General features: G+C 46.8%; 8 protein-coding genes and 1 pseudogene across 20 annotated transcripts in view; 6 read left to right on the top strand and 3 right to left on the bottom strand.

The window, feature by feature from the left end:
- LOC129136185 (protein FAM25A) overlaps window positions 1-1,496 on the bottom strand; it is a 4,533-nt gene extending 3,037 nt beyond the window's left edge. The window contains exon 1 of the mRNA XM_054660120.2: window positions 1,410-1,496. Coding sequence (XP_054516095.1) covers window positions 1,410-1,482 — 73 coding nt within the window. The 5' untranslated portion in view covers window positions 1,483-1,496. The remainder of the gene's footprint in view (window positions 1-1,409) is intronic.
- A 6,973-nt stretch (window positions 1,497-8,469) lies between these two features.
- LOC738814 (arf-GAP with GTPase, ANK repeat and PH domain-containing protein 5) lies at window positions 8,470-37,839 on the bottom strand. 3 transcript variants are annotated; one of them, XM_063780653.1, is made up of 9 exons: window positions 35,728-36,866; window positions 35,290-35,358; window positions 32,927-32,995; window positions 30,261-30,295; window positions 22,553-22,653; window positions 19,926-19,961; window positions 14,622-14,623; window positions 13,977-14,047; window positions 8,470-13,353 (listed from the first exon to the last, which is right to left on the bottom strand). In XM_063780653.1, the coding sequence occupies exons 1-9, from the start codon at window positions 35,948-35,950 to the stop codon at window positions 11,878-11,880; spliced, it is 2,082 nt and encodes a 693-aa protein (XP_063636723.1). In that variant the 5' UTR covers window positions 35,951-36,866; the 3' UTR covers window positions 8,470-11,877. The 3 variants fall into 3 exon arrangements, with proteins under 3 accessions (XP_063636723.1, XP_063636722.1, XP_054516076.2); XM_063780652.1 differs by lacking the exons at window positions 13,977-14,047; window positions 14,622-14,623; window positions 22,553-22,653 and adding an exon at window positions 37,404-37,839 and having other exon boundaries at window positions 35,728-35,915; XM_054660101.2 differs by lacking the exons at window positions 13,977-14,047; window positions 14,622-14,623; window positions 22,553-22,653 and having other exon boundaries at window positions 35,728-36,865.
- A 10,179-nt stretch (window positions 37,840-48,018) lies between these two features.
- On the bottom strand, window positions 48,019-93,396 carry ANTXRL (ANTXR like). Of its 4 annotated transcripts, NM_001328278.1 has the most exon segments (18): window positions 48,019-48,480; window positions 64,764-64,844; window positions 66,430-66,585; window positions 67,579-67,617; window positions 68,874-68,963; window positions 70,591-70,669; window positions 71,200-71,269; window positions 75,251-75,349; window positions 80,012-80,072; window positions 80,163-80,243; window positions 80,600-80,668; window positions 80,746-80,822; window positions 81,822-81,855; window positions 81,974-82,055; window positions 84,060-84,131; window positions 85,800-85,871; window positions 90,422-90,575; window positions 90,605-90,934. In NM_001328278.1, coding segments are annotated over 18 exon segments (1,788 nt in total). In that variant the 5' UTR covers window positions 90,660-90,934; the 3' UTR covers window positions 48,019-48,063.
- A 16,727-nt stretch (window positions 93,397-110,123) lies between these two features.
- Window positions 110,124-119,942, top strand: LOC112204606 (anthrax toxin receptor-like). Its single transcript, XM_054660075.2, has 7 exons — window positions 110,124-110,188; window positions 112,929-113,083; window positions 113,732-113,815; window positions 113,890-113,957; window positions 114,336-114,415; window positions 114,506-114,567; window positions 119,640-119,942. The coding sequence occupies exons 1-7, from the start codon at window positions 110,124-110,126 to the stop codon at window positions 119,762-119,764; spliced, it is 639 nt and encodes a 212-aa protein (XP_054516050.2). The 3' UTR covers window positions 119,765-119,942.
- LOC107973101 (uncharacterized) lies at window positions 113,788-190,052 on the top strand. 8 transcript variants are annotated; one of them, XR_010146615.1, is made up of 12 exons: window positions 113,788-113,811; window positions 129,160-129,235; window positions 132,583-132,726; window positions 134,300-134,378; window positions 162,932-163,140; window positions 164,039-164,228; window positions 165,501-165,583; window positions 169,239-169,427; window positions 170,320-170,460; window positions 172,543-172,682; window positions 183,912-184,004; window positions 184,626-190,052. XR_010146615.1 is itself a non-coding variant. In XM_063780655.1 (11 exons), the coding sequence occupies exons 4-11, from the start codon at window positions 165,548-165,550 to the stop codon at window positions 184,686-184,688; spliced, it is 915 nt and encodes a 304-aa protein (XP_063636725.1). In that variant the 5' UTR covers window positions 161,321-161,410; window positions 162,937-163,140; window positions 164,039-164,228; window positions 165,501-165,547; the 3' UTR covers window positions 184,689-190,052. The 8 variants fall into 8 exon arrangements, 5 of the variants coding, with proteins under 5 accessions (XP_063636725.1, XP_063636726.1, XP_063636727.1 ...); XM_063780655.1 differs by lacking the exons at window positions 113,788-113,811; window positions 129,160-129,235; window positions 132,583-132,726; window positions 134,300-134,378 and adding exons at window positions 161,321-161,410; window positions 173,685-173,835; window positions 178,759-178,860 and having other exon boundaries at window positions 162,937-163,140; XM_063780654.1 differs by lacking the exons at window positions 113,788-113,811; window positions 129,160-129,235; window positions 132,583-132,726; window positions 134,300-134,378 and adding exons at window positions 161,467-161,555; window positions 173,685-173,835; window positions 178,759-178,860.
- Window positions 190,053-190,183: 131 nt separating this feature from the next.
- LOC112204587 (arf-GAP with GTPase, ANK repeat and PH domain-containing protein 5) lies at window positions 190,184-218,885 on the top strand. Its single transcript, XM_054660119.2, has 9 exons — window positions 190,184-191,665; window positions 192,035-192,103; window positions 194,398-194,466; window positions 197,111-197,145; window positions 204,798-204,898; window positions 207,490-207,525; window positions 212,731-212,732; window positions 213,307-213,377; window positions 214,003-218,885. The coding sequence occupies exons 1-9, from the start codon at window positions 191,443-191,445 to the stop codon at window positions 215,476-215,478; spliced, it is 2,082 nt and encodes a 693-aa protein (XP_054516094.2). The 5' UTR covers window positions 190,184-191,442; the 3' UTR covers window positions 215,479-218,885.
- A 6,950-nt stretch (window positions 218,886-225,835) lies between these two features.
- On the top strand, window positions 225,836-230,380 carry LOC743584 (protein FAM25A). The gene is made up of 3 exons (XM_016918317.4): window positions 225,836-225,934; window positions 227,958-228,020; window positions 230,191-230,380. The coding sequence occupies exons 1-3, from the start codon at window positions 225,862-225,864 to the stop codon at window positions 230,322-230,324; spliced, it is 270 nt and encodes an 89-aa protein (XP_016773806.1). The 5' UTR covers window positions 225,836-225,861; the 3' UTR covers window positions 230,325-230,380.
- A 3,054-nt stretch (window positions 230,381-233,434) lies between these two features.
- Window positions 233,435-249,608, top strand: LOC134807165 (annexin A8-like). Its single transcript, XM_063781723.1, has 12 exons — window positions 233,435-233,695; window positions 237,708-237,798; window positions 238,968-239,062; window positions 240,400-240,513; window positions 241,277-241,367; window positions 242,027-242,106; window positions 242,595-242,654; window positions 243,200-243,293; window positions 243,533-243,628; window positions 245,406-245,464; window positions 246,216-246,338; window positions 248,695-249,608. The coding sequence occupies exons 1-12, from the start codon at window positions 233,675-233,677 to the stop codon at window positions 248,752-248,754; spliced, it is 984 nt and encodes a 327-aa protein (XP_063637793.1). The 5' UTR covers window positions 233,435-233,674; the 3' UTR covers window positions 248,755-249,608.
- Window positions 249,609-274,386: 24,778 nt separating this feature from the next.
- LOC107966691 (heterogeneous nuclear ribonucleoprotein A1-like) lies at window positions 274,387-275,080 on the top strand (annotated as a pseudogene).
- Window positions 275,081-285,353: the final 10,273 nt, after the last annotated feature.

Raw genomic sequence — 285,353 nt, 5'->3', positions numbered from 1 at the left:
ACGGAATTCTCGGCCTACTTCAGAGTTTTTTAAAGTGTGGGTGGTAGCGTGCTAGAACTGAAGGATTTCAGAGTCAGAAGAAATGGTTCTAACTCTACCTTCCACCTCTTGGTTCCCTCATCTTTAGAATGGGAATCTGTTGGGATGATGAGACCCAACACCAGGTCACGGGGGCAGCAAGTCCAGTGGAGCCAAAGGAATGAGAGACAGTTCGAGAGAGAAAATGGGAGCAGGGTGCTATCGCAAGTGTGGAGGCTGTGAAGGCCCCAAGTTCTGGGAGCCCACGCTATTTATTGGTGATCTAACAAAGAAACAGGTGGTGAGGATGTGGAGGTTGAAAGGAAACGGTGTATCAAGTGAATGAGAAACATATGGCTACTTGAGATAATGGGAGTGCTAGAAGCAAGGAGCCAGCAAATCTAGCAAGCCCTGCCTCAGCTTCTCTCCCAACACTCAGCTTTTCTCCCAACAGGAATCATAAAAAACTCAGAGGCTAGTGAAAGGTTAAAGCAGGTGGTCCACACCAGCTGCAGAGTCAAAAACAAAATACGCGTCTGCTGCCATTTAGAAAGAGGACACAAACTCAGGCAAGACTTTTTCACACGATGACCCATGAGTGGGGCCTGGCTGGGCCTCCCCACACATACCTGCTGACCTCTGAATACAACATACACTTCGGGACCAGATGCAGTGGTTCACACCTGTAATCCCAGCACTTTGGGAGGCCAAGAGGAATGGATTACTTGAGGTCAGGAGTCTGAGACCAGCCTGGCCAAAATGGCGAAACCCCGTCTCTGCTAAAAATACAAAAATTAGTCGGGCATGGTGGCGGGTGCCTGTAATCCCAGCTACTCAGGAGGCTGAGGCATGAGAATCACTTTGAACCCAGGAGGCAAAGGTTACAGTGAGCCGAGATCGCACCACTACACTCCAGCCTGGGTGCCAGAGCAAGACTCCATTTCAAATACAAATAAAAATAAAAATAAACATGCTTTAGGGGACTTGGATGAAATTGAAAATGCCCTTTTTGACTTTGAACAGACTTGGTGACTTGTTAAGAAATCTTTGAAGCTTTAAATTTATGGTAAAAATAAAAATCCATCTTCCTTTTCCTGCATAGGTTATTCAGAATAGGCTGTTTTGACAAGAAAGGCTCCCCAGATTTCCAGAGGGAAAGGTCCAAGCTGCCAGTGTTCACCCAGCACCAGGACTCATGCCCTGCCCCCAGGAGACCTCCCCAGGTCTGCACCCCTCAACTCCGTGCTGACTTGGTAGAGCAGGAGACCAGGGTTCCTGAGGGGCCAAGGCCTCCCCGCAGGTCCTCGCCTGCCTACTTAGATCCGCCTCCCACAGACCCAGTCTTCCCCAGATCCCCCCAGCCCAGGTAGAAAGGAGCCCCGGGTCCTCACTGGCTCCCTCGGTGGCCTTCTCGGTGCGGTGGGCCAGGCCCTCGGCAGCCAGCTTCCCCAGGCCTCCCAGCATCGTGTGGCAGCAGACAGTGGCGAACTAGGATGCTGAGGACTGGCCCAACATGCTTTTATAGTTGCCTCTGGTGCCTGTCTAGGCTCTGGGGCAATAAGCCCTCGCCCCAGCCCAGTAGGAGGCTGGACAGGTGAGTCAGCGAGGGCGGCAGCAGGAAGGGGCTGGGTGGAGCCACCCTGGCACTGGGGTGGCAGCATCCCCTGACAGCATGAGGCTTCTGTAACCCTGTCCTAGAGACCCCGTGAAGGATAGGGGCAGGGAGCAGGGCTGGACAGGAGAGATCTGGACATGCCTCTTCCTTGAGGCAGAGGGCCTGAGTGCCAGCCCCCCTGAGACCAAAGCTTCCCAAGCCTGGGTACTGATATGTACCTGGAGACAAGGCCTAGGATTCCAAGCCTGCTGCTCAAGGTCCCCAGTGTGGCCTAGTAAGAGGTTTGGGGGTTCTATGGGCCTGGAGACCTGGGCAGTCCTTTGGGTCACGAACACAAGTGGAGTGAGGGTGACTGCCCTCCCCATTCCTGGAGACCCTGGCTCTGCAGAGCAGTTTGCGGCCTCCATGGGACAGGGTGGGGCGTTCACAGTGGTGCCTTGCCCGAGGCAGAAGGGGGCACAGCACTGGGCAGAAGCGTAGTCACCTGGCGTCACTCAGCTGATGCTCACTCACCCAAGAGGCTCTGTGAGGTCGGCGGTGCCCTCCTATCCCCTGGCAGTCCTGGAGGAGTAGACAGAGGCCTCCACCACCACTCAGGGAGGTGCTTCTGGCCTTAGCTAGAATCCCCTAGAAAGCAGCTTCCCTGGCTCCTGGTGCATCGCATGAGGAGTGGCAGGGCTGCTCCCTAGTTACTCATGATGAACAGACATGCCTCAAGCCACCTGCCACATGCTGCTTCCCTTAGTCACCAGCCCAACCTGAGCCTCCTTTTCCTCATCTGTAAAATGGGCATAGCGTGCCTTCTTGGCTGTGTCCCTAATCATCCCTGAGACAAAGCATGCAAGCTCCTGGTAAACACCTATTCCCTCCACTCATCACTGAGGTGCCCTTTGGCAGTGAGCTCTGACCAACCGGTAGGGTGTGCCAAGGAGTGACTGGGACGTGAGGCTGCCTTGGAGCCAGAGGGCTGGGGAATGTGACTTCCGCTGGCCAGGAGCCAAGGAGAGGTCTTCCCATGCTCCTACTTCTGGAGTGCAGGCCTGTGGCAGGGGTCTGAGGCTCTCTCCCCAATGCAGGCTCCTGGAGCTGCTCTCCTGGGTGTGTTGGGGCCTGATTAGTTTACTGGACTATGGGCCCTCCCAGCCTGGGACTCGGGAGCTGAGACCCTCTTGCATTCCTGCATGGTGTTTGCGGGCTCCAGGGCTACAGCCAGTCCCCCTAGGGTAGACAGTGGGTATCGTGGGCAGCAGGACCTCTGGGTCTCAAGACTATGGCCCCACACATGCCATTGCTATCTTCTTTGGGCAGGGGTGAATTGGGGCTTAAACAATTTAGAGGGGCCCTCTTTATGAAAAAGAATACAATAATATGATTCTTGCACATTTTTCATTTATATACGTATGAACTTCTGGACCCAGAAGGGGCTGTGAAAGTCGGGGGCCTGGAGCTCAGGCGGGTCCAGATGACCCTGTCCTCCTTTTGTAACAGCCAGAGCCCAGGATGTTTTGCCCAGGGCATTGGGCTGGCACTGCAGAGGCCTGGGGGATGGGGGGACACCTGGGACATGGCTGGTGGGAATTGTTCTAGGAAACCTCAGGGATTCTCCCTGGACCTGTCAAAGCCCCTTCCTGATTTCTTCTGAGGCTATGTGTCCCCTACTCGCACAAGGGTCCTTTCTATGCCTGTTCCCCTGATAAATGTCATCTGCCTGCTCTAGAATGGCTTCCAGACCCCACAGACCCCCTCCTCATGAGCTCCCACCCTAGGGTACTCTCCACCAGTCCCCTCTTTCAGGAGCTCACCAGACCCAGACAGCCTGTTGTCAGAGCTCAGCCACACAGGAGGACCCTGGCCCACTGCCCAGCCCAGAGCCAGGCCCACCACAGCCTCTGGGGACAACTGCCCTTCCCCCCACCCCCTCCACATGGTCCCCTGCCCATGAGACCCTGCCCTGCTAATTTAATGCACTGCCTTGGTGTGAGCACTGTGATTCTAATGACAACACACCATGGCCTTCTGGGCGAGGCTGGGTCCAGACACAGATCCCAAATGCCTGCTGGGGAGAAGGCAAGAGGCCCGGGAGGCCCAGGACAAGACATGGGTCCCAGGCCCTGGTGCCCTCCCTCTTGGCCTTCCAGCTGCTGCTGCTGTGACCAGATTCCCGTTCACCCAGCCCAGTCCATGGGCCCCAGCAAGCCATCTGTGCCACACAGAGGGCAGACCCCTAAGAGTGGGACCCCTTTCTAGCCAAAGAACATGAGATAGCCCCAAATCCTCCTCAACATGATGGATCCTGGTCTGAGGGGCTGGGCTCAGGTGACTCCTGCAGGGAACTTCACCTGCCTGGATGAGGTCAAGTGTGAATCAGGTGGGGCCTGCCCTCCACCACCCCATCATGGAAGAGGTCCAGCCCACAGTGGGCCCAAGAGGGCTGCCCTTGGACCTAGGGACCCAAGTCAGCATATCCTGAGTCAGAAGGTCAAGTCCAGCCTCCCCTCAGGCAGGGAGAATCTGGCTTTGACAGGAGCAGATAAATTCTCAAGGTGGAATTTGACCAACATACTAGTTTGGCAAGGGACTAGCTGGCTGAATCATTGAGTCAAGGACAGCCAACGTTTCCAATAGCAATTTGCCAACTTAGCAATTACCAATTCTGAAAAACAATTTGTTTATTTGAAACACTTAAATACTTAGGCTGTCTCATGTCTGAAGCACGATGATGCCTTGCGTGATTTAAAGGACAGACGTCACAAATGCCAAGAGTTTTGTGGCGGTCCATCCTGCCAGTGTCTTCTCCCACTTTTGTTCTGTGGATTTGAGCTCACAGTTTGTGCTGTGCCCACCGCCTGCCCACCCTAACGAGACTCCTGGAGACTTGGCTGGCCAGTCACCAGAGGAAGAGGGGCCCAGCAGCATGCCAGCATTCACCCACCTGTGGGTATCAGTCAGGCTCCTGGTGGAAGCCAGAGGACATATTCGAATGGGTACTTGAGGAAAGGGGCTGTTCACAGAAGTGTGGACCGAGTTAAGAAACCAGTAAGAGATGAGGAATGTCCTGGACCAGCAAGAGTGGGAGCTGTTATCTCCCTGGGTCTAGAGGGACAGGAAAGGTGTCCACAGATCCCAAAGAGAGCTGTGGCTGTAGGGGAGGATCATCAGGAGCTGCAGCCATCAGTAGAAAGATGTGGCCACTGCCAAACCAGCAAGGAAGAATCTGAGCGAATAACCACCTCTCCTCTCTCTCTCTCCCACCTCCTATGACATCCTCCACTGTGTGAATTCCACTAGGGCCAGAGAGTGAGGCACCCTGGTGATGCAGTCCAAGAGGGAGTGGGCAGAGAGGAGCCAGTGGGTATGGAGGGGAAACAGAGAAACAGAGAATTCCAGCTCACTCTGCGGGATTTCTGGGTCTGATAGAAACATGGCATTATTATTATTATTATTATTATTATTTTGAGATGGAGTTTTTCTCTTGTTACCCAGGCTGAAGTGCAGTAGCATGATCTCGGCTCACTGCAACTTCTGCCTCCCGCGTTCAAGAGATCCTCCTGCCTCAGCCTCCCGAGTAGCTGGGATTACCAGCACATGCCACCATGCCTTGCTAATTTTTGTATTTTTGGTACAGATGAGGTTTCACCATGTTGAACAGGCTGGTCTTGAACTCCTGACCTCAGGTGATCCACCTGCCTCGGCCTCCCAAAGGGCTGGGATTACAGGCATGAGCCACTGTGCCCAGCCTGCAGCAGCTTAATTTTACAGTGTCCCTTTTCTCCTTCTGGAAACTATATAGAGCAACAACAAGACTGAGGAGGAAGAGGAGGAGGAGGAGGAGGAGGAGGAGGAGGAGGAAGAAAAAGCCCATCATCAATACACACATCAAACTCAACTTCAGAGAAATTAGGAAGCTGGGAAGCCATGTAAACCCAAAAGCAGGAGACACCAGCAGAACCAATGCAGGAAGCCAGGGAAGTGCAGAAGAACAGGGCATGGGGGGCAACCCAGGGGGGAATCTTCACTGTTGCCAGCAACACACATTCCCAGCAGGAGAGGACCCTCAGAGTGAGAACGCAGAGCTGGAGAAGTGAAGAAGGAGCAGGTGGTGCCCGGGGAAGTCCAGGGGTGTGGGATCTGAGAGCACCCCTTCCCAAGAGAGGCGGGAACACTTGGGAAGGCAGGGCTGAGTCCCTGGAGGCTGTATCTGGGAAAGGAGGCTGGCAGTAGAATCTTCCTGAAGCCGAGTGGGTTCTGAGAGGCAGAGGGGCAGTGGTACAGAGGTGAGGCTGACGCTTCTGTGCAGGAAGGGCAGGCTCCTGAGGAAGGGAGCCCCGAATGCTCTCCACTAGATTCCCAGGGAGCCCCACTCCCTCCACAGGGACCTCGCGCTGACATCTGGGAAATGCCATTCATACTGGAACGTCCGACACACTGCCATGAATGTGAGGGTTTTGTGACTGATGGGGTAGGTTTCTCTCTTCCAACTTAATAGTATAATTTCCATTTATTCCTCCCCCAGCCTCCCTGAACATTCACCTCTTAGATAACCACAGTACGGTGATCAGAACCAGGAAATCCACATTCTCATATTTAACTATATTAAAATTATTTCACAAAATAACCAATTTTATTAATTTAATTAAATACATTTAACTAATGTTTAAATATATTTACATAATTTAACTAATTTAAAATGAACATATTCGCTAAACAAAAGACCTTATTGGAGTTTCACCACTTTTTCCACCAATGTCCTTTTTCTGTTCCCAAATTCCACCCAGGATCACGCTGCATTTAGTTATTTCTTAGTCTCTCGCCGTTTTGTAGGACTGCAATAACAGTTCCTCAATCTTTCCTTATCTTTCATAACCATGACATCTTGAACCAGTACTGATCAGTATTTGTGAAATGTTCCTCGATTTGGGATTGTCTGATGTATTTCCATGATTGGACTGAAGTTACGAACTTTTGGCAATTACAGCACAAAAATGATGTGGAATCCTTCCCAGTGCATTCCATCAGAGTTATGGCATTGATAGTGCTTCTTACTGATGATGTTGAACTTGTTCATTTGATTCAGGTTTCTGCTGGGTTTCTCCATTGTAAAGTTACTATCTTTCCCCCTCATAGGGGGAAAGATCTTAGGAGAAATACATGGAGACTATGAAAATTTTGTATTTTCTCAAACTTTAAAATTTTTTTTCAGGCCAGGCGCAGTGGCTCATGCCTGTAATCCTAGCACTTTGGGAAGCCGAGGTGGGTGGATCACCTGAGGTCAGGAGTTCAAAACCAGCTTGATCAACATGGAGAAACCCCATACCTACTAAAAATACAAAATTAGCCAGGCATGGTGGTGCATGCCTGTAATCCCAGCTACTCAGGAGGCTGAGGAAAGAGAATCGCTTGAACCCGGGAGGAGAGGCTGCAGTGAGCTGAGATCGTGCCATTGCACTCCAGCCTGGATAACAAGAGCAAAAGTCCATCACACACACACACACACACACACAAAAAAAAAGGCCAGCCGCAATGGCTCACACCTGTAATCCCGGCACTTTGGGAGGCCAAGGTGGGTGGATCACCTGAGGTCAGGAGTTGGAGACCAGCCTGACCAACATGGAGAAACCCCATCTATACTAAAATAAAATACAAAATTAGCTGGGCATGGTGGTGCATGCCTGTAATCCCAGCTACTCAGGAGGCTGAGGCAGTAGAATTGCTTGAACATCGGAGGTGGAGGTTGCCGTGAGCCGAGATCCTGCCATTGCACTCCAGCCTGGCCAACAAAAGCAAACCTCCATCTCAAAAAAGAAAAAAAAAAAAAAAACACCTATTTTGACAGCCGGGCATGGTGGCTCACACCTGTAATCCCAGCACTTTGGGAGGCCAAGGCAGGCGGATCACCTGAAGTCAGGAGTTCAAGACCAGCCTGGCGAACATGGTGAAACCCCGTCTCTACTAAACATACAAAAATTAGTTGGGCATGGTGGCATGTGCCTGTAAGTTCCAGCTACTTGGGAGGCTGAGGCAGGAGAATCGCTTGCACCCAGAAGGCAGAGGTTGCAGTGAGCTGAGACAGCGCCATTGCACTCCAGCCTGGGCAATAGAGTGAGGGATCTCAAAAAATTATAATAAAAAATAATAATTCTATTTTGAATTGTGGTAAAATACACATAAAATTTACTACCTTAACCACTTCTAAGTGGCAGTTGGAACAGGGGTCAAGGAGAGCCCTTGGGTTGGGTAATGTAGAGTATATTCACATTGCCATGCAACCAGTCTCCGGAACTTTCTCATCTGACAAAACCAAAACTCTATATCCACTAAGCAACTTCCCATTTTCTCCCTTCCCCATGTCCCTGGCAACCCCCGTTCTACTTTCTGTTTCTATTAGTTTGCTTACTCAGTCTGGACGCTTCACATAAGTGAAGGAACACTGTATTTGTCTTTTTCTAACTGGCTTATTTCACTTAGCATAATGTCCTCAATGTTCATCCATGTTGTAGCATGTGTTAGAATTTCCTTCCTTTTTAAGGCTGAAGAATATTTTATTGTATGTATATACCACATTTTATCAATTCATCTGCCTATGGACAATTAGGCTGCATCCATCTTTTGACAAGTGTGAATACCACTGCTATAAATATCAGTGTACAAATATTTCTATGAGACTTTGCTTTCAATTATTTTGGCTATATACCCAGAAGTGATATTGCCGGATCATTTGGTAATTCTATTTTTAATTTTTTGAGAAACTGCCTGTCCTGTGCTGAGCAGGTCTATATAAACCTACTCGCAAAGGCCAAGGAACCTGAGATACCAAAGAAAGAGGCTGACAAATCCAGTTTCTCAGAAAGAAACATTTAATAGGCGTTTATGAACAGAAGCCAAGTCAGGGATGGCACCAAGATAAGATGGTGGATCCCTGCACCATTACCCCCACCTCCCCGACCCAGGGCTTATATAGAATAGGGAAAGGGTAATGCGGGCTTCAGCAGGGATGTGTATGGCCAGACATGGTGGCTCACGCCTGTAATCCCAGCTCTTTGGGAGGCCAAGGTGGGCAGATCACCTGAGGTCAGGAGTTCCAGACCAGCCTGGCCAACATGGTAAAACCTCGTCTCTACTACAAATACAAAAATTAGCCAGGCGTGGTGGCAGGCGCCTGTAATCCCAGTTACTCGGGAAGCTGAGGCAGGAGAATCGCTTGAACCCAGGAGGTGAAGTTTGCAGTGAGCTGAGATTGTGCCACTGCAGTCCAATCTGGGAGACAGAGTGAGACTCAGTCTCAAAAAATAAAAAATATATTTTTTAAAAAGATAAAATAGAAATCATAGATGAATTCTTGGAACTGGAATTAATCAGAACATGGCAGATTAGCATCCAAGATGGAATTGCTTTATTCTCATTCAAGGTTTCCCTCATTTTTCACTCTCCCCATGCTGGTCACCTTGCTGTTTGTTCCTCAAACACATATGAAATGCGTTTCTGTCTTGGCAGTCATCCTGCTACCTGTAATGTCAGCACTGCTTTCTGTTGTCCCTTCAGTCAGGTCACTGTTCAAATAGCTCTCTAGACAGGCTCTTCCTTATCATTCTACTTAAAATAGCCCCCAATCACTCTGTGTCCCTTTAGCCTGCTTCCTCTTCCTGCTATTTCATACTACCTGAAAAAATACTTGAACTTCCTAGAACATAAGCTCATAAAAGCAAGAACTGTGCTCCACCTCTCCTCTACCCCAGCACTCAGAAGAGCAACAGAGTCAGCATCCAGTGAGTGTTCATGAATCAAGTCACTGCTTGGCAGAATTCAGCACTGGGACCACAGCCTCGCCTATCTTCAACTCTTTCTCTTTCTGCTTTTCCTCCTCCCACTCTAGTAGCCACTCTTCTGGGGGCTTGTCCCTTAAATGATTAGTCCTTACTGACCTATTTTCTGTCTACTTTATCTCTTTTTGAGAGAGGGTCTCACTCTGTTGCCCAGGCTGGAGTGCAGTGGCATGAATATGGGTCACTGCAGCCTCCACCACCTGGGCTCAAGTGATCTTCCTGCCTCAGCCTGCCATGCCATGTAACTTGGGCCACAGGCATGTGCCACCATGTCCAGCTAATTTCTTGATTTTTTTTTTTTTGGTAGAAATGCGTCTCACTTTATTGCCCAGTCTGGTCTTGAACTCCTACACTCGAGCAGTCCTCTCAACTTGGCCTCCCAAAGTGCTGGGATTACAGGCATGAGATACTGTACCTGGTCTTATTTTTTCTTTTCTTAAGATACAGGGTCTCACCATCTGGCCCAGGCTGGACTCAAACTGCTGAGCTCAAGTAATTCCCCCACCTCAGCCTCCGAAGTAGCTAGGACTAAAGGCATGAAACCACCATGCTTGGCTTGTCCAATTTCATTCTACACACTTTCTCGGTATTTCAACAGCTGCTGTTGCTCTTCATTCTGTAGCTCTACATCAGATTCATGCTCTAGTCCTGTATATCCAAATGATGACTAGAGGCTGCCGGCTCTGCTCTTTCAAAGGCACAATGAGCGTAGCCCGTCTACAAAACTCTCCCTTTTCCAATCCAGCTTTCCCTCCTGCATCACCTATCTCTCTACATCTGGAACCATCGGCAGCTGCCTTCCTAAGGCACCTCGGTCTGGCATTCGGAAAACCACCCTGTCTTGCCAGAGCCTCTTGGTCTTGGGTAGCAAAAGCTGTATGCAATCTAAATCAAGCTTTCAATCATGAGAAATCACATTCCTTCTTTTCCCTTTGTAATATACTCGTGTTTTTTTTTCCTTTCTCAATAAGCAAATTGTACCACCATCTTATTCTGAGATGCTCCTTTTTAAAAGCTGTAGATCACATTAATGGAAGTGTTTACTGCTGGGAATATTTTCCATGTGCAATGATCTGTAACCCTCTTTTTCTTTTTTTTTGAGACCGAGTCTCGCTCTGTTGCCCAGGCCGGAGTGCAGTGGCACAATCTCTGCTCACTGCAAGCTTTGCCTCCTGAGTTCATGCCATTCTCCTGCCTCAGCCTCCCAAGTAGCTGGGACTACAGGTGCCCGCCACCACGCCCAGCTAATTTTTTTTTTTTGAGATGGAGTCTCGCTTGGTCGCCCAGGCTGGAGTGCAGTGGTGCAATCTCAGCTCATTGCAAGCTCCGCCTCCTGGGTTCATGCCATTCTCCTGCCTCAGCCTCCCGAGTAGCTGGGACTACAGGTGCCCGCCACCACACCTGGCTAATTTTTTTTTTTTTTTTTTTTTTTGTATTTTTAGCAGAGATGGGGTTTCACCATGTTAGCCAGGATGGTCTTGATCTCCTGACCTCATGATCCGCCTGCCTCGGCCTCCCAAAGTGCTGGGATTACAGGTGTGAGCCACCACGCCTGGCCATGCCCAGCTAATTTTTTGTATTTTTTAGTAGAGATGGGGTTTCATGATGTTAGCCAGGATGGTCTCGATCTCCTGACCTGGTGATCAGTCCGCCTAGGCCTCCCAAAGTGCTAGGATTACAGGTGTGAGCCACTGCGCCCAGCCGAACTGTAACTCTCTTATCTCAACTAGCTGACATTACTTCACATCCAGTTCAATTTATAAATTAAGAGAGGTGCCATGGGCTGGGCACGGTGGCTCACGCCTGTAATCCCAACACTTTGGGAGGCCGAGGCAGGTGGATCATGAGGTCAGGAGTTCGAGACCATCCTGGCTAACATGGTGAAACCACGTCTCTACTAAAAATACAAAAAATTAGCCAGGTGTGGTGGCAGGCACCTGTAGTCCCAGCTACCTGAGAGGCTGAGACAGGAGAATGGTGTGAATCCGGGAGGCAGAGCTTGCAGTGAGCAGATATCACGCCACTGCACTCCAGCTGGGGCAACAGAGCAAAACATCATCCAAAAAAAAAATAAAAATAAAAATGAAAAAGAGGTGCCATGTGTACAAAAATCAATGCATATTTATGAACTTTTTTTCAAATATATTTTCACACATTTTATCTAAATACATAATACAGAAGCCTGTGTGACTTGGGCAATGTGGCCAGGAGGGCCTGAGACTAACACATCCACCTTGGCAAAAGGACATAAAATATGTCTTATGGTCAGAAAAATCAACATTTTGTGTATTTACTTAGTTTACGAAAAGTACTGAAAATGCTATTACTAGCTGAATTTGTGATTTCCTTTTGAAATTCTGAGTTATCCTTATTTTTCCCATTTTGTTTTTGCACCAAGGAGACTGCAGTCAAATAAAACAGATACTACACGCACTCGTCGGGGCAGCCGTACTGCAGAAGCACGTTGATGCACTCCTGGCTGGAGGCCTGCCGGGCGTAGGTCAGCGCTGTGTTCCCGTGGGCATCTCGGGCCATGACGTCCACCCCGTACCAGATCAGGAGCTGTGCCAGGACCACATTCCCCTTGCGGCAGGCCAGATGGAGCGTCGTGCAGCCGTCTCCCTCCCCACAGGTCTCGTTCACCTCCTCACGGGACCCATGTGCCAGCAGCAGGATGGCTGTCTGCAGGTCCTCATCAGCGGTGGCCCGCAGCAGGTGCTGGCCCAGGGACAGATCAGTGCAGGGTAGTGGGGCCAGAAAGAGCTTCTCCTCATATTTGGAACGGATCCACTGTTCCTTCTCCTCCCTCATGGACTTTACTGAGGGTTTTGTCCGCCCCTGGCTGCTCCCTTCCCAGATGCTGTTGGCTAGGTCATTGCCAATAAATGACATAACCTTCCTGAGCTCAACTGGCCAGTCATCCAGCTCCAGAGATCGCACACGGGAAAGGCGGGTGCCAAGACTGCGGTGGATTCCTGAGCATTCAATACACATGAGGACTCCCAAGTTCAAACTGGCCCACTTAGGATTCTGGGTCTCACAGTCCACACAGTGGGAGTTCCCACGCATGTTTTGGATCAACTGCAGGGCCATGGCCTCACTCTGGCTGGTCAGCTGGGACTTGCTTTTACTGCTCTCGCATGACTGCAGGCTGGCCAGGATCTGGCTCTGGATGGCTTGGACCCATGCATCCCGCTCCTCATACGTCGTGGCTTCAAAGTGCCACATTTGGCCAGTGACAGACACAATCATAAAGTTGTTGGTGCTTTTCTTCTTTAGGTGTTTCTTTTTATTGGCATGAGGAGAGGGGGGCGGGTTGAGCTTGGGGCTGGTGGTGCTGGAGATACTGGGGCTGAAGCATATGGAGTCACCCAGCCCGGTGTCCATGTCCTTGGATAGGCCATTGCTTTTAGAGCTGGAGATGGGTGCGCAGGCCGATGTGCCTAGGGATGGCCACTTTCCTGGGACTTTGATGGTAGATGTCTGAAGGTCAATCTCTTTTTTATGAATATTCTTCATATAATCACCTAAGCTTGAATAATAGGTGAGCACGCCATTGGAACACAGGGTGACATATTTCTTTTTCCATGTCTTCAGCCATTTCCCACTTCGCTTTAAGAGCATGCCCTGTTTAATGGGGATGGCTCTGCCGCTCCTGATGGTGTCAGCGTGATTCTCCGGGGCTTTCCTCTCTTTGTCTGGGTCAGTCCCTTTCTCAGATGTAAACAGGTTGGACCAGCGCATGGACCGCTTGCAAACGGGCGTGGGTGTGTTGGCAGTGGGAGGAACACTGAACTGAAGGTCCTCCTGGCTGGTGCTGGGAGTCGATGGAATGGAGGAGGAATAGTTATTTAAACTCCCACCTCCATTTCTTTTCTTCGTAATGTGCACGGTGGAAACCTGTGTGGAACAGAAGGAGGAATGGCTTCAAAAATTGGGTAGTGGCTTGCAGGGTCCTATAGACAGCTCACAATTACCTTTTAAAAAGATACATTTTCTGGGCCAGGCATGGTGGCTCACACCTGTAATCCCAGCACTTTGGGAGGCCAAGGTGGGTGGATCACGAGGTCAGGAGTTCAAGACCATCCTGGCCAACATGGTGAAACCCTGTCTTTACCAAAAAAAAAAAAAAAAGAAAAAAGAAAAAAAAATTAGCTGGGCATGGTGGCACACGCCTGTAATTCCAGTTACTCGGGAGGCTGAGGCAGGAGAATTGCTTGAACAGGGACCTGGGAGGCAGAGCCTGCAGTGAGCCAAGATCGCGCGATTGCACTCCAGCCTGGGCTACAGAAAGAGAGTCCATCAAAAAAAAAAAAAAAAAAGATATATTTTCTGTTGTTTGGATAGTATATTTACTCATACTAGCTCACTAACTAAACAGAGCTGCAGATCAGTTCTTACTCCAGCACATTCTTTTTATAACACTTAAGATGACTAAATGCAACATGAAATGGGGAAGATTTAAAAAAAGATGGCTTTGACTTCGGCATGAAACAGATACAAGTGTACGATGACAATACAACCTCAATAAAAGTGCCACTTAGCGCAAATGAGTGTAACTGTTCATCAAGTGTCCTCAAAGATCTATCTGCATCTGTATAAAATAAGAAAGCGCATTACTTCAAAAACTGTTAATATCTTGGTATAATATTTGTTTAGTAAAATACTGCCTCCTGTGTGCTTTGGTGTTTACTTTACCAAAGCAGTTTTTACGAATTCTTCTCCTGGATCCTGACTTGCAGAGGCTTTCCTGACTTCTTCTTTCTCAGCACATCATGGCCTGTACCGTGAAGCCTTTTATATGATAACCAGTCAGAAATGCCCATGAGTGTTGGCTCTCCCTAACAGGCCATGGCAATAAACCAAACATATTTTCACTCTTCTAACCACACATTGAAACACAAGAACGTTCTACAAAGCAGTAGTAGTAAACTTTAATAAATGTAAATGTGATTCAGATTTCCCAGCTTCCTTTCTCTTTAGTTCTCTGTAGTACACTCTCATGATGTATTTATGTATTTTCTGTTGTCTGAATGACAAACTCATCTGCCTTTTTAAGAGGCCAGTCTTTGAGGAACTTTAAACTTTGTAAAACTAATGCATTGTGCCTGTGTATAAACCAGTGGTTCTCCAAATGTGCTCTGTGGACCTCTCGGGATCCCGAAGACCCCTTCCAGAAGGCCTAAGAGGTCGTAACTGTTCTTTTTTTTTTTTTTTGAGACCAAGTTTTACTCTTGTTGCCCAGGCTGGAGTGCAATGGTGCGATCTCGGCTCATGGCAACCTTTGCCTCCCAGGTTCAAGTGATTCTCCTACCCCAGCCTCCTAAGTAGCAGGGATTACAGGCACCTGCCACCACTCCTGGCTAAGTTTTGTATTTTTAGTAGAGATGTGGTTTCACCATGTTGGCCAGGCTGGTCTTGAACTCCTAACCTCAGGCGATCCACTTGCCTCGGCCTCCCAAAGTGCTGGGATTACAGGCCTGAGCCACTGTGCCTGGCCAACACTGTTCTGAATCATACTAATTAAACCTGAGAAAGCTGATGAAAATTTTAAAAAATTTGTGAAAGTAATACAAAGTCATTGCCTGCTTTTTCGTTGACACTTGCCATGATTGTATAAAAGCAAAAGTAGGTACAATGGCTGGTTTCTCAGCATAAATCAAGGCAGTGGTACCAATTACAATAGTAGTCATTCTATTCTTCACTGTCCCCTACAGGTAAAAAATATAGCCTGAATTTCTTAAGAACATCTTTGATGAAGCAGTAAAAATTAATGTTGTTAAATCTTGACATGTCTCTAATATTCTGAATAAGTGGAAAGTTAACGAGAAGCGCTTTTTTTTGTTTTTAAAGAATCCGTGGCTCTCTCCCTCTCCCGTCTCCCTCTCCCTCTCCCGTCTCCCTCTCCCTCTCCCGTCTCCCTCTCCCTCTCCCTCTCCCGTCTCCCTCTCCCGTCTCCCTCTCCCTCTCCCGTCTCCCTCTCCCTCTCCCGTCTCCCTCTCCCTCTCCCGTCTCCCTCTCCCTCTCCCGTCTCCCTCTCCCGTCTCCCTCTCCCTCTCCCTCTCCCATCTCCCTCTCCCGTCTCCCTTTCCCGTCTCCCTCTCCCGTCTCCCTCTCCCTCTCCTTTCCACGGTCTCCCTCTCATGCCGGGCCAAAGGTGGACTGTGCTGCTGCCATCTCGGCTCGCTGCAGCCTCCCTGCCTGATTCTCCTGCCTCAGCCTGCCGAGTGCCTGCGATTGCAGGCGCGCGCCGCCACGCCTGACTGGTTTTCATGTTTTTTTGATGGGGACGGGGTTTCGCTGTGTTGGCCGGACTGGTCTCCAGCTCCTAGCCGCGAGTGATCCGCCAGCCTCGGCCTCCCGAGGTGCCGGGATTGCAGATGGAGTCTCATTCACTCAGTGCTCAATGGTGCCCAGGCTGCAGTGCAGTGGCGTGATCTCGGCTCGCTACGGCCTCCACCTCCCAGCTGCCTGCCTTGGCCCCCCAAAGTGCCAAGATTGCAGCCTCTGCTCGGCCGCCACCCCGTCTGGGAAGTGAGGAGCGTCTCTGCCTGGCTGCCCATCGTCTGGGATGTGAGGAGCCCCTCTGCCTGGCTGCCCAGTCTGGAAAGTGAGGAGCATCTCTGCCCGGCCGCCATCCCACCTGGGAAGTGAGGAGCGCCTCGTCCCGGCCGCCATCCCATCTAGGAAGTGAGGAGCGTCTCTGCCCGGCAGCCCATCGTCTGAGATGTGGGGAGCGCCTCTGCCCCGCCGCCCCATCTGGGATGTGAGGAGCGCCTCGGCCCGGCCGCGACCCCATCTGGGAGGTGAGGAGCGTCTCTGCCCGGCCGTCCCATCTGAGAAGTGAGGAGCCCCTCCGCCTGGCTGCCACCCCGTCTGGGAAGTGAGGAGCGTCTCCGCCTGGCAGCCACCCTGTCCGGGAGGTGAGGGGCGCCTCTGCCCGGCCGCCCCTACTGGGAAGTGAGGAGCCCCTCTGCCCAGCCAGGAGCCCCTCTGCCCAGCCAGCCGCCCTGTCCGGGAGGGAGGTGGGGGGGTCAGCCCCCCACCCGGCCAGCCGTCCCATCCGGGAGGGAGGTGAGGGGCTCAGCCCCTCGCCCGGCCAGCCGCCCCGTCCGGGAGGGAGGTGGGGGGGGTCAACCCCCCACCCAGCCAGCCGCCCCGTCCGGGAGGCAGATGGGGGGGTCAGCCCCCCGTCTGGCCAGCCACCGGGTCTGGGAGCTGAGGGGTGCCTCTGCCCAGCCGCCCCTACTGGGAAGTGAGGAGCCCCTCTGCCCAGCCAGGAGCCCCTCTGCCCAGCCAGCCGCCTCGTCCGGGAGGGAGGTGGGGGGGTCAGCCCCCCACCCTGCCAGCCATTCCATCCGGGAAGGAGGTGGGGGGGTCAGTCCCCCGCCCGGCCAGCCGCTCCGTCCGGGAGGGAGGTGGGGGGGGTCAGCTTCCCTGCCCGGCCAGCCGCCCCGTCCGGGAGGGAGGTGGGGGGCTCAGCCCCCCGCCCGGCCAGCCGCCCCGTCCGGGAGGTGAGGGGCGCCTCTGCCCGGCCGCCCCTACTGGGAAGTGAGGAGCCCCTCTGCCCGGCCAGCCGCCCCGTCCGGGAGGGTGGTGGGGGGCTCAGCCCCCCGCCCGGCCAGCCGCTCCGTCCGGGAGGGAGGTGGGGGGGGTCAGCGCCCCCCCCCGGCCAGCCGCCCCGTCCGGGAGGGAGGTGGGGGGGGTCAGCCCCCTGCCCAGCCAGCCGCCCCGTCCGGGAGGGAGGTGGGGGACTCAGCCCCATGCCCGGCCAGCCGCCCCGTCCGGGAGGGAGATGGGGGGGTCAGCCCCCTGCCTGGCCAGCCACCCGGTCCGGGAGCTGAGGGGCGCCTCTGCCTGGCCGCCCGTACTGGGAAGTGAGGAGCCCCTCTGCCCGGCCACCACCCCATCTGGGAGGTGTACCCAACAGCTCATTGAGAATGGGCCATGATGACGATGGCGGTTTTCTGGAGTAGAAAGGGGGGCAAGGTGGGGGAAAAGATTGAGAAATCGGATGGTTGCCGTGTCTGTGTAGAAATAAGTAGACATGGGAGACTTTTCATTTTGTTCTGTACTAAGAAAAATTCTTCTGCCTTGGGATCCTGTTGATCTACGACCTTACCCCCAACCCTGTGCTCTCTGAAACATGTGCTGTGTCCACTCAGGGTTAAATGGATTAAGGGCGGTGCAAGATGTGCTTTGTTAAACAGATGCTTGAAGGCAGCATGCTCCTCAAGAGTCATCACCACTCCCTAATCTCAAGTACCCAGGGACACAAACACTCTGCCTAGGAAAACCAGAGACCTTTGTTCACTTGTTTGTCTGCTGACCTTCCCTCCACTAGTGTCCTATGACCCTGCCAAATCCCCCTCTGTGAGAAACACCCAAGAATGATCAATAAAAAAAAAAAAAAAAAAAAAAAAAAAAAAAAAAAGAATCCGTGATTTAACTGTGAACTGAAAAATCACTTTTTTCACAGAACATCATTTTTATTTAAAAGTACAACTGGGCCAGTGCAGTGGCTCACGCTTGTAAAATCCCAGCACTTTGAGAGGCCAAAGCAGGCAGATGGCCTGAGCTCTTTCAGGAGTTCGGGACCAGCCTAGGCAACATAACAAAACCCTGTCTCTATCAAACATATAAGAAAATTAGCCTGGCGTGGTGCCACACATCTGTGGTCCCAGCTACACAGGAGCCTGAGGTGAGAGGATTGCTTGAGCTGAGATCATGCCAATGCACTCCAGCCAAGTGACAGAGTGAAACTCGGTCTAAAAAACCAGTTCAACTATCACTCTCAAAAATAAATGAAGTGAGAGGTTGTCACTTCAAGGGAAATACCTATTTGTTCCCAATGATAAAATTTAAGCTTTCCTGTGGACTTTGAAAAACTTGTTCCTTCTACTGTAGGCTTGGCAGCTTTTCAATACTTAAAGGCATGTTAAAGTAAGATTGGTGGTTAAACTAAAAGTGATTTTTGACACAATAAAACATAAACCAATATATTCCAAGTAACTAATGCATGATATTATAAATGCAAGTATGGAGCAAAAGATCCATTTACTGTGCAAGAAAGATCAATGAGTACTGATGGAATAAATTTATTAATATGTAAAATGCCACCGTAACTAATTTAAGAAACCACCACTTGTGAAGTTTTGATTTAGTGTTTTAACAAATACCCACAACTGTCTGAAAACTTTAAAAATACACCTTCTACCAACTACATATTTGCATGAGGTTAGGTCATCTTATTGCTTCTTTTTTTCTTTTTTTGAGACAGAGTCTCTCTCTGTCACCCAGGCTGGGGTGCAATGGCGAGATCTCGGCTCACTGCAACCTCCACCTCCCAGGCTCAAGCGATTCTCCTGCCTCAGCCTCCCAAGTAACTGGGACTACAGGCATGCACTACCATGCTCAGCCATTTTTTGTACTTTCAGTAGAGGCGGGTTTTACCATGTTGGTCGGGCTGGTCTCAAACTCCTGACCTCAAGTGATCCACCCACCTCGGCCTCCCAAAATGCTGGGATTACACGTGTGAACCACTGCGCTCCACCAGCTTATTGCTTTTTTTGTTTGTTTGTTTAGACAGAGTCTTGCTCTGTCACCCAGGCTGCAGTGCCATGGCACGATCTCAGCTCTCTGCAACCTCCGCCTCCCAAGTTCAAGTGGTTCTCCTGCCTCAGCCTCCAGAATAGGTGGGACTACAGGTGCGTGCCACCACGCCCAGCTAAGTTTTTGTATTTTCAGTAGAGACGGGGTTTCGCCGTGTTAGCCAGGATGGTCTCGATCTCCTGACCTTGTGATCCGCCCGCCTCAGCCTCCCAAAGTGCTGGGATTACAGGCGTAAGCCACCGTGCCCAGCCTCTTATTGCTTCTTTAAAGCAAATTGCAAAGAAAGCTCTAGAGAATCCATTTGTCTCCTATTAAGCTCAACATGAAAGACTTTAAATAATATAAACACATGACACACTTTTTACTCAACTTTTTGTTGTAGAAAAGTTTTTTTTCAATGAAAAATTTCTGTTAACAATACTGTTCTCAAGGAATATTTTCTGTTGTTATAACCTGGGTCATGGGTTACTACTGACATCTAGTTGGTAGAGGCCATGAATACTACTAAACTCTCTGCAATGCACAAGACAGTCCTCACAACAAAGCATTATCTAGCCCATAATATCAACAGTGGTAAGGCTGTGAAATCTAAACTAAAAATAGATTTTGAAAAAATTTCAATTGTGTAATTCTACCACACTAAATATCAATATAATCAATATAAACACATACTCTTTGAGATTCTCAATCATTTAAGAATTATGAGAGTCTTAAGGAACAAAGAAAATACAAATAATTTGCTTCGATATTTTAGTAGGCACAATACAGCTTATGATGTCTGGAGCTGTGACCTAACACTGAGCTTGATATCTTTCAAAGTAATTAGCTAGAATAACAAGGCAGGTTTCTAAAAAGCTCACCTTTGTGTGATATGATGAGGTATCTCCAAGGTCACACTGTGGAAGGAAAAAAAATTCATAACAATAGATGTTATCATTTGTTAGGCCTGAAGACATTTTTTAAAAGGGGGGCAGAGGAAACTCTCCTAGCGGCCCTGAAATTCAAATCTTCTAGTTCAGAACAGTACCATAAGGGCACTTTGTTTTCATTTCTTTGTTTTTTACAAAAATATGAGAACCAAAATGCAAGGAAATATGCCGTTAGAAGATGCGTTTCTGTTGGTGATTACAATATATAAATAATAACAGATTTCCCTGTTATATGCTTTTCTACCCACGAAACCTTTCGTCCCATGCGGTTTAATTTATGTATTTATTTATTTTTTGACCCAGAGTCTGTCTCTTTTGCTCAGACTGGACTGCAGTGGTGCCATCTTGACTCCTCACAACCTCCACTACCCAGGTTCAAGCGATTCTCATGCCTCAGCCTCCCAAGGAGCTGGGACTACAAGTTTGCACCACTATGCCCAGATAATTTTTTTTTTTTTTACGGTGGGGGTGGATGGAGTTTCGCTCTTGTTGCCCAGGCTGGAGTGCAATGGTGTGATCTCGGCTCACCACAACCTCTGCCTCCCGGGTTCAAGAGATTCTCCTGCCTCAGCCTCCCAAGTGGCTGGGATTACAGGCATGTACCACCACGCCCAGCTAATTTTGTAGAGTGAAGCTCAAAACAACTGAGGGAAGGCAAATCTCAATTCTACTAACAGGTCTACACAATATGAGCACTTTTTAAAAAGCCTGTAACATTAGCAGGTAAGATGGATATGTCTATAGTGCTTCAAGTAGTTTTCATCTCTGAAATAATTTTAAAATCACAGAATTTAAAGTTACATGCTGGAAAGGACCAATGACCTTATGTGACATTTAATTCAACACTCATTTTACAGATCAGGGAAACAGACCTTAAAACTGACTTGCCCAAGGTCCCACCAAATAGGAGCAGTTTCTCGTCCTAAACTCAAACTAAGCAGTGGCTCTCAAACTTTGCTGCACATTAAAATCGCCTGAGAAGCTTTAATATCTGCCCCATCTTCAACATGAGACATTTTAATTTAATTAGTATTGGGTATGGCTTTGGGCATCAAGGTTCTTGGTAAACGTTTCCCAGGTGATTTCAATCAGCAGCAAAATTTGGAATGATTGAGCTGGGGTGAAAATCAGAATCTTCTGGGATGCTTTTCTTCACAGAAAGATGCCTCACATCCATCCCGATTTTCCTAAAAGGCTTCTCAGTGCCTAGAGACAGAGGGAAAGTGGAGATGGGAAGATACATGTGTTTGCAGACTTGTATTTTGAAAAAAACCTTGCATAAGTGATCTCAGCGAGTTCCACCTATCCCACTGACAACAGTGCACTACTGATTCATGATAAAACATTTTTCAAAATATCTTCTTGAAGACAATTTGCCCTATTAATTTGTTCAATAACTTTATTTCACCAATAGTGAATACACCAAATGATTATTTCTCAAACTTGCTGGTGGCAAATTAAAACTTACTATACTCTCAAAAGTAGACTTCTAAAAAGTAGAATAATGAGGAAAAAAGCACAAAATTAGTTTCGGCAAAATTAATCTTCAAAGCTGCTTTTGAATTATATGCTAACATATCAAAATCTTTGGAACTCAGAAGAAGCCAGGGACTCTAGTCAAAGTAATTTTTGTGTATGTGTGCTCAAAGATTTAAGAGACTTGGCTGACTACAGACATTTAGTGATTACTCAATAGGTCCCAAAGCTCAGGACTTGAGACAGAGTTTGAGTCCAGTTTTTGTTCGAAACACAATTTCCTCTCAACTATTGTTAAAAGGGAGGGAGGAAAGTGACATTATTATGAGTGTAAACTTGCCACTTTTAATTGAAGTAAAAGTTATTGACAATTGAATTAGCTAAAAAGGCTAGTGCATTTGAAACAAAATTGTTTATAAGCTAGTTATGTTTACAGAATGAAAAGTTAAATTAAAGATAAAGACATTAATATTCTAAATTAGCACTTTCCAAACTGTGTTCTAAAAATCAAGACTAATAACCCAAGGAGATAAGAATAATGTACACTGGACAGCCCCTGTGGAGCTGGTGGTGGTGTTGGTTGTTGTTCCTTTTAAAATAAACTTCATCTCGGGGTGCTCTCAAAGCGCATCTTTGTGGCCCACGAGGTGCTCATGCACAATGGGAGAAATTCAAATGCAGATACACTGTGGTGCCAGAAGAAGAAAAGCTGTTCCTTCTTCCAAGGATAATGTGCAAAGTAGTGCACACTGATTTGGGCCTATGATGCAGTGAAAAACTAAGTTTCCACAAAAAACATTCAATAAAGGGAACCTATCCTTCTCACTGTGTTCAACATTGTCTAAAGGCATAAAGGCATCAAAAAGATACACTGTTTCTGGGATTGCTTCTTTGCTAACTGATTTTTCCTTCCACCACGACGTCTAAGATTAAAAGAGAAACTGATACTTAATATTTAGAATCTGGATATCAATATATGGTTGACTCCAATTTCTTAAGCTGATTGCTGAAGAGGACAACCAAATGGCTGAAATAGTTTTAGAATAAAGGAATCTGTCCCTCGGCAGCATAGTTGTACTCACGATATTATTGTCATTGTAAGATAATGCTGGCTGGCTGTGCTGTCATCAAGGAATATTGTCGAACACGAGCCGTATTGTTGACTGAAACGCTCAGTAGATACCTGAAGGGGAAGGGAAGTGTAAGTCAAACTTATCAAAGTGTATTTTTTTCTCAGTTAAAATGTCAAATGACAAAGCACTAAGATATGTCTTACACTCCACGAACTGCCTGAGTGTAGTATCATGTGCACTCTATAGAAAACCCATTGGAGGCTCTCAACTTCCAGAGATGATGTTGAAGATATGGGTTATAAAATGCTGCCCTTAATATGGTACCTGTCATCAAACCTAACAAGGATTTTATGAATTACCATTAAAAATAATGGGAAAAGTCGGCTTTGCCGGGCGCGGTGGCTCACACCTGTAATCCTAGCACTTTGGGAGGTGGAGGCGGGCGGATCACGAGGTCAGGAGATCGAGACCATCCTGGCTAACATGGTGAAACCCCGTCTCTACTAAAAATACAAAAAATTAGCCGGGCATGGTAGCAGGCCCCTGTAGTCCCAGCTACTCGGGAGGCTGAAACAGGAGAATGGGGTGAACCCAGGAGGCGGAGCTTGCAGTGAGCCGAGTTCGAGCCACTGCACTCCAGGCCCGGAGACAAAGTGAGACTCCATCTCAAAAAAAAAAAAAAAAAAAAGTTTAAAATAAGATTTCATTTTTTTTCTACAGCAATAAAAAGCAGCCGAGAATTTCTATTTATTTATTTATTTATTTATTTATTTATTTTTGAGACAGAGTCTCGCTCTGTCGCCCAGGCTGGAGTGCAGTGGCGCGATCTCACCTCACTGCAAGCTCCGCCTCCCGGGTTCACGCCATTCTCCTGACTCAGCCTCCTGAGTAGCTGGGACTACAGGCGCCCGCCACCATGCCCGGCTAACTTTTTGTATTTTTAGTAGAGACGGGGTTTCACCGTGTTAGCCAGGATGGTCTCGATCTCCTCACCTCGCGATCTGCCTGCCTCAGCCTCCCAAAGTACTGGGATTACAGGCGTCAGCCACGGCGCCCAGCCCTTCTATTATTTATTTACTACGATAAAATGTAGTGTATTAAATAATCCTGCTACAAGAGCATTTTATTGCAGTGAATACAAGACTAATGCATTTACTAAATTACTAATCCTAAATGTATTATTTCAGGTGATATTGTTACAAAAGAAGTGTTTCAGATTCAGAGGCTCTGTGTGCCAGGGCTGCTAGGCCACCAACAAGTGAGGAAGCCATAGGTTTCTCTAGTCCTATTTTCTTATGTGGAGGATAAAAAGAGTATCACTTAAATATTCTCTCACACCCTGAAAACAAATGACAACTTAAAAAATCTAACTTTCACTTCATGTTTAAATAAGACTGCCAAGACATGACTCAAATGAGACTCTCAGAGAATACTTTGCATTCACTTCAAAACTTGATCAATTTCATTCTATAAATCATCTGAGCTGCACCTAGCCATTTTCCTGCTCTACCCCTGCTCTCTGCCTAGAATACTGCTTTTCTCTTTCCTTGCTTCAGCAAGCTCGACTCCATCTACCCTCTTGGATCTCTTTGTCGGCAGCCACACCAAAAAATGTATTTTTATACACTAATTAGTTGAATTCACCACTGCTTACAAGATGCTAATTCCTGCAGAGTATTCCCCTCATGAGAAAGTATGCTTCTCCATAAGAGTAAGGGAGGGCCCTTACTCTTCCTACCTCCACCTGCTGAGCATAGAATTTTGAGTAAATCCAAAACTTCGACAAGTGTTTGACAATTCAGTTATCATTTGGAAGGTAAGTCTTACTACATTTAATTACAGCAAAAACACTACTAACAGTTTACTGTTTATAGGTATTATTTAAGGTAGTCACAAAATAGAAACAAATGATCTAACGTCAGTCAGCATAAATGAGAGTATGAAATTTTACAATATTTAACAAGAAATGGAAGGGGTTACTTAGTAGTTTTAAGGTTTAATGACAAAAACTAGAAAATAATCGTACCTAGTAATTTAGTAAGTCAAAATCAAAGCCTTACCATCAAAGGAGCAGTACCCATTGGATGCGGATGCCCACGCACTGACTTCTTCTGCTGTACCTGCTGCCTCTCATTTTAACCCATTAAAAATACTAAAGTTGTTTTCCTTGTAGACATCTTTCACCTCCTTGGTTAGGTCTATTCCTAAGTATTTTATTTTATTTTAGTTTATTTTTGCAGCTACCAGAAAAGGGGTTGAGTTCTTGGTTTGATTCTAAGCTTGGTCGCTTCTGGGGTATAACAGAGCTACCGATTTGTGTACATTAATTTTGTCTCCTGAAACTTTGCTGAATTCATTTATCGGTTCTAGGAGCTTTTTGGAGAAGTCTTTAGGGTTTCCTAGGTATATGATCATATCATCATCAAACAGCAACAGTTTGACTTCCTCTTTACTGATCTGCATGCCTTTTATTGTCTTCTCTTGTGTGATTGCTCTGGCTAGGCCTTCCAGTAGTATGTTGAATACAAGTGAGGATGCTGCATTTTGTCAAATGCTTTTTCTGCATCTGTTAAGATGATCATGTGATTTTTTGTTTTTAATTCTGTTTATGTGGTGTATCACATTTATTGACTTGTGTATGTTAATCCATCCCTGCATCCCTGGTATGAAACCCATTTGATCATGGTGGATTATCTTTTTCTTATTTTTTGAGATGGAGTCTCGCTCTGTTGCCCAGGCTGGAGCATGCAATGCAGTGATCTTGGCTCACTGCAACCTCTGCCTCCGAGGTTCAAGCGATTCTCCTGCCTCAGCCACCTGAGTAGATGGGATTACAGGTGAGCGCCACCACGCCTGGCTAACTTTTGTATTTTTAGTAGAGATGGGGTTTCACCATGTTGGCCAGGCTGGTCTCGAACTCCTGACCTCATGATCCATCCGCCTCAGCCTCCCAAAGTGCTGGGATTACAGGTGTGAGCCACCATGCCTGGCCCGATTATCTTTTTGATATGCCGTTGGGAACTACAAAACATTGCTGAATGAAGTCATGGACACAGACAAATGGAAAGACACCCCATGCTCATGAATGGGTAGAATGAATATTGTGAAAATGACCATACTGCCAAAAGCAATCTACAAATTCAATGCAACTCCCATCAAAATACCACCATCCTTCTTCACAGAACTAGAAAAAACAATCCTGAAATTTATATGGACCAAACAAGAACCGGCACAGCCAAAACAAAACTAAGCAAAAACAACAAATCTGGAGGCATGACATTACCTGATTTCAAACTATACTATAAGGCCATAGTTGCCAAAATAGCACGGTACTGATATAAAAATAGGCACATACACCAATGGAACAGAATAGAGAACCCAGAAATAAACTCAAATACCTATAGCCAACTGATTTTCAACAAAGCCACCTAAAACATAAAGTGAAGAAAGTAAACCCTATTCAACAAATGGTGCTGGGATAATTGGCAAGCCACATGCGGGAGAATGAAACTGGATCCTCAACTCTCACCTTACACAAAAATCAACTCAAGATGGATCAAGGACATAAATCTATGACCTGAAACCATAAAAGTTCTAGAAGATAACATTGGAAAAACCCGTCTAGACACTGGCTTAGGCAAAGACTTCATGACCAAGAACACAAACGCAAATGCAACAGAAACAAATAGGTGAGACTTAACTAAAGAGCTTCTGCACAGGAAAAGGAACAATCAGCAGAGTATACAGACAACCACAGAGTGGGAGGAAATCTTCACAGTCTATACATCTGACAAAGGGCTATTATCCAGAATCTATGAGGAACTCAAACAAATTACAATTACAAAAATATGGAACCAGCCCAAATGCCCATCAATCAATGAGTGGATAAAGAAACTGTGATATACATACATATATATATATATATATATATATATATATATATATATATTTATGATGAATACCACCTCAGCCATAATAAGGAATAAATTCATGGCATTCCCAGCAACCTGGATGGAAGTAAGACTATTATTCTAAGTGAAATAACTCAGCATGGAAAACCAAATATCATGTTCTCTTTCATACGTGGGAGCTAAGCTATGAGGATGCAAAGCCATAAGAATGATACAATGGACTTTGGGGACTTGGGGGAAAGGCTGGGAGGAGGGTGAGGGATAAAAGACTACAAATTGGGCTCAGCGGATACTGCTCAGGTGATGGGTGCACCTAAATCTCACAAATCATCACTAGAGAACTTAGTCATGTCACCAAATGCCACCTGTTCCCCGAGAAACCTATGGAAATAATAAATAAATAAATAAAGTACAGCATTTTTCTCAGCAAACATAAAATAAAACAAAGACTAAAGTTCATATTTTTCACTCTCCTTTTGGGCAAGACAAATTTTAGTTACGTTTTTAAAGAATTAGTAACTTTTTTCCTTTTTCCGAGACAGGGTCTCCCTTGGTTACCCAGGCTGGAGTGCAGTGGTGCAATTATAGTTAACTGCAGCCTCAAACTCCTGAGCTCAGGCGATCCTCTGCCTCAGCCTCCTGAGTAGGTAATACGAAAGGCGCATGCCACCAGGCCTGGCTAATTTGTTATTTAACCTTTTTGTAGACATGAGGTCTTGCTATGTTGACCAGGCTAAAAATGAACAAATCTTTTTTTTTTTTTTTTTTTTTTTTTGAGACGGAGTCTCGCTCTATCGCCCAGGCTGGAGTGCAGTGGCTAATTTTTTGTATTTTTAGTAGAGACGGGGTTTCACCGTGTTAGCCAGGATGGTCTCGATCTCCTGACCTCGTGATCCGCCCGCCTCGGCCTCCCAAAGCGCTGGGATTACAGGCGTGAGCCACCGCGCCCGGCCAAAATGAACAAATCTTAATTAACTTAAATATTTCGAACACCTTGGGCATTCAGGAAAACAGCTCCATTTATGTTGTGAAGTAATGGGAAGCATATGGCAGTGGATAAACTTGGAATGAAAATATTAAACAAGGCCTTAGGAGAAAAGTGTAATATGCTTATTATAGATTCATTAATTTAAAAAATTTTCTGGCTTAATATCATTATACTCAAATTAGACTTTGATTTAAACACAGGTCCTAAATTTGGATTAAATATAATAGATTGACCACAAATTTATTTCGTCTCCCTCCGGAAGCCTCATTAGTCATAAAATAAAGGTTACACCCATGACCAGCACAGAAGGTTGACAGAGATAATTTTTAATAAATGCTGAGACATAAAAAGTAGACAAAGGAGTGGTAAATAACACAGAAACACAACTTTGGTGCCTACAGAAAGTGACTGGAACAGAAGCAAGCCAGTTTGTCTTGCAGAACTAAAGGCAGGTTGTGAACTTACAGGCAAATGGCACTTTGGAAAGTAGGGTAAAATGTAAAAAAAAAAAGCCAGCAAGGTCAGTTGCAAATCTCTAACTAGAGCCCCAAGTCCACCTGTCCTTCCATCTGACAAGAAACTTAGATGTGTGTTCTCTGGATATATCAAACCTGAGAATTTCTGGCTCAGAGATACCATGGCTTAAACCTGAGATATAAAGAAAACTGTACACCAAAAATGGAACTCCAACTTTCTTGGCTAACTCTGCTTTTCCTTTCCAGGCCTGCTTTTACTTTCCAGGCAGAAAATTGGGAGATCCTTCTCAGAAGAAACTGAAATGTCTTCAATAAAGATCCCCAGATAATACACTGAGGTCTCCCAAATGAAAAGCTAGTCAGGCTTCTAAGGCCTCACACTGAGTGCTATCAGTTAACAGAAATCCTGCTTCCAAATAAAGCAGGCCAGGGACCACCACACATTGGAGGGAAGCCTCCAAGAAAAGAGATCAAAACAATAGAAAAAAGGAATTGATAGGACCAGTCAAAATCAGGAGCAAAACTTAAAAAAAAATCTTAAAACACTCTCAAAAAATATAAAATTCAATAGAAATAGTAGAGGATAAAGTCACAGAATATCCCAGAACTAGAATAAAAAGACAAACTGAAAAAAATAGAAGGGGAAAAATTAAAAATCAATGCAGGTGTACTGGTCTAAGCAGCCTAGCATCTGAATAACAAGACTATCAGTAAAAAGGTAACAGAGAAAATAAAAAAGAATTCTCAAGAAGAGATAGTCTGCAGGTTTAGTAGCCTCAATAAAATGAAAAGATCCCCAACAAGCTGTTATAAAATTTCAGAACCTTAGAGAGAGAGATTCTAAAAAGCTTCCGCAGATAACTAAAACCTGGTTGTAAATAACATATCCCACACTGGCAATAGATTCAAAAACAACACTGTAATAAGAGCACAACTGCAAAATGTCTTCAGAACCATAAAATTTAGATTCAACCTAGAGGTGTACTCTCTATCAAAGAGAAGGGATTTTAACATCTCCACCCAGGAAAATGTGTTCAAGTACAACTAGAGACGATAACAGGACAGAAGGAAACACAGAATCTAGGACTCAGGCGATCCCACACAAGACAGCAGTTACGTGAGATCCCAAAAGACTTTAAGGAGTTAGCCCAGAAAAGCAGACATCGAGCATATCTAGGGAAACCCACGCTATATTGAACTAGGATGACAAAAGGCCAAAGAAAGTTGCCCCCCACACACACATAAAAAGGAACAGATGTGTTTTCGCAGATGGAAAATATCTTTGAAAGGCATGTGATAAATGCTACAATACTTGGGGGAAAAACAGCTGTTAGAAAATAGGCAAATGAATGTAGTCAGAAAATTAGCTTCATGCTAAAAAATAATGGATGTGAAAGCAAACAGAGCACCCAGAGGCTACTTAATGATATTTGGATAGATAAACTAACACAGGCTAGGAAAAAAGAAGATCCAGGAGAATTGCAGAAGTGCTCAGATTTCAGAACTGTTTCAGAGACAGGATGAAGGACATGGAATGCAGAGGCACAGTGAAAACACCATATGACTTAGCAGTGAATAATATTTGCAGAGTCATAATCATGTAAATATTACTGATTTAATTAAAAAGTGTGCTACAATTGGAAGAAACAGGGAGAAACATAAGATCATGGTGTAGCGGGGAAGGTACGCTTTTACCTGCTGTGATAGAAAGTCAATAGACAGCGCTGGCAATTAACTTAACTATTCTATTTTTGGTCTTTCATTAAAAATAAGATTAAATATTTAAGGCACTTTTTTTTTTTTTTTTTTTGAGACAGAGTTTCGCTCTGTCGCCCAGGCTGGAGTGCAATGGCACGATCTTGGCTCACTGCAACCTCCGCCTCCTGGGTTCAAGTGATTCTTCTGCCTCAGCCTCCTGAGTAGCTGAGATTACAGGCATGCACCACCACGCCTGGCTACTTTTGTGTTTTTAGTAGATACAGAATTTCACCATGTTGGTCAGGGTTGTCTCAAACTCCTGACCTCAGATGATCAGCCTGCCTCGGCCTCCTAAAGTGCTGTGATTACAGACGTTAGCCACCATGCCCAGCCTTAAGGCAGATCTTTTGAACCAGACTATTGAAATTTAACTTAAATGTCAGAAATCTTTAAAAGGTGGACACGCTAAGCTAAACACTTTTCTGGATAAATTTAATACTCAGGAAAATAGAAGAGATTTAGAAAATCCACAAAAAGAGGTCCATGCTACCACCACCAGATCCACATTGTAATTTAAAGAAATCAAGAGAAACATCCTTTTATGTCAGACTATCAATTTCTTAACTATTTGAGTGTTTACTTACATGGTTTGTACAGTTGCTTCTTCTTATTTCTACAACTAAGAATAAAAAAAAAAACTGGTCACTTCTGATACAAATACCATAAAATAAAAGTAGTTGTTAACATCTTACTGATTACTCCTATGTAAAATGAGACAAAATTCCATTAAAAAAATTTTTTTTCAATAATTTATAATTTAAATTATCTGGCATGATTAATTTCATAAGTCAAATCTAAAAACTTAGTTTTTCATTTAGTTTACTTTTTGTTTCTATTACATACAAATGAAAGAATCCTCATGTACAAAAGAAAAGGGTAAAAAAATTAGGCCAGATGAAAAATTTAGCTAATAAAAAGTTTAACTGTTGCATATATGAGCCATGATCCATTAGTATTCTCTCATTCTGCATTTACACATAGCTTACTTTAATTATCAGACTCTAAGAGCTAACAGCTCTAAGAACTACTTCCTGACCAGACACCTATCTCTAGATGCAACAGAATCCCTGTAAACATCTTGAACCACACTTAGTGGTTATCTACTAATATGTCACTAAAAACAAATCAAAATTAAAAAACGGTCTTTACACAACTGGAAAGTAACGTATCTTAATTTTTTTTTTTTTTGAGATGGAGTCTCACTCTGTCACCTAGGCTCGAGTGCAGTGGCGGGATCTCAGCTCACTGCAACCTCTGCCTCCCAGGTTCAACCAATTCTTTAGCCTTAGCCTCCTGACTAGCTGGGACTACAGGCACGTGCCACCATACCTAGCTAATGGTTTTTTGTATTTTTAGTAGAGACAGAGTTACCCTGTGTTAGCCAGGATGGTCTTGATCTCCTAACCTCGTGATCCACCCACCTCAGCCTCCCAAAGAGCTGGGATTACAGGTGTAAGCCACAGAGCCTGGCCTAAATTTTGATGTTAAAATGAGTATACAAATCTAATTGGACATGGTGTCTGCAGCACAAAAAATCATTTTTTTTCCTCTAAAAAGAGGCCAGAATAAGAAAAGCCCCAAGAGGGACTTGGGCCATGCTTTGTTTCCTACACTGCCTCTGCCTTTGATGCTGGAAGGGCCTTGTAGGCAAAAGTTCCTACCACTGAAGAGTGAGGGACATGGAATAGCTTTTCTTTTACTGCTTCCATGCTCTCTAGGTGTGAGAAGCCCATGGCTCTGGAAGGAACTGGGAAATACAATTCTGATATGTTTTGGATATGTTGCCCCTCCAAGTCTCATGTTAACATGTGACCCTTAATGTTGGAGATAGGGCCTAGTGGGAGGTGTTTGGGTAATGGTAGTGGATTCCTTATGAATGGCTTGGTCCCATCCCCGTGGTAATAAGCAAATTCTCATTATGGTAATTTAAAAGAGTGTGGTACTGGCCAGGTGTGGTGGCTGAAGCCTGTAATCCCAGCACTTTGGGAGGCTGAAGCGGGTAGATCACTTGAGGTCAGGAGTTTCAGACCAGCCTGGCTAACATGGTGAAACCCTGTCTCTACCAAAAATACAGAAATTAGCCAGGTGTTATGGTGCCCACCTATAGTTCCAACTACTCGGGAGGCTGAGGCAGGAGAATTGCTTGAACCTGGGAGATGGAGGTTGTAGTGAGCCAAGATTGTGCCATTGCACTCCAGCCTGGGCAACAGAGTGAGACTCCATTTCAAAAAAAAAAAGAGTGTGGTACCTTCCCCCTTCCCCTCTCTCTTTCACCATGTGGAACCACCTGCTTCCCCTTTGCCTTTTATCATGATTGTAAGTTTGCTGAGGCCCTCACCAGAAGCAGATGTTAAAGCCATGTTTGTACAGCCTGAAAATCTTTGAGCCAATTAAACCTCTTTTTGTTATAAATTACCCAGCCTTAGGTATCTCTTTATAGTAATGTAAAAAATGAAGACAAATTCTAACCAGAAATAACTGACTCAAGATGGGCAAAGTCTACTCAAACTATAAAAACAAAGGTTACAAACTCCCGTGTTTTACTGTGCCGCATTACTTCGCACATTATTATAGAACCCTTACTTGTATTCTTGCTGTTTAAGTCAACTGGAAAACTTGGCTGTGTATGGCTTGTTGGCAAATAAATGAGGATTTAACATAACATTAAGGGAAATAAGCAGGAGTAGGGCACGTTTAAATTTACATTACATCAAATGAAAAAGTTAATAACCTAAAACTTTTGAGTAGCATGAACTTGGATGTGGTAAATGAATGTGGTCAGAGGACTGTGTAAGAGGAGGCCCAAATCACAGGTTCAATCCCTGATGATAAACAACTATGTTTTTTAATTTGTTTAAATGAAAACCAAGCTGAAGCCTAAGTTCTATCATTCATCTTTAAAGTGTACTTTTTGGAGCAAGGGAAAAGGGATTATAAATAAAGATAAATCCATTAATTATAAATAAAGATAAATCCAAGAATTATAAAGAGAAATCCATGACTCCTCCATCACATGACAAGTTAATTGTGTTGATAAAAAGATGGCAAAATGTATAAACAAAAAGGTTACACGTTTTCACTAACATCATAACAACTAAAGGAAAGTATATCACATATTAAAATAAGACAAGTGAACATGTGAAAAGGTGAAAAATTTAAACCAATATGAGTTTTTCTAAATACTTTCTATAACCTGATCAAACAAGAGCTTTTATTCTTTCTCTTGGCAGAAAAAACAATGTCATCTCACCATCTGTTTGAGAGTTCCTCTGGAATATTGTGCTTGCCTCTGGATTGGCAGAAGGGTTAAACTCTAAAGCTATATGCATAGAGGAAGAAAAGAAAAAAAGATGTAATCATTGATAAAAATTTATCAACTCGTTTATTCGACTGCTGCATTTAGGCTATTTCACTATCTCTACTTTGATTCTTATCCATTGAAATGAATGTATAGACATAAGATAGAGCCAGGCAAGATGGCACATGCTTGTAGTCCCAGCTACTCAGGAGGCTGAGATGGGAAAATCACTTGAACCCAGGTCAGGAAGTTGAGGCCAGCATGAGTAACACAATGACACCCTCCTTTATTTAAAAAAAAAAAAAAAGAAGAGGTAAATTTTGGCTTTGAGTTGTGTAAAATCAACTTTGCATAAAATAAATCAAGATGGCAGTAAGTTTTAAAAGACAGGTCTATTTTATAGGCAAAATATAAGATGTATTCTAGAGTTTTTAAAATTTTTAAAAAGTAAATTCATCATATCTGTCACTTCCATTTCATTCTGAGGACACAGAACCTTAGTTCTCTTGAGTAGCTGTCTTCCATAGTCATGTGATATCTCTAAGTTTTCATTTCTTCATTAGCAATACGTAGGGAGAACATACACAGGCCTTATTTGTATTGGAAAGGGCCAAGTGAGACATACATAAACTGTGGTGTAGTCCTAAAGAATGACAATAAAGAGTCATTTTTGGGCTCTCATCCAACACTACCCATCTACTAACTGGTGTGTAACATCCATCAGGCTTTCCTAACATCACCAAGCAGAGTATAAGTTTACACAAGTACTTACATGCTTTGTGTATAAAGGTACAATCAATTAATTCACATAATGCATTTGTTTATTCTAAAGCAATCCTTAAATATCTTGAAATGTGAAGATAGTACTTCCAAGTTACAAAGTCACACTCATAATGAGTCTTAATTATCCTACCTCTTTAAAAATTAAGAGCCCAACCAAAGTTTAAATAGAAGAGCTATAAGACATTTCCTCTACAGTAATGAAATCTCTGGCATTTAAATGAAACCAATAAGCCAACTGGATTTAATATGTTTATGATGCAATGTTTTCTATTTTGAAAATTTCAGTTTTTATTCAAGAACCATATTATTACCCGGAATTACTTTTACTTAGATTCATCTCTTTGCAAAATTTTAGAGGCAAACCAACTAATTGTTTTCTCTTTTCTACCGGCTCCCATCCCCTGCCTCTGCCAGCAGTGTAGAGACTAAAAAACTCCACCTTTCTTTCCTTTTTTTTTTTTTGTGAGACAGAGTCTCACTCTGTCACCCAGGCTGGAGTGCATTGGCGTGATCTCTGCTCACTGCAACCTCCACCTCCCAGGTCCAAGCAATTCTCCTGCCTCAGCCTTGTGAGTAGCTGGAACTACAGTCAGGCGCCACTACGCCCAGCTAATTTTTGTATTTTCTTTTTTAGTAGAGACAGCGTTTCACCATGTTGGCCAGGCTGGTCTCGAACTCCTGACCTCAGGTGATCCGCCTGCCACAGCCTCCCAAAGTGCTGGGATTACAGGCGTGAGCCACCAAGCCCAGCCAAAACTGTGACTTTCTTATCTTTGAACAAGATGCTATTGTCAGGAGGGGAAGGGACAAAGGGGGAGCCACGGCAACAAACACTCTTACAGGGAAGGTCTGACATTTTAACCTGCAATCTTTATATTACACATTAAAAGTCTACATTGACGTTTCATGTCTTTTGAAAGTTTTGACCATGAACCAATCCCCACCTCCCTTTTAGAACAAGGAGGTAAATAAAGTCTGTTAAGTCACCAGAATAAATCTGGAGACACATTTTCTGTTAAAGTAAGAATTTTAAAGTAATCAGAGCCTCATAGGTAAACTCCTTTGAGAAACCCCAAACACACACACACAACCATTTTTCTGCAGCCCCGGCTGTGACATTTCACACCTTTCACAATTATTTTAAGCACTCTCCTTTTTTCTTTTTCCTTCTGTGTTCAAATTACAGTTAGAAGAAACTAAGCAGCTTCTATGAAGGTGACTTAAAGCAGCCCATTAAGAATACCATATAGCCTCTCCCGTGGCAACCTCCATTCTGATTTTAAATAAGAAATCCCCAAATATTTGAATAGGAACTGTCCTGAGATTTGGCTACTTTAACAAAGGAAACAATTAGGCACTTACCTGGCTCCTTCACTTAGGTACCATCTGGATAGGTACAAAGAAAAAATAAGATGGGTACTGAAAAGTTGGGATATTTGAGTTTTTATTGAGAAAAGGAAGAGAATAGCTCAAAGAAGCCTAAACAAAGTCCCACAGGATAATAAACAGAGCTACAGACACTGTTGTCTCACCATCTGTTTGAGAGTTCCTCTGGAATATTGTGCTTGACTCTGGATTGGCAGAAGGGTTAAACTCCAAAGCTATATGTATAGAGGGAGAAAAGAAAAAATATGTAATCATTTATAAAAATTTATCAACTCATTTATTCAACTGCTGCTTATTCGACAAGAGCCATAAATAAATGGTCCCATGCCAGCCTGGGAGAATGAGATGAGAGAGCAAGAACTGGGCGATTGGGAGGGGAGGTGAAAAGAAACCGACTGGACTCGGTGGGGAAAGACTAAGGGGTGGGAATTCAAGGCAGAGCCAGCTTTTATTCCTGGCCAGCCCCCGGGAAAGCTGGCTACAAGCAGAAAGGAGCTCGAAGTGGGGGATGCCTCAAAGGGAACCTTGGGGTCAGCAGCAGCCAGAGGCAAACCGAGGGTAGATGGCACCTATCACCTCCTTACCTTCAGGCATCTCCCGGTCACGAACGTGGTGCATGTGGAGGTCCTCACCAACTTCAACAGTCACCTCAGCAGGCTGTACAGCAGCAGCCATGGGCGCTCCTGCCATCCTGTCCCCAGTTCCTGCCTCATAGATCTCAGATTCAGAGGGACACACCGACCCCTGCTGCTGGTCAAACTCGAGGCTGACGCTAGGGTGCACACGACAGGTCAGTATGTTCCCCATGGGGCGCCTCTACTGTCTGCCACCACCTGTGCCTCTGCTCACAGCTTTGGCCACGCACTCCCACTGTCCTAGGCCGAGGCTATGCTGCACTTGCAGAGATGGTCTTCCCGCTCCTCGCCTGCCCACCTCACAGCGCGGCCCCGGGCACCAGCCCTGGCCCCGGCCCCAGCCCCGGCCCCGGCTAGGGCTGCAGGCCAAGGCCCACACCCTGCTGCCTCCCCTGAGTTGACTTGTCTGGGAGGGTGAAGACCAGCCGGCTTATTTAATAGGTTGTGAACCCAACAAGCGCTGAGAGACACAACAACTGCCTGAAGAGAGAACAGACGGAGCTCCTCCTCCTTCTGTAGTCACCTATAGACTGAAGCCCACTGGTCCCAGGTGGGAGCCCAGGCATGTGGCACACAATGCCCCACCCCACACTTCACAATGCCCTCCCCGACAGCTCACAGTGCCCCACCCTGCCTGCCACCCCTCCCCAACAGCTCAGAATGCCCCTGCCTTGGCTGCCCCACCCTGTGGCTTATGATGCTGCTGCTCTCCTGGCCCCTCGTGCAGTGCCAGTGGGACTAAGGTTTTCATTCATCACCAGCTTCCTGAGATTTTAGTCCTAAGAAAAGCACAGGGTAGTTCATTACTTGAAGCCATCTTCCTCTATGAGTTCTATACAAAGCCTCAGTAGAGTGGGTCCCATTAGCAACCAAGTTGAACAACTTTTATTTGCTGACTGAATATAGATACACCTGAATTGTTGACTGCATTTGTAACTAACTAAACACTCCTCTCCTGTCTTCCAACGAGTGGTCATTTTTGTCCGCAACTTGACCACAGCAATCCCTGGGGCCCTAGCTCTACTCTCAATAAAGAGTTATGGCTGTGTGTGTTGAATGACACCTTAGGACCAATCCTGCCTCCACCTCCTTCTCCATAAAAAAGAAACCTAACTTGCCCCTCCAAGCTCTGAAATGCTGAAACTTACCAACTCCCTTTTCTCCCCACTATTTCTTCCTTCCATGGCAGGGACTTTCAGGTTTTCTTTCTTTTACTAACAAGGCACTAAGCATGATTTTCTCATATAAAATCGAGAGCCATAAAGTGGCTTACCACAGTCCTATTTCAATAAAGATGAATACTCGACATCTGGCAAGTAGTGTGTGCCTGACACTGTGCTATGCTCATTTAACCCTCAGAAACAATCTCATGTTACAGATTTTACAGAAGTTGTTGAGATGGAGAAGGTAAGCAACCTCCCCAAGGTCACATGACTGCTAAGGGTGGGGCCATAGTTTGATCCCAGGTAGTCTGAATTCCCCGATTGCTTAAGCATGAGTATCAGAAAGTATAGCAGTCTGTTTTCACACTGATATAAAGAAACACCTGAGGTTGGGTCATTTTTAAAGGAAAGGGGTTTAATTGACTCAGTTTCGCATGGCTGGGGAGGCCTCAGGAAACTCACAATCATGGCAGAGGGGGAAGTCCTTCAGGAAACTTACAATCATGGCAGAAGGGCAGGTCCGACTTACATGGTGGCCGCACAGAGAGTGGGAACATGTGAAGGAGCAACTGTCAAACATGTATAAAACCATCAGATCTCAGCTGGGCACAGTGGCTCACACTTGTAACCCGAGTACTTTGGGAGGCCAAGGCAGGTGGATCAACTGAGGTCAGGAGTTTGAGACCAGCCTAGCTAATGTAGTGAAATCCTGTCTCTACTAAAAATACAAAAATTAGCTGGGTGTGGTGGTGCATGCCTGTAATCCCAGCTACTCAGGAGGCTGAGGCAGGAGAATCACTGGAACTCAAGAGGCAGAGACTGCAGTGAGCCAAGATCGTGCCATGGCACTCCTGCCTGGACAACAGAGCAAGACTCCATCCCAAAAAACAAAACAAAACAAAACAAAACCCTATAAGATCTCATGAGGACTTACTGAATATCACAAGAACAGCATGAGGATAACTGCCCCCGTGATCCAATCACCTCCCCCTAGGCCCCTCCCTCGACACATCAGGATTATGGGGATTATAATTCATGATGAGATTTGGGTGGGGACATGGCAAAACCATATCAGAAAGTAAAGGTAGAAGTCAAGCTTGGATGGGAAATGACATTGTAGATTATTATTATTATTATTATTTTGAGATGAAGTTTTGCTCCTGTTGCCCAGTGAAATTGTTTCTCTAATTTCATTTTCAGATTGTGTCTTGTAGATGTATAGAAATACAATTGATAAATGATTCTGGCTATTAACCTTTTATGCTTCAACCTTGCTGAACACTATTTCTTTTTTTTTTTTTTTTTTTTGAGACGGAGTTTCGTTCTTGTTGCCCAGGCTGGAGTGCAATGGCGTGATCTTGGCTCACTGCAACTTCCGCCTCCCGGGCTCAAGCAATTCTCCTGCCTCAGCCTCCCAAGTAGCTGGGATTGCAGGCATGCGTCACCATGCCCGGCTAATTTTGTATTTTTAGTAGAGACGGGGTTTCTCCATGTTGGTCAGGCCTGCCTCAGCCTCCCAAAGTGCTAGGACTACAGGCATGAGCCATCGTGCCCAGTCAGATTTGTATATTTTTAAAAGAATTTTTTTTACTTTTTATTTTTTTTTTGAGACAGAGTCTCACTCTGTTGCCCAGGCAGTGGCACAATCATTGCTCACTGCAACCTCCACCTCCTGGGTCCAAGTGATTCTCATTCAAGTGCCTAAGCCTCCCAAGTAGCTGGGATTACAGGATCCCGCCCCCATGCTCAGCTAATGTTTGTATTTTTAGTAGAGATGAGGCTTCACCATGTTGTTCAGGTTGATCTCGAACTCCTGACCTCAGGTGATCCACCTGCCTTGGCCTCCCAAAGTGCTGGGATTGCGGGCATGAGCCACCACTCCCGAACAGAACAACATTTTTTTGATGTGGATTTTAAAATGCCTCCCCTTCTTTCAACATTGATTAAGTCCCTTCTACATGCCAGGCACTGTATGTGTGAAATAGTCCCAACTCTCAATGAGTGTAGGCAGATACACAAACAAAGGCTTAAGGAGGTCAGTTTTCTCAGACCATACTGCTGGACAGTATATGAACCTGGGATACAAACCCACCTCTATTTGACCTCAAATTTGATGCTGGGATGGTTTTAATTTTATTCTGGGAATTTCAGTCATTCAACCATAAAAAGGTGAAAAGTCTCTGTCAGATGTGTGTGTAGTGGTCCGTATAATAAAGACTGAAGGAAGCAACCCAACCAATTAAGAGACTTTCTCTAAAGGCAGAGTAATGCTAAGGGCAGTGGCAGTGACAAAAGTGGAGGAAAAAGTCTGTGATCATTTGGGAGACAGAATAGGAAGTGCTTGGTCATGAGATGTGAAAGAAGAGGGGAAGTAGAAGGAAAACAGAGCTGCTCAGGCTCTGCTGGGGAAGACTGGGTGTGTAGCAGTGCCTTCCTCCTGGCCGAGAATGTAGGAAGAGAAATAGGTAAGGAGGAAAACATAGTTTTTTACTCTCAGTGTCACATTAAAATGGAACTCTCTGGTCAAAAGTTGAATATAAATCTCTGTAGGCTAAGTCCATTTGTGACATCCCAACATATGTTTTCAAAAATAACATACACACTAAATCAAGCCATTAAGCATAACTGGGGAAATTTCCTAAAATTTACATGCTAAAAAATCACCATTTTTCATTTATTACTTTCATGGAGCAACTTTGAATCTATGGTTACAGCAAGTGAGGCACCTTGTATAAAATAAAGCTAATACATGAAATAAAACCATTTAAAATTCTATTGTTCTCAGAGAATGGAGAAAGCAATTGAAGCCATGGGCATGGAGGTGACTGCCTTGAGAAGTTGTGTATAGTAAGGAGAACTGGGAAGAAAGAAGACCTGGAGAATAGGGTGATTTATACGGCATTAAGTGAAGCTTGCAAAAGTGAGCACTGGGAGTCAAGAGACATGTATGAATCAGGAATGGCTGCTCCTGTGAGTTGTTAGAAAGGAGATGATGCCTTCTTTTCATATCGGTAACAGCAGCACCTAGCACAGTGCCTGTTCAATAGGTACTCGACATGTATTATCCCAATGCAGAGTCAAATTTTGCCAGGAGGGCAGGAAAGCTACAAATTAGCTATGGCAACTTAGTGATTGGGCTTGTGTGTCTGTGTGAGCGAGCTGGATGTCAGGCAGTGGGTAAAGTAGTGAACTGGAGGTGAGAAAACAATGACACAAACTCAGGGCTTCTCTTCCCAAGTATTTGGCTGAGAAGAGAGATGTAGTATTAAAGGGAGATATGTGGTAAAGGAAGCCTTTTATTTCAAGATTCAACAAATGCCTGAGTATACTTCTATGTTAAAGGGAAAGAGCCAACAGAGAAAACACATTCTTGAGGTTAGAAGAGAAGGAAGAACTAATGCAGAAGGCCCCAAAAGGCACAGGTGCGTGCAATCTGGATCAGGGACAGATTAGCTTTGGACTCCTACAAAAGCAAGAAGGGAGAAAGGACCATGTGACACTAGAGATATTTCTGGTAAAGGAAAGGTTTAGGAAAAGATCTTTTGATGACCTTTATTTTAACCGAATTTTTTTTTTTTTTTTTTTTTTTTTGCTCTGTCACCCAGGCTGGAGTGCAGTGGCACGATCTCGGCTCACTGCAACCTCTGCCTCCTGGGTTCATGCCATTCTCCTGCCTCAGCCTCCTGATTAGCTGGGACTACAGGTACCCGTTACCATGTCCGGCTAATTTTTTGTATTTTTAGTAAAGACAGGGTTTCAACGTGTTAGCCAGGATGGTCTCCATCTCTTGACTTCGTCATCCGCCCGCCTCGGCCTCCCAAAGTCTGGGATTACAGGCATGAGCCACTGCACCCGGCTACAGACTTAAAAAAAAAAATACTCTGGGAAAAACGATATTATGTATAGAAAAGTCTACACTTCTTGATACAACTAACTAAAAAAAGCCTGATACACTAAACAAAACCCAAATAATGTCTTCCCTAAAAGTGGGTAACTTGAAAAGCAATTCGAGCAAAAATCAATGAGTTCAATTATAAATAAGTATATCAACAAAGTGAAAGATGGGTTTAATTTTTCCCACAAAAAGTTAAAAGAAATAACAGCAGTTTTAGAGGAAGAGGAAAAAATAATAAGAAAATTATATGCAGTTGCAAAATGTGTGACTATTTACAAACTCTAACATATAACTACAAAACGGACCAGAAGAATCATTATCATAGGAAGCAAAGGGTCATTTCAAAAATCAGAGGAGGGATGATTAATATTTAATTTAATTCTATGGAAAAAATTTAAGTAACCTTTGAGGACAAAAATAGGTGATATGTTGAAATGCGGGAAACCACAGTGGAAGGAAAAAGAATTCAAGAAAGCTCAGTTTCAGTAACCAGTATCTAGTAAAATCTTCAGGACCTAGAGGCTACAATCTGCATTAATAGTGTCTGAAGACCTAGAAATGTCATTAAATACCATTTTGGATAATTGTTATAGACTTGAGATGATGTCTATTTAAAGTTACAAGATAGTGCCTGTATTTCTGTATTCATTACAGAAAACAATTGGATATGGAAAAGAAACTAACATGCTATGCCACAATCTCTAAAGAAAGATTAGGGAAGTTTCAGCTTCATTAAAAAAGACAAAAATACTATTATATAATAATAAAGCATTCAATACAACAAGAAGATTTTACTAAATATATATGCACCCAACAATGGAGCATTCAGATTCATAAAACAAATAGTACTATACCTAAGAAAACAGATTGATAGCAATATAATGATAGTGGGGGACTTCAATATCCCAATGACATCACTAGACAGACCATCGAGGTAGAAAATAACAAAGAAACTCTGGACTTAAACTGGACTACAGACCAAATGGATCTAAAAACATTTATAGAGCATTCTACCAACAACCACAGAATATACATTCTTTTCACCTGCACATGAAACATTCTCCAAAATTGACCATAACCTTGGCCATAATGCAAGGCTCAATAAAATAAAATAAAAACTGAAATAATATCAAGTGTCTTCTCAAACCACTGTGAAATGAAATTAGGAATCAATACCAAGAGGAACACTCAAAACTGCACAAGTACATGGAAACTAAACAACTTCCTCCTGAATGACTCTTGGGTAAACAATGAAATTAAGGCAGAAATTTAAAAAAATTCTTTGAAATGAATGAAAACAGAGTCATAAAATACCAAGACATCTGGGAAAGAGCAAAAACAGTACTAAGACAAAAGCTTATAGCCCTAAATGCCTACATCAAAAAGACAGAAAGATCTCAAATTAACAACCTAACATCACAGTTGAAGGAACTAGTAAAAACAGAACAAACCAAACTCAAAGCTAGGAGAAGAAAGGAAATAACAAGGAGCAGAACTAAATGGGATTGAGACTATAAAAAGATACAAAGGATCAAAAAAACAAAAAGTTGGTTCATTGAGGGGATAAACAAAATTGACAGACTGCTAGCTAGATTAACCAAGAAAAATGAGAGAAGATTCAAATAAGCACAATCAGAAATGACAAAAGTGACATTATAAATGATGCTACAGAAATACTAAAGATCATTAGAGACTACTATGAACACCTCTATTCACACAAACTAGAAAACCCAGAGGAAATTGATAAATTCCTGGAAACACAAAATCTCCCAAGACTGAACCAGGAAGAAATAGAAATCCTGAACAGACCAATAATGGATAAGAAAATTGAATTAGTAATAAGAAACTTTCCAAAAACACACACACACAAAATTTCCCAGGACCAGATAAATTCACAGCTTTGTACATCTACCAGATGTACAAGAAGAGCTAGTATCAATCTTACTGAAACTATTCCAAAATATTGATGAGGATCCAGTATCATCCTGATACCAAAATCAGGCAAGGACACAACAAAAAATAAAACTACAGGCCAATATCCTTTATGAACGTACACGCAAAAATCATCAAAAAAATAATACTAGTAAAACAAATCCAGCACTGCATCAAAAAGATAATTCATCACAGTCAAGTGGGCTTTATTCCAGGGATGCAAAGATGGTTAAAGACGGCAAATTAATAAACATGATTCACCGCATAAACAGAACTAAAACAAAAATCATATGATCATCTCAATAGATGCAGAAGAAGCATTCAATAAAATTCAACATCCTTTCATGATAAAAACCCTCGATAAACTAGACATCAAAAGAACATACCTCAAAATAATAAGAGCCATATAAGACAAACCCATAGCCAACGTTATACTGAATGGGGAAAAGTTAAAAGCATTCTCCTTAAGATCTGAAACAAGACAAGAATGCCCACTCTCGCCACTCCTATTTGATATAATACTGGAAGTCCTGGCTAGACCAATCAGGCAAGAGAAAGAAATAGAAGGTATCCAAATTGGAAAAGAGGAAGTCAAATTATCTCTGTTTATGATGATATGATTGTATACCTAGAAAACCCTAAAGACTCTTCCAATAGACTCCTAGACTTGATAAACAACTTTGGTAAAGTTTCATGAGATAAAAATAAATGTACAAAGATCAGTAGCACTTGAATACACCAATAACATGGAAGCTGAGAACCAAATCAAGAACTCAATCTCATTTACAATAGCCACCTAAAAAAAATTACCTAGGAATACATTTAACCAGGACTTGAAAGATCCCTACAAGGGTAACTACGAAACACTGATGAAAGAAACCATAGATGATGCAAATGGAAAAACATCTCATGCTCATGGATTGGAATAATCAATATTGTTAAAATGACCATCTCCCTAAAGCAATCTACAGATATGACACAATTCCTGTCAAATTTTCAACATCATTATTCACAGAACTAGAAAAAAATTCTAAAGTTTATATGAAACAAAATAAAGCCTAACTAGCCAAAGTAATTGTGAGAAAAAAAAAATCCAAAGGCATCATATTGCCTGACTTCAAACTATACTGCAAGGCTATGGTAACTAAAACAGCATGGTACTAGTACAAAAAATGGACATGTAGATCAATGGAACAGAATAGAGAGCCCCCAAATTAAAGCTACATACCTACAATTAATAGATGTTTGACAAAGTCAACAAAAATAGTGGGGAGAGGACAGACACCCTATTCAATAAGTGGTGGTGGAAAAATTGGCTAGCCACATGCAGAAGAATGAAACTGGACTCCCATCTCATTATAAACAAAAATTAATTCAAGATGGATTAAAGACCCAAACAAGACCTGAAACTGTAGAAATCCCAGAAAAAAAAACCTAGGAAAAATGTGGATATCAGCCTAGGCGAATAATTTATGACAAAGACCCCAAAAGCAAATGCAACAAAAACAAAAATAGGCAAATGGAACTTAACTAAACTGGAAAGCTTCTGCCCAGCAAAGTAAATGATCAACAGAGTAAACAGCCAATTTACAGAATGGGAGAAAATATTTGCAAATTATGCTTCCAACAAAGAACTAATATCCAGAATATATAAGGAAATCAACAACTAAACAGAAAAAAAACAAGCAACCTTATTAAAAATTGAGCAAAGGATAAGAATAGACATTTCTCAAAAGAAGAAATATAAACAGGAAGCACATGAAAAATTCTCAACACTGCTAATTATCAGATAAATGCAAATTAGCACCACACTGAAATATCATTTTACACCAGTCAGAATGGCTATTTTTAAAAAGTCAAAAAACAACAGATGTTGTTGTGGATATAGACAAAAGGAAATGTTCATATACTGATGGTGGAAATCTAAATTGGTTCAACACCTATGAAAATCAGAATGGAGATTTCCCAAAGAACTAAAAATAGAACTACCATATGACTCAGTAGTCCAACTACTGGGTATCTATCCAAAGGAAAAGAAATCCTTATATAAAAAAGACACCTCTACTAGTATGTTTATCTCAGCAATATTCACAATAGCAAAGTCATGGAACCAATGGTTGACCAGATAAATAAAATGTAGTATAAATACACTATGAAATACTATGCATCCATAAAAAATGAAATCATGTTCTTTGCAGCAACGTGATGGAGGTGGAGGCCATTATCCTAAATGAACTAACTCAGAAACAGAAAATCAAACACCACACGTTCTCACTTACCAGTAGGAACTAAACAATGGGTACACATGGACATATGGATGGAAATAAGAGATGCTAGGGAATCCAAAACGGGAGAGGGTGGGAGGGGGATGAAGGCTGAAAGACTACCTATGGGAAACAATGTTCAGGATCTAAGTGATGGGTACACTAGAAGCCCAATCTCTACCAGTACACAATATACCCATGTAACGATCATGCACATGTACCCCCTGAATCTAAAATTTAAAAATGCAGCCCACCTGCAACTGAGCCCACCTGCATGATCAAGGGCTGTGTCCCTTTTCTCCCTTCACCAGGATGATGCCAAACCTGGGGAATCAACTCAGCTGGAGAGGAGGAAGCAGGGAAGGAGTGGCCCATGGAAGCATGGCTGGCAAAGTTCCCTCTGCCTGCCCCTGCTATCACTGTCCAACACAGAAAGCCTGGGAGGGTCCCTGTGGGTGGCCAGGGTGGAGGGTTCCTCCCCTCCGATGTCTTCTGAGCTCACCTTCTTAATATATGACTTCCTCCCTTGAGGGATGAGGAAGGATGACAGGCCCTAGCTTGAGTTCATGTTGGCTAAACTCCAAAGGCTCTCAATCCCCCTTAACAAACAAGTATGTTGATTTCCCCAGGATCATATAAAGCTCTTCATGAAATTGCACATACATTTCTTCCTATGGGGTCTCAGAGTTGCAGGGACGGGAAGCAACATCTTCATGTTTCCACATGGGTAACACAGAAGAAATAAAGTCTCTGTACACTTTCAGGTTATTTCAACTCCCTTTCTGCCTAATGAAAGCTTTCCCACACTTTTCCTGGTGTCATGAATACAGTGAACATTTTCTCCCTTAGTCTTGAGAGATACACAGTCCCAGGCACCTTGTAAAGTTGCCTTGGCTGCCCTGGGCACATTTGTATGTGGCTGTAGGCATTAGGCAGCTGGGCCAGACAGTCTAGAGCCAGAGGGTGCACTGTCTGGCTGGCTGTCCCTTCCACACCTGCGGGCATGCATCCTACCTCTCTGGACCCTGTCTCATTGCGCTGCACACGGGCCATGCACCTGCTCACCAGGCACCAGGTGCCCTTGTCATAAATATCTCCACCTGTCTAGCAATGAAGTGGGAACGCTCAATTCTTTGTGCAAATCTCTGTATTTACAGGACCAGAGGTGTTTTGTTTTGTGAAACAAAAACTCTCTAAAAAACAAAGCAAGACAAAAAATTGATGAAGCCAGGCCTCCCATTCCAGGAAGAACGTTGAGAAGTGAAGTGTGGAGGGGCAGCATGTTCTCGAGTACCCACAGTTGCTCAGGGAATGAGCCTCCAAATGGGGAAAAAACAAATGACTAGGTCCCGTCCACCCCCAGGGGCTCTAGCATCCTCTTCCATTTCCTCAACATTGACCTGGCTCATTTCTCTGGATGCCTTGTGCAAGGCGTTGTGTGCCTGGAAAAGCCTCTCATAACCAGCTTGGGAGACAGATGTGCAGACACAGAGGGGAGAGGCTGGGGAAGGGTGGGAGAGGCAGGCTTCCCATCATGGCAGCTGGCAGGACCCAGATGCAGAGTCCAGGCTGCAGCAGGACAGGAGGGTGCAAGACGGAGAAGGGGGACAAGAAAAAGTAATTCCTCAGGATGATGGCACTGAAGGTTAAAGTCATGTGACCTAGAGAAAGCCCCCAAAGCCCTACACACAGAGGCAAGACATTGTGATGAAGCCTTAAAACAAAGAAACGAACAAACAAACATGGGAGGGGGGACAGTGTGGTTATCACTGTCAAATTAGTCAATATTGTTTAAAATCCAAATCTGGTATATTTTTAACTTGTACTTGTCTTTCAGAATTTCTGTGGAAAAGCATCAATATTGCATTCCAGTAGATGGGGGAGGTGGAGAGCCGTTTATTTACTCTCAAAGATGGATTAGGGATGACTGGACAACCTCAGCCATAGCTCCCCTCTCCTGACTTGCTCAGGAGCCCCATGTGGGGTGCCCATGGCCTGTGTGGGTGGCACCTTGGGCAGTCATGCAGCCACCATGTGCACACAGTGGGCGGTGGGACACTGCCTGTTGACACTCATCTCTGTTGGGGCTGTGGTTTCTTCTATGGGGACAAATGATTAAGGAGGGAAGTTTACCTTTTCTCGTGAAATGAGGAGGATTCCCTGAAATTTGCCTGGTCTTGGGGATGGTGTGGGGTATCTGGGAAGATAATTAGCATTTCCAGAAAGGGCCTCACTGCCTTCTGGGACACATTCAGAATTTGAGTAGCCAAAAAATGGAAACCAGGGACAAGAAGATGAGTACAGTAAGTGAGATATGCAAGTATTTTTCCTTTCAAAAAGCTAGGCAGGGGCCGGGTGCTGTGGCTCACGCCTGTAATCCCGACACTTTGGGAGGCCGAGGTGGGTGGATCACCTGAGGTCAGGAGTTTGAGACCAGCCTGACCAACATGGTGAAACCCCATTTTTACTAAAAATACAAAAATTAGCCAGGCATGGTGGCAGGCTCCTGTAATCCCAACTACTCGGGAGGCTGAGGCAGGAGAATCACTTGAACCCAGGACGTGGAGGTTGCAGTGAGTTGAGATCACACCATTGCACTCAGCCTGGGCCTGGGCGACAGAGCGAGACTCTGTCTCAAACAACAACAACAACAACAACAACAACAACAACAACAACAACAAAAAGCTAGGCAGGGATACACAGTATTGAATTCATATTTCAAACACTTTTTGAGCTTTTTAAATGGAGAATTTGGCCTAAGACCTCATGTGTCCCAGCCCTTGATGACAGATGAATTTGGGGCTGTTGGGAGTGGAATGCATCCATGCCTGGCATCCCAACGGCACCAGGGCATCAGTGTCGTGGCAGGTGCAGTATAAATCCAGCTCACTCAAAAGACAAGCTCCCTGGTGTCAAACACAATCAACTTTAGTTGATCAGCAAGAATTCAACTCCTTTGACCGCAAGAAAAGACTCAATGTATATGTCCAGTTCAGCAACAAAAGCCTGTTAATCTTGGGTGTTTGGTGCCTTAGAAGTTGGGCTCTGAAGGGGGGAGTGACAAAGGGGGTTCTGCAGTGTGCCTGAGCAGTGGGGACAGCAGCGGCAGCATCCTGGAGGGAGGCCTCAAGCACCTAGCTGGGGGGAGGCGGCACCTGGAGGAGCAGGTGAGGGGGAGGCACTCCCGGCTGGGTTGAAGGCAGCTCTTTGGGTTGCACAGAGTCTGTGCTTGGGAAAAGTACTCCGGGCTGTGTCTCAGGCAGATCCTTGGGCTGCAGGGAGCCTGTTTGAGGGCGAGGCACTCCCGGCTGTGTCTCAGGCACATCCTTGGGCTGCAGGGAGCCTGTGGTAGGGAAAGGCACTCCTGGCTGTGTGGAAAGCAGATCCTTGGGCAGCAGGGACCCTGTGCATATTGGGACTGTGCAAGGGCTAAGCTGAGGTACCTCCCCTGTAGGGAAGAGAAGAGAGAGAAGGTCACTGTGATGGCATTCGAACTGGGCTCAGAAGGCTGCGGTTGCCTGGCTCAAGGGATGGGGCCAGGACCCATCGGGACCCACAGGGTGGGCCTTGTTGTGCTCCTCCTCTCTCCCCTGGGTGCTGCCTCCAGCCTGGACTCCTCCTTCCAGACTCAGCTGTAGCGTTAAAAGTCCCCTCTTCCTCTCCAGGCAGCCCTGGGTCTCTGACTCTGGACTCCCTCAGCCCTCCAGTCGAAATTGTTTGCTTCCCCCTGGTAGCTAGGAGGAGGCCCCAATTACCTCTGTGCCCCAGCATGGCACAGAAGGCTCTAGTGAGCATGTGGAAGGGATGAGTGCTCACCACAGCCCTCAAGGCTGGCTCCAGGGACCCTTGGGTGGCTGATGAGCTGAGAAGGCAGCAGCTCCATGGTTACCTTGGTTTGGGAAGAGGATGATCCAGACCCGTAGGAAGAGCAAACTCTGTTTTGCAGAAGCAGCTGCTTTGCTTTCATCTTGGGCACACACTAGTGTAGCCAACTCACCACCCACACAGCTGCAAGCCACACAGAGATTGTCTCTGTGTTCGTCTGCGATGCCTTTCTCTCTGCTGGCTTCTTATGCTCATGATCGGGGCAAGCCTGTCTGAAGACTTGATCAGGGCCTTTCAAAAAGGCCCTCAGGGTCACTCTAAGTAAGGTCAAAGGGACTGGGGTTCAATCTAGCCTCTGACCTCAGGCAAGTCACTCAACCTCTTGGGAATGGCTTTCCCATCTCTCAAATGGGCCCAGCAATACCAAACATGGATTGGTCACCCCAAGTCCATTCTTCCTGTCTTCCTTACTAACGAAGCCTGCTTTTGTTAAGAAAGGCAATGTGGTACAACAAACCACCACGGCACGTATTTACCGATGTAACAAACCTGCACATCCTGCACATGTATCCCGGAACTTAAAATTAAAAAAAAAAGAGAGAGGCAATGTGCTCAGTTGAAAAATGACCTTTTCCCAGTCTCCCTTGCTGAGCAACATGGCCATGTGAATGCATTCTGGCAACGGAGTATAAACAGGAATTGTTGGGCATTGCTTTAAAGAAGGCTGATTTCCCTTTTTCCTTCTTCTTCCTGCCTGTAATATGAGTGTGGTGACTGGAGCTCCAGAAGCCATCTTATAAGCATGAAAGCAAATTGAAAGCCTGGCCTTTTCAAGGAGAATTGTTAGGTTTCCCCAAGGCTGTTCTCTTGGGGCTTAGCAGGCAGGCAATTAGATAACAATCTTTCTCAGAGCTGCTCAGCTCTCCCATTTCTCAATTTGTATAGGCTGTCCTCTGTTTCTGGAATGTTCTTCCTAACCTTGTCTGCCCAGTGAACTGCTGCTCACCTTTTCAGACTCAGCTCCAGAGTGGCCTCCTCCAGGAAGCCCCTTATCCTTGCTCCCAGCTAAATTGACCACCCTGCTTGGTCTTTCCAGTCATGTCCTGGCAGAAAGCTGAGCCCATTGTGGGAAGTGCCCTGTCCTTCTATATGTGCCTGTCCCTGCTCTGCAAGCATGAGGACTGTAACTGCATCCCCTTCGGCACCTGTGGCTGGAGGGCTGCAGCAGTATCCCAGGATGCCAGTGGGCATATGCCACTTTGCCTCGACCTCCCCATCTGTGATGTGGTGCTGATGATGCCCACATACCACGGCAGGAGCAGCAGCCCATCAATGCTTGTGGTTTCCCTGGCGTGGGGCCTGTTCTGCTCCTTCTGTACTCAAGGCCACCCTTCCCAGGCTGCCTGGAATCCCAGGGGTCTCCTGCCAGGCCAGTCTCAGCCTGATGGTCCCAAGGAAACGCTCCATTCCTCACAGGTGTTCCACAGAGCATGCAGACTTTGAGCTTGCTTGAACCTGTCATTCATGCATAAAGCCTCCCCTTGGACATGTGAGTGACAAATGCCTCAAATGCTGGATTCCCCTACAGAGACGGTCTCTCTCTTACTGAGAGGGGCCCTTCTCCCATCTAGGCCCCGTCCTGTGACCTGCCCTCTCCTGCCCCTGCCCTGCTAGTCCCTATTCAGGATGATGCTGACTTTCCCCTTGTGCCCCCTCAGACCCTGTCCTGAGCCACCTGTGTCTGCAGCTGCCTGTCCACCTTCCTTCATGCCCGATTGGGCTCCTGCCACTTGTTCAGGGATTCAGGCTTCCTTCTTAGTACAATCCAAGTGTGTTAGCCTGCTCTCCCTGACTCCACCCATCCCCAAATCTAGTCCTCCCAGGACCATCTTCCCTCCCAGCTCACACCCTCCAGAGAAGCTCTGCACTGCTGGCAGGATCCAGTCCCTCCACCCAGCCTGCACGCCAGACCATCCCCTGCCAGGTTCCTGGGGTCTCCATACCCTGCCTTCAGGCAATCACAGCCCAGCTACTAGAAGAGCTGGCCATGCCCTGGCACCCTCCCTCGCTCCTCTTGAGGGCTCTGCTCCTCACCTCTCCATGTTGCACGCCCAAGCCCAGCCATCCTGAGCCTCAGTTCTGGTGCTGCCTCTGACAAGCTGCCTTCCTTGAAGGGGAGCATCCTGGTCCCAAAGCCCCAGAGCACTAGAGCTGAATCTCTTTCTCTTTCTCCAGACAGCCTGTCTCTCTCCTTGCAGCACAGAGTTGGGGTCCCTTCACATAACAGCACCCTCACCCTGCCTGCCCCAGGTCACACACAAAGCTCAAGGCCGTACCCAGAGCAAGAGCGACCAGAGAGTCTATGGGCTTGGCCCAGACCTCCACCTGGAGGAACACGGATGTTTTCTCCACCTTTCCTTGGGGCTCAAGAAGGTTCAGCACTGTATTCCACCCACCACTGCCCTCCTGACCACAAGCCGACTGGACCCAGAGTGCAGGTCACTCCATCAGGATGTGCTGGGCCACAGTCCAGGCCTCACAGAGGTGGCTTTGTCATGGGGGCTTGAAGCCCCACCTCACTCCTCCTGGTCACCACCCAGACTATAAGGCCCAGGCAAGATCTTGGCTTCTGGTCAGTGCTCTCCTCTGTCCACTCAGGCCTCAGCCCCCAACCTTTTTTCCTCTGAGCAATCCCTAGGGGCAGCCAAGGCCATTGTGCTCAAACCCTCTTCTGGCATGGTTAGAAGGCATGGCAGGAACCAGAAAGGATAATGCCACTCCCAGAAGGAGGTGGCCCCTCCTCCTGGCACTGCCCACCCAGCCTGGGGGATCTGTGGGGATGTTGTGAGGGGCTGCCTCTGTTCATTTTTGTGGGAGGAGGAAGTGCCAGCTGTGGGGCTCAGGGGCCTGCTGACTGCTGTCCACTCATTTCTCCCTGCCTTCCATCATCCCTAACACCAGTGCTGGGTGAGGGCAGGGGTGAGTCACCCTGCCCAGCCCCTGTTCCTTCCTTTTATCCATCTCTACTCACAGCTATTCCTCTTTTTATCCATCTCTACTCACATACTATGAGTCCACTAACATTTTTAATACATAACCCTTTTAGCATGAAGATGAAAAAAAAAAAAAAAAACCCAGATGCCTTACAAAGAAAGACCTTCTGATCAGCCAGGCCTTCCTGTGATAAATACCTTTACTCCATGGCCTAAAACTGAGCTTAGAGCCACTGTAAAGGACTTCCCTAACCCAAGAGTGAAGCCTCAAGGGTTTACTGAGGAATTTCGAATGGCTCCCTGACCTTAACCAATTTATTCACATAATATTGGGGCCTGGTGAAGCTAAGAAATGGATGGCAGCAGCAGAATAGGGTGGACCTGAGGAGGATATTAAAGACCCTCAAAAACCCCTGCATGAGAAGAGGTAAAAGGAGCTAGAAAAAATGCTGAACACATTTTACATTCAGTTCCTAAGATTGTTCCAGAAAAAATTGATTGGTGCATCATCCAACCCTGCAGACCAAAGCAGGAGGAACCAGTTTCAGATTACAGAACTTGCTTAGAAACACTGTTTCTGAAATATTTTGTGCTCAAAATATAGCAAGGAGTATTTCCTTCAGAGACTGGAATGGCATTAACTGCTGTATTTACAAATGAGCTCCGTCCTGAACTTGGCAGTTCAATTAAAACCTATAAGCCAGGATGGAAAGTTACAGACATGACTGAATTGGTGGCCTTAGCTGAACATTTTCAGAAGACTCTAGAGCAAGAAAAAACCCAAAAGGCTAACCATCTTATGCCTCTCCAATTACAACAGTTACAGGGGCCAAGACCAAAGGGACCTTCTCATTTTTATTTTAAATCACAAGCAAGAGGTCCAGAATAAGGAATTCCTTACCCCAAGGTAGATGCCTTCATTGCAAACACCCAGGACACTGGGAAAGGAGATTGTTGACTTTTGTCTCAGTCTACCACCAAGGCTCCTCCCTTTAGGCTGGACTGGTTCACCACTAGAGGGGACCCAAGAGATTTTAATGCTCAGAATAATAAAAATAGACAGGGCTCAGGGATTCTCTAGTAAACTGCTCCCCAAAACACTCTTAGATAAACATAGAAAAACAAGATGTAAGCTGGGAATCCTGTGCAATGCTGGTGTATACCAGGGTCGCCTTATCCAGCATAAACCCTACTTTAAAAAGCCAACAAATCTCTTGGAGTGAAAAGATCATCTCTGTGGTGAGGGTTTCGAATCAAGTTCAAGAGGCTTCCATATCTGAACCTGCCTAATCAACTTGAGGATATTTGCAAGAAAATATACCTTTCTACTATGTAACAGTGATCCAGTAAACTTGCCAGGGCAGGACTTTCAGAGTTGAAAGGGCACATACAATTCTCCTCAGAGGGAGAAGCAATCGTAGAGTTTCCTGACTCTCCTGAACCAGAATGGTTATGCTCTCTACAGACAAATTGATAAGATCAAAACTCAGGCCCATAATGAAACACCTTTCTAAAACACCTGAATATTTATGGGTCTCTTCCTCAAATGATAGAGAAAGAATTAAAAGTGCGGAGTCTATAAAGGCCCAAACTGGTTATTCTAAGTCTTTGCCTAAATTACTCCAATATATGCTAAAACCTAATGAAATTAAAGGGCTCTCAACAATTGTAGGAGATTTAACTAAACTAGGATTTAGAATTCCATGTACCAGTCCTTGTTAACACTTCCATCCTACCAGTTAAAAAACCAAATGGATGAGGTTGAAGATTTGTTCAAGATCTACAGCTAATTAATAAGATTATAATACCAAGATTTCCCATAGTCCAAAATTAGAATCGTTTATTACCTAACGTACCCACTGATTTAAAGTGGTTCATCATAATAGACCTCTGCTCAGCCTTCTTTAGCATTCCAGTTCATAAAGAGAGTCAACATTTGTTTGCTTTTACTCAGAAAAATCAGCAGTACACCCGGCCTTTTCTATTTTTCCCAGGCATTGCCTCAGTACTTAATAACCCTACAGTCTTCTGGACATTGTACTGTTACTCAGTATGTAGATTACCTGTTATGCTCTCCCACTCAACAGTGCTCTGAAATTGACTCAATTTACCTTCTATAGCAACTCACACATAAAGGTCACAAGGCCTTGATGGAAAAACTTCAATTTTCAAGAGAAATATTTCATTATTTGGGACATGACTTGACTGCTGAAGGGATTTCCCTCTCACCTGGGAGAATTCAAAACTATTCAACATTTTCCTTGGCCTGGAACCAAAAGACATTTAAGAGGTTTTCTTGGACTCACAGGATATTGAGGATCCTGGGTTGCAAATTTTCCCTTAATTGCCTCACCATTGTTTTAGCTCACTACAAATGCAGTATGGGAAGACAGTCCAGGCTTTTAACCATGAAACTGGCCTTATGACAGCCTCCAGCTTTAGGACTTCCAAACTACACTAAACCTTTTACCTTGGTTGTTCATGAACACAATAATCAGGTATTAGAAGTTCCTACTCAAGAACATGGGGGAAACATAGGCCCACTGCATATTCCAGTCTGCAATTAGACCCAGTAGTTAGGGAATATTCTAATCATTTAAAAGCAGTAGTAGCAGCAGCCAAGTTGGAAGCTTCATCCGAGCTTGTTTTAGGGAATGAACTCAATTCACAAGTCCAACATGCTGTGAAAAGTCTATTAAGTTTCAGCCAAACACAGCATTTTTCAGCAAGCCAGCTAGCATCTTATGAAATTCTTCCTGATGTCTTCTAATCTCCATCTAAAATGCTGCAACCTACTTAACCCTGCTATTGTATTAACTCTTCCTGACTCTGGTGATGACCACAATTGTGTAAGTGCAGTATTGGAAATAGTGGCCTCTTGCGTTGATTTACGAGACAGTATATTGGCTAATCCTGAGTTATTATTTTTTGTTCACAGGTCCTATGCCAAAAACTCAAAAGAAAATATCAGGCAGGATATGCCATTACCACCCAAAATGAGCTAATAGAGGAGGGAACTCTTCCTCAACTTAAGTCAGCTCAACCCACAGGCTTTTTGCTCTCACCCAAGTCTGTCCTATAGCTAAGGACAAGTCAGTAAATATTTACACAAATAGAAGATATACTTTTGGAGTAGTATACAATTTTGGCATTTATGGAAACAATAAAGTGTTTCTTACTTCTAGTAGGATCCTCATTAAAAAAACAGACTCCAAATAGATAAACTCCTTTCTGCTACCTGGTTACCATCAGAGATGGCCATTATTAAGATTGAAGCTCATACCTGTAAAACTGAACCTGAATATAAAAGGAATGCTCTAGAAGGTATTTATGCCAAATCAGCTAGTGCTGAAACTGTTAGGATATACGATTTAAATTAACTCCATAAGATTGATCCAAGTCAATTCTCTCATGATGACCTACTCAGTAAACACTGCAATGCACTTGATTTGGAAAAACAAATTTGATATCTAAAGGATGTAAATTCAATGTTAAGCATAGACTCACAGAGGGCTCAGATGGCTGCCTGGCCCTTCCTGAGTCTTTGAAGCTTCTACTATTAAAAGCTCTGCATCCCACAACTTGTCCTGAAACAGAATCCATGTTATGAAGAAATACTGGTGGGATGACTGTTTCAAAATTGCTAAAATGGTTTATAATCAACGTTTGGTTTGTCAAACTCATAATCCTGGGAAAACAATAAAAACTTCAGGTAGTATATTTTCACCACTTGATGGGCAATTTTTTTTTTTTTTGAGATGGAGTCTCACTCTGTCACCCAGGCTGGAGTGCAGTGGCGCAATCTTGGCTCACTGCAACCTCTGCCTCCCAGGTTCAAGTGATTCTCCTGCCTCAGCCTCCCGAGTAGCTGGGACTACAGGCACACGCCACCACACCTGGCTAATTTTTTATATTTTTAATGGAGATGGGGTTTCGCCATATGGCCAGGCTGGTCTCAAACTCCTGACCTTGTGATCCACCTGCCTTTTGAACACTTACAGATGGACTTCCTTCAGTTGCCAACCTCAACGGGGTATCAGTATGTCCTTGTAGCAGTTTGTATGTTTTCTGGCTGAGTAAAGGCTTTCCCATGTGGGAAAGCTGATTCAATGACAATAGCCAAGAAATTATCAGAAAATGTGTTTCCTTCTGGCGACTCGCTGGAGAAATCTCCAGCAATAAGGAAACTCATTTTACTGTGCAAGTTATAAAGCACTTAAGATATTATGGACATGATGGCACTATCATTGTCCTTAGCCCTCTGTCTTCTGGAAAAGTTGAAAGAACAAATGACATCTTAAAACTCAAATTGACAAAGTTAACTGAGTCAATTGGGTTGCCTTGGCCAAAGGTACTATCATTGGCTTTGATGATAATCAGATACGCTCCTACTGGAAAACATAAGTTGATACCTTACGAAATAGTCACTGGAAGGCATATGCCCCTAGTAACAGAACCGCATGCCTCTCCCACTCTCCTAAACTCTGATATGCTTAAACTTGGAAGGCTTTAATGCATTATGTCAAAGTGTATTCTTACCAGGTAAAGGAAGCTTTTTATGATGCACTGACTGAGGATAATCAAACCTTTCATGGTGTAGAATCTGTAGCTTGGGTCTTCTGGAAATGATGTCAGAGGAAAATTGCTTTGAACCTCATTGGAAGGGACCATACCGAGTCCTTGTCACCACCCACACTGCAGTGAGGCTTCAGGGCCTTGGACCTTGGGTCCGCATTTCACAACTCAGAAAGGCCCCTTCAGACTCTTGGGACTGTATATATATTGGAGACTTTAAGGTAAACCTGATGAGAGAAATTTCTCCCCAGAAGCAGACAACATCCTAGAAATGGACAACTTTTCAAAGATCATAAATTAAGATTTCTCTGACATCATGGAAAACTTCAGTTTTTGTCTTTTCCCCTCATCTCCTGCTGTCCTAATCCTTTCCTTTTCTCTACAGGAAAATTCATGGGACCATAATCAGTGGATGGCTTTAGCTCAAGCTTCTGCTCTAGCATAAAACCCAAGCAATTGGGTTTGTGAGCTAAAACCAAAAAAACGAAGAAACAATTCCATTAATGCCAGTGTCTACGTTCCCAAAGAGAATCACCCTGAAACTCCAAAGGAAGAGGGGAAAGTTGTCCTTGATACACTAAACATAATTGCTACTTGCTTTCCTGCACTTGCTAGAAACAACACTCTAACATTTCCAATTAATAACCTGATTGTTACCAAATATACAAAACCTATTCAAGTGATACCTGCAAAAGGTATATTTGGCTTCCAGGCACTAGTCTCTCAAGATCTGGGAATTATCTACGTGGGTACAAGTAATTGCTTGTATAATGTCACCAGATTAAATTCAGTAGGGTACTTTTTAAAAACTAAATGTGGTTATATACCTTTACAACATATTATAAGGGAGGTACAAAAAAGCAAACTTCCTTTTATGCAGACTAATGGGCAAACAATTTGTTTTTTGAGACAAAGACTCCCTGTGTACCCCATGCTGGAGTGCAGTGGCATGATCTTGGTTCACTGCAACCTCTGCCTCCTGGATTCAAGCAATTCTCATGCCTCAGTCTCCCAAGAAGCTGGAATTACAGGCATGTGCCACCACACCCAGCTAATTTTTGTATTTTTAGTAGAGATGGGGTTTTGCCATGTCAGCCAGGCTGCTCTCAAACTCCTGGACTCAAGCAATATGCCCACCTAGGCCTCCCAAAGTGTTGGGATTACAGGAGTGAGTCACTGCACCCGGCCATGGGTGAACAATTTTAACAAACCCTTGCTCAAATACAACTAAATGGACACTTTTCCAACCCCTAAGGGCCTATATTGGGTCAGTAGAGAATGTGCTTATTCCATTATGCTGAACCCCTGGGAGGTCTGTCTGGCTACAAAATTTAAGAATTTTCCCAATTTAATGATTAGCTCTAAATTTCATACAGTGGGTTCCCCACTACCAGCAAGAGTGAGCCCCCAGGAAACCAACTGAAATCTTTACTCAGTAGAAACTAGCTTCTCTTTGTCTGTTTCAAAGTTGGTGCTAACTTCAGTTATTGACTGTTTTTGCTTCTGATCACAGGACCTATCATGGGAACTTTCATGGGAAGGTATTTGAAAGGCAGGAGTTAGCCATATCAAATAGCCAGATGTGAACCATGAGTAAAAGCCATACTCCAAAAGAGAGGTGATGACATATACATTCACATGGAACATCACGCAGCTTCACATCTCCTTTTTGCTACAGTTGAGGGCTTGTGTTTGGTATTGAACACAAGTGAATGTTATACCTATCTCTCCTCTGATTTTGTTACTACAGAAAGTTTAATTTAAAAGGTGGCTGGCTGGTATTACTGTTTTCTTAGACTCTGCCACCAAATACATTAAGAAAATCTCTCAAGAGAAAGGAACACATAACGTGTTTATGGGAGCAACTGACAGTTGGTTTGCAGGCATCCTAAATGGTGGATGACAAACTTGGGTTTTCTAATCTTTATATTTATTCTAGTGACTTTCCAGGCTATCATGCTTGTGTTACCAGGCTAACAACAAAGATGAATGCCTCTACAAATCAGGCCATTTTACAGTGAATTATGGCCTGTACACCCTGAACAAAGACTATGACTGATCGACTTAAACACTGTTGAGCTGCCTATACTGCCTGAACCTTGACTTGATTGATTTGGGTCATTTTGCTTCATAAGAAACATTGTTAAGGAGTTCACTTTGGTCTTTTGATATCATCCTCTTTGTAGTCATCCTAATAGTCCCCGTGGTCCACTGAACCCTCTAAAATCTTCGATGTGTTGTATGCAACCATCCATTGAGCATAAGTGGTCTCACTTCTACTAAGTCAGCAAAAGCATACAAAAGTATTGAAGTGGCATGATGTTGTGACTTGTGAATTCCATACTGAGATCAAGTAACTCATTTTTGATGGTGACAGAGAGTGGCATCAATGCCCAAAGTTTTGGTCAACCTCCCCAAATTGAGAGGCCACTCAAAAGAGTGAAATTGTTAAATAAAACTAAATTTTGGCCTGAGAAAGCCTCCATACTCACATACTTGAGTTCTCACATATGAACCACAGCCTAACTCAGTACAAAAACAAACTGAAAACCCAACTGCGGAGTGTGCTTCTATAACGGGAGCTGAGCCTCGGCCATTCACAGCAGCCACACTTCAGCCACTCACAGCAGCCAACTGTTGAAATGAGGAGGACACACAGAGCTGTCGCCAATTCAGCTGTTACTGTACCTCAGTTCCGTTTTCTCTATGTCGTTTTCCCTTTTCTGTTCCGAAATCTTATCTGACCCTGTGGTAGCCCTGGAAACTCTCTGAGTCTGTCCTGATTCTGAGGGCTGCCCTATTTGGAATCATGTTTTCTTTTTTCTGCTCAATTCAACTCTGTTACATTTAATTTGCCTGATGTTTTTCTTTTGACATATGTTAAACAATCCTTAAACATCCATAAGTGCACTTGAGCTCACCTGCATACACACTGTCAGTACCAGGGGCTACCACCACAATTATATACTCTATTTATTCCAGGTAGTGTTTGCTCGATTTGGGACCATTATTTTGTCAGCCTTTTGTTTTTCATTATTTTAATTTTTGGAGCTTAATGTTTAACATTGGATAAGGCAAGTCTTCTCTCACTGCTTTTCTGTATTAAAAATTTCTTAATGATTCTTAACTGTCTATTTTTTTTCAAGGGAACTTGTCGTTTTGATCAAATTCCCTAAAAATGTTTCATTACAATTTTCACTAAAATAACATAGCAAGCTCATGAATTCCTCTGGGAAAAGTTGACATTGTGCTCTAGATTCTTATATTTTCAAATTTCTCTTGTACCAATAAGTAAAGTTTTATAGTTTCTTTTCATCATGGGTCAGCACATTTGTGTTACACTTATATATGGGTATTTTGTTTTTTATTGCTATTGTAAAGAGAAAGGAATCTTTCATGTTTATTTCCACCTTCTTTGTTTCTACTTATTTATTGCAAAACATTCCAGTAAAAACTTACCACAATCATTCCAGACCTAGTGTTTACCCACTGCTGAGGGATCCTCTGGAGCAGGACCCCGGGCACTAACACTGAGGCCACCTCCCCTCCTCTGCCCCAGTCTATCCCAGGAGATCCAGGGAGCTCTGAGGTATGGGTCTACACTTGCACTGATGAAGAGGAGCAGGGTTGGGGTGCCTCACAGTAGAGGAGACCTCCAGGTGGCTGCCCCCTGAATCTGTGGGGTAAGTGTAAGGTGGTGAGGAGGTTCCTGGAGTTTGAGAGGGTCTCCTTCCTCACTGCCTCTCTACTGATTGCAGATATCTAAGCCAGCAACTAATTACTTCTCACATCAGCTCAGCCACTCTAAGGTAAAGGGACATTTCCTGAAGTGATTGGCAAACAATCAGAAACCTTAATTGCCAGTGCTTTGGAGTTTTGGCTCAATATTTGTATTTCCCGATTATGTTACAGAAATGTGTGTGTGTTTGTGTGCATGTGTGTTGGGGTTGGAGGGGTGGTGCTGAGGAGTCGAAGGGAAGCTCTCTGTAATTGCAATACCAAAGTTATGATCTGAAACTTTCCCAAAAAGTACTGGCTTCAAGAACAGCTGCAAGCTGGGATTCCTGGACAGTTGGAGGCCACAGCCAGCTTGGCTTTGCCACCCCTGTCCCTTGGTCTAGTGCCCTCCACGGGCATATGGCCAGGAGGAGAACTCAGGAGCTCCATGGTCATGAATGCATCCTAAGGCCCGTCTGCATTAAGCTCCAACTGTTACCCAGAACAACTCTCCCAGCAAACATGAGTATGAATTTAGAAGGAGGTCTGCAAGTGACAGTGTGAAATCAAGATATTAATATTCACAAATGTATCATGTGTAAATTTCAGTAAATTCTCATTAGAAGCTGTCGATAGTTTCTTGGAAATCATGACTTCCAGTGAAACAGTGTACAAGAAAACAGACTGGATCATAGATTAATTGATATTAGTAAATTAAGGTCCTGTGGCATATATCTAGTCATGAAGGCATCATCAAACTTCTAAATAAAAACCAAAATGCTTCTAATATTAAACATTGAAATAAATGTGAGCTATACATACCTTTAAGAAAAGTTAATAAAAGCAAATAACATAATTATTTACTCAGTTATTCCAGCTTAGGGTCGCAGGAGGCTGGAGCCTATCCCAGCAGCTCAGGGTGCAAGGTGGGAACTAACCCTGGACAGGATGTCATGTCCTTGCAGTGTGCACTCACACACCCACACACTCACACAGCGCCCATAGAGACACGCCCATCCACCTGATGTGCACATCTCTGGGATGTAAGTGGAAACTGAAGTACCCAGAAAAATTCCCTGCAGCCATAGCAACAACATGCAAACTCCACACAGACATTGGCCTCAGCCGGGAATGGATTTTTTTCTGATCAGCATCATCATTTCTCACTCAGTGTTCAGATGACGTTGAATGAAATGATGTTATTCAAGGACCTGCTGTGTGACATTTTGCACTGTAGAGAGATGCACTTGCAGGTGTTTCCATAGATCACTCTGACAGCAGGACATGGGGTGGAACCTGACTCAGACATGAGCCTCCCCTCAGGTCAGTTCATAGCCCGGCTCTACCACTCAACAACCCTGCCACGTTGAGCCTATAACTAAACATCAGAGCCTCGGTGTCCACAGCTCTGAAATGCAGACAGTAGTGACTACCTTGCAGGACAGAGAGGTGGCCATGCACGCAGTAAGGACCTGGAGCCAGGTTGTTGGATGCTGGTCCTATTGCTTCCTGGCTGTGTGACCCTGGGTGGGTTACCTAACTTTGTAGGGCCTCTAGCTTCCTCCCCACAATAGAGTTATGGCATATATTAGTTTGTGGAATGTAGTTGCAACAGTGTCTGGCCCACCTTAAGATCTATATGAATGGCAGCTATGAGCCTTCCTGGGTGTTGTGAGAATGAAATGAGATCCAGTTTCTAAAGGGCCTCCTGCTGTGGTGCGCACACGAATTAAACTCACTGGAAAGGCTGTTATATCATAGTGGGCACTATATTTGGTGACAGAGAGTAAGGTTTCACACTATTAGCCTGACTTTCCTGATGGATCGAGTAATATTGTTTCCCATTAACATAATGAGCATCCACAGGATAAGGTGAAGGAGAATCCTCAGCATGGATGGGAGGTAGAGTTTGGCTCAAGAGACTCAGAGTTGTGCTGCTTCATTTTGTATGAGTGTGTAGTGGGGATGGCCTGGAAGAGGACATTATCAAAAAATTTATTCAGGGAACCGAAGGTGATGGAGCAGGGAGACACACTCAATTTAAAACAAAAATTGAAATTAAACAAGACTGACTGCTTTTGCCACAAAAATGCTGAGGTTTTTGGTAAACTGAGCCTTGGAGAATTTCCTGCATTATTATGTGCCAAAATGCAAAAATGTTTGGATTTGCTGAAACAATAAACTAAACAAGGTTTTAAAAGGCAGCAGCTCCTCTGAATTCGACAGCACACTCCAGTCGAACAGGCTCATCAACTTCCCGAGCTTATCACACTCCCCAGGTCAGCCCACAATGCCAAGTCAGGAAGAGGAGTTTGGAAATAGCCTCCCCACAAGGCCGGGGCATGGGTGGAGAAAGAGGCATGCACTGGTTCTGTCAGGATCCCCCAACCTGCTGAGGGCCTGAGTGAATCCCTGTCTGAGGGGAGATCCTGGAAGAGGGGTGTGCAGCACACAGGTGGCCTCTTCACTCTGCAGTGAAGAGACAGACAGCCTACGCCTGTCCTGGCAGGACGTCTCACTGATGCCTCCACAGCCCTGCGGTTGCAGTTGGGCTGCCTGGCTGGGGCTGAGCCACCCATCCAAGCCTGGTCTCCAGCGGGTTCTCACTGAGATGCACTCTCTCTCCCCCAGCCTCAGGGCTGCTTCTCACTCAGGGTCCCCTGGCTCAGGCAGGAAGGTCACATTCCCAGTGTCTCTGAGCAGGAAGCTGCTGAGCTCACCAGCAGCCTGGCTGGTGTCTGGCTCTGTACACTCATGACTAGGCTTACAGGCTGACCCTGTGGCTCTGAAACGGGCTGAAGGTCTTAAGGGGATGCATCCTCTTTAGTGCATGATTCATGTTAGACCCTAGGGCCAGCACACCGAAGGCTTAAAGAGGAGAACCGGGAACTCCTGCCAGATTGTCTGAATTCTTGGGTATCTGACAGAAATCTTACAAGACACTTAGTCGGGTGTTCAGGACTACAGTTGGGAAGGACAAGATCAAATTAGGTTGTGGCAGAGGAGCTAGAAGGGAGCCCAGGTCTACAAGCCACAGCTATGGGCCTCCCTGGGTTAGGGACAGATCTGGGGTTGATTTCTGATAGCCTGGAGGCAGCCACTTACTATCTGGGTGGCCTTAGGCAACTCTCTGGGCCACTCTGGGCCTCTATTTTGCCATTAGTAAAACAGGGATTGTCTCTCCTTTTCTAAGAATCGCAAGGTGGACTTCACACGATGACAGTGGCAAGGGCCTGGCAGAGCCCTGAGCAGTGGTAAGTGCCCTCTGTAATGCAATTACTCTGCCCCCTACCACCCCACCCCTAAACCTTAGCTTCAAAGAGCTGCCCTCGGGAATGAGACAATTTCAGAGACTTGCTCCATCCCCTGTCTCACCACACTGGACAGTAAGGCCATTTCTGGCCCTTTCCCATGCCAACCTTCCCACCTCTTGCCTTTCCTCTGCTTGAGGTGCCTGTTTTCACACTCGGTCGTCAAGCTCTATCCCTCCTAAGTGTCTCACCTGTTCAGTGCATAAGGCTGGACTAGTGCCATGTGACCGGAACTGGGCTGTAGCAACGTGGAGAGGCCTTATGGGACCTCGGATGGAAAGTGGGCTTCTGTGCAAGCGTGGCTGGGATTGAGAGCCCTGTGCAGAGGCACAGAGCCAGGAGCCCAGCGGCTGGAGGAGCCCTGCATGCCTCTGACACCAGCAGTGCCCTGCCAGGTGTCAGCACGCCTCCCAGGGGCTCCCAGCCCATTTCTTATCAGCAGCGTCCAGAGGCTTGCAGCCTGCAAGGCCTTGTCCATGCGCAGCCACCTGGCCACTGAGAACCTATGCTGGCCTGATGCAGGAGGTCTGGCCAGTGCAGGTCCCTCTATAAACCCTGGTGATGAAATCATCTTCCAGGTGCAAAGGGCTGGACTGTGGGAGGCACAGGCAGATGAGTCCCAGGCCGAGCCAGAAGCAGGGCTCTCCAGGGCCCCGGGGCCTAAGCAGAGAAGCCCCTTGGTGCTGATCCAAAAGGAGAGCAGTGCAGAGTAAGGGCAGGAGTCAGCCCAGTTCACATCCAGCCCTATCACTCGTGGGCTTTAGGAGCAGGGACATGCTACTTAATATCTCAGCACTTTTGTCCCCTTCACCAAACTGGATAATAATAGCACCTACTGGTACAGTTACTGGGAGGATGAAAACAGTGAAAGCATGGCTTAGCCTCGCAAATGGCCCATGGGAGGACTGTGTACATTACTGAGGCCTCATTAATAATTATATAATTATTAGTCTTCATTCATAATAAGTTACAAAGAGAAAATCTTAACAATTTGGTCCTCCCTATGGTCCCAAGGCAATGAACCAAGGAAGGAATCCTTATTCCCTGTTAGAACCAGTCACTGTTGCCCAACAACTCTGTTAGCCATCCTAGCCAGCACTCCTGGCCCCAGGTGATGAACAAAGGAAGAGCTTGGGTGCCATGTCCAGAAACTGTCTGGGATGCCCATGGGCACCGTTTCTGTGTGTCTTGTGCCGTCCTCTTTTGCAGATGCCTGACATGGCTCTCTGAGCCCCAATCCCAGAGGACAGTGGTCAGGGGAAAAGCAGTGGCCTTTTGTCCATCAACTGTGTCCCTGTGCCCTAGCTCACCTGGTCCCTGCGCTGACAACACATCCATGGCACCTGGTGGCAGCTTGGGTGAGAGAGGTCACAAAAGGTATCCAGATTGCCCTGAAAAGCAACGTGGCCATGAGGAAGACATGCAGCCTGGACACTGCCTCCAGAAGGCATCAGAACTCCCCAGCCCCCTACAGCTCTGTCCCCAGGAACACACCCAGACAAAGCTCCCATCCCCCTCTGGGGGAGGGGCCTGGCAGCCTTATGTGCTGGGGACATGGTCACTGTGGCCACAGAGAGTTTTGGAATCTAGAACAAAACACTATTTTGCTGAAGGAAGAGAAAACGCCAGGGGCAGATTCAGATAAAAAGTCCAAAGACAGGAGGAGCCTGTGGTTCTGAGCAGAGGTCCTGAAGGGGAGCATGAGTTAGGCCTGGGGGCCCAGCATGGGGGCCTGGGCAGGAGCTCATGGCAGGGAGAAGGAGCCTTGCTGCTGGGGCACACAAGGGGAAGGCAGGTGAGAGGACCATGCCCTGCTCAGGGAGTAGGTACCTGACACCAGGGAAGAGAGAAGAGGAAGGCAGAGAAAAACAGGCCAGAAAGCAGCCCAGGACCCACGGCGGGCAGCCCCTTGGCCACTCGGCGCTGCAGTCACGCCTTTCTGGGTTCCGGTGGGGATGGGATGAGGGCCGTGTGTTGCAAGGCAGTGCAGGCCGCTGGCAGGTGACTTCCTCCCCCTGGAGACATGTGCCCCACACTCTGAGAAGAGACAGGCCTGGCTTCCCCAGATGCCCACTGAGGCTGCAGAGGAGCCTGACCCTCCCAGGAGGAAGCAAGAGATCCGACCACAGACAGAGCCAGGACCAAGGGGGAGAGGGGCAGAGCCAGGCAGGAACTCTGGGGTCCTTCTCCCTCAACATCAGCCACCCAGGCGCCCCCTCTACCCCTGTGCAGGGCCCCCTGCTGCTGCCTGGCTGGGTTTCTCTCAGCAAGATGGGCCCTGGACCCGCCCATGAAGGAGGTTTCCTCAGGGAGAGTGGCTGTTGTGTTGGCCCCGGGGCTCAAGCTCCTGCACAGGTGTCTTGTGAGGGCGCTTTCAGGCCTCCACCTCCTCCCCTCCCTGCAGCACCTGTCAGCCCATCACAGCAGGTGACAAGCCCACTCAGTGACAGCTTTTCCTCACTGCCTGAAGATCCTGCTGCCCGGGCTGGCAGGTGCCTCTGGCATCCTTGCAGTGTTCGTGGTGGTGAGAACGTGTGTCAGGACTGGTCATTTCTATTTTTTTTTTTCTGATTTGCATGACCTTTTGTGACTCAGGTTGCCTGACCCATGCACCTGCAGGCAGGTGGTCTAAAGCCTGGGGCCATTGCCAGAGCTGAGGCACCCCTGTGGAAACCAGGGACTGGTCAGACATCAAAAGCTGCCACTGTACAGAAACATGGATCCTTCTAGAGAGGGAGTTCAATGTGTGGGGACAGACCTGGTGGTGCAGGGGACAGGAGCCCTCATATATGCCTGCCACTGGGGCACGAGGGTGAGGTGGGCATCTGGTTGCTCTTGGCATCAAGTGTCCAAAGTCCAGCCCCTGTAGAGCCGGACTTCCTCCAGGGCCCAGGCCTCTGCAGTGGGACCCATCTGCCCCCTCCTCCCACAGTCCCATGCTGGGGTCACAGTCCCTCTCCACTGTGCCCTTCTCACCTCTATCCTTCTCATCCCACCCACTCCTTGGCATCCACAGCAACAAATAATCACAGTGGGGCAGGTGTTTACAGGAGCTGGGGGCGGAGGCGGGAGTGGAGGTGGTGGAGGCGGAGGCGGTGGTGGTGGTGATGGTGGTTTTTCCTGCTCTGGCTCCTAAAAAAAGAAAAACAACTGTCTGCTGACAGTGCTGGCCACTCCCAGATGTGTGTCTGGGGAATGAAAGGACCAGAAAGAAACCCACACCACAGTGGAGGGTCCTTCATGTGAAAAACACGCAAACTCCTCCTAGTTGGCAGACATGGCTCTTCTCGTAAATGCCAACGACTTTGTCTCTGTCCCCTTGGTTCTCCTGTGGCTGCCCTTGTTGAAAGAGGCCTGCTCTGGGGGTTGTGCAATGGTCCCAGCATTTGCAGGTGACTGTCTGTATCCACCTGGTTGCAGATGCAGCCTCCCCAAGTCCACTATGCAGCACTGCAGAGGCCACCCTTGGCCAGGGGTGCCTGTTCCCACCCCATCCCAGGCCCAGGGCCTCCTGCCTCAGCTACTCACCACTGCCCATGGCCCCTGGGGTGGGTCCCCGACCCAGGTGAGCCACAACTTGTTCCCGGACTCCTGGCCCCTGTGCTCACTGGGCTGGCGTCCTTCCCAGCTCGGTGCCCATCAGGACTCCCCCATCCCTCAGCCCTGCAGTCCCGAGAGGCTAACCCCAGCCAGCCCCTCATCCCTGCCAGGGACATGGATCCAGAGAGGCCAAATGGAGCCACACCTGCCTCTAGAGCCTGGGGACAGGGCCAGGTCCCTGAAACACGGGGCTCCTTTTCCAGAGCGCCTCTGTCCTTAGCATCTTACAAAAGGTCCTTGACAGAGAGCTCCATTTATTCAGGACAGATCATCACAGTTGCTGAAACTGGCCACCCCAGGCTATGAACTGGTGACAAGGCTTATGTTAAGGGGTGCAGGAAGCGGGAAGGGCATGCTGGGGACATCACTGTGAGTCCCCCATCTTCTCAGGCTCCATTCTGCCCCTCTGTCAACTTCTCTCCTCAAGCAGATGGAGATCATGGGGCGCAGGCTTCATGGCACTCTTGGTGAAGGTCAGTGGGCTCCTTGGGATGTGACAATATTGGGACCGGAACTGCAACTTACCTTTTCTGGCTTCTGCACAGGTGGTGGCTCCTTGACAGTCTAGAATGTTCAAAAGAGACAAACGCAGGCTGGATGGGGGTGGGCAGGCTCTGCCTTGGCCCTGCACACAGCTGGGACCCTGGCCTGGAGCACCAGGACAGAGCACTGCCTTTGGGGTGTCACTCTGGCCACCCTGAGCCTGTGAAGTTGTACCCGGCAGGCTCCTCCTCCCGGGCCTCAGCCTCCAACCTTACCAAAGGGGAACCCCTGTACCGCCGCTGTGGGGTTCCTAGGGGTCAGCCAGGCCAGGGACCAGGTCCCTAGTGAGGCCCAGCCCCTGCAAGTGTCCTTCTCTGCCCACAGCCACATGGAGAAGACAGCGTTCGCCCCACTTCCCTTCCTTAGGGAGAGCCTGTCTGTCTCCAGGAGCCCTCCCTGACCTCCCAGCCTCATGGCTGAGTCCCGGGCTTCCTTCCCTTGCAGCTCCCTATGCAGACATGAGCCCTGTGTGTTCCCTGGGCTGAGCTCTGCCCTCTCCTCCTTCTGCTCTGTCCTCTGTCTGCATCTCTCTGAGCTGGGTCCGTCCACCCCAGCTCCCAGCACCCCTTCCATCTTCCCTGCCCCGGGCTCCATCTCTGTTTTTGGGTCCTGCTCTGCCTTACAGGGAGCCCTTCCCACTCCTGTGGGGTGGACATTTCACCCTCAGCCATGACAGGACAGAACTGTGAGCTGCCTGTGGGGAATGGTAGCCACCATTTCTGTCCCTGCCCAGCCCAGCATGGGGCCCAGGGGAAGCTGGAGCTCAGTAAAGACAGATGAAGGAATGGGGAAGGAACTAGACATGTGCCGAGATCCACGCTGGTTCCTCAAGGTACAGACAGCTGGGGGTTACAGCGTCCTCCATTTGGGCCAGCAGGGCCTCATGGGGGCCCCTCTCTTCCTCCCTCCACACAGAGGCCACCTCCTGGCCCTTGTCCATCTGAGGCTTCCAGAAGTCTGCATTGTTGAGGCAGCCCTGGTTTCAGGGGTTCTGGGTTCACTTCTCTCTAGGAGCCAGGGCAGGCCTCAACCCCATGTCCAGGGCATTCCAGGCCAGCTCTCTGTGGCCAGCCCGGGGCAGGAGGCCCTGCAGAAGCCCAGGCTTGCTAGGCTCTGGGAACGTGTGGACAGGTCTGCGACTCCCTGGGCTCACGTGATGAGCTGGGAGCTGAGGGAAACTTCCCACAGGCGGGATCACGGGGCCGTCACATGTTAGAGTCCCTCAGAGGGTGGGCCTGTGCCTGGGCCCCAGAGCTGGGTGGGCAGGGAGCACTTGCCTTCTTGCGGCACAGCCGCCAGACACAACACAGCAGCAGTGGCACAAGCAGCAGGAGTGGCACAAAATAGAGCCAGTTGCGGAAAATGCCCTGGTGGAGAAAGAGAGCACCATGGGAGGGCCTCGGTGGCCTCTTCCCCGTGCCCACCACTTGGTGGCCCATCTGCCCACTCCTCACTCTCCCTAGCTGGCCCCGCATCCGGGTACCACAGTGGGGCCAGCGGCCAGGGCTGGGCCCCAGAGAGCTATAGACCCTTGCTCTGGCCCTGCTGAAAGTCTCTGCCCCTGAGCCCTGCCAAGAAAGTCCCGGAAGCTTCCATGGTCTGATGATCCCACCCTCACTGCACACCTCGCCTGCAGCACAGGGCTTCTGTGAGGACCACAAAATCTACCGGTACGAAGACAGGTGAGGGTGGAGGTGCAGGCACAGGAGCAGGGGCAGGAGACCCGGGTCCATCCCCCACAGCCTCTCTCCCCACTTCCAGGCTCTGCACCGTGGGCACATCCACGCACTGCTCTGAGCCTCAGCCTCCACACCTGTGCAAAGGGAATGAGCCACCCTCCCTGGGGGCACTTGTGAGGTTTAGAGAGCTCCAAGTCCTGGCTCAGAACCAGGGCCACATGGGGTATAAGCAACGGGAACAGTTCTCTGGGTGTTCTTCGCAATAAAGGAATCTTGGGTGGCATCCGTGGGAAGGCAGGCTGCTCAGGCCTTCCTCAAGTCCAGAGCTCTACTTAAGAGAAGGCTCGAGAGGGGAGGGGAGGGGAGGGGAGCAGAGGGGAGGGGAGGGGAGGGAAGGGGTGGGGGCCTGTGCTGGGAACCCGGCTGGCTGAAGGAGAGGAACCACTGAGGCTGAGCATGAAGGCCGCTGGCGAGGTGGGAGCCCCATGGCTGCTCCTGATGTGCCTGTCACAGTTGGGCCGTCAGTGGGTAGATTCCTGATGGGGAATGCGTGCATTCAGCCTGCAGATCCATGCGTGGATGTGCAGGGACAGGCAAGGGTAGACCCAGAGGGAAGACTCCCAACACTGGTGTGTCCTCACAAGTGAGACTGGGTACAAGGCAGTGGAGTGGGCTCAGGCCTCCCACCCGTCCCTCCAGCACATCCTCCTGCCTATGCGGCCCTGGGCCAAACTGCCCAAAGACATGGAGCTCTGAAGAGCAGGCACCTGGGGCACAGCACCTCCATTCCCAGGGGCCTCTTGGAGCTGAGCTCGGGTCCGAGTGCCTGAGAGCCTCCCCTTCAGCAGCAGGAGGGGACATACTGCAGGGCTTGGCGAGGGAACAGAGAGGGACATCTCAGGGGCCTGAACAAGGAGGAGAGGCAGAAAGGGGGCTGAAGGCATCTGGGAAATGACAGCAAGTGACCACCAGGCAGGCTTGGGGGCCAGGGTCATGAGCAGGTTCAGGACCAGATCAGCAGCTGGGGCACCAGTTCAGCAGCACACACGTACCCTGACGGCAGTGTGTGGAATCCTCCAGAGCTCCTGGGCCTGAGGTCTTGGCCTAGAGGTGCTGGACTCTGGCTCCTGGCAGACAGCCTCCCAGCCTCACCCACCTGCACCATCCAGAAGCCGGGTTGGAGCAGCCTCAGGTGCCTGCTGCACACGCTACTTTCTGGGACTGCCTGAGAACTGTCTGTCTTTTCCGTGCTTCTTCTAGTGCAGAGGCTCTGGACAGTCCTCATACGTGTTTGCAGCCCCATGCTGGTACTTACACATGTGGTGCTGGTGATGCTGACATTGCTCTTGAAGAATGTTTTGCCTTTGTTCAAGCTGACTTCAATAGAGTACTCCCTAAAGCATAGAAAATGCAGATGGTGAGAGCCAGTCCAGAGAGATGCAGTTCTTGCCCTTGGACAGCATGGGTAATGAGAGGTCATTCCCCAAACACTTGCAGGTAAACTTAGCAATGATGACCAAAGGGTAAGTGGGACAGGCAGTGAGGGGCCCTGCATGGGGTCTCATGCCATTGTGACCGTGTCCTAAATGACCAGGGACTGCTGCTTCGTGTCACCATCCCGGCTCTTCTGTATTTACAGAGTCTATTGGCTTAACTCTGAGAGGCAACCTGGAGCAAAGGTACCATTCCTTGGGCAAGCATCTCCTGCATCCTGCCTTCCTCACAGACCCTAGGATGCTGCAGATCCCTGAATACCTTGGGGGTCACTAACAAGGGATGTGGGGAGGAGGGTGCTCTTTGCACAGCCACAGATATGTGCTGTCCCAGCAGGGGGTAGAGGGGCATCCACATTTTGTACACCTCAAGGTGCCCAACCCTGACTCCCTGGTCTCTTGCCCTCTAGCCTCCTGCCAGGGGCACTTACTCTCCAGGTTTTTCTAGTTTTGGCCCAGGGCAATTCATGGAATTATTGTCGATACTGGTTGGCTTTTCATCTAAAAGAAAATGACATGAGAAGAATGTCAGTGCACCTGTCTGTCCACTGTTCCTCCCCATGTCTGTCCTCAGCATGCAGGGCTGACCCTGTGGCCCAGGACTGGCATGTGGGCTCTGCCTTCCTATTGCACAGACCCCTGCAAGCACCCGCCACACCCAGGCCCTGTGCAGCACTCTGTTGTGTAACAGGAACAGGCAGGCAGAGTCCCTGCTCTCAAGGACTCACCTTTAGGGATTGCACGGGACACAGAAAACAAAATAAAAAACAGGACAAAACGGATGACAGAGAGTGCAATGTGCTGTGATGTCCATGACCAGAGGAGGTGAGGGAACCAGAGAGGAAGGGACAGCCGCTTCATTATGCATGACTTCTCCTATCTTGTAGAGCCACAATTTCTGGTCTAGAGGAACATGAAATAATGCAAGGCCAGGGATTTGCTTCAAAATACTCTGTGGTAAGGGTTCCAAGGAAAGCAGGTGGGGCAGGTTGAGAATTATTGAAAGTAGGTGATGGCTTCTTTAAGTTCATTGCACAATTCTTGTTATTTTGTGTAGTGTTGCAAACTTCCATGAATAATAAATTATCTCTGAAGAGGTGACATTCCAGCTGAGATTAAAAAGATGAGGAGCCAGCCAGGCAAAGATCCCAGGTAAAGGTGCTTGGGGCTGAGAGAGTGGCATGTGCCAATGCTCTGGGCAGTGACTCGCTGACCTTGTCAAGGAGGGAAAGAGGTGACCCAGGACAGGGGCAGGGCCTTGTGGGCCCTGGAAAGGGGTTGGGGTTTTATTTCTTGTGCAGTGAATCTGTCCAAGTTGGGCAGATCCAGGATGTATTTTGCACATGGAGGCAACAGGACTTGCTGGTGGGATGGATGTGAAGAGGAAGCTCAGAGGAGTCAAAGATGACATTTGAGTGTTTGACCAGAACAACTGGGTGGACAGTGACACCATTTACCAAGATGAGGAAGCCTGAGGAGGGGACTGGGTTTTTTTTTTTTCAAGTCTGTAATTTTGTTTTCCAATTTTTGTTTATTTATGTATCTATTTACTCATTTTTGTGGGAGCGTGGTAGGCTCAGGAGAGTTCGGTAATGTGTACACATGGAACATTCTCACTCCTGAGCCCACACCCTTTTCACACCTCCTGAAGTATCGGGGAGGGCGTGAGCCCTGCTGCATCTGCCTGCTGGCCTGGCTCCAGCTCTCTACCCACTGGGCTCGGCTGCCAGGACCCCGGCTTCCCAGGGCCCATCAACTGCATAGCCAACCTAGGACTGGCAGAACCCGTGGTATTGACTTTTTTGCCAAGGATGATTTCAAAACAATTATGGCATCCTCCTCATTTTCCTTTAAAAGGCTTTCTCTGCTTTTCTTTTCCACCTCCCTAAATATGCACATAGTTTACTCTGGCATGTGTTTTCCATTGCAATGTCCTGTTCCTGAATAAATAGCATTTCTGTTTAGAGACACTCTCTCTGTTTGTTATTTCAGTTGTCAAAAATTGCATCCAGGCGCTTCCAGAAGCCAGAACCAGGCTCTGCCCCTGCTGCCCTACAGGGACAGATGCAGGACAGAGATCCCTGACCTGCACCTCCAGGCTGGCATCAGCCGCCAGGGAAGGCACGCTGCCATCTAGTTGGGGGTGGAGGGGAGGCGTGTTCAGTGGTGGCCATCACTCCAGGGACATTTTCCGGGGATCTCTTCCTAATAGTGAAAATAGGTTTAAAGGTTGTTCTCAATTATTTTAAAAAATAAGTTTCTTTTTACTCTTGGACCAGCCATCAACCAGAAGCAGGATGGCCATCTACGCAGGTGCTCACAGCTGTGGCATGGGCTCCCCACTGTGAGATGTCGGTGCTGGCCTGTGTATGCAGATGTAGATGGTAAGCTCCAGGGTGGGAAGCCAGTACACCCACAGGCCCACAGAGGAGGCAGCTGAATGCCCCTCACGGAGGTAGGCTGGGTACCCCCTTTCCCAGGAGCTACCACCACAGGGAGGCAGAAGGCAGATCGCCTGGGTCTGCTTTCCTGCCCTGCAACATGAACTGTATGGCCCTGGGCAGGTTCTTCCATCATGCTTCTCTCTACCTCTCCATCCATACGAGAAAGTTGTCAGAACTAAAATGGAGTCATTTGTGTTAAAAAATAAAATAAAAGCCATGACAAATAGGGCTAAGAAAGGCTACAAAGAGAGGGTTTTATGCCTATATGCCTGATAACAAAAATATCACAAAAGACTTTGCAAAAACCACAACCTTGCACAAAAGCCACTGCAGACTTAACACAAAAAAATACTTCTACAGGGACATGTGCCCAAGAACTGCCTGCCCAGCCTTGGACTAGTGTCACCCTTGTAACTGATCTTTTTAGGCAAGAGTAATGGTCTCAAAACAATTCCCTAATCTTCATTTCTCCTTTAAAAGCCTTTGTCTTCTTTACCTCCCTGATTATGCACATTACTATGGCACACACATTCCCAGTGCCGGGCACTGTTCCTAAATAAATACTGTTTTCTTTTAGAGAGAAACTCTCTGTTGTTCCGATTGACACATACAAAGACTTTCTGTAAGGCTGCTTTGAGGATTCAGGGAGATAGTGTGCATAAGGCACTTGGCACGATATCTGATATAAGTGCTCAGTAAGCATTAGCTTTCCTTAGAAAGGGGCTGCTCAGTCCCTAAGACAGTTCCAAGGAAGTATAACCCAATGAAAACCGAATTCCCTGAGACCATCCACACAATGCTGATGAGTGGGAATGTGGGGATGACAGGCTCAGCCCCTTCCTATGTACACATGGAAAGGAGGAAAAAGGTCAAGAAGCCTCTTGGGGGAAGAGAAGTCATCCTGGGATTACCACATGGCCCTGGAATTAGATGTCAGTGAACATACTATCATCAGATCAAATGAATGTGTCAAGGGGCCACCTGGGAAGATCAAGGAGGGTGCAAAACTCCAACTGCACCCCAGGCTTTCAGTGGGGAAGAGCACAACCCATCCCCAGCACCCAGGGCACAGTGTCTGCCTGGACTATGTGCTTCCTCAGGCCATTCCACCATCACAGAGGTCCCCTGATGCCTAACTATTGCCAAATAATAGGAGATTTAAAAAAATACTATAGCCCTTCCATGAACCAACTGCTCTACGCATGTGATTTTGCTTACTTAGGTGTAACTGTGGCTGACCATCTATAACATGAAAATCCACACCCAAAATGCTTCAAAATCTGACATTTCTTGAGCACCAACATGATGTTCGAAAGAAATGCTCATTAGAGAATTTCAGATTTCAAATTTGCGGCTTGGGATGCTGAAACATCAGTATACTGCACATGTTCCAAAACGTGAAAAAATCTGAAAACTAAAATATTTGTGGTCCCAAGCATTTCAGTTAAAGGATACATAGCCAGCACCATATTGCCTCCATGTTAAATTGAGAAAATAGAGGCTCAGAGTAGAACACTCATCTGGTCAAGGTGACACAGGCAATGTGTGCCTGAGCCAGGATTCCAGGGCCCGGGCCTACAGACTGGCATCCTCCCTCAGTGCAAGGTAAACACACCCCTCTGGGCAAGCTACTGGTGCACCTGGCCATTCAGGCTCAGACCTCCGGGGCTGCCACCATTTCCTAGAAGTAGCCTTGTGGGCTTTGGGTCCTGGGCTCTCAAGGGAAGGGGAAACTGAGGCTAAGGTGGGCAGATGCAGCTGTGATCGCAGACCCAGTCCTAAACCCAGCCTCACTGAGCGGGAAGCCCTGATGTAAGATGCTCTTGAGGCACAGGTGGATTTGTTACTTCCCCACTTGGCAGATGAAGGGAGGGGTGGCCGGCCTTCCCAGTGCCTCCTTCCACTTGTCCTCATGGCCTCTAACCCCACAGGGTCCACAGGGAATGGTTGGCAAGGGCTGGGAGGCTTGGCTGGCTGTGGGGAAAGGCAGCATTGTGTGGGAAATACGTGACTCAGAGGCACCGAGGAGACAACTTACCAATGATAGTGCTTTCATTGAAGATAAATCTGCAAATAACTTCATCCCATGTCTTTAGATTCTGAAAGCCATTTCCATGAATAACCACATGGTAGGGTTCTGCAAGGACAACATTCAAAAGGCTGAGTGAGGAAGAATAGGGGGCTGCCTCCCCTCTGACCTCCCTATTCCTGGAGATCCACCCCCAAAACCGAATTTGCAGAGACTCCTGTAAGGAAAGAGCTGTGTCTGAACCAACATCTACGTGTCCACTAGGTCAAATCCTCATCTGGTGTCACTGAGGGTCCAGGAGGAAGCATCTGGGCCTTGAACACTCAAGGGCCCTCTCCCTACCATTCCTGAACCAACACGCTCAGGAAAGGCCTTGGTCCTTGCACAGGGCAGGCTCAGAGTGGTATTCCTGCCCTGAAATCTGTGGTGCTCCCTCGGCCCCAGGTGTGCAGGCCGTGTACTCAGCCAGGCCCTCCCTGATGTCAGGTGTAAGCGGAGCCATAATGCTGCCTGAAGACACCATGTCTCATGCCTCAGCTGGGCACCCAGGCCTTGATGCCTCCTTCAGGGCTGCTGAACATTCGAGGTCTCTCCTCCCTGTCTTTCTGTGTGCCTGTGGCAGGCAGGACACCCACAGCATCAGGGCCAGGACTCAGGTGGGGCAGGCGAGCCACCTAGGACCCTGCTTAAGGGAATCCATCACAGAAGCCCTGTTTTAGCTGTGATTCCAGAGACCTACAGGTGATTTCTCATATTCTGCTCTTCCTGAACCAGCAAGGACCACAGGGCACCCATCCTGAGGCTCAAGGAGTGTGTCCTTCCACCATTGTGGCTCCTGCCCTGACCCAAAGACCACAGGGGACACATGCAGGTGACGGCTGGACCCAGGAGCCAGCCAGGGTTCCCGCAGGTCTGCAGCTGTCAAGGGCATTGGCCTCCACCCCTGCCTCCTGGCCCAGGCCCCACGCATTCCAATCCCTGCTGATGCTTGGGGTGCCCCCGGTCCATGCACCCAAGGAAAGCTTCCTGTGAACCCTGCTTCCTGCCTTTCTGCAGTGTCACACCTTCAAGGCGGGCTGTGGGTGAAGTTAGCCTACCGACATGCTTTCTGAGGCTTTCAAAATGAGAGCCTGCAGTTAAAAGCCTGAACATTAACCACAAATATCTAGATTTCCAGCTTTCTTGGAAAACGGGAAATGCAGGCCTTAGTGGGTTTGTGTTTCTCCATGTCAGCTCCTGGCTGGGACCTAGGGAACCATGCTCCTCAGATGAGGAGCTCTGAGGCCCACCTCACTCCAAGGCCCTCAACGCTGACTGCTGACATCAGCCAGCTGGGCCTGGCCTGCTCTTCCTGCTCAAGGTGCCAGCCTGGCTCTCGTAGTCACCCACTTGATGGATACTATGCTGCCCTTGGAAGAGCCTGGGCCTGGTGGGGGCACTGAGGCTGTGAGAGACAGCAGGAAATGCCAACTTGGTGCCCTGTTCTGAGCAACTAGACATGGGCCCCTCAGGGCAAGCCTGGGGTCCTCTCCCACAGCTAAGGCTGACAGCAGCTGCTTCCAAATCTGATGCTGCCAGGCAACTTCTTCCCCACTCAGGCTTCCAAAAAGCCCTGGCCAGCCAGACACTAGGCTCAGTGTGTGCCCGGGAGGGAGCAACTGGGCCTGTGGCCTGTGCCCCTTGGTCAGCCCAACTTGGCCACTCTAAGCAGGGCTGAGTGCTGCCCCAAAGCTCCATGGACAGGATAATTGCAAATTACATTCTGGGCTGTGTTAGGACTATGTATTGCAAGCAAGCATTTTTTTTTTCTTCAAGGTGGATGGATGAAGAGAGAGAGAGAGAGAGGGGGAGAGATAAAGGAACATGGCCAAACATTCATTGTAAAATCCCAGTGGTGGATAGAGGTGTGTTTGTGTTCATTGTACAATCCTTTCCACTCACCTACAGGTTTGAAAATTTCAACAATAAAAGGGTGGAAGAAAACCAAAGAACTAAATAAGAAAATTATGCTTAGACATAGACAACCAGAAGTCATGATACATCCTGGGTGACAAGTGACTGATGAGAGGGACAGACCAAGCCCTTGGGCTGCAGGGAGTCAGAGGGGCTGGTCATCAGGGAAGGCTTCCAGGACGAGGTGCCCTTTGAACAGGGCTGTGAAGGACAGGTGGGCTCGGCCCTTCAAGGTGAGGCAGGGCTTGCAGGGTGCCTATGCTCCACCTGGTCCCACCTCTGCACAGGGCACCCAGAACAGGGAGTGGACCCTGGAGGGCCTGGGGGTCCTGCTAAGAGCCTCAGACTCCTGCCAGGCTGGAGAGGGAGATGCCTGTCAAAACCCTCCAGCCATGTGTGGGGGATGGCCTCAGGATGGGCCTTGAGCAGTGAGGCCACCAGAGGCCTCTCCCAGGCTGGATAGGAGGCCCAGGGCTAAACTGGGGGAGTCTGGGCTGCATGCCTCCCTCCCTGGCCTCCTTCCTGGGCTCCCTGGAGACCTCCTGGCTTCTCAGTGGCAGCCTGCTGAGAGGGCTCATTCTGTTGCATTTGGGTTTCAGGCTCCTGCCTTGCCCTTTCCCTCCTGTGACTGTCACCCTCCATGTGGGGCAGCTTTGCACAACTCAGCCGACAGCTGACAGATCAGGGCTGTGACTGCCGGGCCACGTGAGCAGAGGCAGAAGGCCGAGCTTGTGGGCAGAGGGCACCTGCCACCTCGACTCAGCTTCCCCCAGGGAGGAGTGAAGACTCACATCCTCACCTGGGGTTGACAGGGCTGCTCAGACGCCACAGGCTGTGTGTGTCCAGGGGACATCATCAGAGGAGCACAGCTGTCACACTGGCTGCACGGCTGAGTGGCTTTAAATCAGGAGGAACAGAAAGAGACCCCGAGGGGGAGGAGAGCCCTCTCTACTCCACCCCTGCCCTCAGTTCTGCATGGGGGAGAGGCGTGGTCGGGGACAGAGCCCAGGACCAATCATGGAAGTGTCAGCGCAGCTCCTGTTTCAGGGACCTGCCAGCTCCCAGCCCTGTGCCAGTCCCTGCACAGCCCAGTGCCTTTGGACTCACGAGAGGCCTGACAGCGTCTTTTCTGTTCATGGGAGGCACTTCTGGAGCTCACTGACATTGGACAATTTGCTCCTGGTCGTGTACCCATGGAGAGCAGAGCTCAGACATGTACGATGTGTCTGTCCCCACAGCCTACTGCCAGGGCACACTGCAGTGAGGAACAGGGAGGCCAGAGCCCAGCTGCTGGACGCCTCGTGGTCTTGCTAAGGGCCTTGTAATGTCCTCTCGTGATGAAGGGAGGACACCCTGGGCTCCCTTCATCTCCAGCAGCCGCAGTTGTGCAACTGCCGGCCATGCAGACCCCCAACCTACACAGAAAGAGCTCAGGACAGACAGAGGCATCACAGAGGCCCACACAGGACTGTCACAACCCATACTGGGACCCCAGCTGACAAGAGGGCATCCTCGCTACGTCTCAGACAGCATGGACAGGCACTGGGATTGATCCTGTGGGATTGAGGTGAGCTGAGGGTGTTTGTGTGGACGACTTTGTCGGGCTATGGAAGTTTCCTTCTGCTCATAGGGTGCTGTGGGATGTTGACGCCCCTACTTCTTGTTCTTCATCCCCTGAGATAACCGCTTGGTTCCTGTTTCCTATTTTGTTGATGTGGTAAATTACACAGACATTTCAGCTCCTGCACCTGCCTGGCCTTCCTGGGAGGAGCCCTGGCTGCTCCTGCCCTGTGGTCTGGGTTAGCTGCTACTCCATGCCATTTGCTGGTGTTTCCCTGAGAGCTTCTCACACATGTCTTTTCTTGCTTTAGAGTTAAACTTACCGTTGTGAGGTTACAACACACTAATTGTACACAGGTACTCACACCACCACCCCCGCATATTCCCCCCACAGCAATAGACACGTTCACATCCATGTGGGCCACATGTCCACTCCCACCGACCCATGAACATTGGACCACAAACACACTCAACCTACCCCATACCACACACATCACACCACACACCACACAACTGAAGTACACACACCCACACACCACACACACACATAAATAGCAAACACACATACACCAAAAATACCAAAGACACACCACACATCCCATACACACACCATACACATCAGCAACACACTCCCAACTCCCCATACGACACAAACACACACTGGACACCACATACCTGCACACCAGACACCCTTCCCACACACCAGCAGCCTTCCACACACCAGGCAACCTTCCCACACACTCCCACAAGACCCCCACTCATGCCACACACACACAGTGCACATACACTACACACACACATGCATATATGCTCCCTACATACACTCACACCCCCACATACATATTACACAGCACCTCAGCTCCCACACAACATACACCCCACAATACAACACACACAGATGCATCACTCATGCATACCCCACACACACCACACTCACAGCACATATACACACCCCACACAATCACACACACATTTCCACAGCACACAGACCACATATTACCCTCTCCCGCAGACTTCACACACATCAAGGCTCCCACAGCACAACTTCCCAGACATACTACACATACTGCACCCACACAAACTACATACACACATACCACACACACCAAACACATACACACCACATACACACACCACACTCACACACTCCCCACACACATCCTCCCCCACACATACCAAACAAATGCACACACTCCATACACGCATGCACTAGTGCACACCACCCTTTGGCAACTGCAGGGCCTCCACAGCTCTTACCTCCTACACACTCAGAGGAAGGCTCCACCGATGTCACATCAAGACAGACCTTTGATGTGAGCTGGAACACAGGAGGGGTGGGGTGGGACAGGGAGAGTGAGCTTCCTGCCAAAGGATCCAGGTCCCCAGCCCCTCACCTCTGCCCACTCACGGCATCAATGGTGCTTCTCAGGGCCTTGAAGCCATTCTCCACTGCAAACACGTGGCCAGGGCTGTCTGCAATTGCTGTTATCTACAGAGAGCAGAGCTGGGTTGGACTCCCCACCAGGAGGTGAGGATGCAGCAGACCCCCGGCCCAGGAGACAGTGTCTTGCCCTCATGCTTTGGGGGCAGCAGAATGTCAGGCTCTGAATGTCGCAGACTTCTCCAGCCAGCAGCCCACTCTTAGGGAGCAGGGAGCTCTTACACCCTCCCCTTTGGCATGGTGGGATTTATACAACACGCTGTCAATCACTTCTGCAGTGGCCATGAGTTGGCCCAACTCACTTGGGGCGGCTTAGACAACCGTCCTCGGGGTGGCCCGGAACGGTTGGCTCGAAAGTGGCCACTAGGCTCGAAAGTGGCGCCTGGTTACCTGTTTGGAATTACCTGGTCCAGATTATAATCAGCCACACCCAGGGTGTAAATGTTGGCCCCCAGTTTCCGAGCCTTTTGAGCCTAAGGGAAAGAAGGCATTGCATATTGGTCATCAAAATACATGGAGCAAAATGCTGGTAAGTATGAACTGGACTCACTTCTCTGAGAGTGTCCTTAAATGCATGTGCCACCAGTTCTCCATCAGTCATAGCAATAATCATGCTGGGAACCTTGTCTGTAGAAGAAGCAAAGAGTGGCCTGCTCAGCAAAGGCACCAGGAGTGACCTCTAGAAGCTCCGGAACCCCTGCAGATGGCTGGGCCCACAGCGCTGCCCACTCCAGGGCATGGCCAGGTGCCCCCACCTCATCCTCCAGAGGAGAGGCTGCCAAGACCCAAGCACCTGCCACCCAGAGACCCCCTAAAGTCAGGGAGGTCTCAGCCCAGCACCCATTTTACAGAGGAGGGGCTGAGAGGGGCAGGGTCTTTCCCACCGGGCTGCCTGAACCCTCACCCACTAGTGACCTGCACCACCTCTGCCTGAGGGCAGCTCCAGCCAGGACTCCACAACCACAGGCCTGTCCCACGGGCAGAGGGAGGAGCTGCTGGGCCCTCCTGTAACAGACAGGCTCAGGGAGGCTCCCAGGGGGCCGGGTCTTGCTGTGAGCAGAGCCTGCAGGCAGCCCTGCCGGTATCTCTGGGCCCAGGAGTTCAGGACTCCAGGTCAGTGGCACCTGGGCAGGGGACCCCACAGCCACCTCAATGCCTTTCCTCTCCAGCCCTGCCTTTTCCTGACAAGAGCTGCAGTGACACAGTGGGGAGGGAAGTTGGGGGCCCTGGACAGCCTTCTGTACCATATGAGACAGGGTCAGGGAATGCAAGTCACTCGGAGGGGAGACATGCAAGGGAGGAGGAAGGCTAAGGTGTGTGAAAGGGGGCAAACCTCTTGGCTCTTCCCTTGTCCTTTTCACACAGCCCAGCTGGAGGACAAGCACCTCAGGGTTATGAGCACCAGAACTGCACACGCAGGATCCCACACAGTTCTCAGAACTCCATGGGGTGAGGGCTTACTATGCTTATTGCACCAGGGAGGGACCTGAGCTCAGAGCAGGTGAGCAACTTGCTCCAAGAGGCAGGGCAGGTGTGGCCTTGCAGAGTCTGCACACAGAGCTCTCTGAGGCTCACGCCCAGCTCTGTTCCCCCTACAGGACCACTAGGGGGAGGGCAGGTGCTTACTTCCGGAGTTGAAACTTTCGATCTGTTGAATTGCCTGCAAGAAAATGAAGAAATATTGAGCCTCGACAGTGAGATGCTCCCACTGATGCTCTAAGATTTTGTAGGTTAGGGTTAGGGTTAGGGTTAGGGTTAGGAGATCAAGGGGTCTATACCTTTCTAAATCCTGCCTGCATGAATGTGTGTCCGTCAGGCACAATTTTCTGAAGTTGGTCAAGACCGTTTTTTATTCTATTCCTGAAAAAAATTTAAAAAGGCGGTTGACCTGGAAAGACATTGACTGTTAAAAATCAGCTCCCAAGCTCTCCGGGAGCCACTGTTCTTTGCACAAGTCCTCCTGGATGAAGGAGGGGGCCAGGCAAGGGCTTTGTCCTCCTCATTCCTCATTCTGATTTTGACCAGAGATTTCAAGCCCTTCTGAGCGCATCCGAGTTACAGAGAATGCAGGCCTGGGGAACTTCACCAGGGCCCTGCTTGGACCATCTCTGGTGACAGTAGGAGTTTCCCATGGATGAGCAACTGTGAGTCAGGAACTGCAATGGGGCTGACATTCCTAACCCTAACCCTAACCCTGAACCAGGGATGGGCAACTGAGAGTCAGCCACTGACAATGGGTTTGACATTCCTAACTCTAACTCTAACTCTAACTCTAACTAACTCTAACTCTAACTCTAACTCTAACCCAAACCCTAACCTTAACCCTGAACCAGGGATGGGCAACTGAGAGTCAGCCACTGTCAATGGGGTTGACATTCCTAACTCTAACTCTAACTCTAATCCAAATTCTAACCCTAACAAGGATGCTCTTGTGTTGGGCACTCCGTCCTTTAACAGGTAGGGCTGCATTTGGGAAAAGTCATCCTGCTAAGCCACCAGCCCTGCACCCAGACCGACGGCCCCAGACCCCTGACCCTGACTCAGTTTCCTGCTCTATCTTTACCCTGATACAGGAAGTAGCAAATCTGCTTAGAGTGTCTGGCCTCCTTGACTTTCTGTGCCCCTGAAACAAAAAGACCAAAGGCTGGAGAGGCAGCCCCGACAGCTGTGCATGCAGGGGCTGAACACTGATCTGCGGACTGGCCGGGGCATGAGGCCTGTCAGTTGCTGTTAAAGCAGACAGAATGGGCTGGGGCAGTCAGGACTGGCTCTGGTGGCAGGACTGGGACAGGCTGGGGACTTAGGGTCAGGCTAATTCAATGTGACAGGCTGAGCCTGCACAGCAAGGCTGGGCAGAGCATGGACCCTGAAGGATGGCTTCCCACTGTGGGCAGAGAGTCCCTGCCATGGCTGGAGCTCTGAGAGCCCTGCCCTGCCCAGCCCAGGAGGGGAGGAGGCCAGACCCATCCATACCCAGAAGAGGCCATGGCCTGGTCTTTCTCTGTCCATGCCCAAACCCCGCTCCCTGTCTGGGTCACTCGCCACAGTCCTCCCCCATAGACTTGCTTTTTACCACCTCACACCCACCCAGTCTCTCTGACAAACCCACAATGCAGGACACACATACTCAAGCTCCCCTACTCTGTATTCCCTTGAAACTGCAAGTGGGGCCCAGTCCCCCATCCAGTCCTCAGTGTCCTCACCTCTCTTCTGTGCTTCATCTCCTCTGGGCCCAGTTCCGGGCATGTGCATCGGAAGTGCCCTCACCTCCAGCCAAACAGGAACTCTGCTGTGCTCCCTGCTGGGCCTGGGCTCCAGCCTCCTGAGCTTGTTCCTCCTGCCTCCCTCCACTTTCCCAGCCTGCCCTGGAGCTCAGAACCCCACCCAGGGGCTCCCCAGTCTGGGCCTGCCAGCATCCCTGCACTAAAGCCCCACTACCCCACCATCAGCTTTGACCCTGTCTCCCACACTGGTCAGGGCAGGGGGAACAGGCACAGAGCAGCAGCCAGCACAGGTGTGTGTTCACAGGACACACACCCCCGCCCTGCCAGCCCCTGCACCCTGGGAATCCTCACAGCCACCTTTCAGGGAAGGAGGCAAAGCAGAGAGAGGGCAGGGGAGCGTGAAGTGGGGGAGGCTGAGAACTTCTGGAGCACAGGGGCCTGCAGGTAACCTTGCAGCCATGGGTAGGAGGATGCAGGGGAGCCGGGGCTAAGGTCAGGTGGGTACTGTGAGTTGCCCTGACTGGCCTGCCCTGTGTGCTGTCAGGCTCCCAACCAAGATCTCTGGGAGCCCCTCAGCTCCCTGGAGCTCCCTCTGGCCAAGCTCATCAGGCCTCCCTTTGGGGCTCAAAGCAGCACTCACTTGTCTGAGGTGAGTGGCAAGACAGTCTCGCCGTCTGTGGAGTAGGTGATGAAGCACATCCGAATATTTGGGCTGTGAAGGAATCATGTGCTGGTGAGAAGCCAGTGGCACAGGCTCAGAAGCCAGGGTGGTGAGGCCAATTCGCCACCTCCCACCCCAACTCTTCCACTTTGGAGCCCCTTGCTGGACACAAGGAGGTGAGATAAATGTAGTGAAGGACTCTGAGGCCTGTGGAGACAAGGGCTCCATAGAAGGGAGAGTCAGGATGGCAACTCACTGCATCCCCACACTCCCAACACCCCAAAGACACTTGCACACACACACATGCACACACAGGCACACACAGGCACACACACACATGCACACACAGGCACACACATGCACACACACAGGCACACACAGGTGCACACACACCACACAAACACACACACACATGCATACACACACACACACACACACGCACCCATACACATGCACCCATATATGCACACACCCACACACATGCACACACTCACACACACAGGCACACACTCACACACAGGCACACTCACACGCACACACACGCACACACACACGCACACACTCTCACACACACACAGGCACAGGCATACACACCCCCCCACACACATGCATACACACTCACACACGCACACAGTCACACACATATGCACCCACACACATGCACCCGAACATGCACACACTCATATGAACACACACACATGGCACCCACACTCAGGCACCTGCACACACACACACAGACACACATACCTTATAATGAACAGGCAGGGAGATGCACATACAGCCCTCCCAGCTGGCCTCCCTTCTACTGGAAAATTCTTTGCCTCTTCACCCCATTCCCTCCTCCCTCTCCTCTCCATCATCCCTCCTTCATCTCAGACAAGTGACTCTCCCTATTGGCAGCCATGCACACAGCCTCCCCTTCCTCTCCCTGACCCTCCTTCCTGCCGGCTGACCCTCAGTGGCCCTCAGCGACAGTGCTGCCATACGTCCCCAGCGGAGCTCCCCATGGATCCTGCCCTTGTTGCCCATTCATTTTACCCACAGTCATCAGACTTTTCTTCCTTAAGCGCCATCTTGATCATGCCACTCCCCTGCTCAAGAGCCTTCTCTGGCTCTCTATGGCTCACAGCAGGAAATCCCAGCTCCTTGGCCTGGCATAATGAGCTCCTGTGGCTTTGGCCTCAAGCTGACCTGCCCAGCCCTCTCCCAGCCCTCCCTGAGCTAACCTCATTCCCAGCCAAGTCAGACCACTCACGCCACCACAGGTCCCCTGTCTTTTCCATCCTGCAAGACCCAGTTCAAAGACCCACATCCTTGGAAGCCATCCTTGACATTGTCCTTAGGAGTTCCTGTTTTTTCCTTTAACCTTCCATGTGAGTTCTTTGTCCCCTACTTGAACCCTCAGCAACCCAGAGTTCCAGGACTGAGTCACTGGTTTCCCTGCCTATTGTCCCTTCCCAGCGTGTGATGTCCCCAAGGGCAAACTGCCTCCCCTGCAATATGTCTGGGCTCACAGGCAGGAGCCAGCCAAGGCCGCTGAGACCCCATGGAACCAATGAGTGCTGGCCTCATTCCTGCTTCAGAATGCCACCTTGGGCTCTGTGTCCCCCACTGAAGGACTCCCACGCCCACCCCATCTGATGGGATGTGCCCTCTGCCTGCCTTCCAGAGGAAAAGCTCTCTGCAGCTCAGGGGAGGCTGCCATGCGGAGATCCGTACCTTTGGAACCTCGCCACTGTTTCCTCCACCCACATATAAAGGTCAATCCAGTTATTGTTCACGCTGCCAGACCTAAAACAAAAGGAGATGTGGGTCAGGGAGATGAGTGCATCTCTCCGATGGGCAAGTGTCTGCCCTGCCCCCAGCCTCCCAGCAGGCTCTTAACAAGCTCTCCTGACCCCAGCACAGCTGAGGCTGGGGTACACCCCCAGTGGCCACCGGATCATCCGAGGTCATGAGTTTCACCAGTTGAGTGGTCAGCATAAGGTGATCACCCAGCCCCATCTGCCTGGGACTGAGGAGCTTCCTGGGATGTGGGGCTTTTGTTGCCATCCAGGTGGCTGATCAGGTTAGGTGGGGCACTATGTAGAGTGAAAATGGGAGAGAATGTATTGGTTGGAAAAGCCCCCAGTGAACAATTCAAATATAGAAAATCAACCAAAAAAGTTTCATTTATGATAGCATCAAACAGAACAAAATATTTAAGAATAAATTTAAACAAAGAAGCTAAAGAAATGTGTACTGAAAACTATAAAACATTGCTGAAAGAATTTAAAGACACAATAAATGGAAAGATATTGCATGCTTATGAATCAGAAGGCACAATAATAATATTGTTAAGATAACAATGTAATCTGTATCAAAATCTCTACAGCATTTTTTTGCAGAAATAAAAAAATTTGCACTAAATTTCATATGGAATTTCAAGGGACATTAGTCATACAGCAAAAAAAAAATCTGAAAAAGAAGAACAAGATTGAGGATACACATTTCCTGATTTCAGAATTTATTACAAAGCTACAGTAATCAAACTATTATGGCACTGACGTAAGGACTGACATGTAGAGCAATGAACAGAACAGAGAGCTCAGAAATAACCTGTCACGTCTGTGGTCAAACGATTTCCAACCAGTGTGCTAAGAACACTCAGTGTGGGAAAGAACAGTAGTTTCAAGAAATGGTGCAGGGAAAATTGGATGTCTATGTGCAAAAGAATGAAGTTGGACCCTTCTGTAAACCATTACAGAAATTCACTCAAAATGGGTCAAAGACCTAAATGTAAAGGCTAAAACTTTTAAACTCTTAGTAGAAAACATAACTTTTATGACATTAGATTTGGGGATTTTTTTGGATATGGCACCAAAAACACAGGCAACAAAATTAAAAATAGAAAAGTTGAGACTGTATCCAGATTAAAAACTTTTGTGCATCAAAGGACACTACCAAGGGAGTGAAAAGACAACCTGCAGAATGGGAGGAAATATTTACAACTCATATACCTGATAAGGGATTAATATCCAGAATATACAAAGAACTCCTACAACAACAACGAAAAAGAAACAACAAAAAAATGCAACAACAAAAAATGGGCAAAGGATTTGAATAGACATTTCCTCAAAGAAGATATGCAAATGGCCAATAAGCACATGAAAGCATCTGCTCCACATCACTAGTCACTAGGGAAATGCCAATGAAAGCCGCAAGGAGATACAACTTCACACCCATTGGGGTGACTATTATCAAAAACCAGAAAATAACAAATGTTGGGCTTTTGTTGGTGGGAATGCAAAATGGTGCAATCACTGTGGGAAACAGCTTGGCATTTCCTCAGAAAGCTAAACATAGGATCACCATAGGATCCATCAATTCCACTCCCAGGTATATACCAAAAAGAAGTGAGAGCAGGGCTCCAAGAGACACGTATACACCAGTGTTCATAGCAGCATTATTCACAATAGCCAAATGGCAGAAGCAACCCAAGTGTCCATCAACAGATGAAAAGATAAACAGGCCGGGCGCGGTGGCTCATGCTTGGAATCCCAGCGCTTTGGAAGGCCAAGGCCAGGGAATCACGAGGTCAGGAGTTCAAGACCAGCCTGTCCAATATGGTGAAACCCTGTCTGTACTAAAAAATACAAAAATTAGCCTGGCATGGTGGCACGCCCCTGTAGTCCCAGCTACTCAGGAGGCTGAGTTGGGGATAATCGCTTGAAACTGGGAGGCGGAGGTTGCAGTGAGCCGAGATTGTGCCGCTGAACTCCAGCCTGGCGGCAGAATAAGACTCCAACTCAAAAAAAAAAAAGATAAAGAAAATGTGGTACATATACATACAGAGAAATATTATTCAGCCATAAAAGGGATGAAATTCTGATGGATGCTACAACATGGGATAACCTTGAAAACATTATGCTAAGTGAAAAAGGTCAGACAGAAAAGGCCAAATATTATATGTTTGTATGATTACATTGTGTGACTCCCCTTACCTGAAGTACCTACAATAGGCAAACTCATAGATAGAGAAAATACACTAAAGGTCACTAGGGCTTGGGGAAGGGAGGAATGGGGAATTATTGTTTAATGGAAATAGAGGTTTTTTGGGGTTTGATAGGGATGGGGTTTGAGACAGGGTCTCACTCTGTCGCCCAGGCTGGAGTGCAGTGGTGTAATCTTGACACACTGCAGTCTTGACCTCCCAGGCTCAAGTGATCCTCCTGCCTCAGCTCAGGCTGAGTAGCTGGGAGTGGAGGCACACATCACAATGCCTGGCTAATTTTTGTATGTTTTGTATGGACAGGATTTTGCATGTTTCCCAGACTGATCTTGAACTCCTAGACTCAAGCAATCCTCTTGCCTTGGCTCCCAAATTGCTGGGATTACAGGAGGGAGCTACTGCTCCCGGCTGAGAATAGAGTTTCAATACGCAATGATGAAACATTTCTGGAGATGGATGGTGGTGATTGCACAACACTGTGAATGTACTTAACGCCACTGAATTGTACACTTAAAAATGGTAAATTTTTGTTATGTATGTTTTCCCACAATTAAAAAATTACTCAAAAAATACAAGGGGTCATTCCCACTTAGAGCCCTGAAATGTCACCTGGCCAAGAATAGGAGCACATGGGAGGCTGATTCATTTTCTTCCAGCTCAATCCAATGAATGAACAAATGAATAATGAGTCTCATGAATAAGCTGGACATGAATGACCAAAAAGCCTGCCTGCAGGCAGTAGATGTTGTTTCTGCCTGGAGGACTACCGCAAGATTCTCAGGGTCCTGTCAGCTGCGTGGTCTTTGGATGGGCTTTGGAGTCACAAAATCCAGAGTTTCAATTCAGCGCCATGGATGTCTATCTGGAGGCTGTGGTGGGTCATTCCCTGGCCATGACCTGGCTCATTGCCTACTCCTTAGAATGCGGCAATACGCTTTACCCCCAGCCTTGTTAGGAAGACTCGTTAAGGTTGCTTTTGTCTGCTCCCTTTACATCCACTCTAGGCACTCCCTCTGCATTCCTCCTCATCCGATCTGTCTGGGATTGCATCAGGGCCTCTGCAGTTCCTGTGAGTTTCTAGCCTGTGGCTCTGCCTTGCCTGGCAGGTCCCTTCATCCCCATCCTCTGTCATCGCCTCTGACCTGCAAATTCTCCCTTCATCCTCATCACACTTGGCAAGGTGAAAATGAAGATACCCTTTTTACAGATGGGGGACACGAAGGCACAGAATGATGAAGCAACTTGCCCATGACTATGTGGCTAGTGAGTGGAGTCTGCCTGTCTCCAGAACTGAGTTGCTCCTTCCCCAAGAGTAGCAGAGCAGTCAGAAACCATGGGAATTGGTGGGCTGGGGGTACACATCCCCTAACCATTAGTATCCACGGGGAATGAGAAAAATCAGAGGAATTTCAACCTGCGATGCTGGAAAGAGTGCAGCACAGGAAGCCGGAGTCTTGTCACACCAGCTGTCTCTGGATGCTTCCCCAACCTCCAGGAGCCACCCTTGTCCAGGAACCAGATAGAAAAATACCTGCACTACGCACAGCCCAGGATCGTGGTGAGGTGCCAGGAGTGCAGGCGAAGGGCTTTGGAGGCCAGAAAGTGCTGCAACATTCTCCTGAAGATTGCACCACTGCTGCTACTGAATAAGCACAGAGAGTATTCCCACCCAGCAGGAGGAGCGGCAAAGGGAACCAAGGCAATCTCTCCAAAGCTGAACATTTGCCTCTTTCCTTCCTGGTGAGCCAGAAGGCGCCTAATACGTAGCCCAGCTTCCCCAGGGCCACCCTGAAACAGACCAAACTGTTCTGAAAGTGTAGGAACTATCACGTGGCTCTCCAAGTTGTAGAAGAGGCACTTAGAAGCAGCCAACCAAAGGCCTTCTCTAAGCAGTGACATTAGAATGCCCAACATAGGCAACAAAGCAATCTCTCTGGGGCCCAGTAAAATAGAAGTTATTTGCGTGAAAAAACAAACAAGCAAAACAACACAGAAACCCCAAACATCCGCAGTGAGCTTCTGAGAACTGCTGAGAGGCAGGTCCGAGCAATCATCTGTTGCAGCAGCGTGAGGATGAGGATGCTGACCCAGCTGATGGAGGGGTAGGGAATAGTCCAGAACCCCTTTGGTGGCTTTTTTCCTCATCCAGGAGATGAAGCACCAGGGAAAAGACAGCCAGGGCATTCTTTCTGCCTCAGAAAAACAGGAGGCCTAGGTCTGGTCTGACCAAAGTTTGGCCCTGCTTCTGTGACGGAAGCTTGCATCTCCTTGAGTGGCGTCCTGTCCCTAGTGAAAAAGAGGTGGTGGCTCCTGAGGGTGACCCAGGGCCAGAGCTAGAAGGGACACTCACTTGTCCAAGATGAAGTAGAGGTCAAATGAGCCCTGGCATCTGTGACCTGCTTGCCCCTGGCGCCAGTGCTGCCTCCATCCTGGGCCATGGTGGTGGTGGGACCTCCTGGAGCCCAGGGCCAGGCGGTGAAAGACTCTCCAGTCAGGTCCATGGTACCGAAGGCTTCCTGCTCTAAAAAGTGGTGGAGGAAGCAGCAGCAGCAGCAGGAAGACCAGGAAGTAGGGCCCCAGGGACTCATGGCTCCCCATTATCTGGCCGTCCCTGTGACCCCATCTCACTCTTGGGTGCCTGTGCCAGGGCCCAGAGAGGCTGAGCACAGGCCCCTTCTCTGCTGCCTCCCCTTATGCCAGGGGCCACACCCCTCCTCCTGCCCTTTCACCAGTGCACACTATGGCCCTCCACCAGGTACCTCCCCAGATCGCAGGGACTAGGGTCAGCAGCTAGCTCTGGGAGACTTGCCTCCAGCTACCTGCCTGGCCCTTCCCCCACCCTGGGGACAGAATTCTCTGTTATGGTTGACAGGAAGGTTGACATGGTGACTTTGTGACCTGCAGCTCTTCCCAATGTCCTGCATGTTGACAACACCAGGGGGAGGCACAGGACCTTTGGAGGGGCTACAAGAGGAAGCCTCCATTTCCCTTATAACAGCCCACACAGTGTCCCTTAAAACCACTAGACCCTGCTGTTTGTTCACTGGAAGAGTTAGCCCAGGTGACTTAGGTGAGGACATTGCTGTGGGTGAGGAGGTCAAGGACTGGGAGGCCAGAGTGTTGGCAATGGGAGGCTATTTGTGTGACACTGAAGTCCCCCAGGAGATGGCAGTTCGGGAAGGAGATGGAAACTGCAGTGTTGCCAGAGTCTTTGTGAATGAGGGACATTCCGGTTCTCTACTGCTGTGTAACAGACCACCTACATTTAGGGACACAGAACAGGCCCATTTTATTACGCTCACAGGTTCTGAGGATCAGGCACTCAGGGCGGAGTTAGGAGGGCTCCTCATGTCTGGGGCCCCATAACTTGAAGGATTGGGCACTGGAATTATCTGGAGGCTGCTCCACTCACAAGTGTGGCTCCTAGGCAGGAGGGCCCAAAACCTGGGCTCAGCTGGGACTGTGAATGGAGACCCTGCATGTAGCCTCCCCGTGTGACCTGGGCTTCCTCCCAGCATGGCAGCTTCAGGGTGCTTGGGCTTTTACAGGTGGCCCAGAGGTCCAAGAGTGAGTATTTTCAGTGAGCACGGCAGAAATTATAGAGCTTTTTATGACATCACCTTGGAAGTCATACAGTGTCACTTCCACTGTGCTCTATTGGTCCAAGCAGTCACAGCTGCCAAGAGTCAATGGGCAGGAACACAGGCCCCCTCTCTAGGGAAAGAATGTGGACAGGTTCACATCCCAGTGTCAAAACTGCTGTATGACCAATGCTTTGAATAGCAGAGAGGTTACAGTGTGTGGAAAAACGTAGGCACCGATGAGTGAGACTCAAACAGGACTCAGAAAAGTCAGACTGTGACTGTTAGAAACACCTTAATCAATTTTATTTTGTATGCACAAGAGTGATATCCAATTAAAAATCGTTCTCTAATAAGTCTAAAATATATCTTTCAATATGTGTAATATACAAATTACAAGTGATAAAAGTATTGGGTTAGTTTTTTGTTCTTTGTTTTCTTTTGTTTTGGAACTGTATTTAATATAATGGAGTATCTTAAATAAGGGGTATTTCAGAATGAATGAAGCCCAGTATATTTCCTTCAAAAGCATATTTGAGCTATCTTGCTTCATTCTTCTTGACACTTGGTATTAGCATACTTTAATATTTTTGCCTGGTGGTAAGTCATCTCCTTGTGGTTTACTTTTTTCTTATTTTATTTATTTATTTATTTATTTATTTGTAGAGACAGGGTCTTGCTCTGTTTCCCAGGCTAGACTCCACCTCCTGGCCTCAAGGGATCCTCTGGCCCTGGACTCCCAAGCGCTGAGATTAGAGGTGTGAGCCACCCTCACTGCCCTCTTTGTGGTCTTAATTTGCTATTTCCTAATTACTAATGGGAACTGGTCACCTACTCACTTGATTTTGGTCGTTCATGGTTCCTCTTTGAAGTGCCTATTTAATGCCGGCGTCCATTCTTTGCTTTAGGTGTTTTTCTCCTTCACATTGACTCAATAACAGTCTTTATATATCCTGGATACTAATCCTTTATCACTTGCTGCAACTATCTTTTTTTACTCTGTGGCTTGTTTTTTTCACTTCATTTATTGTTTTTTAAACAAAGCCTAAGTTCTTAATTTTAACGTACTTGAACTGACATTTTCTACCCTGGCCCCCTCCCACCCTTAGTTCCCAGACACCTCTTATGATCTGGGGTCGAGGAGCCCGCCTTCCTGGCGGTCTCAGCTGGGGCCTGGGGAGCGAAGGCGGCGGGCCCTCCCGGGAGAAGCTGCGCGATTCGGATGCTGGGGAGGTGAAGCTCGCGGGGACGCCAGGCCGCCGGGGTAAGGAAGGCCGGGAGGCCGCGGGGGTCCACGGCGCGGAGGGAGCCGCAGGCACCGGTCACAGCCCTCGCCCATCGCCGAGACCCGGCAGGCCCAGGAGCCAGAGGGCGGCGGCGTGAGAGGGCATCGCCTCCAAAGGACGCCCTCGCCCTCCCGCAGACGTAGTCGCAGGCGCCAGTCCCGGTCCGAGCCAGCTGGGGGTGGCTCCGGGGAGCTGAGCCGGGGGAGGGCCAGGCCGCCCAACGGATCAATAGGGGGCTTTCTCCCAGGTTGCCGTTTCTCTGGCCCGCGACGCCCTACCCGCCGGAGCCGCCCAACCGCAAGCCCCGCCCCGAAGGCGGGTGCAGCCAGGAAGGCGGGTGCAGCCAGGAAGGCGGGTGCAGCCAGGAAGGCGGGTGCAGCCAGGAAGGCGGGGCCTGGTGGCCTCTGGGCGCTGGCGCCAAGTTCAGAGCCGCGCCCTCGGCTGGGCGGTGGCGGCCGCGTCTGCACCTCCTCCCTGCGCGCCGCTGGAGAGCCCGGGAGAGACGCATGCTCAGGTCCGCCAAGACCAAGAACAAGCGGGCGCAGGCAGCGGAGCCCATCTCACTTGCACGAAAGGCAGCGTTCTTGAGTCCTGCCTTTGACAGCGGGGGGTTCTTCCCTTCCCTCTGTCAGCTTCCTCCAGCTCTCTCCCATGTCCTTTCCGAGTCCCATTGCTGTCCCTGTCCCTTGCCTCTCTGCTTCTTGTCTCCTTGTCCTCTCCTGTTTCTCTCTCATCTCTCCCTTTTTCTTGTGTCTGCGTTGTTGGCTATTTCTCTGTCCTCTTTTGTCCTTTTTCCTTCTCTCTCTTTCGGCCTCTCCCCTCACTCTTTCTATAGGCTTCCTTCTCTTTTGCAAGCAAGAATTCTTCTTATGTTTTTCCCCTAAGGTGACTTCTTGGCCATAATCGTTTGCATCCACCCCTCCCCGCCCCAGCCATCCCTCTCTCTGTTCATCTTGTAGTGCCCCATTATTCTCATCCAGGGCTTGTGCTAGGTGCTGGCGTCTTCAGCCCAGATCCTTTCTCCAACAGATTATATCCAAAGATCTGCACATGTAACTCGTTCAGTGCCTTTCCTGGGAAAAAGTACATAGATGATCAAATTATAAATCTCTGAATTTTCAGTGTCACCTGAAAAAAATACCTGGTTTTAGATACAAGACAATTGAATCCTTTTCTTGACATTTTGCCTTTACTCATAGAGGTACAGACAGCACAGCAGGAAGCTAAGCCTTGCAGAAGCTTTTAGGGGACACTGCCACCCACACCTTCTGTGCAATGCCAGGTGCAGGGGAGGGAAGGGACAGGATACAGACCTGGGTTGTGAGAAGACAGTGGGAGGCCAGGGTTTTGCACTTGAAACATTTGGGTGAGACTGACTGGAAATAAGAAATTAACAGTAAATTTCTAAAATATGTAGTTGCTTTGCCTCCTTAGAAATAATGGAACCTGATGTTGTGGTATATTGTGATCTTTAATGATATTCCAGCTTTTGACCAGCTTCTGTGGAACATCTCTACCCTGCCCTGCAGACTATCCTGTGACTCCTGGAAGTCCAGGTCATTTGTTGCATGGAGAGGATGCAAACCACGTGCTGCAGCTCCCGATGCCTTTTCCGAGCAGATTCCTCAGAGGGGGTGCCTGACATCAGAGATGAATTTCAGCCAATGCCTTCCAAAGAGGCAGATGCAGAAAGCTCACTCCTTTCAGTAACCCTGAGCAAAGCACTCAACCTCTCTGAGCCTCGGGTTTCCATCTGTGAAATGCGCTCAGGCTAAGTTGTCTCTCCAGTCCATCCCAGGCCTACCCATGTACGACTAATTGGATGAAGCCAATTCTCCCCTTCTCCAAGAAAAACTGATCTGCTTGAAGCCCCATTGCTGAGCTTCCATGAGCTCCCACAGGGAGACATACACACTCACATGCACACACACACATACAGTCACATACACAGACACACACACAGTGACACACATGCACTCACACATGTATACATATACTCAGACACATACACACACACACAAACTTACACACATATACATATACATTCACATACACATGCAATCACATACACAAACACACACATGCACGCCCTTACACAGGCTTGCAAACTCATGCTCACTGTTTTTCACACACACACACTTTTCCCCAGTATAGCTAGTATTGTTCCTAGGTACAGCAGCTTGCTTGTGTCATCTTTCTGGTTCTGCTGCACCCGGCACCACCTCTGCAGGTGCCCCCCTGGGCTGCCTTCATGGCTGAGACAAAGTTTGCCAACCACAGCCATGTGGCCCTGAACAGGAGAACTGTCCAGCGTGCCCTGAGTTAGGATGTGGCAACCTCTTCTCAGCACTAAAAACGGGGACACAAGGTCTCACAGCAGGACAGAACATTTGCTATCAGGATGCTTCATGGTATAAGATTAAGACTTATCATTTATTGACTACATAAGTGTCTGCATGACAGATGCTCCTACACCTTATTTTATTTAATTTTCACAACAACCACATGAGGTCTTGATCCAAGTGAATTTGTCTTCAATCTGCCAAATGTCATCCTGATAAACTCAGGGCAGCATCCCAGCTTTTAGAGACCATCGTGGATTTGGACACTGCCAGCTGCTGACTTAGTTACCCCACCCAGCTTCACACTCCAATGCTAACATCCAGATCTTAATAAGAAGAATGAGGAGGAAGAGGAGGGAGCAAAGGAGAAGATGAATACATAATGATGAGAAAAAGAGGAAAGACGAAAAAAAGAGGGGGAAACATAATAATAGCAACGAGGAAGAAAAGGAGGAGAGAAAATTAGGAACTATCTGGGGACCTTTCATCCCACCCGGGACCCCTGAGGGTTACTGCTGTTGCATGCATCAGCACTGCATGGAGTAAGGTCAGAGATGTCCTCCAGAACCCCAACAGAACAAGGGCCAGACCGAAGCTCCTCAAGGTGGAAAATGACATGAGTCTGGCTTCGCTTCTCCACAGGGAGCCCCCGCCAGCTCCTCGTGCCCGTCTCTCCCTTGCCTACAGACTCACAGCCTTCCACTTACTTTAGGATCATTCCCAGGGTGAACATCAGATTTGAGTCTCATCCACCTCCAGGCTTCATCCCTAATGCCTCTCCCACAGCACCTTAGATGGGGGATCTCATTCCAGGTCATGCCATGCCCTGGCCAGGGTGTTCTCTGGGTCAGGGCCCTGAGCACACACACAGCAGCCCAGCGCTGCCTGGCTCCTGCTTTCCTCCGGGGACCCACCTGTGGCCTTTGCACCTGCAGATCCTCCTCTGTCCAGACTGCTGTGGGCACAGTGCAGTTGCACCTTCCTCTCTTTCACAGACACCAGCTGCCCTAGATGGCGATGGATCTATGAAGCCCTTGTTCTCCTTGCTCCGAACATGATATGAAAAGTTGCTTTGTGGTCGTCAGCTCTCCTCAGTAGGCTCAGTTCATGCCCGGGCTCTCGCCCCCTGACACTCTTTACTGGCCCTCGTCACTCTGTCATTATGAGTGTCCTGGGAAGGGCTCCTCTTGGCTCTCGTCCCTCTGACCTCAGCAAGACCTCCCTCTGAACCACACAGACATCTCTCATTATCACCCCACATCCTTCCTACTTGGAAGAACCAGATTTAGTTCCAGGACTCCCCCACTGCTTTCAGAGCCCCCAGATCACAGGAAATCAAGTGATGATCTTTGAAACTTTCTGAAACTGAGCTCCCCAAGTCTACAGGGGATCTAACCATGCCTGGCCTTCTCCACCAACACAGAGCACATCTCCCCAAGGCTCCCAACCCACATGGGCCACAAATCAGGGTCCGCTATTACCCAACTCAGCAGGTGTTGCAGCCTGGGAGATGAAGCCTCACCAACCCCACCATGTTAAAAGCTCGTGGTTCTTGGTTTATCACCCATCCCCTGGGCCCTGACTGCACACTGATCATTCACTCATCTGGGAACCGCTGGCCACATTCTCCCACATTATCTGTCTCTCTATACCTTACCCAGGTTGTCCCAGGTAACCGAGACTCCAATCCAGCTCTGCTGTATCCAACCTGTGACCTTGGGCAAAGTGTGGATCCTCTCCATGCCTCTGCTTTCTCACCTGTAAAGAGGGTCACCTTGGATCTCTCTTCACTGGATTGTTGGAAAGATTAGATTGATTAGTACAGTCAAAGTGCTAAGGAGCCTGGCTCAGTAAATGTTGGGGGGATCAGTTCTTATCACACTGAGTGCAAAGGGATAGAGTCCACTCCATGGAGGCCTTCCCATCACTCCTGAGCTCTCAGGGACCAGTGACCAACACTGTTTAAAGAATGACCAAACAGCTTGGGCATTTTTCTCCTTCCTGCTCCAACTACAGAAGAAAGAACTCTTGGCAAACAGCTGGATAAACTCTTTTTCCTGAGATGTCTGAAGGCACCTGCCCCAAGCCAACTGGCCAGCCTCCTGCTGTTCTGAGCTGCAGGTCAGGCACCAGATCTTATTCAGAGACACTATGTACCCCCGACCCTCCACGCAGTGCTCTGCTGCTCTACCTTTCTCTTCAGCTAAAACATACAAGAGCAGAAAATACCTCCTGTCTTCCAATCCTTTGGTGTCCCTAGTCTCTGGAGAAGCTTCCCAGACTCTTTTGGAAGATTCCAGAGGACAATCATCTATGGGCCTCTTCTGCCTATGGATTGTAATGTCCTGGGGTTTCCTAAGAAAGAGAATACACCTGTTATCCTCCTGGCTCTGGCATACTGAGGAAATTAAACACTGAAGGTGATCCAGTCTTTCCCAGAGGCTGACTGGTAGTGCTAGGGAGATGAGCACTTCCTGGCCAGCCCCTGTAGGCTCCGTGGCCAGCTATGCCTGGACCCCTCTAGCAGCAGTGCCTGCTATATTCCAGCAAAGCCAAGTGCAGGAGTCCCGGGATAAGGCAGCCCCCAGTTCTGCAGTGAGGGCGGCCCTAGTACAACACAACTTGGTCACGAGGACCCTTATAGGGGTGGATGCGATCCCATCACCCACTCAGATGCCTGAGACTGTGCAGAAGCAGGGCCAGTGAAAGCAGAGGGCAGATCCAGTGCTTTAAGGGGCCCTGCTATGCGGATTGAGGGTCTGCCATGGACATGGCTGAAGATGGCCAGGACATAGAACAGGGAGCAATAGCAGTACTCATTGCCTATTGCCAAACAACGCCAATAGGCAATGAGTGGTGCAGTGTGGAGTGATATATCAGACATAATATGTGCTGAGGCTGCAGCAACATGGAAGTCACATAATGGGACTGAGTTAGCCCTCGTTACTCTGGCTCTAGGGCATAACTTGTGTTCTAAATCAGCCCTGCCACTCGCTACCTGCCTGACCTCAGGCAACCACTCTAGGCCTCCATCTCCTCATAAGTAAAATGGGACGGTGATCTTCATTTCATGAGCTCACTGACAGGACTCAGCAGGGCTCTGTGCATGCCAGGCAGCAAGAGCACAAGGAACGGCAGCTCTCTTCCTAATACAACTAGAGAATAAAGATGGAGCCCAAGACGGTGGTCCCAATTCCACTGGCAGCCTTCAAGGAAAAAGGCTGTGATTTTACTTCAGCTACACCTTCCAACCTTCCCAGGTTCCAACAATAGTATCATCTAAAGGTAAAAAGTACTGAAGCCCAATACTTACCCTTGTGGTTAAAAAAAAAAAAAAAAAAAAGATGTGGTTAAATCTTTACAAAATGTGCCACCCACTGAATTTCTGAAAAGAAATCTGCTAAGCCAAGCAGATATGATGATTAAAATCATTTGAAAAGCATGCCTTTTACCCCTTTCCCTAGAATTCTGATGTGTTGGAGGTCAGTGGTTAGATGATTTAAAAGGGAATTTAACTCTTTATTCCAGAAAAAGTCTCATAAATCAAAGTTCCATGCACAGACCTATGATTTTGTCCAACACTCTTTGATCTAAAGTGAGCAAATTCTTTCATTAAACACACTTCAATCCACTTCCATAATATTTAATCTCTATTCATTTCTGTGTGATTTCTCTATGACCATATTTCCTTTTCTGCATCAACTGAAAAGTTAAATTAGCTCAACGATCACAATAAACTATAGCATCTGGTTAAATTATTTCTAAGAATGCCAACTTCAAGCTTTAGCTGGTTATTAATGATATACATATATATGTATATACACACACACATATATACACACACAAATATATGTATGGTGTGTGTTTGAATATACAGACTCATATATCATAAAAACTCATTAAAAATGAAATCACATCTCTCTGACAAGATTACATTTTTTAATAAGAAGCAGCAAAAAGTGCCTTGATATATAATTCTTCTATTTTATCCCTCATAAATGAATCTGACTTGCTTTTCTAGATTTTTTATTTAGTATGCATCTAAGACAAGTTTTCATATTAATGTAAAATATTTTTATCTTGGTCCTCCTGATGTATACAAAAATATTAATTTCAAATGCCAGAATTATTGTTATAAAATGTCTAATGTCTCCCTCAGGAGTAATTAGGCAACTTCATTTCCTACCTCAGTGGCATTGGCAACTACGTATTTTAGAAAATTACTGTTTTTTCTTATTTCTAGTCTCCCTCAAATGTTTCAGGTTCAAAGCCCTGGCCTCCCACTGTCTTCCCACAACCCAGCTCTGTATCCTGTCCCCTCTCTCCCCTGCACCTGGCATTGCACAGAAGGTGTGAGTGTCCCTTAAAGGCTTCTGCGAGGCTTAGCTTACTCCTGCAATGTCTGTGCCTATTAGTAAAAGGCAAAAGGTCAAGGAAAGAATGCAATCAAGCTGTGACTCTAAAACCGGATGTTTTCTTTCAGGTAACTCGGAAAAGTCAGAGATTCATAATTTGACCATCTATGTATTTTCCCCCAGAAAAGGCACTGAACAGTTTACATGTCCAGATCTTTGAATATAATCTATTGGAGAAAGGATCTGGGTCTGATGCATGGTTCTTACCCTAGCAGCCAGCCCAAGAAGATAATGGAGCAATATGTCATGAACGGAGGGATGGGTGGATGAAGAGAACCGCAGCCCAACATGTCTCCCTAGGAGAAAAAATAAATCAAAGGGAGAATTCTTGCTTGCAAAAAATGAGCGGAGGATAGGGAGAGAGAAAAAGACAGTGAGAGGGGGAGAGAGAGGGAAAAGAGACAAGACAGAGAAATAGCCAATAAAGCAGACACACACAAAAAAGGGAGAGATGAGAGGAGAAAGAAACGGGATGGGACAAGGAGACAAGAGGCAGGAAGGCAGGGGACAGGAACAGGAATGGGACTCAGAGAGGACCTGGAAGAATGCGGGAGGAAGCTGGCGACAGAGGGAAGGGAAGGACCCAACAGCCAAAGTCAGGACTCAGGAGCGCTACTGTGGGGAAAGGCAGTGGAAATGAGATGGACCCCGCTGCCCGCGCCCGCTTGCTCTCGGTCTTGGCCGACCTGAGGGCGCTTCTCTCCCAGGCTGTCAGGCGGCGCGCAGGGAGGAGGTGCAGACGCGGCCGCCACCGCCAAGCGCCCAGCGCGCGGCTCTGAACTTGGCGCCAGAGCCCTGAGGACACCAGGCCCCGCCTTCCTGGCCGTACACGCCTTCCGGGCAGGGCTTGTGGGTGGGTGGCCCCGGCGCGGGAGGGTGCCGGGGCCGGAGAACCCGCAACCCGGGAGAAAGCCTGTGATCAGCTGGGCAGCCCAGCCCTCCCCGGGCTCAGCTCGGCGGACAGCCCTCTGATGGCTCGGGCTGGGCCGGGCGCCGGCGCCTGCGGGAGGGCGAGGGCATCCCTTGAAGGCGGCTCCAGCTCTCGCTGCCGCCCTCTGGCTCTAGGCTCCCTGACCTCTCACTCCTGCGCCAGGGGGGCCGCGGCGATGCGCCCCGTGCCTGTGGCTCCCTCTTCGCGGAGGACCCCCGTGGCCTCCCAGCCCTCCCTCCCCGCGCGACCTGGCGGCCCCGCTAGCGGCACCTCCCCAGCGCCCAAGTAGCCCAGATCCTCCGCGAGCGCCCCGCCGCCTCCGCTCTCCTGGCCCCCGCTCCCCTGGCCCCAGCTGTGACCGCGCAGCACTTTGCCAGGAAGGGGGGCTCCGCGACCCTTAGAACACAGAGGTGTCCGGGGGCTTAACTGCCCCTGGAGGGTGGGAGGGGGCCAGGGCAGAAGGGCCGTGGTCTGGACGGAATGACTGTGGGGTGGGTGGAGACTGCGCTGGGACTCGGAGGACCTGGGCTTTCCCCTGCAGTGGGGGAGTGAGGGTAGATGGGGTAGAGTCTCAGGTAATTGCAGTTCTTGGTGCTGTTGCAGGCAAGTGTGCATGGGTCACATTGCTTGAGCCTAGGGTGCAAAGTAGCTTCCTTTGGAGAAGGGAGAATTCTTCAAGTACTGAAAGGAAAACCACCCCGAGTCTCTGCTCCCTCATTCATTAATTCTGTCACTCAGTGGGTGTTCTGACGTGGTAGGGGTGAGTGGGTGCGCGGAGATACCGTGAGGAAGCGCTGAGTTTCTCTCCACGGCTTTGGAGGGTCTGTTGCAAAGATGAGATCCTCAAAGACAAACATAAGTCTGATGAGGTTCAGAACATATATCAAACCTTAGAGATGGTCCTGTTACAGGAAAGGGGTCCCCATCTAAACCCCAAGAGAGGGTCTTGAATCTTACGCAAGAAAGAATTCAGGGCGAGTCTGCAGTGCAAAGCAAAAGCAAGTTTATTAAGAAAGTCAAGTGGTCAAAGTGCAGCTACTCCATAGGCAGAGTGGGACGTTCCCAAAAGTAAGAGGGGTAAAGCCCCCATCCTAGGTACAACGCTTGTGTAGATGGGGAGATGTGCTCTGCAAAAGAGTTTGTGATAAAGGATTCATTTTCTTAATTACTGTATTTTGCAAGCATCAATATTATCTTTAAAGCAAAATTAGGAATGCCTTTGTTCTCCAGATATCTTGATATCTGGACACTCCCAAGTCTGGGTCTGTTTAGTAAACATTATTAATTTGTTCCCTTAACTGTGAACATCTAGAGGCGAGGAATGCCTAGCTTTCTGAGAACGCAGCCCAGCAAGTCCCCGCCTCATTTTCCTAGCCCTCACTCAAAATGGAGTCGCTCTGGTTTGACTGCCTCTGACAGTCCTGAAGCAAAACTTTTCTTTTATGGAAGAGAGAACATTGAGGAATAGAGAGAGACATCAAATCCGAAATGCAGAACATCAGAGACAAAGAAAACAATTTGAAAGTCACCAAACTCAAAACACAGATTACCCAGGAAAGACTGGTGGTGAAACCAATGATAAAGTTGCCACAGCCACCAGTGATATGTCCTTGGGTGCCTCAAAAATAGAATTCTGTATCTATCTGGAATATAAATCAAGTGTGAGCACAAAATGAAGGTATTGTCAGATGTGCAAAGTGTGAGTTTACAACCTGTACAACCTTGATGAAAGGATAAGAATGTATTTCAGAAAGAAGGAAACAATTTGGAAGAGTGGAGTTCAAGAAACGATGGTGAGCAAAGAAGCTGGGAACATGCTGATTAAGGTGAGTGGCTAGATACAGAAAATAATGACCATCACCAATATGGGGAGTTTTCTGAAAATAAAAGGATAGAATAATTTCAGAGGGAGACCACTTCCAGGAAAGTTTATCCAAGCAGCTGGGGAGACCTTGAGCCATCTGAGGAGTCTGAGATTTCCTAGGCATCGGCCTGTTTTCATATCCCTGCTGGCCTCTGGCTAAAAGAAGCCTGTGAGGGATGTGGTCTTTCTGTGAATGTGGTGGCCCATTGTGGTGGTAGAGAATGGATTCCCAAAACACTCCCTTCCCCTAGTCCTACTCCCCACAGTCAGAGATCTGATTGGTGCAGTTTCGTGCTCCCCACAATGTACTTAACTTGCCATTTAAAGTCAAAATTTGTCTCCTAAAAAAGAAAAGAAAAAGAAAAAAATATCCAATCCAGCACCGTGGCTCATGCCTGTAATTCCATAGCTCTGGGAGGCAGATGTGGGAGGATTGCTTGAGGCCAGTCTGTGCAACATAGCAAGAACCTTTCTCTCAAACAAACAAACAAACAAACAAAACAAAAAAAGAAACCACAGAAAACAAAAATAGGTGGGTGTGGTGGCTCACACTATAGTCCTACTTACCGGACTGTGGGAGGCAGGAGGATCACTTGAGCCTAGAAGTTCCAGGTTATAGTGAGCTATGAGTGCACCACTGCACTCTGGCTTGGGCAACAGAGTGAGGCCCTGACTCTTAAACAAAAATTGGCTGGGCAGGGTGGGATCACACCTATAATCCCAGGACTTTGGGAGGCCAAGGTAGGCGGATCATTCGAGGTCAGGAGTTCGAGACCAGCCTGGCCAACATGGTGAATCCCCGTCACTACCAAAAAAAATACAAAAACTAATCGAATGTGTAGGTGCGCACCTGTAGTTGCAGGTACTCGGGAGGCTGAGGCACGAGAATGTCTTGAACCCAGGAGGCGGAGGTTGCAGTAAGCCAATATTGCACCACTGCACTCCAGCCTGGGCAACAGAGTGAGACCATGTCTCAAAACAACAACAACAACAACAACAGAAACTAGCTATATACTTTCAAAAAGAGACACATCTAATACATAAGGACATAAAAAAGTTTAACATAAAAGGATGGGAAAAGATACAGAGATATGGCCGGGATGCTGGGGAAACCAAAAGGAAGCGGGAGTCTTCAGCACAGAGAAAGTGTGACCAGGGTTTAAGAGGATCAGTTCCCAATCAGCTGCATTTTCTAGACAGCCATAACAATTCTAAACTTGCATGCACCTAATAAAATAAAACAAAAAACATAAACTATAAGGAGAAATTGTGAAACCCACCATGTATTTGAGAAATTTCAACACGCATGTGTTGAGTAGACACAGTGTTACTAAAAACTTAGAAGATTTGAACAACACAATTAATAAACTTGGTTTTAATGGTCTTCTAAAGAATCCTCCCCCAAATCATGTATTGAAACAAATCTCAATAAAATTCAAAGAAACAGTATCATACAGACCATGTTCTCTGATTATAATGGGATTAGGTTGGAAATCAATGACAAAAAGAATTTTTTAAAACCACATAAAATTGGAAGTTGAAAATTGAATGTATCAAAGTAGAAATCAACACTGAAATTAAAATCAACTGATAATAAAATATTAAATATGAAAACTTATGAGATTCAGTGAAAGAGAAACTTAGAGGGAAATTTGCAGCCTATTAGGTTTATTTTGCAGCAAAGAGGGTTGAAAATAAAGAGCTAATAATCTAAATGAAAATATGAGAAAAAGAGTAGCAAAATGAACCCACAGAAAGTGAAAGGTAGAGGATATTAAATAAATAACTATAAATAGAAAACAAAAAATGCAATAGAGAGTAATAACAAATCTAAAGGTTATTTGAAAGGTTTGCTAACATAGACAATACGCTAGTGAAATTGATCAGAAAACAAGACAGTGCTTCTTATCCTTTTCTGTTTTTCATTATAATCTCCCCATCCTGGGAAATGTTTTAGGCTTTATTTTTCTTAATAGTATCTCCCCGTTAACCCCCATGAAATTTTGATTTCACATATATACTAGATTGCCCTTTATGTACTGTATACATATCTGTGTTTTATATTTTAAAAGAGTAAGACCCACACAAGGCTAATTTTCACTCCTTTAGGGACAATATCCTCCCTGTTTAGAATGCCTAGAAAAAGAGAAGGCACAACTAAGCAATAATAGGGATTAAAAAGATGTAACTACAGATAGAGCAGAAATATAAGAATTAAAAACATTCTGAACAACTTTATAACAAGGCATGCTAATTAATGTTCAAATTCCTAGAAAAATATGTCATATGAATTGACAGAAACAGAAACACTAAGTAAGTATTAGGGCCAGACATGGTGGCTCATGGCTGTAATCCCAGCACTTTGGGATCCAAGGTGGGCTGATCACTTGAGGTCAGGAGTTCAAGACCAGTCTGGGCAACACGGTGAAACCCTGTCTCTACTAAAAATACAAAAATTAACTGAGCCTGGTGGCGCGTCCCTGTAATCTCAGCTACTCTCGAGGCTGAGGCAGGAGAATCTCTCGAGCCTAGGAAGCAGAGGTTGCAGTGAGCCAACATCACGCCACTGCACTCCAACCTGGGCGACAAAGTGAGTCTCCGTCTCAAAAATAAAAAATAAAATAAATAAATAAATGTTAGTCTGCTCTGGGTGTCATAAGAAAATACCACAGGCTGGGGGGCTTAAACAGTAAAAATTTATTTGCAACCTGTCCTGGAGGCTGAAAGTCTATGATCAAGGTGCCACCAGGATTGGTCTCTGATGAGACTCCTCTTCTTGGCTTGCAGAGACCTTCTCATGGAGTTTTCACATGGCCTTTGCTCTGTGCATCCTTGAAGAGAAAACTCTGGTGTCTCTCTTCTTGTAAGGACATCAGTCCTAGTTGATTAAGGGCTTAATCTTATGACCTCATTTAACCTTAATTACCTCCTTAAAGCCCCTGTGTCCTAATAATTCAGTCACATCACCAGTGAGGGCTTCAACATACCCATTTTGGGGGAGACAGAATTCGTAACATCCAGAAACTATTAAATTATATCATTTTAAAGTCTTCTCAAAAGAAAACGCAAGGATGATATCATACCAGATATTCAAAGAGCAGATTATACTTATCATGTTCAAAGTCCTTCCTAGGAGAAAGAGCAAACCTCCAGGTGCATTTTATGAGTCTCCTATGACCTAATACCAAAAACAGATAAGGACAGCACAGAAATCGGAAAGTATGGACCCATCTCTCTCATGATCATAGATAAACAAAAAGTTCTAAATTATGACTAAACTCTAGCATGTTTTAAAATTCATGGCCAAGTTAGGTTTATTTATAGCATTTTAAAATTGGTTTTGCATGCATTAATGTATCTAAACATACTAAATTTAGATTACTGGACAGAAATACACGTTCATCACAAAATACCAGAAGAAGCATTTAGATAAAACACTTGTTTGTGACTTGTAGCAAACCAAGATTAGTAGAGAAACTTTCTAACCTGATAAAGAATTTCTACCAAAAGCCTTCAATGAATATCATTGTTAATTGTGATGTTAGAAACATTCTCTTTAAAATCAAGAGTGCCTCCATCACTAGTCAACATTGGATTGGAGAACTAGTCAGCACAATTCTTATTCTTTTTTTTAAAAAAATTATATTTTACAAGAAATCAAAATGAATCTACAGATAAATTCATAGAAGAGAGTTTAGTGAGGTGGGTCAATATATAAACATGTAAGTACATTTCTGTATATGATACACAGTTTAAAAACTTTTAAATTATCATTTACAATAGTAGTAAAAGGTAGTGTATTTTGGGAAGGCACTGGACCAATGAGGTCAAAATCTTCATAGGGGAATTTATCTGAAAGGCACTAGAAAAGACCTGTATAAACAGACATATGCCATGTGTCATATTCACTGATAGGACAACTCTCACTGCAGACCTGTTTCTTCCAAATGAATCCGTACATTTAATGTTATTGTAATCAAGCATTAAGAAGTTTTTGGGAGAGAGGAGACTCGATGAGCTGATTCTAAAATTTATGTCAAAGAGCAAATAGCCAACAATAACCAGAAGAAAAAAAAGTGGATGATTGACCTTATTGTGCGAAGACTTGCTGTAGAACTTTGTGTATGTGTCAGATGAGTCTAGGTTATCTTCCGGTTACCCCCTTCCCTCTCCCCATTTAATCATCTGAAAAGCACAAACTATATTTCTCATGTGTATATATCATTCTCCCACGTATCCATTCCAGGTTCCCAAGGGAACGCCACACATCCTAGTTGCTCAGGCACCAGGCTGTCGGGGCCACCTAAGTCATACCTAGACTCTTAAACATTTTCTGTCCAGAAGTGGCACACATTACTTCTGTTAACATTCCACTGGTCAATCAAAACCTGCCACAAACATGGCAGGGAGCGCAGCCCTTCCCTTAAATGGAAAGGGACAATGATGGACAGTAATACAGTCTTCCTCCATATAGTCATTAAGATAATGTGGTATGGATGCTATCAATATAAGCCAATAGATAGAGATTGGCAGCCTGGCCAACGTGGTGAAACCTAGTCTGTACTAAAAATACAAAAATTAGCCAGGCGCAGTGTGTATGTGAAGAACTTTGTGCATGTGTCAGATGAGTCTAGGTTATCTTCTGGTTACCCCCTTCCCTCTCCCAATTTAATCATCTGAAAAGCATAAACTATATTTCTCATGTGTATATATCATTCTCCCACGTATCCATCCCAGGTTCCCAAGGAACGCTGCACATCCTAGTGCCTGTAATCCCAGCCACTCGGGAGACTGAGGCATTATAATCGCTTGAACCTGGGAGGCAGAGGTTGCAGTGAGTTGAGATGGTGCCACTGCACTACACAGCCTGGGCAACAGAGAAAGACTCCATCTCAAAATAAATAAATAAATAAAAACAGATTCAAATCTATATGGAACTTGAAACACAAGTAGTGACGAGATCAATGGGGAAAAGATGGAATTTTCCACAAATGGAGCTGGGACAATTTGTTAGCTTCATGGCAAAAAATGAAATCAAATATCTGGCACAAATCACATTTATAAATTAATTCTAGGTAGAATCAAGACTTCAATGTGAAAGGCAAATCTTTAAAATTTGTAAAATAAAATGTATTTCACCTCTAACAGGGAAGAAATTCTTAAGATATAAAACAGAGCAAATCTTAAAGTTTAAGAAAATGACAACACTTTGGGAGGCTGAGGCGGGTTGATCATGAGGTCAGGAGTTCAAGACAAGCCTGGCCAAGATGGTGAAACCTCATCTCTACTAAAAATACAAAAATTAGCTGGACATGGTGGGGGTTGCCTGTAATTCCAGCTACTTGGGAGGCTGAGGCAGAGAATTGCTTGAACCCGGGAGGCAGAGATTGCAGTGAGCCGAGATCACACCACTGCACTCCAGCCTGGGCAACAGAGAGAGACTCTGTCTCAAAACAAAACAAAGCAAACAAACAAACAAAAACCACCACTACCACCACCATCACCACCACCAACAAAAAAACAAAAGAAAAAGAAAATGACAAACAACTGGATTAAAATGAACAACTTTTGCTTTACTAAGAGACAACAAATAGAGTGAAAAAACAAGCCACACCATGGAAGAAGATATTTGCAACAATTGATAAAGGATTAGTATTCAGAATTTAAAGAATATGAATGAATCAATATGCAAAAGATAAACACCCAAATCAGAGAATGGACACACAGGCATGAGCAGGCACTTCACAAAGGAGGGAACAGGAATGACCCAAAATCATGAGAACAGATGAACAACTGTTTAGTAATTAGGAAACTGCAAATTAAGACAATACTTTTGTCTATTGATTAGATGTCAAAACATAATTAAAAATAAAAAATAAATAAAATATGGCACTACCAAGGGTCACGAAGGATGTGAAGCAGGAAAACCTAATATGCTTTCAGAGGAATTACACCAACTCTACCCATTCTAAAATACCACTTATTTAAAATAATCCATTGTTTTAAACACCACTCCAAAGCAAGACAGAAACCCCCCAAAGTCCACTAACCCAGTGCTTTTTATCACTTGTAATTTTTTTTTTTTTTTTTTTTGGAGGAAGAGTCTCACTCAGGCTGGAATGCAATGGCGCAATCTTGCAATCTACAACCTCCGCCTCACAGATTCAAGTGATTCTTCTGCCTCAGCCTCCCGTGTAGTTGGGATTACAGACATGCACCACCACACCTGGCTAATTTTTGTATTTTTAGTAGAGATGGGGTTTCACCATGCTGGCCAGGCAGCTCTCAAAATCCTGACCTCAAGTCATCTGCTGGCCTCAGCTTCCCAAAGTGCAGAGATTACAGGCATGAGTTACCCTTCCTGGCTATCACTTGTAATTTTTGTGTTAAATACATTGAAAGATCTATTTTAGACTTATTGAAGAAGAATTTTTAATCATATATCACTTCTGCATACAAAAATGAAGAAAATAAAATTAAGGTATTTCTAACTATCACAGTCTAACTTTTCTGAGTCCAACTTGAATCCCATCATCAGTACCCACGTTTTTCCACACACTGTAACGTCTCTGCCATTCAAAGCATTTGTCATACAGTAGTTTTGACACTGGGATGTGAACTCATCCACACTTCTGCCCTAGAGAGAGGGCCTGTGTTCCCTCCCATTGACTCTTGGCAGCTGTGACTGCTTGGACCAATAGAGTACAGTGGAAGTGACACTGTGTGACTTCCAAGGTGATATCATAAAAGTCTACAACTTCTGCCTTGCTTACTGAAAATACTCACTCGGAACTCTGGGCCACCTGTAAAAGCCCAAGCATCCTGAAGCTGCCATGCTGGGAGGAAGCCCAGGTCACACGGGGAGGCTACATGCAGGGTCTCCATTCGCAGTCCCAGCTGAGCCCAGCTTTTGAGCCCTCCTGCCCAGGAGCCACACTTGTGAGTGGAGCAGCCTCCAGATAATTCCAGTGCCCAATCCTTCAAGTCATGTCGGGCTGCTCAAGCCTTCCCATCTGGGGCCCCAGACACGAGGAGCCCTTCCCACTCTGCCCCGAGTGTCTGATCCTCAGAACCTGTGAGCATAATAAAATGGGCCTGTTCTGTGTCCCTAAATGAAGGTGGTCTGGTGCACAGCAGTAGAGAACCGGAATGTCCCTCATTCACAAAGACTCTGGCAACACCGCAGTTTCCGTCTCCTTCCAGATCTGCTACCCCCTGGGGGACTTCAGTGTCACACAAATGACCTGTCACTGCCAACACTCTAGCCTCCCAGTCCTTGACCTCCTCACCCACAGCAATGTCCTCACCTAGGTCACCTGGGCTAACTCTTCCAGTAAACAAATGGCAGGGTCTGGGGGTTTTAAGGGACACTATGAGGGCTGTTGTAAGGGAAATGGAGGCTTCCTCTTGTAGCCCCTCCAAAGGTCCTGTGCCTCCCCCTGGTGTTGTCAACATGCAGGACACTGGGAAGAGCTGCAGGTCACAAAGTCACCATGTCAACCTTCCTGTTAATCATAACAGGGAATTCATAACAGAGTTGGGGTGGGAGGTGGGGAACTGGCATCACTCACCCTGGCTTCTGAGCTGGTGCCTCCGGCTTTTCACCAGCACTTGATTCCTTCTCAGCGCAAATATGCGGATGTCCTTCGTCACCTACTCCACAGATGGCGACACTGTCTTGCCACTCACCTCAGACAAGTGAGTGCTGCTTTGAGCCCCAAAGGGAGGCCTGATGAGCTGAGCCATAGGGAGCTCCAGGGAGCTGAAGGGCTCCCAGAGACCTTGGTTGGGAGCCTGACAGCACACGGGGCAGGCCGGTCAGGGCAACTCACAGTACCCACCCTGACCTTAGCCCCGGATCCCCTGCATCCTCCTACCGATGGCTGCAAGGTTACCTGCAGGCCCCTGTGCTCCAGAATTTCTCAGCCTCCCCGTTCACACTCCCCTGCCCTCCCTCTACCCTGCCTCCTTCCCTGGGAGGTGGCTGTGAAGATTCCTGGGGTGCAGGGGCTGGCGGGGTGGGAGTGTGTGTCCTGTGAACACACACCTGTGCTGGCTGCTGCTCTGTGCCTGTTCCTCCTGCCCTGGCCAGTGAAGGAGGGAGACAGGGTCAGAGCCAGTGGTGAGAGTCATGGGGCTTTAGTGCAGGGATGCTGGCAGGCCCAGACAGGGGAGTCCCTGTGTGGGGTTCTGAGCTCCAGGCCAGGCTGGGAAACTGGAGGGAGGGAGGTAGGAGGAGCAAGCTCAGGTGGCTTGAGGTGGCCTAGAGAGGTGCCCAGACCTAGCAGGGTGCACTGCAGAGTTCCTGTTTGGCGGGAGATGAGGGCACTTCCAATGCACATGCCCAGAACTGGGCCCAGAGGAGGTGAAGTGCAGGAGAGAGGTGAGGATACTGAGGACTGGATGGGGGCCTGGACCCCACTTGCAGCTTCGAGGGGATACAAAGTGGGCTGCCACATCTTGAGCTAGGGGGAGGCTTGGATCTGTGTGTCCTGCACTGTGGGTTTGGCAGAGAGACTGGAGTGGGTGTGAGGTGGTAAAAAGCAAGTCTATTGGGGAGGACTGTGGCAGGTGATCCAGAAGGGGAGTGGGGTTTGGGCATGGCCAGAGGAAGGCCAGGGCATGGCCTCTTCTGGGTATGGATGGGTCTGGCCTTCTCCCCTCCTGAGCTGGGCAGGCAGGGCTCTTAGAGCTCCGGCCATAGCAGGGACTGTCTGCCCGCAGTGGGAAGCCAGCCTTCAGGGTCCATGCTCTGCTCAGCCTTGCTGTCCAGGCTCAGCCTGTCACATTGGATTAGCCTGACCCTAAGTCCCCAGCCTGTCCCAGTCCTGCCACCAGAGCCAGTCCTGGCTGCCCCAGCCCATTCTGTCTGCTTTAACAGCAGCTGACAGGCCACATCCCCCAGCCAGTCTGCAGATCAGTGTTCAGCCCCTGCATGCACAGCCATCAGGACTGCCTCTCCAGCTTTTGGTCTTTTTGTTTCAAGGGCACAGGAAGTCAAGGAGGCCAGGCAGTCTAATTAAGCAGATTTGGTATTTCCTGTACCAGGGTAAGGAGAGAGGAAGAAACTGAGTCAGGGTCAGGGGTCTGGGGCTGTGAGGTCTGGGTGCAGGGCTGGGGGCTTAGCAGGATGACTTTTCCCAAATGCAGCCCTACCTGTTAAAGGACGGAGTGCCCAACACAAGAGAGTCCTTCTTGGGTTAGAGTTTGGATTAGAGTTAGAGTTAGAGTTAGAGATAGAGTTAGAGTGTTAGAGTTAGAGTTAGAGTTAGAGTTAGAGTTAGAGTTAGAGTTAGAGTTAGAGTTAGAGTTAGAGTTAGAGTTAGGAATGTCAACCCCATTGTCAGTGACTGACTCTCAGTTGCCCATCCCCGGTTCAGGGTTAGGGTTAGGGTTAGGAATATCGGCCCCATTGCAGTTCCTGACTCACAGTTGCTCATCCATGGGAAGCTCCCACTGTCACCAGAGATGGTCTAAGTGGGGCCCTGGTGAGATTCCCCAGGCCTACATTCTCTGGAACTAGGATGAGATCAGAAGGCCTGTAATCTATGGTCAACGTCACAGTAAGGAATGAGCAGGACAGAGCCCTTGCTTGGCCCCCTCCTCCATCCACAAGGCCTTGCACAGTGAACAGTGGCTCCCAGAGAGCTTGAGAGGTAATTTTTAGCAGTCCACGTCTTTCCACGTCAACCAGTTTTTTGGAGTTTTTTCAGGAAGAAAATAAAAGAGGGTCTCGACAAACTTCAGAAAATGGTGCCTGAAGGACACATTTTCATGCAGGCAGGGTTTAGAAATGTATACACCCCTTGAGCTCCAAGAATCGATTCTAGTTGACAAGGTCTTAGAGCATCAGTGGGAACATTTCACTGTCCAGGCTCAATATTTCTTCATTTTCTTGCAGGCAATTCAGCAGATGGAAAATTTCAACTCCAGGTTTAAGCACCTGCTGTCCCCCTTGTGGTCCTGTAGGGGGAACAGAGCTGGGCGTGAGCCTCAGAGAGCTCTGTGTGCAGACTCTGCAAGGCCACACCTGCCCTGCCTCTTGGAGCAAGTTGCTCACCTGTTCTGAGGTCCAGCTCCCTCCCTGGTGCAATGAGCATAGTAAGCCCCCCGCCCCATGGAGTTCTGAGAACTGTGTGGGATCCTGCATGTGCAGTTCTGGTGCTCATAACCCTGAGGTGCTTGCCCTCCAGCTGGGCTGTGTGAAAAGGACAAGAGAAGAGCCAAGGGGTTTGCCCCCTTGCACACACCTTAGTCTTCCTCCTCCCTTCCTCGTTTCCCCTCTGAGTGACTTGCATCCCTTGACTGTGTCTCAGATGATGCAGAAGGCTGTCCACAGCCGCCGACCCCCTCCCCACTGTGTGCCTGCAACTCTTGTCAGGAAAAGGCATGGTTGGTGGGGAAAGGCACTGAGGTGGCTGTGGGGTCCCCTGCCCAGGTACCACTTACCTGGAATCCTGTACTCCTGGGCCCAGAGATGCCGGCAGGGCTGCCTGCAGGCTCTGCCCACAGGAGAGCCCAGCTGCTCCTCCCCCTACCCATGGGACAGGCCTGTGCTTGTGGAGTCCTGGCTGGAGCTGCCCTCAGGCAGAGGTGGTGCAGGCTGCTAGTGGGTGAGGGTTCAGGCAGCCTGGTGAGAAGGGGCCTGCCCATCTCAGCTCCTCCTTTGTAAAATGGGTGCTGGGCTGAGACCTCCCTCACTCTAGGGGCCTCTGTGTAGCAGGTGCTTGGCTCTTGGCAGCCTCTCCCCTGGAGGATGAGATGGGGGCACCTGGACATGCCCTGGAGTGATCAGTGCTGTGGGTCCGGCAGCCCGCAGGGGTCCTGGAGTGTTGGGCTAATCAGACCCAACACCATATCGTGGGAGTGATGAAGTCTGGTGGAGTCAAAGGAATGAGAAAAAGACAGTTTGAGAGAGAAAGTGGGACCAGTGGGCCATCACAAGTGTGGAGGCTGCAAAGGCCCTGAGCTCTGGGAGCCCATGCTGTTTATTGGTGCTCAAACAAAAAACAGGTGGTGAGGATGTGGGGGTTGAAAGGAAACAGTGTATCAAGTGAATGAGAAACATATAGCTGCTTGAGATAACGGAAGTGCTAGAAGCAAGGAGCCAGCAAGTCTAGCAGACATGCAAGCCCTGCCTCAGCTTCTCTCCCAACACTCAGCTTTTCTCCCAATACAGGAGCTTTTGGAGGTCACTTCTGGGGCCTTTGCTGAGCAGGCCACTCCTTGCTTCTCCTGCAGATGACAAGGTTTCCAGCATGATTATTGCTATGACTGATGGAACAATGATGAAACATCCATCTTTGGACACTCTCAAAGAAGTGAGTTCAGTTCGTATTTATCAGCATTTTGCTCCATGTATTTTGGTAATTAATACTCAATGCCTTCTTTCCCTTAAGCTGAAAGGGCTCGGAGCCTGGGGGCCACCATTTATACCCTGGGTGTGGCTGATTATAGGAAAGACCCAGTAATTCCAAACAGGTTAACCAGGCACCAATATAGAGCCTTGTGGTCAGGTTAGGGTTAGAGTATGGAAGGGTGTCCCAGACAGCTTTCCTAGGGCCACCCCAAGAAGGGTCATCTAATCTGCCTCAAGTGAGTTGGGCCACCCTATGACTACTGCAGAAATGACAGCATGTCATATAAATCCTACTAAACCAGAGGGGAGGGTGGAAGAGCTCCCCACTCCCTGAGAGTGGGCTGCTGGCTGGAGAAGGCTGTGGCCCTCAGAGCCTGGTATTCTGCTGCCTCCAAAGCATGGGGGCAGGACGCTCTCCCCTGGGCTGGGGATCTGCTGCATGGTCACCCCTGGGCTGGGGGTCCAAACCAGCTCTGCTCTCTGTAGATAACAGCAATGGCAGGCGGTCTGGACCATGTGTTTGCAGTGGAGGATGGCTTCAAGGCCCTGAGAAGCACTGTTGATGCTGTGAGTGAGTGGAGGTGAGGGGCTGGGGGTCTGGCTCCTGTGGCCAGAAGCTCACTCTCCCTGCCCTGCCCCACCCCTCCTGTGTTCCACCTCATGTCAAAGACCTGTCTTGAAGTGATGTCAGTGGAGCCTTCCTCTGAGTGTGTAGGAGGTGAGAGCTGCGGAGGCCCTGCGGTTGCCAAAGGGTGGTGTGCACTAGTGCATGTGTGTATGGAGTGTGTGCATTTGTTTGGTATGTGTGGGGGAGGATGTGTGTGGGGAGTGTGTGAGTGTGGTGTGTGTATGTGGTGTGTATGTGTTTGGTGTGTGTGGTATGTGTGTATGTAATTTGTGTGGGTGCACTATGTATAGTATGTGTGGGAAGTTGTGCTGTGGGAAGCTTGATGTGTGTGAAGTCTGCGGGGAGGGTAATATGTGGTCTGTGTGTTGTGTAAACGTGTGTGTGATCTGTATGTGAGGTGTGTATATGTGCTGTGAGTGTGGTGTGTGTGGGGTATGCATGAGTGATGCATCTGTGTGTGTTGTGTTGTGGGTGTATGTGGTGTGGGAGCTGAGGAGGGTATGTGTTGTGTGTGTGTTGTGTTGTGGGTGTATGTGGTGTGGGAGCTGAGGAGGGTATGTGTTGTATGTGTGTGGGGGTGTGAGTGTGTGTAGGGGGCATATATGCATGTGTGTGTGGTGTGTGGGGGGTATGCGCAGAGTGTGTGGCATAAGCTGGGGTGCTGTGGAAGTGTGTGGGAAGGGTACCTGGTGCGTGGTGTCTAGTGTGTGAGTTTGTTGTGTGGAGGAGTTGGGAGTGTACTACTTGTGTGTGTGGTGTGTGTGTATGGGATGTGTGGTGTGTGTATGGGATGTGTGGTGTGTGTTTGCTGTTTGTGGAGTATGTGTGTTTACTATTTATGTGTGTCTGTGGTGTGTGTGTGTACAGTGGGACTAGAGTGTTTGGGCGTGTTGTGTGTGTCATATGTGGGTGTCTACATGGGGATATCTTGTGCGTGTGGCATGTAGGGAAGGAAATGGTGTGATGGCATGTATGTATATTTTGTGTGTGCATTCAGTGGGTGGTGGGTGTGTGTGCCATGGCTGTGTGTGTATGGTGTATGTATATGTGTTTGCTGTTTATGTTGTGTGTGTGGGGTGTGCTGGGTGTGTGTTGGGGGAGTGGAGAGTGTGTGGTGCGTGTGTGATGTGTGTGGTGTGTGTGTGGGATGTGTGGTGTGTCTTTGGTATTTTTGCTGTATGTGTGTTTGTGATTTATGTGTGTGTGTGGTGTGTGGGTGTGTGTGCTTCGGGTGTGTGGTGTGTGGTGTGGTGTGTGTGGTATGGGGTGGGTTAAGTGTGCGGTGCAGTGTGCATGGGTGAGTGGGTGTGGATGTGTGGCCCACATGGGTGTGAATGTGAGTGTCTATTGCTGTGGGGGGAATATGCGGCGGTGGTGGTGTGAGTACCTGTGTACAATTCTTGTGTTGTTACCTCACAACAATAAGTTTAACTCTAAAGCAAGAAAAGACATGTGTGAGAAGCTCTCAGGGAAACACTAGCAAATGGCATGGAGCAGCAGCTAACCCAGACCACAGGGCAGGAGCAGCCAGGGCTCCTCCCAGGAAGGCCAGGCAGGTGCAGGAGGTGAAATACTGTATAATTTACCACATCAACAAAACGGGAAACAGGGACCAAGCGGTTATCTCAGGGGATGAAGAACAAGAAGTGGGGGCGTCAACATCCCACAGCATCCTGTGAGCAGAAGGAAACCTCCATAGCCCAACAAAGGTGTCCACACAAACACCCTCAGCTCACCTCAATCCCACAAGATCAATCCCAGCATCTGTCCCTACTGTCTGGAATGTGGCAAGGGTAACTTCTTGCCATCTGGGGTCCCGGCATGGGTGGTGACATTGTGTGGTCCTCTGTGATGACCCGTCTGTCCTGACCTCCGCCTGCACACGCTGGGACTCCGCATGGCCGGCATTTACGCAACTACAGCTGCTGGAGAGGAAGAGAGCCTTGGGTGACTCTCTTCCATGGGGACAGCACGAGGCTGGGTGCCGCTGGCCCCAGAGCAGCAGCTGGGCTCTGGCTTCCCGGTTCCTCACTGCAGGGTGCCCTGGCAGTAGGCTGTGGGGACCGACACACGGTCCATGTCTGAGCTCTGCTCTCCATGGGCACACGACCAGAGCAAATAGTCCAATGTCAGCGAGCTCCAGAGGTGCCTCCCATGAACAGAAAGGACGCTGTCAGGCCTGTCGTGAGTCCCTAGGCACTGGGCTGTGCAGGGACTGGCACAGGGCTGGGAGCTGGTAGGACCCAGGAACAGGAGCTGTGCTGACACTTCTACGATTGGTCCTGGGCTCTGTCCCCGACACCGCGTCTCCCCGATGCAGAGCTGAGGGTGGGGATAGAGTAGAGAGCTCCCCTCCCCCTCGGGGTCTCTGCTGCTCCTGATTTAAAGCTGCTCAGCCATGCAGCCAGTGTGACAGCTGTGCTCTGATGATGTCCCCTGGACATGCACAGGCTGTGGCGTCTGAGCAGCCCTGTCAACCTGTCAACCCCAGGTGGGGATGTGAGTTGTAACTCCTCCCTGGAGGCAGCTGAGTCGAGGTGACAGGTGCCTTCTGCCCACCAGCTCGGCCCTCTGCCTCTGCCCATGTGGCCTGCAGTCACAGCCCTGACCTGTCAGCTGTTGGCTGAATTGTGCAAAGCTGCCCCACATGGAGGGTGACAGTCACAGGAGGGAAAGGCCAAGGCAGGAGCCTGGAACTCAAATGCAACAGAATGAGCCCTCTCAGCAGGCTGTCACCAAGAAGCCAGGAGGTCTCCAGGGAGCCCAGGAAGGAGGCCAGGGAAGGAGGCACACAGCCCAGACTCCCCCATTCAGTCCTGGGCCTCCTATCCAGCCTGGGAGAGGCCTCTGGTGGCCTCACTGCTCCAGGCCCATCCTGAGGCCATCCCCCACACATGGCTGGAGGGTTTTGACAGGCATCTCCCTCTCCAGCCTGGCAGGTGTCTGAGGCTCTTAGCAGGACCCCCAGGCCCTCCAGGGGCTGCTCCCTGTTCTGGGCACCTTGTGCAGAGGTGGGACCAGGTGGAGCATAGGCATTCTGCAAGCCTTGCCTCACCTCGAAGGGCCGAGCCCGCCTGTCCTTCACAGCCCTGTTCAAAGGGCACCTCGTCCTGGAAGCCTTCCCTGATGACCAGCCCCTCTGACTCCCTGCAGCCCAAGGGCTTGGTCTGTCCCTCTCATCAGTCACTTGTCACCCAGGATGTATCATGATTTCTGGTTGTCTATGTCCAAGTATAATTTTCTTCTTTAGTTCTTTGGTTTTCTTCCACCCTTTATTGTTGAAATTTTCAAACCTATAGGTGAGTGGAAAGGATTGTACAATGAACACAAACACACCTCTATCCACCACTGGGATTTTACAATGAATGTTTGCCCATGCTCCTTTGTCTCTCCTTCTCCCTCTCTTTTCATCCATCCACCTTGCAAAAAAAAAAAAAAAAACAATGTTTGCAATACATAGAATAAGTAGTCCTAACACAGCCTAGAATGTAATTTGCAACCACCCTGATTGTGAAGCTTTGGGGCAGCCCTCAGTCCTGCTCAGGGTGGCCGAGTTGGGCTGACCAAGGGGCGCAGGCCACAGGCCCAGTTGCTCCCTCCCGGGCACACTGAGCTCAGGTCCGACTGGCCAGGGCCCTTTGGACACCTGAGCAAGGAAGGTGTTGAGAATGCTGCCTGATAGCATCAGATTTGGAAGCAGCTGTTGTCGGCCTTAGCGGTAGGAGAGCACCCGATGCTTACCCTGAGTGGGGCCAGGTCTGGTTGCTCAGCACAGGGCACCAAGCTGGCCTTTCCTGCTCTCTCACAGCCTCAGTGCCCCCACCAGGCCCAGGGTTTTCTGAGGACAGCATAGTATCCATCAAGTGGGTGCCCACGAGGGCTGGGCTGGCACCTTGAGCAGGAGGAGCAGGCCAGGCCCAGCCGGCTGATGTCAGCAGTCAGTGTGTGGGGCCTTGAAGTGAGGCAGGCCTGGGAGCTCCTCATCTGAGGAGCATAGTTCCCTAGGTCCCACCCAGGAGCTGACACAGAGGAACACAAATCCACTGAGGCCTGCATTTCCCATTTCCCAAGAAAGCTAGAAATCTGGATATTTAGGGGAAATGTTCAGGCTTTCAACTGTGAGCCCCCATTTTTGAAAATACTTGAAAGCCTCAGAAAGTATGTCAGCAGGCCAGCTTCACCCACAGCCTGCCTTGAAGTTGTGACGCTGCAGGAAAGCAGGAAGCAGGGTTCAGGGGAAGCTTTCCTCGGGTGCATGGACTGGGGGCACCCCAGGCATCAGCAGGGATTGGAATGCGTGGGGCCTGGGCCAGGAGGCGGGGTGGAGACCAATGCCCTTGGCAGCTGCAGACCTGCGGGAACCCCAGCTGACTCCTGGGGCCAGCCCCACCTGCCCTGTTTCCCCTGTGGTGTTTGGGTCAGGGCAGGAGCCACAGTGGTGGAAGGACACACTCCCTGAGCCTCAGGGTGGGTGCCCTGTGGTCCTTGCTGGATCAGGAAGAGCAGGAGATGAGGAATTACCTGTAGGTCTCTGGAATCGCAGCTAAAACAGGACTCCTGTGATGGATTGCCCTGAGCAGGGTCGTAGGTGCCTCACCTGTCCTACCCGAGTCCTGGCCCTGCCCCTGCCCCTGTGGGTGTCCTGCCTGCCACAGGCACACAGAAAGACAGGGAGGAGAGACCCCAAGTGTTCAGCAGCCCTGAAGGAGGCATCAAGGCCTGGGTGCCCAGCTGAGGCATGAGACATGGTGTCTTCAGGCAGCCTTGTGGCTCTACTTACACCTTACATCAGGGAGGGCCTGGCTGAGTGCACGGCCTGTACCCCTGGGGCCTGAGGGAGCACCACAGATTTCAGGGCAGGAATAGTACTCTGAGCCTGCCCTGTGCAAACACCAAGGCATTTCCTGAGTGTGTTGGTTCAGGGATGGTAGGGAGAGGGTCCTTGAGTGTGATCAAGGCCCAGCTGCCTCCCCCTGGACCCTCAGTGACACCAGATGAAGATTTGACCCAGTGGACACATAGATGTTGGTCAGACACTGCTCCTTCCTTACAGGAGTCTCTGCAAATTGAGTTTTGGGGGAGGATCTCCAGGAACAGGGAGGTCAGAGGAGAGGCAGCCCTCCACTCTTCCACATTCAACCTTTTGAATGCTGTCCTTGCAGAATCCTACCATGTCGTTATTCATGGAAATGGCTTTCAGAATCTAAAGAAACAGGATGAAGTTATTTGCAGACTTATCTTCAGTGAAAGCACTATCATTGATAAGTTGTCTCCTCGCTGCCTCTGAGTCACGTATTTCCCACACAATGCTGCCTTTCCCCACAGCCAGCCAAGCCTCCCAGCCCTTGCCAACCATTCCCTGTGGACCCTGTGGGGTTAGAGGCCATGAAGACAAGTGGAAAGAGGCACTGGGAAGGCTGGCCACCCCTCCCTTCATCTGCCAAGTGGGGAAGTAACAAATCCACCTGTGCCTCAAGAGCATCTTAGATGAGGGCTTCCTGCTCAGTGAGGCTGGGTTTAGGACTGGGTCTGCGATCACAGCTGCATCTGCCCACCTTCGCCTCAGTTTCCCCTTCCCTTGAGCGCCCAGGACCCAAAGCCCACAAGGCTGCTCCTGGGAAATGGTGGCAACCCCGGAGGTCTGAGCCTGGCTGGCCAGGTGCACCAGTAGCTTGCCCAGAGGGGTGTGTTTACCTTGCACTGAGGGAGGATGCCAGCCTGTAGGCCTGGGCCCTGGAATCCTGGCTCAGGCACACATTGCCTGTGTCACCTTGACCAGATGAGTGTTCTACTCTGAGCCTCTATTTTCTCAATTTAACATGGAGCTAATATGGTGCTGGTTGTGTATTCTGTAACTGAATGCTTGGGACCACAAATATTTTAGTTTTTAGATTTTTTTCAGGTTTTGGAATGTGTGCATTATGCTTATGTTTCAGCATCCCTAATCTTAAAATTTGAAATCTGAAATTCTCTAATGAGCATTTCTTTCGAACATCATGTTGGTGCTCAAGAAATGTCAGATTTTGAAGCATTTTGGGTGTGGATTTTCATATTATAGATGGTCAGCCACAGTTGTACCTAACTAATCAAAATCACATGTGTAGAGCAGTTGGTTCATGGAAAGGCTATAGCATTTTTTTGAAAGTCTCCTATTATTTGGCAATAATTAGGCATCAGGGGACCTCTGTGTTGGTGGAATGGCCAGAGGAAGCGCATAGTCCAGGCAGACACTGTGCCCTGGGTGCTGGGGGTGGGGTGTGCTCTTCCCCACTGAGGGCCTGGGGTGCAGTTGGATTTTTGGATCCTCCTTGATCTTCCCAGGTGGCCCCTTGATACATTCATTTGATCTGATGATAGTATGTTCACTGACATCTAATTTCAGGGCCATGTGGTAATCCCAGGATGACTTCTCTTCCTCCAAGAGGCTTCTTGGCCATTTTCCTCCTTTCTGTGGGTACATAGGAAGGGGCTGAGCCTGTCATCCCCACATTCCAACTCATCAGCATTGTGTGGATGGTCTCAGGGAATTTTGTTTTCATTGGGTTATACTTTCTCGGGAGTGTCTTAGGGACTGAGCAGCCCCTTTCTAAGGAAAGCTAACGCTTATTGAGCACTTATATCAGATTTTGTGCCAAGTGCCTTATGCACACTATCTCCCTGAATCCTCAAAGCAGCCTTACAGAAATTCCTTTGTATGTGTCAACCTAAATAACAAACAGACAAGGGCTCTTTACAAGAAAATGATGTTCATCTGAGAATTGGGCATCACAGTAGGAATACGCATGCCATAGTAAACTACATGCATATTCAGGAAGGTTAGATTTTACAGGAGATGTGAGAAGGATTACATAATTGTTTGAGTTAGTTCTTCTTGGCTACTAAGATCAATAATAATAGAGGTGACCCCAATGTGAGGTTGCATGGGCAATTGCGGGTCAGATGTCCTTGCAGAAGTATTTTTGAGTAAGGTTGCAATGGTCTTTGCACAAGGTTGTAGTTTGGTAGAGATTTGTGATAGTTTTTGTCATCAGGTATACAAGCATGTGAATCTTCTCTTCATAAACTTCCCCAATTCAGCTTGCCAGGATTTTTTTGTTGTTTTTTTAACATGTTAACTCCATTTTGATTCTGAGAACTTTCACAATTTCTCCCTTTTGATCAAGATCTTTCTGCAAACACCTCACTAATCAATCATTCTGTAATTAGGTTTTGACTGTCCCTGGATAATGGGATGGGCCTGTCCTGGTTGCAGGTCTTGGTCCATTTTGGAGGGAGCAATTGGCAACTAGGAGTAAGTGTCAAACCCTTTTAGTCACAGTTCACCTTTAAAGGATGTTTGAAAGGAGTGACTCTCGGGCTAAGTCTATCTTGAGTCCATTATTAAGTTCAATTTTGTGAGTTCCATAGTCTTGCTGTTATCTCAAAGTGATGGGCTAGCATTATGGTTACAAGTTGTACTTCTGCAAAAATTTAACAAGTAACATATACAAAGTTTAAAAATGGAAAATACAGTTTGCATAATAGTTTTGATCCATGAACCTAGGCTTAAAGGCAACTGTATTAGTTTGTTCTCATGCTGCTAATAAAGACGTACTTGAGACTGGGTAAGTTATAAAGGAAGGAGGTTTAATTGACTCATAGTTCCGCTTGGCCGGGGAGGTCTCACAATCATGCTGGAAGAGCAAGAGACATCTTACATGGTGGTAGGCAAGAGAGAATGAGAGCCAAGCCAAAGGAGAAACCACATATAAAACCATCAGATCTCCTAAGACTTATTCACTACCACCAGAGCAGCACGGAGGAATCCGCCCCCATGATTCAATTATCCCCCACCGGGTCCCTCCTATAACAAGTGGGAATTATGGGAGCTACAATTCAAGATGAGATTGGGGTAGGGACACAGCCAAACCACATCAATAACCCACTGAATAAATCAAATGATCATAAGGAATTAGGTGAGATCTGTTTTAACCATGTGGCCTGTTTTCTTACTTTGTGTATATTGGTATTGACTTTCCAAGAGGAATTTATCCAGGGATGGCATGCAGTATTAGCAATAGTACAGACATTTTCTTATTTAATCAACATATACCAAAGGATCTCTTAGGTCAGATTCTGTCATCTTACAAGCAGAAGGTAGTAATTGTGAAATTTCAATTACTCCATTATCTTGCCAAGTTAGAAAGGTAACCTTAAGGAGTGTAGGAGTTTCATTATACTATGGAGTCTTTTCCAATGTCTTGAAAAAAGCTGTCTATAGTGTGCAAAGGTCAACTTCTCATCCTGATTTGCAGTTTGTCTCTGGTCATGGCATCAAATGGTTTGGTAAACTTTATTTTTTATTTTATTTTATTTTATTTTTTTGAGACAGAGTCTAGCTCTGTCGCCCAGGCTGGAGTGCAGTGGCACGACCAGGTTCACGCCATTCTCCTGCCTCAGCCTCCTGAGTAGCTGGGACTACAGGTGCGTGCCACCACACGTGGCTAATTTTTTTTGTATTTTTTAGTAGAGACAGGGTTTCACCATGTTAGCCAGGATGGTCTCGATCTTCTGACCTCGTGATCCACCCGCCTTGGCCTCCCAAAGTGCTGGGATTACAGGCGTGAGCCACCGTAAACTTTTTATGTGGCCCATACATCAGGCACAAGGCTGGTTTCTTAAAATTCATCTAGTTTCAGCTTATAGGGCTTTTGGAACAGAACAGTTTTCCATTTATAGTAATTCCACGGAAGAAGGCTGGATTGGTGGAACATAGAAGAATTTGGGATGTGGTCTACTCCATAGACAGATAACAAGAACTTGGACAACAACTGACTACAAATGCTTTTTGAGTAGAATCCAAAAAACTTAGAATAGCCATGGTTAAAAATCTGATAAAAGTTCACAATCGACAAGAAAATTTAGTTGTTTCCATTACCTGCAGGAATTTAAGATATTAACCATAATCATGACTGACAGCATCATATCACAAGTATCAGACTTATAAATTTCATATAATCTTTAGAATACTCACATCAATAACATAGCCAAATAAATACAACTTTAAAGAAGTTTTAACATAACAACCAAAATTATGACTTACAATATATTAGATTTTGTTATATAATTTTTAGAACATTCCTATCAATAACCTACCCATAAATGTGACTAAAAGAAGATGTAGCCTCACTTCTCATTTGACAATGCTTGTCATATAATTTACCAAATAAGCCTAATCATTTAATACCTCTATAAATTAAAATATATCTTCCTGGATATTCTCCAAGGGCCCAACTGGAAAATCTCAAAATTAATTGTAGTTCAAAAGGACTTAATTTAGAATTTTGATCCAGGAGAAGCCCACCAAAAATATCAAGAGATTCAAAGCCATAGATCAAAATAGAATCACAGGTCACTGTTAAATAATAGTCATTCATTTAACTCGAGTGATTATCAGGAAACTTCAAAAGCAATACAGAAAGTTACAAATATTTTAAAACCTTAACCTGTTCAAAGCTCAGTTTTCTTAAGTAATCAAAAATTTGATAAAGACAACACAGAAAATTATCTTGGTAAAATATAAATATATAAATTGTTTGTCTTTTAGGTCAGTTACCAAAAGGTAAAAAAAAATCTCCTGCAATGTAATTGCTTCTTCTCATGGGAAGCCTGTTCAGTCTTGGAATTGAACCTGATGAAAGGGTCCTTAAATTCAATTAGAGATAAAATAACATATCCAAGTGTTATGAATGTACACTCATATTATAGAAGAGTATAAACAAGAAGACTAGTACCTTGAGCAGAGGAATGTAGAGCTCTTAGATAAAGTAAAACCACGTGAAGTTTCTTGGTAACATGGAACAATTCAGACATACCAAGAAAAGCCAAGAGTACATAAGCTAGTTATACTGGCGGAAAACATTGCTTTTCTTGGCCTTCAAGATAAACATTATAGTGCCAGGCCATAAAAGCCAAGTTAGAACTGGAGGAAAAAAGTTGGAGCAGCTGATGAAAAAGTTGGAGAAGAGAGTTATCACCTCAGCCAACCAAAAAGCTATAACTTTTCGGAGGAAGGGAGTAGGAGTGCTACAGGCTATGGTGTATGGCCTGCAGACCATGTGCAGTGGGATGCAGCAGAAATTGAACTTCTGAAATAAGAATCTGAGGAAAATAAATACCTTATTAAATAAATACCATTTATTTATTTACCTTATGATAAATAAAATTACCTTTTTATTTAATAAATAAATAAATTTTATACCTTAATGAATAAAATTACCATTCTTCATGAAAAAGATTGCATTCCTTATCTGAAACTGGGGAAATTAAATGGATCTCAGGAAAAAATGTGCCAGGAATAGAAACTGCCTGCAGTTTAGAAGATGGCTGTTAAAGAAAACAGAAGTCAGAATTAAAAATCAAAACCTCTTGCAATTTTACTAATAGCAAATCAATATTTCAAGAAAACTTTGGTGTTCTAATATAGGAGACCAATTTTTTAGTTTAGTATTACTGTATTTTTAATATCAGAGCTCAATCTTTATGAAGACTTATAAATAATTTTATTCTGATTATTACCAAGTCAATTACATGCAAAATTTTTTTCATCAATTTACCCCCCACAAATATTTTTGTTTTTGTTGCATTTGCTTTTGGGTTCTTGGTCATGAAGTCTTTGCCTAAGCCAATGTCTAGAAGAGTTTTTCTGATGTTATCTTCTAGAATTTTTATAGTTTCAGGTCTTAGATTTAAGTCTTTGATTCATCTTGAATTGATTTTTGTATAAGTTGAGAGATGAGGAACCAGTTTTATTCTTCTACATGGTGGCTTGCCAATTATCCCAGCACCATTTGTTGAATAGGGTGTCCTTTCCCCACTTTATGCTTTCGTTTGCTTTGTCAAAGATCAGTTGGCTGTAAGTATTTGTGTTTATTTCTGGATTCTCTATTCTGTTCCATTGGTCTATGTGCCTGTTTTTATAATAGTACCATGCTATTTTGGTGACTATAGCCATGTGAATAGTTTGAAGTTGGGTAATGTGATGCCTCCAGATTTGTTCTTTTTGCTTAGTCTTGCTTTGGCCGTGTGGGCTTTTTTGGTTCCATATGACTTACAGACACATGGAACCAAACCAATATCATTGTTCACAGATATTTTAACCCAGGTATACAGATCAAACAAATATTTAATTAGGCATGCAGAACTAAAAGTGAATTTGCCAGAAAAGACATGCCTCACAAACAAATGTAAATTATGTAGAAACTAGGGTGCTCAAATCAGAAAAACATTTGTCATTATACCAGAAAGAATTTACTGGAAAAGACAAAAAATTGTTATCATTTCAGGAGGGATGTAAGGACTTTGGCTTACGGTGGCCTTATCCAAATCAGATGCTGAATGAAGTCAAGAGCTTCCACCCAAAAGTAGGAGGCTCAGCCTGAGAGAAGACTCTCCAGGGCAGAAAAAGCAAGTCACAGAAACAGGGAGCTCCAAGGGCTCAAGTGAGGACTGCACACCAATTCCAAGAGTGGCTGATTTCTTCAAGTAGTGGTCCTACTCCAGGTCCTACTTCTGGACACCATTTATGTCAACCTGAACAACAGAGAGTTTCTTTCTAAAAGAAAACAGTATTTATTCAGGAACGGTGCCCGGCACTGGCAATATGTGTGCCATAGTAATGTGCATAATCAGGGAGGTAAAGAAGACAAAGGCTTTTAAAGGAGAAATGAAGATTAGGGAATTGTTTTGAGACCATTACTCTTGCCTAAAAAGATCAGTTACAAGGGTGACACTAGTCCAAGGCTGGACAGGCAGTTCTTGGGCACATGTTCCTGTGGAAGTATTTTTTTGTGTTAAGTCTGCAATGGCTTTTGTGCAAGGTTGTGGTTTTTGCAAAGTCTTTTGTGATATTTTTGTTATCAGGCATATAGGCATAAAACCTTCTCTTTGTAGCCTTTCTTAGCCCTAATTGTCATGGACTTTATTTTATTTTTTTAACACAAATGACTCCATTTTAGTTCTGACAACTTTCCCGTATGGATGGAGAACTAGAGAGAAGCATGATGGAAGAGCCTGCCCAGGGCCATACAGTTCATGTTGCAGGGCAGGAAAGCAGACCCAGGCGATCTGCCTGCCCTACCAGGGCCTTCTGCCTCCCTGTGGTGGCAGCTCCTGGGAAAGGGGGTACCCAGCCTACCTCCGTGAAGGGCATTCAGCTGCTTCCTCTGTGGGCCTGTGGGTGTACTGGCTTCCCACCCTGGAGGTTACCATCTACCTCTCCATACACAGGCCAGCACCGACGTCTCACAGCGGGGAGCCCAAGCCACAGCTGTGAGCACCTGCATAGATGGCCATTCTGCTCCTGGTTGATGGCTTATCCAGGAGTAAAAGGAAGCTTATTTTTTTAAATAATTGAGAACAACCTTTAAACCTATTTTCACTATTAGGAAGATATCCCCGGGACATGTCCCTGGAGTGTTGGCCACCACTGAACACGTCTCCCCTGCACCCCCCACTAGATAGCAGCGTGCCTTCCCTGGTGGCTGCTGCCAGCCAGGAGGTGCAGGTCAGGGAGAGACTTCCCTCTGTCCTGCATATGTCCCTATGGGGAAGCAGGGGCAGAGCCTTGTTCTGGCTTCTGGGAAGTGCCTGGATACGATTTTTATCAACCAAAATAACAAACAGAGACAGAAGTGATATTTATTCAGGAATAAGGCATGGAAAACACATGCCAGAGTAAACTATGTGCATATTTAGGGAGGTGAAAAAAAACAGAGAAAGGTTTTCAAAGGAAAATGAGGAAGATGCCATAATTGTTTTGAAATCATCCTTGGCAAAAACGTCGATACCACGGGTTCTGGCAGTCCTAGGTTGGCCAGGCAGTTGCTGGCCCTGGGAAGCCGGGGTCCTGGCAGCCAAGCCCAGTGGGTAGAGAGCTGGAGCCAGGCCAGCAGGCAGATGCAGCAGGGCCCACGCCCTCCCCAACACTTCAGGAGGCATGATGTGGGCTCAGGATGAGAAGGTTCTATGTCTACATGTTACAGAACTCTCCTGAGCCCACCACACTCCCACAAAAAAAAAAAATATATATATATATATAAAGAAATAAAAATTGGGAAACAAAATTACAGACTTAAAACAAACAAACCCAGTTACCTCCTCAGGCTTCCCCCTTTTGGTAAATGGTGTCACTGTCCACCCGGTTGTTCTGGTCAAACACTCAAATGTCATCTTTGACTCCTCCAATCTTCCTCTTCACATCCATCCCACCAGCAAGTCCTGTTGCCTCCATGTGCAAAATACATCCTGGATCTGCCCAACCTGGACAGATTCACTGCACAAGAAATAAAACCCCAACCCCTTTCCAGGGCCCATGAGGCCCTGCCCCCTGTTCTGGGTCACCTCTTTCCCTCCTTGACAAGGTCAGCGAGTCACTGCCCAGGGCATTGGCACATGATCTTTGCCTGGCTGGCTCCTCATCTTTTTAATCTCAGCTGAAATGTCCCCTTTTCAGAGAGAATTTATTATTCATGGAAGTTTTCAACAGTATACAAAATAACAAGAATTGTGCCATAAACCTACTTTCAATAATTCTCAAACTGCCCCCATCTGCTTTCCTTGGAACCCTTACCACAGAGTATTTTGAAGCAAATCCCTGGCCTTGCATTATTTCATGTTCCTCTAGACCAGAAATTGTGGCTCTACAAGATAGGAGAAGTCACACATAATGAAGTGGCTGTCCCTGCCCCTCTGGTCCCCTCACCTGCTCTGGTCATGGACATCACAGCACGTTGCACTCTCTGTCATCTGTTCTGTCCTGGTTTTTTTTTTTGTTTGTTTTTTAATTTTGTTTTCTGTGTCCCATGCAATCTCTAAATGTGAGTCCCTTGAGAGCAGGGACTCTGCCTGCCTGTTCCTGTTACACAGCAGAGCACTGCACAGGGCCTGGGTATGGTGGGTGCTCACAGGGGTCTCTGTAAGAGGAAGGCAGAGCCCCGATGCTGGTCCTGGGCCTCAGGGTCAGCTCTGCATGCTGAGGACAGACATGGGGAGAGACACTGGTCAGACATGTGCATCGATATTCTTCCCATGTCATTTCCTTTTAGATGAACATCCAATCAGTATGGACAAGACTTCCAAAACTTGCCCTGGATAGAAAACCTGGGCAAAGATAGAAAAACCTGGCAGGAGGCCCTATAGGTTAGGAGGCCAGGGGGTCAGGGTTGGGCACTGTGAGCTGTACAGAATGTGGATGCCACCCCGCCTGCTGGGGCGGCATGTGTCTGCCACTGGGCTAAGGGCACCCTCTCCACCTTCTATTATTGGTGGCCCCCAAGGTATTCAGGGATCTGCAGCATCCTAGGGTCTGTGAGGAGGGCAGGATGCAGGAGATGATTGCCTGAGGAATGGTACCTTTGCTCCAGGTTGCTTCTCAGAGTTAAACCAACAGACTCTGTAAATACAGAAGAACTGGGATGGTGACACCAAGCAGTGGTCCCTGGTCATTTAGGACACGGTCACAATGGCATGAGACCCCATGCAGGGTCCTCGCTGCCTGACCCACTTACCCTTTGGTCATCATTGCTGAGTTTACCTGCAAGCATTTGGGGAATGACCTCTCATTATCCACGCTGTCCACTGGCCAAGGTCAAGAACTGCATCTCTCTGGGCTGGCTCTCACCATCTGTGTTTTCTGTGCTTTAGGGAGTACTTCATTGAAGTCAGCTTGAACGACGGCAAAACATTCAAGAGCAATGTCAGTATCACCAGCACCACATGTGTGAGTACCAGCATGGGGCTGCAAACACGTATGAGGACTGTCCAGAGCCTCTGCACTAGAAGGAGATTCACCCTGGGGAGCACAGAAAGGGCAGACAGTTTCCAGGCAGTCCCAGAAAGTAGCATGTGCAGCAGGCACCTGAGGCTGCTTCAACCCGGCTTCCAGCTGGCACAGGTGGTTGAAGCTGGGAGGCTGTCTGCCAGAAGCTAGAGTCCAGTACCTCTTGGGTGTCCACCTTCTCCACGTGGACCTCCCAGGCCCAGGAGCTCTGGAGGATTCCACACACCGCCATCAGGGTGCGTGTGCCACTGAACTGGTGCCCCAGCTGCTGATCTGGTCCTGAACATGCTCATGACCCTGGCCCCTGAGCCTGCCTGGTTGTAACCTGCTGTCATTGCCCAGATGCCTTGAACCTCCTTTCTGCCTCTCCTCCTTGCTAGGGCCCCTGAGATGTCCCTCTCTGCTCCCTCACCAGGTCCTGCATTTTGTCCCCTCCTGCTGCTGAAGGGGAGGCTCTGGGCACTGGGACCCGGGCTCAGCTCCGAGAGGCCCCTGAGAATGAAAGTGCTGTGCCCCCGGTGCCTGCTTTTCAGAGCTCCACATCTTTGGGCAGCTTGGCCCAGGGCCGCATAGGGAGGAGGATGTGCTGGAGGGACAGGCGGGAGGCCTGAGCCCACTCCACCGCCTCGTGTCCAGTCTTACTTGTGAGGACGCACCAGTGTTGACAGTCCTCCCTCTGGGTCTACCCCTGCCTGTCCCTGCATATCCACGCATGGATTAGCAGGCTGAACGCACACATTCCCCATCAGGAATCCACCCACTAATGGCTCCACAGTGACAGGCACATCAGGAGCAGCCCTGGGGCTCCAGCCTCACCGGCGGCCTTCATGCTCAGCCTCGGTGGTTCCTCTCCTTCAGCCAGCCGGGTTCTCAGCACAGGCCCCCTCCCCTCCTCTCCCTTCCTTTCTTCTCCCCTCCCCTCCCCTCCCTTCCCTTCCCTTCCCCTCTCCTGCCTTCCCTTCCCCTCCCCTCCCCTCCCTGCCCTCCCCTGCCCTCCCCATCTTTCTCTCTAAACAGAACTCTGGATTTGGGGAAGGCCTGGGCAGCCTGTATTCCCACGGATGCTGCCCAAGTTCCCTTTACTGTGAAGAACACCCAGAGAAGAGTTCCCGTTGCTTACACCCCATGTGGCCCTGGTTCTGAACCAGGTCTTTCTCTGAGCTCTCTAAACCTCACAAGTGCCCCCAGGGAGGGAGGCCCGTTCTCTTTGCAGAGGTGCGGAGGCTGAGGCTCAGAGCTGTGTGTGGATGTGCCCACGGTGCAGAGCCTGGAATTGGGGATAGAGGCTGTGGGGATGGACCCGGGTCTCCTGTCCTTGCTCCTGCACCTGCACCTCTCTTGGCTGCAGCACCCCCACCCTTGCCCATCATTGTACCTGGAGATTTTGTGGTCCTCACAGAAGCCCTGTGCTGCAGGCGAGGTGTGCAGTGAGGGTGGGTTTGTCAGACAGTGGAAGCTTCCGGGACTTTCTTGGCAGGGCTCTTGGGCAGAGACTTTCAGCGGGGCCAGAGGAGGGGTTTGTAGTTCCCTTGGGAGCATCCCTTACCCCCGGCCCCACTGTTGTGCCTTGAGGTGGGACCACCTGTAGAGAAGGGAGAATGGACAGATGGGACTCCAAGTGGTGGGCACCAGGATGAGGCTACCCAGGCCCTCCCAGGCCTGGCATTCCTCTGTCCCTTAGGCGTGGTTCATATTGCTGTCTTTCTCAGCCAGGGCATTTTTCGCAACTGGCTCTATTTTGTGCCGCCCCTGCTGCTTGCGCCACTGCTGCTGTGTTGTGTCTGGCGGCTGTGCCGCAAGAAGGCAAGTGATTTTTGCCCACCCAGCCCTGGGGCCCAGGCACAGGCCCACCCTCTGAGGGACTCTAACATGTGACTGCCCCGTGATCCCGCCTGTGGGAAGTTTCCCTCAGCTCCCAGCTCATCACATGAGCCCAGGGAGTCGCAGACCTGTCCACACGTTCCCAGAGCCTAGCAAGCCTGGGCTTCTGCAGGGCCTCCTGCCCCGGGCTGGCCACAGAGAGCTGGCCTGGGATGTCCTGGACATGGGGCTGAAGCCTGCCCTGGCTCCTAGAGAGAAGTGACCCCAGAACCCCTGAAACCAGGGCTGCCTCAACAATCCGGACTTCTGGAAGCCTCAGATGGACAAGGGCCAGGAGGCAACCTCTGTGTGGAGGGAGGAAGAGAGGGGCCCCCATGAGGTCCTGATGGCCCAAATGGAGGACAGTGCTGTAACCCCCAGCTGTCTGTGCCTTGGGGAACCAGCATGGATCTCGGCACATGTCTGGTGCCTTCCCCATTCCTTCATCTGTCTTTACTGAGCTCCAGCTTCCCCTGGGCCCCATGCTGGGCTGGTGAGGGACAGAAATGAAGCTCCCCACAGGCAGCTCACAGTCCTGGCTTGTCGGGGCTGAGGCTGAAATGTCCACCCCACAGAAGTGGGAAGGGCCCCCTGTAAGGCAGAGCAGGAGCCAAAAGCAGAGATGGAGGCTGGGGCGGGGAGAGTGTCAGGGGTGCTGGAAGCTGGGGTGGAAGAAGCCAGCCCAGAGAGCTGCAGACAGAGGACAGAGCAGAGGGAGGAGAGGACAGAGCTTAGCCCCATCCCCAGGCTCCGGATGCGGGTGTGGCTCCATTTGGCCTCTCTGGATCCCTCTTTCCTGGCAGGGACGAGGGTCTGGCTGGGGTTAGCTTCTAGGGACTGCAGGGCTGAGGGGTGAAGGAGGCCTGGCGAGCACCCAGCTGGGAGGGACACCAGCCCAGTGAACACAGGGGCCAGGAGTCGGGGAGCAGGCTGTGGCTCACCTGGGCTGGGGACCCACACCAGGGGCCATAGGCAGTGGTGAGTAGCTGAGGCAGGAGGCCCTGAGCCTGGGATGGGGTGGGAACAGGCCTCCCTGGCCAAGGGTGGCCTCTGCGGTGCTGCAGAGTGGGCCCAGGGAGGCTGCATCTGCAACCAGGTGGATGCGGACAGTCACCTGCAAATGCTGGGACCATTGCACAGCCCCCAGGGCAGGCCTCCTCCAACAAGGCTGGCCTTGGGAGAACCAAGGCAACCGGGATGAAGTTGTTAGCATTTAGGGGAAGAGCCATGTCTGCAAACCAGGAGGAGTTTGCGTTTTTCTCACATGAAGGATGGTCCCCTGTGGTGTGGGCTTCTCACTGGTCCTTTCATTCCCCAGACACACATCTGGGAGTGGCCGGCACTGTGCCCGGTGCTGGCTGAGGCAATGACACCATACCCTTGCTCTTAAGAGTTGTCTGAAAAGTCAGCAGACCATTGTTTTTTAGGAGCTAGAGCAGGAGATACCATCATCTCCACCACCACAACCTCTGCCTCCACTGCCTCTGCCCCCGGCTCCTGTAAACACCTGCCCCACTGTGATTGTTTGTTGCTGTAGGTGTCAAGGAGAGTTCTGGATGAGAAGGATAGAGGTGAGAAGCACAGTGGAGAGGGGCTGCGACCCCCAGGCTGGGACTGTGGGAGGAGGGGGAAGATGGGTCCCACTGCGGAGACCTGGGCCCTGGAGGAAGGCCGGCTCTACAGGGGCTGGACTTTAGACACGTGATGCCAAGAGCAACCAGATGCCCACCTCACCCTCATGCCCCAGTGGCAGGCATATATGAGGGCTCCTGTCCCCTGCACCACCAGGTCTGTCCCCACACATTGAACTCCCTCTCTAGAAGGATCCATGTTTCTGTACAGTGGCAGCTTTTGATGTCTGACCAGTCCCTGGTTTCCACAGGGGTGCCTCAGCTCTGGCAATGGCCCCGGGCTTTAGACCACCTTCCTGCAGGCGCATGGGTCAGGCAACCTGAGTCACAAAAGGTCATGCAGATCAGAAAAAAAAAAAATAGAAATGACCAGTCCTGACACACGTTCTCACCACCACGAACACTGCAAGGATGCCAGGGGCACCTGCCAGCCCAGGCAGCAGGATCTTCAGGCAGTGAGGAAAAGCTGTCACTGAGTGGGCTTGTCACCTGCTGTGATGGGCTGACAGGTGCTGCAGGGAGGGGAGGAAGTGGAGGCCTGAAAGCGCCCTCACAAGACACCTGTGCAGGAGCTTGAGCCCCGGAGCCAACACAACAGCCACTCTCCCTGAGGAAACCTCCTTCACGGGCGGGTCCAGGGCCCATCTTGCTGAGGGAAACCCAGCCAGGCAGCAGCAGGGGGCCCTGCACAGGGGTAGAGAGGGCACCTGGGTGGCTGATGTTGAGGGAGAAGGACCCCAGAGTTCCTGCCTGGCTCTGCCCCTCTCCCCCTTGGTCCTGGCTCTGTCTGTGGTCGGATCTCTTGCTTCCTCCTGGGAGGGTCAGGCTCCTCTGCAGCCTCAGTGGGCATCTGGGGAAGCCAGGCCTGTCTCTTCTCAGAGTGTGGGGCACATGTCTCCAGGGGGAGGAAGTCACCTGCCAGCGGCCTGCACTGCCTTGCAACACACGGCCCTCATCCCATCCCCACCGGAACCCAGAAAGGCCTGACTGCAGCGCCGAGTGGCCAAGGGGCTGCCCGCCGTGGGTCCTGGGCTGCTTTCTGGCCTGTTTTTCTCTGCCTTCCTCTTCTCTCTTCCCTGGTGTCAGGTACCTACTCCCTGAGCAGGGCATGGTCCTCTCACCTGCCTTCCCCTTGTGTGCCCCAGCAGCAAGGCTCCTTCTCCCTGCCATGAGCTCCTGCCCAGGCCCCCATGCTGGGCCCCCAGGCCTAACTCATGCTCCCCTTCAGGACCTCTGCTTGGAACCACAGGCTCCTCCCGCCTTTGGACTTTTCGTATGAATCTGCCCCTGGCTTTTCTTCTTCCTACAACCAAAATACTTTTTTGTCCAGATTCCAAAACTTTCTGTGGCCACAGTGACCATGTCTCCAACATGCAACCCTGCAGGCCCCTCCCCCAGGGGGAAATGGGAGCTTTGTCTGGGTGTGTTCCTTGGGACAGAACCATGGGGGGCTGGGGGGTCCTGAGAAGGCATCCAGGCTGCATGGCTTCATCATGGCCACGTTGCTTTTCAGGGCAATCTGGATATCTTCCGTGACCTCTCTCACCCAAGCTGCTGCCAGGTGCCATGGATGTGGTGTCAGCACGGGCCAGGTGAGCTGGGGCACAGGGACACACTTGATGGACAGAAGGCCACTGCTTTTTCCCTGACTGCTGTCCTCTGGGATTGTGGCTCAGAGAGCCATGTCCGGCGTCTGCCAAAGAGGACGGCACAAGACACACAGAAACGGTGCCCAAGGGCCCCCCAGCCCGTTTCTGGACTTGGGACCATGCACTTCCTTTCCTGGTCCCCTGGGTCAGAAGTGCTGGTTGGGATGGCTGGCAGCATTGTCGGGGCAACATTGGTTCTAACAGGGAATAAGGATTCCTTCCTTTATCATTGCCTTGGGACCATGGGGAGGACGAAATTGTTAAGATTTTCTCTTTGTAACTTATTATGAATGAAGACTAATAATTATTAACGAGGCCTCAGTAATATACAGAGTCCTCTGTGGGCCAGTTGCTAGCCTAAGCCATGCTTTCACTGTTTTCATCCTCCCAGTAACTGTACCTACGTGCTATTATTATCCAGTTTACTGAAGGGGCCTGAAGCGCTGAGATATTAAGTGGCACGTCCTTGCTCCTAAAGCCTGCGAGTGATAGGGCTGGATGTGAACTGGGCCTGGCTCCTGCCCTTACTCTGCACTGCTCTCTTTTCGGATCAGCACCAAGGGGCTTCTCTGCTTAGGCCCTGGGTCCCTGGAGAGCCCTGCTACTGGCTGGGCCTGGGGCTCATCTGCCTGTGCCTCCCACAGTCCAGCCTTTTACACCTGGAAGACGATCTCATCCCCAGGGTTTATAGAGGGACCTGCACTGGCCAGACCTCCTGCATCAGGTCAGCATACGCTCTCAGTGGCCAGGTGGCTGCGCACTGAGAAGGCCTTGCAGGCTGCAAGCCTCTGGACGCTGCTGATAAGAAACGGGCCGGGAGCCCCTGGGAGGCGTGCTGACACCTGGCAGGGCATTGCTGGTGTCAGAGGCATGCAGGGCTCCTCCAGCCGCTGGGCTCCTGGCTCTGTGCCTCTGCACAGGGCTCTCAATCCCAGCCACGCTTGCACAGAAGCCCACTTTCCATCTGAGGTCCCATAAGGCCTCTCCACGTTGCCATAGCCCAGTTCCAGTCACACAGTACTAGTCCAGCCTTATGCACTGAACAGCGAGAGGCTCAGGCAGAAGGGACAGAGCTCGACTGTGGGGTGTGAAAATGGGCACCTCAAGCAGAGGGAAGGCAAGAGATGGGAGGGTGGCATGGGAAAGAGCCAGAAATGGCCTTACTGCCCAGTGTGGTGAGATAGGGGATGGAGCAAGTCTCTGAAATTGTCCCATTCCCAAAAGCAGCTAAAGTTTGGGGGAGGGTGGCAGAGTAATTGCATTAAGGAAGGCAATTACCACTGCCCAGGGCTCTGCCAGGCCCTTTCCGCTGTCATTGTGTGAAGTTCACCCTGAAATTCTCCAGCAGGAGAGACAATCTGTATTTTTTACTAATGGCAAAATAGAGGCCCAGAGTGGCCCAGAAAGTTGCCCAAGGCCACAAGTGGCTGTCTCCAGGGCTATCAGAAATCAACCCCCGATCTGTCCCTAACCCAGGGAGGTCCATAGCTGTGGCTTGTAGACCTGGGCTCCCTTCTAGCTCCTCTGCCACAACCTAATTTGACCTTGTCCTTCCCAACTGTAGTCGTGAACACCTGACTGAGTGTCTTGTAGGATTTCTGTTGGGTACCCAAGAATTCAGACAGGCTGACAGGAGTTCCTGTTCTCCTCTTTAAGTCTTCGGTGTGCTGGCCCCAGGGTCTAACATGAATCATGCACTAAAGAGGACGCGTCCCCCTGAGACCTTCAGCCCATTTCAGAGCCACAGGGTCAGCCTGTAAGCCTAGTCATGAGTGTACAGAGCCAGACACCAGCCAGGCTGCTGGTGAGCTCAGCAGCTTTCTGCTTGGAGACACTGGGAATGTGACCTTCCTGCCTGAGCCAGGGGGTCCCTGAGTGAGAAGCAGCCCTGAGGCTGGAGGAGAGAGAGTGCATCTCAGTGAGAACCCGCTGGAGACCAGGCTTGGATGGGTGGCTCGGCCCCAGCCAGGCAGCCCAACTGCAACTGCAGGGCTGTGGAGGCATCAGTGAGACGTCCTGCCAGGACAGGCGTAGGCTGTCTGTCTCTTCACTGCAGAGTGAAGAGGCCACCTGTGTGCTGCACACCCCTCTTCCAGGATCTCCCCTCAGACAGGGATTCACTCAGGCCCTCAGCAGGTTGGGGGATCCTGACAGAACCAGTGCATGCCTCTTTCTCCATCCATGCCCCGGCCTTGTGGGGAGGCTATTTCCAAACTCCTCTTCCTGACTTGGCATTGTGGGCTGACCTGGGGGTGTGATAAGCTCGGGAAGTTGATGAGCCTGTTCGACTGGAGTGTGCTGTAGAATTCAGAGGAGCTGCTGCCTTTTAAAACCTTGTTTAGTTTATTGTTTCAGCAAATCCAAACATTTTGCATTTCAGCACATAATAATGCAGGAAATTCTCCAAGGCTCAGTTTACCAAAAACCTCAGCATTTTTGTGGCAAAAGCAGTCAGTCTTGTTTAATTTCAATTTTTTTTTAAATTGAGTGTGTCTCCCTGCTCCATCACCTTCAGTTCCCTGAATAAATTTTTTGATAGTGTCCTCTTCCAGGCCATCCCCACTACACACTCATACAAAATGAAGCAGCAAGATTCAGAGGCTCTTGAGCCAGACTCTACCTCCCATCCATGCTGAGGATTCTCCTTCACCTTATCCTGTGGATGCTCATTATGTTAATGGGAAACAATATTACTCGATCCATCAGGAAAGTCAGGCTAATAGTGTGAAACCTTACTCTCTGTCACCAAATATAGTGCCCACAATGATATAACAGCCTTTCCAGTGAGTTTAATTCGTGTGCGCACCACAGCAGGAGGCCCTTTAGAAACTGGATCTCATTTCATTCTCACGACACCCAGGAAGGCTCATAGCTGCCATTCATATAGATCTTAAGGTGGGCCAGACACTGTTGCAACTACATTCCACAAACTAATATATGCCATAACTCTATTGTGGGGAGGAAGCTAGAGGCCCTACAAAGTTAGGTAACCTACCCAGGGTCACACAGCCAGGAAGCAATAGGACCAGCATCCAACAGCCTGGCTCCAGGTCCTTACTGCGTGCATGGCCACCTCTCTGTCCTGCAAGGTAGTCACTACTGTCTGCATTTCGCAGCTGTGGACACCGAGGCTCTGATGTTTAGTGATAGGCTCAACGTGGCAGGGTTGTTGAGTGGTAGAGCCGGGCTATGAACTGACCTGTGGGGAGGCTCATGTCTGAATCAGGTTCCACCCCATATCCTGCTGTCAGAGTGATCTATGGAAACACCTGCAAGTGCATCTCTCTACAGTGCAAAATGTCACACAGCAGGTCCTTGAGTAACGTCATTTCATTCAACGTCATCTGAACACTGAGTGAGAAATGATGATGCTGATCAGAAAAAAATCCATTCCCGGCTGAGGTCACTGTCTGTGTGGAGTTGGTGTGTGAAAAATGGCATTGGTATTTTTTTAGTAATTGCATCGAATCTGCAGATGGCTTTGGGTAGTACAATCACTTTAGCAATATTAACTCATCCAGTTTGTGTAAATGGGATGTCTTTCCATTTGTTTGTGTGCTCTTCAATTTCTTTCATCAGTGTTTTATAGTTTTCCTTGTTGAGATCTTTCACCTCCTTGGATAAATTTATTTCTAGGTATTTCTTTTGTAGTTATTGTTAATGGGATTGCCTTCTTGATTTCTTTTCCAGCTCTGTTATTATTGGTGCTACTGAATTTTGTATGTTGATTTAAAAATTTTTTTAAATTACAATAAAGATGAGCATCTCACTATGTTGTCCAGGCTGGTCTCGAAATCCTGGGCTCAAGCAATCCTTCCACCAAAATGCTGGGATTACATATGTGAGCCACTGCACCCAGACTCTATGTTGATTTTGTATCCTGCAACTTTACTGAATTTGTTTGTCAGATCTAGAAGTTTTTTGGTGGAGTCTTTAGGTTTTTCTAAGTATAAAATCATGTCATTTGCCAAGAGGGAAAATTTGACTTCCTCTCTTCCAGTTTGGATGCCTTTTATTTCTTTCACTTGTCTGATTGCTCTGGCTAAGATATCCAGTACTATTTTGAATAGGAGTGGTGAAAGTGGGCATCCCTGCCTTGTTCCACTTCTTAGAGGGAAAGCTTTCAGCTTTTCCCCATTTCATATGATGTTAGCTGTGAGTTTGTCATATGAGGCCGTTATTATGTTGAGGTATATTCCTTCTATGCCTAATTTGTCAAGAGTTTTTGTCAAAAAGCATTTTTTTTATTTTATCAAATGCTTTTTCTGCATCTGTTGAGATGATCATATGGTTTTTGTCCTTCATTCTGTTGATGTGATATATCATGTTTATTGATTTGTGTACGTTAAATCATCCTTGCATCCCCAGAGTAAATCCCACTTGATCATGGCGGGATTATCTTTTTGATGTGCTGTTTCACTCAATTTGCTAGTATTTTGTTGAGGATATTTTGTGTCTATGTTCATCAGGGTTATTGGCTTGTAGTTTTCCTTTTTTGGTGCGTTCTTGTTTGATTTTGGTATCAGAATAATGCTGGCCTCATAGAATGAGGCCTCTTCTATTTTTTAGAATAACTTGAGGAGAATTTACATTAGTTCTTCTTCATAAGTTTGGTAGAATTTGGCAGTGAAGCCATACAGTCCTGGGCTTTTCTTTGTTGGTAAATTTTCACATTACTGATTCAGTCTTGTACTCATTATTGGTCTGTTCGCGTTTTCTGATTCTTCTTGTTTCAATCTTGGTAGGTTGTAAGTGTCCAGGAATTTATCCATTTTCTATAGGTTTTCCAGTTTTTTGGTAAATAGTTGTTCACAATAGTTTTTGATGTGTTTTGTATTTCTGTAGTATTAGTTACTATGTCTCCTTTTTCATTTCTGATTTTGTTTATTTGGGTCTTATCTCTTTTTTTCTTGGGTAGCCTATCTAGCAGTTTATCCATTTTATCTTTCCAAAAAACCAACTTTGCTTTTCATTGATTCTTTGTATTTTTAGCCAATTTCATTTAGTTTTACTCTGATCTGATCTTCATTGTTTCTTTCCTTACACTAATTTTGGGTTTGGTTTGCTCTTGCTTTTCTAATTCCTTGAAGTACGTCATTAGATTGCTTACTTGAAATGTTTCTACTTCTTTGATGTAGGTCTTTATTGCTACAAACTTCTCTCTTAGGCATTGCTTTTGCTGTATACCATATGTTTGGGTATGTTGTGTTTCCATTTTCATTTGCTTCAACAAATGTTTTGATTTCCTTTTTAATTTCCTCATTGACACAATGGTTGTTCAGAATCACATTGATTAATTTCAATGTACTTGTACATTTTCCAAGTTCCTCTTGTTATTCATTTCTAGCTTTATTCCATGATGGTCTGAGAAGATATTTGGTATGATTTTGATATTTTAAAAATTTGTTGAGATTTGTTTTGTGACCTGACATATGGTCTATCTTGGATAATGTTCTATTTGCTGATTAGAAGAACATGTATTCTGCAGTTGTTGGATGAAATATTCTGTAGATGTCTCCTAGGTCCATTTGTTCTAAGCTGTAGGTTAAATTTATTTTTTCCTTGTTGGTTTTCTTTGTGGATGACATGTCTAATGGTGAGAGTGAACTGTTGAAGTCCCCAACAATTACTGTATTGAAGTCTATTAGATTTAATAATATTTGCATTATGTATATGGGGGCTCTGGTGTTGAGTGCATATATCTTTAGAATTGTTGTATTTTCTTGCTGAATTGATCCCTTTATCATTATATAATATGACCTTCTTTGTCACTTTTTAATGCTTTTGTCTTAAAGTCTGTTTTATCTGATATAAGTATAGCTACTTCTACTCACTTATGGTTTCTATTTGTGTGATATATCTTTTTACATTCCTTTCCTTTTAGTCTACATGTGTTTACATGTGAAGTGAGTTTCTTGTATGCAGCATATAGTTGGGGCATTTTCAAAATTCATTCAGCCAGATTTTATCTTTTAAGTGGAAAATTTAATCCATTTACATTCAAGGTTATTATTGATATATGAAGACTTATTTCTGTCATTTTGTTAAATGTTTTCTGATTGTTTTGTATATTTTTTCTTTCTTTCTCTCTTGTAGTTTATCATTATGGTGTGATGGTTTTCTATAGTGGTAACATTTGAGTTCTTTTTCTTATTTCTGTGTTTACTCTACCAGCAAGTTTTAGACTTTTGTATGTTTTCATGATGGTAGCTATCATTCATTCACTTCCAGGCATAGGACTCCCTTAAGTATTTCTTCTAAGGCTGGTCTAGTGATGATGAATTCCCTCAGGTTTTGCTTGTGTGGAAAAAACTTTATTTCACATTTTTTAAAAATAAAGAATAATGTTGTTAGGTATAGTATTATTGGCTGACAGGTTTTTTGGCCCCCTTTTTAGGGGGGAAATATATTATCCCATTCTCTCCTGTATTATCCCATTCTCTCCTGGCCTATAAGGTTACTGCTGAGAAATTAACTGTTCATCTGATCAGGCTTCCTATATATGTGACCAGAGCTTTTTCCTTTCTCTTACTCTTTTTAGAATTCTCTGTTTGACTTTTGACAGTTTACTATAATGTGCTGTGGAAAAGACCTTTTGAGGTTTTAATTACCTGTGAATTTCTAAACTTCTTGTATCTGAATGTTAAATCTCTTACTAAATTTGGGAAGTTTTCAGCTATTATTTTGTTAATCAGGTTTTCTATACCTTGGGTCTCTTCACCATTTGGAACACCCCAAATTTCTGTTTTTGGTTGCTTTATAGTGTCCCGTATGTTATGTAGGTTTAGTTCATTGTTTTTTATTCTTTTGTGTGAGTAGGGCATGGGGACAGGGGCTCTGGCTGGGTTATTTCAAAAGGTCTGCCTTCAAGTTCTGAGATGCTTTCTTCTTTTTGCTCCACTCTACTGTGGAAGCTCTTGACTAAATTTTTATTTTGTTCATTGAATTCTTCACTTTCAGAATTTCTGTTTGATTCTTTTTTCTATTATATCTGTTTCTCTGGTGAATTTTTCATTCATATCCTCAGTTGATTTCTAACTTTTTGTATTGTTTATGTCCTCTTGTGTCTTACTGAGCTTTTATAATATCATTTTTAAAAATTATTTTTCCCACGTTTCATAAATTTTTTTCCAGTGAAATCTGTTGCTAAAGAATTATTGTAATCTTTTGGAAGTGTCATATTTCCTTGTTTAGTCATGTTTCTTGCGTTTTACATTGATATCTGCACATCTTTTGTAACAGTTGCTTCTTCATACATTTTGGATTGGCTTTTTCCTGGAGATATTTCCATGGTTTTTATTGGGTAGGACACTTTAGCTTTGCTTCTAAGTGTATGAAGTAATGTAGTCTCTCTATGATTTCTTCACCTCTAAGCAGTATCAGTGGTGTGTGATTTCCCTAGTGGCTTAGGCTGTGGTTGTTAGTGGAGGCTATGATGATGTTTTGCTGGGGTTGGGGATGTTAGGTGGGTGTGCCCTCAAACCCTGATGGTGGCAGTGGCAGGGTAAGTGTACCTCTCCTTGTGACCCCAGGCAGTGTACACAGGCACTAGTGTCAGCAGGTACAAATGGGCCAGTTCTTAGGCCTCCATGTGGCTGGCTTGGGTGCTGGCAGTCATAGTGGTAGGCCTGGCCAGTGGGCAGGTCCTTCCCTTGGCAGCATGTGTGGAGTGAGTGTTGACAATAGCAACAACACAGCAACTCTAAGGCTCTGAAGCAACACACATCAGTGTTAGTGATGGCTGGGTAGGCCAGTTCCCTAAACCCAAAGTGGTACATGCAAATGGATGCTGGCTGTGGTGGTAGTGGTAGACTGAGTGGGTCCATCATCAGGCCCCTAGGAGGAGTACATAGAGGCCAGCAATGGTGAACAGAGTGGGGGTAATCCCTAGGCCCCCAGGCAGTGTGCTTGGGCACTGAGGTAAGCAGTGTCAAGGTGGGTGGGTGTATCCTCAGGCCCCTCAATGGAACACTCAGGTGATGGCTGTGGTTGGCAAAATGGAGGGGTCCCCAGGCCCACTGGCAGAGTGCTCAAGTGGCTGTGGCAGTGGCAGCAGTGGGCCAGGGGAAACTGTCCTCAGGGTATGTGCAAATGGCTGGGCCATAGGCAGGTTGCTTACAGTGGCTCCAGCCATAGGCAGGAGTTCTCAGGATCTGGGAAGTGTGAGATTCAGCCCCTAGCTGTTGAGGGGTGGCAGCAGCAGTGGTAGCAGCAGCAACAGGGAAAACCAGTAGTAAAGGGGATGCAAGTATGAAGTGGCTCTGCTGCTGAAAAGGGCAAGGTCACTGTCAAGTGGCATGTGCTTTGGCCCCAGTGACAGCAACAACAGATGCAGTGAGCAGTAGCAGACCCTGCCCTCAAGGCATGTGCATGGCAGCCTTACTGCTGGGGTGGGAACAGGGTTGCTGTCCATGATAACTGCCCCAGGTAGACAGTTTTCAAGCTCTAAGAAACCCACACTTTGGCTCCTTTTTCTCTGAGGGCAGCCTCTCAGCACACTGGGGAGGCAGCCTCCCTATTGTGCTGCACTGTCCATTCCCCAAGATGCAGGACACTGTGTGTGCTAGAGTGCTAGGGAGGCTCTGCTGGGTCCAACTGGTATTGCACTACTGAAGCCCTACAGGTGAACACAGGGAGATGTCAGTGGGACTCTAGGGATGTGGAAATGCAGGGGCTGTTGGTTTCCAGTGCAGGATGCAGTCTGGTGGTGGCTGGGCTCTCCAAATGGCAGAGACCTACAGCTGCCTAAGACCTGGGGACTGGGACCCACATGAGCTCCCTCTGAAGCAGTGCTGTTGCATGGTCTCTAGGCACCTTCCTATGCTAGTCTCAGGGCCTATGAGGGTTGAGGGGTTTTCCTTTGGCTATGGTTATAAAATCCATGGTCAGAATGTCAACCGCTGTGGATCTCTCACTAACCTTTTTCTTGCACTAGGGAGCCACTCTGGGTTCCCAGCCAATCCCAGCCAAGCTTGCTGCCTCACTTTCTTCCATTTTCATGCCTCAGTTATTTCCCATCATTTATCTATTGAATTCCAGCGTTCACTCTTAGATGTTCTTCTTGAAGTGTGATTACTTGCTATTTTTATTTTTCTTTGTGGAGGAGGTGAGTTCTTGATGCCTCTAGTCAGCCATCTTGAAGCCTCTCCAGCCTTTTGCAGTTTTACTTATCTTCTGACACCAAATCTGTCAAAAGAAAAATTTAAACAAATTAAATGTAACAGAGTTTAACTGATCAAGAAAAAAATGTGTCTCAGACAACATCAGAATCAGAACAGATTCAGAGAGGGTCTGTGGGTACCATATGGTCAGATATGATGTATGGTCAGAAAAAGAAATGACATACAGAAAATGAAAGTGAAGTACAAACATCTGGATTAGTTACACCTTGGCATTTGCCTTATTTGAACATGGTTTGAACAATTGGCTCCTTATGAGTGGTTGAAGCATGGCTGCTGTGATTGGCTAAGACTCAGCTATTGTTACAGAAGCAGACTTCTCATTTAGGGTTTCAGTTTGTTAGGTTGCAGTTCATGTGTGAGAACTCAAGTATGCAATTACAGAGGTTTTCTTAGGTCAAATTTAGTTTGATTTAACACAAATGTTTTTGTAAACTTTGGCAAGCTATTGGGGAAAAGCTCAAATAAAAGCCTGATTTCATAATACACTAAAATATATACAAAATAATTTAAATATATATGAGATTATATATATACACATATATAATTACTAATAATAACTAGAATAAATACAAGTTTGATTTCATTATCCATGAATCCTTATTCTAGAGGTCTAGATAAGCATAAAAGCAGTGGAAATTTTTTTATTTTTTCTTTAATTTCAAGACCAGCTTTGTCACAAGGAAAAATGTTCAAAGGAAAATATTCACAGATTTATTCATATTCATTAATTCAGCAAAAATGTATTCCACATCAGGTGCTGGGATGACAAAATGAACCAGACGAAGAATGTCTCACTTTCATGGCAGGTTTACATTTTCTTAGGGAGAGTCAGATGGTGACAGATACTGTCCAAAGGATTGAAAGTCATTAATGTGTCAACAAATGCCTGGTTGGCCAGAGAAGACTCTTTTGGGAGAAAAGGAGAGGAAGAGGGAGGGAGTGACAGTTAAACTGAGAAAAAATGATAAGAAGTCAGTGGAGTAAAAATCTGGGGGATTCCTTTCAAGCAGAAGATACAGCCAGTGTGAATATTTTGGGGCAGCTTGGAGTTGCTGAACCAAAGGTAGGAAATCAAATATTGTCCTTGTCAATCTGTTCATGATGATAGTCAGTGTCACACGGATGCAGGGTGTGGAAGACAGGCACGCACCAGCCCTGCAGGTCAGTGTTGACAGGAGTATGTTTTCCACAAGTAGTTTTTGTCTTGCATCTGGGTTCACAGATACAGGGCTCTCTGTTGAATGAATGAATGAGTATTTCTAGTGAGACACGGTCCTTTGAATATACTTTTGGTTGTTTTTCTGCTTCACAAGGAAACATTTCAGATATGACATGTATGAACAGGAATCTGTTTTGGGCATAACTGTGGAGAAGTGAGAAACCCCTTTGGCATTTCCAAGGGTAATCATAGAAGAACATGGCTCAGAGTGGTTTAGCTTCTCCAACTTTCATCTTTCTTGTCTCAAAAATAAGGATAAAATGAAATGGAGACATAAAGAATGCTAGGCTATGCTATGGCAAGGCTAAGGGAATGGCAAGGTGAGCCTGTATAGCCAGATCCAATCCAGGCCTGTCTGCCAGTGGTCTGCACCTGGTGGCAGTTGCCCACTCCAGCATCAGGATGGATGTGGACAGTTCTGGCTCATCAGCTGTCCGGGACACTAGGAGAGCACCAGCACATCTAAGAACCTCCTGTGCAAATGCATGCCAGACTCCTCTTAGTGCTTGACAGGGAGAATACTGAGAGGGGAACCTACCCTTTATCTCTCATCCTGTTGTGGAGAGGAGGTGGCCCGCTGTGTCCCCACCTTGCCTCACCCTCTCTCCTCACACCTGGAAAGATGACCATCTTAGCCCCCAACCCAGGAAAAGCATTGATCACCCATTATTTGTGTCTCAGTGTTTCTGCAGGGCTTTACTCTGAGAAGTAAAGAAGAATAGGTGTGTAAAGCGCCTAGCTTAGAAAAAGAAAGAGGAGCTCTGGAAATAAAGAAAGACAAACATTAGGAGAAGGAAGGAAGACAATACAGAGTCTGAAGTTGGAATGTCCCTGGGAGGACTTCAGCACTGGTGTAAAAATTGATATACGGCAGGGAGAAATGAGTGGTCAGCAGTCAGCAGGCCCCCGGCACCCTGGAACCCCATAGCTGGCACCTCCCCTCCCACAAAAACTAGCACAGGCAGCCCCTCACAATGTCAGCACAGATCCCTCAGGCTGGGTTGGCAGTGCCAGGAGGAGGGCCCATCTCCTTCTGGGAGTGGCATTATCCTTTCTGGTTCCCACTATGCCTCCTAACCATGCCAGAAGGCTTGAACACAATGGCTTCACTGCACACAGGGATTGCTCAGAGGCAAGAGGGTTGAAGCTGAGGCCTGGGTGGACAGAAGAGAGCACTGAACAGCAGATGAGATCTTGTCTGGGCCTTATAGTCTGGATGGTGCCAGGAAGAGTGAGGTGGGGCTTTGAGCCCCCCTGACAGAGCCACCTCTGTGAGGCCGGGACTGTGGCCCAGACATCCTGATGAAGTGTCCTGTGTTCTGGGTCCAGTTGGCCTGTGGTCAGGGGGCAGTGGCGGATGGAATATGGTGCTGAGACTTCTTGGGCTCAAAGGAGAAGTGGAGAGAAATTGTCCCTGTGCCTCCAGGCTGAGGTCTGGGCCAAGCCCATGGACTCTCTGGTTTGCTTTTGCCCTGTGCTCAGCCTTGAACTTGGTGTGTGACCTGGGGCAGGGAAGTTGAGGGTTTCATGATGTGAAGGAGTCCCCAACTCTGTGCTGCAAGGAGAGAGAGAGGCTGTCTGGAGAAAGAGAAAGAGGCTCAGCTCTAGTGCTCTGGGGCTTTGGGACCAGGGTGCTCCCCTTCAGGGAAGTCAGCTTGTCAGAGGCAGCATCAGAGCTGAGGCTGAGGCACACGATGGCTGGGCTTGGATGTGCAACATGGAGAGGTGAGGAGCAGAGCCCTTAAGGCAGAGGAACAGAGCCCTCAAGGCAGAGGAGCGAGGGAAGGTGCCAGGGCATGGCCAGTTCTTCTTGTAGCTGGGCTCTGATTGCCTGAAGGCAGGGTGTGGAGACCCCAGGAGCCTGGCAGGGACGGTCTGACGTGCAGGCTGGGTGGAGGGACTGGATTCTGCCAGCAGTGTAGAGCTTCTCTGGAGGGTGTGAGCTGGGAGGGAAGATGGTCCTGGGAGGACTAAATGGGTGGAGCCAGGGAGAGCAGGCTGACACACTTGGGTTGTACTAAGAAGGAAGCCTGAATCCCTGAAAAGGTGGCAGGAGCCCAATTGGGCATGGAGGAGGGTGGACAGGCAGCTGTAGACACAGGTGGCTCAGGACAGGGTCTGAGGGGGCACAAGGGGAAAGTGAGCATCATCCTGGATGGGGACTAGCAGGGCAGGGGCAGGAGAGGGAAGATCCCAGGACGGGGCCTAGAGGGGAGAAGGGTCCCTCTCAGTAAAAGAGAGACCGTCTCCATAAGGGAATCCAGCATTTGAGGCATTTGCCACTCACATGCCCAAGGGGAGGCTTTATGCATGAATGACAGGTTCAAGCAAGCTCAAAGTCTGCATGCTCTGGGGAACACCTGTGAGGAATAGAGGGTTTCCTTGGGACCATCAGGCTGAGACTGGCCTGGCAGGAGACCCCTGGGATTCCAGGCAGCCTGGGAAGGGTGGCCTTGAGTAGAGAAGGAGCTGAACAGGCCCCATGCCAGGGAAACCACAAGCATTGATGGGCTGCTGCCTCTGCTGTGGTCTGTGGGCATCATCAGCACCACATCACAGATGGGGAGGTCGAGGCAAAGTGGCATATGCCCACTGGCATTCTGGGAGCCTGCTGCAGCCCTCCAGCCACAGGTGCTGAAGGGAATGCAGTTACAGTCCTCATGCTTGCAGAGCAGGGACAGGCACATCTACAAGGACATGGCATTTCCCACAACGGGCTCAGCCTTCAGCCAGGAGATGACCAGAAAGACCAAGAAGGGTGGTACTTTAGTTGGGAGCAAGGATAAGGGGCTTCCTGGAGGAGGCCACTCTGGAGCTGAGTCTGAAAAGGTGAGCAGCAGTTCACTGGGCAGACAAGGTTAGGAAGAGCATTCCAGAAACAGAGGACAGCTTAGGCAAATTAAGAAATGGAAAGCTGAGGGGCTCTGAGAAAGACTGTTATCTAATTCGCTGCCTGCTAAGCCCCCAAGAGAACAGCCTTGGGGAAACCTAACAATTCTCCTTGAAAAGGCCAGGCTTTCAACTTGCTTTCATGCTTACAAGATGGCTTCTGGAGCTCCAGCCATCACACTCATACTCCAGGCAGAAAGAAGAAGGAAAAAGGGAAAGCAGCCTTCTTTAAAGCAATGCCCAACAATTCCTATTTATACTCCACTGCCAGAGTGCATTCACATGGCTATGCTGCTCAGCAAGGGAGACCAGGAAAAGGTCATTTTACAGCTGAGTACGTTTCCTCTCTTAACAAAAGCAGGCTTCGTTCGTAAGGAAGACAGGAAGAATGGACTTGGGGTGACCAATCCGTGTTTAGTATTGCTGGACCCATTTGAGAGATGGAAAAGCCATTCCCAAGAGGCTGATTGACTTGCCTGTGGTTAGAGGCAGGAATGAACCCCAGTCCCTTTGACCTTACTTAGAGTGACCCTGAGGGCCTTTTTGAAAGGCCCTATCAAGTCTTCAGACAGGGTTGCCCCGATCATGAGCATAAGAAGCCAGCAGAGAGGAAGGCATCGCAGATGAACACAAAGACAATCTCTGTGTGGCTTGCAGCTGTGTGGGTGGTGGATTGGCTACACCGGTGTGTGCCCAGGATGAAAGCAAAGCAACTGCTTTTGCAAGACAGAATTAGCTGTTCCTACGGGTCTGGATCATCCTCTTCCCAAACCAAGGGAACTGTGGAGCTGCTGCCTTCTCAGCTCATCACCCACCCAAGGGTCCCTGGAGCCAGCCTTGAGGGCTGTGGTGAGTGCTTATCCCTTCCATATGCTCACTAGAGCCTTCCAGGCCATGCTGGGGCACAGAGGTAACTGGGGGCTCCTCCTGGCTACCAGGGAGAAGAAGACAAGTTCAACCCCAAGTGAGGGAGGCCAGAGTCAGAGACCCAGGGCTGCCTGGAGAGGCAGGGGAGACATTCGACACTTGAGCTAGGTCTGGAAGGAGGAGTCTAGGCTGGAGGCAGCACCCAGGGGAGAGAGGAGGAGCACAGCAAGGCCCACACTGTGGGTCTCGATGGGTCCTGGCCCCACCCCTTGAGCCAGGCAACCGCAGCCTTCTGAGCCCAATTCCAATGCCATCACAGTGACCTTCTCTCTCTTCTCTTCCCTATGGAGAAGGTACCTCAGCTTAGCCCTTGCACAGTCCCAATGCACACAGGGTCCCTGCTGCCCAAGGATCTGCTTTCCACACAGCCAGGAGTGCCTTTCCCTACCACAGGCTCCCTGCAGCCCAAGGATGTGCCTGAGACACAGCCGGGAGTACTTTTCCCAAGCACAGATTCTGCAACGCAAAGAGCTGCCTTCAACCCAGCTGAGAGTGCCTCCCCGTCACCTGCTCCCCCAGGTGCCACCTCCTCCCCACTAGGTGCCCGAGGCCTCCCTCCAGGATGTTGCCACTGCTCCCTGCTCTTCTCGGGCACACTGCAGAACCCCCTTTGTCACTGCCTCCCCTAGAACCCAACTTCTAAGGCACCACACACCCAAGATTAACAGGCCTTTGTTGCTGAACTGGACATATACATTGAGTCTTTGTTTATGGTCAAAGGAGTTGAATTCTTGCTGATCAACCAAAGAGTTTGTCACCAGGGAGCTTGTCCTCTGAATGAGCTGGATTTATACTGCACCTGCCAGAACACAGCACCCTGGTGCCATGGGGATGCCAGACATGGATTCATTCCACTCCTAACAGCCCCAAATTCATCTGTCACCAAAGGGTGGGACCATGAGGTCTTAGGCCAAATTCCTCTCTAAAAAAAATCCCCCAAAGTCTTTGAAATATGAATTCAATGCTGTATCTCCCTCCCTAGCTTTTTTTGCAATGAAAAATACTTGTGTATTTTATTTCCTATACTCCTCACACCCTTGTCCCTGCTTTCCATTTTTTTGGCTACTCAAATTCTGAATGTATCCCAGAAGGCAATGAGTGTTTCTGAAAATGCGAATTCTCTTTCTAGATACCCCACACTGTCTCCCCAAGCAAACTTCAGCAAATTTTCCTCATTTCATTAGAGAAGAAAAACTTCCCCTCTTAGTCATTTGTCCCCAAAGAAGGAAGCACAGCCCCAACAGAGATGAGTGTCAACAGGCAGGATCCTACCATCCAGTGTGTGCAGACAGTGGCTACAGGACAGCCCGAGGTGCCACCCACACAGGCCAAGGGCACCTCACATGGGGCCCCTGAGCGCATGAGGAGGGGACCCCCTGGGGGGCTGTGGCTGAGGTTGTCCAGTCATACCTAATCTATCTTGAGAGTAAATCAACTGCTCTCCACCTCCCCCATCTACTAGAATGCAATATTTATGCTTTTCCATAGAATTTTTGAAAGGTAAGTACAAGTTAAAAATATACCAGGTTTAGGTTTTAAACAGTATTGACTAATTTGGATGGCAATGTCCCCGCTCCATGTTTTGTTTTTTTTTTTAGGCTTCAACACAATGGCTTGCCTATATGTGTAGGGCTTTGGGGGCTTTCTCTAGGTTGCATGACTTTGACCTTCAATGCCGTCATCCCGAGGAGTTACTCTTTCTTGTCCCCCTTCTCCATCTTGCACCCGCCTGTCCTGCCACAGCCTGGACTCCGCATCTGGGTCCTGCCAGCTGCGATGTTGGGAAACAGGCCTCTCCCACCCTTCCCCAGCCTCTCCCCTCTGTGTCTGCACATCTATCTCCCAAGCTGGTTATGAGAGGCTTTTCCAGGCACACAACGCCCTGCACAAGGCGTCCAGAGAAATAAGCCAGGTCAATGTTGAGGAAATGGAAGAGAGCACTGGAGCCCTGGGGGTGGATGGGACTCAGTCATTTGGTTTTTCTCCATTTTGAGGCTCATTCCCTGAGCAACCGTCGGTGCTAAAGAGAACATGCCACCCCTCCACACTTCACTTCTCAACATTCTTCCTGGAATGGGAGGCCTGGCTTCATCAATTTTTTGTCTTGCTTTGTTTTTTAGAGAGTTTTTGTTTCACAAAATACACACACTTCTGGTATTGTAAATACAGAGATTTTCACAAAGAATTGAGTGTTCCCACCTCATTGCTGGACAGGTGGAGATATTTATGACAAGGGTGCCTGGTCCCTGGCCAGCAGGTGCATGGCCTGTGTGCGGCCCCATAGGCAGGGTCCAGAGAGGTGGGTCACATGTCTGTGCAGGTGTGGGAATGGATGGACAGCCAGACAGTGCACCCTCTGGCTCTAGACTGCCTGGCCCAGCTGCCTAATGCCTACAGCCACATACAAATGTGCCAGAGCAGCCAACGCAACTTTACAAGGTGCCTGGAACTGTGTGTCTCTCAAGACTCAGGGACAAAATGTTCATTATACTCATGACACCAGGAAAAGTGTGGGGAAGCTTTCATTAGGCAGAAAGGGAAGTCAGGCATGGTGGCTTATGGAAGGCCTTTGGGAGGCCAAGGCAGGCAGATTGCTTGAGTCCAGGAGTTCAAGACCAACTTGGACAACATAGCAAAACCCCGTCTCTACCCAAAATATGAAAATTAGCCAGTCATGATGGCCTGCCTCTGGTCCCAGCTACTCAGGAGGCTGAGGTGGGAGGATTGATTGAGCCCAGTAGGTGGAGGTTGCAGCTAGCCTCTGCACGCCAGACTGGGCAACAGAGTGAGAACCTATCTCAAAATAAATAAATAAATAAATAAATAAATAAATAAATAAAAAGATATATAGATAGATAGGAAAAAGAAAGGGAATTAAAATAACCTAAAAGTGTAGAGAGATTTTATCTCTTCCTCAGATTGGGTTGTCTCTAATTAATGACAACTATGTTTCTGCCCTGGGAGGTTCAAGCCCACTTCTCTGCAGCTGGTCTGTGCTCCTGTGTTAACCGATGTGTAAACATGAAGATGCTGCTTTCCATCTCTGTGGCTCTGAGACCCCATAAGGAGAAATGCATGTGCAATTTCATGAAGAGCTGTATGTGATCCTGGTGAAATCAACATATGTTTGTTAATGGGGATTGAGAGCCTTTGGAGTTTAGCCAATGTGAACTCAAGTTAGGGCCTGTCATCCTTCCTCATCCCTCAAGGGAGGAAGTCATAGATTAAGAAGGCGAGCTTAGAGGACATCAGAGGGGAGAACCCCTCCACCCTGGCCACCCACAGGGACCCTCCCAGGCTTTCTGTGTTGAACAGTGACAGTAGGAGCAGGCAGAGGGAACTTTGCCAGCCACCCTTCTGTGGGCTGCTCCAGCCCTGCCTCCTCCACTCCAGCTGAGTTGATCTCCCCGGTTTGGCATCAGTCAGAAGCTCCTCACCCTAGTGAAGGGAGAAAAGGGGGCACAACCCTTGGTCATGCAGGTGGACTGAGTTGCAGGTGGGCTGCCTTTTTAAATTTTAGATTCGGGGGCACATGTGCATGTTTGTTTCAAGGATATATTGTGTACTGGTGGAGATTGGGCTTCTAGCGTAGCCATCACCCAGATACTGAAAATTGTTTCCAATAGGCAGTCTTTCAGCCCTCATCCCCCTCCCACCCTCTTATTTCCCATCTTATTTCCATCCTTATGTCGATGTATACGTATTGTTTAGTTCCTACTTATAAGCGAGAACATGCAGTATTTGATTTTTTGTTTCTGAGTTAGTTCGCTTCGGATAATGGCCTCCACCTCCATCATGTTGCTGCAAAGAACATAATTTCCTTTTTTATGGCTGCATAATATTCCATAGTGTATATATACCACATTTTATTTATCTAGTCAACCAATGATGGATACTTAGATTGGTTCCATGACTTTGCTATTGTGAATAGTGCTGAGTTAAATGTACGAGTACAGATGTCTTTTTTTATATAATGATTTCTTTTCCTTTGGATAGATACCCAGTAGTTGGATTACTGAGTAACATGGTAGTTCTATTTTTAGTTCTTTGAAAAATCTCCAAGCTGATTTCCATAGATATTTAATTAATTTACATTCCCACCATCAGTGTATGAATGTTTCATTTTCTCTACATCCACACCAACATCTGTTGTTTTTTAACTTTTTAAAAATAGCCATTCTGACTGGTATAAGATGATATTTCAGTGTGGTGTTAATTTGCCTTTCTCTAATAATTGGTGATGTTGAGAATTTTTTCATGTGTTTGCTGCTTATATTTCTTCTTTTGAGAAATGAGTGTTCATATCCTTTGCTCAGTTTTAAATGAAGTTCTTTGGTTTTTTCTGTTTAGTTGTTTGACTTCCTTATATATTCTGGATATTAGTCCTTTGTTGGAAGCATAATTTGCAAATATGTTCTCCCATTCTGTAAATTATAGGTGTATTCTGAGTTTCTTATATTTTGAAGTCTACCTCTCTAGAAAGATTAAGGAAATTTTCCTGAATTATTCCCCCAGATATGTTTTCCAGCTTTGCTTACTTTTTCTTATTCTCTCTCAGGAATGTCTATAAGTTATAGGTTTGGTGAAAATCCCATCTTTCTTTGTTCTTTTTTAAAATTCATTTTTCTATATTTTTGTCTGACTATGTTAACAAAATACCAGTCTTCAAGATCTGAAAATTTTTTCTTCTGCTTGGATCATTAAAGCTTTTAACTGTATTTTGAAATTCTTTAAGTGTATTTTTTATTTCCGGAAGTTCTGTTGTTGTTTTAAAGGTATTTATCTCTTCCTTCATTTCCTGGTTTGCTTTCATGGTTTCTTTGTGTTAGTTTCCAACTTTCTCTTGGCTCTCATTTACCTTCCCTGCAATCCATACATTTAATTCTTTATCTGTAATTTTGGGGTTTTCATTTTCGTTGGGGCTCATTGCTAGAGAGCTAGTGTGATTATTTGATGTTGTCACAACATTCAGATCTTTCATGGTGCTAGAATTTTTACACTGGTTCCTTCTCATCTGGAGGAGCTGACACTTCTTATGTTCAAATTTATTTTCATTTATGTGGGATATTTTCTCTGTTATCTCTCCTTCCCCCCGCCTTGAGGGTGTCACTGTAGGGGTTATGGCCTTTCTCCTGCAGCCCTGTGCACTTCTGTTTTTTATTGGGCTGTGCAGTTCAACCTGCAGGCCAGTAGGTGGCACTTCTGTGTTAGGGAACCTCTTTTCGCTCCATGGGGGTCCCAGCTCTGCAGGCTTTACTCTCCTCTGCTGTCTGTGATTCCTGTCATGTCTCTGGTGAATTTCAGCATGCTCTCTTAAAGGATCTATTTGAAGTGTTAGTATTTACTCACTATTTTGATGCCTGAGAGATGCTCACTAACTACTGGCTGTGGCATAAGCGCGTGGGTGTATATTTGACCTTTGCTCACTGAGGTGCTCTCTATTGTTTCAGGTGATGGACTGGACAGCAGAATGCCAGGTTCCCTGAGCTTCCTGCTCAGAGTAGGTTGGGAGGGTGGAAGAGAGGTTGCAGCTGGGCAGAGCTGGAACCCTGGCTTTCCCACAAATACCCCAAATGATAAGCGTAGGCACCAGCCATGATAGGGGTGGCTGGGGGAGCTCCTGATGAAATGCACAGAGGTCTCTGTGGTGGGATGAGGGGGCTGCACTGGCTCCACGTCTAGATAGGCAGGAATGCAATCTGCTTCCCTATCACACCCCTGTTCTGGGGCTGGTGTCTCAGTTCAGATGCACACTGTGGTCTATCTGCAGGCCACAGTGTGGCTGAGAGACGTGGAAAATGCCTGTCCTGTGCCTCTCCACAGGAGTGGCTTCAGGGTGGAAATTCTTCACTCAGCCCAATGCAGGCAGTTGTATGGCTCGCCTGTTCTCCAATGTGGTAATGCCGCCGCCCCACGGAGAGAGGGAGAATGGCTCTGCCTGTCAGCCATGTGGGTGGGAGTCATGGCTAGTGTTGGCTGCTTGGGTGGGCCCAAACTCAGGTCCAGAGGGTAGTCAGGTGCCAGTGATGTTGGACTGGGCTAGGTAATTCCCCAACTCCCACACCTCTCAGTGACCCACTAGATGGCATGTAGGAGTCCTGATGTGGCTGGACCAGGATCCAGTCAGCCCAGAGTTCAGGTGCTGGCTGTGATAGGGAGGGGTGGGCTGATCCCCTGGAGCCTGAGAACAGATCACAGGACTGTGGGGGCTGGGCTTTCCGAAGGGCTCCAGGCCACAGCTGCAATGTTCAGGCATAGCAGGGTGGCTGTGCTGTGCACCGTTCACCCAGGAGGGCAGGAACCTTCAGCTGGGGCAATGAGCAATGATAGTTGTTGGGCTCCTGGTCCACTTGCACTTCTCTCCCAAAGCTGGATTTTGCTGTTAGGAGCTCAGGAAGGTGCCTGACCTTCCTGCTCCCTTCCTGGCCTGGGGCAGCAGAGGCAAGCCTGTGGTGGAACGGGCTAATGGGCAGCCTCTGGGGGTTGGGTTCTTAGGGGAACAGTGAGCTGTGGCTGTCATGCTCAGTCAGGGGTGGGCGGTGGCACTGGCAGCCTGTCACCAAAGCAGGCAAGTCCCGTTTGGCAGAGAGGAGCAGCAGAGGGAAGCCTTGTCTACCCACTCCTCCTTACCACAGCTGCAGTATCTGTCTTTGGGGCACACGAAAGTGCCCAGTTCCCCTCCATGGCAGGCAGCAGTGGCTGCACCAGGCAGATCAGGGATCAAAAGCCTGTGGGATCCATGTAGGATTGAGCAGTGCCTCTGCACGGTCTCCAGCAGGCTCCCTGTGTTCATCTGGAGGCCCGGGGGCAATGAGAGGGCTCCCTGTGACTAGGATTGCGAAGGTCCATGGTGGAGTTGTGAAATTTCAGGGTTCTCTCACTTGCTCACCTCTTCCCTGTGTTAGGGAGCCCCTTTCCGCTCCATGGGGGTCCCAGCTCGGCAGGCTTCCCTCTCCTCTGCTGTCTGATTCCCATCATGTCTCTGGTGAATTTCAGCGTGCTCTCCTAGAGGATCTGTTTGAAGTGTTAGTATTTACTCACTCTTTTGATGCCTGAGAGGTGCCAACTAACTACTTCTGCTCCTTGGCTGCCACTGTTCCATTGCCCCATCCTCGGGGGAGGGGCAGCATAATTTCAGAAAACAAGTCTCACATCAGAGCTGCCCAAAACCAAAGTGTACAAAAGGGAACACGGTGGGCAATTTTTATTCCTTATTTTAGACCAGAACTATAAGAACACACGTTTCTGAGAGTCCAATGGATGTCACGTTAAGCACCCCTGTAGAGCTGGAATGAGCCAGAGCAGGTGAGGTAACGAGTAGCCCCACATGGAAGCTCACAAGAAGCCAGGGCACTGCTCACCCCTGGGACGGCACAGAGAGGGTCTTATGTGGTCTGAATATTGTCACTTTTTATAAAACCAAGCCTTTCCTCCTTCAGCAGAGAAGGCTGAAGGTGAACAGGACCAACAGAGATCAAACAGGGGCACAGAACAGAAACTAGGGGGAGGAAGGAAGAGATGTTTTATTCCAGAAATGGAGGAAAGTAAATTATATTTTTGTATCCCAAAGTCTTAGAGGGTTAGGCATGGTGGCTCATGCCTGTAGTCCTAGCACATTGGCAGGCTGAGGCAGGAGAACTTGAGCTCAGGTGTGCAAGACCAGCCTGGACAACAATAGTGAGATCCCATCTCTACACACACACACACACACACACACACACACACACACATCTTAAAACTCTGTTAGACTCCATTGATGCATTACTAGTGTTTGGGATCAACTGGGTCTTTGGTCAACTGTGCTAGTAGGAATGAAGGTAAATACTTTTAACAAAGAGCAGGAGTCCACGGCTGGCTAAGCTAGATAGTGAATGGGCTTGGTACACAGGTGTCGGCCACAGAGCTGATGCCATTAGAAACATGGCCTAAAAATCAAGGCCACCCTGCTGACAAAGTAATCTGTGCATCCAGCTCACCAGAGGAAACTAAAGACACACCACCCATGATATTTATTATTTATCAATCTCAGTAAAGCTGGAGGAAGGGCTAGGGACAGAATGACGTATGTACTACAGTGGGAACTTTTAAATCATTCCTTCTATTCTGAACAGAAACCAACTAAACAGTTATTTTATGTTAACTGGTATCCAGATGTTTCCAAAGAATATTAGTGAAATGCAGACATCTGCAACTATATACAGCACAAAGCACTGATCTGATTTTTAACTTAATTACCACAGATATTCCTTAGTATGCTCAAGTCTAATGAGCAGTGCATGCTAAGTTTCTCTAGGAGAAATAAAAATCAAAAGCAGAAACTAGCTTAAGTTGCTACAGTGATGAAGAAAACAAACCAGCTCATTACTTTAAAAAAGATTCAGTGAAAACCACAATTGACTAAGCTTGAATTTTTCTTCCTTTTCCTAGCTGACTCAAAAGCAAACACACAAAAGCCTCCAGCTAGAGTCACTGTTTTTTTTATAATTAATCATTAACAAAACATTTATGAAAATTCAAATGGTTTTAAAATTACTTGAACCTGGTTCTCTTAACAGGGTTTGATTTATTCATCAGAAATCTGATTTCCAGCTGTACTCTCTCACTTTTCAGCAACTATTTATAAAATAACCAAGAGTTCTACCACAAGCACAGAACCCCCAGAAAAGCAAAAAGGCCTCAGAACAACTCTTAATATTCATACGTTAACACTCTTGCCACTTACTCATCAGATCATATTTTTTCACTTAATATTAATGTACTTTCTAATCCACAATAATGTAGCGTAACTTAATTTAAAATGAGGAGAGGAAGGTTAGAAGCAGGGAGGAACTATTAATGACCACCCGTAAGTAATGACCATCTGAAATACTATGTCTCAGATAAAAATTCAGACATTCAGCATGGGGAAGGAGCACTGCATATAGGAGCTAAGAAAAAGTACACACTTTAGGCTGGGTGTGGTGGCTCATGCCTGTAATCCCAGCAGTTTGGGAGGCTGAGGCGGGCAGATCATTTGAGGTCAGGAGTTCGAGACCAGCCTGGCCAACATGGTGAAACCCTGTCTCTACTAAACATACAAAAAAATTAGCTGGGTGCGGTGGTGCACGCCTGTAATCCCAGCTACTGGGGAGGCGGAGGCAGGAGAATTGCTTGAACCCAGGAGACAGAGGTTGCAATGAGCTGAGATTGCACCACTGCACTTCAGCCTGGGTGACAGAGTGAGACTCCATCTCAAAAAAAAAAAAAAAAAAAAAGAAAGAAAATAAAAATTATACTTTAATTGCTTTAGCAGCATCAATGTACTGTTCTGTATAAAGTAGGCAAATACCATCTTAGATTTTTAATTCATTGTCTAAATCTTTTATTTTAACCTGAATAAATTTTGAAAAGACAACTAAGCTTTCTGGGAAGCAAAGGTTTAGCTGATATTGGAAAAATATAATGTAGTGACAGATCAAGAAAAAAAAGGAAAAATACTTTTTTTCATTAAAAATTTAAAATTATAATACATATGTATGTATTTCTGTCAAAATTGAAATACAAAAAGAAAGCTGAAGACTCCCTTGACTACCACTTGTGACCCCAGTCTTCTCTAAGTGTGTATCCTTCCAAATCATATTCCCTGCAGTTATATATGTACATATCCATAAAACATACAGCTTTCTTTTATGTTAGGTATTTAACTTACAGCCTGATGGATGAAAGATTATGCATTAAAAGGGGGATCTTGTTAATTTTTTTGGTAGATTCTTTTATTCTGATCTTGATTAACAGTAAACTTAGTTGCACTTTCACACCAAATACCTCTTGGAAATGGAAATGATGCTAGTTAAAATGGCGAATATAAAGTTGGACTTAGTAAAAGATAACAGTAACTTGTTATTAAAAAGTTTCAAAGGGATAAAGGCTTGAAACCTCAGGTATCCAGTTTCATGTAAATTACTTACAAGTCTAGGTGATATTTGAGATGGGTCTTAAGAGAGGAAGAGGAATCCTAGGGAGGGGGAGGCGAGGCATGGACAGGCAGAAGGACTGCACTGTGCAAGGGCATGATGGAGAGAAGTACATGCCTAGTTTTCCAGTTTTCCTGAGGATAATTTTACACCAGATCTTCTTTATTTTAAAAATCCAATCCTTTTTCTTAATAACCCCTGTCTGTCCCTGATACCACCATTTTTTTTCTACCAGTCTCTCAGGCTAGAAATTTTGTAGTTATCTTTGCCTCTTCTTTCCATCCTGTAAATCCTACCTGTTGGGAATACGTTACTGTCCTTTCTTCAAAATGTTTATCTGTCTTTTCTTTTTCATTCTCTGCTATTAACTATAACTTCATTCTCAGTTCCACTGCTGCCTAGCTTTCTGTGTCCTGCTAGGTTCATCATTATCCATCCAACAAACATAAAAGGAAAACTGTTTCTACTCACACACTTCTGAAACCAAATGTATGGGTTTTCCACACTAAGCAGTTCTCCAGTTCTCTCTGCAGATACAAACCGGGTGTACTGCAATTCACTTCTGAATTGCCATCAACTAAGATCATAAGACTGCTGAGCAGTTGGTTTGAGAGGGAAGATTCTGAGTTCTGTAGGGCATATCACTTTGGAAATGTCCATTAAACATCCAAATGGATATCTCATGGAGGCAGCTGGAGTTCAGGTTAGAGGTCTGAGTCACTGATAAAACTTTGGGAGTTGTTGGCAAATGATAGCGTATTGGTCAGAGTCTGATTAGGAAAGAGAAGCCACACAGTCATTTGAACAGGAAAAGTGTACATAGGGAATTGTTAATTGCAACAGGGAAGTGGAGTAACCAGGCACAGACTAGTAGGAAGTATAGGAGGAGCAGCTACTAGTCTAGGGCTGAGGTAGAGAACTCAGGAGAGTCCTCCCCTCTTAGTGCCCTGCCCCTGCACCTCATCAGAGGAACCCAGCCATGGCCCTCTGCTTGTCAGGAGAGTCACCGATGCTATACCACTGGAACTTACTAGAAATACTTCCTTAGGTGCTGGGGAAAGGAGCGGTGTCTCAGAAGAGTTACTCTATAATAAAACTGCCTGGAGCTGGTGAGAGGAGTGGGACCTGCTGGGCACTGGCCACTGTGTCCCTGGAGAAGTCAACCGCCTGCAGGAGCCAGGCGAGGGAGCATAGGAGAACCAGTAGCAAAGACAGCTTTCACCTACAAAGTCTCTCCATTGCTCTAGATAGGAGGTGGTGGTCAGAGTGGGATACTGTGAGGGTTGCAGTCCTTGGACCTGACAAGGTCTAAGGTCTGATCATGGAGGGAGGGGGAAGCTGAGGTAGGGCAGAGGACAAGAATGGGCTTCATGAGACCAAAAGGATGTTAGAAGGATTATTTACCCGGATACTGACATCTCCAAGAGGTAAGAGGCCTAGTGTGAAGAAGTTACAACATCCTAAGCTCTTCAGGGATAAGGGAAGCATGCGCCACGTAGGTAGCCTCCCTAGTCCAGCACCCAGTATATAGCCTATGCAGAGTGAATACCTGGGGGCTGCTGGGGGTGATAACAAGGTCACTGTGACAGGACCTGAAGCCTGGGGGTCTCGGTGACAGGAGTGGGCCTAGTTTTTTGATGTAGAATTGGGCCTTGCATGCACCGGTGGGATCATATTGAAAAGAAACCCTCCAAGACTAGAGGAAGATGCATCCTCTGACAATGTAGTCTCTGTAGGCGTCCCAAGTAGCTGGGCTGGGGATTAGATGGGCTCCAAGGCATTTCCTCAGGTGGCAATGGGTGGATCCCTGGGAAGGCGAAGCTGTGCAGGAAGAAAATGGCAAGATGCTACCTTCCCTCAGGGAAAGCCCCTTTCCCGGGAGCAGGGAAGGCGAGGCAGTTTAGGCTGGGTCAGTTTGTCCCTGCCCTCAGAGTCTGTTGGTCCCGGAAAAAGAGGGCCTTATTTTATTTATTTATTTTTCTTTGAGACAGTGTCTTGCTCTGTCGCCCAGGCTGGAGTGCAGTGGCTCGATCTCAGCTCACTACAACTTCTGCCTCCCAGGCTCAAGCGATCGTCCCGCCTCAGCCTCCAGAGTAGCTGGGACCACAGGGACCATAGGCGCCCCGCCACGACGCTGGCTTTATTTTTATTTATTTATTTATTTATTTTTGGAGAGACGTAGCCTCCCTATGTTGCCCAGATTGGTCTTGAACTCCTGGGCTCAAGCAATCCTCCTGCCTCGCCCTCCCAAAGGGCTGGGATTACAGGCGTGATCCACCGCTTCTGGCCAAAAGAGGGCTATAGGGCACCCCCAGAACGCGAGATCTCCCTCGTCTGTCATCTTTACAGAGGAGGAAGTGGACTCCCAATCCAGCCATAGTCCATTCGCCCCGGGCACGGTGACTCCGGGGTGGCCAGAACCAAATGTGTCTCCTGGCTTTTGCACGGCATCAAGTAACCCGCGCCAGGCCGCACAGCTGCCCTGGCCTTCAGCAAGGACTCCGCGAGCGAGGTGCAAGCTGCTGGGGAGTGCCACAGCAGGAGCTGAGGCAGCGGATTCCGAGGGCGGGGTGGGGCTGAATCAGGAGGGACGCGGACCCGGTGGAACGCACTGCGCAGACGGCGCCGGCGCCAGCACTCGGCTGTTGACGAGTCTTTCTTCCAGCTGTCCCCTGAAAGTCGTCCAGGCGGCGGTCCCTTTTTTTCTGCCTTTTTGTTTCCCTCCGGCGAGTCGGCGCGAGGGTGAATTTCCGTTTCCGGCGGTGTCCAAGCGGACCTAAGGAGTCGCAGTTGTGAACAGGTTCGGTGCCGCGGGCTGGGGTAGGCGGCGGTTGGGTCCTTGGCTCTGGGGCACTGGGAAGATCGCGAGTCGTGCGCGTGGGAAGGTCCTCCCCCGGTCCTCCGGGTCATCTTTGCTCCCGAGGAGCGGCATATTTCGCATCTGCCTGAGGTGTGCCCGGGGGTCGTTGGGAGAGTGACAGGATGAATCCCTACAGAGAGCCCGGACTGGGAGGGAAGGTGTCGGGGAGACGTCGTTTCCTGGCGACGTGGTCCCGGCAGGCGACTTAGACCTGAGCCGAATCTGTTGACCCCAAATTGTGCTTTTCCCACCAAGAAGAAAAGGGAGAGAAACAGTACAAGTTCGGCAGTAAAATATAGTAGAGAAGCAATATAACCTCTGAAATCACACAGCTATTCAGTTTCAAAGCGTTCCTAGTGCCCAGCTCTCCTAACTCCCGGCCAGTGTTCCTTGACATATGGTGATATATAAAGACTTTCTGTTTCCGCTCGTGTGTGTGTCTGTGGGAAGCCTCTGACTCACTTCTGTGCTCCAGTAGCACCCTGTGCAGCCTTGCAATGTAGCCCTTATTGCATGGCACGGAAGATACTAGTTTGGATTTCCTCTGCCGATCAGACCATAGCTATATCCATTTTCTGGCACAGTGGCTAGCACATCATAGACAGACACAAACGTTTATTAAACGGAATGAATACAGGACCTTAACTGAATGAAATGGCACCCTGCCCCGCTTTTTCTCAATCAAGCTGTCAGATTTTATGCAGCCCGATATTCCAAAAAAACTCACAGATTCAGTGACTACCAATTTATTGGCCACAGATTCCCAGGTACCTCAGAAATCACTGGAAGGGTCTCTGTAAGTCCATGGGGTCTCCAGGCATCATCTAAAACCAGTCATATCTCACACATACAGATATTGCTATTTTTCAAATGTATGTAGATGAGCTGTAATTTAGAAGTTTTAGAGTCAACAGGTACTAAAAGTAATACTGCGATCCTATTGGAAGTTCATAAAAACGTTTTAAATTTTTTATTGAAATTTAAGTTTTAGTTTAAGTTAGGAAACCACTTCGTTAGTCCAGTCGATGTCTAGGTCTGAGCTGTCCAGTATGGTAGCCACATGTGACTATTTAGAGTTAGAATGAAATTAATTAAGAATTCATTTTTTCAGTTTCTCTGAAGTACATTTTAAGTAACCACATGTGGCTAATGGCTAAATGGCTGAAAAGTACAGATATAGAATATTTCCATCCTTGCAGAAATAGGTACTGGTGATGTTGACACTTGAGATGAATAAAAAGTAACTTAACCATAGAATGTAACCTTAGCAGAGGTAACTCATCTAATTTATAGCATAACAGAGAGAAATGAAATTGGGGATGGTTAAGCAGTTTCTACCCTTGTTCAGTGAACAAATACATCATCTCTTCATAAAGAAATAAATGAAATTTAATGTTTTTCCCTGGGTATTGCCTGGATTGTAAAATGCTTCTCCCACCTCCTTACCCCAACCTTCTTCCTTGTAGGTTAGAGTTACTTGTTATTGGTAAATAGCCACTATGGAGACTAAGGACCAGAAGAAACACAGAAAGAAAAACAGTGGACCCAAAGCTGCAAAGAAAAAGAAGTGGCATCTGCAGGATCTCCAGCTAGGAGACGAAGAAAATGCCCAGAAGAGAAATGCCAGTGCTTTTGCAGTTCAGTCTGCTGTGTGGATGTCTCGATCCTTTCACAGGTGTGTTTAGCTACAGTCTGATGGTTCTTCCATTGAATCTTTTTAAATAGTTAGGAGCCTCTCACAGGTGACATTTGGATTCACAAGTCTAGTCCAGCTCCAAAGGACATGGAGATGCATGCTGTGTGGCTTTTACTAAAACGTGAGAAGACTTGCCATAGAAGCTGCCTTGCCTCCAGCATCTGCACACTGGTTGGCGTTTCTTGCCCAAGATACAAGAATTTATAGAATTTGACTCTTCCTAAACTTTAAACTGTTTCTATGGTGATAAGTGTGCTTTTTCCCTCTGGATATGTTTTACAAAGTTGTAATATAAAATACAAAAATTACAATATGTAATACTAACATAGCTTTATTTAGTGAGTCCTTATGATATTCTTAGCAGTGTACTTTAAACGTTATTCAACTAAATCCTTCCAGCAGCCTTACCAGAGTAGGAATCATTCTTGCCCTCATTTTATGGACAAGAAAACTGAGGTCAAGAAAACAAGTTACCTCCAATCATACAACCAGTAAGTCGGAGAGCCAAATTTAACTCCAGAGCCTCTGCTCTTATCTGTTATGATGCACTGCCTCAGTATTTACCTTTTGGTTTTTAAAAAACTATAAAAATCACTCATAAAACAGTCAGATTTAAGGAGTGTTTAATTTTCAACTCTATACTATTGAAGTCATCTTGTTACATCTTTATTGAACAGCAATTGATTTGGATAGGGGTCAGAAGTTAATAATTGACAAGTTACTTATATTTTTATATTGTCTGTTGTACTCTCTATAAAATATACTAAAGTACTCATATCTGTAATTATACTAAAAAAAAGTCTACTTATAAGGTTGATACCTTTTACTCTATTTTAAAAGTGAGTTTACTTTTTTTTTTTCTTTTTTAAATAAATAGGACTCTGGATTTGAAGACACAAAAGCATCATATTCCAGTGGTTGATGGAACTCCACTAGAGCCGCCACCAATAGTGGTAGTGGTGATGGGGCCTCCAAAGTTGGAAAGAGCACTTTGATATAATGCCTCATTCGGAACTTCACCTGGCAGAAGTTCACCGAGATCAGAGGCCCTGTGACGATCGTGTCAGGTAGGCGATGCCGCCACAGACACAGACTTGGCGTGGCTGTTGTCATCTGAGGGACATGCGTGTGTTTGTTGTTTTCTTGAGTGGAACATGTTAAATATTGTCATATGATGTTACCTCTCTCTTACTTTTACTAAGTTAGCTATAACTTCATAAAAGGATAAGTTCCCAGAGATAAGGATGTGATACATACCTTATCCTGACTGCTCTATGGCTTTGCCAAGCATGTTCCTTGGAAGGGCCTGACAGGCCTGGTCACTGCGAACACACCATTTAACAGACAGCACGTACCTCCTATGTGCCAGGTGCACATGCTTGCCTTTATGAAGCCACATGCTGGTGGAAGTGCGCATTTTCTCTTTTTCCTATGAGAATTTGTCTGCTTTGGGAGATGGTGACCTTTCCAAGTTTGAGGGAAGATGAAACAAACGTCCAGTGGTAGAATGGCAATGTACACTCTGAAATCTCTTATTATTGCAGTAATATAATTGGATTGAGGCTTTTCTTTATCTTTGGCGCATCCATATTTTATTTTCCTTTTTTTGAGACAGAGTCTTGCTCTGTGGCACAGGCTGGAATGCAGTGGTGTGATTACAGCTCACTGCAGCCTCAACCTCCCAGGCTCAAGCAATCCTCCTACCTTAGCCTCCTGAGTAGTGTATGCCACCATGCCTGGCTAATTTTTCTTTTTTTCCTTTTTTTAAATTTTTATGTTTTTGTAGAGATGGGATTTCCCCATGTGGCCCAGGCTAGTCTCAAAACTCCTGGGCTCAAGGGATCCACCTGCCCTGGTCTCCCAAGGTGCTGGGACTACAGGCATGAGCCACTGTGCCCAGCCAATATTTTCTTGATCATTTTCTTATTACCTTAATTTAGAAATAATTATCATTGTAAATATTCTGTTGCATTATGTTTGAGGATGTTTTTAGCGATAGTGGGAATACAGGAAATTTTGATAGAGGTGAAGACATTGGCCTGCAGCTGAACAGCAAGATCATGGTTATCGTGGAGCCTGTCTAGTCAGAATTTTCCCTGTTTTGAGCACTTTTATTCATCTGGGTAGGCTTTTGATATGATCTAAATTTAGAACACAGGAAGAAAAACAGGATGGAATTTATTTTACCAGTTTTTGCCTATAAAAATGAACTTCTGGTACACTCCTGTAAACGTATGTGGTGTTTTACTGGATGCAATTAAAAAATGAAAATTAGGAGTTGATGGTTAGAGTTTTTTCAGGGTCTTTTTAAAGTAAAATTTTCATCTTTTCACTTATAGGTAAAAAGTGCAGACTCACCATTATTGAATGTGGGTGTGACATTAACATGATGATTGATCTGGCTAAAGTAGCAGATGATCTGGTAAGTCAGCAGGGGCAGCCTGGGGTGCTGATGGAGACTTACAGCATTGTGATAGGTTATTTACCCCGTGATGAAGGGAAGAGAGTTTTGTGATTATTAAAGGAATCATCGTCATCATCAGAGATATAGTAGATGTGATTGAATTGATGATAATAATAATAGTAATAAATGTTGTCATATTAATAATACAAATGGAATGTGCATAATAAAATATGTTCCAAAATCTAAAAGCAAATCACAGGATGGAGAAAACCTTTAATGAACACAGCTAATAAGAGCTCATTAACATGCATACATATATATGTACAAATATATCATAGTAAGTACCATTTCTTCTTGGATCCTTCCTGGCACTGTGCTAACTGCTTTCTACAAATTTAGCTTACATAAACCCTTGATACACCCTTGAGGTGAGTAGGTATTATCTATAGTTTACATAAGATGAAATAGAGCCTCCCAGCAGTTAAGTAACTTGTGTGAAGATGGGACCCTTGTTCCTGATGGTTCTAGAACCTTCATCCTTAATGATAATGCTAAAGTAAGTACATGAATTGCCTGAAGAAGTGGTCAGAGTTTATCAATAGAAAATTTAGATAGTACTCAGCGTGTGGAAAATGTACATGCTCTTACATTTACGGAAATGATAATGTTCACTATTTCTGATATTCTATGATCTTTTACATTAGCAAAAAAAAAAAAAAAAAAAAGGCCAGACACAGTGGCTCATGCCTGTAATCCCAGCACTTTGGGAGACCGAAGTGGGCGAATCACCTGAGGTCGGGAGTTCGAGACCAGCCTGACCAACATGCAGAAACCCCGTCTCTACTAAAAATACAAAATTAGACGGGTGAGGTGGTGCATGCCTGTAATCCCAGTTACTTAGGAGGCTGAGGCAGGAGAATCGCTTCAACCCAGGAGATGGAGGTTGCGGTGAGGCGAGATCGCGCCATTGCACTCTAGCCTGGGCAACAAGAGTGAAATTCTGTCTCAAAAAAAAAAAATTAGCAAAAAAATAAGCCATATCGATTAGGAAGTGTGGGGTGACAGATACCTTGTTTTTTTCATTTTTATTTAGTTTTTGCTAGAGCTACAGATTTTATACTTTGGCCTAGGAAGACTCCTAAAATATAAAGGAAAAAGTAATACAGATTTTAAAGTTGTGCCATTGTAATGTCAGAAAACTAAATAACATTCAAATTTTGAACATGTAATGCTACTATTAGTAAAAATAAGTGTAATTAATGTAAAGTTGTGTAAAGATTACTAAACTTGTATACTTGAAATGATTGAATAGTTCATAGAAGTCATTTGTTTCTCTTTTATTTAAAATGTAGCAAGTTTCTAATTTTAAACACATACATATTAAGAGATGCATTTACATTTTTTTATTTTTAGTTATTATGGATACATAATAGTTGTACATATTTATGGGGTACATGTAGTATTTTGATAGAAGCATACAATGTGTGATGATCAAATCAGGGTAATTCAGAGATCCGTCACTTCAAACATTTATCATTTATTTGTGTTAGGAACATTTTAATTTCATTCTTTTAGTTATTCTGAATTATATAATAAATTATAGTCACCCTATTGTGCTGTTGGACACTAGAATTTATTCTATCTAACTGTGTTTTTGTACCTGTTAACCTTTCCCTCTTTGTCCCTCTGTCCCTGCTCCCCTTCCCAGCCTCTTAACCATCATTGAGAGAGATGCCTATGTAAATCTTAAGATTTTCAAAAGGAGCACACACATTTGGTAAAGCACTCTAACTGTAATGCACGGTACACACAATGCGCATTTTCTCTTTCCTTGCTGTAACCTCTGGTCTCTCAGGTCCCTGCAGAGCAGTATCCTTCCAGATACATATAAACACACATGCCACCCTTTAAAAACACAAACGGTAGCTTATTTTATACACTGTTCTATGCTTTGCTTTTTTCATGTAATATATCTTGAAGGTATATGATCAGTAAGTACTGTAGCTCTGCCTCCTTCTTTTTAATATAACATTCCATTCTGTGGATGCACCATAATTTATTTAGTCTAGCTTATGTTGATTGCTCTGCTCTGGGTTGTCAAAGCCTCCTGAGTACAGCAGAGGCACACACAATACGTGGATTTGGGTGTGTACGTGCGTGTGTGGCTTAGGGGAGTAACACTGGCTTAGATGGCAAAGATTGGCAGCTGAGGGACTGTTTGCTCCCTTTTATTCCTGACCCTACAACCAGCTGCTTGTCCCTTGGCACTCTGGCATCAGATGTGGTGTGAGGATATTCCACCTGTTCTTTGAGCTGGTCCAGTGTTGCTGGAGAGCTCTGCTTGCTGCCTTGGTCTGCAGTGGCAGCTGTGCTTTCCTACAAGCCCAACTTCATATATTCTGTGGTTTTGGGTTTTGAATGTTTCCTAGTTTAATCAAAGATGGGCATTTCTGTTTCCATTTTGTGTTATTTTTAGTTATCCATGGAAAGATAGAAACAGAACTATCTTTAATATTAAAATTACAAGTTTCCAGGAATCAGTTCTGAAATTATTTTGTATCTTTGAAGTGTCTTAAATTTTAAAAATTGGTCTTGGCCAGGTGCGGTGGCTCACGCCTGTAATCCCAGCACTTCGGAGGCCAAGGCAGGCAGATCACGGGGTCAGGAGATCGAGATCATCCTGGTGAACACTGTGAAACCCCGTCTCTACTAAAAAAATACAAAAAAACTAGCCGGGCATGGTGGTGGGCGCCTGTAGTCCCAGCTACTCAGGAGGCTGAGGCAGAAGAATGGCATGAATCCGGGGGGTGGAGCTTGCACTGAGCCGAGATCGAGCCACTGCACTCCAGCCTGGGCAACAGAGCGAGACTCTGTCTCAAAAAAGAAAAAAAAATTGGTCTTATCTGCTTATATTTTCTTATAGACTACCATTCATCATAATCTTTCTGTTTTTTTACTTAATTCTAAACTGGTAGCTATTTCAAATATTTCTGAGCAATTGAGTTATACAAATTAACATACAAGATAGAGGTTTCCATTGCATACTTCCCAGCAAAAAAAAAACAGATTTTTTTTTTTTTCTGTGAGGAGATTGAAAGAAGAGGTTGGTTTTCTGTACCTATTTAATATATTTCATTGATTATCACTTTCTTCCCATTCTTTGGATGTCAGAGACCTGTTATTTGGCTTAAAAATACATTACAGAAAACTTCATTTCTTTAAATTAGGATTTCTTAGGTAAGGGCCAGGTTAGACCCAGCCTTTTCTGAGTTACTTCTCATGCATTAGAATTCTTAAAATGGATGTTTATATCCTAGTGGCCTTGTCTTATGGTTGCCTTTTAGAGCAAGTCAGAGGGTGGTGGTTTCTCTGTCTGGGTGATGCCTGTGTAGTCATTTGATTTAGTCTGGAGTGGGACTTTTCTGTTGAGGGCCAGATAGTGAATATTTTCGGCTTTGTGGATCATATCTTCTGCAGCTACTTAGCTCTGCAGTTGTAGTGCACAGGCGGCCATAGACAATATGTAAATGAATTAATGTGGCTATGTTCCAATAAAACTTTAGTTACAAACACAGGTGATGGGCTGGATTTGGCCCGTGGGCCAGTTGCCAACCCCTAGTGTAGGTGGTCTGTTTTGGTAGTTTCTTCGAGAAATAATGTGTTGTGCTTATAGGTACTGATGCTTATAGATGCCAGCTTTGGGTTTGAAATGGAAATGTTTGAGTTTCTAAACATCTGTCAAGCACATGGCTTTCCTAAAATTCTGGGAGTTCTCACCCACCTCGACTCCTTCAAGCATAACAAGCAACTGAAGAAGACAAAGAAGCGATTAAAACACAGGTTCTGGACAGAAGTTTACCAGGTAGGAAGAGAAATAATTGTTAGACACTAACAGTATAATCCTTTAAAAACAGACTAAAGAGGCCAGGCACGGTGGCTCACACCTGTAATCCCAGCACTTTGGGAGGCAGAGTCAGGTGGATCACTTGAGGCCAGGAGTTTCGAGCTCAGGGCAATATGGCCAAACCCTGTCTACTCAAAAGGCAAAAATTAGTCGGGTGTGGTGGCATGCACCTGTAATCCCAGCTACTAGGGAGGCTGAGATGTGAGAATTGCTCAAAGCTGGGAGGCAGAGGGTGGAGTGAGCTGAGAGTGCACCACTGCACTCCAGCCTGGGTGACAGAGTGAGACTCCATCTCAAACAAACAAACAAACAAACAAAAAGACTGAAGAGACATTACTAAACGTCTCTCTAGGAATTGCCTCCTGAATTCCCTTTGTGTATGTGTTCCCAGTCTCTGGAAGGTTTCCCTCAAGAGAGTGGTTATTCTGGGCCTCTTGGTGTATCTCATTTGTCTCCGTACCTGCTGCACCAGGCAATGTCTGGGTGTTTTGGAGTCGGGACTTAATAGAGTACATCAGAAGTTTCTCCCAGTTACAGGACCAGGCACTGCCCCTTCCTTTCCATACTGCTGTGGTCCATCGGCCACAGAACCGTTTCTGTGCTCAGAGGCCTCACCTCCCTCTCCTCACCATACTTAGACGGATGCCCCGGCTTGGTTGCAGAGCAGTCTGCCTCTGTGTGGTTCTAATAAGTCCTGGAAGAATCCAGCAAGGCTCTGGAAGCCTCAGGACAGTGGCTTTGCTGGAAGTCTCCCTTCTTAGGATTGCTTCTTGTTTAGAGCTTTTATTTTGTTGCAGTATTGACGAGAATTTAATTGAAATTTAATTTTTAATTTTCCTTTAATGTTTAGGTTGCCAAACTGTTCTACCTTTCTGGAATGGTGCATGGAGAATATCAAAACCAAGAAATCCACAATCTGGGCCACTTTATTACAGTTATGAAGTTTAGGCCTCTCATGGCAAACTTTTCACCCTTATATCCTGGCAGACAGGTAAAAAGTGATTGTAAACTTTTTCTTCCTGGGCCATATATTTCAAAGCTAAAAAGGCTAGAAAAAGAACAGTGATAGGATTTATTTTGTGCCTATTTGAATAGTGGGGGTAGAAGTGTAGTTGATGGAAAATGTCTACTTATATCATTGCTCAAAGATGCTGTGCCTTTGGGAGTAAATTAATTATGAGATGTTTAGGAAAATGGGAGGACTTGGAAGCATTTGAGGCTACAGGATGTGGCCCCATCCTACGTTCAGCCTCAGTTTTCAGTGATGCCGCCTTCGTGCCCGGGTGCTGGAGTCCTTCGTGCGTGCCTTCAGTTTCCTTCCTTTGTGCTCTTCTTTGTGCTGTGATTTTCTCAGCCTGGAATACCCTTTTTCCACCTGCCAGAATCCAAGCCACAGTACAAATCCCAGAGCACAGGCTCACCCTCTTCCAGAAACGGATTTTCTGAATGTGTTCTTCACTCTTCCCTGACCCCAGGTGGACGTCATCTCCCATCTGGTGTCTTATGGAATGAATGTCACTTTCAGCCTAGAGACACAGTTGTGTGCCTGCCCCTTTTCCTCTGCTGGATGGTGAACGGTGCCTCCTTATTTCTGCATTTTCTAGTTCCTAAGTGATGTGCTTAGTGGACAAGAGTGTGATGAGTCATTGACACATGAAAGGAGGTATAGGAACTTTGGCATTCATTTCTGCTGTATGATTGAGTTTATTTTTCTAGGATGGAAGATTTGACAAACCCGGAGGATATCCAAACAAACATCAAATGTGACTGGCAGGTGTCACTTTATGGTTATTTAAGAGGAGCACACTTGAAAAATAAAAGCCAAATTCACATGCCAGGTATTCTCTTGTTGTAGAACATACGAGAATTGCACATAGGATTCTTGGGATGGCTTCATTTCTCAGGAAAAATGAAAAATGACCAAACAAGGGAAGATGGCCTTGCTGGAGGTTTTAAAAGTAAGCCAGCTATGTGTAGGCCTGCAAAGGTGTTACCGAATCCCTCTTCTCTGACCTCTTGTAGCTAGAGGGCCACTGTTCCAGTGTGGCACAATGCCCTTCTTTAGGGTCATGGGTTAAGCCCTTGGACTGTGGATCGTTTTTAACCCCCCAGTCAACAGTAGATACTTACTGACTTCTTGTCAGTTGAAGCTGGCTTTTTGGGTCCCGTCTTCCAGGGGTAGAACATTTTGCCATGAGTGACATCAGTTTCCTCCCAGACCCTTGTGTTCTTCCTGAATAACAAAAGAAGTGCTGTTTAAATAAGAAGGAGCAGCTGGTTTATGTGCCTGTTTCTGGAGTTGAGGGCGTGCTGTATGACAAAGACACTGTCTGTGTTGACCTTGGTGGCAGCCATGGTTTTCAGGCATCAGTGAGGCAGGAGTCTTTGCTCTGAACTCTCATTATTCTTTCCTAATCTATTTTTTAATCAAAAAAAGTAATGTACTCAGCTTTTATTTATTGAAGATTTTTCTCTTATACTTATAATAAAGGCCCAAATGCATATTGTCAATATGTAGAATAAAAAGAATACCATTTTTTCATTGTACCAAGCAGAAGAGTCCTGTCCTCCATGCCTCCTTGATCTGTGGCCCCAGCGCGGGCACTGCTGCCAGTGTGGCACCTGCACGGCTTATTTCTGTTTCTACAAAATCAGTGTGCTTTCCAGCTCTCGTTTGTCTTTTTCTTTTTCTCAATCACAGTGGTCTCCTCATTATTTTAAAGTGGATTTCCAATATTTATTTCTTAGTTCTGTAGTTGAATTTTATTGGGTTAAAAGCAGGGTTATTTAAAAATGTTAGAAAAGCTAGCACTGTTGTAGCACTGGAACTGAGGTTTTTCTAGTTAGGTGTTTAGGTTATCAGGTTATATACTCACTGAGCTTTGGACAAGTTTAATGGAGATGGGGATCCATTTCAAGCTTTGTTATAAGGATTTTCTTCTCTGGTGTTTGTGGCATTAAGAAAGGTTCTCAGGAAATGTGTCTAAGATAATTTTGAGAAACTGAGTGAAACCAGTATCTCTCCAGGATCTTTGTGCTTTCCTCACATGCCCTTTCTTTGTGGCCTTGATAGGACAAGGTGGGGCTCACCCATGAGCTGGTCCAGAGTCTCATCTCCACCTACTCCACCATTGATGCCAAGATGGCTTCAAGTCGAGTGATGCTGCTTTCCAATTCCAAACCACTTGGGTCAGAGGCTATAGATAATCAAGGGTAAGTCTACTTTTTTTCTATTTTTAATAAAAAGATATATTACAGAAGATCATATCACCCATAATTCTGCCATCATAACACATTTTGGTGGGATTCATTCTATGTCGTTTTGTTTTTCTTTGTGTGTGCATGTGTCTCTGAGGGCTCTTCACTTACCTGACATTACAAGGGAGTCTTATCTTGAAAAAAAATACAGGATGCATTTTTCAACAGACTTCAAATATTCCTCAAATACCACGCCATCTTCCATAGGTTGCTTTTTTGGTTTTTCAGAGACCTGAGGCCACTTGGCTTTCTTTTGATGGCCAAAACACTAGAGCAGAGTCAGGGAGTTTGTGGCTGTCCAGAAGCCACATGCCTTGTCTCTGAAAGTTTTATTTAGATTATGTTGTATTATCTCCCATGGGTAGGTTTCCACTGATGTGTGGCTTATGTGAATTATTTTTCAGTCTGGGTTGGGAATTTGTATACCTTTATGCTTAGTGGATGTTTGCAAAACATTGATTTTGTTGTATTGATTTATGACTCCCAGTAAAATTTATCTGAAAATTTTGAGATAACGTAGTATGTAATTTGTTACAATGTGCATAAACTACCTACCACAGTGCCTGACGTAATGAGTGTTATTAGCTATTTTCATTTTTGCATATCCTTCTAGTCATCCTTGTCTACAAGAATACTCTCTTCTAATATAGCTACAGGTAAAATACATAATTTTATTTCTATATTCTGAGGATTTTTTTTCTATACAGTCTTTATGTAATCATGATTTTATTGTTACCAGTGTTTTTTTGTTATTGTGGTTTCTTTGTTTTTGTTTTTGTTTTTGTTTTGAGATAAGGTCTCACTTTGTCTCCCAGGCTGGAGTGCAGTGGCGTGATCTTGGCTCACTGCAGCCTTGAATTCCCAGGCTCAAGTGATCCTCCTGCTTCAGCCCCGCAAGTAGCTAGGACTACAGGAGTGCACCACCACTCCCGGCTAATTTTTTTTGTTCTGTTCTAGGGACGAGTTCTCACTATGTTGCCTAGGCTGGTCTCGAACTCCTGGGCTCAAGCAATCCTCCCGACTTGGCCTCCCAAAATCCTGGGATTACATATGTGAGCCACTATGCCTGGCCTGTTATTCCTGTATTCTAACTTATCCATCCCTTATGGTATGATTTTTAGTTTTTTCCAATTTATATTTTCATACTTTTATCTATTGTGCTACGTTAAAAAGCTTCATATAGTTTTCTTTCATCCAGTGATTTTAGCCCCCTGATAATCTTCTCTATCAGTTATGGCACTGGTGACTCAAAATGGATGTTATTCCTCTGTCATTCCTTCTAAGTTTGTTACCTGGCATTTTTAACAAAGAGCTTTCTCTTCTCCCCTTTGTTTCAGCATCACGGCTGACTAATGCACTTGCGTTTTATTCCATGGGTTATTTTCCATCACTGTCATTGTTCTTTCTGATGCCTATGCTGTCCCAGGTTCGGCTGCGGGAGCCTTCAGCCTGTCTCCTGTGTCCCTTCAACTGTCTCTGTTAGTCTTTGAGCATTTCTTACTTTCTGACAGAACCAGAGGATCCAGGCTCATTTTGTCCTCTTCCTGCCTTGGGCCTGGACTCAGCCATTTCTCTTAAGGATCATGCGTTTTTAGCTTAGAAATTAATCAGCTTTCCAGAAGATCTATAAAACCCTAACTTCCCTTTTGAGCAATTTTTTTCTAAAATTAGTTTTTTTTTTTAAGCGTTATTCCTTTATTCTCTCTATAAGTTCTTTTGAAGTGTGGTGTTAGGGAACCATGCCTGAGTTTCCTTATTAACTCTTCCAGTGTTTATCAGATCATTTTTTCCCTACGCTATGTCATCTTAAACATCTTAAGCAATTCATTGACATTTTCTGTTTCTTTGTATTTTCACTGACTATATTGCCACTTCTAGATTAGCTGATTAATGTACAAATTTAATTATTTTGCATATCCTTGGTGATATAGGCTGTTGATGCCAAAGGAGGAAAAACAAATAGACTTGAAAACTGGTCGAATGCGTCAGAAAGCCATTTTTGGAGATGATTCTGTGCGAACGTCTTCTCTCCTTTCTCGATCTCTTAATTTTTTTTTCTTATCCAAATATATACCAGCTGATTTTGTCTTTCTAGAAGATCCATGATCTTTGGTTTAGAGATATATTCTCTTAATGTTAACTGGTATTATAATACTCTTTTCTGTATTTTATTTCAATGCATTTTAAAAATAGAAATGATTGTATTTTCTTTTAACTTGTGAAATAGAGCATGGCATACAAATTTTGTATTCTCATTATTTCAAAAAATTTCCTTCTTAGTGTACAAGTTGTATTCAGCACATAAAGTCCATCCAGCTTTGTTGTAGATGCAGTGTGATTATTACATGTTGATAAGGTGTGAATTGGAGATGGGATCCAAAAGTACTGTACTTATTGTAATTTTTAAGCTAATTGTAGATTTGGTGGTGAATATTTTACTACTGCAAAATGAAGACAGCATTTCATCAGAAGTTGTTTTATGGTCTTTCAGGCATTTTATTTTATATCTTTGATGCTTTTTGCCCATGAAGTATCTCTTTTGTGTGTTTGTGTGTATGTGTACTGATTTGCTGTAAATTTCACAGTGCTCATTGTCAGGGATCATCAGAATCAGGCCTAGGCAGAGAGCTGAGCAGTACTCTCAGTATGTCTCTGTGTCCTGGTTGCCACATATCTCTGTTGTTTATTTATAAATTGGAGAACTCTCTGATGTGTAACAAAGGTTGGATAGATCAGAGACAATTGGAAGACGAATCCTCTACTCTATTGTCACCTCTTTTTCTATTCACACATGTCAGATAGAGACATGCGTGTTGTAAATTATTCTGTCAGAATGAAAGCCTGGCAGATTAAGTGATTTCTTCTCTTTTTGCTGTACTTGATATCGATCTCTTGTTCATTTCTTGATAATATGTTTGGTTATTTTTATTTTCATTGCTTTTGGTGTCAGAGATGGCTTTGGATTCCCTGTTCTGTGTGCTCCTGTCTGGCTCCTGAACCCAGCTGGAGAGGTGTGTCAATCCCAACTGGTGAAGTACTGAGAGGAAGCTACACAAAAGGCAGCAAGGTGTTAATAAGAGTACCTCTGACATTTTAACCACCTCTGACTTTTCCATGGAATGGACAAGTAGTAGTCTCTGTCAGAGCAATGTTTTAAAGGAAAAAAAGAAACTTGAGGTCGTAAACTGTTTATTAATTTATGCTGTTATTTTGTGTTTACTCAACTCATTTATATTGACTTGTAAATTAGTAATTTATGAACTACTATTCATCAATTCATTGCCTACATGTCAGCAAACAAGTTTTCTTCTTAATAAAGAATCCAGTGGCTGGGCACAATGGTTCACACCTGTAATCTCAGCATGTTGGGAGGGCAAGGCAGGAGGATTCCTTGAGGCCAAGAGTTCAAGACCCGCCTGGGCAACATAGCAAGATTTCATTTCTACAAAAAAATGAAAACATTGGCTGGGCATGGTGGCTCATTCCTATAGTTCAGGCTACTCAGGAGCCTGAGGTAGGAGGATCACTTGAACCCAGGAGTTTGAGGCTGCAGTGAGCTATGATCCTAACACTGCTCTCCAGCCTGGGTGACACACCAAGAGACCATCTCTTCAAAAAAGGAATCTAGGGGCATCAGTGTGTGCACACAGCATGGCTTGTGAATGGGGAAGTGCCTGTGTGCATAGTTGTGCTCAAGAATGTGTTGATGATTATATCTTCTCAGCATGAAAAAAAGTTGTTTTTTTTTTTTTTGAGATGGAGTCTTGCTCTGTCACCAGACTGGAGTGCAGTAGCGCTATCTGGGCTCACTGCAACCTCTGCCTCCCGGGTTCAAGTGATTCTCCTGCCTCAGCCTCCTGAGTAGCTGGGACTACAGGCACACGTCACCACTCCTGGCTAATTTTTTGTATTTTAGTAGATACGGGGTTTCACCATGTGGGCCAGGATGCTCTTGATCCCCTGACCTCGTGATCGGCCCACCTAGGCCTCCCAAAATGCTGGGATTACAGGTATGAGCCACCGTGCCTGGCCTGAAGTTCACATTTATAAAGATCTCTCTACGTCTTAGATTTGATTCTTCCTTTAAATATTTTTCTCATTGACATTTGAAAGCACCTGACCTTATATAAAATGAAGAATTTTCATAACTCCATAAAAGGAGAATTATGACATCATCTACTATTTCTTTCTCTTGTCTCATAAATCTAAACCATCAACCTGCTTATTTTTCTATACTGTCACACTGTGTATTCCCTGCATTGAATGCCTTTCTATTGACATTGTCTGTAAAAATTGTGGGAAGTTGTCTGCACCCTAAATTTTCTGTTATGGGGATTAGATATCCAGTATCCATGTTTTTCCAAGTCTTACATCAGAAAGGGTAAATACAGCCCTCACAGCAGCCTGTTGTTTGTCCTGCAGTTGTGTTTCCATCACATTACACAAAGCCTCTTTGTCTTTGTGGTTGTACCCTGCTAATAAGTTTTTTTTAAATTATGTAATGTGTGTATATACAAATACCTATATGTATGTGTGTGCACATACAGCTGATATCTACTGAGATTATGTATGCATGAACTATAGAATTAACTTGTAATTTTAAGAAAATAAATTATTTTGTAAAGATAAATCTCATGTTTAAGAAGGGGAATTACAATTGAATCATTTAGGGATGCCTCAGCCTAAACATAATATGGAAAAAGCCATAACCAAAAGTCATTTTAGAATACTGCTAGGTTACTCAACCTATCATCACATTTAATTAAAATGTCAGTTTGAACCATGGCCAGTCGATTTTCGTTAATATGTTATTTAAATTAACTTGTGAAGTCTTCATTTTAGATATAGAATTTGTGTTAATGAACTGGAAAATAACATTCTATTGCTTGGAAGATGTGTTAAAGCCTAAATATTTATGACTTTGTAAAAGAAGAAAACCAGCTGGTGATCAGTTGGCATTAGTATATAAGGATGTACTCATATTTGATAATAGCCATTTTTTTCTAACAAGAGTAAGGGAGTTGGGAATGGGAGGCAGAGACAGGGACACAGATATATAAAAAATCGTAGACAAAACTGTATTGCGTTCTGAGTATGGTTCTGTGATCCATGGTTCAGTTTGAGAGGTTCCTGTGTCCCTTATGAGAAGGGACAGGAAAGCCAGGAGGACAGGAGTATGTTTGGGCCTGTGCCTGTGCTTCCACCACAGAAGTCAGCAGCTCTACCTTTCTCTTTTCTCCTCTTTATCTAATAATTGTTTCCTCTTCAAATTTGGGAAATGAGCTTAATCGAAGATTTGTTGTGTTTTTTGTTTGTTTGTTTTTGAAATGTGGCCTCAGTGTGTTTGCCCAGGCTGATCTTAAACTCCTGGGCTCAAGTGATCCTCCCTCTCAGCGTCCTGTGTAGCTGGGACTACAGGCATGTGCCACCACACCCAGCTAAGTTAATGCTAATGTGCAGTTTATCTGATTCAATTTTGAAGGGCAGGATATATATAGATAGTTATGTTGTGTGTGTGGTGTGGGGGGGGTAGTGTTTGTGTGTGTGTGTGTGTGTGTATGTATGTATATATTTATATATTACTAGTCCATTGCTGCTACAACAAACTACCAGTATGTCAGGGCATAAAACAAATTTATTACACTCCTGTATGTCAGAGTGTGATGTGGATCTCACTGGGCTAAAATCTAGGTGGTGGAAAGGCTACCTTCATCTCTAGAGGCTCTAGGGGATCTTTTTTCTCACCTTTTCCACATTCTGGAGTCTGCCTGCATTTTTTGGCTTTGGGCTCTTCTCCACTCTCACCATTAGCAACCTTGCATCCCATGGACCCTTCTTCTGTGGCCACATGTCTCTGTGGCTCTTTCCTTCCCCCTTCTCTTCCACTGTTAAGGACTCATGTGCTTACTTAGTCCTGAATGGAGACACCGTCATCATCCACATGAGCCCACTGTCCTAATCCATACAGGCTGCTACAAGGAAATGCATTAGACCAGGTAGCTTATAAATAACAGAACTTTGTTTCTCACAGTACTGGAGGCTGAGAAGTGCAAGATCAAGGTGCCGGCAGTCTTGGTGTCTGGTGAAGGCCTGCTTTCTCATAGAGGCTTCCTTCTTGCTGTGTCTTCACATGGTGAGAGGAACAAACAAGCTCCCTTGTGCCTTTAATAAGGTGCTAATCCCAGTCATGAGGGCAGAGTCTCCCGTAAGGCTTAACCTCCTAATACCATCACCTTGAGGGTTAGGATTTTAACACATGAACATTGACGGAACACAACGTTCATTCCATAGCACCAGGGTAGTCTCCTCATGTCAAGGTCTTTACCTGAATCACATGCATGAGGTACCGTTTTCATGTAAGGTTCTAGGAATCTGTGGACATCTTTGGGGGGCCATTATTTTGCCGATCACATATTACATATATTTTAATATTCTAGACTAGTATGAAAACAATGCCACTTCCATTGCTTTATATACGTATATGTATACACATTGTCTAATGCTATAATTAAAAAAAAGTTGTAGACACAAATATACCCATTTAAAAAAAATTTTTTTTTTTGCTATTTTACTTCATACTGCCAACTCCTTTTTCCTGAAACTGCTTCAACTCTGGAATTCTTTTTTGCTATTAGTTTTATTTTATTGAAATATTCATGAATGAGCATACACTTGTATATGGATTTAAAATTCACAGTAATGTTCTCATGAATTCATCTGTGAATAACATTTTATAGACAAAATGTCTGCACTAGGACAAGAGAAAGATCTATAATTCCTTTGTTCTAAGGTACCGCCATTCATTGTTATTATTTTAAAATACGAGTGTCGACTGATGTTAAAACCCAAAATGGGGCCGGGAGTGGTGGCTCCCGCCTGTAATCCCAACACTTTGGGAGACCGAGGTGGGCGGATCACCTGAGGTCAGGAGTTTGAGAACAGCCTGGCCAACATGGTGAAACCCTGTCTCTACTAAAAATACAAAAATTAGCTGGGCATGTGTTGCGCACCCATGATCTTAGCTACCTGGGAGACTGAGTCCAGAGAATCGCTGGAACCTGGGAGGCGGAGGCTGCAGTGAGCCGAGATCATACCAGTGCACTCCAGCCTAGGTGACAGATCGAGACTCTGTTCTTCCCCCAACCCCCCAAAAAAACACAAAAAGGGATAATTGGCCTGGCACAGTGGCTCACGCCTGTAATCCCAGCACTTTGGGAGGCCGAGGTGGATGGATCACCTGAGACCGGGAGTTTGAGACCAGCCTGACCAACATGGAAAAACCCCATCTCTACTAAAAATACAAAAATTAGCTGGGTGTGGTGGCACATGCCTGTAATCCCAGCTGCTCAGGAGGCTGAGGCAGGAGAATTGCTTGACTCTGGGAGGTGGAGGTTGCTGTGAGCCAAGATCGCACCATTGCACTCTAGCCTGGGCAATAACAGCAAAACTCCGTCTCAAAAAAAAAAAAAAAAAAAATTTATAACTGGGCAGTGGAATTGAAAATCATTTAAAAAAATATCCAAAATACCTAAGGAACTTGTATAAATAAATAGGAAAAAAAAAAGAGAAAAACATCAAGAAGCCCACAAAAAAGCAGATTTGTAAATGGGCAATGGATTTGAATAGACATTTAGCCATAGAAGGCATCCAGTTGGTGAAAAGGCTTATGGAAAGGTGCTCAGCATCACTGATTATCAGGAAAATGAAAATGAAAACCGCCACGAGTGGTTTAGACCATAGCGGCATGCATGAAAGTTTTCAGACCTCCAGTTGTTGGGAGTGGCTGAGGAGATTGGGGAGCTTCTGTCTGAGTTGGAAGAGTGGAGTCTCAACAAGAACCAGTGTATTCTGGACATGTGTACGCCCTGGAGTGTTCATGGCTGGATGCCTTGTCTACCTGTGCCTTACAGAGTGATACCATTGTGGTGTGGTCGATCAGAGGGGCAGGAGGCTTTCAGAGGGAGTGGGAAGTGGTGGGGCTTGGTTTGTTTGCCCATGGATGACAGCAAAAGTGAGTTGGCTTCCCAAGAACTTTTACCAGTAGCCTGTTTTGCTACAATTCTAGACCCAGACTGGGGTCCCAAGGCATCATAGCCCACAGCTTCTTAGCAAGTGCATGTTCAGTTGGATCCCCCAGCTCAGCCTGGGTCATCCCCACCTTCTGCCTCTTGGGCCATACATAGCTCAGCTCTGTACTGAGCCATCATCCCATGGTGAGCAAGACCCCATTCTTGGTCTTCAGTCTCTTTCCCTGCAGCATGCAATCAAGGTGGTGGCTGGAAGGGGCCAAGGAGCCACATGTCACAGTGCCCTGCTGCCTGAACAAGGACCAGAGGCCTGTGGAACACATGGCTCTCAGATTTCTCCCATTTGATGACTCATCAGCTGCCCCCACATGGCTTTCTAGCTCACAGCAGATCTAGCCTTCTCTGAGCAGTGAAGATGGGATGTTTTATGGTCATTTTCCCTGGTGCGCAGAGCCCAAGTGGAGTTCTTCAGCACACCCTACACCATCCCCTCACTAACACCCCCACCTGTCCAGTCTTACCTGCCTTCATATCAAAAGCACTCAGTTAACCCAGAGGGCTTCAGCCCTGCCCTGCCTGACTTTCTAGGAAACCCCTCTCTCCACCCACCCTAATCAGACACTGTCTGAAGGTTCCCCCTCATCATTTTAAAAGGAAGAGAAATTTTTCTGACATAGAGGTTCTGGTGAAGTGGCCAGCTCCCACATCACAGGGTGATGGCGGTTTGGACTGGACCAGGATCAGACAGTGCTGTCCTGGGGCTGGCCATCTGATAAGGGGCTCCAGAAAGGGCAGTGATGGACCCCTGGGAGGCTTTCTGCTCTCCTGATCACAGGTTTTTGGTGAGAGGACCTATTGGCCACTAGGGTGTCTGCGAGTGTGTGTGTGTGTGTGTGTGTGTGTGTGTGATGTGTGTTTACTTGGAGTGACTTCTTTCAGCATGAAGCGCACTGTTTTGCTGAATGTATCTCACTGTTTCCTGAAACTCAGTACATTCAGCTGGCTTAAGGGTCCTGGGGCCTCGCTGTGTCATATTTGCACAAGCCTAGTGTCTGTGCAGACTGTACACTGGAGTTCAGTTGTAAGACCCTTTTGATCCCTTATTCTGTTCCTGTAATAGAAAAGCCATTTCACTCAATGGAATAGAAACCCAGATCTAATGGAGAGATGTTCTAATCTGCCATACACTGGGGCAGTGGCCAGTGATTTGGACTTTGTGGCACAGATGGAAATTTCTAGGTTCTCTAGGTGGTAGGCAGAGGCCTCACTTTTTAAGAAACTCCCCCACTCCACCCCTGCCAATGAGGACGTTGCTTAGAGGTATTTCTATCAGTGTTGAGTAGAAGAGATCTTTTCTTGGTGTTGAATTTCAGGTAAGGATGCCAGCTTCTGCATATCAGGGTGGTGATGTTTGGGCTGCGACAGGTCTAGACAGCAGTCTGAAAGGGGGCTCAAGGAAGTAGCTGTGAAAGGCCCCTGGGATGTTTTCTGCTCCCCTTTCTGCAAATCCCCTGGAGGGAGATCCTGTTAGTCACTACGGGATGTGTGTGTGTGTGTGTGTGTGTGTGTGTGTGTGTGTGTTCATCACTTGTTGCTTGGGGGTGGGAAGAGACAACAACAACCTACAGAATCCATAGTTGTCAGTTCATCTCCCATCCTAGTCCAATCATGGCCTAACATCCTTAGCTACCGATCGCAGAGGAGACTGCGCATTTGTGTTCATGTGGCCTTGGATGTTGGCAGATTCAGATTGGTGCCCCAGGCATCTGTGCCTGTAACTGCAGTTTCAGCGGGCTCAGGACCAGGCTAAAGGGCCTCCAAGCTTCCTCCAGTTTCCTGGTGCATGCATGTGCAATATGCTCCCCTGGCCTGGGTCTTTCCTGCCGCTTCTTGCCAGTTGGGTCAGAACTAGCTTATTAACCAGTTTTTTTTCTGAGCTTTAATTGAACTGGCTCCAACCAGTTGGAGACTTGAAAAGAGCTACATGATAGTTATAGATTTTTAAAGATATATTATTATTTTAGAGTAGTTTTGAGTGTACAGCAAAATGGAGTGCAGAGTCCAGAGATCTCATATGCCCTCAATTCCTGTACACTCTCGGGTCACTCCACCAACAACCTCCTACACCAGAGCCACTTTGAAACATTAGAAAATATATATGAGCATTCAGAAATGTATAAACTAGGCAGCCCCAGACTGCAAGCAGCTCAGAGGTCCAACAGAGAGGCTTAGGGAGGGTGGGGGAAGAATTTTATATGGTGAATGTGGAAGAAAAAGAAAATACTTGATTGGGTAAAGTGGAGCAGTGGCCTCATTTGGAACATTACAGTGGAAGGTCTCCAGTTAGATGTTAGTTGGTGGTTTCTGATTGGTTAAGCTTAAGTTTCCTTTTATTATTTACACTGAGTCAAGTTTTGGTTTATTTAAGGAGGAATTGAGTGCACTGCAGCCACCTCAGCCTCATGGCCACCTGTTTATTTGATTATTTTTAACAGAGAAGATCCTTTTAAAAATATCTGTTACCCTGGCTGGAGTGCAGTGACGTGATCACGGCTCACTGCAGCCACAACCTTCCAGCTCAGGTGATCCTCCCACCTCAGTGCTCCCCACCCTGAGTAGCTGGGACTACAGGCATGTGCCACCACACCACCATGCTAGGCTAATGGTTTGTATTTGTTTGAGAGATGCAGTTTCCCTAAGTTGCTTAGGCTTCTTTTGAACTCTTAGACTCAAATAATCTGCCTGCATTGGTCTCCCCAAGTGCTGGAATTACAGGCCATCTAAACCTTTTATCTCAGATTTGCCTTGTGACAAAAGGAGGGGTACTTTTTCTGACATGATGAGGCAGAGAAAGGTGAGGTGGGCGCATCCTGTGCATATGATTTTCTCAGGTGATGGGAATATGGTCGGCTCTTGCCTAATGGGATATATTTTCTCTTTGAATGATTTGGCAAGATATCAGATGAGAGAAGTTGAATACATGTTAGAAGAACATAGAAAAAATAGGTTATACACGTTGGGTTTCTGAAGAAATGATGTCATTGGAGAAACAAAACTTTTATTGATTTCTGGAAACATTTAGGGCCAATTTTTTGTGTAAGTAATTTGAATTTATGATGATATCTCTGACCACTTTTTGATATTTTTTCTGGTTCAGGTGAGTGGTGTCATTGAGCAAACACAAAGTCGGGCTCATCCAAGGATGAGATTTTGCCAGAGAAAGGACGAGCAGCAAGTCAGGGAGCTTAAGGTAATTATGAGAAAGTGACTATCTAAAATTGCTTAGGTAGAAGGAGACAGATTGGATTTTTGTGTGTTTGGTATTTGGGATAAGAGGGATGTGGGTGTGTACTTGACATGGGTTGTTTATTCTCTCTCTCTCTCTTTTTTTTTTTTTTTTGAGAGGGAGTCTCACTCTGTTGCCCAGGCTGGAGTGCTGTGGCACAGTCTTGGCTCACTGCAACCTCTGCCTCCCGGGTTCAAGGGATTCTCCTGCCTCAGCCTCCCGAGTAGCTGGGATTACAGGCGCCTGCCACCACGCCCGGCTAATTTTTGTGATTTTTTTTTTAGTGGAGACGAGGTTTCACTATGTAGGCGAAGCTGGTCTCGAACTCCTGACCTCAGATGATCCACCCGCCTCAGCCTCCCAAAGTGCTGGGATTACAGGCGTGAGCCACCGCGCCTGACCTGTTTATTCTCTTAAGAGAGAAAATGAGGGGATTAGTGGACTGTAGTTCTGGACAAGGTGGAAAACTCTTAAAGTGGAAGTATTGGGGTGAGTGCTCTGACATGCTAGGATGGTGCAGTCAGTCCCTTCACCCAGAAATCAGTAGAATGTTAGCAGTTCTGACTCAAACCTTGTGAAAAACAGGTGGTGGAAAGGAAATCCCTCACAGCAACTGGCACCATAATCAAGACAATGTTTGCAGAATAAATGGAGTTACCTGCTTTCAGCCCCGGGTCGTAGCTATTGTCTGCCCTGCTGATATGTGATAATAATTTGTGATCCTGTTGTCTTAAAATGGGGTCACTCATCTCCAGTAGAATTAAGTCCACAGTGAAGTTGTCCCCCCATCCCCAAAGAGATAAACATATATGAATGAACTCACGTGATAACAACTACTGCTGCCTGGGATCGTGAGAGACCTGAACTGAACTGATAGGAAGTGAAAGGTGGCTGAGATAATGAGAATAGACCCATCTGCAGAGGATCATAAAACCAGCAAAGACAAGATCTTGTCTAAGATGCCTTCACAAACTTTGTCTGTGAGAACTCTTAAGGATTTCACCAGACCTGTTGGCTGCTGCTGTGATCTCTGCCCAAGAGGAGCCTCTGACCAACATCCAAAGGGCTTCTGGACCCACTGGACTCCTCTGTAGGTACCTTGGTCTCCCGATCCATGGCTGTGTTTTTTTACTCCCTTTATCGCTGCCTGTGTGTAGAATGATAATTGCACAATTGATAGTGTGAAGACCTCTTGATAAATGGTAAATCTGAGCGTATGTATTTGGCTGACATGTTATTGTGAAACCTCACAGCTTCAGTCAGTGTCAACGCAGCTAGGGAGCATGTGCCTAATGCACATATCACTGGGCATAGTCTACAGGCACCTAATAACTCAGGTACCTTAACAGTCACTAATGAGTGTCTCTCCAAGGACTAAACAATGGAAGACTGGAGAAGATGCTATTCATTAAGATATCTCAAGAATATGGAAGACACTTACTCGCTTCTCATGGGACAGGACTTTATAGGGCACCTGAAAAAACTCCCATGAAAAATCACTTTTACAAAATGTCAAGTTATGATATCCAAGATGAAACCAATGAGTCACAACATTCACATAATACACTGTACAACCCTGATCTCTTGACTGTCATGAAATGTTTCTTACCTCTAAACCAAAGTTTCATTTTATAATTTAATTTTTCTCATTTTTTCTGTTCTCTTAGCTTAAGAAAAGATCATTACAAACTTTTTGTAAGTTTTTCATATATGCTTGCAAAGGGTTGTAAAACTTTATTGTGATTATTCTTGCTTTAAGCTGAAACTTCCCTAATCTTTCTTTAGAGATTGTGGCATAGCATGTTAGTTTCTTTTCCATATCCAATTGTTTTCTGTAATGAATACAGAAATACAGGCACTATCTTGTAACTTTAAATAGACATCATCTCAAGTCTACAACAATTATCCAAAATGGTATTTAATGACATTTCTAGGTCTTCAGACACTATTAATGCAGATTGTAGCCTCTAGGTCCTGAAGATTTTACTAGATACTGGTTACTGAAACTGAGCTTTCTTGAATTCTTTTTCCTTCCACTGTGGTTTCCCGCATTTCAACATATCACCTATTTTTGTCCTCAAAGGTTACTTAAATTTTTTCCACAGAATTAAATTAAATATGAATCATCCCTCCTCTGATTTTTGAAATGACCCTTTGCTTCCTATGATAATGATTCTTCTGGTCCGTTTTGTAGGTATATGTTAGAGTTTGTAAATAGTCACACATTTTGCAACTGCATATAATTTTCTTATTATTTTTTCCTCTTCCTCTAAAACTGCTGTTATTTCTTTTAACTTTTTGTGGGAAAAATTAAACCCATCTTTCACTTTGTTGATATACTTATTTATAATTGAACTCCTTGATTTTTGTTCGAATTGCTTTTCAAGTTACCCACTTTTAGGGAAGACATTATTTGGGTTTTGTTTAGTGTATCAGGCTTTTTTTAGTTAGTTGTATCAAGAAGTGTAGACTTTTCTATACATAATATCCTTTTTCCCACAGTATTTTTTTTTTTTTTTTTAAGTCTAGCCGGGTGCAGTGGCTCATGCCTGTAATCCCAGACTTTGGGAGGCCGAGGCAGGCGGGTCACAAAGTCAAGAGATGGAGACCATCCTGGCTAACACGTTGAAACCCCATCTTTACTAAAAATACAAAAAATTAGCTGGACATGGTAACGGGTGCCTGTAGTCCCAGCTAATCAGGAGGCTGAGGCAGGAGAATGGCATGAACCCAGGAGGCAGAGGTTGCAGTGAGCCGAGATCGTGCCACTGCACTGCAGCCTGGGTGACAGAGCAAGACTCCATCTCAAAAAAAAAAAAAAAATTCTGTTAAAATAAAGGTCATCAAAAGATATTTTCCTAAACCTTTCCTTTACCAGAAATATCTCTAGTGTCACATGGTCCTTTCTCCCTTCTTGCTTTTGTAGGAATCCAAAGCTAATCTGTCCCTGATCCGGATTGCACGCACCTGTGCCTTTTGGGGCCCTTCTGCATTAGTTCTTCCTTCTCTTCTAACCTCAAAAATGTGTTTTCTCTGTTGGCTCTTTCCCTTTAACATAGAAGTATACTCACGCTTTTGTTGAATCTTGAAATAAAAGGCTTCCTTTACCACATATCTCCCTTTAATACTACATCTCTCTTCTCAGCCAAATACTTGGGAAGAGAAGCCCTGAGTTTGTGTCATTGTTTTCTCACCTCCAGTTCACTACTTTACCCACTGCCTGACATCCAGCTCGCTCACACACATACACAAGCCCAATCACTAAGTTGCCATAGCTAATTTGTAGCTTTTCTGCCTTCCTGGCAAAATTTGACTCTGCATTGGGATAATACATGTCGAGTACCTATTGAACAGGCACTGTGCTAGGTGCTACTGTTATAGATGTGAAAAGAAGGCATCATCTCCTTTCTAACAACTCACAGGAGCAGCCATTCCTGATTCATACATGTCTCTTGACTCCCAGTGCTCACTTTTGCAAGCTTCACTTAATGCCGTGTAAATCACCCTATTCTCCAGGTCTTCTTTCTTCCCAGTTCTCCTTACTATACACAACTTCTCAAGGCAGTCACCTCCACACCCATGGCTTCAATTGCTTTCTCCATTCTCTGAGAACAATAGAATTTTAAATGGTTTTTTTCCACATATTAGCTTTATTTTATACAAGGTGCCTCACTTGCTGTAACCATAGATTCAAAGTTGCTCCATGAAAGTAATAAATGAAAAATGGTGATTTTTTAGCATGTAAATTTTAGGAAATTTCCCCAGTTACGCTTAATGGCTTGATTTAGTGTGTATGTTATTTTTGAAAACATATGTTGGGATGTCACAAATGGACTTAGCCTACAGAGATTTATATTCAACTTTTGAGCAGAGAGTTCCATTTTAATGTGACACTGAGAGTAAAAAACTATCTTTTCTTCCTTACCTATTTCTCTTCCTACATTCTCGGCCAGGAGGAAGGCACTGCTACACACCCAGTCTTCCCCAGCAGAGCCTGAGCAGCTCTGTTTTCCTTCTACTTCCCCTCTTCTTTCACATCTCATGACCAAACACTTCCTATTCTGTCTCCCAAATGATCACAGACTTTTTCCTCCACTTTTGTCACTGCCACTGCCCTTAGCATTACTCTGCCTTTAGAGAAAGTCTCTTAATTGGTTGGGTTGCTTCCTTCAGTCTTTATTATACAGACCACTACACGCACATCTGACAGAGACTTTTCACCTTTTTATGGTTGAATGACTGAAATTCCCAGAATAAAATTAAAACCACCCCAGCATCAAATTTGAGGTCAAATAGAGGTGGGTTTGTATCCCAGGTTCATATACTGTCCAGCAGTATGGTCTGAGAAAACTGACCTCCTTAAGCCTTTGTTTGTGTATCTGCCTACACTCATTGAGAGTTGGGACTATTTCACACATACAGTGCCTGGCATGTAGAAGGGACTTAATCAATGTTGAAAGAAGGGGAGGCATTTTAAAATTCACATCAAAAAAATGTTGTTCTGTTCGGGAGTGGTGGCTCATGCCCGCAATCCCAGCACTTTGGGAGGCCAAGGCAGGTGGATCACCTGAGGTCAGGAGTTCGAGATCAACCTGAACAACATGGTGAAGCCCCATCTCTACTAAAAATACAAACATTAGCTGAGCATGGGGGCGGGATCCTGTAATCCCAGCTACTTGGGAGGCTTAGGCACTTGAATGAGAATCACTTGGACCCAGGAGGTGGAGGTTGCAGTGAGCAATGATTGTGCCACTGCCTGGGCAATAGAGTGAGGCTCTGTCTCAAAAAAAAAAAATAAAAAGTAAAAAAATTCTTTTAAAAATATACGAATCTGGCTGGGCATGATGGCGCATGCCTGTAGTCCTAGCACTTTGGGAGGCTGAGGCGGGCCTGACCAACATGGAGAAACCCCGTCTCTAAGAAAAATACAAAATTAGCAGGGCATGGTGATGCATGCCTGCAATCCCAGCTACTTGGGAGGCTGAGGCAGGAGAATCGCTTGAGCTCGGGAGGCGGAGGTTGCAGTAAGCCAAGATCACACCATTGCACTCCAGCCTGGGCAACAAGAATGAAACTCCGTCTCAAAAAAAAAAAAAAAAAAAATAGTGTTCAGCAAGGTTGAAGCATAAAAGGTTAATAGCCAGAATCATTTATCAATTGTATTTCTATACATCTACAAGACACAATCTGAAAATGAAATTAGAGAAACAATTTCACTGGGCAACAAGAGCAAAACTTCGTCTCAAAATAATAATAATAATAATAATCATCATCATCATCATCATCATCATCTACAATGTCATTTCCCATCCAAGCTTGACTTCTGCCTTTACTTTCTGATATGGTTTTGCCATGTCCCCACCCAAATCTCATCATGAATTATAATCCCCATAATCCTGATGTGTCGAGGGAGGGGCCTAGGGGGAGGTGATTGGATCACGGGGGCAGTTATCCTCATGCTGTTCTTGTGATATTCAGTAAGTCCTCATGAGATCTTATAGGGTTTTGTTTTGTTTTGTTTTTTGGGATGGAGTCTTGCTCTGTTGTCCAGGCAGGAGTGCCATGGCACGATCTTGGCTCACTGCAGTCTCTGCCTCTTGAGTTCCAGTGATTCTCCTGCCTCAGCCTCCTGAGTAGCTGGGATTACAGGCATGCACCACCACACCCAGCTAATTTGTGTATTTTTAGTAGAGACAGGATTTCACTACATTCGCTAGGCTGGTCTCAAACTCCTGACCTCAGTTGATCCACCTGCCTTGGCCTCCCAAAGTACTCGGGTTACAAGTGTGAGCCACCGTGCCCAGCTGAGATCTGATGGTTTTATACATGTTTGACAGTTGCTCCTTCACATGTTCCCACTCTCTTTGCGGCCACCATGTAACTTGGACCTGCCCTTCTGCCATGATTGTAAGTTTCCTGAAGGACTTCCCCCTCTGCCATGATTGTAAGTTTCCTGAGGCCTCCCCAGCCATGTGAAACTGAGTCAATTAAACCTCTTTCCTTTAAAAATTACCCAACCTCAGGTATTTCTTTATATCAGTGTGAAAACAGACTGCTATACTTTCTGATACTCATGCTTAAGCAATTGGGGAATTCAGACTACCTGGGATCAAACTATGGCCCCACCCTTAGCAGTCATGTGACCTTGGGGAGGTTACTTACCTTCTCCGTCTCAACAACTTCTGTAAAATCTGTAACATGAGATTGTTTCTGAGGGTTAAATGAGCATAGCACAGTGGGGACACTGTCAGGCACACACTACTTGCCAGATGTCGAGTATTCATCTTTATTGAAATAGGACTGTGGTAAGCCACTTTATGGCTCTCGATTTTGTATGAGAAAATCATGCTTAGTACCTTGTTAGTAAAAGAAAGAAAACCTGAAAGTCCCTGCCATGGAAGGAAGAAATAGTGGGGAGAAAAGGGAGTTGGTAAGTTTCAGCATTTCAGAGCTTGGAGGGACAAGTTAGGTTTCTATTTTATGGAGAAGGAGGTGGAGGCAGGATGGGTCCTAAGGTGTCATTCAACACACACAGCCATAACTCTTTATTGAGAGTAGAGCTAGGGCCCCAGGGATTGCTGTGGTCAAGTTGCGGACAAAAATGACCACTCGTTGGAAGACAGGAGAGGAGTGTTTAGTTACAAAAGCAGTCAACAATTCAGGTGTATCTATATTCAGTCAGCAAATAAAAGTTGTTCAACTTGGTTGCTAATGGGACCCACTCTACTGAGGCTTTGTATAGAACTCATAGAGGAAGATGGCTTCAAGTAATGAACTACCCTGTGCTTTTCTTAGGACTAAAATCTCAGGAAGCTGGTGATGAATGAAAACCTTAGTCCCACTGGCACTGCACGAGGGGCCAGGAGAGCAGCAGCATCATAAGCCACAGGGTGGGGCAGCCAAGGCAGGGGCATTCTGAGCTGTTGGGGAGGGGTGGCAGGCAGGGTGGGGCACTGTGAGCTGTCGGGGAGGGCATTGTGAAGTGTGGGGTGGGGCATTGTGTGCCACATGCCTGGGCTCCCACCTGGGACCAGTGGGCTTCAGTCTGTAGGTGACTACGGAAGGAGGAGGAGCTCCATCTGTTCTCTCTTCAGGCAGTTGTTGTGTCTCTCAGCGCTTGTTGGGTTCACAACCTATTAAATAAGCTGGCTGGTCTTCACCCTCCCAGACAAGTCAACTCAGGGGAGGCAGCAGGGTGCGGGCCTTGGCCTGCAGCCCTAGCCGGGGCCGGGGCTGCGGCTGGGGCCAGGGCTGGTGCCCGGGGCCGCGCTGTGAGGTGGGCAGGCGAGGAGCGGGAAGACCATCTCTGCAAGTGCAGCATAGCCTTGGCCTAGGACAGCGGGAGTGCGTGGCCAAAGCTGTGAGCAGAGGCACAGGTGGTGGCAGACAGTAGAGGCGCCCCATGGGGAACATACTGACCTGTCGTGTGCACCCTAGCGTCAGCCTCGAGTTTGACCAGCAGCAGAGGTCGGTGTGTCCCTCTGAATCTGAGATCTATGAGGCAGGAACTGGGGACAGGATGGCAGGAGCGCCCATGGCTGCTGCTGTACAGCCTGCTGAGGTGACTGTTGAAGTTGGTGAGGACCTCCACATGCACCACATTCATGACCGGGAGATGCCTGAAGGTAAGGAGGTGATAGGTGCCATCTACCCTCGGTTTGCCTCTGGCTGCTGCTGACCCCAAGGTTCCCTTTGAGGCATCCCCCACTTCGAGCTCCTTTCTGCTTGTAGCCAGCTTTCCCGGGGGCTGGCCAGGAACAAAAGCTGGCTCTGCCTTGAATTCCCACCCCTTAGTCTTTCCCCACCGAGTCCAGTCAGTTTCTTTTCGCCTCCCCTCCCAATCGCCCAGTTCTTGCTCTCTCATCTCATTCTCCCAGGCTGGCATGGGACCATTTATTTATGGCTCTTGTCAAATAAGCAGCAGTTGAATAAATGAGTTGATAAATTTTTATAAATGATTACGTCTTTTTTCTTTTCTCCCTCTATACATATAGCTTTGGAGTTTAACCTTTCTGCCAATCCAGAGTCAAGCACAATATTCCAGAGGAACTCTCAAACAGATGGTGAGACAACAGTGTCTGTAGCTCTGTTTATTATCCTGTGGGACTTTGTTTAGGCTTCTTTGAGCTATTCTCTTCCTTTTCTCAATAAAAACTCAAATATCCCAACTTTTCAGTACCCATCTTATTTTTTCTTTGTACCTATCCAGATGGTACCTAAGTGAAGGAACCAGGTAAGTGCCTAATTGTTTCCTTTGTTAAAGTAGCCAAATCTCAGGACAGTTCCTATTCAAATATTTGGGGATTTCTTATTTAAAATCAGAATGGAGGTTGCCACGGGAGAGGCTATATGGTATTCTTAATGGGCTGCTTTAAGTCACCTTGATAGAAGCTGCTTAGTTTCTTCTAACTGTAATTTGAACACAGAAGGAAAAAGAAAAAAGGAGAGTGCTTAAAATAATTGTGAAAGGTGTGAAATGTCACAGCCGGGGCTGCAGAAAAATGGTTGTGTGTGTGTGTTTGGGGTTTCTCAAAGGAGTTTACCTATGAGGCTCTGATTACTTTAAAATTCTTACTTTAACAGAAAATGTGTCTCTAGATTTATTCTGGTGACTTAACAGACTTTATTTACTTCCTTGTTCTAAAAGAGAGGTGGGGATTGTTTCATGGTCAAAACTTTCAAAAGACATGAAACGTCAATGTAGACTTTTAATGCGTAATATAAAGATTGCAGGTTAAAATGTCAGACCTTCCCTGTAAGAGTGTTTGCTGCCATGGCTCCCCCTTTGTCCCTTCCCCTCCTGACAATAGCATCTTGTGCAAAGATAAGAAAGTTACAGTTTTGGCTGGGCTTGGTGGCTCACGCCTGTAATCCCAGCACTTTGGGAGGCCGTGGCAGGCGGATCACCTGAGGTCAGGAGTTCGAGACCAGCCTGGCCAACATGGTGAAACGCTGTCTCTACTAAAAAAGAAAATACAAAAATTAGCTGGGCGTAGTGGCGCCTGACTGTAGTTCCAGCTACTCACAAGGCTGAGGCAGGAGAATTGCTTGGACCTGGGAGGTGGAGGTTGCAGTGAGCAGAGATCACGCCAATGCACTCCAGCCTGGGTGACAGAGCGAGACTCCGTCTCACAAAAAAAAAAAGGAAAGAAAGTTGGAGTTTTTTAGTCTCTACACTGTTGGCAGAGGCAGGGGATGGGAGCCGGTAGAAAAGAGAAAACAATTAGTTGGTTTGCCTCTAAAATTTTGCAAAGAGATGAATCTAAGTAAAAGTAATTCTGGGTAATAATATGGTTCTTGAATAAAAACTGAAATTTTCAAAATAGAAAACATTGCATCATAAACGTATTAAATCCAGTTGGCTTATTGGTTTCATTTAAATGCCAGAGATTTCATTACTGTAGAGGAAATGTCTTATAGCTCTTCTATTTAAACTTCGGTTGGGCTCTTAATTTTTAAAGAGGTAGGATAATTAAGACTCATTATGAGTGTGACTTTGTAACTTGGAAGTACTATCTTCACATTTCAAGATATTTAAGGATTGCTTTAGAATAAACAAATGCATTATGTGAATTAATTGATTGTACCTTTATACACAAAGCATGTAAGTACTTGTGTAAACTTATACTCTGCTTGGTGATGTTAGGAAAGCCTGATGGATGTTACACACCAGTTAGTAGATGGGTAGTGTTGGATGAGAGCCCAAAAATGGCTCTTTATTGTCATTCTTTAGGATTACAGCACAGTTTATGTATGTCTCACTTGGCCCTTTCCAATACAAATAAGGCCTGTGTATGTTCTCCCTATGTATTGCTAATGAAGAAATGAAAACTTAGAGATATCACATGACTATGGAAGACAGCTACTCAAGAGAACTAAGGTTCTGTGTCCTCAGAATGAAATGGAAGTGACAGATATGATGAATTTACTTTTTAAAAATTTTAAAAACTCTAGAATACATCTTATATTTTGCCTATAAAATAGACTGTCTTTTAAAACTTACGGCCATCTTGATTTATTTTATGCAAAGTTGATTTTACACAACTCAAAGCCAAAATTTACCTCTTCTTTTTTTTTTTTTTTTTTAAATAAAGGAGGGTGTCATTGTGTTACTCATGCTGGCCTCAACTTCCTGACCTGGGTTCAAGTGATTTTCCCATCTCAGCCTCCTGAGTAGCTGGGACTACAAGCATGTGCCATCTTGCCTGACTCTATCTTATGTCTGTACATTCATTTCAATGGATAAGAATCAAAGTAGAGATAGTGAAATAGCCTAAATGCAGCAGTCGAATAAACGAGTTGATAAATTTTTATCAATGATTACATCTTTTTTTCTTTTCTTCCTCTATGCATATAGCTTTAGAGTTTAACCCTTCTGCCAATCCAGAGGCAAGCACAATATTCCAGAGGAACTCTCAAACAGATGGTGAGATGACATTGTTTTTTCCGCCAAGAGAAAGAATAAAAGCTCTTGTTTGATCAGGTTATAGAAAGTATTTAGAAAAACTCATACTGGTTTTAAATTTTTCACCTTTTCACATGTTCACTTGTCTTATTTTAATATGTGATATACTTTCCTTTAGTTGTTATGATGTTAGTGAAAACGTGTAACCTTTTTGTTTATACATTTTGCCATCTTTTTATCAACACAATTAATTTGTCATGTGATGGAGGAGTCATGGATTTCTCTTTATAATTCTTGGATTTATCTTTATTTATAATTAATGGATTTATCTTTATTTGTAATCCCTTTTCCCTTGCTCCAAAAAGTACATTTTAAAGATGAATGATAGAACTTAGGCTTCAGCTTGGTTTTCATTTAAACAAATTAAAAAACATAGTTGTTTATCATCAGGGATTGAATCTGTGATTTGGGCCTCCTCTTACACAGTCCTCTGACCACATTCATTTACCACATCCAAGTTCATGCTACTCAAAAGTTTTAGGTTATTAACTTTTTCATTTGATGTAATGTAAATTTAAAGATGTCCTACTCCTGCTTATTTCCCTTAATGTTATGTTAAATCCTCACTTATTTGCCAACAAGCCATACACAGCCAAGTTTTCCAGTTGACTTAAACAGCAAGAATACAAGTGAGGGTTCTATAATAATATGCGAAGTAATGCAGCACAGTAAAACACGGGAGTTTGTAACCTTTGTTTTTATAGTTTGAGTAGGCTTTGCCCATCTTGAGTCAGTTATTTCTGGTTAGAATTTGTCTTCATTTTTTACATTACTATAAAGAGATACCTAAGGCTGGGTAATTTATAACAAAAAAGAGGTTTAATTGGCTCAAAGATTTTCAGGCTGTACAAACATGGCTTTAACATCTGCTTCTGGTGAGGGCCTCAGCAAACTTACAATCATGATAAAAGGCAAAGGGGAAGCAGGTGGTTCCACACGGTGAAAGAGAGAGGGGAAGGGCGAAGGTACCACACTCTTTTTTTTTTTTTTTTTTGAAATGGAGTCTCACTCTGTTGCCCAGGCTGGAGTGCAATGGCACAATCTTGGCTCACTACAACCTCCATCTCCCAGGTTCAAGCAATTCTCCTGCCTCAGCCTCCCGAGTAGTTGGGACTATAGGTGGGCACCATAACACCTGGCTAATTTCTGTATTTTTGGTAGAGACAGGGTTTCACCATGTTAGCCAGGCTGGTCTGAAACTCCTGACCTCAAGTGATCTACCCGCTTCAGCCTCCCAAAGTGCTGGGATTACAGGCTTCAGCCACCGCACCTGGCCAGTACCACAGTCTTTTAAATTACCATAATGAGAATTTGCTTATTACCATGGGGATGGGACCAAGCCATTCATAAGGAATCCACTGCCATTACCCAAACACCTCCCACTAGGCCCTATCTCCAACATTAAGGGTCACATGTTAACATGAGACTTGGAGGGGCAACATATCCAAAACATATCAGAATTGTATTTCCCAGTTCCTTCCAGAGCCATGGGCTTCTTACACCTAGAGAGCATGGAAGCAGTAAAAGAAAAGCTATTCCATGTCCGTCACTCTTCAGTGGTAGGAATTTTTGCCTACAAGGCCCTTCCAGCATCAAAGGCAGAGGCAGTGTAGGAAACAAAGCATGGCCCAAGTCCCTCTTGGGGCTTTTATTATTCTGGCCTCTTTTTAGAGGAAAAAAAATGATTTTTTGTGCTGCAGACACCATGTCCAATTAGATTTGTATACTCATTTTAACATCAAAATTTAGGCCAGGCTCTGTGGCTTACACCTGTAATCCCAGCTCTTTGGGAGGCTGAGGTGGGTGGATCACGAGGTTAGGAGATCAAGACCATCCTGGCTAACACAGTGTAACTCTGTCTTTACTAAAAATACAAAAAACCATTAGCTAGGTATGGTGGCACATGCCTGTAGTCCCAGCTAGTCAGGAGGCTAAGGCTGAAGAATTGGTTGAACCTGGGAGGCAGAGGTTGCAGTGAGCTGAGATCCCGCCACTGCACTCGAGCCTAGGTGACAGAGTGAGACTCCATCTCAAAAAAAAAAAAAAAAAATTAAGATACGTTACTTTCCAGTTGTGTAAAGACCGTTTTTTAATTTTGATTTGTTTTTAGTTACATATTAGTAGATAACCACTAAGTGTGGTTCAATATGCTTACAGGGATTCTGTTGCATCTAGAGATAGGTGTCTGGTCAGGAAGTAGTTCTTAGAGCTGTTAGCTCTTAGAGTCTGATAATTAAAGTAAGCTATGTGTAAATGCAGAATGAGAGAATACTAATGGATCATGGCTCATATATGCAACAGTTAAACTTTTTATTAGCTAAATTTTTCATCTGGCCTAATTTTTTTGCCCTTTTCTTTTGTACATGAGGATTCTTTCATTTGTGTGTAATAGAAACAAAAAGTAAACTAAATGAAAAACTAAGTTTTTAGATTTGACTTATGAAATTAATCATGCCAGATAATTTAAGTTATAAATTATTGAAAATTATTTTTTAATGGAATTTTGTCTCATTTTACATAGGAGTAATCAGTAAGATGTTAACAACTACTTTTATTTTATGGTATTCGTATCAGAAGTGACCAGTTTTTTTTTTTTTATTCTTAGTTATAGAAATAAGAAGAAGCAACTGTGCAAACCATGTAAGTAAACACTCAAATAGTTAAGAAATTGATAGTTTGACATAAAAGGATGTCTCTCTTGATTTCTTTAAATTACAATGTGGACCTGGTGGTGGTAGCATGGACCTCTTTTTGTGGATTTTCTAAATCTCTTCTATTTTCCTGAGTATTAAATTTATCCAGAAAAGTGTTTAGCTTAGCGTGTCCACCTTTTAAAGATTTCTGACATTTAAGTTAAATTTCAATAGTCTGGTTCAAAAGATCTGCCTTAAGGCTGGGCATGGTGGCTAACGTCTGTAATCACAGCACTTTAGGAGGCCGAGGCAGGCTGATCATCTGAGGTCAGGAGTTTGAGACAACCCTGACCAACATGGTGAAATTCTGTATCTACTAAAAATACAAAAGTAGCCAGGCGTGGTGGTGCATGCCTGTAATCTCAGCTACTCAGGAGGCTGAGGCAGAAGAATCACTTGAACCCAGGAGGCGGAGGTTGCAGTGAGCCAAGATCGCGCCATTGCACTCCAGCCTGGGCGACAGAGCGAAACTCTGTCTCAAAAAAAAAAAAAAAAAAAAAAAAAAAAAAGGGCCTTAAATATTTAATCTTATTTTTAATGAAAGAACAAAAATAGAATAGTTAAGTTAATTGCCAGCACTGTCTATTGACTTTCTATCACAGCAGGTAAAAGCGTACCTTCCCCGCTACACCATGGTCTTATGTTTCTCCCTGTGTTTCTTCCAATTGTAGCACAATTTTTAATTAAATCAGTAATATTTACATGATTATGACTCTGCAAATATTATTCACTGCTAAGTCATATGGTGTTTTCACTGTGTCTCTGCATTCCATGTCCTTCATCCTGTCTCTGAAACAGTTCTGAAATCTGAGCACTTCTGCAATTCTCCTGGATCTTCTTTTTTCCTAGCCTGTGTTAGTTTATCTATCCAAATATCGTTAAGTAGCCTCTGGGTGCTCTGTTTGCTTTCACATCCATTATTTTTTAGCATGAAGCTAATTTTCTGAGTATATTCATTTGCCTATTTTCTAACAGCTGTTTTTCCCCCAAGTATTGTAGCATTTATCACATGCCTTTCAAAGATATTTTCCATCTGCGAAAACACATCTGTTCCTTTTTATGTGTGTGTGGGGGGCAACTTTCTTTGGCCTTTTGTCATCCTAGTTCAATATAGCGTGGGTTTCCCTAGATATGCTCGATGTCTGCTTTTCTGGGCTAACTCCTTAAAGTCTTTTGGGATCTCACGTAACTGCTGTCTTGTGTGGGATCGCCTGAGTCCTAGATTCTGTGTTTCCTTCTGTCCTGTTATCGTCTCTAGTTGTACTTGAACACATTTTCCTGGGTGGAGATGTTAAAATCCCTCCTCTTTGATAGAGAGTACACCTCTAGGTTGAATCTAAATTTTATGGTTCTGAAGACATTTTGCAGTTGTGCTCTTATTACAGTGTTGTTCTTGAATCTATTGCCAGTGTGGGATATGTTATTTACAACCAGGTTTTAGTTATCTGCGGAAGCTTTTTAGAATCTCTCTCTCTAAGGTTCTGAAATTTTATAACAGCTTGTTGGGGATCTTTTCATTTTATTGAGGCTACTAAACCTGCAGACTATCTCTTCTTGAGAATTCTTTTTTATTTTCTCTGTTACCTTTTTACTGATAGTCTTGTTATTCAGATGCTAGGCTGCTTAGACCAGTACACCTGCATTGATTTCTAATTTTTCCCCTTCTATTTTTTTCAGTTTGTCTTTTTATTCTAGTTCTGGGATATTCTGTGACTTTATCCTCTACTATTTCTATTGAATTTTATATTTTTTGAGAGTGTTTTAAGATTTTTTTTTAAAGTTTTGCTCCTGATTTTGACTGGTCCTATCAATTCCTTTTTTCTATTGTTTTGATCTCTTTTCTTGGAGGCTTCCCTCCAATGTGTGGTGGTCCCTGGCCTGCTTTATTTGGAAGCAGGATTTCTGTTAACTGATAGCACTCAGTGTGAGGCCTTAGAAGCCTGACTAGCTTTTCATTTGGGAGACCTCAGTGTATTATCTGGGGATCTTTATTGAAGACATTTCAGTTTCTTCTGAGAAGGATCTCCCAATTTTTGGCCTGGAAAGTAAAAGCAGGCCTGGAAAGGAAAAGCAGAGTTAGCGAAGAAAGTTGGAGTTCCATTTTTGGTGTACAGTTTTCTTTATATCTCAGGTTTAAGCCATGGTATCTCTGAGCCAGAAATTCTCAGGTTTGATATATCCAGAGAACACACATCTAAGTTTCTTGTCAGATGGAAGGACAGGTGGACTTGGGGCTCTAGTTAGAGATTTGCAACTGACCTTGCTGGCTTTTTTTTTTACATTTTACCCTACTTTCCAAAGTGCCATTTGCCTGTAAGTTCACAACCTGCCTTTAGTTCTGCAAGACAAACTGGCTTGCTTCTGTTCCAGTCACTTTCTGTAGGCACCAAAGTTGTGTTTCTGTGTTATTTACCACTCCTTTGTCTACTTTTTATGTCTCAGCATTTATTAAAAATTATCTCTGTCAACCTTCTGTGCTGGTCATGGGTGTAACCTTTATTTTATGACTAATGAGGCTTCCGGAGGGAGACGAAATAAATTTGTGGTCAATCTATTATATTTAATCCAAATTTAGGACCTGTGTTTAAATCAAAGTCTAATTTGAGTATAATGATATTAAGCCAGAAAATTTTTTAAATTAATGAATCTATAATAAGCATATTACACTTTTCTCCTAAGGCCTTGTTTAATATTTTCATTCCAAGTTTATCCACTGCCATATGCTTCCCATTACTTCACAACATAAATGGAGCTGTTTTCCTGAATGCCCAAGGTGTTCGAAATATTTAAGTTAATTAAGATTTGTTCATTTTGGCCGGGCGCGGTGGCTCACGCCTGTAATCCCAGCACTTTGGGAGGCCGAGGCGGGCGGATCACGAGGTCAGGAGATCGAGACCATCCTGGCTAACACGGTGAAACCCCGTCTCTACTAAAAATACAAAAAATTAGCCACTGCACTCCAGCCTGGGCGATAGAGCGAGACTCCGTCTCAAAAAAAAAAAAAAAAAAAAAAAAAGATTTGTTCATTTTTAGCCTGGTCAACATAGCAAGACCTCATGTCTACAAAAAGGTTAAATAACAAATTAGCCAGGCCTGGTGGCATGCGCCTTTCGTATTACCTACTCAGGAGGCTGAGGCAGAGGATCGCCTGAGCTCAGGAGTTTGAGGCTGCAGTTAACTATAATTGCACCACTGCACTCCAGCCTGGGTAACCAAGGGAGACCCTGTCTCGGAAAAAGGAAAAAAGTTACTAATTCTTTAAAAACGTAACTAAAATTTGTCTTGCCCAAAAGGAGAGTGAAAAATATGAACTTTAGTCTTTGTTTTATTTTATGTTTGCTGAGAAAAATGCTGTACTTTATTTATTTATTTATTATTTCCATAGGTTTCTCGGGGAACAGGTGGCATTTGGTGACATGACTAAGTTCTCTAGTGATGATTTGTGAGATTTAGGTGCACCCATCACCTGAGCAGTATCCGCTGAGCCCAATTTGTAGTCTTTTATCCCTCACCCTCCTCCCAGCCTTTCCCCCAAGTCCCCAAAGTCCATTGTATCATTCTTATGGCTTTGCATCCTCATAGCTTAGCTCCCACGTATGAAAGAGAACATGATATTTGGTTTTCCATGCTGAGTTATTTCACTTAGAATAATAGTCTTACTTCCATCCAGGTTGCTGGGAATGCCATGAATTTATTCCTTATTATGGCTGAGGTGGTATTCATCATAAATATATATATACATATATATATATATATACATATATATATATATATATATATATATATATATATATATATATGTATGTATATCACAGTTTCTTTATCCACTCATTGATTGATGGGCATTTGGGCTGGTTCCATATTTTTGTAATTGTAATTTGTTTGAGTTCCTCATAGATTCTGGATAATAGCCCTTTGTCAGATGTATAGACTGTGAAGATTTCCTCCCACTCTGTGGTTGTCTGTATACTCTGCTGATTGTTCCTTTTCCTGTGCAGAAGCTCTTTAGTTAAGTCTCACCTATTTGTTTCTGTTGCATTTGCTTTTGTGTTCTTGGTCATGAAGTCTTTGCCTAAGCCAGTGTCTAGACGGGTTTTTCCAATGTTATCTTCTAGAACTTTTATGGTTTCAGGTCATAGATTTATGTCCTTGATCCATCTTGAGTTGATTTTTGTGTAAGGTGAGAGTTGAGGATCCAGTTTCATTCTCCCGCATGTGGCTTGCCAATTATCCCAGCACCATTTGTTGAATAGGGTTTACTTTCTTCACTTTATGTTTTAGGTGGCTTTGTTGAAAATCAGTTGGCTATAGGTATTTGAGTTTATTTCTGGGTTCTCTATTCTGTTCCATTGGTGTATGTGCCTATTTTTATATCAGTACCGTGCTATTTTGGCAACTATGGCCTTATAGTATAGTTTGAAATCAGGTAATGTCATGCCTCCAGATTTGTTGTTTTTGCTTAGTTTTGTTTTGGCTGTGCCGGTTCTTGTTTGGTCCATATAAATTTCAGGATTGTTTTTTCTAGTTCTGTGAAGAAGGATGGTGGTATTTTGATGGGAGTTGCATTGAATTTGTAGATTGCTTTTGGCAGTATGGTCATTTTCACAATATTCATTCTACCCATTCATGAGCATGGGGTGTCTTTCCATTTGTCTGTGTCCATGACTTCATTCAGCAATGTTTTGTAGTTCCCAACGGCATATCAAAAAGATAATCAGGCCAGGCATGGTGGCTCACACCTGTAATCCCAGCACTTTGGGAGGCTGAGGCGGATGGATCATGAGGTCAGGAGTTCGAGACCAGCCTGGCCAACATGGTGAAACCCCATCTCTACTAAAAATACAAAAGTTAGCCAGGCGTGGTGGCGCTCACCTGTAATCCCATCTACTCAGGTGGCTGAGGCAGGAGAATCGCTTGAACCTCGGAGGCAGAGGTTGCAGTGAGCCAAGATCACTGCATTGCATGCTCCAGCCTGGGCAACAGAGCGAGACTCCATCTCAAAAAATAAGAAAAAGATAATCCACCATGATCAAATGGGTTTCATACCAGGGATGCAGGGATGGATTAACATACACAAGTCAATAAATGTGATACACCACATAAACAGAATTAAAAACAAAAAATCACATGATCATCTTAACAGATGCAGAAAAAGCATTTGACAAAATGCAGCATCCTCACTTGTATTCAACATACTACTGGAAGGCCTAGCCAGAGCAATCACACAAGAGAAGACAATAAAAGGCATGCAGATCAGTAAAGAGGAAGTCAAACTGTTGCTGTTTGATGATGATATGATCATATACCTAGGAAACCCTAAAGACTTCTCCAAAAAGCTCCTAGAACCGATAAATGAATTCAGCAAAGTTTCAGGAGACAAAATTAACGTACACAAATCGGTAGCTCTGTTATACCCCAGAAGCGACCAAGCTTAGAATCAAACCAAGAACTCAACCCCTTTTCTGGTAGCTGCAAAAATAAACTAAAATAAAATAAAATACTTAGGAATAGACCTAACCAAGGAGGTGAAAGATGTCTACAAGGAAAACAACTTTAGTATTTTTAATGGGTTAAAATGAGAGGCAGCAGGTACAGCAGAAGAAGTCAGTGCGTGGGCATCCGCATCCAATGGGTACTGCTCCTTTGATGGTAAGGCTTTGATTTTGACTTACTAAATTACTAGGTACGATTATTTTCTAGTTTTTGTCATTAAACCTTAAAACTACTAAGTAACCCCTTCCATTTCTTGTTAAATATTGTAAAATTTCATACTCTCATTTATGCTGACTGACGTTAGATCATTTGTTTCTATTTTGTGACTACCTTAAATAATACCTATAAACAGTAAACTGTTAGTAGTGTTTTTGCTGTAATTAAATGTAGTAAGACTTACCTTCCAAATGATAACTGAATTGTCAAACACTTGTCGAAGTTTTGGATTTACTCAAAATTCTATGCTCAGCAGGTGGAGGTAGGAAGAGTAAGGGCCCTCCCTTACTCTTATGGAGAAGCATACTTTCTCATGAGGGGAATACTCTGCAGGAATTAGCATCTTGTAAGCAGTGGTGAATTCAACTAATTAGTGTATAAAAATACATTTTTTGGTGTGGCTGCCGACAAAGAGATCCAAGAGGGTAGATGGAGTCGAGCTTGCTGAAGCAAGGAAAGAGAAAAGCAGTATTCTAGGCAGAGAGCAGGGGTAGAGCAGGAAAATGGCTAGGTGCAGCTCAGATGATTTATAGAATGAAATTGATCAAGTTTTGAAGTGAATGCAAAGTATTCTCTGAGAGTCTCATTTGAGTCATGTCTTGGCAGTCTTATTTAAACATGAAGTGAAAGTTAGATTTTTTAAGTTGTCATTTGTTTTCAGGGTGTGAGAGAATATTTAAGTGATACTCTTTTTATCCTCCACATAAGAAAATAGGACTAGAGAAACCTATGGCTTCCTCACTTGTTGGTGGCCTAGCAGCCCTGGCACACAGAGCCTCTGAATCTGAAACACTTCTTTTGTAACAATATCACCTGAAATAATACATTTAGGATTAGTAATTTAGTAAATGCATTAGTCTTGTATTCACTGCAATAAAATGCTCTTGTAGCAGGATTATTTAATACACTACATTTTATCGTAGTAAATAAATAATAGAAGGGCTGGGCGCCGTGGCTGACGCCTGTAATCCCAGTACTTTGGGAGGCTGAGGCAGGCAGATCGCGAGGTGAGGAGATCGAGACCATCCTGGCTAACACGGTGAAACCCCGTCTCTACTAAAAATACAAAAAGTTAGCCGGGCATGGTGGCGGGCGCCTGTAGTCCCAGCTACTCAGGAGGCTGAGTCAGGAGAATGGCGTGAACCCGGGAGGCGGAGCTTGCAGTGAGGTGAGATCGCGCCACTGCACTCCAGCCTGGGCGACAGAGCGAGACTCTGTCTCAAAAATAAATAAATAAATAAATAAATAAATAAATAGAAATTCTCGGCTGCTTTTTATTGCTGTAGAAAAAAAATGAAATCTTATTTTAAACTTTTTTTTTTTTTTTTTTTTGAGATGGAGTCTCACTTTGTCTCCGGGCCTGGAGTGCAGTGGCTCGAACTCGGCTCACTGCAAGCTCCGCCTCCTGGGTTCACCCCATTCTCCTGTTTCAGCCTCCCGAGTAGCTGGGACTACAGGGGCCTGCTACCATGCCCGGCTAATTTTTTGTATTTTTAGTAGAGACGGGGTTTCACCATGTTAGCCAGGATGGTCTCGATCCCCTGACCTCGTGATCCGCCCGCCTCCACCTCCCAAAGTGCTAGGATTACAGGTGTGAGCCACCGCGCCCGGCGAAGCCGACTTTTCCCATTATTTTTAATGGTAATTCATAAAATCCTTGTTAGGTTTGATGACAGGTACCATATTAAGGGCAGCATTTTATAACCCATATCTTCAACATCATCTCTGGAAGTTGAGAGCCTCCAATGGGTTTTCTATAGAGTGCACATGATACTACACTCAGGCAGTTCGTGGAGTGTAAGACATATCTTAGTGCTTTGTCATTTGACATTTTAACTGAGAAAAAAATACACTTTGATAAGTTTGACTTACACTTCCCTTCCCCTTCAGGTATCTACTGAGCGTTTCAGTCAACAATACGGCTCGTGTTCGACAATATTCCTTGATGACAGCACAGCCAGCCAGCATTATCTTACAATGACAATAATATCGTGAGTACAACTATGCTGCCGAGGGACAGATTCCTTTATTCTAAAACTATTTCAGCCATTTGGTTGTCCTCTTCAGCAATCAGCTTAAGAAATTGGAGTCAACCATATATTGATATCCAGATTCTAAATATTAAGTATCAGTTTCTCTTTTAATCTTAGACGTCGTGGTGGAAGGAAAAATCAGTTAGCAAAGAAGCAATCCCAGAAACAGTGTATCTTTTTGATGCCTTTATGCCTTTAGACAATGTTGAACACAGTGAGAAGGATAGGTTCCCTTTATTGAATGTTTTTTGTGGAAACTTAGTTTTTCACTGCATCATAGGCCCAAATCAGTGTGCACTACTTTGCACATTATCCTTGGAAGAAGGAACAGCTTTTCTTCTTCTGGCACCACAGTGTATCTGCATTTGAATTTCTCCCATTGTGCATGAGCACCTCGTGGGCCACAAAGATGCGCTTTGAGAGCACCCCGAGATGAAGTTTATTTTAAAAGGAACAACAACCAACACCACCACCAGCTCCACAGGGGCTGTCCAGTGTACATTATTCTTATCTCCTTGGGTTATTAGTCTTGATTTTTAGAACACAGTTTGGAAAGTGCTAATTTAGAATATTAATGTCTTTATCTTTAATTTAACTTTTCATTCTGTAAACATAACTAGCTTATAAACAATTTTGTTTCAAATGCACTAGCCTTTTTAGCTAATTCAATTGTCAATAACTTTTACTTCAATTAAAAGTGGCAAGTTTACACTCATAATAATGTCACTTTCCTCCCTCCCTTTTAACAATAGTTGAGAGGAAATTGTGTTTCGAACAAAAACTGGACTCAAACTCTGTCTCAAGTCCTGAGCTTTGGGACCTATTGAGTAATCACTAAATGTCTGTAGTCAGCCAAGTCTCTTAAATCTTTGAGCACACATACACAAAAATTACTTTGACTAGAGTCCCTGGCTTCTTCTGAGTTCCAAAGATTTTGATATGTTAGCATATAATTCAAAAGCAGCTTTGAAGATTAATTTTGCTGAAACTAATTTTGTGCTTTTTTCCTCATTATTCTACTTTTTAGAAGTCTACTTTTGAGAGTATAGTAAGTTTTAATTTGCCACCAGCAAGTTTGAGAAATAATCATTTGGTGTATTCACTATTGGTGAAATAAAGTTATTGAACAAATTAATAGGGCAAATTGTCTTCAAGAAGATATTTTGAAAAATGTTTTATCATGAATCAGTAGTGCACTGTTGTCAGTGGGATAGGTGGAACTCGCTGAGATCACTTATGCAAGGTTTTTTTCAAAATACAAGTCTGCAAACACATGTATCTTCCCATCTCCACTTTCCCTCTGTCTCTAGGCACTGAGAAGCCTTTTAGGAAAATCGGGATGGATGTGAGGCATCTTTCTGTGAAGAAAAGCATCCCAGAAGATTCTGATTTTCACCCCAGCTCAATCATTCCAAATTTTGCTGCTGATTGAAATCACCTGGGAAACGTTTACCAAGAACCTTGATGCCCAAAGCCATACCCAATACTAATTAAATTAAAATGTCTCATGTTGAAGATGGGGCAGATATTAAAGCTTCTCAGGCGATTTTAATGTGCAGCAAAGTTTGAGAGCCACTGCTTAGTTTGAGTTTAGGACGAGAAACTGCTCCTATTTGGTGGGACCTTGGGCAAGTCAGTTTTAAGGTCTGTTTCCCTGATCTGTAAAATGAGTGTTGAATTAAATGTCACATAAGGTCATTGGTCCTTTCCAGCATGTAACTTTAAATTCTGTGATTTTAAAATTATTTCAGAGATGAAAACTACTTGAAGCACTATAGACATATCCATCTTACCTGCTAATGTTACAGGCTTTTTAAAAAGTGCTCATATTGTGTAGACCTGTTAGTAGAATTGAGATTTGCCTTCCCTCAGTTGTTTTGAGCTTCACTCTACAAAATTAGCTGGGCGTGGTGGTACATGCCTGTAATCCCAGCCACTTGGGAGGCTGAGGCAGGAGAATCTCTTGAACCCGGGAGGCAGAGGTTGTGGTGAGCCGAGATCACACCATTGCACTCCAGCCTGGGCAACAAGAGCGAAACTCCATCCACCCCCACCGTAAAAAAAAAAAAAATTATCTGGGCATAGTGGTGCAAACTTGTAGTCCCAGCTCCTTGGGAGGCTGAGGCATGAGAATCGCTTGAACCTGGGTAGTGGAGGTTGTGAGGAGTCAAGATGGCACCACTGCAGTCCAGTCTGAGCAAAAGAGACAGACTCTGGGTCAAAAAATAAATAAATACATAAATTAAACCGCATGGGACGAAAGGTTTCGTGGGTAGAAAAGCATATAACAGGGAAATCTGTTATTATTTATATATTGTAATCACCAACAGAAACGCATCTTCTAACGGCATATTTCCTTGCATTTTGGTTCTCATATTTTTGTAAAAAACAAAGAAATGAAAACAAAGTGCCCTTATGGTACTGTTCTGAACTAGAAGATTTGAATTTCAGGGCCGCTAGGAGAGTTTCCTCTGCCCCCCTTTTAAAAAATGTCTTCAGGCCTAACAAATGATAACATCTATTGTTATGAATTTTTTTTCCTTCCACAGTGTGACCTTGGAGATACCTCATCATATCACACAAAGGTGAGCTTTTTAGAAACCTGCCTTGTTATTCTAGCTAATTACTTTGAAAGATATCAAGCTCAGTGTTAGGTCACAGCTCCAGACATCATAAGCTGTATTGTGCCTACTAAAATATCGAAGCAAATTATTTGTATTTTCTTTGTTCCTTAAGACTCTCATAATTCTTAAATGATTGAGAATCTCAAAGAGTATGTGTTTATATTGATTATATTGATATTTAGTGTGGTAGAATTACACAATTGAAATTTTTTCAAAATCTATTTTTAGTTTAGATTTCACAGCCTTACCACTGTTGATATTATGGGCTAGATAATGCTTTGTTGTGAGGACTGTCTTGTGCATTGCAGAGAGTTTAGTAGTATTCATGGCCTCTACCAACTAGATGTCAGTAGTAACCCATGACCCAGGTTATAACAACAGAAAATATTCCTTGAGAACAGTATTGTTAACAGAAATTTTTCATTGAAAAAAAACTTTTCTACAACAAAAAGTTGAGTAAAAAGTGTGTCATGTGTTTATATTATTTAAAGTCTCTCATGTTGAGCTTAATAGGAGACAAATGGATTCTCTAGAGCTTTCTTTGCAATTTGCTTTAAAGAAGCAATAAGAGGCTGGGCACGGTGGCTTACGCCTGTAATCCCAGCACTTTGGGAGGCTGAGGCGGGCGGATCACAAGGTCAGGAGATCGAGACCATCCTGGCTAACACGGCGAAACCCCGTCTCTACTGAAAATACAAAAACTTAGCTGGGCGTGGTGGCACGCACCTGTAGTCCCACCTATTCTGGAGGCTGAGGCAGGAGAACCACTTGAACTTGGGAGGCGGAGGTTGCAGAGAGCTGAGATCGTGCCATGGCACTGCAGCCTGGGTGACAGAGCAAGACTCTGTCTAAACAAACAAACAAAAAAAGCAATAAGCTGGTGGAGCGCAGTGGTTCACACGTGTAATCCCAGCATTTTGGGAGGCCGAGGTGGGTGGATCACTTGAGGTCAGGAGTTTGAGACCAGCCCGACCAACATGGTAAAACCCGCCTCTACTGAAAGTACAAAAAATGGCTGAGCATGGTAGTGCATGCCTGTAGTCCCAGTTACTTGGGAGGCTGAGGCAGGAGAATCGCTTGAGCCTGGGAGGTGGAGGTTGCAGTGAGCCGAGATCTCGCCATTGCACCCCAGCCTGGGTGACAGAGAGAGACTCTGTCTCAAAAAAAGAAAAAAAGAAGCAATAAGATGACCTAACCTCATGCAAATATGTAGTTGGTAGAAGGTGTATTTTTAAAGTTTTCAGACAGTTGTGGGTATTTGTTAAAACACTAAATCAAAACTTCACAAGTGGTGGTTTCTTAAATTAGTTACGGTGGCATTTTACATATTAATAAATTTATTCCATCAGTACTCATTGATCTTTCTTGCACAGTAAATGGATCTTTTGCTCCATACTTGCATTTATAATATCATGCATTAGTTACTTGGAATATATTGGTTTATGTTTTATTGTGTCAAAAATCACTTTTAGTTTAACCACCAATCTTACTTTAACATGCCTTTAAGTATTGAAAAGCTGCCAAGCCTACAGTAGAAGGAACAAGTTTTTCAAAGTCCACAGGAAAGCTTAAATTTTATCATTGGGAACAAATAGGTATTTCCCTTGAAGTGACAACCTCTCACTTCATTTATTTTTGAGAGTGATAGTTGAACTGGTTTTTTAGACCGAGTTTCACTCTGTCACTTGGCTGGAGTGCATTGGCATGATCTCAGCTCAAGCAATCCTCTCACCTCAGGCTCCTGTGTAGCTGGGACCACAGATGTGTGGCACCACGCCAGGCTAATTTTCTTATATGTTTGATAGAGACAGGGTTTTGTTATGTTGCCTAGGCTGGTCCCGAACTCCTGAAAGAGCTCAGGCCATCTGCCTGCTTTGGCCTCTCAAAGTGCTGGGATTTTACAAGCGTGAGCCACTGCACTGGCCCAGTTGTACTTTTAAATAAAAATGATGTTCTGTGAAAAAAGTGATTTTTCAGTTCACAGTTAAATCACGGATTCTTTTTTTTTTTTTTTTTTTTTTTTTTTTTTTTTTATTGATCATTCTTGGGTGTTTCTCACAGAGGGGGATTTGGCAGGGTCATAGGACACTAGTGGAGGGAAGGTCAGCAGACAAACAAGTGAACAAAGGTCTCTGGTTTTCCTAGGCAGAGTGTTTGTGTCCCTGGGTACTTGAGATTAGGGAGTGGTGATGACTCTTGAGGAGCATGCTGCCTTCAAGCATCTGTTTAACAAAGCACATCTTGCACCGCCCTTAATCCATTTAACCCTGAGTGGACACAGCACATGTTTCAGAGAGCACAGGGTTGGGGGTAAGGTCGTAGATCAACAGGATCCCAAGGCAGAAGAATTTTTCTTAGTACAGAACAAAATGAAAAGTCTCCCATGTCTACTTATTTCTACACAGACACGGCAACCATCCGATTTCTCAATCTTTTCCCCACCTTGCCCCCCTTTCTACTCCAGAAAACCGCCATCGTCATCATGGCCCATTCTCAATGAGCTGTTGGGTACACCTCCCAGATGGGGTGGTGGCCGGGCAGAGGGGCTCCTCACTTCCCAGTACGGGCGGCCAGGCAGAGGCGCCCCTCAGCTCCCGGACCGGGTGGCTGGCCAGGCAGGGGGCTGACCCCCCCATCTCCCTCCCGGACGGGGCGGCTGGCCGGGCGTGGGGCTGAGTCCCCCACCTCCCTCCCGGATGGGGCGGCTGGCTGGGCAGGGGGCTGACCCCCCCCCACCTCCCTCCCGGACGGGGCGGCTGGCCGGGAGGGGGCGCTGACCCCCCCCACCTCCCTCCCGGACGGAGCGGCTGGCCGGGCGGGGGGCTGAGCCCCCCACCACCCTCCCGGACGGGGCGGCTGGCCGGGCAGAGGGGCTCCTCACTTCCCAGTAGGGGCGGCCGGGCAGAGGCGCCCCTCACCTCCCGGACGGGGCGGCTGGCCGGGCGGGGGGCTGAGCCCCCCACCTCCCTCCCGGACGGGGTGGCTGGCCGGGCAGGGAAGCTGACCCCCCCCACCTCCCTCCCGGATGGAGCGGCTGGCCGGGCGGGGGACTGACCCCCCCACCTCCTTCCCGGATGGAATGGCTGGCAGGGTGGGGGGCTGACCCCCCCACCTCCCTCCCGGACGAGGCGGCTGGCTGGGCAGAGGGGCTCCTGGCTGGGCAGAGGGGCTCCTCACTTCCCAGTAGGGGCGGCTGGGCAGAGGCACCCCTCAGCTCCCAGACCCGGTGGCTGGCCAGACGGGGGGCTGACCCCCCCATCTGCCTCCCGGACGGGGCGGCTGGCTGGGTGGGGGGTTGACCCCCCCCACCTCCCTCCCGGACGGGGCGGCTGGCCGGGCGAGGGGCTGAGCCCCTCACCTCCCTCCCGGACGGGACGGCTGGCCGGGTGGGGGGCTGACCCCCCCACCTCCCTCCCGGACAGGGCGGCTGGCTGGGCAGAGGGGCTCCTGGCTGGGCAGAGGGGCTCCTCACTTCCCAGTAGGGGCGGCCGGGCAGAGGCGCCCCTCACCTCCCGGACAGGGTGGCTGCCAGGCGGAGACGCTCCTCACTTCCCAGACGGGGTGGCAGCCAGGCGGAGGGGCTCCTCACTTCTCAGATGGGACGGCCGGGCAGAGACGCTCCTCACCTCCCAGATGGGGTCGCGGCCGGGCCGAGGCGCTCCTCACATCCCAGACGGGGCGGCGGGGCAGAGGCGCTCCCCACATCTCAGACGATGGGCTGCCGGGCAGAGACGCTCCTCACTTCCTAGATGGGATGGCGGCCGGGACGAGGCGCTCCTCACTTCCCAGGTGGGATGGCGGCCGGGCAGAGACGCTCCTCACTTTCCAGACTGGGCAGCCAGGCAGAGGGGCTCCTCACATCCCAGACGATGGGCAGCCAGGCAGAGACGCTCCTCACTTCCCAGACGGGGTGGCGGCCGAGCAGAGGCTGCAATCTTGGCACTTTGGGGGGCCAAGGCAGGCAGCTGGGAGGTGGAGGCCGTAGCGAGCCGAGATCACGCCACTGCACTGCAGCCTGGGCACCATTGAGCACTGAGTGAATGAGACTCCATCTGCAATCCCGGCACCTCGGGAGGCCGAGGCTGGCGGATCACTCGCGGCTAGGAGCTGGAGACCAGTCCGGCCAACACAGCGAAATCCCGTCCCCATCAAAAAAACATGAAAACCAGTCAGGCGTGGCGGCGCGCGCCTGCAATCGCAGGCACTCGGCAGGCTGAGGCAGGAGAATCAGGCAGGGAGGCTGCAGCGAGCCGAGATGGCAGCAGCACAGTCCACCTTTGGCCCGGCATGAGAGGGAGACCGTGGAAAGGAGAGGGAGAGGGAGACGGGAGAGGGAGACGGGAAAGGGAGACGGGAGAGGGAGAGGGAGACGGGAGAGGGAGACGGGAGAGGGAGAGGGAGACGGGAGAGGGAGACGGGAGAGGGAGAGGGAGAGGGAGACGGGAGAGGGAGAGGGAGACGGGAGAGGGAGAGAGCCACGGATTCTTTAAAAACAAAAAAAAGCGCTTCTCGTTAACTTTCCACTTATTCAGAATATTAGAGACATGTCAAGATTTAACAACATTAATTTTTACTGCTTCATCAAAGATGTTCTTAAGAAATTCAGGCTATATTTTTTACCTGTAGGGGACAGTGAAGAATAGAATGACTACTATTGTAATTGGTACCACTGCCTTGATTTATGCTGAGAAACCAGCCATTGTACCTACTTTTGCTTTTATACAATCATGGCAAGTGTCAACGAAAAAGCAGGCAATGACTTTGTATTACTTTCACAAATTTTTTAAAATTTTCATCAGCTTTCTCAGGTTTAATTAGTATGATTCAGAACAGTGTTGGCCAGGCACAGTGGCTCAGGCCTGTAATCCCAGCACTTTGGGAGGCCGAGGCAAGTGGATCGCCTGAGGTTAGGAGTTCAAGACCAGCCTGGCCAACATGGTGAAACCACATCTCTACTAAAAATACAAAACTTAGCCAGGAGTGGTGGCAGGTGCCTGTAATCCCTGCTACTTAGGAGGCTGGGGTAGGAGAATCACTTGAACCTGGGAGGCAAAGGTTGCCATGAGCCGAGATCGCACCATTGCACTCCAGCCTGGGCAACAAGAGTAAAACTTGGTCTCAAAAAAAAAAAAAAGAACAGTTACGACCTCTTAGGCCTTCTGGAAGGGGTCTTCGGGATCCCGAGAGGTCCACAGAGCACATTTGGAGAACCACTGGTTTATACACAGGCACAATGCATTAGTTTTACAAAGTTTAAAGTTCCTCAAAGACTGGCCTCTTAAAAAGGCAGATGAGTTTGTCATTCAGACAACAGAAAATACATAAATACATCATGAGAGTATACTACAGAGAACTAAAGAGAAAGGAAGCTGGGAAATCTGAATCACATTTACATTTATTAAAGTTTACTACTACTGCTTTGTAGAACGTTCTTGTGTTTCAATGTGTGGTTAGAAGAGTGAAAATATGTTTGGTTTATTGCCATGGCCTGTTAGGGAGAGCCAACACTCATGGGCATTTCTGACTGGTTATCATATAAAAGGCTTCACGGTACAGGCCATGATGTGCTGAGAAAGAAGAAGTCAGGAAAGCCTCTGCAAGTCAGGATCCAGGAGAAGAATTCGTAAAAACTGCTTTGGTAAAGTAAACACCAAAGCACACAGGAGGCAGTATTTTACTAAACAAATATTATACCAAGATATTAACAGTTTTTGAAGTAATGCGCTTTCTTATTTTATACAGATGCAGATAGATCTTTGAGGACACTTGATGAACAGTTACACTCATTTGCGCTAAGTGGCACTTTTATTGAGGTTGTATTGTCATCGTACACTTGTATCTGTTTCATGCCGAAGTCAAAGCCACCTTTTTTTAAATCTTCCCCATTTCATGTTGCATTTAGTCATCTTAAGTGTTATAAAAAGAATGTGCTGGAGTAAGAACTGATCTGCAGCTCTGTTTAGTTAGTGAGCTAGTATGAGTAAATATACTATCCAAACAACAGAAAATATATCTTTTTTTTTTTTTTTTTTTTGATGGACTCTCTTTCTGTAGCCCAGGCTGGAGTGCAATCGCGCGATCTTGGCTCACTGCAGGCTCTGCCTCCCAGGTCCCTGTTCAAGCAATTCTCCTGCCTCAGCCTCCCGAGTAACTGGAATTACAGGCGTGTGCCACCATGCCCAGCTAATTTTTTTTTCTTTTTTCTTTTTTTTTTTTTTTTGGTAAAGACAGGGTTTCACCATGTTGGCCAGGATGGTCTTGAACTCCTGACCTCGTGATCCACCCACCTTGGCCTCCCAAAGTGCTGGGATTACAGGTGTGAGCCACCATGCCTGGCCCAGAAAATGTATCTTTTTAAAAGGTAATTGTGAGCTGTCTATAGGACCCTGCAAGCCACTACCCAATTTTTGAAGCCATTCCTCCTTCTGTTCCACACAGGTTTCCACCGTGCACATTACGAAGAAAAGAAATGGAGGTGGGAGTTTAAATAACTATTCCTCCTCCATTCCATCGACTCCCAGCACCAGCCAGGAGGACCTTCAGTTCAGTGTTCCTCCCACTGCCAACACACCCACGCCCGTTTGCAAGCGGTCCATGCGCTGGTCCAACCTGTTTACATCTGAGAAAGGGACTGACCCAGACAAAGAGAGGAAAGCCCCGGAGAATCACGCTGACACCATCAGGAGCGGCAGAGCCATCCCCATTAAACAGGGCATGCTCTTAAAGCGAAGTGGGAAATGGCTGAAGACATGGAAAAAGAAATATGTCACCCTGTGTTCCAATGGCGTGCTCACCTATTATTCAAGCTTAGGTGATTATATGAAGAATATTCATAAAAAAGAGATTGACCTTCAGACATCTACCATCAAAGTCCCAGGAAAGTGGCCATCCCTAGGCACATCGGCCTGCGCACCCATCTCCAGCTCTAAAAGCAATGGCCTATCCAAGGACATGGACACCGGGCTGGGTGACTCCATATGCTTCAGCCCCAGTATCTCCAGCACCACCAGCCCCAAGCTCAACCCGCCCCCCTCTCCTCATGCCAATAAAAAGAAACACCTAAAGAAGAAAAGCACCAACAACTTTATGATTGTGTCTGTCACTGGCCAAATGTGGCACTTTGAAGCCACGACGTATGAGGAGCGGGATGCATGGGTCCAAGCCATCCAGAGCCAGATCCTGGCCAGCCTGCAGTCATGCGAGAGCAGTAAAAGCAAGTCCCAGCTGACCAGCCAGAGTGAGGCCATGGCCCTGCAGTTGATCCAAAACATGCGTGGGAACTCCCACTGTGTGGACTGTGAGACCCAGAATCCTAAGTGGGCCAGTTTGAACTTGGGAGTCCTCATGTGTATTGAATGCTCAGGAATCCACCGCAGTCTTGGCACCCGCCTTTCCCGTGTGCGATCTCTGGAGCTGGATGACTGGCCAGTTGAGCTCAGGAAGGTTATGTCATTTATTGGCAATGACCTAGCCAACAGCATCTGGGAAGGGAGCAGCCAGGGGCGGACAAAACCCTCAGTAAAGTCCATGAGGGAGGAGAAGGAACAGTGGATCCGTTCCAAATATGAGGAGAAGCTCTTTCTGGCCCCACTACCCTGCACTGATCTGTCCCTGGGCCAGCACCTGCTGCGGGCCACCGCTGATGAGGACCTGCAGACAGCCATCCTGCTGCTGGCACATGGGTCCCGTGAGGAGGTGAACGAGACCTGTGGGGAGGGAGACGGCTGCACGACGCTCCATCTGGCCTGCCGCAAGGGGAATGTGGTCCTGGCACAGCTCCTGATCTGGTACGGGGTGGACGTCATGGCCCGAGATGCCCACGGGAACACAGCGCTGACCTACGCCCGGCAGGCCTCCAGCCAGGAGTGCATCAACGTGCTTCTGCAGTACGGCTGCCCCGACGAGTGCGTGTAGTATCTGTTTTATTTGACTGCAGTCTCCTTGGTGCAAAAACAAAATGGGAAAAATAAGGATAACTCAGAATTTCAAAAGGAAATCACAAATTCAGCTAGTAATAGCATTTTCAGTACTTTTCGTAAACTAAGTAAATACACAAAATGTTGATTTTTCTGACCATAAGACATATTTTATGTCCTTTTGCCAAGGTGGATGTGTTAGTCTCAGGCCCTCCTGGCCACATTGCCCAAGTCACACAGGCTTCTGTATTATGTATTTAGATAAAATGTGTGAAAATATATTTGAAAAAAAGTTCATAAATATGCATTGATTTTTGTACACATGGCACCTCTTTTTCATTTTTATTTTTATTTTTTTTTTGGATGATGTTTTGCTCTGTTGCCCCAGCTGGAGTGCAGTGGCGTGATATCTGCTCACTGCAAGCTCTGCCTCCCGGATTCACACCATTCTCCTGTCTCAGCCTCTCAGGTAGCTGGGACTACAGGTGCCTGCCACCACACCTGGCTAATTTTTTGTATTTTTAGTAGAGACGTGGTTTCACCATGTTAGCCAGGATGGTCTCGAACTCCTGACCTCATGATCCACCTGCCTCGGCCTCCCAAAGTGTTGGGATTACAGGCGTGAGCCACCGTGCCCAGCCCATGGCACCTCTCTTAATTTATAAATTGAACTGGATGTGAAGTAATGTCAGCTAGTTGAGATAAGAGAGTTACAGTTCGGCTGGGCGCAGTGGCTCACACCTGTAATCCTAGCACTTTGGGAGGCCTAGGCGGACTGATCACCAGGTCAGGAGATCGAGACCATCCTGGCTAACATCATGAAACCCCATCTCTACTAAAAAATACAAAAAATTAGCTGGGCATGGCCAGGCGTGGTGGCTCACACCTGTAATCCCAGCACTTTGGGAGGCCGAGGCAGGCGGATCATGAGGTCAGGAGATCAAGACCATCCTGGCTAACATGGTGAAACCCCATCTCTGCTAAAAATACAAAAAAAAAAAAAAAAAAAAAATTAGCCAGGTGTGGTGGCGGGCACCTGTAGTCCCAGCTACTCGGGAGGCTGAGGCAGGAGAATGGCATGAACCCAGGAGGCGGAGCTTGCAATGAGCTGAGATTGCACCACTGCACTCCAGCCTGGGCGACCAAGCGAGACTCCATCTCAAAAAAAAAAAATTAGCTGGGCGTGGTGGCGGGCACCTGTAGTCCCAGCTACTTGGGAGGCTGAGGCAGGAGAATGGCATGAACTCAGGAGGCAAAGCTTGCAGTGAGCAGAGATTGTGCCACTGCACTCCGGCCTGGGCAACAGAGCGAGACTCGGTCTCAAAAAAAAAGAAAAAGAGGGTTACAGATCATTGCACATGGAAAATATTCCCAGCAGTAAACACTTCCATTAATGTGATCTACAGCTTTTAAAAAGGAGCATCTCAGAATAAGATGGTGGTACAATTTGCTTATTGAGAAAGGAAAAAAAAACACGAGTATATTACAAAGGGAAAAGAAGGAATGTGATTTCTCATGATTGAAAGCTTGATTTAGATTGCATACAGCTTTTGCTACCCAAGACCAAGAGGCTCTGGCAAGACAGGGTGGTTTTCCGAATGCCAGACCGAGGTGCCTTAGGAAGGCAGCTGCCGATGGTTCCAGATGTAGAGAGATAGGTGATGCAGGAGGGAAAGCTGGATTGGAAAAGGGAGAGTTTTGTAGACGGGCTACGCTCATTGTGCCTTTGAAAGAGCAGAGCCGGCAGCCTCTAGTCATCATTTGGATATACAGGACTAGAGCATGAATCTGATGTAGAGCTACAGAATGAAGAGCAACAGCAGCTGTTGAAATACCGAGAAAGTGTGTAGAATGAAATTGGACAAGCCAAGCATGGTGGTTTCATGCCTTTAGTCCTAGCTACTTCGGAGGCTGAGGTGGGGGAATTACTTGAGCTCAGCAGTTTGAGTCCAGCCTGGGCCAGATGGTGAGACCCTGTATCTTAAGAAAAGAAAAAATAAGACCAGGTACAGTATCTCATGCCTGTAATCCCAGCACTTTGGGAGGCCAAGTTGAGAGGACTGCTCGAGTGTAGGAGTTCAAGACCAGACTGGGCAATAAAGTGAGACGCATTTCTACCAAAAAAAAAAAAATCAAGAAATTAGCTGGACATGGTGGCACATGCCTGTGGCCCAAGTTACATGGCATGGCAGGCTGAGGCAGGAAGATCACTTGAGCCCAGGTGGTGGAGGCTGCAGTGACCCATATTCATGCCACTGCACTCCAGCCTGGGCAACAGAGTGAGACCCTCTCTCAAAAAGAGATAAAGTAGACAGAAAATAGGTCAGTAAGGACTAATCATTTAAGGGACAAGCCCCCAGAAGAGTGGCTACTAGAGTGGGAGGAGGAAAAGCAGAAAGAGAAAGAGTTGAAGATAGGCGAGGCTGTGGTCCCAGTGCTGAATTCTGCCAAGCAGTGACTTGATTCATGAACACTCACTGGATGCTGACTCTGTTGCTCTTCTGAGTGCTGGGGTAGAGGAGAGGTGGAGCACAGTTCTTGCTTTTATGAGCTTATGTTCTAGGAAGTTCAAGTATTTTTTCAGGTAGTATGAAATAGCAGGAAGAGGAAGCAGGCTGAAGGGACACAGAGTGATTGGGGGCTATTTTAAGTAGAATGATAAGGAAGAGCCTGTCTAGAGAGCTATTTGAACAGTGACCTGACTGAAGGGACAACAGAAAGCAGTGCTGACATTACAGGTAGCAGGATGACTGCCAAGACAGAAACGCATTTCATATGTGTTTGAGGAACAAACAGCAAGGTGACCAGCATGGGGAGAGTGAAAAATGAGGGAAACCTTGAATGAGAATAAAGCAATTCCATCTTGGATGCTAATCTGCCATGTTCTGATTAATTCCAGTTCCAAGAATTCATCTATGATTTCTATTTTATCTTTTTAAAAAATATATTTTTTATTTTTTGAGACTGAGTCTCACTCTGTCTCCCAGATTGGACTGCAGTGGCACAATCTCAGCTCACTGCAAACTTCACCTCCTGGGTTCAAGCGATTCTCCTGCCTCAGCTTCCCGAGTAACTGGGATTACAGGCGCCTGCCACCACGCCTGGCTAATTTTTGTATTTGTAGTAGAGACGAGGTTTTACCATGTTGGCCAGGCTGGTCTGGAACTCCTGACCTCAGGTGATCTGCCCACCTTGGCCTCCCAAAGAGCTGGGATTACAGGCGTGAGCCACCATGTCTGGCCATACACATCCCTGCTGAAGCCCGCATTACCCTTTCCCTATTCTATATAAGCCCTGGGTCGGGGAGGTGGGGGTAATGGTGCAGGGATCCACCATCTTATCTTGGTGCCATCCCTGACTTGGCTTCTGTTCATAAACGCCTATTAAATGTTTCTTTCTGAGAAACTGGATTTGTCAGCCTCTTTCTTTGGTATCTCAGGTTCCTTGGCCTTTGCGAGTAGGTTTATATAGACCTGCTCAGCACAGGACAGGCAGTTTCTCAAAAAATTAAAAATAGAATTACCAAATGATCCGGCAATATCACTTCTGGGTATATAGCCAAAATAATTGAAAGCAAAGTCTCATAGAAATATTTGTACACTGATATTTATAGCAGTGGTATTCACACTTGTCAAAAGATGGATGCAGCCTAATTGTCCATAGGCAGATGAATTGATAAAATGTGGTATATACATACAATAAAATATTCTTCAGCCTTAAAAAGGAAGGAAATTCTAACACATGCTACAACATGGATGAACATTGAGGACATTATGCTAAGTGAAATAAGCCAGTTAGAAAAAGACAAATACAGTGTTCCTTCACTTATGTGAAGCGTCCAGACTGAGTAAGCAAACTAATAGAAACAGAAAGTAGAACGGGGGTTGCCAGGGACATGGGGAAGGGAGAAAATGGGAAGTTGCTTAGTGGATATAGAGTTTTGGTTTTGTCAGATGAGAAAGTTCCGGAGACTGGTTGCATGGCAATGTGAATATACTCTACATTACCCAACCCAAGGGCTCTCCTTGACCCCTGTTCCAACTGCCACTTAGAAGTGGTTAAGGTAGTAAATTTTATGTGTATTTTACCACAATTCAAAATAGAATTATTATTTTTTATTATAATTTTTTGAGATCCCTCACTCTATTGCCCAGGCTGGAGTGCAATGGCGCTGTCTCAGCTCACTGCAACCTCTGCCTTCTGGGTTCAAGCGATTCTCCTGCCTCAGCCTCCCAAGTAGCTGGAACTTACAGGCACATGCCACCATGCCCAACTAATTTTTGTATGTTTAGTAGAGACGGGGTTTCACCATGTTCGCCAGGCTGGTCTTGAACTCCTGACTTCAGGTGATCCGCCTGCCTTGGCCTCCCAAAGTGCTGGGATTACAGGTGTGAGCCACCATGCCCGGCTGTCAAAATAGGTGTTTTTTTTTTTTTTTTCTTTTTTGAGATGGAGGTTTGCTTTTGTTGGCCAGGCTGGAGTGCAATGGCAGGATCTCGGCTCACGGCAACCTCCACCTCCGATGTTCAAGCAATTCTACTGCCTCAGCCTCCTGAGTAGCTGGGATTACAGGCATGCACCACCATGCCCAGCTAATTTTGTATTTTATTTTAGTATAGATGGGGTTTCTCCATGTTGGTCAGGCTGGTCTCCAACTCCTGACCTCAGGTGATCCACCCACCTTGGCCTCCCAAAGTGCCGGGATTACAGGTGTGAGCCATTGCGGCTGGCCTTTTTGTGTGTGTGTGTGTGTGTGTGTGTGATGGACTTTTGCTCTTGTTATCCAGGCTGGAGTGCAATGGCACGATCTCAGCTCACTGCAGCCTCTCCTCCCGGGTTCAAGCGATTCTCTTTCCTCAGCCTCCTGAGTAGCTGGGATTACAGGCATGCACCACCATGCCTGGCTAATTTTGTATTTTTAGTAGGTATGGGGTTTCTCCATGTTGATCAAGCTGGTTTTGAACTCCTGACCTCAGGTGATCCACCCACCTCGGCTTCCCAAAGTGCTAGGATTACAGGCATGAGCCACTGCGCCTGGCCTGAAAAAAAATTTTAAAGTTTGAGAAAATACAAAATTTTCATAGTCTCCATGTATTTCTCCTAAGATCTTTCCCCCTATGAGGGGGAAAGATAGTAACTTTACAATGGAGAAACCCAGCAGAAACCTGAATCAAATGAACAAGTTCAACATCATCAGTAAGAAGCACTATCAATGCCATAACTCTGATGGAATGCACTGGGAAGGATTCCACATCATTTTTGTGCTGTAATTGCCAAAAGTTCGTAACTTCAGTCCAATCATGGAAATACATCAGACAATCCCAAATCGAGGAACATTTCACAAATACTGATCAGTACTGGTTCAAGATGTCATGGTTATGAAAGATAAGGAAAGATTGAGGAACTGTTATTGCAGTCCTACAAAACGGCGAGAGACTAAGAAATAACTAAATGCAGCGTGATCCTGGGTGGAATTTGGGAACAGAAAAAGGACATTGGTGGAAAAAGTGGTGAAACTCCAATAAGGTCTTTTGTTTAGCGAATATGTTCATTTTAAATTAGTTAAATTATGTAAATATATTTAAACATTAGTTAAATGTATTTAATTAAATTAATAAAATTGGTTATTTTGTGAAATAATTTTAATATAGTTAAATATGAGAATGTGGATTTCCTGGTTCTGATCACCGTACTGTGGTTATCTAAGAGGTGAATCTTCAGGGAGGCTGGGGGAGGAATAAATGGAAATTATACTATTAAGTTGGAAGAGAGAAACCTACCCCATCAGTCACAAAACCCTCACATTCATGGCAGTGTGTCGGACGTTCCAGTATGAATGGCATTTCCCAGATGTCAGCGCGAGGTCCCTGTGGAGGGAGTGGGGCTCCCTGGGAATCTAGTGGAGAGCATTCGGGGCTCCCTTCCTCAGGAGCCTGCCCTTCCTGCACAGAAGCGTCAGCCTCACCTCTGTACCACTGCCCCTCTGCCTCTCAGAACCCACTCGGCTTCAGGAAGATTCTACTGCCAGCCTCCTTTCCCAGATACAGCCTCCAGGGACTCAGCCCTGCCTTCCCAAGTGTTCCCGCCTCTCTTGGGAAGGGGTGCTCTCAGATCCCACACCCCTGGACTTCCCCGGGCACCACCTGCTCCTTCTTCACTTCTCCAGCTCTGCGTTCTCACTCTGAGGGTCCTCTCCTGCTGGGAATGTGTGTTGCTGGCAACAGTGAAGATTCCCCCCTGGGTTGCCCCCCATGCCCTGTTCTTCTGCACTTCCCTGGCTTCCTGCATTGGTTCTGCTGGTGTCTCCTGCTTTTGGGTTTACATGGCTTCCCAGCTTCCTAATTTCTCTGAAGTTGAGTTTGATGTGTGTATTGATGATGGGCTTTTTCTTCCTCCTCCTCCTCCTCCTCCTCCTCTTCCTCCTCAGTCTTGTTGTTGCTCTATATAGTTTCCAGAAGGAGAAAAGGGACACTGTAAAATTAAGCTGCTGCAGGCTGGGCACAGTGGCTCATGCCTGTAATCCCAGCCCTTTGGGAGGCCGAGGCAGGTGGATCACCTGAGGTCAGGAGTTCAAGACCAGCCTGTTCAACATGGTGAAACCTCATCTGTACCAAAAATACAAAAATTAGCAAGGCATGGTGGCATGTGCTGGTAATCCCAGCTACTCGGGAGGCTGAGGCAGGAGGATCTCTTGAACGCGGGAGGCAGAAGTTGCAGTGAGCCGAGATCATGCTACTGCACTTCAGCCTGGGTAACAAGAGAAAAACTCCATCTCAAAATAATAATAATAATAATAATAATAATGCCATGTTTCTATCAGACCCAGAAATCCCGCAGAGTGAGCTGGAATTCTCTGTTTCTCTGTTTCCCCTCCATACCCACTGGCTCCTCTCTGCCCACTCCCTCTTGGACTGCATCACCAGGGTGCCTCACTCTCTGGCCCTAGTGGAATTCACACAGTGGAGGATGTCATAGGAGGTGGGAGAGAGAGAGAGGAGAGGTGGTTATTCGCTCAGATTCTTCCTTGCTGGTTTGGCAGTGGCCACATCTTTCTACTGATGGCTGCAGCTCCTGATGATCCTCCCCTACAGCCACAGCTCTCTTTGGGATCTGTGGACACCTTTCCTGTCCCTCTAGACCCAGGGAGATAACAGCTCCCACTCTTGCTGGTCCAGGACATTCCTCATCTCTTACTGGTTTCTTAACTCGGTCCACACTTCTGTGAACAGCCCCTTTCCTCAAGTACCCATTCGAATATGTCCTCTGGCTTCCACCAGGAGCCTGACTGATACCCACAGGTGGGTGAATGCTGGCATGCTGCTGGGCCCCTCTTCCTCTGGTGACTGGCCAGCCAAGTCTCCAGGAGTCTCGTTAGGGTGGGCAGGCGGTGGGCACAGCACAAACTGTGAGCTCAAATCCACAGAACAAAAGTGGGAGAAGACACTGGCAGGATGGACCGCCACAAAACTCTTGGCATTTGTGACGTCTGTCCTTTAAATCACGCAAGGCATCATCGTGCTTCAGACATGAGACAGCCTAAGTATTTAAGTGTTTCAAATAAACAAATTGTTTTTCAGAATTGGTAATTGCTAAGTTGGCAAATTGCTATTGGAAACGTTGGCTGTCCTTGACTCAATGATTCAGCCAGCTAGTCCCTTGCCAAACTAGTATGTTGGTCAAATTCCACCTTGAGAATTTATCTGCTCCTGTCAAAGCCAGATTCTCCCTGCCTGAGGGGAGGCTGGACTTGACCTTCTGACTCAGGATATGCTGACTTGGGTCCCTAGGTCCAAGGGCAGCCCTCTTGGGCCCACTGTGGGCTGGACCTCTTCCATGATGGGGTGGTGGAGGGCAGGCCCCACCTGATTCACACTTGACCTCATCCAGGCAGGTGAAGTTCCCTGCAGGAGTCACCTGAGCCCAGCCCCTCAGACCAGGATCCATCATGTTGAGGAGGATTTGGGGCTATCTCATGTTCTTTGGCTAGAAAGGGGTCCCACTCTTAGGGGTCTGCCCTCTGTGTGGCACAGATGGCTTGCTGGGGCCCATGGACTGGGCTGGGTGAACGGGAATCTGGTCACAGCAGCAGCAGCTGGAAGGCCAAGAGGGAGGGCACCAGGGCCTGGGACCCATGTCTTGTCCTGGGCCTCCCGGGCCTCTTGCCTTCTCCCCAGCAGGCATTTGGGATCTGTGTCTGGACCCAGCCTCGCCCAGAAGGCCATGGTGTGTTGTCATTAGAATCACAGTGCTCACACCAAGGCAGTGCATTAAATTAGCAGGGCAGGGTCTCATGGGCAGGGGACCATGTGGAGGGGGTGGGGGGAAGGGCAGTTGTCCCCAGAGGCTGTGGTGGGCCTGGCTCTGGGCTGGGCAGTGGGCCAGGGTCCTCCTGTGTGGCTGAGCTCTGACAACAGGCTGTCTGGGTCTGGTGAGCTCCTGAAAGAGGGGACTGGTGGAGAGTACCCTAGGGTGGGAGCTCATGAGGAGGGGGTCTGTGGGGTCTGGAAGCCATTCTAGAGCAGGCAGATGACATTTATCAGGGGAACAGGCATAGAAAGGACCCTTGTGCGAGTAGGGGACACATAGCCTCAGAAGAAATCAGGAAGGGGCTTTGACAGGTCCAGGGAGAATCCCTGAGGTTTCCTAGAACAATTCCCACCAGCCATGTCCCAGGTGTCCCCCCATCCCCCAGGCCTCTGCAGTGCCAGCCCAATGCCCTGGGCAAAACATCCTGGGCTCTGGCTGTTACAAAAGGAGGACAGGGTCATCTGGACCCGCCTGAGCTCCAGGCCCCCGACTTTCACAGCCCCTTCTGGGTCCAGAAGTTCATACGTATATAAATGAAAAATGTGCAAGAATCATATTATTGTATTCTTTTTCATAAAGAGGGCCCCTCTAAATTGTTTAAGCCCCAATTCACCCCTGCCCAAAGAAGATAGCAATGGCATGTGTGGGGCCATAGTCTTGAGACCCAGAGGTCCTGCTGCCCACGATACCCACTGTCTACCCTAGGGGGACTGGCTGTAGCCCTGGAGCCCGCAAACACCATGCAGGAATGCAAGAGGGTCTCAGCTCCCGAGTCCCAGGCTGGGAGGGCCCATAGTCCAGTAAACTAATCAGGCCCCAACACACCCAGGAGAGCAGCTCCAGGAGCCTGCATTGGGGAGAGAGCCTCAGACCCCTGCCACAGGCCTGCACTCCAGAAGTAGGAGCATGGGAAGACCTCTCCTTGGCTCCTGGCCAGCGGAAGTCACATTCCCCAGCCCTCTGGCTCCAAGGCAGCCTCACGTCCCAGTCACTCCTTGGCACACCCTACCAGTTGGTCAGAGCTCACTGCCAAAGGGCACCTCAGTGATGAGTGGAGGGAATAGGTGTTTACCAGGAGCTTGCATGCTTTGTCTCAGGGATGATTAGGGACACAGCCAAGAAGGCACGCTATGCCCATTTTACAGATGAGGAAAAGGAGGCTCAGGTTGGGCTGGTGACTAAGGGAAGCAGCATGTGGCAGGTGGCTTGAGGCATGTCTGTTCATCATGAGTAACTAGGGAGCAGCCCTGCCACTCCTCATGCGATGCACCAGGAGCCAGGGAAGCTGCTTTCTAGGGGATTCTAGCTAAGGCCAGAAGCACCTCCCTGAGTGGTGGTGGAGGCCTCTGTCTACTCCTCCAGGACTGCCAGGGGATAGGAGGGCACCGCCGACCTCACAGAGCCTCTTGGGTGAGTGAGCATCAGCTGAGTGACGCCAGGTGACTACGCTTCTGCCCAGTGCTGTGCCCCCTTCTGCCTCGGGCAAGGCACCACTGTGAACGCCCCACCCTGTCCCATGGAGGCCGCAAACTGCTCTGCAGAGCCAGGGTCTCCAGGAATGGGGAGGGCAGTCACCCTCACTCCACTTGTGTTCGTGACCCAAAGGACTGCCCAGGTCTCCAGGCCCATAGAACCCCCAAACCTCTTACTAGGCCACACTGGGGACCTTGAGCAGCAGGCTTGGAATCCTAGGCCTTGTCTCCAGGTACATATCAGTACCCAGGCTTGGGAAGCTTTGGTCTCAGGGGGGCTGGCACTCAGGCCCTCTGCCTCAAGGAAGAGGCATGTCCAGATCTCTCCTGTCCAGCCCTGCTCCCTGCCCCTATCCTTCACGGGTTCTCTAGGACAGGGTTACAGAAGCCTCATGCTGTCAGGGGATGCTGCCACCCCAGTGCCAGGGTGGCTCCACCCAGCCCCTTCCTGCTGCCGCCCTCGCTGACTCACCTGTCCAGCCTCCTACTGGGCTGGGGCGAGGGCTTATTGCCCCAGAGCCTAGACAGGCACCAGAGGCAACTATAAAAGCATGTTGGGCCAGTCCTCAGCATCCTAGTTCGCCACTGTCTGCTGCCACACGATGCTGGGAGGCCTGGGGAAGCTGGCTGCCGAGGGCCTGGCCCACCGCACCGAGAAGGCCACCGAGGGAGCCAGTGAGGACCCGGGGCTCCTTTCTACCTGGGCTGGGGGGATCTGGGGAAGACTGGGTCTGTGGGAGGCGGATCTAAGTAGGCAGGCGAGGACCTGCGGGGAGGCCTTGGCCCCTCAGGAACCCTGGTCTCCTGCTCTACCAAGTCAGCACGGAGTTGAGGGGTGCAGACCTGGGGAGGTCTCCTGGGGGCAGGGCATGAGTCCTGGTGCTGGGTGAACACTGGCAGCTTGGACCTTTCCCTCTGGAAATCTGGGGAGCCTTTCTTGTCAAAACAGCCTATTCTGAATAACCTATGCAGGAAAAGGAAGATGGATTTTTATTTTTACCATAAATTTAAAGCTTCAAAGATTTCTTAACAAGTCACCAAGTCTGTTCAAAGTCAAAAAGGGCATTTTCAATTTCATCCAAGTCCCCTAAAGCATGTTTATTTTTATTTTTATTTGTATTTGAAATGGAGTCTTGCTCTGGCACCCAGGCTGGAGTGTAGTGGTGCGATCTCGGCTCACTGTAACCTTTGCCTCCTGGGTTCAAAGTGATTCTCATGCCTCAGCCTCCTGAGTAGCTGGGATTACAGGCACCCGCCACCATGCCCGACTAATTTTTGTATTTTTAGCAGAGACGGGGTTTCGCCATTTTGGCCAGGCTGGTCTCAGACTCCTGACCTCAAGTAATCCATTCCTCTTGGCCTCCCAAAGTGCTGGGATTACAGGTGTGAACCACTGCATCTGGTCCCGAAGTGTATGTTGTATTCAGAGGTCAGCAGGTATGTGTGGGGAGGCCCAGCCAGGCCCCACTCATGGGTCATCGTGTGAAAAAGTCTTGCCTGAGTTTGTGTCCTCTTTCTAAATGGCAGCAGACGCGTATTTTGTTTTTGACTCTGCAGCTGGTGTGGACCACCTGCTTTAACCTTTCACTAGCCTCTGAGTTTTTTATGATTCCTGTTGGGAGAAAAGCTGAGTGTTGGGAGAGAAGCTGAGGCAGGGCTTGCTAGATTTGCTGGCTCCTTGCTTCTAGCACTCCCATTATCTCAAGTAGCCATATGTTTCTCATTCACTTGATACACCGTTTCCTTTCAACCTCCACATCCTCACCACCTGTTTCTTTGTTAGATCACCAATAAATAGCGTGGGCTCCCAGAACTTGGGGCCTTCACAGCCTCCACACTTGCGATAGCACCCTGCTCCCATTTTCTCTCTCGAACTGTCTCTCATTCCTTTGGCTCCACTGGACTTGCTGCCCCCGTGACCTGGTGTTGGGTCTCATCATCCCAACAGATTCCCATTCTAAAGATGAGGGAACCAAGAGGTGGAAGGTAGAGTTAGAACCATTTCTTCTGACTCTGAAATCCTTCAGTTCTAGCACGCTACCACCCACACTTTAAAAAACTCTGAAGTAGGCCGAGAATTCCGTTTTGTTGGAGGAATTGCTTTGAGAGACCTGGTCTTACTGGATGAGGCTTTGGAAACCAACCTGAGGCAGGCGCTAGCACATCCTGAGAGGGGTGTGACCTGGCACACAGGCCCAGCCTGGGCTTCATGTCTCAGCTGGCAAGACTGCCTGCTCATTGCCATTCCAGGCCAGGCAGGGCCAAGGGGCTTCAGGGACCCATGCCCTCATGGGGCTCACTGAGCTCGTCTCCCGGCAGCCAAGGCCCTGGCGTCTCCAAATGAAGCCAGCTGTGGGGGAAGGTCCTTCTCATGAGCCAGTCTGTCCTGGCTGGGGGTGGCATCCCAGAGCCCCATCTAGGATGCCCAGGGATGTATAGGTCTGTTGTGAGGATAAGCCAGCACTGAGCCCTCACCCTGGACTGGGAGGGCAGTGGGCCTGCTCTGAGCCCTCACCCTGGACTGGGAGGGCAGTGGGCCTGCTCTGAGCCCTCACCCTGGACTGGGAGGGCAGTGGGCCTGCTCTGAGCCCTCACCCTGGACTGGGAGGGCAGCGGCTCTGCTCTGAACACTCACCCTGGACTCGGGGGCAGCTGGCCTGCTCTGAGCCCTCACCCTGGACTTGTCTCCTCTGTTCAGTTCATGCCGTGGAGGAAGTGGTGAAGGAGGTGGTGGGACATGCCAAGGAGACTGGAGAGAAAGGTACAGCCGGCTGAGGTCGGGCAGGGAAGGAGGGAGGGAGGAAGGGAAGCTAGGTGCTGGGCCAACCTGTTCTTTGACTAACCAGGTCAAACTCTGCCCCTAATGTTGCAGCCTTTCAGAGCCTCTTGGCTGGGGCAGTTATCTATGCTCATCAGAGGCCACAGACTGTACTGCGTTAGGACACTGTCTAGATGGTTCTCTCTGTGGAATAAGAAGACAAAGTCACACAAGACTATGTGACAGCACACTGGGACAAAACATTTAACATGGCAGGGCGCGGTGGCTCATGCCTGTAATCCCAGCACTTTGGGAGGCTGAGGAGGGCGGATCACGAGGTCAGGAGATCGAGACCATCCTGGCTAACACGGTGAAACCCCGTCTCTACTAAAAATACATAAAAATTAGCCGGGCATGGTGGTGGGTGCCTATAGTCCCAGCTACTTGGGAGGCTGAGGCAGGAGAATGGTGTGTACCTGGGAGGCAGAGCTTGCAGTGAGCCTAGATCATGCCACTGCACTCCAGCCTGGGCTACAGAGCGAGACTCAGTCTCAAAAAAAAAGAAAAAAAAAATTGCTGGGGGTGGTGGCTCACGCCTGTAATCCCAGCACTTTGGGAGGCTGAGGTGGGCGGATCATGAGGTCAGGAGATCCAGACCATGGTGAAACCCCATCTCTACTAAAAATACAAAAAATTAGCTGGGCACGGTGGCGGGCGCCTGTAGTCCTAGCTGCTTGGGAGGCTGAGGCAGGAGAATGGCGTGAACCCGGAAGGTGGAGCTTGCAATGAGCTGAGAACGCGCCACTGCACTCCAGCCTGGGCGACAATGTGATACTCTGTCTCAAAAAAAAAAAAAAAAAAATTTAACATGTAAAATTCTATGTTAAATGTTAAATTGATGTGTGTGAGCTATGAGTAGAACTATGTACAAAGCATGTGTATATCTCATTCCTTTTCAACAAAATAGATTCCAGGTAGATGAAGGACTTAAATTTACATAAATGAATTTATTAACTTACTAGGAGATAACCATCTTAGCTCAGGCTGCTATTATAAAATACCATAGGCCAGGTGCAGTGGCTCACGCCTGTAATCCTAGCCCTTCGGGAGGCCAAGGCGGGTGGGCCACCTGAGGTCAGGAGTTCGAGACCAGCCTGACCAATATGGTGAAACCCCATTGCTACTAAAAATACAAAGACCAGCTGGGCATGGTGGCACATGCCTGTAATCCCAGCTACTCAGGAGTCTGAGGCAGGAGACTCCCTTGAACCTGGGAGGCAGAGGTTGTAGTGAGCTGAGATTGCACCACTGCACTCCAGCCTGGGTGACAGAGCAAGACTCTGTCTCAAAAACAAAAACAAACCATAAACTGGGTGACTTAGAAACAACAGAAATTTATTTCTCACACTCCTGGAGGATGGGAAGTCCAAGATCAAGGAAGGCACTGGCAGATTTGGCATCTGGTGAGGGAGTCTTTCTGGTTCATGGATGGGCCCAGCTCTGTCCTCACATGGTGGAAGGAGCTAGCTCTCTGTGGTCTCTTTTATGTGGGTGCTAATTTCAACCTCCCAAAGGCCCCACCCCTTAATATCATTACATTAAGACTGAGGATTTCAGCATATGAGTTTTGAGGGGGAAGGCATCATAAACATTTAGACATAGTAATAACATCAGAGACTTTGGCCTAATCTTGGAGAGGGGAGAATCTTTAGAACTATGACAAAAAAATCAGTGCCATAAAGGAAATATTAAGTAAATTTGACAATCCAAAACTGAAATTTTCTATAGCCAAAAAAAAAAAAACACTATAAACCAAGCCAAAAGAAAAATTACACACTGATGAAAAATATTTTTCATAAAAATGATAATCCAATATAACAACCCAATATAAAAATGGTCAAAAGACATAAGCAGGCATTTTCCAGAAAAAAGGATAAGCAGGCAATGTACCCATGAGTAGATGCTCAGTCTCACTCACAGTTGAAGAAATGCAAGTTGTTGGGGAAATTAAAACCAAATTCAAATTCATTCTGCAGTAATCCTGCTGCCCTTGGTCCCATCGGGCCACTCCAGAGACTAATCCATTAAGATGGCCACATCCCACAGGCCACTCAAGGGGACGCAAGTTCAGTGGGTGGATCACTAGGACATTCTTCCTCTTTCTTTCCAACAGCCATTGCTGAAGCCATAAAGAAAGCCCAAGAGTCAGGGGACAAAAAGATGAAGGAAATCACCGAGACAGTGACCAACACAGTCACAAATGCCATCACCCATGCAGCAGAAAGTCTGGACAAACTTGGACAGTGAGTGCACCTGCTACCACGGCCCTTCCCCAGTCTCAATAAAAAGCCATGACATGTGTACATTGAGCGCTGGATTTATTCCCATTTGGATGGAAACACTAGGCAAAGTATTTTCTTGTTGATATAACATATTTTACATATTTATGGAGTACATTTAAGTATTTATTGCATGCACAGAATAGTGATCAGTCAGGGTGTTTCGGGTGTCTATCACCTTGAATATTTGGTACTACTATGTGTTGGGTACATTTCAAGTCCCTTCTTCTAGCTACTTTGTTTTTTTGTTTTTGTTTTTGTTTTTGTTTGAGACAGAGTCTTGCTCTGTCGCCCAGGCTGGAGGGCAATGGTGTGATCTCGGCTCACTGCAACCTCTGCCTCCCAGGTTCAAGCAATTCTCCTGCCTCAGCCTCCCAAGTAGCTTGGACTACAAGCGCAGGCCACCACGTCCGGCTAATTTTTATTATTATTATTTTTTATTGTTTTTATTTTTAGTAGAGATGGGGTTTCACCATGTTAGCCAGGCTGGTCTCGAACTCCTGACCTCAGGTAATCTGCCTGCCTGGGCCTCCCAAAATGCTGGGATTATAGGCATGGGATACTGTACCTAGCCTTCTAGCTACTTTGAAATATACAATACATTGCTGCTAACTATAGTCACCCTAGGTGAAGTATTTTTCAACAGAAACACTTTGCATGTCCCCCGTGTCTCCTCTGCTGAGGTGGACACTGGCACTGGGGCCCCTGCTGCTGGTTGGATAGGTCCTCATGATGAATCAGATGCTTCTCTGTCATGCTAAGTAAGATCTTTCATGTCAGGAAGGGGCTCTTCTGGAAGAATAGTTAGTGTCTGTGCTACATTTCCTAAAAAACTGTTTCCCCAGAAACTATATACAACTTTCAGGTGCCTCAGTGCTTCAAGACATGCTAAGGGAGGGCCCTCATTTGTCTTGCATGTTTTTGGGATTTTTCTTGAGATGTTCTTGCAGGACTCAGGGCAGATAACAGACCAGCTTGATGAAGAATTTAGCAAGGAAGGCCCCCACTGAGCTGCTTCCTGTTCTCGCAGAGATCAGATAAGCATTTCTGCTGGACGGTTACAGAATCTGGTCAAGGAGAGACTGAGTCACTGCTCATCATCCTAGAAGCTGCTGTTGATTTTTTTTTTTTTTTTTTTTTTAAAGACGGAGTTTCACTCTGTTGCCCAGGCAGGAGTGCAGTGGCATGTTCTTGGCTCACTGTAACCTCTGCCTCCTGGGTTCAAACAATTCTCCTGCCTCAGCCTCCCCAGTAGCTGGGACTACAGGTGCCCGCCACCACTCCTGGCTAATTTTTTGTATTTTTAGTAGAGACGGGGTTTCACCATGTTAGCCAGGATGGTCTCGATCTCCTGACCTCATGATCCACCTGTCTTGGCCTCCCAAAGTGCTGGGATTACAGGCGTGAGCCACCACACCTGGCCCAGAATATTTATTTAGAGACTGATGTCAGGCCTAAGTGTTGATAGTGGGTAGTAGTGGGCAAGATGCCTGGCCCTCTCTCTTTCTTCTCATGAGCAAGTCAGTATCATAGAGGTTAAACATATCTTTAAATAGCATTTAACTTAACTTTTTTTAATTAAAAAAAAGGGAAGTAATTTGTAAAAATATTGCATCCCCTATTTCTCTTGCTGGAAGCTATTTGTTCTTAGCAGAAATGAGAAGAAAAGGTGTTTTGCTTAAAAAATAAGTGAGTTGCTCACCATACTTCTGGATCTCATCCAGAATTGGACTCACAGTTTGTGAACAGCCCAGGTATAGCCAATGTCTTAGCTTTGGAACGCTTGCCACTTTCCAGCTACAGCTGAACCTTATATCCTGGTTTGGTTCCTGATGACTTTCAAATTCTCCTGACCCAAACGCAAGCTCAGAAGCACAAGCACATTGTTGGTGGCAGTACAGACTGAAACACCCTCTTTGGATGGCGGTTCCTCTCACAGGACTTTATTCTCCAGGTATGCACAGGCACACACAGGTGCCCAAAGGATAAACACATAGATCTATGTAGCATATTTGTATTACTGAGAGATTAGAAACATCCTAAAATGTTAACCAAATCGCTTGGATGAAAAGTTTTGCTCTGCTTATTAGGTTTGGCGTACAATATGGAGGTGACATCTGTTACTTCCAGTGTATTATAGATACTTTAGCTCCAAAAATGATACCTGTACCTAGATGGGCACCAAAAGGGAATGGTTAACAAATATTGCATATACAGGGGTATGGGGCGGCTCCGGGGCTGGGGATGGCGGCGGCCAGGTTTGCAGCGGCTCCAGGATGAGCGGGTGGATCCCGGGAAGCGTGGTGAAATGGGCTGGCTCCCGAGCCAGCCGGGAGGACGCTTACTACAGCTGCTCAGAAGCACCACTGGAAGCTCAGATGTAGGTGCCCCAGCCAGAAGCAGAGAGGGGTTCAGAGAAGCTACAGAGAAGCCCCTCCTGATGCCCCAGGGAGCAAGCCAACTCCTTCCAGGCTCCAGGAACACCACAAAGTAATATGAAACCTGTTCATGAGAGGAACCAGGAATGCCTTCCACCAAAGAAACGAGACCTCCCCATGACCAGCTACTCCACTAACCACACACCCTCCAGCGATGCCTCTGAATGGTCCCGAGGGGTTGTGGTGGCCGGGCAGAGCCAGGCAGGAGCCAGAGTCAGCATGGGGGGTGATGGAGCTGTGGCCATCACCGGTCTGACAGTGGACCAGTATGGCATGCTGTATAAGGTGGCTATGCCACCTGCCACCTTCTCACCAACTGGCCTCCCATCTGTGGTGAATATGAGCCCCTTGCCCCCGGAAAAAAAAAATAATATTGCATATGCAGTTGATTAAATGGCATACTCCATGGCTATTAGGAATGATGAAAATGGGCTGGGTGCGGTGGCTCACGCCTGTAATCCCAGCACTTTGGTAGGCCAAGGTGGGCAGATCACCTGAGGTCGGGAGTTTGAGACCAGCCTAATCAACATGGAGCTGTGTTTACTGAGTGGGGCTTTCGCAGGCTGGAGCTAAGAATTTCCAGTATGCGTAACAGCCACAGCCCAAATATCTGACAGTGAGTTGTGTAATTCCCCAGAGCAGGCCTGGGCAGTGTCTGGGTGGGGCCTGGGAGCCACAGGAGACACCCAAAGCCAGGCAGAGCCCGGGGGCGAGGGGGCGGCAGGCAGGTGTGGCGCTGCCCTGGGCGGGCTTGCACCCCCACACCCAAGTGAGCGGCCTGCTCACTCCTCAGCTGCAGGAGCCAGACGTGTGGAGTCCCAGCAGAGGCCAACCTGTGTCTCTTCATCTCCGTGGGAAAGGTGCCCCCGAAGTGAAAGAGATGGCCTGGTGGAAAGCCTGGGTAAGTGGGAGCTGGCAGGAGATTTGGGTTCCTGCATGGTGTTGGGTGCTGGTCACCAGGGAGTCCTGAGAAATGTAAAGTCGCCCTTGGCTGGGAGTGGCTCAGTCTACATTTGGCTGCCTCCTGGGCCAAGCATGGAGGGTGGGAAGGGGCCGAGAAGAAACAGTCCCAGGCCTAGAGTGCCCACGGCAGGGATGGGACCTGGGCCGGGAGACAGGCTGATGAAGAAATCTAGAAATGCAAGGGGGAAGCTGAGGTTTGAGAAGAGTCCAGGGGAGGGACCCTTGCAGGGGTGGGGCCACTCAAAGGAGGGGGTATCATGGTTGAGCCTTGTGTGTAAATGTGTATGGGGTGCACACACGTGTGCATTTGGGGAGAATCAGGCATGCTGCTCCTGGCAGAGGGAACTGTGTGCAGAGGGTCAGAGGGTGGGGAGCTTGGCTTTGAGGGAAGCTGCTCAGCACAGCTCAAGGGTCCTGGTACCAGAGGAGATGGACCTGGGGAAGCAGGCAGGGCCAGGTCCTGAAAGGCCTTGCCTGGCAGGCTGAGGAGTTAGGCTTTACCTTAAGAGAAGTGGGAAGGCACTGAAGGGCTTTGAGCATGAGAGTAACCTGAACCTGCTGTTGGGGACCCATCAATGCCTTCACCTCAGGGATCAATGATGTTCATTTGTCAAGACTGGAGAGGGAAGAGGGGAAGCAGGAGGACCTGGCCTGCTAGAGCCTGGAGGAACCCGGGGCTCAGGGCAGCCCATCCCCAGCATAACTGATGGGTTCTCGGGAGCTTTCCGTCTGTGGTTGAGCCTGAGGCCATCGCTGTGCTAAGGAGTTGAATATCCAGAAGGGGACAGAGGTGACATCTCCCGGCTGCCGGCTCTGCACACCCTTTTCCTTTCCTCCCAGGCAGCCTCAGGATGTCAGGGCTGCACTTTCTGTTTTGCAGATGACAAAATGAAGGCTCAGAGACACTGAGTGACTTGCTAGGGTCCAATGGCCAGCAGGCTCCAGTCAGAGAGCAGTTGGGTCTCTCTGCCCAGCCCCAGGTTCTCTGTGAGCTTTTGTGGGATACCCAGGCTTGTCCAGCTTCAGGGAGTCTCTGGATCATAGATGTCGCAACCCAAGCAAGTGTCCTCAGGGTCAGACATGCTAGGTTCTGGACAGGTGGGACAAAGAGGAAGCCAGGGTGAGGTGGGGCAGCTGTCCTGGCCCCCAGGGAAGCAGCCTTCTTCCAGGACAAGCGGCCATGGAGGCCTGCAGCTTCAACCAGACTGCTGGGAACCTGCCTTTGAGGAGGTGGACATGGCAGGGAGAGCCCAGTGCTGGGTGGTTTCCAAAGTCAGTTGCTGGCCAAGGCAGTCTGGCACTGGGCCTTGCACCCAGTGCAGCAGGACAAAGGGCTGTCCATGTAGGGACCTGCCAAATTGACAGGATCACTGTGACACTCACTGAGTCCCTACTGTGTGGCCGGACCCTTCTCTAAGCACCTCACATTCAATATCTCCCTTGAACCTCACAAGGAGTCTATGAAGTAGACACCAGTATCCTTATCCACAGATGAGGAAACTGAGGCACAAGTAGGCTAGGCAGGTGCCCGAACTCACTAGTGTCAGAGTCTAGGTGAGAATCTGAACAGCCTGACTCCAGGGCCAAAACCATACCCTGGTCGTCCATACCCCATGTGAGAGCTGGCTCGGGGTAGCAAGTTCACAGGTAGACCCCACCTGCAACAGCTGAGCTCCTAGCGAGGACCCAGTGTCCTCTAGGCACAAAGCTGGGCCAGGAACGGGATGGGAGGAGATGAGGGAGCCACTGGAGAGAGATCTGTCTGTAGGCAGGGCCCATCTGCACCTCTCTTTTTGGTGTTGCCTTTTCCTCTGTGTCTCTCATAGAGACAAACCCATCTCCCAGGCCTCTGGGCAGCCACATAGCAGGGGAAGGCCAAGGCGTGGCAGCTCCCCTGTGCCTGTCACAGAACAAGTTATATTAATAGATGTAGTCACATGCTGGTCTGAGTCACCTTTTCAGTGAAAATGTGCCTGTCTGGACTAGCACGGCCCTGGGCAAGACCCTGCAGGAACCTGAGGCTGACCCTTCCTTCTCAGCAGGAGGTCTGGAGCTCCAGGACTCCACCCTGATAGCCAGGGCTCCGATTCCCAGAACACTTATTTTCTAAAACCTTAGAGTGGGAAGTGAGACAGAGGCTTCTCAATGCAGCAAAATCAGAACCAGCCCGGGAGCTGCTTACAAATGCTGCACCTGAGACCTACCGCACCCCTGCGGGACTGCATGCTCCTCAGGGATGCGGTTACACAGCCTGGCCACTCGCTGGTGCACCACAGCCCCCGAGTGCTGGGGCAGAGAGAAGCCGGCAGGCACTGAGAGCCGAGATGCCTCCCACATTCCCCGACGACCTGCGTTCCTGTGGGTGAAGCTTCCTTCAGTGGAACGTTCCAGGAACACTCATTGCCTGGGAAAGGTGGAGTCATCAGTAGGGCAGGGGAGGTAGATAGAGCTCAGCTTCTGAGTCAGGCTGGGGAGTCCCAACAGCATCGCTTACTAGCTGTGTAAGGGAGTCCAGCTCCCTTTCTGTAAAGTGAGGCATCAGTACTCACCTAGCACAACTGTTGAGGAAGCCATGACATAAGCATTGCTTCTAAAGCACCTGGCCCAGGTCTGGCACACACAAGGGGCTTGAAGTGCTAACAGGAGTAATAGCAGAGCATTATTCCACAAGCAAGGGATATGGTGTGTGTGGACACCGATGAGCAATATCTGGGACCACACTGGCTCTCTCTGGATGGAATTTCCATAGGAATTATTTCTAACAATTTCTGCTGTGAAACATGGTGCTAAGAAATGACTCACAAAGATCTGTCACCAGACATTTGAAATTAAAGCAAAGAGTTCAGAAAGATGCCTTACCTCTTACTCAAAGGAAAGATACTTACAGATATACCATCCATGGGAATCTCTGTATTTTCACAATCTAACCCAGGGCTTGGATGGATGGATGGATGGATGGATGGATGGATGGATGGATGGGCGGGTGCATAGATGGATGGGTGGGTGGATGGATGGATGGATGTGGTAGTCAAATGGGTAAGTGCGTAGGTGGGAAAGTAGATGGGCAGATGATGGAGGTGATGGAAGGAATAAGTGAACAGGTAAATGGAAGACAAGACTGGATGGGACTAAACTCTTTTTCATCCTGGAGGATCTCTGAGTCTCCCTCTAATTCAATACCTATCTCCAACATCCCTCCATTCTCTACCATTCCTCCACCCAAAATATACTTATGTCCGTGTTAATCATCTGAGAAATTCTGCAGGGCACAAGTTTAAAGAGCCCTCAAGCAAGCCCTGAACTGGAGGCTTGGAAATCAAGGGCTCAGGCACTTGGTTATCTGGTTTATTTCACAATCTGCAGAGCATCGTGCGGGTTTTTCTAAACCTGACGCTCTGAGCCCCATGGGCCTGTGGACTTGCAAACACCCTGAACTATCAATATGCTCAGCTGGGCCCCTGCCCTCTAAGTTCCTGTAAGTCCCAACTCCCCAGGAAGAGGGCAGACTGAGCTCAAACCATTCCTCAGAAAGGCAGAACCATGCTCAGCCTTCCAACCTCATCTGCACACTCTGAAGGTGGTGCATGCAGCTCCAGGAAGCCTTTGCTTAAGTGTTCTTTCCCCTCCTAACTTTGGGTGAGTTTGTCCCTTCCTGCTGCTGGTGGGTGATGCTGGAAGGAGCTGGGTGTGGCTGGGGCTGCTGTCTGCAGTCAGATGGCACAGACAGGGACAGGAAAGGTTTTGTGGCTTCTCCCCACAAGCTCTGGCTCTGGCTACTCCACCCCGTTGGCCAAGGGGCTGAAGGGTGGAGCACTGGCCTGCAAGGGCTGAGCAGATCTCCGTACCCAGGGAAGGGGCTCACCCTGTCAGGGCGGGCTACAAGATGGGCTGGGAGCCTGCTCTGCCCTCCCTGTCCCTGCCTGCTTTGAGCAGGCCTGGTTCTCTTGCAGATTGAACAGGAGGGTGTCACAGTGAAGAGCAGCTCCCACTTCAACCCAGACCCTGATGCAGAGACCCTCTACAAAGCCATGAAGGGGATCGGTGAGTGGGTGTTGGCAGCCTTGCCACCTCTGCTCAAGACCCCTCCGCTCACAGCCCTGGAAAGTGGGTGCCAGGGGACATCTGGGGAGCTGGGGTGTCCCATGATACTCTGAAACTGACTCCACTACCCAGAGAATCACACAGTCCTCTGTTTCTGCAGTGAGGTCAGCACCCACCCTGCAAGACTGGACAGGAGGGTGCTGCTCTTCCCTGGGTAATGGGGGTGGGGAGGTGAGCTGTGTGTCTCTGTGAGTGACTTCCCATCAGTCTCAGCTTTCTCACTTGTAAAGTGGCCCCAAGAATTCTTGGCCTCATGTGTCACATGAAGTGTGAAGGGGTGGTGCTTTATGATGCCAGGCACAGAGCTGCTGGGGCTGTGAGGTGTTGGGAGTTTGTGGGGCTGATTCAAGGCCCCCTTGCCCCATGTCGATGGCCATGGAGCCGGCTCCCTTCCCATCTCCTGCACTTGCCCAGTGCTGCCCTCAGCACTACCATGAGTGGGCGAGGGCTGGCCTGAGGCCAGATTTAAACAGCTTGCCCAGAAAGCCCTCCTGACCTGAGAGCAGAGCATGTACCCTGACCTCACCCCAGGTGGGACTGACCCCTTAGCCGGCTCTGCCTGAGGATCAGGGGCATTAATGAGAACTGCCGCTCCTGACAAGCCCAGAAAACGTTCTCATGCCCTCTGCTTTCTGTGAAGCAGAAAGTTATCTCCACTTCCCAAATGAGAAAACGGAGGCCCAGGGAAATGAGGCTGGCTGCCCAATGCCACGCAGTTGCTGGGCCAGGCCTCAGATTCAGGGGTTGGACTCTTAGTCTTGACCTTCCCCTACTGGGACCAACACAAAGGAGGGCAGGGCCAGAGATCTCACTCGGCCAAGCTCCAAAGGCCCGGGCTGATGTCCAGAGCCACCCAGACCTCAGATTCCATCTTGTGAGGCTGGCCTTGGGCACGCCCCAATATTGTGGGGGTGTGGGGTGGGAAATGGGGAGGCAGATTTCCTAAGGGTCTTGTTTACACCACGAAAATGGTCCGGGGGTTTGGAACTATCCAGGTGTCGGGTCCCAACTGCTCAGCCACCAAGCAGCTGCCTTCGCCTTCCCCTCCTCCGCCCTCACCAGTGTGTCACCCTGGGGGCAGCAGGGTCACTTGTGCTGTATCCCTGCAGGGACCAACGAGCAGGCTATCATCGATGTGCTCACCAAGAGAAGCAACACGCAGCGGCAGCAGATCGCCAAGTCCTTCAAGGCTCAGTTCGGCAAGGCAAGGGGAAGGCTGGTGGGGGTGGGGATAGGTGAGCCTTGGGGTTGGGGGTACAGCCTGGGAGGCAGCTCCATTCTGGACGACTTTCCCCTAGAGCCAGCCCACTGGCAGCATGGGCACATGGAACCTGTTTGCACGAAAACAATTGTTCTTTATTGAAATTCAAATGTAACTGGCTGCCCTGTGTTTTATCTGGCAGATCTACTTTTAGGTGTCAGAGCCCTGGCGGGTGGCTGGCCTTCCCTGCTTCCTTTCCTGCCTCCTCTCTCACAGCATTCCTTCTCATGCACCCAAAAGGCCCCACTGGAGGTCTGTCTCCCTGCCCCCAGGCTATCTCGCCCTGCCCTCTGAGCCCAGACCACCTTCTCTTTTCCATGCCCCAGGCATGCAGGCCTGGCTTTGCTCTGTTCTGGGGCGTGGGCACACTTTCCTCAGTCGAGCTGCTTGCACCCACACCTCGTCCCTTCTGCCACCTGGGAATTCTAAGAGCCTGGAGTAAGTATGCCAGGCCCTTTGTTTCTCCTCCCACCTGCACTCCACCCCTGGGACAAAGTCTGACATTTGGGGGTACACAGTAAACACAGGATTAAATATGTGCACAGCCATGGTTGCCTCAAGTCTCTAGTGACTATATCATTAGTTTGGAGATGTAACGAAGGAAGATCGGCTCAAATATTCTCTTGGAGAACCCAGTATGCATTTTTACAGTTTCCCTCTCTTAGTCCTCACAGTGATACATTCTTTGTATTCAAACATTTGGGGAAACTGGCACCCAGAGAGGTTTTAAGTTGCCCAAGGTCCCAGAGCCTGTAATCAACAAGGTGGGGATTAAAATCCAGGTCTGACAAAGCCCTTGATCTCTCTGCTGCTCTGTAGATCAGCTGATGTAGCCTGGTGGCTCCTCGTAGCAACATGTGACCTTAGAAGGAGGCACATGTGAGACGAAGTCTTTAATTCAGGCATGCATTCATTCATTGAGTGCCAAGTGACAGGTATTTTATGGTGATGCCATACTCAGAGCTTGCAGTCTAGCTAGCAATATCAATTTCATTTTACTGAGAGCTTATGATGTGCCCAGCACTGCACTGAATGCTGAATTGAGTCACACACCACCCCCTAAGCAACGGGATGAAGCAGGAGCACGTTTCTCTCCGTGTAACCGGTAAAGATACTGATGCTAAGAGAAGCTAAGGAGCTGGCCCAAGAAACCCAGCCAGCACGTGGCAAGGCCCACGCAGAATCCAGCCCAAGCCCCTGGACCCAGCCACCACTCCGCTGCCTGCACTCAGGTGGGCCTGGCTTATGACAAATATCACCTTTCCCTGTTCCCGCATTAGGACCTCACTGAGACCTTGAAGTCGGAGCTCAGTGGCAAGTTTGAGAGGCTCATTGTGGCCCTTATGTACCCGCCATACAGATACGAAGCCAAGGAGCTGCATGACACCATGAAGGTAACCAGGCAGACAGGGCAGGGGAGTGGCAGGGGTGCTCACATGACTGGGTAGGGGCAATGCGGGGACCGGGAACCTACAGCCCAGAGCTCCCCTTGAGCCACTGTTTGGAATGGCCATATGGGCCATAGCTGGGCCCAGTGAGCAGGCAGCCTGCTGCTCAGACTGCACCCAACACCTGGAGTCACTGGTGCCTGATTGACACGTTGAGTGGCCGTGATGAAGCCAAAATCAGTACTTCTCAGAACCTCACGAGCTCAGGTGTACAGTGGTATTGGAAACCCACCTCTACAGTCCCAGGCACAGCCCCTTGGGTTTCCCTCTACCTCTCACTACTCTTTGCTTTTGCAGATTAATAAGGATGGGGACCCAGTAACTATAGTCATTTTGTTTGGAAAGACACTTGCTGCATGGGCACTGCCAGGCATTTTACACCCACGCTCCCTAATCTACCTTTGGCGCAGGGGAGGCTTCTTATTCCTGTTTATGGATCGGGATGCTTCGGCTCCAGGACATGGAGCAGCCTGTCTGAGACCACCCAGCTAAGGAGGGAGAGCTGAGACAGGGCTTCCCCGTCACAGCACTTGCCCTCAATGTTCATCACTGAAGACAAGCATGTGATTTTCTCATCACATCCTCCCACTTCAAGTGGGGCAGGGCAGTGAGGTCCTTCCTGAGGCTCAGGCATCTTGAGAAAAGAAGGTGTGGACAGAGCAGAAGGTCATGGCAGAGCACTCCAGCAGGCAGAGGTTTCTGTCCACAGGGCTTAGGAACCAAGGAGGGTGTCATCATTGAGATCCTGGCCTCTCGGACCAAGAACCAGCTGCGGGAGATAATGAAGGCGTATGAGGAAGGTAAGGGGTGGCACAGATGGAGGGGCTCAGGAGTGGCCACAAGCTTTGGCAGCCTGGCAGGGAACAAGGATCAAGAATTAACCTGGGCCACACTAGAAAGGACCCTTTGGGGACTTTTTTACCCACAGGTGCTGAGCACCTACCGTATGCCAAGATCTGTGCCTGATGGTGACACTGAACATGACTCAGACTTGATCTGTAAGCTCACCAGCTCCTCTTACAGGGGAGAGAGGCCTGTGACCAACTAAAATCTCTGCCCTTGAGGACTGTGGTAGTAGGGAGTGTGGACCCCAGGCTAGCAGAGGCCAGTCAGTCCTCCACATCATGTACCTAGTGGGGAGTTTTCCTGGAGGCTTTGGCTTTGCCAAGCCTTGAGATGAAATGGAACTTGGTTGGCAGCCCCTAGCCTGGCTCTCTGACCTGGTCCATCTTGTGCTTTGAGCTTGGTTGCGTACGCATGTCGCTTCTAGTTGTGAACCACCACCCAGGCGACAGCCACTTGGACACCCGGGCATTGCATCCATGCCCTGTGCCAAGGACTTTTTTTCCTAGAAGGCTTTAATAAGGAGAAGTATGGGGAACAGGGCTGGAAGGAGGAAAGCAGGCCCCGGGTAGGCTGTGGGCCTCTGCTTGTGCCTCATGGTCCTGTTTCCCTGCAGACTATGGGTCCAGCCTGGAGGAGGACATCCAAGCAGACACAAGTGGCTACCTGGAGAGGATCCTGGTGTGCCTCCTGCAGGTGTCACAGCCTAGGCTCTTGGGAGTGCCTTGGTTTGGGAGTCCCAACAGCTCCACCCCAGGGAGCAGCCCTTGAATAGCGCCACAAGAGTCAGGGTAGGGGCATGGGATAGCCCAGCAGCCAGGGCTCATTGGGTGTGTCTCAGCATTGTTAGAGGGTCCCAACTGCAGAGCCCCCACACCTGTCCTTACTCAGCCATGTGAGAGCATCCTGGAAGCAGGAGGAGAGCAGGTCCTTTGTGCAGGCCTCATGCCAGGCACTTTGCTTACCTTAGCTCACTGAATCCCCCAAGCCTTATGAGGCAGTCCTTACCACCCCCATTGTACAAATGAGGAAACCAAGGGCTGAAGAGAATAACTGGCTTGTCGAAGTTTCCACAGCCAAAGAGCAGCAGAGCCATGCCTACCCTCCAAGCCCAGGATCCCCCCTCTGCCCTTAATGCTCTGGTCAGCTGGCCTGCCTTACAGAGCCACCTCCTCTGTTCCTAGGGCAGCAGGGATGATGTGAGCAGCTTTGTGGACCCGGGACTGGCCCTCCAAGATGCACAGGTGAGGCTGCGCCCAGCCGGCCATGTGGCCCCACCCCTGCCATCCGGACTCCGGCTCCTCTGCCCACGGGGGCTTTCTCTGACACTGGGCTGGGACCCACCCAGCTCAGCTCCCTATAGGCCTTTGTCCTGTGGTGTCTGGGGAGGAGAATGAGGGTGTTGGGAGACTCGGGAGGAAGGAGTGTGACTTGGGGGTGGGGGAGCACTAAAGCTCTGTCCTGGCAGGAACAGCCCATGAACCTGGGGGCGCTAGGCCCCAGTGCTGGACACAGGTGTCCGGGTCTCTGTAGGTCTGCCTGCTGGCAGAGGGAAGTCTGGGGACCAGGCAGTTCCTAGAGCAGCTTGCGGCCCAGGATAGACAAAATATTCTAAGCCAGAGCTGCTAGAGAAACGGGAGCTCCCTGTCAGAGACGACCAAGCAGGGGAGCATGCTGGCCTGGCAGAGTGGACAGGGCCGGGCCATAGCCACAGCTCTGGGACTCTGGGGCTCAGTCCCTCACCTCCCTGGTCTCCCTCACTGGCTTATTGTGGGTTTCCCAATGCTAGGATCTGTATGCGGCAGGCGAGAAGATTCGTGGGACTGATGAGATGAAATTCATCACCATCCTGTGCATGCGCAGTGCCACTCACATGCTGAGAGGTACCAGGGAGGGAGGGGCTGGGGCCGGGGCCACAGGGGGTGTCCTGGCCATGAGCCTCTCCCTCGTGCTTCTGCCTTGTCAAGTCTAGAGTTAGGGAGAGAGCCAGGGAGCCCAGGACTGTTTCCCCAGCCACCAGTGGGAGGTCAGGGCGGCAAATTGGTGTGCGATCTCTGATCTGAGACACTGAGGGGCATCACGAGGAGGTCTGAACATCCCCTGAGCAGAGCCCTCTCCACAGTGTTTGAAGAGTATGAGAAAATTGCCAACAAGAGCATTGAGGACAGCATCAAGAGTGAGACCCATGGCTCGCTGGAGGAGGCCATGCTCACTGTGGGTAAGAGCTCAGACTTGCACGTTTTTCAGGCCACAGGGCTCACCGTGGGGCAGCACCAAAGAACAAAGGGCCTAGGGATGTGACCACAAGAGAAAGAATCCCTGTGTCACCTTCACGGGATGTCCCCCCGACTCACACTCTGCCTGTCTCCCTCACCCAGGGACTGCTCCACCCCTAGAGTCCCAGTGTGTGCTGCCAAGGATTGTTCTCTGTGCTGCCCACGTGGTGCCCAGTGCTGTGTGGGTGTGTCTGCATGAGTGTGTGTGTGCATGAGAGTGTGTGTGCCTGAGGGTGTGTGTGCATGACTGTGGGTGGAATGTGAGTGTGTGTGTGAGACAGATTGTGTGTGTGTGTGCGCACACAAATGCATACGCCAGTGATTATGCCAGCCCCAACACTGTGTGTATTCATGGCAGCCATGCAGGGAGCACTCTGGCTGTGGTTGTGAAGCCCTGGCCAGCACAAAGTCATCTTTCTGGACATGAACCAGGGGCCTGGCCCCTGCCTTCATTGCCAGTTGAAGAAACAGTGATGTGTGGCTTGAGTCCAAACTGAGTGACGGATGGTCTGATGCTGAGAAACACTGGGGATCTTCCCCACAGCAGGAAGTCAGGGCCACTCAGGAGGACCCACTCCAGAGCTCTCATGGGTTCCAGGGCTGAGATCACAATGGGAAGAGTCACTGCAGAGTAGAGAGCTGAGGCCTAGGGCAGAGGGACATCTCTTCTCCCACTTACACACAGAGCCCAGGTCCGGACTCCTGGCCTGCAGCTCTCACCTCCACACCAGGCTGCCTCCGTGCAAAGCCCAGCAGCCAGCAGGCTCCCTGCTGTTTCCTAGCCTCTCTGGGTGGACAGGGCCATCTGAGACACCCCAGCTGGCCTTGGATGCTGTGATACAATCCGGTCTATGTCAGGGCATCTAATCACACCCCTGCTCCAATCTCAGCTTCCACCCCTGGATCTGGCCTGAACCCACCAAGAATGAAGTCTGCCAGCAGGGAATAGTGAAGCCATGCAGTGCTCCGTCATGCTGGGCCTTCCTATTCACTTCACCTTGAAGCCTCGCATCAGTCTCACTTCCCAGACGAGTCAGGGAGGTTGAGTAATAAAGCCATACTGCACCATCAAGGCAGGAAGTGAACACATGCCTACCTCACTCAAAGCCCATGCTCCTTCTGCAGCCCTAAGTGAAAATGCCAACCTTCCCCACCCAGATGCCAAGTCTCTGAGCAGTACCCATGGGAGCAAGCATGGGCCCAGTCTCTGGACCAGACGCCCCCAGGTGCCTTAGTCCTGTGGGGCCAAACTCCACTTGTCACATGGGAATTCAAAATGCAGGGTTCCTGCTGATAAGTGTGAGAGAGAGGGCACTCTGAGGCCAGCAGCCACCATCCCATGGTGCTTCTGTGGAGCTGAGAGTCTGGATTTTTGGTGGAGGTGTCTCTGGGTTGAGAGCCCAGGGCCTGTCCTGAGTCTGAGCTGCCCTTGGATGGGCTTGAGCTGGTGTCTTCAGATGAGCCCCACAGTCTGGTGCATTTCACATCTTACCCTTTTGCCTGCCTGCTTGGGCCTTTGGAGCTGTGCCCAGTGCCCCGGGCTACCTTCCCTGTCCCACACCACCTGACACAAAGCTTCTCACATTGGGAAAGGCAGGGAACAAAGAAATATGCCAAGCCTTGCACAACACTGACTCTTAAGACCTAAGGCAAGACATAAAGTTGTAGGTAGTGCCACCTACCAGCTCCAGGCATTAACACAGCTTTCTTGTTTGCCAGTGAAATGCACCCAAAATCTCCACAGCTACTTTGCAGAGAGACTCTACTATGCCATGAAGGTAACTGTCCTGTCTTCTTCTTCCTGACGCTCACCCTACATAGCACCAAGTGCAAAGCCAAGGAGCTGAAAGCCACCACCACAATCCTCCACACGGGGGAGTTATCTTACCCAAACCTGTTGTGTATCAGAAAGGTTTTAGTTCTCGGAGGTGAAATTGAGTCTGGGAAAGGGACGCTGCATCTCCAGAGGTGAATAATTCCCTGAAACTAAAACCATTGCCCATTTTCTCTGATTGATGGTTGCTGATATCCCCTGAAGTTAGTTCCACACCCGAAACCCAAGCCCTCTGGCCACTTCTGCCCAGGAAATGAGAGAGGGCATGCGATTCCCTTGGCCATGTGGCCCCAGCTGACATGAGACTGGTCAGGGATGAAGGTGAGCAGGAAGGCCCTGCCTGTGAAATTCCTGGCTGAGCTGACTGCTGCCATTGCTCTAGTAGGAAGTCTTGTTCCTGGAGCAGTGAGTATTTTGTGTCTAGAATCTGATGTGGCAAACCAAACATACTGCAGTTTGGAGCACTTGGCATCATAAAGGAAGAGTTCTGGTCAGTGGGTAAGAAGGAATTAAGGGAATGGACACCCTAAGCCACCAAAGCTTCCCTCCTAATGCTTCCCTGGCTGAAGCACAGGCTCCTTCCCACATCTCCCTCCCTCTAAAAGCCCCAGAACCCAACCACACAGATCCATCCATCACTCAGAGATGGACAGGAAAGGTGAGGCAGGATTGTTGATGGCTGCTGTCTTGCCCAGGGAGCAGGGACACGTGATGGGACCCTGATAAGAAACATCGTTTCAAGGAGCGAGATTGACTTAAATCTTATCAAGTGTCACTTCAAGAAGATGTACGGCAAGACCCTCAGTAGCATGATCATGGTAAGCAGGCATTCCCAATGCTGAGGCCAGCCTGAAACCTAGACATTCAGGGAAACCTGGAGGCTGTGGCCAACACTACGTGAGCCCCTCCCTTCCCAGTGGGCACCATGTGCTTGCATTCATGACCATGTGGTGTGTGCAGGGAACAGCAGACGTCAGTGTGGCTGGATCCCAAGGGGAATGGGGGGCAGAGGGGAGATGCAGAGACCAGGGCACAGAGGCTCCCCTGTGTCCCACTCAGAAAGTTGGTTTCACATTTAAGTTATGGTTGCTCCTTGGAAAAGACACCAAATCCTTGCAGAAGAAGCCACCTCTGAATAGTCAATGAGATGAACTAGTCCGGTAGGAATCGGGCCCACCGCTCAAATCCAGATTTAAGTAGTCCTGGTGGCCAACTTCTAAGGAGATAAGTCAGATGAGTGCCAATAGACTATCTAACCAGATTCCAATTAGCAAAAGTTCTGGAGCCTTCAAAACACAGACTGATTATCACGCTGCGATAATTGGGAGAAACAGCTCTTCTGGGGGTGTCTGCAAATTGAGGTCTTCATGATTTCATTAGCAGAAGTCACATTAGGACAAATGTATCCCCAAGTTTTCTTTGGCTACTAAGTCAAGTCTCTAGCTCTTCTGCAAATGTCGTTGTTAAGTGCACTTTTCAAGAAACACATAGCTGACAATAGGTGGAAAAGACATTTCTGTTTCCAGATGTTTCAAGATGGCAACATCTTGAAACAGGTGGGCAGGAGCAAGAGAGGATTGGAATTATTCTTGGTTTCACTTGAGGCTCCCCAGCCAATCTTGCCGGGAGACAGGAGGGCAAGGCACACACCAGCCTGGACTGTGCTGTCACCTGCAGACAGTCTGAGCTGATTGTCATTAACCCTTTTAACCACACATGGTAACTTACGACATCAGAGAGATTTCTACAGATACATGAAGCCACCCTCTTCAAATTTTATCTAATGTTGTTACTTAAGAAAATTGAATTAGAATCATGAATACATTGACCAAACATTTTCTTTTTAGTGTAGACCACAGATGTCATTAAAGCAAAAATGGTTTTCAACACTAATATGAGTTAAAAACTCCTGCATTGAAATTAAGAGGCAAATGTATAAACACTCCAAGTATAAGTCATGTATTTGAAAAAGTAAACAAAATTAATGCTTTTCTTTCTAAAAACTATTACAAAAATTGTCTTCAAAATAATAAAAATCACCAGGCATAGTGGCCCACACCTGTAATCCCAGTGCTTTGGGAGGCCAACGCAGGAGGATCGCTTGAGCCCAGGAGTCCAACGCTGCCGTGAGCTAGGACTGCATCACTGCACTCCAGCCTGGGTGACAGAGTGAGACCGTGTCTAGAAAGGAAAAAGTTAAAAAAAATTTCATTATAGTTTGAAACCCGTAATGAGATTTCAGGCTCAAAACAGGCAAATTTTACTAAATGGTGAAAAGTAGACAATAACCATGAGACCTAAACTGGTCCAGAGTGTGGAAAGTGGGTCTAGCCCCAGTCTACCCCTTACTCACCATGCCGTTGTGAATGAATTCACTCCCCTCTCTTGGCCCCGCTGTCCTCAACTGCATGAAGAAGAATCTGGGTGAGCTGACCTGGCCCATTTCCCAGCTCTGTATGCAGACCCCGGACTAGCCAGTCCCATCAGGACCTACCAGTATCTAAGAAACAGGGCTCCTCAGTCATCGGACCACAAGGTCAGTCTCATCAGAAGACAAACACTGTGGACCCGATGTGAGCCAGATGCAGGGCAGACCAGCTCGCCTTCCTCCTGCTGTACCCTCACCACGTCTCAGCAAGATGCACAGCAGCACAGCATCAATCTCATTTCATAGATGAGTCCCACAGAGGTGAAGGGGCTTGCCTCGGCCACACCGTCAGGGTGTGATGGTCCAGGCTCCCTCCACCCCCGGCCCTGCCCCCAGGTGTGTGCTGATGCCTCACTCTCAGCCTTGATTCCCAAGCTGCCACAGCAGGTGTTGAATAATGATGCATCGTGTTGTGTAAATGAATGGCTGGGCACCCTGGCTCCCGAATAGAAGAACCCTGGGACAGCTGACCCCTTCCTTGTTTAGGAGTGGAACTGTCTCTGATTCATTTTCCACATCAATCCTGCATGTAGTTGGTAAGAGAATCAAAAGGAAATGTAAAGGAATAGCCTGAAATTAAAAATAAGGAAAGAGGGGTGACGGCACAACCCCTGCGGCTAGGAACCCTGGAGGGCCGGGCCAGGTGCAGGCCAGGGGCACAACTCTTGGTCATAATAACACAGCCGCCACTGCCGAGCCAGGCACAAACAAACCCCTTCTCACGCTTATGCGCCTCCTGCCCACAGGAAGACACCAGCGGCGACTACAAGAATGCCCTGCTGAGCCTGGTGGGCAGCGACCCCTGAGGCACAGAAGAACAAGAGCAAAGACCATGAAGCCAGAGTCTCCAGGACTCCTCAGTCAACCTCAGCCATGGACGCAGGTTGGGTGTGAGGGGGGTCCCAGCCTTTCAGTCTTCTATTTCCCTATTTCCAGTGCTTTCCAGCTGGGTTTCTGACCCAGAGGGTGGAACCGGCCTGGGCTCCTCTTCCCAACTTCCTCCAGGTCATTTCCCAGTGTGAGCACAATGCCAACCTTAGTGTTTCTCCAGCCAGACAGATGCCTCAGCATGAAGGGCTTGGGGACTTGTGAGTCATTCCTTCCTCCCTGCAGGAGCTTCCCAAACTGGTCACAGAGTCTCCTGGGCACAGGTTATACAGACCCCAGCCCCATTCCCATCTACTGAAACAGGGTCTCCACAAGAGGGGCCAGGGAATATGGGTTTTTAACAAGCGTCTTACGAAACACTTCTCTATCATGCAGCCAGAGAGCTGGCTGGGAGCCCTTTTGTTTTAGAACACACATCCTTCAGCAGCTGAGAAACGAACACGAATCCATCCCAACCAAGATGCCATTAACATTCATCTAAAAATATTAGGCTCTAAATGGACGAAAAATTCTCTCGCCATCTTAATAACAAAATAAACTACAAATTCCTGACCCAAGGACACTGTGTTATAAGAGGCGTGGGCTCCCCTGGTGGCTGACCAGGTCAGCTGCCCTGGCCTTGCACCCCTCTGCATGCAGCACAGAAGGGTGTGACCATGCCCTCAGCACCACTCTTGTCCCCACTGAACGGCAACTGAGACTGGGTACCTGGAGATTCTGAAGTGCCTTTGCTATGATTTTCAAAATAATAAAGATTTGTATTCAACTCAAAGTATCTTTGGATGTTTAGCAGGGACCAGTGTAGGACCAATTTAATTTGTCAGAAACAGAGCTTTGGGGAGCCATGAAGCCTGAGCGCCTCATGGGCATCTCCCAGTGGGAACACTGGATGGGCTGTACCTGAGCACCTCATGGGCATCTCCCAGTGGGAACACTGGATGGGCTGTACCTGAGCACCTCGTGGGCATCTCCCAGTGGGAACACTGGATGGGCTGTACCTGAGCACCTCGTGGGCATCTCCCAGTGGGAACACTGGATGGGCTGCACCCACCGCTGCCCTGGGGACAACTCTTGCAAATGAGGGTAGATTCTATTCACCTTCTGATGTGTAGGCTACATCCTCGTATCTCAGGGTTAGAGGGATTTAAAGTCAGCTGGTCCTGTTCCAACCTGTGGCCTGACTACCCCCTTGGCATCCACCCAGGGGTGGTCCTTGATGTGCTTGGGGTGCACTTGGGTACTCAGGGTGTACTGGCGGTACTCAGGGTGCAGTTGAGTACTCCGGGTGCACTTGGCTGCCTCCAAAGATGGGACTCACTGCGTCCTTTGACAGCCCAATCTTTTTCCAATGGATGTGACCAGCAAAGTTCTTGCTTTACCTGAACCAAAATCAGCCGCATCAAGCCCACACCTCTGCCATCTAGGGCCACAACACTTATTCCCTCCCAGTAACAACATTTTGGATATCTGAAGAAGGCCCACAAATTCTGCGATGACCTCTGTCAAAGCCCAGTGTCCCCAGTCCCTTCAGTGGTCCCTCCTGGAGCCTGTTTGGGGCCATCACCCCTGAACATGCTCCAGTTTGCAAACTTCCCCTCAAGTGGCCCTGAGGGGTAAGCGTGTGCCCAGGAACCAGCCTGATCAGGGAGATGGGAATAGCGTGGGCTCTGAATTCACTTGGATGGGAGGCAGATTCTGGCTCTGCCCTGCACCAGCTCCATGACTTTGACTGTGTTAGGCTATTCGATGCCATAAAGCAATACCTGAGTCTGGGTAATTTATTTAAAAAGGGGGTTTAATTAGCTCACAGTCCTGCAGGCTATATAGGAAGCATGGTGCCGGCATCTGCTCAGCTTCTGGGAAGGCCTCTGGAGGGACCTTACAGTCATGGCAGAAGGTGAAGGCGGAGCCAACATCACGTAGCGAGAGTGGGAGCAAGAGAGGTGGGGGGAGGTGCCACACACTTTTAAGCAGCCAGATCCTGTCAGAGCTCAAGATGGTGAGGACAGCATCAGGCCATGAGGGATCCGCCCCCTGACCTAAACACCTCCCACCAGGCCCCACCTCCAACACTGGGGATCACATTTCAACATGAAATTTGGAGGGGATATCCAAACTATATCAGTGACTGAGTCACTTACTCTCTCTCTGAGCCTCAGTTTCCTCACATTTCTATACAGGGTGGGCTCCCAGTTACAACTGCTGCCTTTCAAACCACCCCAGAGCCAGTAGCATAAAATCCTCATGTATAATGTTCACAGATTCTGTGGGTCAGCAGTTCTGGAGGGCACAGCAAGGTGCTTGTCTCTGACCCAACAAGTAAGGGGACTCAGTCTCAGTTGGGAAGACCTGAAGGTTGAGTGACTCTAGGGCAGAGGGTTGCAACCATCTGGATGCCTCTTCACTCACATGTTGGGCCCCTGGTGAGATGGCTGGAAGGCCAGGCTCAACTGGGACTGTCCCCTGCGCTCCTACATGTAGCTTCTCCAGCATGGTGGCCTCAGGGTAGCAAGTGGTAGGGCTCCACCATCTCCCAGTGGACAAGAAGGACACCACATTGCCTTCTGTGAGTTAGCGTCAGGAGTCACATGGCATCACTTCCCCGGTGCCCTATCAGTTGAAGACACCACAAGCCACCCTAGCTTCAAGGAAAGGGGACACAGACCCAATCTGTCAATGAGAAGAGTGTCAACGAATCTGGGGACTGTTTTTAAATCCACCACAAGTGGTGCTCAGAATATTTAACAACTGGTGCGGCACAACCCACTCACCTGAATGGCTGCTGTCTGCAGGGGTGGAGCAGAGCTCGAGTAGCGGCCCCTGCAGGGCCAGGCCTCAACCCTTAGTGCTGGATGGCGGGGTGTCTGTGGGGCCCCAGGGGAGGCTCCTGGGTGTTGGGGGTGCAGCAGCTATTCACCAACATGTCTTAGTCTTTTCAGACTGACATACAAAATACCATAAATAGGTGGCTTAAATAACAGACACTTATTTTGCACAGTTCTGGAGGCTGGGAAGTCTAAGATCAATTCAGTTCCTGGGGAGGGCCTCTTCCTGGCTTGCGGACGGCTGCCTTTTTGACACGTCCTCCCATGACCTTTCCTCTGTGCTTACACGTGGTCACGGGGGGAAGAGCTCTCTCTCTCTCCTGCTCTTTTCATAAGATCACTATACCATCATGAGGGCCCCGCCCTCATAACCTCCTCTAACCCTAATTAGCTTCCAAAGGCTCATCTCCAAACACCAGCAAACTGGGGGTAAGGGCTTCAACAATACACAATCAGACTATAACACAGCAAGGCAGGGGCCCTTCGGGAGTTTAACAACCTTTTAGTAGTTGTATCAGTGTGCATCTCTTGGATCCCAGCCCTGGGTGAGAATTCTTATTCCTTTTCTTTCAGTTCAAGTCCTGCTCTGTGTGCAGACTTGCTTTCAGTTCTGAGCCATTGCCTAGCTGCTTTCTGCCAAAGCTCTTTAGAAAGGACTTAGAGGGGCCAGGCGTGGTGGCTCAGTCTGTAATCCCAGCACTTTGGGAGAACGAGGCGGGCAGATCACGAGGTCAGGAGATCGAGGCCATCCTGGCTAACATGGTGAAACCCCTTCTCTACTAAAAAATACAAAAAAAATCAGCTGGGCATGGTGGCGGGCCTCTGTAGTCCCAGCTTACTCGGGAGGCTGAGGCAGGAGAATGGCGTGAACCCGAGACGCAGAGATTGCAGTGAGCATAGATAGTGCCACTGCACTCCAGCCTGGGTGATAGAGCGAGACTCTGTCAAAAGAAAAAGAAAAAAGAAAAAGAAAAAAGAAAGAAAGGAAGAAAGGAAGGACTTAGAGGATCTCTCTGCCCTGCAAGCTCCCCTGACCACTGGTTTGATGGGTTCTTTTGCAGCCCACCCCAAAACAGGCCTCATGTGGCGAAACAGGAGCCTTGAGAAGAGCTGCAGCCAAGGAAATTTGGTCAAGTCCAAGTACGTGCCCAGGAAGGGGATCTGCTTAAGCAGAGTCATGAAGTTGATCATCTCCCCTGATGGGGCAGAATGGACATCACCCCCGCTGCCTCCCTGCCAGCAGAGAAATGTGGGACAGGCCTGGAAGCAAGAGGTCTCCTCAGATTAGAGGGGAAGCTCTCTCTGCCTGGGGTCAGAGCTGGAGCAGCATGGGTGTAAGGGGTCACAGCCCCATGTGCTGACTCCCACCAGGTGACCCCCATGGCACCTGGGGAAGGAAGCAAAGGGGCCCTGGCCAGGACACCAGCAGCATCCACAGCACCTGCTAATCATTTTTGCTGGAGTAATCTTTTGGGCACTTCTGGTAAAGCCGACACACTCCACAGGTGCTGTTGCAATTGCTCTTTGGAATTTGTTAAAAACACACCTATGTTTTTAAAGATAATTTGGAGTCTGCCTAGTTTAATTTCAGCATAGGGGAAAAATAAGGGAATAGTGACAAAGTTTCTTTGCTTGAGCAAACTTGAGTCAGGCTCCTGAACCTTCTAGGCTCATCTGTGTACTTTCTTGTAAAATCCAATTTGAGCAAGAACCCCCCTAAGTCAATTCAGCAAGAACTCCCCTTGTTCGTATCTGACCACTCCCAATATCTGATCAGGGTCCTCATCCTCCACCTTCCCAGGTGATGTCTGGTCACCCTGGCCTTTCTTCAGCAGGTCTCCTGTTAGGTCAGTTTAGCCAGCATCACCCTCACCCCTGGCATTTCCTCTTGGTAATTTTCCATCTTTCAACTCCTACCTGCTCCATGGCTCCAAGTCTCAACTTCTCATGCTGTTTTTAGAATGAGCCTGACTGTATACTGAGGTCTCTTTTCGATTATTGCAATAGTCCTGAATAAAATCTGGTTTTACTACTTTATCGTCTAGCTCTGGTTTTTCTTTGCCATAGGTATTCCCTACCTGTAGCCTTGCCATAGCTCTATCATCGTTGCTTTTTAATTCCCTCCAAGAGATGATATCTACATATACTCCCTCTCTATCCTCAGATCAATGTTTTGCATTTCCTAGGAGCTGAATTCCTTTTCTTCCATTGCAGCACTGGCTGGGAGAGAAGGCACAACATGGTCCAGCATACTGAGCCCCAAGTTTGTCCTGCAGCATGATTTGAGACACAGTGTTCGTGCCGCACAGAATTCTGTGAGCCGTCCAATAGCCTTTCATACATTTGTTTTCTGCTTAAACTACAGAGTAGATGCTCTTGTCAGCACCTAAGAACACTCTCTATTACACAGAACTACACCCTAATGGCATTTTATCTGTTTACGTGTCCTCTCAGAAAAGCTGTGAGCCCCTTGAAGGCAGGAACTTTATTTGTTTTTAAACATTCAGGGCCTAGTAGATAGCAGGCTTCCAACAAACATTTTTGAATAACAACAAACAGGAGTATGGACTTTGGGAACAGGAGAGCCTAGTAGCCAGCGAGCCTGAGCCAATCCTTGATGGCCTCCAATTCTGAGAAGACTCTCTGGGCCCCCTTAGGCTCCCTGTGGAAGAAAGCTTACCCAGTCAATCCTAATAAAAATACTTCTGAGACAGATCTAACAGGACAAAGTGGAGTCTCTCCACTCTTTCAGTAGCTCCTTCACCCCAGGTGCTGTTTGGGGTTCTGACACTGCCATGGCATGGCCAGCAGGATGGCCCTTAGGGCTCCTGGGGCTGCTCTATAAGAGCTTCCCACCCCTGACCTGCAATCCATGAGGGCAAGGCCAGATCCGGGCACATGCCCATCCGTGTTGTTCTCATGCTCTCAGGGGGTAGAGCTACTGTGTTGGACTTGGCATGTTTAGGGTCACCTCCCTGAGGGTTGACAACCTGAGCAAAATCAGCATTCCCTTGGCAAGGAATAAAGGGGGAATGGATTTGTGGTCAGCAACCCACATCGTTGGTCAGCAACCCACCGCCAAGCATTCTGCCTGCAACGGGGTGGGGCTGGCCAGGGGAGGCTCCTCAGGGAAGGTGAAAGCTGTGCAGAGTTTTGCAGGGTGACTCAGTGCTTATCAGGTAGACAGATAAGGAAGAACATTCCAGGGAGAGGGAGGAATGCTAACAACAGCAGGGGATCTGGTCTGTACTAGATATGCCAAAGGAATGGTGTGTCCATATCAACAGAGGAAGGAGAGACAGAAGAGAAAGAGCTTGTCAGGGCCTGAGTCAGAGCGGGCTCATGCTGTGGGGCTAAGAAGCTCAAACAATTTCCAGAGACAGTGGGGAAGCTTTACAGGGACAGGCAGGGGAGGATCTTAACCCGGCTTTCGTAAGCCTCTGGCTTGAGTATGGAAGGTGAGTCTGGGACAGGGAGCCCAGCGCTGAAGTGTTGCAACACTATAGGGAGACATACAGACCAATTCCCTCCCACCTAACAGCTCTGTGCTTTGGGGTCCTGGGTTAGTTTCCTGGGAGAAGGCTGGCCTTGGCTACCTCTGTCCTTGACCAAGGACATCGTTTTAAATATTTGTGATGTGTCCTAGGCCACTGCATCTCTGTCCCTGTAGTGAAGAGAAGATACTGATTCCTAAGCTCCTACTCTGAGAACACAAATATCTGCAATACCTCGGTAAGCCCTAGGCCTGAGTGTGAGGTTGCAGGCACTTCCATGGCCCCATGCAGGTGTCCAAGTTCCCTCGTGGTATTTGGCCAAGGGGGGCCCTGTGTGATGCCCTAGCGCGGTGACTACCCGTGTTCCTGGCCCATGGGCATCTTCCACGGAATTCTGGGCTTAGCCTGGGGATTCATGCGGGCGCATCTCTGTGATCTGCTCTGGAGCAGGATGTACATCAGGTCTCTCAGACCTGAGTCCCTGGTGCCTGGCGCTCAGCCTTGACTGAAGTGCTCGGCCCACCCTGCTGGGCCAGCCAGCTCCTGCTCAGGGCCACAGCCCTGTAACCACGGCTTCCTCCCCAGGACTCAGGAATTCTCCCACTCCGGAATGCCTTGCTGCTGGGGTGACCAGGTCTTCACTTGTGAAACAGGAGTCAGCCACCTCAGCCCTGCGCCTGGCCTGGTGGAACATGGGTCACCGCCCCAACCTGGGGGCAGCCGCCCCATCCCAACGCAGTTGCTGCCGCTCTCTATGCCTTCCTGTGCCCAGCTAACCGGGGGACTTGTCCCCTGGGAAAACCTGGGTACCCAGGCTGCCTTTGGTTTCAGCCCCTACTCCTCTTCCCGGGCTGCCTTTGCTCCCCGGACGGCCCCTTTCCCCGGGCTGTGTTCACATCGGCTGGGAAGGGTCCCTTGCAGACAGATCTTGGACGAGGTCGCGTCCCCCCTCGTGACCAGCAAACTCCTAAAAGCGGCCCTTGCCCCAGAGCCCCTGTAGCCTCCAACCGGCAGTCAGGAGGCAGCGCCGTCTCAGCGCCGCTTAGTGGCGCCAGGCGTGCTTGGAAATCCGCTTTCGCAGCGCCCCCTCGTAGCCGCCTCCGCCCGCAGAAAGGCGTTCCCTGGACAGAGAAGCGGGCGCGCGGGGGCGGGCGCGCGGGGGCGGGCGCGCGGGGGCTTGCCGGAGAACCTGACTCTCTGCAGCAGCAGTGGAAGCCGGAGTGACGCGTTGTGTCGAACACCAGTTTTTTGGAGCGCTGTGTGTTCTCACAGCTGAGCAGTCTGTTTCTCCAATCAGGTTTCAAAGCCTCTTCAACTGCACTGGCCCCTGTGGGTCACTGCTGCACCGCCCTGGCCCATGTGGGTCCCTGAGGAGCGACCTGCCGGGGCCACCTGGCTGGACGAAAAAGACACACCTTGGACTTAAGCCGTGAGAAAAAAAAACTTCATCAGTAAGAAACAAGTCAATAGACAAGTAAAAGACTGGGAGAAAATATGCATAAAACATAAAAAAGTGACTTGATTCCTGATTCTGGAGTATTTAAGAATTCCTATAACTCAACAAAAAGTTCAGTTTTCTAAAATGAGCAAAAGGCTTGGGTAAACTATTCACAAAGGAACGTAGACAAATGCCAGTACACACATGAGAAGCGCATACACATCCACAAACTTCAAACAAGCCCACCTCATGTATTTCTAGCGAGTAAGGAAAAGAACGCAAACACTTTTGAAAATTGTTTGGTTGTTTCTTGTAAATTTAAACAAATACCCTATTATATTATCCAGCGAGTCCATCCTTAGGTTTTTATCCAAGGATAAAGAGGTGAAAACTCATATCTAACAAATAGACTTATAAAAAGATGAAAATAGAAGCTTTATTCATAAAAGACAAAAACTAGAAATAACCCAAATATTCATTCACAGGAGAATGAATAAACAGACTAGGTTGAATCCATACAATGGAATGTTAGCAGACAATAAAAAGAAAATGAACTATTGATGCCCCCTACTGCACAGCAGAAGCTCTGAATCGTGTTCCTGAATGAAAGAAGTCAGGTATGAAAGAATAAACATTGTATGATTCCATTTATATGAAAATGAATCTGTGATTTAAAAATCAGACTAGTATTAGGTTGGTGCAAAAGTAATTGCGGTTTTTGCCTTTTTTTTTTTTTAATAGTTGCTTTGGGGTTTATGGATGGAGTGGCATGGTAGAGGTTAGCTGAAGGGGGCATGAAATAACTTTTTGAGGGTGCTAGAGTGTTCTAAATCTTACAGTGGGGGAGGGACAGGAGTGCAGGCATTTGACAAAACACATTGAATTGTGAAATTTAAGATTTTTGAATTTCTTTGTATGTAAATTACCTGCCAATAAAAACATGACGAATAGAGCAGTTATGAGCATTTGTGTGTAGGTTTTTGTGCAAACTTAAATTATAATTTCTCTGATAAAAGCCCAGGAATGTGATTGTTGAGTAATATGGTAAGTGCATGTTTTTTGAGAAACTGTCAATCTATTTTTGGGAGTGGCTGTGTGTATCATGTTATATTCCCACAAGCAAGGGATGAGAAATTTGGTTTCTCTGCATCCTTGCTAGCATTTGGTTTTATCATTATATTTTTATTTCAACTGCTCAAATAAGTGTGCAGTGATTTCTCATGATCTCAATTTGCATTTCCCCAAAGGCTAATGATGTTAAATATATTTCCACATGCTGATTTGACTCGGCCATGAAATGTCTCTTCATGTCTATTGCCCAATTTCTTATCAGATTTTTTTTTTTACTGTTGAGTTTTGAGAGCTCTTTATGCATTGTAAATGTGAGTCCTTTGTCAGATACGCAGTTTGCAAATATTTTCTCCCCTCCATAGCTTGTCCTTTCATCATCTTAACAGAATATTTTGCAGAGGCAAAGTTTTCAATGTTGATGAAGTCCAATTTATCAATTCTTTCTTTAATGAATCGTACTTGGGTGCCATGCCTATGAACTCATCCTCAACTCCTAGGTCCAGATGATTTTCTCCTGTGTCTTCCTATCATAGCCAGAAACTAGAAAAGAACCAAAATGTCCCTCACTAAGAGAATGCTTAAACTAAGTGACACATCTATGCCAATATTCAGCAATAAAAAGAAACAAATTATTCATGCAAATAACTAAATGGATGGATCTCAAGAGCATTAGGCTAAGTGAAAAAAACCAATCTCAAAAAGTCACATACTGTACGATTTCACTTGTATAACATTCTTCCAGGGGCAAAATTATAAACAGTGAAAACAGATTAGTGGTTGGCAGGCGTTAGAGGCGGTGGTGGGGAAGTGTGACTACAAAGAGGTAGCAGGAGAGATCTTGGGATGATGGGATAGTTTTGTGTCTTGGTGGTTACAGGAATCTACACATGTGATACAATGTAATAGAAGAACACACATTGTGCTAATGTCAGTTTCCTTGTTTTGATATTGTTTTGTAGAATGTAAAACGTAAACAGTGGAGAAACTGGGTGAAGGATATTGGGACCCCTTCACAAATTCTTGTCAATCTATGATTATTTGAAAATTTAAAAGTCTAAACATGCATAAAATAAAAACCTAAAAGGCAAAAAAGTAATGCACGCACTTGATAAAAATCAAGTAGTACAAAAGAGTAAATGGTGAAAATAAATCTCTGCACCACTCTAGAGACCCCAGCCAAAGTCCTCTCCAAACTCTCTCACAGTTATTAAGTTTCTTGTATATGCTTCTAGAAATTCATCTTGCATGTGCTTCTAGAAAATCAAGTAGTACAAAAGAGTAAGTGGTGAAAATAAATCTCTGCACCACTCCAGAACCCCCAGCCAAAGTCCTCTCCAAATTCTCTCACGATTGTTAAGTTTCCTGTATATGCTTCTAGAAATTCTCTAGGAATACGCAAAAATATATGTACTTTCCCTACTTCTCTAGCTTTTGTCTAATGCTAGTCTTCTTTCTATTTTTAATTATATGTATTTAATATATCTTTAGGAAAAATTAATACTTTTTAATGGCAGTGTAAGATTTCATTGTGAATGTACCATAATTTATTTAACCAATCTCTACTCATTTAATCTGTTTTTGGTTGTTTAGGCTCGTTTCGGTAGCTTGTTATTGGAAGTTATTGCAATAAACATTCTTATATTACTTTGTATCATCATAGGATAGACTCCTAAAATATTGTGTTTAGATCAAAGGGCATGTGGAATTGTACTTAAGATAGATTTTGTCAAGAAGTCCCCATTCTCATCAGTACAGAAGGAAAATACCAATTTCCTAAACCTCTTACTAAGACAGTACATCTTCAAAATTTTATCCTCACTCATCTGGTGGACAAAGTATAGTAATTCAGTGTTTTAGTTTGACTTCCCATGATGACAAGTGAAGCTTTAAACATGATGCTTTTTATATATGTAAAGGCCTTTTGTGTCGTTTTCCTGTGAACTGTTGGCTCAGGTCCGTCCTTCAGTGGAGTTTAGTGAATCTGCCTCGTTTCCCTAATCAATTCTGTCTCTTACCACTGGAAAGGAATACCACAGTTGTTTACCCATTCGTTGACGGACATTTGGATTGTTTCTCCTTTTCGGGTATTATGAATAATGCTGCTTTGAAAACACTTGTACAAGATATTGTGTGGATATAGGTTTTCAGTTCTCTTGGGTATGTATCTAGGAGTGGAATTCCTTGGTCATATGATAATACTACACCCAACTTTTTGAGGAACTACCAAACTGTTTTCCAAAGTGACAGCACCATCTTATGTTCACACCAGCAATGAACGGGGTTTTCAATTTCTCTGCATCTTCACCAACACTTCTTATTGCCTGTCTTTTTCTATGAAAGCCATCCTAATGGGTGTGTAGTTGTATCTTATTGCGGTTCTATTTGCACTTTCCTAATGACTAATAATGTCAAGCATCTTTTCAGGTGCTTTTTGATCATGAGTATATCTTCTTTGGACAAATATTTATTCAAATCATTTGCCCATGTTTTAATTAGGTTATTGTCTTTTATTGCTGAATTGTTAGAGTTCTTCATATATTCTGGATACAAGTGGCTTATCAAATTTTATATATATATATATATATATATATATATGATTTGCAAATACTTCTTCCCATTCTGTGGGTTGCTTTTTGACTTTCTTGATGGTGTCCTTTGAAGCACAAAACCTGTCAATTTTGATAATGCCCCGCTTATTTTTTTTTGTTTGGTCACTTCTGCTTTTGGTGTTATATCTAATAATCCTTTTACCAATCCAAGGTCATGAACATTTGCCTCTATGGTTTTATAGTTTTAGCTCTTACATTTAGAACTTTGGTCCATTTTGAGTTAAGTTTTGTACATGATGTAAGGTAAGTGTCCAGCTTCATTCCTTCACATGTGGAAATCCGGTTGTCCCAGCATCATTTGTTAACGCTTTTTTTTAATCCTCTTGAATTGTCTTGGCACCTTTGTCAAAAATCAGTTAACCATAAATGTGAAGGTTTAATATTGGATTTTCAATTCTATTACATTTCTAGTATTGGGCTATCTTGATTACTAGATGTTGGTAGTAAGTTTGGTTTTCTTTGGGGTTTGGGGGGGTTGTTTTGTTTCATTTTGTTTTTGAGATAGGGTCTTGTTCTGTTGCCCAGGCTGGAGTGCAGTGCCTTGACCTCTTGGGCTCAAGTGATCCTCCCACCTCGGCCTCCCAAGTTGCTGGGACTACAGGCACACACCACCACACCCAGCTAATCTTTTTTTATTTTTTGTAGAGATGGGGTCTCATTATGTTGCCCAGGTTAATCTCAAACTCTGGGCTCAAGCAATCCTCCCAACTTAGCCTCCCAAAGTGCTGGCATTACAGGTGTGAGCCACTGCACCCAACCTGTATTAAGTTTTTAAATCAGGAAGTGTAGTCCTCTCTCTTTCAAGATCATGTTGGCTATTCTGGGTCTCTTGCATCTGCATATGAACTTCTGAGAAAAAGGCACACAATCTTTCAATCAAGATTGCATTGAATCTGTAGACCAATTTGGGAAACATTGACATCTTAACAATATTAAGTCTTCCAAATCCATGAACATAGGATGTTTGTTCATTTATTTAGGTCTTCTTTAATTTCCTTCAGTGGTGTTTTATTGTTTTCAGTACGTACAAGTCTTAGACTTATTTGTTGAATTTATTCATAAGCCTTTTATTTTGTCTGATGCCATTGTAAATGGAATTCTGTTCTTAATCTTATATTCAGATTATTCATTGCTAGTGTGTAGAAATACAATTGTTTTTCATATTGTTCTTGTATCTGCAATCTTGCTGAACTCATTTATTAGTTGTAATAGTTATTTTGTGAATTCCTTAGATTATGTCATCTGTAAATATAGTTTACATCTTTCTTTTCAATTTGGATGCTATTTTTTAAATTTACATACTTATTTGCATAATTGCCCTAGCTCAGATCTCTAATACAATGTTGAATAGAAATGGTGAGCATGGACTTCCTTTCCTTCTTACTGGTCTTAGAAGGAAAGTATCCACTCTTTCACCCTTTGGGATGATGTCAGTTGTGGTTTTTCATAGATGTTCTTTATTAGATTTCATAAATTCTCCTCTATTTCTAGTTTTATGAGTGTTTTATCATGAAAGGATATTGATTTTGTCAAATGTTTTTTCTGCATCTATTGAGATTAGGTGGATTTTGTCCTTCATTTTATTAATGTGGTGTATTAATTAGATTTATTTTATTATGTTAAACCAACTTTGCATTCCTGAAATAAATTTCACTTGATTGTGATACATAATCATTTTTATATGTTTCTGGGTTTAGTGTGCTAGTATTTTGTTGATAATTTTTGTATTAATATTCATGAAAGATATTGCTGTGTTCTCTTAGAATGTCTTTTGTTTTGGTATCATGAGAATAATGACATCATAGAATGAGTTGAAGTTTGTTTCTTCTATTTTTGGAAAAGATTGTGAAGAATTGACAATAATCTTTTTTAAATGTTTGGGAAAACTAATCAGCGAAACCATTTGATACTGAGCTTTTTTGTGCATGGTGAGTTTCTTAATTACTAATTTAATCCCTTTACTTACTAAGGTCTATTGAAATTTTCTATTTGTTCTTGATTCAGTTTTTGTAGTTCCTGTCTTTCTAGGAATTTTTCCATTTCACCTAAGTTAAAATTTTGCTGTCTTACAATTGTTTATAGTATTCCTTTGTAATCCTTTTATTTCTATGAGGTGGTAATGGTGTGCCCTATTTCATTCTCTAAACATTAATAATTTAATAATTTAATTCCCTATACATTAATAATTTAATAATTTAATGTATAGGGAATGAAATAGGGCACATAATTTTTTTCTTCTCAGTCAAGCTAAAGGTTTACTAATTTTATTGCTCTTTTCAGTGAAGCAATTACTCTTGTTTTTTCCCTTAGTGTTTTTTCTATTCCCTGTTTTATTTATTTCCACTACAATCTTTATTATTTTCTTCTTTCTGCTTGCTTTGGGCTTAGTTTGCGCTTCCTTTTCTACTTTCTTAAGGTGGAAGTCTGGGTTATCGAGATCTTTCTTCTTTTTAATATAGGCATTTACAGCTATAAAAGTCTCCCTAAGTATTGCTTTGACTGCATCCCATACACTTTTATATGTTGTGATTTTATTTTCATTCATTTCAAATAATTTTCTAATTTTCATTGTGATTTCTTCTTTGACCCATTGATTATTTTGGAGTGTGTCATTTAATTTCTACATATTTGTGGATGTCCGAAATTTCTTTCTGTTTTTGGTTTTGAATTTCACTCTGCTATTGTTAGAGAACATATGCTATATGATTTCAATTATTTTAAATTTACTGCATTTTGTTTTATGGATGAAAATACACGTATGTGTTTTCTATTGCTGCCATAACAAATTACCACAAATTTGCACCTAACACAAATTTATTATCTTGTGGTTCTGAAGATCAGAAGTCTGACATGTCTTACTGGGCTAAAAATAGGAATCTGTGTGGTTGTATTCCTTTGTGGAAATTCTCGGAGAGTTCCCTTGTTCATTCGAGTTGTTGGCAGAATTCAGTTCCTGCAAGTTGTAGGACTGAGATTCCCACTTCCTTGCTGGCTGTCAGCTGAACTGTTCCCAGCTTCTAGAAGCTACCCACATTCCCTTATTAATAGTCCCCTTCCTCCATCCTCAAAGGCAGCAATGGTGTATCAAGTCCATCAGTTTAGTAGTCACTTAAACCTTTCTCACACCTCAGTTGTCTCCTCCTCCTTCCATTTCATCTCCCTACCATGGTTAGGAAAGTGTCTCCACTTTTAAGAACTCATGTATTTTGATTGGGCCCACCCAAACAATCCAGGGTAATCTCCACATCTCAAGGTTTATACCCTTAATCATATCTGCAAAGCCCCTTTTGTCATGTAATGTAACGTGGTTCCAGGGATTAGGGCATGGATATCTTTGGGGGCCACTATTCTTCTCATGACAAGATTTATTCTTGAGAACATTCCATATACACATACGAAGAATGTCTATTCTGTTGGTGGTGGTGGAGTGTTCTGTGGGTAACTACCAGCTCTAGTGGGTTTACTGTTTTTTTCAGATCTTCTATATCGTTGTGGATCTTCTGCCTAGTCGTTCTATCCGTTGTTGAAAGTGGAGTAATGATGTCTCCAACTATAATTGTTGAATTTTCTATTTCTCACTTCAGTTTTTGCTTCATGTATTTGGATCTCTGCTATTAAGTGCATATATATTCTTAATTGCCATGTCTTCTTAATAGATTGAAACTTTTACAATTATAAAATGTTTTTCTTTGTCTCTTGTAATAATTTTTGTCTTAAGAGTCTATTTGGTCTACTGTTAGTATAGCTAGCCACTCCAGCTCCCCTTTGGTTACTACTTTCATGGATTATCTTTTTCCATCCTATTACTTTCAACATATTTGTGTCTTTGAATGTAAAGTATGTCTCTTATAGATAACAGATAGTTGATTCATTTTTTAAAATCACAACCTCTGCATTTTGATTGGTATGTTTACTCTATTTACATTTAATATGATTTACTGAAGATAGGCTCTACACCTTCCATTTTTCTATTTTTCTATGTCCTATATCTTTTTTGTTTTTCTTTTCCCTCATTACTGTCTTCTTTTGAATTCAATTGATATTTTCTAGCATATCATTTTAATTCTTTTGTTTGTTTTACCATATATTTTTAGTTATTTTCTTATTCTTGCCCTGGGGATTATAACATTTTATCATAAAACAATCTAATCCATATCAATCCAACTTAATTTCAACAATATATTTAAAGATTGCTTCAATATAGGTCCATTTCCTGCCCCCTTCCTTTGTGTTAATATTATCGTACAAATTACATCTTTATGCATTATAAGCCCAACAACCCAGTTTTATAATTACTCATTTATGTAGCTATTTTTAAATCAGATAGGATAAGAAAAGAATTACAATTAAAAATACATTATACTGTCTTTTTTATTATGTAATTACCCTGCAGTGCTCTTTATTTCTTTGTGTGGATGAAGTTACCATCTAGTGTCCTTTCATTTCAGCCTGAGAGACTCCTTTTAGTATTTCTTGTAGGGAAGATCTACTCATGATGAACTCTCACATTTTTCATTTATCTGGGCATTTCTTCTTTTTTTTCAAAGATACCTTTGCTAGATATAGAATTCTTGGTTGACAGTCATTTTCTTACAATACTTTTAATATGTTATCCCATTGCCTTCTTGCCTGAATGGTTTTGATAAGAAGTCAGTTGTTAATCTTATTGAGGAATTTGAAGCTAGAGTGTATATGCTGAGTTATTTTTCTTTTGTAGCTTTCGAGATTCTCTTTTTGTCATTGGCTTTTGATAGTTTGACTCTGATGTATCTAGGTATGGATTTCTTTGTTTTTATACCACTTGTAGTTCGCTGAATTTCTTGAGCATGTAAATTAATATTCTTCATCAAATTTGGGAAGTTTATGGCAATTATTTCTTCAAATATTCTTTCTGCCCCTTTATCTCCTCTTCTTTTGGGATTCTCATTATATACATATTGGTATGCTCTCTGAGGCTCTGTTCATTTATCTTCATCCTTTTGACTTTCTGTTCCCTGGATTGTATAATCTCAATTGACCCATATTCAACTTACTGAATCTTTTTTCTGCCTGCTCAAATTGGCTGTTAAGCCCCTCTGGTTAATAATTTTTTATTTCAGTTGCACTTTCAACCCAGAATTTTATTTTTTTCCCTTTTTTATATAATTTTCTATCTCTTTATTGATATGCTGTATTTGGTAAGACATCATTGTCATGCTTTTTAACATTCTTTAAACATGTTTTCCTTTAGTTGTTTAAACATGTTTTTAAGACTTGTTCTAAAATCTTTGATAGTAAGTCCAATGTCTGGGCTTCCTCAAGAAAAAGTTTCTAATGGCAGCTTTTTCCCTGTGAATAGGTCACACATTTTGTTTCTTTGCATTTCTCATATTTTTTTCTTAAAAACTGAATGTTTTAAATAAAATAATGTGGCATCTCCAAAAATCAGACCTCACCCCTCTTCACAATTTGTTGTTGCTTCTGTTTGTTGTTGTTGCCGATGCTGCTGTTTCTCTGTTTAGTGAATTTCCTGGACTAAGTTTTAATGTATACTTTTTGTCATGTGTAGCCACCGAAGTCTTTCCTCAGTTTAGTTGTCCATTAATTTTTGGACAGAGATTTCTTTAAATTCCTTGCACAACTAAATCTACCTACCTTTGCTGGGAAGCTTTGTTTGTGTTGAGCCATGCCTTCGATGCTTCAGCAAGCAGCTGACAACTCTGCCTCAGAGTTTACTTCCTGCTTGCACAGAGCCTCAAAGCCAAACAAAAGTTAAGCTCTAGTTAGATCTGTCTTGGACATGTGTACAACTCCGCCTCAGAGTTTACTTCCTGCTTGCACAGAGCCTCAAAGCCAAACAAAAGTTAAGCTCTAGTTAGATCTGTCTTGGACATGTGTACAACCCTGCACATGCACATGGCCTTCTAGGTTCTTAAGAATATGTCAGAGCTTTTCCAAAGCCTCTATGAATACCTCATTCCCCAGTTTTTCCTTGTAACTGTTTTGGTCAGCCTCTTATTAGCCCCAACTGGTACTGCCATCTCAGGCAGTTGCAATGTCAAACAATTTTTGCTGATTGTTTTTGACAGATTCCCTCAGGATAGGGCTGTTCACACAGACTAAGCTCCAAACCATGTTAAGCAAAGACAATCCCTGAGAATGTGCCTTTTCCAGGGAGCTGTCAGACAGATCAAATAGTAACAACTTTCTGAGGATGGGATTTTTGGAGAGCTCTAAACCTATTCTGTCCTCCCCAGTGGCTACCAGGCTGCTGGTTTTCACAGCTGTCATGGTTGTGAGAATGTTAATTGTGTGTGTGTGTGTGTGTGTGTGTGTGTGTGTGTGTGTGTGTGTAAAGACAGAGATTGTCTCTGTGTTGTCCAGACTGGTCTCAAACTCATGGACTTAAGCAATCCTCCCATCTCAGCCTCCCAAAGTGCTAGGATTATAGGAGTGAGCCACCATGCCTAGCTGAGAACATTTATGTTCAAGTCTATCATAGAGCTTGGAAAAGAAGACTACGAATAAGGCAAATTAAAACACCACAAAATTTGCTATTCTTACTGAGATTCAGCTGTGTTTCTTGAATAAATCTAAATTGGATTGCTGAAAGCCTTTGGTTAATTTCCAGGACTCTGAAAATGTTAATTTTGACATTTTTGCCAGTGCTCTCATTGTTGTTAAGGAAGGATTTTCAGAAGTCCTTATTCTGACATTCTGCAAGTGTTTCTCTTGGTTTGAGTTTTCATGTGATTGTTTGGGGTAGTTGTTTTTATTTTTGTTGTTGTCTTGATTGGTTTTTGGAGAGATGGTTTTCTACTGGATACTCCTAGGATTCTTTTCTTTGAAGGCAAACATTCATTTTATTAGGATCTGTCATCTCAGCATTGACTTCTCTAAATCAATTTACCCTTCGATCAGAAAATTCAAGTCTTCCTTTATTTCAGGAAAGTTGTTCTGAATATTGAGTCTAATTTTTTTTCTATTCCATAGTTCAGGTTTCCTAACCAGGGGACAGAATGTCCTCCCCTGCACTGAATGGCCTCTGCCTTTGTCTACTGAAGACTGCCTGAGTATCACTTGCAATTTAAAACAGGGCCTGTCTGTAGAGCCTTCTCTGTACCCAGGACAGTTTAGAGGCGTGTCTGTGTTTCCACACCAATAGTAATTATAGTAATAATGATTACTACAAGGTGAGCATCTAATGCTTTGAAATCTGATATCATTTAATGACCCCAGCTACCCTGTGAGGTGGGTATTATCTTCATTTGCAGATGAAGATACTGCAGCTTAGTCAGCAGACTAAGTCACCTAAATGCTCTGTGAGAAGCAGAATTTGTACTCAGGAATGGCCAACTGCAAAGTCCATGTGCTTGAACAGTATGGCATACTGATACATGCACCTGCCATGACCAGAACACAATACAGTGATCTGGCAGCACTTCGTGGCTCACCATCTCTGCTATACTGATAACAACTTGAGGGCTGGACCTACTTATCTTATTCAACAAGGACCCTCTCAGAGGTTAGGATTGCCCAGTGCAAAGATAGCAAGTCATGTGACACATGGGCCACCTCACCCCTCCTGCAGCCATTGATAACTTTCTTCTTTGAACATGGCATTCTTTCTCTCTAAGCCCAGTTAAGAATTCAGAAACCTTCTAGGCCCAGTTTTTAAAGCAGCCACCACCAATCTATTGGTGCTGACATGAATTCAAAAGATACTTTCTATCCCTTATCTAAATAGTTCATAAGATGATGAGGCTGAACTATGGAACAAATGTAGTCCGTCAGAGATTTCTAGAAAAAAAAACCAACTCTCAATAGTCCTAGAAGTTTGGGAATGAGTATTAATCCCAGGATAATCCAGACACATCTTGTCTTATGGCCTGATGCCAAGTGATGTGGCCCTTATCTAATAGCACATTTGCATTTTAAATGAGTAAAGCTGGTTAAACCTCTTTTTCTAATTTCAGCTATTATTTTATCTACAGGGGCCTCATAGACATTCACTCCACCCAACAACCACAGAATATACATTCTTCCTATCTGTACACAGAACATATTCTCAGATCAACCATATGCTGAGTCATAAAGCAAGTCTCAATAAATTTTAAAAAATTGAAATTATACCAAACACACTCTTGGACCACAGTGCGATAAAAATAGAAACTAATATCAAGAAGATCTCTCAAAACTACACAAATACATGGATATTAAACAACTTTTTCCTGATTAACTCCTAGGTGAAAATCAAAATTAAGGCAGAAATAAAAAAATCTTTGAAAGTAATGAAAATGGAGATACAACTTAACAAAGTCTCTGGGATGCAGCCAAAGCAGTGTTAAGAGGAAAGTTTATAACGTTAAATGCCTTCACCAAGAAGTTAAAACAATCTCAAATTAACAATCTAACTTTTCACCTAGAAGAACTAGAGAAAAAGAGCAAACCAACCCCAAAGCTAGCAGAAGAAAATAAATAACTAAAATTAAAGAAGAACTTAATGAAATTGAGATGCAAAAATCCATACAAAAGATAAATGAAACCAAAAGTTGATTTTCAAAAAAATAAACAAGACTGAGAGACCACTAGCTAGATTAACAAAGAAAAAAGAATTTCCAAATAAGTACTGTCAGAAATGACAAAGATATTACAATTCATCTTCATTTGCAGATGAAGATACTGCAGCTTAGTCAGCAGACTAAGTCACCTAAATGCTCTGCCAGAAGCAGAATTTGTACTCAGGAATGTCCAACTGCAAAGTCCATGTGCTTGAACAGTATGGCATACTGATACATGCAGAAATACAAAAGATCCTCAGAAAATACTGTGAGTAATTCTATGCACACAAATTAGAAAATCTAGAGGAAATAGATAAATTCCTGGGAACACACAATCTCCCAAGATTGAATCAGGAAGAGGCTGATACCCTGACTAGACCAATATCAAGCTCTGAAATTAAACCAATAATAAAAAACCTACCAACGACAACAACAAAAAGCCCTGGACTAGATGGTTTCACAGCTAAATTCTATCAGACATACAAAGAACTGGTACCAATCCTACTGATTAAACCTCTTTAGGTTCCGCTTTTTGTATTGTTAAAATCTTCATTTTTGGTTTTCTAACAGTCTCTGATTCAACATTCGTTACCAATAAATAATCCAGGTAGCCTCACCCTGAGTGGCAGCCTGGCTGGGTGAGTTCTAAAAATGCCCAGGACCTCCAAGACTAGGTGAGATCTGAAGTAATGAAATGCCTCCATTCACTAAAGGCCTGAAATTGTCCTGACTGCCCCAGTCCCACGGACCAAGAAGAGCCTTTCAAGCTGTGATCCCAATACTTGTGGCTGCTGTGAGAATAAGGAAAGCAGCTTAGGCCTCCAGTGGGAGGATCAGATGTTTGCCCTTCTGATCCTCAGAGAGCCTTCATCCAAGTAAGATGGGTGGTGAGGAGCTGTGGATGACAGCATGAAGGATGAGGACTGATGCAGCAGCCATAATTAGATTATAGGTTTCCATGGGATGTGCCATGACTGCTTACAAATGGGGCCCAGCCATGGAATTGAGTTATCAACTAGGCTGATTCCTGAGGCACAGATCATCCTGTCCTCCACAACATGATTAAAGACTACATGATGCTCAGGAAGACCTCTGCAGCTGTGTGCTCGGAAGAGTGTGTTTTTCCTGCTAAAGCATAAGAAAAAAGAGACCAGCAATTATTATCTTAGGCCTTGCAGCATCCTTTCTGGTCCCACAAGTTTGAGAAGGCAGGTGTGTGTGTGTGTGTGTGTGCATTTGTGTTTGTGTGTGTGCGCACGTCCACATGCATGCATGATCATGCAATGGAAGTGAGTAGGCAAAAGTTGATTGCCTATATACCCTCCCCACAACCAGGTGTATAAGAGTGTTCTTTGAGAATGAGAAAGCAGGAAGGAGCACATCCCACACCTTAGCATTCATGTAGTCAATTAGGAACTCCTGAGCTCCCATGACATGCTAGACCCCGGGCTCAGCACTGGAGCTCAGACATGTCCCAAACCGGGCGATGGAAGTGGTGGGAAACAACCACTCATGGACAGCTTCCCGTGTGCCAGGAGTGTGCCAGCATTGACATTATGCCGTCTCTCACTCCCGCCCTCCATCACATTAGTGATTCTGCTGTGAGTGACTCGTTCCTTTGGGTTCCTGTAAGTTCCTGTGGAGGGGTCTAGCCACAGCAGGGGAAAGAGCACTGAGGGAGCTTTTAGGAAACTCTGCTCCAGGTCAGCTGTGCGATGCTGAAAAAATGGCTCACCCTCTCTGGACCTGTTTCCTCTTTTGCACAATAAGAGGGTGGTGTTCTCCAAGGTCTCCTTGAAAATCCGACTTATCCTTGGTCATCACTTTGCAGAGGGCAGGTCCTGTCCCCAAGCCCACCAGAGCGGAGCTGGGAAAACTTCCCTGGTGGAGAAAAGGCAGGCGACACAACTCTTAGAGTCATTCCTTTGAAGATTGAGCCCAGAAGGCTCAGTTTCTGGATTGCATGGGGCACTTTGTCTCTCTCTGCTGGAGCCACGCACCCCTGGTGCAGTAGTTTCTGCCCTGCCCAGACTCTGGTCCCAGAAGGTTGACATAATGAGGAGGGAATGAGCTTGCTAGCTCTGCCATGACCAGCAGGCAGCCTTGGGCAAGTGCTTCACTTCCCTGAGCCTCACTTCCTCTGCCTCATCCCTTCTCAGAGACCACTCCTCATTTACCATCCTAAAGTCTGACCCGTCCTGACCACCATTATTCTCTCTCCATCCCCTGGTTTTTCTCTTTAGGACAGTTACTGCATTCTCTATCTCTTGTTGTTTCTTAGGTGGAGGAGGTACCTGCCTCCTCCCTACCTAGAACGTGAGCCTAGTAAAGGGATGGGCCTCACCTGTTTCAGGTTTGACCTCCAATGCCCGTCACGTAGAAGCTCAACACCATTTCCAATGCCAGAAGTGACAGGACAACAGCAACAATAGCAATATTTCTGTACCACCTCCCTCACTTTCCAAAGAGAAGTAATTCCCAGCTTGGACCCTCCCTTGCTGGGAGGGGTGCCCAGGTGTGGCCTCTCTGTGACCTTGGACCCTGGCTCCAGCATATGCCAGCCTGGCCTTTCCCCAGGGTAGGGAGCTGGCACCCTGGGCATTCCCCAGCCAGCATCCAGCCTTCTTGGGCAGGGCCTTTCCACACCATTCCTCCCAAATCCTCACTGGCCCACCCTGGAACAAATGCAGGCGGAAGCTCGCATCCCCACCTCTGCTGTTTCTGCTGGGTCCCCGAAGAGCTTTCTTTAGGGAAAAAGAAAGCAGGCCAGTGCCTGCTCCTTTTAGACCCCACAGTGGGGCATGGGGTGGGCCTTGGTTGGCCTTAATTTTCCATTCACCTGAGGAGTGGCTCAATCTCACTCACTCCCATTGCAGGTGGATGTCAGCCAAACTGGATGCATAAGGTTTTTGTGATTTAGGAGTTGCAACAGGGGAGATAAAACGCCTAGGAATGTCTTCAGTTAGAAAAAAGGGGCACGATCCTCACATTCTGTAACCTGAGCACTTTATCTCCTCTCTCCCCTTCCTTCACTGATACAAGAAAGGAGACTCCAGCACTAGTTCCCTCAGTCCTTCTGCATGGCGGGCCTTCTCACGGCCTCAAAGTCATGGAGAAGAGTGTGCACAGGACACCTCACTTTAAGCAAAGCCCATAGACCGTATTTGAGAAAAGGAGTTAAATAAAGAGGCAGCCACCAACAAACCAGAGCCCTGTGGTCACTCAGGTCCCATAGACTCTAGAGGTCAAAGGGCCTCCGAGCATTTGAGAATCAGAGAGGGCAAGTAACTTGGCTGATATCACATAGCACGAAGGTGGCAGAGCCAGGATTCCACCTGCTGGCCTCCCAGATGTCTTTCCTGTTGGACCCTGCTTGCTGGCCACTCCTGGTGGGGGTCACTCCACCATTAGTGTGTTCGTCAAACTGACAGTTGTGGTCCAGATCCCCTGCCTCTGGTGTGCCCAGCACCTTAGCTGGCACCTCCCTCAGCAAACCCAGCCCTCGCCATCCTCCCAAGCATACTTCCCAGGGCTGTTTTGTCCATTATGGTCCCAGAATATAAGGCCTTTGGGTTTTTTCAGGGCCTGTAAAAAGGTTTGAAACATGAAAAACACACTGGCAGTTCCAAAATTCTCAAATAAAACTGTAGAAATGCCTTAGGAATTAAATACGTAATAAGATGTGAACACTTCATTACACACCTACAATTAGTCACATGCCTACGATATGTGAATAATGTCAGGTCAGCTAGTGAACTGTTATATAGTAATTGCGCATCACTTATATAGATATACACAAAGTGCACTTACTGACTTGGATGTGTGTGTTCGTTGTTTGAAGTGGTGTGGATGGAGGCTCCAAAAGATAAAAGAATGTAGGGGAGGTGACTCTTCAAATGGCCCTCACCCACCCCTTACCCTCAGCTCACCCACCATGAAGCTTCCCCTTCCAAGGAGGACACACCTCTTTTCCTAGAACATTCTTCAGTGCCACAAGCTGCTCAGTCAGTCTTGATTCTGGAGTCTCCAGTGAGCGAGGCCTGGGGTGGCCCCAGCGGGATGAGCCACACTCCCCACAGCACTCAGCCTGGATGTGGCACTGGCTGCACATAGCAAGAGGCAGCTATTGGACACCTGCTCGCCACATGTTCTATCTTATCCTCCCAGCAACACCGAGTGAGGGAGGGAGTGTTAATCCATCATTCACCAGGTTTACCAGAGACCAAGCCCAGGCTCTCCCCACTGCACACTTTTAAAAGGGTCCTTTCAGCTTCCCATTAAAGAGGTTTGTTCCTTTGTTCCTCCTCTCCTGTTCTTCCTAAGACATCATCACTGAAATTTAAGCTTATAAATTTAAAATGGAGTAAATCTATAAGGGAAAAGCGTTAAAAAAGAGAGAAAGATGGCTTACTAATGGATGAGAGTCCAACACATTTCTGGAAGACAAGGTTCATGAGAGGCCTAGCACTGTGGCTCCCACCTGTAATCCCAGCACTTTGGGAGGCTGAGGCAGGAGGATCGCTTGAGGACAGGAATTCAAGCCTGCAGTGAGTTACCGTCACACCACCCTACTCCAGCCTAGGCAACAAAGCGAGACCCCATCTCTTAGAAAAGAAAAAAGAAGATTCACAAGAGGGTGTGGCAATATTAGACAGGCTAAGCCCCCAGGTGTACCCAGTGTAACCACAGGGGCCCTTCGGTGGAAGGGAGAAGCAGAAGAGGTCAGAGTGAAGCCACACCTGCTGTGACAATGGAGGGAGAAAGTGGCTGGCCAAGGAACGCCATCAGCTTCTAGAAGCTGGAAAAGGCAAGGAAACAGTCTCCGCCCGGAGCCTTATGGGAACACAGCCGCCTCATGGGAACACAGCTGCCCTGTGACACTGATTTTAGCCCCGTGAGGCCCATGCTGGACTTCTGGCCTCCAGAACTGTAAGATTTGTGGTGCTCTAAGCAAATCATAAATTTGTGGAAATTTGTTACAGCAGCAACGGAAAACTAGCACAGGCAGCCTACGTGCTAATTCTCATCTTACCTGAGGTGGGGTGTACAATACACCCTGCGTTAGTTGGAAAGCTGAAACAATTCTCTAATGCTAATACTGAAATTGTCAGGTCGGTGTAACTGTGACAGTCCGGAAGCAATGGAGGCTTCAGTGAGCAGGACCAGCTGCCTTTCTCACCACCACAGCTTGATCTCTCTCACAACTTCCTCTCCACCTCCACTGACCTCTGGGTTGGTTTTCTTCTGCACGATCTTTCCACGTGTCAGGGGCCTGGAGGCACCCTACAAGAGCTGATTTTACATTTCCTTCCTAGAGGTAATCCCAGAACAAAAGAGAGCAGTTTTATTTATTTTTTTCAAGAGAATTAAATTGTTTATTGATTACACATGATAATGGATGATACACAAGCTTCATTCCCGTCTATAATTTAATCTGGTACCATTATTCAATTAGATATGTTACATAGGATGTGCCAACAATTACTTTTATAACCAATAATTCCATGATTTTGCTTGGGTAATCCCTTTTAATGGTGACTGAAATCATGACTGACCGAGGCAGTGGCTAGAAAAGGGGCTTTGCCTTTGTAACCTTTGACGACCATGACTCCGTCGATAAGATTGTCATTCAGAAATACCATACTGTGAATGACCACAACTGTGAAGTTAGGAAAGCCCTGTCAAAGCAAGAGATGGCTAGTGCTTCATCCAGCCAAAGAGGTCGAAGTGGTTCTGGAAACTTTTGTGGTGGTCGTGGAGGTGGTTTCAGTGGGAATGACAACTTTGGTCGTGGAGGAAACTTCAGTGGTCTTGGTGGCTTTGGTGGCAGTCGTGGTGGTGGTGGATATGGTGGCAGTGGGGATGGCTGTAATGGATTTGGTAATGATGGAAGCAATTTTGGAGGTGGTGGAAGCTACAATGATTTTGGCAATTACAACAATGAGTCTTCAAATTTTGGACCCATGAAGGGAGGAAATTTTGGAGGCAGAAGCTCTGGCCCCTGTGGCAATGGAGGCCTATACTTTGCAAAACCATGAAACCAAGGTGGCTATTGGCGGTTCCAGCAGCAGCAGTAGCTATGGCAGTGGCATATTTTAATTAGGAAACAAAGCTTAGCAGGAGAGGAGAGCCAGAGAAATGACAGGGAATCTACAGGTTACAACAGATTTGTGAACTCAGCCAAGCACAGTGGTGGCAGGGCCTAGCTGCTACAAAGAAGACATGTTTTAGACAAATACTCATGTGTATGGGCAAAAAACTCGAGGACTGTATTTGTGACTAATTGTATAACAGGTTATTTTAGTTTCTGTTCTGTGGAAAGTGTAAAGCATTCCAGCTAAGGTTTTAATATAGGTTTTTTTTTTTGCACCCATGCTGTTGATTGCTAAATGTAATAGTCTGATCATGATGCTGAATAAATGTCTTGTTTTTTAATGTGCTGTGTAAAGTTAGTCTACTCTGAAGCTATCTTGGTAAATTTCCCCAACAGTGTGAAGTTAGAATTCCTTCAGGGTGATGCCAAGTTCTATTTGGAATTTATATACAACCTGCTTGGGTGGAGAAGCCATTGTCTTCGGAAACTTTGGTGTAGTTGAACTGATAGTTACTGTTGTGACCTGAAGAGAGCAGTTTTAGTAGTGAAAGTCCTGCAGGATTCCTAGTGGTCAAGATTGGGGAGCATGCCTGTATCCCACAGTGGCCAGGGCCCAGGACATATGCCTGGCCCTGTGACTGGCTGGTCATGGGCACAGGCCCCCGGGAGGGAGGGGAGAGTCCTTTCAGAAGAAGGGGAGGGTATGGGAACAGACCCAACCTGACCGCCCCAGACTGTTACCCTCCCTGAGGTGGATGGAATGCAGAATCAAAGTACAATTATATGGTTTAAAGTTTTAAAAGTAAATAACAGAAAACTAAAAATAATTATGCCAAAATGATAAAACTTTGGAAGGATGAAGGGAGGAAGCAGAGGTGCATAATAAGGCCATTTCTTATGTTCCATCATAGGAGGTAGATAAATTTTCTCCAGATGAATAAAAAAATAAGGGTGCCTATACATGCTACTAAGCATTGTGGAGGCACCCACCAGAAGTACTAAAAATGGAAATGTTTACAAGAAGTTGCCTCTGGAGAGTGAGGCCAGGACTGGGGAGGGGAGAGGATAGAAACTGTTTTCTCTCACCATAAACCCTTCTCTCATATTTGATTTGTTCCTATCTGTTTGTTTTACATTGATCACAAGATGTGCTGTGAGAGTGAAAGATTTTTAAATATTTAGATGGATGTCCTGAGCTTTGATATGAAATGCTGATCTGATCAATATCTAATATTATAACTCCATTTGGGATAAAATTTTAGGGTCATGGGGAAAAAACATAATTTGGAATCATCTTCATTCATATGCAAGTTATGCTTTTTAAGAAGGAAACTCCTTGATTCTCATCTGCTGTGCTGAATCTTTAGGAGTTTAACCTGCTATGTCACATGTTTCAATAAAAGAGAGATGTTCCCAGCCTGTTAAACAACAAACTCGCCTGCTTAAATCAAAAAGCAATTATGAATGAATGAATGAACTCTTGTCATCACCCTCTCTCCAGGAGAGAGTAAGGCACATTCATTCTCACAAGAAGACCTGGCCTCACCCCATTTCTCTGTTTCCCAGGCATATGGCTTATCTGCGTCCAGTGTATGTTTGGCCAGGACACTGGACATGTCCCACTTGGCTCCTGCCTCTTGCCCCTGCCAGTCTGGCCTACAGCCGTGGGTCTGAGGGGAGGACTGGGAGCCATCAGAGACAGCAGCTGGCCAGGATCTGATTTGGAGGCCTAGTACTCAATGCAGAGTTACTCTTCAGGCCCCAGCTCCTTCATGCAGGGCTCCTGGGCCACATATTCAGAGTCAGATTCCCCACCCTTCTCCAGTGATTCGGGTCATTGACTTACACCAAAGCTGGAAGCCATAAATCAGGAGACTTCATTGGTCTCATTCCTGAACCCACCCCTGCAACCTTTGGTCATCGCCCCATAGGCCAGCCCTGGCCATCCACCCATCTCCTTGATGCTCCCTCCATCCTGCTCTGGGACTCCTCTCCTTCCTGCTCTTCCGCCACGGCTGACTCTGCCTCTTCGTCACTGTTCCACTGGGAGGCCCATTTCAGAGCAAATGAGCCCTCTGTGTCATCAGCCTTTCTCTCCTCCCCTGGGGGCATACTCCTTTGCCCTAGATGGGGGCTTCTCACTCTCCCACTTCCAACTTGGCTAAGGACCCAGCAGGACAGGGAGCCTCTTCCTCTTCCCCTTTGCCCTCCTCCCACATCCCATCGTCTTTCGCTCTCTGGAGGTTGTGGGGAGGGGCAGGGTGGAACAATTCCCCAGGCTTCTCACTCCCAGGGCCTCCCCTCCATGATCACCGTCTCCCTCTCCTCCCTGAGGCCGGAGGCCTGGCCGTGCCCGTAGGGACAACGTCTCCCCAGCTTGGCCTTGGTGCTCTGGGACCTCCCCAACTGCACAACAGGCTCCCAAGCCAGGAATGCTTTTGTCTCAGCTCCCCTCTAGACCTGGGGAGCCCTCCATGGAAAACCACAGTCGAAAAATGGATTTAGTATCTGCATTGTTCAGGGTCATGGCAAGAAATGGCATTGAATGGTTCAAATGATGAGACTTTAATGGCAGTAGTCCTTACAGAAGTGTGGCCAGGTGAAGAGGATGAACAGGGATGTTGAGAAGCACGAAAACAAACAACTCTAGGATGCTGTTACCCATGGGGCTAGACAGACAGAGAGGAATAGTGTTGCCACAGCCAGTAAGAGCTAGAGATGTGGAGAAGGGGCTTCCAGCAGGAGCTGATGTCTTGGAGAGACACAGCCTTGGGCAGGGGCAGTGGGGACGGGGTGGGGGGGATACACTGACCACTCTCTCTCTTCCTATACTTTTGCCTTCCAGCTAGAGTCTCCCACTGGCTAATTCCAACCTCTGCCCAGTCAGTAAGAAAGCCTGAGAGGCAGCTTAAAGAAGTCAGGTTCCCAGGGTCAAGCAGGACACATGACTGTGGGGGTGGGGAAGGAGAGTGGGCAAACACCCTGAAACTAAAAGGAGAGTAGCAGTGCAGAATCCAGGGCCACTGAAAACAGTTCCCAGAGTCCAACTCCTTCGTTTTGCAAATGGAGAAGCCAAGGCTGGAAAAGGTTAGTGATTTTCCCAAGTCACACAAAGTTCGTGGCCAGGCTGAGCCCAGACCCCAGATCCCCATCCCCCCTGCTGCCTGTGACACAACGAAGGTCTTGACACCAACACTCCCTTCTGTGGAGTCTCTTGTAGTGTTTATGCACTAAAAATCATTTTTAAAACATTTTAATAGGGTATATTGCTTTGAATCCCTTCCCCAACAGGAAATATGCTGGCTGGCTGGCCTTCAGAAGGCTCAGCAGCTGACCTTGAACTCCCTTGACCTCCCCACATCCAGGCTGAGATTTTCCATCCAACGGTATTGCCAGAGCCCAAGCTGAATGGAGGAGGCTGGAATTAAACAGTAATAGCCCCTTCCAGTTATCGTTCTGTAGCCAGCAGCTAGATAAATATTCGGAAAACATCGGAGGAGAAATCTAATTGAATTCAAACATAATAAATTGAAGCCAACTCACTGGATTTATGGTCATGTCTTCTGGCATCTTTTAATTTTGCATCACACTCATTTGGAGGCAATCAAATTAGGGCGCTCATTAGCGGCCAAGGGAGGGGAGGCTGGAGCCACACTCACTGCGGTAATGAGATCTCTGCAGTGGGATGATTCAGAAGTCGGTTGCCGGGGAGGCTGCAAGGGCACAGTGGTCACTGCCTCCTTTCAGGAAAGTTGTTGGGAGGAGCAGGGGGTTGATTGTAGGAGGGAGCAAGGGTGGAGTCCAGCCCAGCTACTCACCGGGTAACTGTGGCCTTCACCGCCCACAGTGTCAGACTCCTCCTCAGTGGGATAGCGGCAGTGCCTGCCTCCGAAGGCTAAATGAGTAGGAAATGAGATAAGAGGTAGAAACCATGTCTTCCTCCAGCCCTCAGAGTTTGATAACCTCTGCCCTCTCATCCCATTACGGCCCCATGGACAAAGCTCCTTGGCCCCTAATTCTCACCCATGGACCTCTGGCTTGTACATGTGAGAAACAAACTTACCCGTCCAAACCCAAAGAATGGACTCAGATACCCAGAGAACAGCAAAAGTGAAACTTTTAATGATGAACTTGCAAGATCGGGTGTCTGATGGACAAGCACACCCAGCAGTTTCGACAAGCAGTTTATCCCTAGAGTACGGGTCCCTCCCCCAGTTGCTCATAGACTGAGTACTATGGGGTCACAATTTTCCCGGTTGTTGCCTATTGATTGTTAGGCAGGGGCTTTAGGTGTTTTTTTTTAGGGTTGTCTTGCTGCATGTTGTTGCAGCTCACAATGCATTGCAATCCTAGTCAGCTCAGGGGCTCTTCAAGTGTTTGACTTATGACCTAAGTAGCTAGGCAGGCTGACAAGAAGAGACAAATCAAGCTATCTTGCAGACTAATAAACTTTTATCTAAACTTCTTTGGTTCGGGTGAGGGCAACTAAGGGGGTGGGGAAGAAGGAGGAAGGGGGAGGCTGACAAGCAGGCAGCAGCTATCCAAGCAGGGGCCTAGTATGTCCTGTTGCTTCTATAGTTTGCTGACCTAAGCCGATTCAAGGCACTTGGTCTTGGAAATGGACCACTGTATATATTATTTCCTTCAGACACCCACCGTGGACACAATGCTCAGCTCATCCTGGCAGCCTGGCGAGATATGGCCTTGCCGCTAGAGCCGTTCCAGGCATCCCTACCCCAGACCAGGGGACTGGTCCAAGAGACCTGAGCTGGAACCTGAGAAGGACATCCAGGCAGCAGCCAAATAGGTGCCTGGCGCAAACAGGTGTTCAGGAAACACGGGCTTTCTCATCCACCCCAGTCCCTGCACAGGGCCGAGGAGGAGGAGGGCAGGCAGCTTTCTTGTCTGGCACAATCATTCACTTATCGAATACCTCATATGCCTGTGGTGCCAGGCGGGATGCAGAATGTTATCCCATTCCATCCTCACTGACCATAAGGGAAGTATGAACACATTTCACTTTGTAGATGAGGAAACTGAGTCCCAGTGAGAATAGGCATTTGCTCATGGCCACACAGCAGGTAAGAGATGGAGTCAGCAGTCAAACCCAGGTCTGACTGACTCCAGAGCCTGCGCACTCTCTGACAAGCAGCTCCACAGAACCGTGGCTGCCCAAGCAGGTGACTCCACAAAGAGCCTGGAGCCTCTGGGACCTGGACAGGGAAGTAGATTGCAGCCTTGTGAGAGTTACATCATGTGATGAGGGCTTTCTGATCCCACCGTCTACAGAGGGAACCACAGCTCGAGCTGAGCAAAGCCAGCTCATCCAGGCAGGGGCTCCAGTGAGTGCGCCCTGCTGCTCGCCAGGTGGTCAGCCTTCCAGCTTCCCCAGGGACTACCTACATGTCCCCCCAATGCTTACTGCCCACTCCCAGGAGGGGCTGCGTGTCAGAGCAGGCCAGAGCACCAGATGCCCTGTAAGGGTGTGTCTCTGTGTGTTTGTGTATGTGAGTGTGCACACACATGCATGTGGAAATGTGCATGGGTGTGTATACACTTGTGTGCATGCACAGGACTGTGTGTGCTTATAAGTGTGTGTCTCTATGAGTGTGTGAGTGTGTGTGTAAGTGTGTGAGGTAGGCCAAGCAATTCCAATCACTTGTTTTCTGAAATGTCCTCAGATCCACCCAGGTGAAAGGAGCTAATAAATATGTCATTATAATCACATTTTCTACTGTTAAAATACAGTCCTGATTATATTTGCAATGACGACAGTTTACTTTACCCAACACAGTAGGTGATTCAATTAAACCTCTCCCCATCTATCCTTGGGCAGCCAGACAGGCCAGCCTTTCCAGCCACAGGGAGAAGAGGAGGCAAAAGTGACATTCCCATGGCCGCGTACTCTCTCATCACATTCTTGATGCTTCCCCTGTCTTGGTTTTTTGAGGCCCCCAGGGCTTGGCCAGGTGTCTGCTCATTAACATATTAGGCCTGAGTTCAAATCATGAGCCCCATGAGCAGAAATGCACTCCAGGCCCCCTCCCCACTCCACAAAGCAGTGCACCTGAAGCACAGACCTGACTGAGTGAAGAAAGTCTTGACAGTAACCACCTGATGTTAGCACAGATGCCACAGACTTAGGGCCCTGCAGGATGCCAGCTGCATTCCCAGTGCACCCACACTTCCAATCACTGGCTACCAAGATAGAGGCTCCCACTCAGGGCTTCAAGTTGAATAAATAATTCATTAGAATGACTCACCAACCTCTGCACTTACAATTCCAGTTTTATTGATTGGTACCAATCAGGACAAGCTAAATGAAAAGATGCACAGGGAGAGGTTTGGGGAGATTCCCAAATGTGAAGCCTCCCAGAACATGGTTATACGATTACCAACCAGGGTGGCTGCACTGACCTACAATGTCCAGAGTTTTTATTGGGGTTTGTTACCTAGGCATGATTGATGAAATCATTGCTTACACCTTTGTACTCAATTCCAATACCCACTCTCTCCCCAGAGGTCAGGCTGATATCATGCGGCTCAAAGTCCTGACCCTTTATTCACATGGCTGGTCTTTCCATGGTTGGCCAGCCTGCATCCTGAAACTATGGAGTCCCACCTTGAAGCACCTGGTCAGCATAAACTCCGGTGTGGCCCCAGGGACCCACGATGAATAGCAAAGACACTCCTGCCACCCTGAAAATGCCAAGCTCCCTTCCAGGAACCTGGGACAAAGCCCAAATGCTTCATTTTACAACACCATGGGCCCCCTAAAGTGTCTGGTGGCTCTTCATTGCCTTCTGGGTAAATCCAGGCTTCAGCCTTGCCTGGAAAGCCCCTTCCTCCTTGTCTGCCCTCATCTCCCAGCTCTCTGGCCAGGTGCCTTTTGTTCCAGCCACACTGGCCTTCTTCACTTTCCAGACATACCAGGTCCTTTCCCATACCTTTGGGGTGATATCCTCCCCATCCTTTCCCCTTTCTTAATGCTTCCACTGTCTTGGCATATGTGACATCTGCTCACCTCTTCATCTCCCTAATGAGGCTATGAGCACCCAAAGGCACCCTCAAGGCCCACACATTTTAGCTGTCCTGGAAGACCTGAAGCCACACAGTGCAAGGTCTGCAGAGACTGTGCCGTTCAGAATCCCTGAGGCCCTTGGCTGGGAGCCATATTAATGGTCCTTCCTTGGCCTACAGAGAGGCTGCACCATTCTCAAGTCCTAAGCATGGCATGGCCACAGTACTTGCATTCACCTTTATCTCTGATCATGAAGTTGAGCAAGCAGCTGACTCAAGGGCCAATGATCCTGCCAAGGTCTTCCTACAGGTGTTCCCAGCAGGCCTGCTAGCCAGGGGTGTGGTGCCACAGGTGCTTATCATGGGCCCACTGCAGGATGGCTGGTCCCCAAGCAGCCCCACCCAGAGAAGCTTCCACCATGATCCTGAGGCAATGCCTAAGGCCTCTGGAGAATGAGGTGACTATCACTGTTGGGGGGGCATGATCAACACAGGGTGCAAGTCAGTTTCTTGGGTGCTTACAATGTTCAATTATTTAATCTGAGTGCTGGTGACATGGTTCCCTTTGCAAAGATTAATCGAACCATATAATTATAATTTGTATATTTTTGTATATGTCTGTTCACTTCAATAAAAATTTACGTAAAATGTACTATTAAAAAAAAAGCTACTCTTGCCCCAGCTTCTTAGCATATGCATAAAGCGATGCTCAGAAAGCATCTTACTGATCATGAGAGTTCCCCCAAGGTTTTTGTAATTGGTTCTCAGAGAAATGCTGGCTCCCTCCTGTCCCCTTAGCTGAAGCAGGCTGTGCATGATACAGCCAGAGGAGGGAGGCCATCAGTGTTCTGCCAGAGTTATTTGAATATAAGCCCCTGCACTCTAGAATTCTTGAGGCTACCCAAAGCTTCATGGAGCTCATGATGAGATTCAAGGTGCAGATTCCTATTTTGGCATCTAAATCAAGTGAGGACACATTTATGCAAGGACCTTAGGCATCCATATCAGGCACAATACACAGTTTTTGAAATAATTTTAATTATTTTCAAATAATGCATAATAACCTCAAAACCTAGTGGCTTAAAACAATAATTTGTCACTATCTTTCACAGTTGAAGGAGTTGGCTTGGCTAAGCCAGGCAGGTGTTGTGTGGGGTCTCTCCCTGGGTTAGTCAGATGGCGTCTGAGTCATCCAAAGGCCCGACAGGGCTGGACATCCCAAGTGGCTTCCTCACATAGCTGGCAGCTGGGAACCGAGTGAGGGCTGTGGTCTGCAGGCCTAGGCACAGCTCCTCCATGTGGCTTGGGCCTTCTCACAGCATGGCATCTGGATCAGAAAGGCAGGAAGTGGAAGCTGACAGCCTCTTAGCCCTGAGCTTAGAAGTGGGCACAGCAACATGTGCCTCACTCTATGGGTCAGAGAAGTCATAGAGCTCACCTAGATTCCAGGGGATGGGACAGAGACCCCACCTCTCAAGGTGAGCTCTCTAACTGGGAAATCCGTGACCATGACTTTGAAGTGAGGTTGGATCCAGGAGTCCAAGCAAGGTCCTGAACTTTCCCTCCCCGTCTCTGGCCTCTGCAGGGCTCTGTTGGGCTCCAGCTTCAGACACAGTCTCCCCAGGAGACAGCTATGGTGCTCAGCAGGTCCAAGCTCAGACTCCTTAGAGCACATGCCGAAGGAGAGACAACTCCTCTCCCAGCACTCAGTTTCCTAACAATGGACCCTAGTTGGCCCTGCTGTCCACGTGCTGATCCCAACCTAATAAGCACGTCCAATGTGTGACACACTCTGGCCAATGTGGGTCCTCTGACTGCCCTTGTGGTGGGCAGTGGGGGGCTCTCTTTATTATTACCCCCACCACAATCACATAGAAAGTTTGTAAAGAGGATCCCTTTTCTCAAAGCAGGGAACCACAGAGCTCATACTGTACCCCAAATCCCCTGCAACGTTACCTACAGGTCATGCAACCAGCATTAAGTTACAAAGAGAAAGGTGGGTACATCTGGAACTCCCTAGGTCTCCTTTTCCAGTCCCTACCTCGGGATGTCCAGCTGTCACTCCACCCCCACGTTCTCCCCCTACCCTCTGGGCCTCCAAGGCCACCTACCTCCCAGACTTTCCTGCCTCCTTCTCCAGAAGGCCAACTGCTTCCACTGGCCACTTCAGATGGGCTCATCCCCCGGCCCTCCCCCAGCCCTCACCCTTCTCTTGAGTTCTGACAGGATAACATCGTTGATATGATTTGGCTGTGTCCCCACCCAAAACCTCATCTTGAATTATGATCCCCATAATCCCTACGTGTTAAAGTTAGGACTAGATAGATGGAGGTAATTGGATAATGGGGGCGGTTTCCCCCATGCTGTTCTCAATGATAGTGAGTGAGTCTCGTGAGATCTGATGGCTTTATAAGTGCCCAGCATTTCTCCTGCTAACACTCATTCTCTCTCCTGCTGCCTTGTGAAGAACTGTGAGTCTATTAAACCTCTTTTCTTTAGAAATTACCCAGTCTTGGGTGTTTCTTCATAGCAGCATGAAAAAGGACTAATACAACTGGCTTCTAGGGTTAGCCGGGGAGTACCTCTGGCATAGACTGGGGGCCACATGGACTCAACATCAGACCACAGCCCTGTTAGAGGAGGAGGCGAAGCCGTCAGTGGAAGGCACACGAGGGATCTGAGTCCTTTTCCTCCCTGCCTGTCTGTGGCCCAGGGAGCCAGTGGTGGAGATGACACTTTTTTTTTTTTGAGACAGAACCTCACTCTATCTTCCAGGCTGGAGTGCAGTGGCTCGATCTCGGCTGACTGCAACCTCCACCTCCCAGGTTTAAATGATTTTCCTGCCTCAGCCTCCCACATAGCTGGGATTACAGGCGTGCACCACCTCATCTGGCTAATTTTTGTATTTTTAGTGGAGATGGGGTTTTGCCATGTTGCCCAGGCTTGTCTCAAACTCCTGATTTCAAGTGCTCTGCCGGCCTCGGCTTCCCAAAGTGTTGGGATTACAGGCATGAACCACCACGCCGAGCTGGAGATGTCCTTAGGTTTCAGAGGCCATGCAGGCGAATGGAGGGACAGCCATGGTGTTCTGTCTTTTGTTATGGAATAGTTATTATTAAAATCCTGGAGTGGGTTGAATTGTGGCCCCCACAAAAGGTTGGTCTGGGTCCAAACTCCTGGATCCTGTGACTATAACCTTATTTGGATAAAACGGCTTTGTAGATGTAATTAAATTAAGGATCTTCGGGTAAGTTCATCCTGACTTTGCCATTTTTAATTAAGTTGTCTTCTTATTATTGAATTGCAGGAGTAATTTTTATATTTTTGATACCAGTACTTTGTTAGATATAAGTTTGAGTACTCAGTCCTTGTAAGAGACAGAAAAGGAGAGACACACACAGAGGAGAAGGCTATGGGAGGCTGGAG

This window comes from Pan troglodytes, chromosome 8 (genome assembly GCF_028858775.2).
Source record: "Pan troglodytes isolate AG18354 chromosome 8, NHGRI_mPanTro3-v2.0_pri, whole genome shotgun sequence".
Lineage (NCBI taxonomy): Eukaryota > Metazoa > Chordata > Mammalia > Primates > Hominidae > Pan > Pan troglodytes.
The sequence above is the reverse complement of the archived record's forward strand: the minus strand, read 5'-3'. Positions and strand labels throughout refer to the sequence as shown.

Coding starts and splice junctions, on each gene's coding strand:
- LOC107973101 (XM_063780655.1), top strand. CDS start 165,548: ATGATGATTGATCTGGCTAAAGTAGCAGATGATCTG. Junction 173,836..178,758: donor TAACTTATCCATCCCTTATG/GTATGATTTTTA, acceptor TGTTTCTCACAG/TACTGGAGGCTGAGAAGTGC. Junction 178,861..183,911: donor TCTTGCTGTGTCTTCACATG/GTGAGAGGAACA, acceptor TTTCTGGTTCAG/GTGAGTGGTGTCATTGAGCA.
- LOC112204587 (XM_054660119.2), top strand. CDS start 191,443: ATGGGGAACATACTGACCTGTCGTGTGCACCCTAGCGTCAGCCTCGAG. Junction 192,104..194,397: donor GAGGAACTCTCAAACAGATG/GTGAGACAACAG, acceptor CTATGCATATAG/CTTTAGAGTTTAACCCTTCT. Junction 213,378..214,002: donor TAAGTGGCACTTTTATTGAG/GTTGTATTGTCA, acceptor TGTTCCACACAG/GTTTCCACCGTGCACATTAC.
- LOC738814 (XM_063780653.1), bottom strand. CDS start 35,950: ATGGGGAACATACTGACCTGTCGTGTGCACCCTAGCGTCAGCCTCGAG. Junction 35,359..35,727: donor TGACCGGGAGATGCCTGAAG/GTAAGGAGGTGA, acceptor CTATACATATAG/CTTTGGAGTTTAACCCTTCT. Junction 22,654..30,260: donor GAAGCAACTGTACAAACCAT/GTAAGTAAACAC, acceptor CTTCCCCTTCAG/GTATCTACTGAGCGTTTCAG.
- LOC134807165 (XM_063781723.1), top strand. CDS start 233,675: ATGGCCTGGTGGAAAGCCTGG. Junction 240,514..241,276: donor AGCTGCATGACACCATGAAG/GTAACCAGGCAG, acceptor TTCTGTCCACAG/GGCTTAGGAACCAAGGAGGG. Junction 241,368..242,026: donor AATGAAGGCGTATGAGGAAG/GTAAGGGGTGGC, acceptor GTTTCCCTGCAG/ACTATGGGTCCAGCCTGGAG.
- ANTXRL (XM_016918285.4), bottom strand. CDS start 90,669: ATGGGGAGCCATGAGTCCCTGGGGCCCTACTTCCTGGTCTTCCTGCTG. Junction 68,964..70,590: donor GCATCACCAGCACCACATGT/GTAAGTACCAGC, acceptor TTTCTCCACCAG/GGCATTTTCCGCAACTGGCT. Junction 48,481..64,763: donor GTTGTCAGCGCAGGGACCAG/GTGAGCTAGGGC, acceptor TCTTCCCTACAG/GGGAGGTACCTCAGCTTAGC.
- LOC743584 (XM_016918317.4), top strand. CDS start 225,862: ATGCTGGGAGGCCTGGGGAAGCTGGCTGCCGAGGGCCTGGCCCACCGC. Junction 225,935..227,957: donor GAAGGCCACCGAGGGAGCCA/GTGAGGACCCGG, acceptor TCCTCTGTTCAG/TTCATGCCGTGGAGGAAGTG. Junction 228,021..230,190: donor CAAGGAGACTGGAGAGAAAG/GTACAGCCGGCT, acceptor TCTTTCCAACAG/CCATTGCTGAAGCCATAAAG.
- LOC112204606 (XM_054660075.2), top strand. CDS start 110,124: ATGCGGATGTCCTTCGTCACCTACTCCACAGATGGCGACACTGTCTTG. Junction 113,958..114,335: donor CTGATTATAGGAAAGACCCA/GTAATTCCAAAC, acceptor TGCTCTCTGTAG/ATAACAGCAATGGCAGGCGG. Junction 114,568..119,639: donor TTCCTCTGAGTGTGTAGGAG/GTGAGAGCTGCG, acceptor CTGTCCTTGCAG/AATCCTACCATGTCGTTATT.